The 258576-nt window shown below is 38.5% G+C and overlaps 1 protein-coding gene, 2 long non-coding RNA genes and 1 pseudogene across 6 annotated transcripts; 1 reads left to right on the top strand and 3 right to left on the bottom strand.

Annotated features, from left to right (window-relative positions):
- Window positions 1–94508: 94508 nt before the first annotated feature.
- Window positions 94509–230262, bottom strand: SEMA3D (semaphorin 3D). 4 transcript variants are annotated; one of them, XM_064421856.1, is made up of 18 exons: window positions 230039–230262; window positions 186259–186449; window positions 171509–171669; window positions 159128–159190; window positions 157412–157531; window positions 152996–153089; window positions 149606–149734; window positions 143078–143220; window positions 130980–131094; window positions 130471–130540; window positions 128600–128744; window positions 118060–118282; window positions 114935–115023; window positions 113092–113133; window positions 111712–111869; window positions 109631–109695; window positions 107301–107440; window positions 94509–97676 (listed from the first exon to the last, which is right to left on the bottom strand). In XM_064421856.1, the coding sequence occupies exons 2-18, from the start codon at window positions 186371–186373 to the stop codon at window positions 97263–97265; spliced, it is 2286 nt and encodes a 761-aa protein (XP_064277926.1). In that variant the 5' UTR covers window positions 186374–186449; window positions 230039–230262; the 3' UTR covers window positions 94509–97262. The 4 variants fall into 4 exon arrangements, with proteins under 4 accessions (XP_064277926.1, XP_064277928.1, XP_064277925.1 ...); XM_064421858.1 differs by lacking the exon at window positions 230039–230262 and adding an exon at window positions 229795–229816; XM_064421855.1 differs by lacking the exon at window positions 230039–230262 and adding an exon at window positions 229593–229776.
- LOC135301615 (inositol 1,4,5-trisphosphate receptor-interacting protein-like 1) lies at window positions 176424–178859 on the bottom strand (annotated as a pseudogene).
- On the top strand, window positions 190898–192136 carry LOC135301617 (uncharacterized). Its single transcript, XR_010363391.1, has 2 exons — window positions 190898–190981; window positions 191070–192136. It is a non-coding gene; the product is annotated as an uncharacterized LOC135301617 (long non-coding RNA).
- Window positions 230263–235449: 5187 nt separating the features above from the next.
- On the bottom strand, window positions 235450–238577 carry LOC135301230 (uncharacterized). Its single transcript, XR_010362962.1, has 2 exons — window positions 238272–238577; window positions 235450–235685 (listed from the first exon to the last, which is right to left on the bottom strand). It is a non-coding gene; the product is annotated as an uncharacterized LOC135301230 (long non-coding RNA).
- Window positions 238578–258576: the final 19999 nt, after the last annotated feature.

The raw sequence follows: 258576 nt of genomic DNA, 5'->3' as shown, positions 1-258576 counted from the left end.
AAATTCCAACCTGTCTTTAAAGGCAAAAGAAAAAGAAATATTGTTGGAACATTCTTTAAAAATAATATTCCCAGTAGAAATTTGGTAATAAATGCCTCTCCTTCTGGTATGAAAAGGGATGTACTCTACTCTTTGTTGGAACCAATGCACCACAGCAAGAACAGCGCATGGTAACAGAGCCACAATGATTCTTCTGCACATATGGAACCAGCAAATTAAGCCAACATTTTTAACTGTAAAAAATTATTGAATCCCTTCCATTCCAATCTAATTGTCATTTTCCCTAACAACCAGCATTAATGACTTCCAAGACTAATGAAAATTAATTGCTAGCCTGCCTTGACAATTACATTGTGATCGATCAAGTTTAAAGGAGCTGCAAGGGTCATTTGCTGTAATTCTAATGCAATCCATTAAATCTGCAGCAGATGATAACCTTTAACTTTGTTGTGTATTAGGGAATACTAATGGCAACTCTAGATGTCATGGTTTATACAAGGGGAGATACATCATATTGTCTATTTTTCCTAATGCTCTTGAGGTGTGGCTGTTTCTCAACTGACACAAAAATTCCTCTTGACATCAGAATACAGCATCTCTAGAATCTCATCAAGGTGCTATAAAGGCAGAATCATACAAATCTAAAAAGCAGTCTGAGAATGTTCATCCCATTTCAGGCCAAGGTTCTGTGTGTTACACGAAACTGAGTTGTAAAACAATGGACAAATTTGCTAAATCCTGAAGGAATGCTCTGTCAGACAAACACATCTAAAGCACACATCGTATTTTATTGGTCCTGCAGCAGCCATCAACTCTGCTACAGCCTTGAATGAGATCCCATATCTCTCAGACAAAATGGAGTTGTAAAATAAGGTTCAAATTTGTGAACAGTTCGTGCAGGGGTTCCTACTGAACAACAAATACAACGGTACTAAAATGTCAGAACTGCACTGTGAATTCTTCAATGCCTTTCCAGGCACATCATCCAAATGTTTACAGCACTTGCTTGCTGAATTAGATATTTTTGAAACAGGAATTCAAGGCATATCACATTGAATCTAAAAGGAAAACATGAGAACAAAGCCACCACAACAAAACCAACAAACAAAGAAAAGAAATATCTTTAAACTGAAGCTTCATAGCTTTCTCAGCTGACTTGAACTATTCTCTACACTTAAAGGCATTTTGGGGCAAATTTTGATAAGATTTTCACAAGGAGGGAAAATAGTGATTGAAGAAGCAACTGGAAGAATTTTAATCTAATTTTAATCTGCTTTCTATTTTTAGTCATCAGTTTAAGCTTCCATCTAGAACTGCCTTTTTGGTACAAACACAGAGACACACTCATGCAATCTCATCTTAACTTCTCATTTCAGAAGCTGTGGAAGTGTTTAATAAAAAAAAAAAAGCCATGTTTTTGCACAAATGGAAATGAGTATTTTATAGGTAAATACTCCAATTTTTGAGGAAACTACTGAAAGAAATTATGACCTTCATCTTTAGTTCTTTAAACAATAAAGTCCAGGGTTGTTTTATCTCTTGGGAGATTTTATTCCACTGTCTATTTCTGTGCTAACTACCCTTAAAAAGACTGATTGCAAACAGAAAATATGAGAATTTTAGCAGTGATGCCAGTCCACAAGAGTGCAAATCTGCAAAAAAAGGACATTTTGAAACCAGCATGCCCTTCTGCATATCTCACATCTAAGATAACAATCCTAAATGAACATTGTTGAGATTCTCTACAGAAAATTTCACAGAACTCTACCAAAAGTAAGCACAAAAATATGAAAGAATAGACTGACAATAAAATAAAAATTAAAAATTATTCCACTTTGAAAGCTTAAAAAAGTATTCTAAATAGACAATTTATTATAATATTATCTGTCAGGCTGACAGGGTTTTTTCCTCATTTCTTCTAGGAAAGAAAGAAAACTTATTTATCTGTAGAAATATTAGCACTCTTTTCTTCTCAAAGAAGCAAGATTTCTTTGTATAAGAAAGACACCTACTCAGCAGAATCCAAAAGAAAATTTCTGATATTTTTTATATTGAATTTAAAAAAAGACACAAGGAAGTAGATTATCAAGCAGCATAAATAAGAAAAATGCAAAGGAGCAAATATGTAGTTAGAGAAAACAGGGAAATCATGACAAACTTTAATGCAGCAGTCAGCATCACACTAAGGGCCAGTGACTAGAAAGGAGTAGAATTTTTAAGTGTACCTAAAAAGCTGGATTTAAAGCTTTTCCCAGCCTTAAAGGGAAGAAGAGTTTTTAGATTTGCTTCTAGTGTGGCCAAAGCATGCACTGAGACCAATATAAACAAACAAGAGTTCCATGAAAACCAATTAAGTTATTGTGAATTTATAAAGGTATAACCAAGATCAGATGTTACTCTATGGAAATGCATTTGAAACAATGCAGAGGAATGAGCTCCTTCAGACTACAGCAGTTTAATATTTGGAAAATGGACTGTGATCACTGGGTTATGTTTGGGTGCAACAGGCTGTGCTGGACTACCAATGGTCTATAAAATTTTCCCATAAGTATCATCAGGGAAATAAAACACTGCAAAGGCAGGAGAAAGCTCCACTATTGCCTGCTACAGCATGGCTATATTAAGCACTGATAAAATATTGGACTGCCTCTACAGACATTTCTGCTCCCCCCACGCACTCTTGGAGTGCAAAATATTTTGAAAATATCCATGTCAGCTTCAATTTTCTTGGCAAACCTACCATCAGAAATAACATGAACTTTATCACAGCCATGGTTTGCCTGAGATACTTATCATTACAGCCAAAAGCTACTGCTGCACACTGATAATGGAAGCTGTTCTAAAAACCTTGTTCTACACAAACTTTTTCGATTTATGATTACAATGGAAGAGCCAAAGATTGCTGAAATCAATGAAATAGTTCTGTAGGCCTTAATGATTTTTACCAAGACTAAGATATGAATAGAATTTTTATTTTTAACCATGTTATCATACCCCAAGCTCATGTGTGAAAGCATTTCCACTGATGTCAAAGGCTTTCATATTACCCAGATTATGCCCGTGCATATCTACTATATTGAATCAAGACTTTCATGTCTACTCCTCAGACAAAACTTTTGCCTTTCAAAATCTCAGCTCAAGTATATTTATGGATTCTGACATTTCCAATGGGCCAGCACTCAAAAATTCAACCTCTGACTAGTTACGGTTCTGATGCACATTTAAAAATCATGGCATGTAAAGAAAATAGTCTCCTCTCATTCAGTAAAGGTAAAAAACATACCATTATCAAGTGTGACACGTTGATGTGGAAAAAAATTAAGTATCGCAACAGGTTATTAAATTGTTAATGGCTACATTCTATTCTCAGGTTTGTGGTTTGATGCAGTCTGGGCAAAATGTCAAACTGTATCAACATTAACAGCTTCTGACAAGCTCAAGAGGGGAAAAAAAAAGAGCTGAATGAATAAGCTGTTCTGTAAATAAAGGGACATTGTAACCTTTAAAGTGAGACAGAATTTAATTAAGAAAATTAACACAGACTTTTGAGAGACTGCAATTTTCTGAATCTCATTCTTTATTGTCAAGCAAAAGTTATATTCCTTTATAATAAGAAACAGTCAGTGCCTACCTTCTGATCAAAAGTTAGTGATACCACCCAGAGGAAAAGAGAGGACTGAAGTTTGCGAATTTCACTTTTTACATTTATCCATTTTTAATTTATACAACACCGGAGTATCTATTAGCATTAGGCTTGAGAAATGTCAGAAAAAATTAAATATTGAAATTTTTTTTAAATGTTGGAAACAGCAATAATAAACACATCAAAAGATTTCTCATTCCAATTAAAACTGGACTCCATGGTGTGAGAGGGTTTCACTGTCTCCATTTCAAAGGCGAGGAAAAATGACATGCAGTTAGGAGTGTGAATCAATGGCCAGGGTAAAAATCTGTTTCTAGCACTGTACCTGAGGAACAAAATGGATTCTAGTTTTAGCTTCTGAAATTTATTAGCTTCCTACTCTTCATCCTTGAAAAACAAATGTGAATTTGTACATTTTTAAAATTTTATTACTGAACCATTCTGCTCCTCAGAACATGTTTTTCTCAGGTACTGTATTTTGCCCTGCTTCCTGAATACTAACACTTGGGCAAGGAAAATCACCAGTATCTCTTATCAGTCAGCAAGTGAATTAGTTAATTGAACTATTTTTGCATGGTACTATCCTGAATTTTTAATCAGATAAAGGCCTTTTCAATAAGTTGAAGATGGTAAAATTTTGCAGAAGTATTACCAGACTACTGAAAACTGCAGTCTGGACAAACATGTTTTTACATTTTTCCAAAGAAGTGAAAGAATGAACTGTGGATAGAAAGATGAAAGCGAAAAAGGAAGTCAGGAAATTGAAAGGGAAGAAAACATAAAGCGAAGATGGATTTCTTTTCTGTTACAATAATTTTTTAGCAAATAATTGCTTGGAGTTTTACAGATACTGTCATGATTTTCCTGATTACAGGTAAAATTTCAGATAAGCATACACGAAATTTTATTCTGTTGGTTTTGAAATAATATTTTTTTTTTGTTAAAAAAGGAAGATTCAGAGAGAGTCTAATGCTACAGTACCTTCTATCTTTTTAATGAAGGAGATAAATTTTGGGCTCTGAATAGGAGAGAAATGTTGACTAAAAGGATAGAAGCTGGATTTTCACAGCACCATGGTTCTTCAGAGTACCAGTGCATCAATGAGTCTGCACTGACTACAGAGGGAACTCTAAACATTTTGGCCATATATGGAGACATCCCAGAGAAACACGAGATGTCTCCAGTTAGGTGTCTAAATCCAGAACTGAATCCCCCACCAAATGACTACACACGCAGTTTGTAGGGCTTTTTTTGTGCACTGTACCCAGATTTAATCTTTCATGCCATTTCCATGCAGACCTCTAATTCATTCAGACAAGGACATAATCTCATCTCCAGAACAGCTCAGTGTCTGTGTCTCAGGAAGCTGACACTGTTCTCTGCTTCTAATTAATCTTATTCCATCAGTTCATTCCAGCAGCTGGAAAGGGTTTTCCTTCCGAGGACTGAAGCAGCAATGCTTCACTAATCTGACAACAGTGGATCTTTGCAGCTGGTAGACAGTGATGGCACGTGTCACCCACACTTCAGCATTCCAGTGACCCATCCAACCTTGCCATGGAAGAATCTCCTTCTTCCCTTAAGAGCACCAAGTAGAAAGACCTGTATTCCACGCTTGGAAGACTGTTTGATTCCACAAAGCAGAAAAGGGTTATTATAGGACCTATTATGTATCTTTTCTTCCTTGTAACCCCATGTGCAATTAATTTTAGTTCCTATTGAGCATCTTCTCATTATAATGCAATATAAACATTAAGGAACAATGGAATTTTGGCTCTGCAACTGCATTTCTGCAGAGACACTGAGGCTGCTATAGTTTTTATCTGCATAAGGCTGAGGCTGTTACTTCCAACACTGAATGCTTTGTTTGATAACATCTTAAAAATGTTATTGATCCTGAAGCTTTAATGTGGAACATTTGTTAGCTTAATGCTCTGCCATTCTCTCTGTTGTTCACAGAGATGTAACTCTTAAGGAGGGTCCTTGTTACAGGTTTATCACAGTAATTTATTTGAAGACTGATGCTCCAAGAATGTGAGCAAGTCCTGTAGAATATACTAACCATCCTTCATTTGCTTTGATTGTTGACTGCCTTTGCCCCATCACTGGATTAGAGCAAAATATGCAGCTGTTCTTTGAACTTTTCTTTTGTGCACTACCATATTTATGGCAGCAGTAAAACACTGTGAATCAGCTGAGGGCTGGGTCAGCACACCATTTTAACAAGCAGAATTTTTTCAACAGTCCCAGAAAATTTTTGTCATTGAGGGCACCATTGATTTTTTTCTCTTCTTTCTGGGGATGGTGTTGAGAAATTGAAATTATTTGTTTTGTATAAAATAAATACATAAATAGTTGTTAGAATCTATGAGAATATAAACTTTAAACCCCATGTTGATTTCATCTAAATTCAGAAAGTATTGCAATATTCCTTTCCAAAATTTCACTAAATTTTCTATGCCAATCCTCAGTTCCAGTTGCAAGCAATAGAAACAATGGCATGCCTACCATGATTTAAACAAGAAAGAAAGGGAATAGGAATATTATTTTTTGTGTCCCTTTTGTCTCAGATTATTGGGGAGCTAATTTCAACTCTGATGATTAAAGAATTTTGCTGATATACCTTCTCCTCCTTTTTTCATGACTCAACAGTTTGTTTATCCAGCTGTTTTGAGTAAGAGTCCAGACTGAAAAGGATAATTTTCTGAGAGTGGTCCTGATCCACATGGGCATGAAAGAAAATGATTCAAAGCTGTTCCCTTTTTCCCCCTCTCTTTTTCTTTCTTTTTTTTTTTTTCACTTTTCAATGTTTGCTTGTTTGTCTCTACATTGCTCTGACTTGCACTTACAAGAAAAAGCAGCATGAGATCCTGGGTCTACAATACTTAGTGGACCTCTTTGACCTCTTGGCCAAAGTTCTAAATGGGCATATGATATGTCGAGACTGAATTTCTACCCTGAATTGGTAACAGTGTTATCTGTTTGCCATATATACACCATGACCTATTTTCTATGAAAAATTTATTTTATCAGAGAGATATAGTGAGTTTGTATTTATTTAAAATTAAATAGACTCTTTGCAATATGTTCAGATTAAATATAATTTTGATAACAAATGTTCTGGAAATTCCTAAAGCTATTTTCAATCAAAAAAACTTCTGTGGATATTTTACCTTGAAATTGTATTTTGTATACATTTCTTTTTTTTTAAAACTAGTTCAGCACTTGTTTTTCAATACTGACTGTTAATATTTTTGCAAATTCATTATCTTCTCTTTCACTAATTTCAATGAGTTGAATTATCTGTAAATTGCCTAGACTAATGGCAGCCAGATTATCTTTCTTTTTTACTGGGTTGTGCACAAACAGAACTTTTGATTAAATTGGGAAATACTTTCCAATGCAGATGAATAAGACTAAATCTCAAGTATCTTAAATAATTTTGGACTTCAATAGACTATTGTACTGCTACGTCCATCTGTTCAGAATATTTTACACTTTATGGTCTAAAGCAAGATGCTCATACCCGTGAAAGCAAAAGAGCTTGTCAGGCATTAAGAGGTCAGCAATCTGCTGAGAAAGAAAAGCAGGATGTCAACGTCTTTAATAATGATCTTGAAGACCGTAGCCTATTTGAAATGTGCTTTGTTAAATAAAAGGATGGCTTTCTAAATCATGGCAACTACCAACTGAAGAGTTCAATAAGAAATCCACTGAAGCATGAGCCACAGTTGATGCAAAGGCACACATAGAGGGAACAGTGGAATAACTTTTCCATCTTAGAAATTTTTCAAATGATTTATTTGGTTCAAATGTAGGTACTGAAAAGCCATGATAAAAGGTACCCTTGAGAAAATAATAGGCATGGTCCTAGAGTGATATACATCTTTCTCCTCACTTTATATACAAAGGTACTGTTTTCTTCTGGTATTGAAATTTGTCTTTTTTATAAATCGTGCACCAAAAAAATCATGCTGTCAATAAATATTTGCTCTGACTATAATGGGTTTTATGAGTAGAAGAGCTTAAAAGCACATTTACTATAATTCACTCTGTTTCTGTAGAAGCTGCTTTGCAGACCAAATGACTTGGTAATCAGATCTTCAGACAGCATATACTGCTTTCGTATTTAGTTTCCGGAAAGATGACTGCAAGGAACCTTGTTAATTTAGGCTAATTGACAAAGCATTCAAAAGTGAAAATATTTCACCATTCTCATATTGTGCAGAAGTCTCCCAGAATACAAATTTTCAGAGATTCTGCGAAAAGAATGTACAAGTCAGACTTTTCTCCTGGCAGAGAAACCCCAAGCACCTAAGTTTCAGCCCAAGAATCTTCATAACTCCAGAAGACATGAGAACCAGAGAGACCACAAGTTGACTTTTACATCACAGATTGATGCTGGTAGAACAGAAAATTTAAAATACAACCCACAAAACCACTCAACCTGTCCTGTAACATGTAATCTGAGCAAGCTTGACCAGGAGCCACCAAGAAACAGTGAACATGGGACTTATTTTCATTGACTGAGAAGTCATTTCTGGCCTCATGTAATTTCCTTCACACTTCCTGAAGTGTGTCAAGGCAGTAGATATTAGCTATAAATCTCCATTCAGATTGCTACTAGTTCAGATTTTGCAGCAGGCACAGACCTCACAGAGCCAGCCCCTAAGCAGGTTTTATTTCTTAATAGGTCTAGCCACAGTCCAGGCTGGCTACACTCAGCTGGCATCCTGCATGCTGTGGGTTCTTGCCAAATGATCCACAGCTTTACATTCTCTGATGTTGGATCTCAGGCACAGAAATGGGGAACTGACAGCTCCACTGAACACCAGAGAAAGGACAAGCTGGAATGTGTTTAATAAGGCCTAACAAAATATCCTGGATATGTAATGGACTTTTCAAAAGTCCAAATGGACTTTTCAATGCCCAGACAGATGCCAAAATGTTAATAGATGGTAAGTGGATGCAATTTTGTCACATCTCTGCTTAGAAATAGAGCTTAGAATTTGCCAAGACAAGGAAAAGAAAAGGAATCATCTATTTGGATAAGTGCTGCCAGTGGAGCTCAGACAAATTTCAAAATGTAAGCTCAAAGGATTTACAACTAACCACTGCAACTGCACCATTCCAAATTTTAAATACCATTAATTCAAATCTTTTGTTATGGTTATTACCTTGATTGGAAATTAAAGTCTGTATTGTTGAAGAAAGAGTACAACAATGGAAATTTAAACTAATGCTCCCATTGGGGCAATATGTGTTGACTAATTCAGGCCCAGTTTGGCTCCAGGCATTAGTGTTTGAACAACACTGCCTGCAAAGTGTCTGCCACGCATCCAAAATTGTAAAGAGAGAAGAAAATTGGGTATGAAAATTGGCATGTTTAATTCAGAGACTTGCAATTCTCAATTTTGGGTTCAAGCAACACCAAGTTATCTATTTTTAAACCCAGAGAACACCTAACCAACAGACAGCTGTGAATGATTTGCACTACCCTTAACCATGAATTTTAACATGGTGTGCCAAGAATCTGAATTACGAGGCAAAGGGAATAGGTTTCCAGTAATGATGTGTCACACACAAAAGAGAAGAAAAATAATGGCAAATCAGTGATTATCTTCAGTCAAGGAGTTTTCAGTAACATAGAGTGGCAATTATTGGTGTGTGAATTCAATCCAAACCCATGTGTTTGGCCTTGCTTCAGCCTACAAACTATAACCTACTTTATGGTGGAAAGCATCCTGCTGAAACAGAAAATTTCACAATTTGTGAACTTCCATTTCTCATAAATTGTCTTTTCTAATTGATGCAATAATGTACTTCACTTGCTGACATGATTCGCTCAGCTATAGGGATAATATTTACTCTTGCAAAAAAATCTGAAACAGTCATGAATGAGGTAGGGTGAAATAATTTTGTTTAAGAATAATAAATTGGTAATAGAAGCTGAGAGGTAATATTTAAGCTTATTTCAGTTTAACTTTTGAAAGCTTTCTTTTTCTTTTTGTGCTTTCCAGTCCTTCTAGAATGGCACTTTGACAATCCTGTAATTAAATATTCTGGTCTTACCTGCAGCATTAGGCGAACCAAGAGCCATTTTCTGACCAATTGACTTTATTGTCTCTACACAGATTTCATAGTGTTGCTTGGGTAATGAAGCAGAGGAAAGATGCTGGGAAAGAACAGCAGGTATCTAGATAGAAAAGAATAAAAATTAACTGAATTATGCCTCTGTGAGGCATGAGAGCTCAGAAGATAGCAACCTAGAGAACTGCACAGCAGTTACTTGCCAGGAAGAAGTGAACAATTTAATCAAGTAACAACTGAGTAACAATTACAACAATTACATTGTTAGTTCTCAAGATGTAAAATTTTGAGATTCCAAGAGACAATCCTGATCTAAAAAAACTCATGTGCTCAGAAAGCTGTTTAGGTGGAGGATGACAGATTTTCCACAGCAGTAAGGTTTTCAATAAGAAGTCAAAAAAAGCCAAAAACCACATTTTTCATTTTTTAAGAAAAAGTAATGTTAATTTTTGGCTATTTCTGAAACACTCTGTATCTTGCACAGTCTGTCAGCTCCTCTGAACTACAATGAAATGACATTAAGAGGTCAGGCAAGAAATTTCTAGAAGCAATATGCAGTGCAGTAACATTTTTCTAGCCTTAGTTTAGAGATAAAAAATGTTACAAAAATGCTAAAACGAGCTTACTTTACCTATGGATAATAGTTTTTACCCTAACAAGACACATGTCCTTGTGGATTATACACTTGTAACAAACTTAGCTGTCACCTTCTCTTCAGTTATATACACTAACTCTTTTCAAGGCCTTACTTGCCTTATTTGTTTTGAAATTAAAAACATGAAAGCAATAATGCAGAAATTCCTAGTGCCATATTTTAAAAGCAGTATTTTTTTTTCCTTCTTCCTCTTTTAATTTAATCAGAATCAAGGTTTTCCTGGAGAATGTTTTATAAGTTCAAACTCTTTTCAATGAGCTTTGTGAAACAATGGGAAAATGAGTTGATAATAATATATTTTAAGTAAACAATCTGTAAAGAAAGGATACTAAACTTTATAGCTAAATTATTTATGTCAATTTAAATTTGTAAAAATGCAGCTTAGGACTGAAAATATAACTATTTCAGAGCAGTAAGATGGGACAGAGTATTTTTTCTTTGTTTCCATATGAAAACTTCCACAAAACACGTGTTCCATTTCTACATGATTCATATATTTTCCTTCCAGATATACATGGGTTTATAGAATAATAAATAAATTCCAGAGTAATTATTTTCCAGAATGATTTTCTAAAGACTTTATTAATGTATTTAATGTGTTTGGATCTGCAAAGCAATAATATCCAAAAATGCTTGTGGCAAACTATTTCACAAACACTCTAAATCCCTCCCCAGTTTCTCTATAGCTCATAACTAAGCAGTGTCACTGCAACTGCAAACCACCACTAATAATCCTACTTTTATACAGCATCTTTCATCTGGAAGGACTCTGAGAAACTTTGCTTTTATTACTTCGATGCAAAGGTCATTCATTTCTAAATGACAGTTCCTTTATATTCTCCTTCCTGTGATGCAAAGACATATAAATTAAAGATTCACTGAGCTTTCAGGCTAAGCAATATTGCTCCACATTTTCTCTCTATGATTTGGAGTGATTTCCCTTCCCCACCCCCTGCCCTGCCATGAAAGGATGTAAAATCAGGATTGTAGTGCCTAGTCCCGAGAGTCACATTTGATTAAAAATGCAGGAACTAATGTGCCACTGGCCTGCTATGGTCTTAGCATATAGTTTATTATCCAGTTTATAAGAAACATGTTATTCATATAAGTGGCATTATTAGAACCATAAATTATTGTATAAACATAGATCTCTATTTGTAACTGCTGTGGCTTTCAGTAGGACTGGCTAAAAATGTACCCCAATCAGTTGTCTCAGGAATGATATATATTAATGTCCATGTCTTCTGTCTGTCATCTGGAATTTTTTGGCTTTCTAGGGAAAATTAAGTGCTATACGAAAAGACAAGTGGAAATAAAGCACAAAAGAGAACTGCTCAGTTCATTTTTGGCTTTCCAATACAACTTGGAAAATTGGAGGCTGATAAAGGCTATAAAGAGAAAAAAACTACAAAAATTTCCCAGCACCATTGTTTCACGTTTCTTTATAATTCTTCCAATTTTACTAATTTTAGTATGTGTTTAGAAGCATTTATTGCCTTGTCAAAAATAGCATAAAAACAAAGACAATCTTGTAATAGGGAAAGCTGTTCCACTCTATTTTTTGTGCTGTAACTACAGTTTTTTTTTCTTGATCCATGCAATTTTTTATTTTGTTTTTTGGTGGGGGTTGGGGAATATTGCAGGGTTGGGCAGGATCCCCTTTAAAAGTAAAAACAACAGCAATGAAATATGAATGGGTTTAAGGTTAGGGTTAGGTTCCCAGTTAAGCCAATTGGAACTTCATACCCAGAATTTTAGACAATTTTAAAGAATCTTGAATACACATTTTTCAAATATATGCTATTTGTTTCAATTTTTTGCTGTCCTGGGCTTTAATACTCATTTTTCAAACACATTCACATTGTGTTTTAAAAAGATCACTATGATCTTACCACTGGTCCAATATTTAAAATTATTTGTAGCTTGACCAATATCAGAAAATATCATATATAAAAGTCCTACCTTCTCTATAAAAGGCATCTGTACCTTCAGCCAAGACCACAATGGCAGAGCCTTGGAATCACAAACGTGATGAATCACATGATGTATTCCTATAGCTACAGCATTTTGTGAGCACAGGTGGAATAACCAGGCAGTGCTGAAGTTTGCTGATGTCCTGGCCATGCAGGGGAACCCCATCCCTCAAGAGGAAAAGACTCACTTTTTCAACAGATCATGAGTTCTGTAAATCTGACATTTAATGTCCTTACAGATATTTTGTACTCATCTTGTGGGAATAAAAATGCAACTTTATTCCTAAAAATATATCAACCTCCTCTTCTGATTGATATACGCAAAGCTGTTAACACAAAATTAAAACTTTTACTCTGATTGTACAGTAGTAAAGGGAACAGGTGAATGGATCATGGAATTATGAGCCATTCATAGCTTTTTGTAGGACTGAAGCATTACAGAAGTGTTTCTGTTAACACTTCTGTCAGTGATCTTCCCTTCACTTCCCCCTATTGCCTCAGCAGTGGAAGGCTGTAAGAAAACCCAACAGAAGGTGCTGAAGTACGATAAACACATTCAAATATATTTCTCTTAAATTTATCTCATACAATGACAAGGAACTGTTATCCTTCAGACATTATCATGCACATTTACTAAGATTCATCCATAAGATCACTGTTCAAGGGTTTTTGGGTTTTTTTCAGACACCAACGTGTGGAAGTCTCAAGACTCTCAGACCTCTGTAGGCAGCAGCACAGGCTGACCATAGAATGTGCTGTGCTGTAAATTGCTTTGCAAATGGATGGATCCTGCCTTTTTTGTGTAGACATAAAGAAGTCTTGCATGCCACACAGTTATAAAAACCTCCAATAATTTTTCTGTAGAAAATACATGATACACAACAAACTTTTGGGGGCTGCTTTTGCTTTGTTTTTTCTTTTCAACTTTTCTGACAATGAAGGAAGGGAAATTTTTTAGCTGACTTCTGAATGTAGAATGTGACCTTACCATGTTCATTTAGTTAATAAATTAAGTATTCTAAAATTATTTTTGAAGCAGAGATTACATGACCCAGAACAGCTTCTATCTGTGTTCATCCATGTCTCCCCCTATAAATAGGCTGGCTCAATGAAAACTATTGAAATTAGTGCACAAGAAGTTCCAGCTTCTGAACACGCCTGGAAATTCTCTGAGTGGACAATTGACGCCTCCCAAAATAATCTCAGGATATATTCTGAGATCTTGAAAATAGAGACTGTCATGTTCAACAGTCTAAGAATGTTTCTGCATATTACCTAAATTATTACTACAACATAGGCAAACAAAGAATTCTTTTAGAAGAGACAACAGTGGAGGATTAGCTGACTAGACTGTATTTTTCTTTCTTAAGCAACATACTTTTTCAGGCACTTAGCAAAATTTATAGGCACAGTTCTGTCATTGAAACTCCAGCAAAGTGGTTCCAAATCTGCACCAATATAGGTTACAACAGGATTGCATCCCAAGTTTTTCAAACATTTGACACAGTGCTTACTTTTATGAGAACCTATAAAAAAAAGAAGTAAAGTAAACTGTATCATCCCCTTCATCCCCATGGGCAGATAAGATTAAGTCCACATGGATTTCTGTAGTGAAAGTGTGGAGGAATGAAGTGTAAACTTTCACTGTTGTGTCTCTACATCTGAATAAAAGAAACCATTCTATATTTGTTTCAAGGGTTTCATAGAAGGATTCATGAGCAGGAATGGAGCCTGTGTGTTGTCTGTTCTCCATGACATTGCTGTACAACTTTGTAACCATATGAGGGAAAAAAGACATTGTACATAGGGCTGAATTATGGGCTCTATATTAGAGGTAAAAACTCAGTTTCACCTTTTTCTGCTGACATTTCTTCGTAGTTGAAATATAGAATGGAAAACTGGTTTCCTATATTTCAGGTGGACACCAATGTCAGCAGATTTTCCTGCACAATCTGAATATCCTCTCACTAAGAGGAATTTATGCTAAAGTGCTAAAATAGGCTGCAAAAATTCCAATTACAGATTTAATATCTATGTAAGAGCAGTCATTTGAACTCTTAACTCTCAAGACTGTATGGGTAACACTTTTAAGCTGTTTACTCAGTTCATCCATACAGAACATTCAGATGTGCACTGAAGCACAAAACAGGACTGTGAGATAATTCATCTGCCACACAGTGTTTAGGGTACTTATCCTAGAGATGTAATATACAGTCTCAGATTTAGAGAATATCCAAGTAGTTTACACAAAATGAAATAATTTAAACAGAAAAGACCTAAAATAGCTCAATATTAGATATAAAGCAGGATGATTGAGAACTTTCTCATACTTTGATTTAAAATTCCTGAAGCAGAGCAGGATGTCGAACCTATGTTCTTCCATAAGCATAGGGAAATGCTACAAATATAAGTTATTTTGTAACTTGAAAGTATATTTATTTTGTGAGTTATGTGTAAGTCTACCAACTATTTTTCTTTTATTTAATGTACTCACATGAGTTCCTTTTTGTCTCAAATTAGTTCGTTTTTTTTTTTAGTCCAAGCACAGAATATGAGGCAGAAGTTGTTTAATTTGGTGATAGAAATGAAAAACTCACACTAGTTCATTCCAGAAGGATTCCTTTTCAAGCTTTATGGATGTACTGGAAAAATAATTAAACACACAGCTCTAATGTGAGCAAATATTTGACAATGGCATGGGAGTAGTCCATGTGGAGTCTGTTAGGATTCATAATACTAACACCAGAAGCATGCCAGCTTTGTAGAAATTGACTTTTTATGTGAGAGTGATTACAGCTGGAAGCACACTAAAAATTAACAACACATAACTACACAACATTAGCAGGAATTGCAGAACTGAACTGATTTAAAAGCACAGAAGTTGTATTTCAGTATTACATTAAGACTATAAAACCATATGTTTTTCTTGTTGAAATATAGTTTGGGTATATTTTAATGTTTTTATCAACATGACAAATCTATGTAAAAGTATTTTCTGCTGCAGTATTTCTATTGTACAAAGACCTTGTTCTCATTCAGAAGTGAGTTTTGCTCACTGACATGCACTGGATATTCAGCAGCTCATGTCCACTCTTCATGTACACTTCCCAGTCAGTCATGCCATATCAAGCTGAAAGAAGTAGGAGGAAATTAAATGAGTGAGAAAGAGAAATAGGAAGTGAGAGAAATGAGAGCACAAGGCAACAAGATCACTTTTTGCTTTGCTGCTTTAAAAGTAGGTGTGAAATTCATGCATACTTCCCTGGAGTCTGAGGTACCCAGTGCCCCTCAGCATCTGAATAACAGCACTCACGAGCAGAAGAGAAAACCAAAAATATTACAAGTACATTAGGGCATTCTTCTTGGTAGCTTTTTGAATTCTTTTTTTCTCGTTGAGGCACAACTCTAAGGCATAGAATGCCTTGCTTGTCCGTGGAGACAAAATTCACCAGCTGTAGTGAGCTTCTCTGCAGAAAAGAGGACAGCTCCCACACATCCTCCAGGAAAGTGAGTGAGATGCCAGCAAATCCAGGTGAGGGAGCTTGAGGAAAGTACTTTCTCGGACAAGGAGCAGAACTGTATGTAGGCTAGGAAGGAACTTAACATCACTCATTTTTATCATATTAACTAACTACCCTTTTTTATTTTTTCTCTTTGTGTTTTGAATGCGGACTTGTAAACAGTATTATTTGTAGCAATCTAAAATTATTAGTCCATGATTACATTACCATTACTCTGACAAATCACTTTGACAAGTGGTGTATTTCTGGTGCTGCTGGAACAGATAGGGAATGTGTAGGAGGCAAAGACGAAAAAAAAACTATTCAGAGGGGATTATGGAGGTTAATGCAAAGAATATGCTTCTAAGGGTATTAGAATTGGTGCACCAGATTCACAGCTCATTGAGGTCTCACAACATTCCTCAGTGCAGCGTCAAAGGGAACAAAGATACTGAAATGAAAACCCAAAGCCCAGAGAAGAAAAGGAGTTTCCTAATTATTTTCACTCTGGTGTCTAAGGTTCATTCTATAGGTAATAGCACAATGAGGATACTTAGGCTTTCAGAGAACACTATGTTAAGAAAAATGTAAGTTTCCTCTTGTGTATAGTACTAAAATTTTATAACAATCAATGTGCTTACAAAATATTCTACTTATAACTCCTGGTTGTCACTGTTTTCAGATCTGGTGTAATTCTGTTTAGATTACTGAGTGCCATCTCTATCTGAACTTAGTTCTACAAAATATTTTACTACTTTAATTTCCATGCAGAATTTCAGTGTGGCATCCCCCCACATAATTCAGAATACATTTTTTGATCCATTTATAAAACTGTGACTCCATCAAAGTAATTTTCCTTTAGACCAATTTCAATGACCTCTTAATAGTACCAATGACCAAACTCTTATTTTCTTGGCTTTATGTTCCTTTCTGTGAACCTTTGTCATTCCTTAGTAACAGCTTAATTTGCTGATAAGAGTAATTTGTATTCAAGAAAAACTATTTCACTGAAAATTAATGAAGGAGATGACACAGGAGACCAAAGCATCTATTAGACACTTTCCTAGAAAAATTAAAATCCCCCCTTAATTTACTATTATTATAACTTCTTCTATTTGTATCATTGAAATCAATTCCCAGGCAGTAATGTTTTACAGGCAAAGCATTGCTGTCTAAAGTGATATCACCACACACATTTTTTCAATTTGGGTGGCAGACATGCTACTGGAGGTTTGGGGAAAGCCACACTGCCTGATATTAGTGCTTGTTTTCTATTCAACACAGCATGAAAGATCTGGCACATGTTTTGTGCTTCTGACTTGATGCATACTTTCTGCATTTTCTGGACTGTCTAAAACAAAAATAATAGTAAATTCAAGTGTTTTTCATCATGATCCTAAATCATTCACATATGTGACTAAGTCTAGGTGCCACAAAGTTACACCTCATTTAGCTGTTGTTCATTCAGCAAGGCTGGATCATTTTAAACTGGATTTCATAGAATCATAGAATATTTTGAGTTGGATGGGACCCATCAGGATCATCAAGTGCAACTCCTGACCGTGTTCCTTCACTTTCCCTCATGGGGATGTTGAAAATCACCATGAGGTCTCTGCTCATCTTCTCCAGGATGAACAAACCAAGTGATCTCAGCTACTCTTCTTAATGCATCCCCTCCAGACCCTTCACTGTCCTCCTTTGGATGCTCTTTAATAGTTTAATGTCCAACTTTACAAGAAATTCTATATGAAAATATATATAAAAGAGTTTCTTGTTCCTTTAAGCAATCATTTTCTAATTTACTGTCTCAAACTAAACCAATTTATTTAAGAGTTAAAACTTATGAAAAAATGTCTACATAAGGGACTTGTACCAATTTGAAAGAAATCTTTAAAAGTTGAGCTAGGAAAGAAGGACTGATTTAAATTCTAACAACAAAGTCAGTCCCAGTGAAAGCAAGAGTATGAGTTTGCAATTGGAAGTCAGCTTTACTTGTCTTCATAAGTGGTTTCCCAGGCTTCAGTAGTTAACAATTTGGCTTAAAAGCTTCATTACCTAGAGGATCACATCAATTTTCTTGTTACTAAGCCAGCCTTTAACACCAAGCTACAGCTCAAAAGCAGTAAGGGAAATTCTCCAATCTTTCCCTTACACTATTTAACCTACCAATCATTTTAGGGCCAATGCTTACTTAGCCATATAACTGAAATTTTTGTAAGCACTTACAGCAGTGAAAGCAGCAAACTTACGTGTTCATAAGGAATTTTGAATTTTAGAGAAATAAGACTATGTGGGAAGCTTAACCCACTTGATACTTTTTTGAGGAAAAGGGAAATCAGGACTATGTTCAATATAAGACTTTAGTGAGCGTATATCAGCAGATCAAATTTCAACATAAAGAAAAACAACATAAACCAAAGAAGTTTGTATTCTGTTCTGATAGTCAGTAGTTAGCTAAGAAGGTGACAGGCCATGTGGGGAAAATTGTGTCCCCACTGATATTTAAATATTTACAGAACAAAACAAATGTTTTAAAAACCTGTACCCTTAAGTTTCATCTTCTTCTTCAACCCCTGCATTTTCATGGCAAGTCTACTTTTAGAGAGCATTCTGGAATTGACTGTAAAATTATATATTGTTGGAATAACATTTAATAGTTGAGTCTTTAGGCACCTATGCAGCTTGTTAGCTCCTCTACTCATCAAGCCACCTTCTAGGACAAAATGTGAAGCTGGCGAGTAATGTGAGAAGCAGACACAGAAATTTATTAGAAAAGTACTTACAAAGAAATGGAAAATTATCAGGTTTTTACCCTGAAAAGAGCCACAGAATCTGCCACTGTTTTTCCAATCTAACTAAATAGTACATCAGGGACAGCATTTCAGGCAAACAGTTTATCTGAAAGAGCAGTACCCTGATTAAACCAGCAATGATAAATCACAGGGTATTCTCCTGTGCAATGCACTGTTTTAGCCATACAAAAATGAAAGAAAAGGATATGAAATGCTGGGCCTTAGAGACTCTATATGGTGAAAGGGAGTTCTGAAGTCTGCAGAGAATTGTTCGTGTGTGAAAATATTTAATTTCTTTCTCCTTTTTTTTGTTTTAATGATCTCAAGGTGGTTAACACTTTTCATAGTTTTGACCCCCCTCCACAGAAGTAAGGAATGATTCCAGAAGAAAATTACTAGGTGTGACCCTGATTAAAGCTGTATCAACTATGACAACCATGTATTTTAATAGCTACATTTACTTTTTTATTAAAAAATAAAATCTACTGTTTAGTTCCACTAGTATTATTAAACAAGGGAATACAGAATTTCAAACTGAAGAAGAAAGATTATCTCAATTTGATCCTTCAAGTACTATTTATTCATGTATATGTTTAGTATAACCCACCTTTACCTGAATTGTTCTCTTATACAATTATGTCTGGATTTCCTGTCACTTTTTATTTTTACCACAGAACTCACCTCATGTGTTGCATTGCTCAATCCCTAGTTACTATTTCTCAGTCAAACCTCTGTCCCTGGGCCTTGCTAAAACACACCATCAAAGAATGCACTGTATTTTACCTTGAAGGTAGAACTTTGTAGACCTTCTCCACTGCTGGAATTTGAGGACTACAGACAGGCATGAAGCTGTTTTTAAAGAACACGGAAAGGTCTTCAATGACACAAGGAAAGAAACACCCAACATCAGTATTTTGTCCTACAAAGAAGATAATGAGTGCACTGTGAGGAGCTGGCCAACAAGAGAATGTTGTGCTTTCCCTTGGAGCCTAGAGAAGATGTAATCATAAGACTGGAATTAGTCCAGTTTGCTTTGGAGGTAGCCAGGAAAAGGTCTTGGAGCCCTGAGTGGTCCTAAAAACATGATCATGGCCACAAATGATAGCACGATACATGACTAATTGCAAAAGACTCTGGAGACCTCCAAGGGGATTGAAGGAGGAAAACATTAAAGCATTTCCCAGAGATTCATCCCACGTGATGAGCAGAAGCAGTCAAGGGTCAGAAGAAGTTATAACCTCCCTGTACAGCAAAAGAAGGATGTACTCTTCTTAGAGCTTCCTGGAATCAATCTTCCATGAATGGTATGGTTAAAGTAGCCAAGAGGGATAAACATAAGAAAGAGGTGAAAAAATATAAATGTACACCTATGCACTTAGATCTAAACCATGAAGTAAGGATCCTGTACAACCAAGCCTCAAATGGACACAAAGGAGAAACTATTTAATTTCTATCTAAGTAATAAAGAAGTGAAAATGGAATTTCTCATGTCTGAAATGAGTTTATCCAACCTCAAAATTACTGAATTTTGGTTGTAATATCTCACTCATTCCTAAATTAAATCATGCCAGGAAATTTACATTACTGGAGTGTTTCCATTGATGATTATAACCTATATAGGAAGAAATCAGTGGGGGAAAAAAAGAAGGGAAAGATACATTTTGTTAAAAATAATTTGAACTGTTTCAAAGTCACCAGCATTATGAAACAAACTTTACCAATTAGGAGTTACGAAGGTAATGAACAAAGCAGTAAATATGTGGTGCGGATCACCAAATCACACTAAAAAATGGAATGATCAACCTCTCAAAGACCAATACATCATGTCTATGTTGAAGAAGACCTATTAATGTTGGGGATTTCAATTCTTACTGAGACATGTCAGAAGTCAAATGCAAGGAGCTCCTGAATAATTTCACAGTTTATAAAATTATATAATTTTATCTGAAAAGAATGTGACAACCAATGTACATTGTCTTCACATGAAAAGAACCATTAATCTCAGGGCAAAAATTAACAACTGGTAGAGAAAAAGACATAAGGAGTCAATTATGTCTGAAGTATCCCAACCTCCACCATATTTACAGTTCATTTAAATATTATAAGCTACCTTCATGAGCATGATAACAATTATGAGCAAAGTCTATTGGGAGAAAGTAATTAAATGTGATGGATAATTGGGAATTCCTAAAGTGCCAAAAATGTCAAAATTTCTGCTGAGGAAGAAAACTGTGCTAGCTACAACAGACATGCAAGGAAGCTGAGAGCATCAGTTAATTAACTAATAATTATGATAAAAAAGAGGAAGATCTCATAGTGATGAATATTTAGCAAAAAAAAAAAAAGAAACATATATGATGATGTTAATAACTGATAGACAATATTACACATTTTAAATGTTAAGACAGATGAAATATTTTTAAATTAAAAATTGCTGTCATAGAGTAACAATTTTAATGTCAGTCTGCAGATTTTTGTTCTTGAATACATACTATTTAACCTTTATAATTAATCACTTGAGAAAAGACAATGCAAATATATTATAATAAAATTTTCTAATGACATAAAGATCAAGAGAATCTAGTAGCAGCAAAAAGACTATGCAGAATGAACTCAGTTTCTTGATAAACACACTGTGGGAAAATGATGTATATTTCAACATTGCCAAGTGGAAAGAACATAATTATGAATAAGGAATGTAAGTCATTTTTCAGGATTGGGAATTCTAAGGAATGAGAGAAATATTGAGTGACTTAGAGGTCAGCATGGATAATTACTTGAACATGAGTTTTCATTGTGGAATACAAAAGTCCTTGAAAGTTTTAGTAGAGAAAATGCCAAGTATATGAGAAGAGAGTATGTTACATCTGTACTGGCAATGAAGCCATAAGTGCTAGATTATTGTGTCCAATTATGTGTTTAAAGAAAGATGATGAAAAATTAAAAATGGCTTAGAGAAATCCAGGAATATGATTAAAGGACTGGAGAACATCTCTTACTGAGAGAAAAAAATAAAAAATCAGAAGACTACTTTGGTTTCCAAAATTGAAAGTAAAGCAGTGACATGATCAGTGATTAAACATACTTTCCTGATGAAATCTGATAACAGAGAACTCCTCAACCAGAAAACATAAGGACAATAATCCCTTCCTATTATTCTTCCTAAACAACACCAGCATTTCTGTGGGATGATTCTGATTCCCAGTGATACACATTTTAATGCCTCAAAATCCTTTCCTAAAGGTAACTTCTGGTCTCCACATGATTCTAATTCACAATCTCAGAATGGGAAAGAGCTGGGCAATTTTTGCTATAATTATCTGTTGAAAACTTTACCTTGAGGCCTGACAATGAGAAGTACTTAAAATCAGGCTGCCTTCTAAGCATCCAAGAATGCACGATGCACAATCCTGACCTGAGGTGTCACCTTCCAAACTACTTGCAAATTTATTGTGTTTTTGACCTCACAAAGTTTCTCAAAAGTGGAGCAGTGCTCTCATCTCCTTTTTATAACTTTGCTCCTGTGAAAAATTGTCTCTGCAGTTTATCCAGAGACACAAATAAAGTAGTGACTGGTGATGAGAATACAAACCTGATTTTTCTACTTCTAACTCCTGCTCAGGTTATCACTAGACTTCCCTGATAATATATCATTATTACCAGTTACTTCACTATATCCACATTACAGCATTTACAGACTCTGAATTCCTATTCAGAACTCCACAGTCTTCAATTCACAATTTATTTAGTCAAACAAAATAAAAGGAAATAATTAAAATAAAAGGACAAGGTAAGCACCATGGGCTATCCAGTTTCTGAATTATACAGAGAAGGAACTTAAAGCAATGGGAGAACCTCAGTGTAAAAAAAAAAATCAGTTCTTTAAATTGAAGAGGAGAGATAAGTGACGTCTGAGTGGGATTTTGAGGTTCGTAGTCTCAGACTTGGAGAGTTGAGCCTCCAGCTTTAATCCTAGGCACTGGCACACTGTGCATAGGAAGAAGTTTCCATGTGCTACAGTTTATGTTTTAATCTAAACAGTGCAATATAAACTGGGGCATGTGTTATTTCACGGATGACACAGTTTTCAAGTTATGACAGTTTAGTAGTGTCCCAGGCTCTTGGTTCCCACACATTCCACGACTTTTTCATTTTCCAGAACTGTCGTCAAAAGCAGCTTCAGACTGCTGGAGAACACTGAGAGAAAAGAGTAAAAGATATGTAATATATTTAGATAATAAATTGTGATGGATCTGTGTTATGACATTATCTGTTACTATGATGATAGGTCAGGATTGCAGTCAGGCAGTTTAGAGCAGTTAGTTTAAGAAAACAAAATTGCTCCCAGTAGATTTCTAAAGGCCATTACAAGCAATAGAGAAAATCTCTTTCCTCATCCTCTTCTCCAGCTCTCTCTGCCTTCTGCCACAATGAATCAGAATGACATACTTTTTTTTCCAAGTTAATTTTCTACAAACTGAGAAGAATATTTTCTTCAAAATTATTTATCTACTTACCCTGATATTGATATCAAGGTACTCTGTTCTTAGGAGTTTTGGTGCTTTGCTTGCTGGTTTTGATTTGGTTTGAACCTAGTCAGCTAATTTCACATTTTCAATACCAGTCACATTTTCTGATTAAGTAAATACATTCTTTATCCAGTCTTGTACAAATGGCATAAGTTAGGATGCATTTTCCAACACTAGATCTTTGATTTTTCAATTTCCATATATATATAAAAAACGTTAGTCCTTATATGAATTATTAGCTATCACATGCAGTAAAGGATCACTAGTTTATATGTAGCATTTTTCTGTGTTTTCTTTCATGTAGTATGGCACACACATGTGAAATTTAATTTTCCTTCCAGAGGTACAATTCTTAGAAAGGATAGAAAAGTACATCACAGCAAAATGAACCAAGGAGTTAAAACATTTGCTTAGAGAAGATCTCTTCAAACAAAGCCTTTTCACAGCATTTGTTGTCAGGTCAGGAATAAAAAAAAATACTTGAAAGTTACAGATGTTTTGAAGAAACATGTGAAAATAAATTTACAATTTATTTAAAATACAAAAATTAGATGCTGCTATAAGCTGAACCTCTTACCTTTATACCAGTTACAGTGAAAGACTTGAAGATACAACCTTCATTCTTTAGGACCTGGTTAGATACCAAGGGGGCACACAGAGATTTGTTTGGTACATATTTCATGTGTGCCTACATGTATTATTTTGTAGAGTTATCCTAGTTCACCTTCCAGGGATGAAATTACATCAGCCTGTATTTAGAAAATGTCGGTATGTTAATTTAGGTTAATCAAGCATGAAATTTTAATTAGGGAAAAAACACAACACAAAAGTACATAGGGAATACAATTTGTTCTAGGTTATGGTTACTGTCAATAGTTCAAAATCTGTGTCAAGTGTGTTCTCTTCCAGGTTCAGGTCAACAAAAAAAAGTATAATAAATTTTTTTTATCCTAAAGCATGATGGACTAATCTGTGGTTAGACTGCATGTCACCATGCACTTTACGTTTATTAAAATTTTACAGACACCTGAAATTTAGAGAAGTTGGATTCCTTTAAACCGTTATCTGTAGGTTGATTTAATCTCAGAGTTTAGGATCAGTAAATTGAACTTAGCTGAAATTTTCTGTTCCTGTCATCAACATCCAAAGCTTGTGTTATCTTTCTTGGTTATACAGAGATTAAAATTATTTTAATGGTAAGTTGAGAAAGACAACTCCTCTTTCTACCCTCTACTATGCACTTTTAAAAATGGTTTTCCTTGTTCCCACAAAAAATCTGTCCAAAGTACAGTGTCTTGTTTCAAAGAACATAAATAACTCAGAGCAGGTTACTGATCCCTTGCTTTGATCATGCCTGTCCCCTCCTGTACACAGAGTAATGAAACCAATGGGGTAATGCATGCAAGCACATATGTCAGTAAAATTATCAGCTTTGTGCCTACACTCATTTGCAATAATGAGGAAAGAGACACTGCTGCATCTGAACTCTAAGGTTACTTTTTAGTTCTATAAGAGAAGTCACAGTAACTAAAAAACTATTTAATTATCCTTGCTAATGTCTGCAGCGCAAAAGAGCCCATGCTTCTAATTATGAGTTAGATCAAGGAATGGTTTTATTATATTATTTTGTAGAAATGGCTGTGCACTGCATCATTCAACTGCCTCCACCCACCCATGGTAGCAAAAAACAGCATCCAGAGCAGCTATCCAATATTCAGGACATTGCTCCAGTCTTGCAAGTTTTACTTCATGTAAATAGTTCAAATCAATCAATACAATTAATCACATTTCCTTAGCTGAATAATCCTATTCAAGTAATTGAGTGAAATCTGTTTTTATAAAGTATACAATATTTCATATTTTGAATAAATTAAACAGTTATATTTGTAGAGTGAATACAACATTTATAGTAAATTCGAAAATAGTCTACTGTAAGCATCTTATTATATTAACCATCAATATACATTTTCATTAAAATATTAAATCAGATAATAACAACATCAGAAAACAAGATTAACATCCACAGAATTTAGTCTTCTGCTGTAATTTTTCAACATATGCATGATTGACCCTGTGATGATGATAAGACCAGCATGTAGGATGCTGTTATTTCTCTGGGAAGTGACTGGGAACAAACATCACGTGTAATGTGGAGATGGGAATTCATTAGCTCCACATAAATCTAATTTTGTTAGCAGTTGAAGGTAACTTTGCAAGGAGAAAGGCAGTGGCCCTGCTGTGGCTAACGTGCACTTAAACCAATCTTGAGCAGATTCATCAGTGTTCTATGAACTCTGTGAGTACTGAGCTAACCTGCAGTTGAAGCCAACATTTGATTCATGAAGAGTATTCCCATTGTCTGGGCCAGCTTTGTTTTACACTAGAGTGACATCTGCCTTTAGGCAGGACAGCCAACGAATATTGTCTGCTTAATCTTTGGGGGAAAAAAACAACCAAACTGATTTTAACACCATATCCCCTCCCCAAAAGCCCCAGGAAACAAACAAACAAACAAAAAAAGACATTGCGTGAAAGGCAATACCACAAGCTACATGGTAACAGCTTTCTTCTGACAAAGCTTTTTGCCAGACAGAACATTGTCTACTGAAACCACAGAATCATTAAACTCCCCAGTTTGTCATGATTTTTTGAGTTATATTTACAGTAGTTGTTCTTTTTCCATCTCCCCCTCACACTCTCTAAATCATCGAAGTACTGGTTTCTGTTCAAAGCTGCAGTGAGGTCATGAAAGATGAAGAGGTGACATGTGGTGGAAGGAATCTCTTCATATATTCAAAAGACATATTCATGGCAAGCTAAAAAAGTAAACGTTAATTATTTTCCTTAATGGTACACTATCTCAGCTCCTCTCTGCTGTAAACTACAGTCAGAGTAAATCATGAGCACTAATGAGAATACGGCAGAGTGAGGACTAAGATACTTTGAGTTTTGGCTCCGTTACTGACCATAAAAGGCTCCCAAGGTGCTATCAGAAGATAAATTTTAAATTGCTAAAATTAGTTGGGACTCCCACCACACGTAAAAAAAGTCTGTGTTCATGTATAATTATAGGATTACGACCTATTTCCCTACTCAGGATCTGATCTGTAGGTTTGCTAAGCAGCTTCAGCTTATATTAAGTTCCTGAGGGGGCTTACTCTCATTCTAGATAATTTCTTTAAATTAGTATAAAAAGACAAAACCCCACTGCACTAAAATCAGAAATTATTACCATTCCATTACTTACTATTTTTTCAAGTAATCCAGTATTCATCATAAAATATCCTTTCAATGGCCAGTGCTTGAATAAATATATGCATCTTAAATTTCCATTGTACTATTTTGCTCCATTTTTATTACCTTTTTGGTGTTTGCAATATCACTTTTTTTAAACAGCACATGATTATTCTCTTTCAACAGTTTCTGCCTGCTCTCTTACAGATTTCAATTTTCATCATTTTCCAATTACATATATTTTACTCCTATCAATCTTAATAACTAGAAATATTTAAATTATATAGGAAATTTCTTAGGTTTTAGGTGAATTTATGTTTTCATAACCTCCTTGTGCATAACAGTTTCTTCTACAAACACCTGACAACCTATCTCTGTCATTATTTGGGAAATAGGAAGGTCTTTTTTTATATCGCTTTGTTTTGGTGAGGAAGGGCTTCATTCGTTTGCTTGGGGTTTTTTTTACCCTTTTCCAATCTATTTTAGCTTGTTTTCTTATTTATAATTTCTTTTGCATGTAGCGAGCATAATCGCTAAGTCTTCCTCAAGTTCATCAGAGGATCAGCCTTTAATCTTAACCCAAGATGCAACAATATGAAAATCATGGTGGGAAAAGATGAAAAATTATGAAAATGGTACAAGAACATAAAACTCTTTTCACTTGTAAGCTTGTACCCACTGATGTTATAATAAGAATAGACCTCAGTGATAACTACAAATTATTTTTGAAGAGGTCAAAGAATCAGTTAAGTATGCTGCTTTCTCAACACTCAGGGTATAAACCATTTAGAAGATGTGATAAAAAACCAGACGTACATAAAAAAAATTAATTCAATTCTTTATCTTAATTTTCTATTTTAGTTTTTCCTTCTTTTCCCATTTGTTTTCCCTCTAATACTTCTTCTTGTATTGATGGCAAAAATCACCAGCTGCTTATCATCAAAATTATTGAGCTCATTATATTCTGAATATATTCTTTTGTGCCAACACAGCAACAGGATGGATAATCTTACATACTATCCCTGTAACTATAGATGGCTTGAATGAATTCTAACTACTTTGTAAGTAGGAATGAAAAGAAATCTACATTTGTTAGTTATTACTTCTTGGTTTTCTCAAATATTTCTATTAATAAAAGTAAGCTACTAGTGATTGAGGTAATCAAAAATACTAGGGCATGGCAAATCTTCAAATGTAAAGCTTTATTTGTGTTTTCAGCATAGGTTATGGAGTAAAAGTGCACTCTTTTTTATATTAAATTCCATTAATTTAAAACAATCTAAACCACTACACATTAAAATCTATTACCTAATGAAATCCAGAGATGAGGCACAGCATTCAAAAGGCTAATTTTATGTCTTCTACCATTTTTCCATTTCATGTCTGACCAGAAGGACACAAGCCAACTTTATTATAACTAATAATAATATAAAAACTCACAAAAAATTTCAAAATAAAACAAAAACAAACAAACCCACAGAAACATAAACTAAAAAAAATAATAAAAAATATTTTAAATGCATCTTTCCTCTTGTGAACCCTTACTCATCTCTGGATGTGGTTAAGAGAGATTTCACCTGCATTAGCGGCACTATGCTGGTTGTCTGTGAACATCACCTTAGTAACTTCAATGAAGTGTTGTTTTGTCAACCCAGGAAAACCAGAGGGAAAAAAACACAATGCAGGAGCTCTCTATTTTACTTTCTCCTCGTGAACCACGTAAAAATTGTTGCTTGTGCCCATAAAAGGCAGAACATCATCCAAATGCAGGCTCCGCCAGCAGAAGCTGCTTCACTGCACAAAGTAGGTCACTGTGTATACTCTGGGGTAGAAGAGAATTGTGGGCAAAAGCAGCAGCATTGGACTTTGTTGAAAGCTTCTTCTTTCAGAATGCAAAACTGAAGCCAAAGCCTATAAACTGTTGGACATTTTGCCTGGATTAACCATCATTTTGTTTATTCTAGCTGTAATTAGACCATATTGCACGACATCATCACGCAAGCCAACTTTATAATAACTAAAGATTACTTTTTAGGAATTCTGCAAGCCTGTGATAATTGTGGAGTGGTTCTACTTCCACAATATAGTAAAACATTATTGATAGCATATGGATATTTTGTTTATTGTTATTTTCCTGAAGAGCTATTTCCATATGATTTTCATACTGTGCAATAAACAAAATAACTTCATCCCTGAAATAGCTCTATTATGGAAGTTTAAGTGTCAAATGTCTTTCTATTGCTCAGGCCAGTGCTGAAATATTCACCATTAGAGTCAAGCTTTAGTTAGCACAAAACCAGCCCACTAAACCTTTCATTCCTTAAGTGCTTTCCTTTATCTGTGAGACTAAAAAATGTCTTTCTAGCTGGCACCAGTGGCTTTGGGGAGTGTTGTGCAGCACATTTTTGCAAATGCTTATTTCAGGTTTATTGGCCTCACAGCAGAGGTTGCAGAAGACCACACAATTGGAATGATCATTTTTCTTTGCATTAGCAGCTTACATTTAGAATGGTGGCAGCTATCCTTAGAGGAAGCTGGACTAATGAAAGATGCTTCACAGAAAATTATTTAACATTTAAGAGGGAGCATAGAGGAGAATCTTCAAAAATAAATTTTAAAAAAATCACAGTGAAAACCAATCAAATTGTGCTCCTTTTTACCTGTGTTTGGGTTTTAGTCTAATTAGGTTCCGTTTTCCCAGATTTTAATCATTTATAACCACATTCTGTGGATTAAAAAAAAAAAATTTTTGATAGCTTATGGGTAAAAAACTCTTTAAATGCAGTGAAACAGTTGTTAATGTATGAGAGAGACTTTTCTTGCCCTAGTATTTGGAAAAGTGTAAGTTTTAGCAAAGGGCATATCCACAACAAATATAGATGGTAAAATCTAAAAACTCCTTCAGCATTTAAGAGGAGCCTGTGTTGTCCTGAATTGATGTGTACATATGAAGTGATGTGATTTCTTTTTCCATATTCTTTGAAAAACTAAATAAACAAGAGCTATTCCTTTAAAAGCTCATCCCCTATTTATTTATCTTTTGGCAGCTCACTTCATAATCACATCATCAAGTATCATTGAACTAGAGTTAGAAAAACTATTATATCATCTCTTTAATCCTCTTTCAAAGTTAGCATGTGATACAGTTCTCCCACAGAGACCAGCACAGACAACTGTCTTTTGTAGAAATTATGTGAAAATATAGGAACATGGGTCAGTCTCATCCATATTCATTGCTTTTCTAGGCACATCTTACACAAGGAATGAATTTGGAACCATAAACAGTAGTTAAAAATAAATGCTTAAAATCCAGCCCCATATACTGTTTTCATTACATGTCTCAATAATACAAAAACAGGGAATGAAAATGCAAAGCATATTGCCATGATCTGCAAGTAGCGCTGTTTATTAACACAGTAGTTAAAACAGTTCAAAAAACTGTCAGCCAGCCAAGGACATCTTCTGTGGAAACACAAAAAACACCTACCAGATTTTAAATAAAACAGAAAATTACTCTATGGGTGTGTTCTGTATGATATCACAATATCACACAAGATGGATTAATGAAAATCAAAAGCTAAAGAATTAAAATCACTGAATTATATGAGTTTGCCCATCTAGAAATCTGAGACAAACACAAAAAAGGAGGCAAGCTAAATCTGGAAACCAAAGACTTCATCAACCCAGTGTTCTACTCCACAGACTGGATAATTGCCACAGTGAATAAGCTGTTTTGTATGTTCTGAAGAGTTAAAAAAGTGTCTCAAAAACTTTGATATTTGTTCATTTAAAGAGCTTTTCCCATGTTCAGAATAAACTAACCCTAGTACAGACAACAGCTCTTTAGCAAACAGATCACAAGCATTCCTGCTACAATCATCTAAAAATAGTCCATAGTCTCCGAGGGATATTACTTGGTGTAAGTCAGTTTGAAGGTTTGGAGTAAAGTCATCATATTACACACAAAATTTTTTAAGAAGTAGTACTTCCACCCACTCCATATTGTAGTAATTAATTTTTTTTTATACATGTAATTTGATGATGATTCCAATTTGATGATGATTCCAATTTGATCACACTAAACTCTTAGAAATCTTCTTTTCAAATGAGGACAGATCATCTTTACAGAACAAAAGATACCTCGTTTTCTATGTCAAATTGTTCCTTGCTCTCTGCTGAAACTGGGAAGATGATAGTAGTGTCTACTTCCATTTAGCTCCTTTTGAAGATTAGGGAAAGCAATTATGAAAGCCATATTGTCTGGATGATGACTTTGACTATTGAGAAATACTGATTAAAATAAAACAAACAAAAACCAACAAAGCAAAACCAAACCCCAAAAAACTAAATAAAAACTCCCACAACAAACATAAAACAAAGAAAAAAAACCAAACCAAGCCAAACCAATAAATCAAGAAAACTCAACAAAATACAACAGAAATCTATTAATTCAACAGCATTCAGTCACTTTATTAGTCATAAGAATTCATAAGGATTCTTAGCCATAAGAATTTAAGAAACATTTCAAAAGCACAGCACATGATTTTCATAAATTTAAAAAAAAATCTTTGCACAGCAAAATTAACTCGGTGTACAATATTTCAATTCTATGAAAACTACATTTCTGTCATATGAACTCATATTTTCTTACTTATGGTTTGTTTTTGCTTTAAAATACTAATGCCATGTAATACCTATCCAGGCCATATATAGGTATTTGATCCAGATCCATCTGGCAAAAAATAATCATACTAAAAAATCCCCCAAACCCTAATACTTAAGGCATGTTGAAAGCTAAAATAAAAAGAAATTTATCTTGAGAAGCTATATTTTAGGACACGACCAGCATTAATATGACACAGTAAGATTTAATTGTCTGTTCCTATAATTGGCAGCAGTTGGAGAAACAAAAGTGAGTTTCCAACTTTCTTTGATATTTTTTTTATGCTTGGGACTGATCAAGTTAGGATTGCCAGAAAAATGTGGCGAAATGAGAGCTAGTGTAATTCCTATTAATTCCTAATTCCTATGGGACCATGACTTTAGGTCATTAATGAATTTGAAATTAATTTGAAACAATTTTTTGTGTTTATCATGGAATTATTTTTGTTCCTATTTTCATAACATTAATAGCCTCTGTTTATAAACTCAAGAAGACATGGAAAAACCCTTCCCTATTTCTCGAACAAACAGTAAAATTATTCATTTCAAAAATTTCAGTTTTCTCTAGCATTGAAAGTCATAGTTAATCAAAACTCTGGAGTTCTTGCTTTAAATCCAGGAATTATAGCCTGATCTTTCCCCCATGCAAAATATTAACCTTTGCCAAGTACATAAGATAATAATTAAAACCAGGTCTAAATCCTTTATCAATCAAGATTTCAAAGATGCTGCAGCAGACAGATGCTATTTCAAGCTAAGATGAAAGTGTCACATTATCACGATCACAATTTATGCAGTACATGGCTCTACAGCTACAGTTATATCAAGGGAAGATCCAAAAATTGTGGCTTTGTTTGAAAAAGGAGAACTTGCTCCCTGCTTGCAATTAGTAGGTGAAAAGCCAGGGGAAGAATTTTGCTGATACATGCTTTGAAAAGGTGCCTTACATCTGTAGCTGATAGGCTGGAAGGGAATCAAAGAGCTTCCAGAGAGAGCAAGTGGTTGTGCTTGAAAAATGATTGTGAAACCTCAAGGGAAGGAATCTCTTCCAAAGGCTGTTTCCAACTGGGGTGGCCAGCAGGCAACAGAACCTGGAAATACAGGGGTCTATATGTTTTTTGGGGTTTTTTTTTGCATGGGGGATTGGGGCATTTCTGTGGTCTGTATGACCTTCTAATTTAGATTGCAAGTCAGGAGATGATAAAGAGTGCATTTCCACTTCAGGAATCAGTGTAAAAAAACTGAACGTAGCTTATCAGGTTATTTTATGTCCTTTAATGTTAATAAATATCTCTTCTATTCATTTTTATAAATTATGCATTTAAATAGTGATGATATAGTCAAAGTCAATCCAGTCATGACACAGTCAATTAGATATTGGATCCTTGGATTATTTGATTTAAACTGGAATTCTTATTTCTCTTCAGCTTCTGTGCTGATTTATTGTAGACTTTAAACATAGTTTAAATAAAATATGTCTGTAAAAACAGATTTCAAAAATGTAGGGCTGTTTTGCTAATGTCATTATAGTCTGCCAGTCAAATGCAAAAGTAAGTCATTTATTTGCTTTTGAAATTTGTGGTTTATTTCAAATTATGAGAGAACAATGACTTTGACAAGGTTTTCTGAAAGGTCCTTGAGCATTATCTGAACTACTGTCCTAAATTGCCATCTTCTGATGATACCATGAACAAAGCATTGTATCTTTTGTCTCACCTCTCTCGGATAATTCCTATGTTAATTATCTTACTATTTGATTGTTTAGTGTTTTGAAACATGGACAAAATTATTTATTGGCATTTTTATATTTATTTTTAAAATTTTTAATTCCAGATGGAATTTAAAACTATTGTTTCTTAGTATTCAACCCTAATCCCCAGGGTTTTGTAGGGAGAGGTAACATTTTTAACATTTACATTCCTAGAAGAACTTTCTTCTTTACCTAAATGTGATAACAATTTGCATGACTATCAAAACTTCTCTATACAGGTTGACATTATTCAGTACTCAGATAAGGTAAACCATTTATCACTTTGTTGAGCTCTTCAGTCAGTCTACAGCTGAGCAAATTTCTTTGGCTTGCTTTTCCCAGGACAATTATTCTAGATATATTGCCTTCATGGGAGATGTTAACCAAAAGCACTGCTTTCTTTCAGCCTTGCCCTGAAAGTCCCTCTTGGCATATAAGAAATATGAAACACATTGTTTAGATTTCACCAAACCTAAATCACCACAAGAAGGATAGAAGGGGCAACTCAAACATTGACTGGAAATTTAAGTTAGGAAAAGGCAAACCACCCAGGAGGGAAGCTTTCCTTAGATATTTTAAAATAATAAATAAAGAACTACTCTCTTATCAAATGCAATTCGTTCACCTTGCCAAGCTTACAAAGCATAAGAATAATACAGTTGGCTCTTCAAATCTCATAAAATTTGGGAGCTGGTGAATTCCAGCTTTCTAATCCTGTCTGTAGCTGCTACCTGTGAACCTGTTATTGAAAGGAGATCCAGAGGGACCACCCATCCAGAGTCTGTATCACCAAGCTGGGAGGTGCCAAGTTTAACTCTTAGGGGAGATTTTACCCCCACAGCATATCCTATGCTTCCATCAACCTGCAGGATTGAGTGACAAGAGATTTAATGGTGTGTAATGAGAGGCTAATTCTTCAGGAATGATACTTGGGGGGCAAAGGGGTCTGTGTAGCAGAGCAGTGTCAATGAAAATGCCACAATGGTGATATCACATCCAGGTTGCTAAGATTACCACCTACTGATGTCCCAAAGGTGGAGACCAAGGAATGGAGTTCATGGATTTAGCCATGAGTTCATGTTACAGAATGCAACCATATGTTGGCACTTAGGTTGAGGAAGCAAAACCTCCAGCCATGGAAGGAACTGATAAGACAAAGTGGGGAAGACAGAGATGTAAAGATACAGGAATATAATTCTTAAATTTATATAAAGGTCAGGGGGTAAGATTCAGTGGATTTTTCAGATTAAAATAACTTTTCACTTAAACATGCTGAAACACCCACATACCAGATATTCTACAGATTTTAATTTGTAATTTATTACTCAGTATACAGTTTAACACAGTAAGCGGAGGCTGGAAAATGAAGTGTAATTGCCTGCAATTGTTTTTAGCATGATTTGTTTGCCTAGATTAAACATGTAGAAAATTCTTTATGATCAAAAACGTGTTGATGGTAAGTTAAATGCATGAGTACTCTGGTTGCCTCAGGGTGGGGTGAATGACTCTATTCTCACACACAAAAATACTTGACCCAGGGAACACATTCAAAAATTGGGGTCAAATGTGCACCAGCTGAGTTAATTTATAAAAGCCTCATTTGTCAGAAGGAAAAAAATCAAGAAAATTATGGGAGAAAAACCCCAAAATGATGAGATCCTGGATTTGTACAATAGCTTCAGGTGTAAACAACAGCTGCCAAAGCAAAGCATTTCACTGCATCTCAGTAACACAACTTAGAATGTGCTTTAAAAATCATCAAGTTCAGTTGAATACTCCAATGTAAAAATCATTACTGAAAACAATGTCAAGCTTTTGTTTCAGTCAATTCTCCCTTAAATGTTCCATGAACAGTTCTCTTATTTGGTGTTTAAGTTCAGAAAAGAGATCTATGAAAGGTTGGTAAAGGTTAATTAATAGAATGATGTTGCCAACAGGGCAAACACATGGAACAAAAAGAAAGAAGGAGTTTAGAGAGTATTTTTGAAAGGCTTTGATTTTCTAAAGAAAAAAAAAAATCAGAACAGCAGAAAAGGTTACAGAATACTGAAAAGAATGAGACACTGAATAATAGTGACTCTTTTTCTGTCCTATAGGGTGAGTCCTTATTTAAAATTAAAATATAATCATTACTACCTTATCTTTACTATATGGAGAAAACCCCATCAGCTATGACTCATGTTTGTCTGTTTATATATGTGCTTTAAGGCATGAAAGGACACTTCATGCAGGAAATTAAATTCTTTTTGTACTCTTGATCACATTTTTTCTGACTTTTATTTACCCTTCTGGGGTTATGAATGAAAGAATCACTGCCTAAAAACTGAAAAAAGAGAGCTGAAATTCATGAGATCTGAGTTAATAACCTTCCCTAATGGCTTAAGGGAGTAATACTTTTCTAAAATTATGTGAATTCTGAGAACTCAACATCTTCTGGTGACCACTGCATGCTTTTCTTGTGGAATTTATACCAAATTTTGAGATAAATTGTTTTTGACTCTGCCTTGTAATATTTTCCCACCTAAACAATGAAGCCTACCCAGACAGCAGTGCCCCATATTATTTCCACATGGCACGCTACATACAGTCAAGGTAATAAAAATCTCATTCAATAGTACAGGTTGAATGCAGGTAAATGCATGCAGTCGGTTTATTATTTAGTTCAGGCCATATTTATATGTACACATTTATATATATAAATATATATATAAATATATATATACACACACACACACAGCAGTTACTGAAATAATAAAACTAGATAATAGGTATACTGAAAATAACTACATATATATTTAAATTGTGCATCTAAATTCACAATTAGGCTATTTTCAATTTGAATGTTTCTTGGCCATATCAAAATTTCATTGTTTTCCTCTTTTGGTGGGTGAAATAGAAATAAAGCTGAAACATAACTACATACATTTCAGATTAGATTTGGGTAGTGTTGCTTTCACACTGAAATAATGCAAAAAAATATACTCAAGAGGACTTGATTCTATGAAGATAACTCAGCTATAACTCACGTCTTCTACAAATTTTACACATTTCTCATCTTTCTCAAGATATTTATGATTTACAATGTGCTATAACTCCCTTTGGATTAGTAGACTTCCAAACCCATCAACCTAAGAGGCCAAATTTAATGCATTACTTCCAGACCTAGTGTATTCAGCATTTAAGTGGGATAAAGGAAGAAGACAAAAGGAAATATCATCAGTGACATTGTCCAGGAAATTGACCTATAGCCTGGCCATGGGGTGAGTGATACTGCCCTTCATCAAACTACTGAATAATATCAGGGCCAGTGCCCTGATTCAGGAAAAATGAACATCAACAGCATTAATGTGTAATTTTAGGACAATGAAGTGTAGCACAGGTGTTAAAATTGCAACAAAATATGAAAGTTAAAAAACCTAATCATAATATTCACCCTGCATTCTGGATTCCAGGGAGAGAAATAACTACTCTGTGCATCTGATTGTGTTACCACTTCATTAAAGATCTATTGGAAGAAGAGATCTTTATACAGAAAACCCATTAAAGCCCAGGGCCAATGCAAAGGTCTTCAGCATCTCTACCTAATTCACTATGAGCCTTGGCATTAAGGACTCAGTACATAAAATAATGTTTTCATTTCACCCTGCAATTACTTTCTTTTTACTAAATGTTCTAAAAATCTGTTAGAAAAGTACTAATAATTTTGGATGTATTAATAATTTTGGAGTACTAATAAATTTGGAATACTAATAATTCTGTCCATGTTGTGTTTGTTGACTCTGTGAGACTTTAGGCCATTCTCTCCTGTATTTGGAGAGGCTTCTCAGAGTTCATGAGAATCTTCATTCCTCAGAGGACCCTCCAAGATCAGAAAAAGTCTTTAAGCTCAAGTGGGCAAAGGAGAATATGTGCTGCACCTCTTCAATCATTACCAAGATGTCTTTCAGCCATGAATATAATGTGAACCCAAATATACTGTCTTAATAAGTGCTATTTATATTTACAGTGCATTTAGATTTAATATATGGTGATGTGAGAGGCTTTATTTGTAACTGTTCTGAATTCACATAATTGGTAATGGCAGTTTGCTGAAACACATAAAAAGCAGTAACAATAAAAGGATGAAAAATAATTCAGTTTTGTAAAGTTAGACTTAAGAAATATGACTTTGGAATTAGAAATAAAGTTTTAATTGATTTAGAATAGCTCATAAGAAACACCAGGTTTACTATCTTTTTCCTTTCTACAGAAAAATATGCTTTCATCTAGACCTACAAACTTTCCTCTATACTAATTTAGTGTTATCATCTGAAGAAAATGCAAAACTGAAGATGAAAATTTGTGAACCTTATTGGTTGTATAAAATAAGGCCTTTAAAAAAATATTTCACATTCTAGTTGTATCTTAATTAATTTACTAAGATTGTAACTATTGTAGATAAGTACTGGTATAGCCAAATGTGCAGGGGTTTTATATTTAACATCAACAACTTTTACTGCTGATGTTCTTTTTACAGTCATATCTAAGCAAAGTTCTCCTTACATCTTTCCTTGCAATAAGAGTGAAGAGAAGCAGAACATCACAAACAATTATAGGAACTCATTTTAAAGTCATAAGGTAACATTTTGAAGTCTGGTAAGATATAGAGTAAAGCCCAGTCTTGCTGAGGATTTTTGTATTTGGCTTGAGAAGGAAAGAATTTAATATCAGACCTTTTACAGATGTCCATGTGTGTCACAAATAAAGAGAAGACAGAATAAAAACAGCATAGCCCTTTAATAAAAAAATCATGTTTTGTGAAGAAAATGCAAAGGTTTATTTGTCAAATTTCTTTTGAATGTTCATATCTTGGTTTTGGAGAAGCATTTACAATAATAAGCTTTTGATCTATAAATGCTTATGTAAAATTCATGTCCCAGGTTTTCTGGTTTGTTTTTTGTTTGTTTGGTTGGGGTTTTTTTCCCCAAAAAGCAAAAAAAATGTCAAATGGTGCAAAACCTAAATGCCCTCTTGTTTTGCAATGGGATATAGTTTCTGATTTCTAAAATGCAAGAAAATAATTAAAGAATCACAGGTCTGAGTCAACACCAGAAGAAATCCTTCTGATTTGACCAAGCTTAAATTTGAGATTTTACATTCAAATATGAAAATAGAAAAATTAAAGTAGCCATCCAAGATTTTAAAGTAGAAACAGGAAAAAGTTTTAAAATTATGTAAAAATCTTTAGATTTTTCAGCATATCTACAGCAAAGAAATTGATTTTTAATGTTCAAAAATACTGTATGTAGTTAAGATATAGCACATCAAAAAAATAAAGAATTTGAGGTTAGGAAAACGTCCAGATAATTTAGTAACTATTCAATTTTACAAATTTTTATTGTATATGGACCTATGAGGTCTTTTGGAAGGGAAGTGTGAGCTCTTTTCTTTTCGGAGTTTCATGCACAGTGAATACTGCACAGCATTGTTTCTCCTACTTACCGATTGTAGAACTAGAAAGCTGAAACTATACAGATAAAATAAATGGTACCAAGAAACATTTCCAAGCACTGGAAAGATCCATCATTATACTGTTAAATTTCAAAACTTGATATGGAAAAATTAGAACTGTCCTAAATATCTCCTGAGCATAGCTCAGAAGACAATAAGACAATGCAATGTTTGTAGTTGGAATTTTACAATCAAGCATGTTAAGATAATGAGATTTTTTTCTTAGTATTGATAGAAGTTTTTTGATGCAGCTTGGACTGAGGATTAGAGAATCATCTCTCCATATTTCATATACTGATAGAGAGATCTTCAGAGTCTTAACATCAATAGCTTCAACTGAAAAAGTTATATAATAAAAAAACAACTGATGCAAAAGTAAAACTAGCAGTCGATTCTACATTGATGGAACAATGTCCAAAAAATTTAGCAAAATAAATACATGAGATGGTACAGAGTGAGATAACAAAATTACATACCAAATGGAACCACAATGTACAAATGCTGCTTTTTTTAGTTCTAAGTAAATAATCAGGAATATTTTTTGGAGAAACAGACTACATGAAATAAATTATGAGCAGGCTCAATATGAAACAAAATATTTTCCCTTTGCTCCAAATTTTACTATGAATCTATTCATAAACCTTGTCTTTACAGTCCAAGAGTGCAAGAGTTTGAATGGATCTGGGTAGTTTTCAGGGGCTTGTGTGCAGTAACAGTTTTTGAACAGACAGAAATTCCATGTGTATGTTTATAAAAAGTAGAGAACTTAAAACTGGCATTTAGGGTCCAACAGAAACTGAAAAATATGCTGCATAGAGAGAAAATCCACCCCAAAAGGATGAATATCAGTTAAAAGCATTGAAAATGTTAAAATCAATTAAAGCTTCCTATAAGTGTCTAAAGGATCATTGTATGTCCATCAAAGAAACAAAGAAATATAATGGAAAATATGTAAACTATTAAGTGACCTTTCCCTTTGTAGTCTCCCAGCTTGTGGCCATCATCAGTTTAGAGCATTTTTCACAGGGCTAAAGTTTGGTTATAGCTATGTTAGCTGAGAGTGCTTCTGACAGGACAGTGAACTGCAGTCAACTGCCAGATGTAGCATCTCCTGCTTTTGTACAGGCTGTTGATGACTTCTCTGACAGAAATCCATGACCACCAGCTAGAGTTCACAGCTTTCAGAAAGTTGTAGATGGTTCCAGACACTACCTATATTTTTATTTACTTATATTATTTTTAAGGTGAGGGGTTTTTTTAAAACGTCTGGGTGAATGAGTATGTTTATGTGTGCCTGCCCATAAAAAAAAAATATATATAGATTCAAAAAACCATCTTGCTGCACAGTCATCTTCAATTTGTTGTAAGAAATTGGGCTGAATTTCCCATGTTTTCTTTCTGCATCCTAGACTATCAACACCAACTTAAAGAAGGAGCTTCCTACAATCCTTCCATACAAAATTCCACCTTATGAGGAATATTTTCATATTAGAACATTTAATACAATATATGACATTACCAACTAATGATCTATAACATTTGCTGCTGAAGGCACTATGCCTAATGTAAATGAGAATGAAATCTTGACTTTTATTCTGAGTTGAAATAAGAAAAACTTTTAATCACTATTAATTTTAATTAAGCAAATGCAAGCAAAGGTGTCTTCCTGGAATCTATCTATACTTTAAAATTTACCATGAGAGTTTACTGTGCTTGGGTGGACTTGGTGACCTGAAAGGTCCTTTCCAACCCAAATGAACCAATGCTTCTATACCTGACTCTTTGATTATGAATTCAGATGATGAGCACATTGAATGAAATAATGCTATGACATCTCATTACAAAATTAGGACAAACCCTGATTCTGGCTCTTTGTGAAACCTATTCTCTCAGTTGCAATGATCTGGAAAAGGAAAAAGTAGCAAGGTATAATTTCTGATTATCATAAGAATGTGATTTTGTTATTTAACACCGAGCAGTTTGTATGCTGCTATCATCTGAATTCATCATTATTAAATGACTCTAGGCAATTCATAATGTGTTACATAAATAAAATCTATTAATGACTTGGACACAGATTCTTAAAAGCACTTAAGCAAGTTAAATCTGGATTGTAGGGGGAATTGCTATTCCTTTTTATAGTGTTGCATAAATAATTGTAAACTTTGAATATCTGCCCAAATTTAATTTGCTTTTACTTCCAAACCACATCTTCCATTAACTCAGCTAGGGCTGTGCATGTGTAACTACAGCAGTGGTTTACATCTACACTATCAAATTAAACATGTACTGTGATGAACTTTGCATTATTAACTTAGATAAATGGATACATGGAGATACAATGTGCGAATCAAAACTGGCCTATTCTCTGACTAAACCAGAATTACAGCAGTGAAATCAACATACGCTTTGTGGGAGGTATGGGTGAGGAAAAAGAGTTCAGAATTTTATTACCAGAAATTAAACTGAGGCCTTTAATTCTTGTGAAATGATACTATGGTACTTCCTCAACAGGAATGAAACTAATTGATGTTCAAATACAGCAAAGTGGTTGTACATGAATGCATGCTCTCTGCTAGAAGAGTGCACATTTGCCAGCTAATCAGAATGGAGATTTTGACCTTGATATTCTCTCTCTAATGCAGAAAATAATGAATCTGTCATATGAACTTGAGTAGAGAGGTTAAATCTCAAGCTTATTCCATATGTTTGTTGCATATTCCAGAGGGAGTTGAGATAAGTAGCTTTTGCATATTACAGCCAGATTCCATTTCACCTAAGCCAGGTTTCCTTTGTGCTAAAATGAGAAAATCCACATCCATTTGCTCCGGTTGTCTCTAATTTTATCTGAATCTATTTCACTCTCATCATCCGTCTTCAATCAGTGCTCCCAAAGGCCAGAGCACATCAACACCACGAGAGGAGTGTCTTGCAAGGTCTACAATTATCCAATGACTTGGTATGGCAGGCTAATCGCATTAAATTGCAGCTATATCCTTTCAACTGGATTCCCCAGCTCCAAATAATCAACATCACAGAGGGTCAGGTTCTCAGTCTTAATTCTCCCTGGGCAGTCAGAATGAGTCCTGTATCATTCTCACAGCACAGTATTTAGCATAGCTCAGAGTTTGAAAAACCATCGTATTTTAAAGCAGTTCCCTTGATCCTTGGGCTCCTCACAAAAACAATACACTTCTTTCAGCCTTGAATTTTAAGCTAATTAGAATTATGACTTGCCTAGGCCATAAAATGGCCATTAGACAAAGGCTGCATATCCAGAGATAAGCTTGCCAGCAAACACTTAAGGAATGAAAAGGAGAAACAGGATTCATACAGCACCTGAGAAACTGTTTCCAGTTATTACACTTATATCTCTATTTGATATTTTAATCTCTAAAACACTTTTTAGTGTCTGCTATTATTAACCTTTCAAAACTTCCAATTACTCCATAAAAGGATGTAGTTAACGAAACAGAAAAAAGGTTCCAATTATTGCAAGTGAATAAAGTAGACATTTTTAATACAAAATAGAATCACAATGAATTTGAAAATTTCCTTAGAATACTCCGGTAACTTTGATATCCAAACTATTTTCCAGAAAATATGAAACTAATATACAGGTAAATTAGATTTCTTTACCAGTCCTAAGCCATCTGCTTCACAAAATCATTCAGAACAACCTCTAAGTATATGGGATTAGTATTTTAAAAGTTCTGTATAAATTATGAGTAAATATAAAAAATTACACAAATGAGTAGTCATCTATGAGCAAACTGTTAAACACAAAGTTTCAATTCATTTAGGCAGACCCCAATGTACTAGAAATTTTGCAGCACACTTGTGACTTTTAAATTAAAAGTTTAAGAAATACATATAATCTAGACCTAATTACATTATGGTAGTGATATCATATTAAACACCTGAAACACTGCCACACATGCAAAAAAAAATTTAGAATTTTCTCATAGAGAAGACCTAGTGGTGTTGTAGAAGTTTTGGGCATTAATTTGGGGGCACACAGAAACATTTACTGAGTGTCAGTCAAGAGAAAAAAAAAAAAATTAGTGCTGTCATTTAAGAGTTCACCAGACTATTGAAAAAATGAACACAACTTATACCTTCAAATATATAAAATGCTTTGAGGAAATATTATGTTTAAACCATTTCAGAAAAAAGTACCTCTTTCTTCCCCAAAACAACCTAAATTACTAAAAAACACTACAATAGAACGGAAAGATTTGTTTAACTGCTCAGCTATTTGACCTTATAGACATATTCCCTAAACTGCTTAAATATCTGTGCACAAAGTAAACCCCTTCTGCATCAACAGCAGCAAGCAGAAAGCACAGGACAGTAGCAGCATCATTTCTCTCACATTCAGACATGCAGAAAATGACAATGAGAGTTTTGCTTCTCTTTAGCAAGGTGAGGTTTTCTCACTGCTGTAGGAAATGGGGATAAAGCTCCATCTTGCTTTGGTCTTTATCGACCTCCAAAAATGAATGTGCATTTCTTTTACAGTGTTCTGCAGGCTTAAGGTTTAGTTTTCTGAATGTGCTAGCTGGATACCTCCACTTGGTGATTAATCACTCTATTAAGAAAAAGAAAAAAAAAGGGCAGAGAAGGCAGTGAGATAAGCCTGAAACAGGACCTGTAAGGAAACAAAGAGAACATGCTCCTATATCATCTTTAGCTTCTTTAGGAGAAAACCACTTTGATTTGGTTTTATTTATGCAACAGTTTTCTTATTTGTATCTTTTAAATCCAGAAAAAATAAGAAATCACTAAAACATAGGCCAGAACAACATAGTGTATATATACAAAGGAAATAAGGTCTCAGTGGGGTAAGAAATAAAGCAGTAGTAGAAATCACTTGACATTATTTTTTAGCAAGGCCTTTGTTTGAGGTTAGGAAGGTCCAAAGCAGCTTAGTTTAAAACAGAGGTGATTCACTATGACAAAAGGTAGTTTCACATCACTCAAACACATATATTCTAGAAAAATAATGTCTTGATGGCAGTTGTTGAAGTTGAATGGTATTGTGTCAATAATTAATAGATAATGGAATTAAAATATTTGTTATTCCCTTTTAGCAACTACTTTGATACCTGGAAAGTGATTCTTCTGCTACCTGTAAGTGATTCTGTCATTAATCTTACTGTGAAAAGGGAGATAAGGAAAATATAAAACCCACACACCTGCATTCTGGAATTGAGCTGTCTGAAGAAATGAAGGGAAGAGCAAACAGAAGCTACAAAGCAGGAGAAAATCTCTTCAATTATGTAATAAATTCAAAGAAAATGACAAGAGAATGAGAGGCTGCACAAGTCAGGAGGAAGAGATAAAACAAGAAAAGCAAGAAATGAAGACATTATGTGACCATGTAGGTAGAGGTATGTTAACACCTTGGGAGGAGGAAGGAAGCTTTAAGAATCATTCCACCCACTAGCATTTATTTCTCAAATTGCAGGTTTGCTGTTTAAGGAATTTGAAACATCCATTAGCCTTTCACAGGAAGAATAGATAATGAATTACAACTGCCAGGAAAGCAGTGAAAGGAAACCAATGTTTTTAGACCTAATTTAAGGATTTATGCTGCAGTTCAGATCATAGAGCATCAGACATTGGATGAACTAAAGATGTAGATTTTGGATCTTGTTATTCAGACTGATTAATATTGCCTCATTTAAGTCTGTAGTGCTATTAGGAATTGTCATTTATGCTTTTAGAATCAGACCAATAAAAACTAAATAAAATTGCCATTTTTACTCAAGGGGCAACACAGAAACCTTTTTATTTTAACATAGCAGTGTTGGAAAAGCATACATAAATTTCACTATTAAAGCAATTTTTAATTTATATTTTTCTTTAAAAGAAAAAATATGTCTCTAATGGCTCACAGTAATGAAAAATAGGCACAAAATAAATATTTGACCAAATTCTTCTGTCTCTCACACTGACTCCACACAGCTGATTCTAGTGGGGGTTCTGCTGCAAGAGACGAAATTTAATGCATTACATTAATGAATGATAGAAATTTCCTTCCCTTGTCCCCCTTGTTCTGCTTTTGTGTTACTGGGTTTTCAGTTGTGCCCTTTCCGTGATTTTTTGGACTTTGAAAACGCTGATAAAGCAAACTGCAACCCGTCTTCACTATTCACAAAGAACATGGATTTGTAACATCTCAGCAAATAAAGATTCAGTATTTGGCTCAAGCTATAGAGCTTTTGGGGTTTTTTTCTAGTTCATAATGTGCTGAGTTTGCTGCCTTGAGTGGTGCCTGTCAAACACATGGGGATTCAACATTGTAAATCAGGCTCAGAGAGAAAAGCAAGGGCTACTAGCTGGTGGATTGCATGAACAGAACTGTTTAGCTGCCCTAAACTCTTCAAAAGAAATCTTAAATTCAACCCTAGATATGTGTTATCCCAGTACAGAAGAGTGAATTTCACCCTCAGGGAGTGTATACTAGCTCATATAGTAGTCTTATTGTGGAAAGTTCACTTCAGACTCAATTTACAGTATTCCCCTTCTCTCTTCTTGTCTCCCCTTCCTATCCTCAGGCCAACAAAAGGAAATCTGGTTTATATTTCTCAGCACAAGATTTGTTTTCACCTCTGACACACAGGGAACAATCCCTCCACGCAGGGGCCTGTTACCAGCAGTGCCACACTTCTCGCCTCACGGGCTGATCCCTCATCATCTGCAGATCCTTCTGCCCAGCTACAGCCAAATCAGCCACACCTCTCCTGATAAAGGCTTATCAGCAATTTTATTCAGCCAAATGAAAAAATGCACAGGATCATCATTCTTGACTTAAATGGAATCTTATCTCCCCAAAATAATAAGGCACGCTTTCCTAAAGTGGATGGTTTCTGTTACACATCTCTGTGTAACCAAGTGTCAGAAATCAAAGACAGAATAACTTTCTGTAAATGCTATGCTTCAGAATCAACTTTGCTTCAGCAGTAAAACTTTTAAAATGTAACAGCTGAGTTAAATATAAGCAAATGGAAATTGCCAGTGAATTAAGCTTCTAGGACTGATCAGTGACAGTATGTTAAAGGAAACCAAAAAGTGGTGATAAACCCTATGCAAACTTCATTTCCAAAGGTGCCTGAGCCTGCAGAGGTGTGCTAATTGAAAAGTCATGTGGATGAATTGATCCATGTTGGATCCTAATTGAATCTACCTTAAACTCCATAATGAAAATGGTGCTCCACAGACTTTTGTTATGTGTTTGAAAAGCAAACATATTCATAAACCTCCATATGATTCTGCAGAATCACAAACCCATGAATTACAAAAACATTCTTGTCACTAAGAATTCAAGATAGACCCTGCCTTTGGCTCATTTTAAAGCCATGCTTATCCTTGCTTTAGCACAGAACCAACTTCCAGATAACCTCAGTCTAGCCATTCCACATTTTGTTCATTTTATGTTGCCTTTTCAGGCATTGGGAGGCTCAAGTCCCATAAACATCTATACTCATGTGTAGCACTCTGCAAATGGGTTTGTAAATGGCCTCTCTGAAACCATTCCTATTTTTAAAACTGTGCATGGTAATGCAATTGGATTAAATATCATTGTTCTAAACACTATACAGGCAACTCCTTCTCAAGGGTATATAAGCCAAACAGACTAAACAGACAGTCTTGGAGGGGAATCAGAGGCATAACAACTTGTATTTAGCTTATAACATTGCTACACTTCCATGTATGAAAGCTTGACTTGTTTTTCTTAAGAATTTTTAAGCATTGGTCTAAAGTAGTCTGACTACTGTCAGAAAACTGTTTGAAAGTAGAATCAAGAGATTTTTCCAAGTTGCTAAAGCAGCTCCCTGGCACAGCTGGGAATAAGGCTGAATTTTCTGGAGCTCTATTTTATTAGAGTGGTCCCAACTTTGACAAATTACTGTGCTGGTGATAAGCACTGAAATATTAAGCAAATGTGTTCTTGTAGGAGCAAAGCCTTTTAATAATGAGACCTTCCACTGCTATTGATATTAATCTTTCCACAATGTCTCCAAGTCCACAGCATCATTCAGTTACATCAGACTTACATCTCTCAGATGCTGACTATGCATAAAAGTGAGTCATCTTTTCCTGCATGAGCTGGGTTAGCTCTGGCTAACACACTCCCAAGCAGTTGCTCACTCATTTTCTCCCTCAATAGGAGCAGGGAGAAAATGGGAAGAATATGGAAGAGCAAACACATGAATTGAGATAAAGATAGGGAGGTCACTTACCAGTTACTATCAAGGCAAAAGAGATCAATTTAAGGAAAATTAACTTTTTTTGACAATTAAAATAGATAGGTAATAGAAAGGCAAGCATTTAACTTGATACTGATCTTTCCTTCCCCTTTTCCTAGTCTCAATTTCACTCCATTCTTGTCTTTTCCCAGCCACTCTGAAAAGCACAGGGTAAAGAGAAACAGGGGTTATGGTATGTACAAAAAGCTTTTTCTCACTGTTCTCTGCTTATCTCTGGGCTCCAGTCCTTCAGGAAACATCAGCTACTTTTATGTGGGATCCTCGTGGACCAAGACGGACACCTCCTCTGATGCCATGGAACACCACCTCCTCTGATCTAACCATGGTGTTCCCTCTGCTGTTTCTTGCTCTTTTTGCTTCTCCTGCCTGTGTGGATTTTTTGTCTTTACTTTCTTTTTCTTTTTTTTTTTTTTTTCACTTTTCTTAACCATGTTTCCTCTGTTTGGCCAAGGGGCTCAGCTGTGCTCTGCTGGGTCCATTGGAGCTGACTGGGATCAGCTGACTCTGGTGCAGGACAACTCCATCTTCTCCTCAAAGAGATTGCAGGCCTGCAACCCTGTTGATGTTAACTTTGGGAGGTGTTAGATTTACTACTGGAACACTACAGATAAATATGTTGATCCAGCTAGTTTACCCCTTTGTACACTGTGCAGCCAACAAGTTACTCTGAGATCGATCAGATAGGTTGGTAGATCATTTGATAACCACCTTTTCCTTCTACTTTTCTTCCATAAAAGCATTCAGAAGAACCATTCTGACATGCCCCCGTCAAAAAAAAAAAGCTGAAAAAATTTACCTCAACCAAGCAAATAAAAAATTCATGACACAAAAATCAGTTTCAAATTACTGCAAATGTGGAGGATGTTCACCTGTCTAAACAGACATCTACATACCAATAGCTGAAAACCTGGTAATGTTTTCAACAACTAAAACTTGCTATTGTACATCAGATGAGTGACTAGATATAATGAATAAATTATTCAGAAAGCTAAGAAGGAAATGACAAAGAAGATCATTCAAAGACTGAATATGATGTAATTTTCTTTCAACTCTGTTTAAAAGTTTTAACAATGCAGTGTTAAAATGAGAGCAATCTGATTGTACATGTGTTGAACTTTTTGAGATAATTAATTCAATAAATAGAAATCGCAATACTGAACTGCTGACATACAATCAGGTCATAAATTTGATGCAAATGAGAGTACATCATGACAGCGCTGAAAATAGATAAAAAGCTTCATTTAATTGCATACATCAGATCACAAATACTCTAATTCATGTTTCACTCCAGTAAGCCCTGGCCTTATTTCATACTTCATGTGGGAAATAAGTTGATTTTTCAGAAAAATTCCAACATTTTCAAAGGACTTCACCAAAACCAAACAAATATAAAATATTTGTTTGAAGGACACTGTGTCTTGATTCAGTGATGTTGTGTGTCTTCCAATGTATTAGGAAAGGAGACGATATGCTTTCTTCCAAACCTAACTCTTCCTTTTAAAATTTTATTTAATGGTAGTATTTACGTTATCTTCAGTAAAGCAGTGGAATAGATATTTGCCTTTTATAAGCAGGCTTGAATATATCACAAAAGCCTTCCAAGGACTGAATTTGCTAGGCTAAGGTCTAAATTAGAATTATATCAGTTTTATATTTAAGTCTATCAAAAATAAAGAAGCACTGGAATGAAATTAACAGTATTGCAAATGCCATTTTAGACAGCAGCCTGTCTGAATAATACTGTTCATATCAGGCAAGCAGAATTATGCCTATAGGACAAATGCATGATTTATTATGTGTTTTCACAAAACATTAATTGAAATACAACTTTATTTATTGTTTTTCATTTAAAAAAACTCAAAGAGAACTTCCACATTTGTCCATTGAATCCAGCAACTAGACCCAGAAATATTATAATCTCCCCAAATGCTTTATCACTAATAATTGTTCCTATTTTACATTTCAGTTATCACAGATTGAGGGGAGTTGAGAGGAGGGAAAGAACAGAGATAAATGTTTTAGTAGAAGCAAGTGTCCAAGACTGCTTTTTCCCATGTCAGTGACCTCTTAGCTCTTCTTCTGACATCACAAATCCCATAGTCCTTACTGCAGAGTACTCCACCCAGAATGGGACCCTGCAGAATGTCCCTATTCAGAATAACTCTTAAAGTCAGCACATTTGACATGGGTTTGGTCAGAAGGGCATCAGTCCCTTGTCTCAGTGCTGGATAAGGACACTAAACACCAAGCTATTATGGAGTAAAGTGGAGGGTTGATAACATGTTTTAAAATAAACATCCTGGCCTGCACTTTTAAAATGTAATTGCAATTCTCTTTCCTCTCCCTGCTCCTGTTTCCCATATCCTGTTATGCTGCATGACCAAGGGAGAAGGAATCAAGAAGCAAGGCACATAACTGATGCTGTGGGCATTGTTGATGTTTCTCTTTTCATGAATGGTCTTAAAAGGCAACTCTGCAAGGATGACACAGCAAAGTGGAAGGAACACCTCTGTGAATTTGAGATTCTGCTGTTGCAACTCACTATGAAGGTTGTTTGGCCCAAATCTACAAACTACTGGTTTGATTCACATTTAAAAACAACTGGTTTAAATGATAATAAAATTATTGAATCCGTTTGCAGATTTGGGACCCCACTTTTAAGAGTTTCAGCCTACTAAGCATTGATTTATGGCTGCTGAAATTTTGTTGGATTTAAGACCTAATACCCTGCTAATAGGATTAAATTTTGTCAATAGATATTAATCCATATTTCTTTCCATCGAAGCATGAATTATGTGGTAAATATCCCTTCTATTTGGGGACCAAGGAAATGTGCTAAATGCTGTCACACCACTTGGTATTTTCAGTAAATTTCTAACTTCTTTTACACAGCAAGAGATGGTTTCCTCAATAACTGGTACTACTTTTAGAGATTAGAGCACCTGTATGTCTGTGTAGGCTCAAACTTTGTATGTTTCAATTAAAGGAGACATCTTCCAGTATGTCTTCTGCAGTCAGGCAGAAAGTAGGGCTGATTCTCCAACACAGGGAAAGAGCTGGCAAATAACCACAGCCATGTCAGCAGATTCAAGCCCTGACTTTCCAGGCTGCTGCAACAACTAAAAACAACATATCCATTTCACCCATGCTCTATCCTGAAGGTTCAGGAGGTGAGAGGCAAATCTTGCTATGTATAAACAGTCATCTGCAGTATATTTGACAAAGAAATTTTATTGTCTTAACATGGTTTGGCTTCTACCACCCACAGTGTAGAAATACAACAGTGAAGCTTGTAAACCAGCTTCCATCCTGTTCTAATGATAGTTTAACAACCAGAAGAACTATAATGTTTAAATATAGAATTATTTCTGTTTACACGTTTAACTATCCCTGGTGTTATGGGGACTTTGGCAGTTTACATAATATCCTTGGAACAATAGATATATGCAGTCTGCACTGGGTGAAATGGTACAGCCATCCTTTAAAGGATTAAAAATTATAGCATTTTTGTTGATTTTTTAAATGACAGCTAATTCTGTCTTTGATATGCAATGCCTGTGTTGGCAGCCTCTTGATGCTGACAGCATCTAGATTCAGTTCAGGAGTTCCAGCTTAAATTTGATGCTCTATGCAGACTTAGAGGCACCAGGCACTATGGTGATGTCTCTGCTGGTAAATAAAACAGGGTACAATGCCTGCAGAGCAGTGGGTATTTAAATTAGAAATGCTAAGGTGAGTCATGCATCTGAAATGCTCTCTTTGTCTCTCATGGATTTCAGTTCTAAATATAAATGCTCCTATATAATACCAGGAATAAGAAAGGGAATTCCCTCCTGGCTTTTGGTACCTCCTGTCCAAAATTAGTTACTTCCTTTAAATTTAACTGGCTAATAACACATTTGGCCAGTACTCAGCAATTTTCCCTGGATATTATCAATGGTTTGGTTTTTTCTTTGCATTGCATACAAAACATACTCACTGTTAGACTGAGACTTAAATTTACTTATTTTCTCCAAAATTCAAAGCACAATTTGGGATTTAATTTGACTTCTTTGTGCAACAAAGAGTTGAACAAAGACTAATTTTTTTCAAGGAAAATTGTAAATTATGCTCTGCTTTTTTATCTTGATAGAATTATATTGTGCTCTATTTATTTATAGCACTGACTGGATGAATGACACATCTTTAATCATATTGTCTTCAGTTCACAGTAGGGTTTTTTATTTCAATTTTTTGTTGCTGTTTTTTTTTCTTCCCAGCTTTTATATTGATGCTGATCCTTCACAGATGCATTCAAAAGTACAACCAGACTATCCCATTGCTAAACTCTGATAGGAAAATAAAAGCTTTTATTGTTTTCTCACTTTTGAGAAAACCTATATTGGATGAGTCAATTTCATGATTTCCTTATAGATGTATGAACTGTGATGCTTGAAATTTGGTCCAAGGTCATGTGAGGCACAGCCAAGTCTCACAGCCTAAAGGGTCAGGAGGTCAGTCTGAGTCTCCATCCTTCTCAGCAGAAACCTGAAGACTCCTGGCTATCATTTAACTAAAACTTGACATCTCTTCTGACTCAACCCCCAGTAACTACAGTTGAAGTATGAAGCGAAGCCCTTTGAGAACTGGTTTTGCTCTCCTTAGTCACCTTTTCTAAACCCTTATGAGTTCTTCTTGGAACACCATGGACACATAAGGTACAGGTTGAATGCCATTATACTAGAATGAATCTTCGAGGTGAAAGCAAATCAAAACATGAACCAGTCTTGATTTAAGGAATCTACTTTCATTTTTCAGTTATTAAAAAATCCCTGAAATACAGAGGATGCTGCCTGACTTCACTTTTCACAAAAACTGCTTCAGAGAGATAAAAAGAAAAAAATCTTCTAAAATTATATGTATTTTCTTCAGATTGCTAAAGAAAAGTCAACGTGCTTCCAACATTTCCAAATCAAAATTGACCAATTTTTTCTTTAAGGCACTGTGCTGTTACTACATAGCAGGGATAAAATGCATTTGGCCTACGTGTGCTCTTGGTTTATATCAGCACATATATTCCCCAGCACTAAACACAGCTGTGAAGTAGTGAGTGAGGGAAAAAGGCTGTGTGGTAGTGAGAGCACTTCTCCATTTCCTAACCCAAAGCACATGTTTGCATTGAGCACTGTTAACAGGCAACCACAGCTCCACCAGCCACCTCTTTTTCCCCCATGCTTGTTAGGTTTTTTTAGCAATGTCTGAGAGTTGTAACCTACCAAAGAAACAACGAAGGAAAAAGAAAGAAAACAACAAAAAGTTTTCAAAAATTCAATGCAAGAAAATGCAAGGATAGATTTCTGTCCCACATCCTAGTAAAGCTTATTGCCACAGGTCAAAGGTGGAGACATTTAAAATTGTGATTTTGAAGGGTGGTGACAATTTTGTATCTCTGTGTTTATCACTCATACATCTGGTTTATATCTGGGCATGGTTATAATTTGTTAGCATCTTGAAGTATTTTTCTTTTCTTTATTATGCTTTAGTACACTGTGTCTAGATGGATGTCCTGGCAGTTAATTGACATAACAGAAAGGATTGCAAATATTAACATAAGACAAAGCAATATATAAACTAATCCTAGGAATGTAAGGAAGTTGTCAAAGATTGTTAAAATACAGGGTGAATAAAATGATAAATAGACTATAAGACACATTTAATTTTTAGAATAGCTTGATACAGGAATTCTATAATTAATCTGTTACAACTAAACTGCAAAAATGGAGTTATATCTAAAATTTCTTTCTGGTAAAGAATACCTACACTTCAGAGGCATCTACATGACTGGTTTTAAGCTCAAAGATGGCAAAGAATACCAATTATTGTTAAGGAAGGTTTATTTAGAGGATACACTAAAGACACATAAGGTTAAATTTAGTACCTAAATCTATGAAAATGACACAAACTCTAGAAAAACTCAGTGTTGTTACACTGTGACCTAATAGTTAAGACACTGAAATTACGAAATTGGCAAAGAGAGTCTGTCTTTGAATTTGAAGACACTGAGTCTCATATCTAAACTTTCTGCTAAAGACTTTCTGGGGTAAAATGTCTCTTTGTGTGCACACTACACCTCTGAGCCACCAGCATTAGAACTAATAAAATAAACTTTAAATTTTGATACATGCCAGTCCAAAATTTGAGGAAAATTATATATTTTTTTCCTTTATATGCACTCACTATTCACATATTTCCTTTATATGCGCACACTTTGTTTTTAAGACCATGCAGTTATCTTACTGTTTATGACACTTTTCTATTCACCTTGAATCCAGTGAATTTAGTATTGATAAACCAGATAATATTCTGACACATTGTTTCTGAAGTGATTCTAGATGGATTTAAAAGTATGGAAAATGTGTTCTAGAAATTGTAATGCAAAGACAAAAGCAAGTAAACCAAAATTCTGTTACCCAGAGTAAAATTTGTACAACTAAATACATTTTGTTATAGGTCATTCATATTTAGTTATTCCATACAAATTGACCTATTGAGGGCAATAACAAAAATGATGTAATAAAAGTTTGTCCTCTTTTGGGGAAGAATTCAGTTATTACAATGAACTAATTTTTGAGTAAATATGTCTTCCCATTACATCATGCAAATTATGAAAAGGTCATGCAGCTTATCAAAAAAGACATATAACGTTGCTTCAAAATCTAAACTACCGTATCCATATAAAGGTTTAAAGCAGAAGTTGGAAATCCTTCGCTTTCTGGTAAGTAACAGAATACAACCAAACCTAGTGGCTCCTCATTAATCTGCCCTAAACTCCACTTTCTCTCACAGTTAGAAACTTCAGTGTATTTTCAAATAGTGCCCCCAGAAGAATTTATTGTTGTTTTGTCTATTCTCATTTCTAGACTGGTATATAACATACACAATCTTAAAACACAGTAAATTTTGAAAAGAGTGTAGCATTTTTTCCTCTTATCAGAAAGCTGTCTGCATGTTAGGTTTTTTCCCTTTCACTCACTGATACTGTATTGCCAGAAATGATGTCATGCTATTCATATCATATCTCACAATAACACTTTTCTAGAGTAAACCTTAATCTCCTAAATCCAGTGTACAGTGGCCGTCCAAACAGAATAGATCTTTCTCTTTTTCTTTTTTTTTTTTTTTTTTTAATAAAAGCCAGGTGATAAAGTAAGTGCTTCTGATAAATGAGAACCCTACAGTACTGTGGATCTAATCCTCCCATAGAGAGAAATATTTGACCAAGCATAATGTGTTTCTTATGAGGAAGGTATCTTTCACAAAGGAAACAAAGCATGGAATTTCTGTAACATTCCTTGCATAAATATTCTTATAAATATAATGCATATGGAAATAATAACAGAAAAACTCAGCTACTTTCATCACTCTTTTTGGCCCAGGAAACAATAAATAGGTAGAAATCCTTGCCAATTTTTTCAAAGCTTGATGTCTGAAGGTAGCTCTATAAATTGTATCTATGTGAAAGCAATTTTCAGAGGTACTGAGAATTCACAGTTCTCACTGATTCCCACATGGATATAGGTACTTATTTCTGGACACACAACTTTGAATTTTTTTGGCATGTAATTCAGCTATATAAACTCAGGATTTCACCCAATAAAAACATGAATGAGATTTATCATTGATTCTCCTGATATTTACTGTCTTTATCTAGCTACTAGTATGGTCCCATCAGTGCAGGTTTTGAGCACCACCCAAGATTTAAAAATTAAAACCCATAAATCTCTCTTTCCTATTTCCTGTCTTTCCAGTCTAGAGAACATGGTTTGATTCATTTGTTCGGCTTTTTTCTTTTCTTTTCATTTTTTTTTTTTAATTCTGCTTGAATAAAAGCTCTAAGAAAAAAAGAAAATACACTCTTTCTGAAGAATAGTTTAGAGAAACTCAAACTAGTTTTCAAACAAGCTGGAGGCTGTTATGCACTCCTGAGGAGCAAAGCTCATAGCTCTGAGTTGCATCCTGCTGTGGCCACGCTGTCTCATGCATGAATTGGTTCCTTTACAGCTACCTTGGGCTGATCCTCCTCTCCAGTGTGGCCTGTAGAAGAGACAAGCCATAAATTAAGTAGGGGAATTTCACTGTTTTGTTCCAAAAGTGATGAGGCCTGCAGCCGTGCTCTCTCAGGGGTGAGCTGCACGCACACATCTTCTCTCCCAGGCTGCTCATGCCTGGACCAGATCCACTCAGCACTGAATCACATCCATGGCTCCTGCCTGGCCAGCTCCACTGCCTACTCCACACCTTGCTAATTGTCTTCAGTGATATTTCTCGTGCTGGGGGCAAGCAGGGATTAGGAATTTTTCCCAAGATCTCAAGGACATAAACCCCAAGGATTGTCCTGTAGCTAGGCAGAATGCTCTGAGGTGAAGCAGCATCTCTTGCTACAACCTGTCTCTTCCATCATCAGGGAGTTTTCCCATTTTCCTTTGGAGATTTCCTCAGTCTCTTCTCGTCTTTTTTCTTCTAGAGATTATAGTCTCTACTTTGGAAATGTGCAAACATTCACAGACATCTTATATCCAATTAATCTTCTGTGAAAACAAGGATATTTAACCAGATCAGCAAATCAACCATTTGTTTGTATGTGTACATGAAAACCTCACAAGAGAGGTCCTAATATGCCCCTGTGATCACCATGGTCAGAAAAGAAAATCCTGGTGGTGTGCTCAGGGTAACAGGTTGCTAAGCAGAGCCTGCTGTTGTGCTTCAAAGAAATATTGGCTTTCTTGGTTTATGAAACTTCATTCCTGGAAATGGAGAAACACATTAGTCAAGTCTATGAGGGAATAATTTCTGCACCAGAAGTGGAAGTGTTTGTGTAGAGGAGACAGAGTACTGGCAGATGGAAACTGCCTTTTTCAGGAATTCTGTAGCACTGACAGGAAGGACTCACTTTGTTACCAACTTATCATGAGTCAATTCTCCAGATAGGACTGGGAACTTCAAGAAATAACACTTCTCCCAAGTGCTGCTCCTTCCTTCCTTCCTTCCTTCCTTCCTTCCTTCCTTCCTTCCTTCCTTCCTTCCTTCCTTCCTTCCTTCCTTCCTTCCTTCCTTCCTTCCTTCCTTCCTTCCTTCCTTCCTTCCTTCCTTCCTTCCTTCCTTCCTTCCTTCCTTCCTTCCTTCCTTCCTTCCTTCCTTCCTTCCTTCCTTCCTTCCTTCCTTCCTTCCTTCCTTCCTTCCTTCCTTCCTTCCTTCCTTCCTTCCTTCCTTCCTTCCTTCCTTCCTTCCTTCCTTCCTTCCCTCCCTCCCTCCCTCCCTCCCTCCCTCCCCTTTTTGGTGATGCAGCATCTCAGATACTACATGACAGAAACAAACCAGTTCAAGTTTGTTCCAATTTTTGCTCATGTCTGATTGTGAGGCAGACATCAGTAGTGTACTAAAAGGAAAGAGAAATTATGATGTTTCTCCATGTCAATGCATTGGAATCTTGCTGTGCTCTAACAAAACTAAATTTTTAGACATTGATAACAAAATAATAGAGAAAAGGATTCACAGCTCAGAATTTAGTAGGACATAGCTGTCTCTGTAGCCATGGCTTGCAGAGGGTTTTTTGAGTAGTTCAGCAGACATCTTTTGTACTGTTTTTCAATAGTCATAATATGAAGAAAATCTACTCTATTTAGCTTGTCCCTGAACTGATTTTACACCAATTTTTAGTAATGTGTAGAATTTTAACAGCAATATTTAAGAAATGTACCAAAAGGTCCTTTTCAAAGCAATGTGAACATCTAATCTGTCTTACTAGAAAAGTCAAAACAATATATAGATAGGAAAATGAAAGGACAGAACATTTTATTTAAATATTGAAAAATTAAATCTAGAGACTGGACCACTGCAGCCATTAAGCATGTCCATGACACTGTATTAATTTGCTACCCTGTGAGAACAGGAGGGCTTGGCTAGATCTCATGGACACCAGCACCTCCACACCTGGTTGCTAAGTGCAGTACTGAGGTGTTTATGCAGCCACACCCATGAGCAAGTCAAGGATCTCAAAAGAAAAAAAAACCCAAGAACAATAACATTATTTTCTGAGTTTTCCCTACATTGCATGTGAAGCTTGAGGCAGAGTCAAGAATTTTTATCTCAGTCAATACATCTGTTTGCTACCTAAATAATTTTTTTCCTTAAAATCCATAAATGTTTCTGAAATATACTCTCCATGGGACAATCAAGATACTTTCAATGGAGTTACACAACCTGCTAGATAAGGCAAGTACCTGATGGATGCTTCATAGCAAAATCTTCAGTATCTCATATTTTTCTTTAAGCTGTTTAAGTATTGCCTGGTATAAGAACTTGGACTCATTCCACATAGATTTCCACAAACTATTTCTCTCTTTTCCTATATTTATTTTTTTAGCCAGCCTAGAAATTTATAATATTTTCCTATCCATGGGACTTAGGCCAAGACTGGACAATATTTCATCACAATAGCAGATCATGAAAAATAATGGTTGTGTCAATGTTTGGAAATGGCACATTTGAAAGTGAAGTCATTATTTATAGGATCAAAAGGTGTCCATATACAATGATCTCAGAGTTAGAATGCAAATTAAATAGGTATGGGGTGATTTTCTCTGATGTGATGCCCTGAAGCTCAGAGAGGATAAAGCAAGCCTCTTGCCTCCTCATTGAAATACTTCTAAGTAAAATCATTGGCAGTCAAGACACCAACTTAAAAATTTTCTCCATTTTAGTTAGACTCCTCCTTGAGCAATGCATTGTCCTGGAATATGCTTTGAAGATCCTAATGGTCTAACTGGCAGAGGCTCCACAATACATTATACCTGTATCTTCAAACACCTATCTCATTTCAACAAGCTAGGGGAGACAATTAGAATAAATATTTTACTGAAAATATTCTAAGCTAAATAGCTGGCTCTGCACTATTCTTTCTATTTATGGCTTCCTAATGAACATTAAGACTGTGCTGAAAGTATTCTAACAGATAGATCACAAGAAAGTTCTGTACATAATTTACATTAGCATCCTTAAGTTGTTCACAGCAAAGCAAAGATTTCAGAAAACAAAAATATATTTTTTTATTTCTTACTACAAACTTGTTGTATTGTGGAAGAGAGTTTTTCCAGTTCTTATGATTTTTCTTCTGTTTGTCAGTCAATTTCACTTCTCCTAAAACAGAGGTATGCAATTAACTCACTTTTCACTGAGAAGGAAGTGGAGAAAAAGGAGAGATAATTTTCCCTCCTCCTTGATCAGAAACAAACAGCAAAGACTCAAAAATCAAGCAACACATTTATGTATACCTAGAAAAATGACTGCAAAAGTTGTATTATTGCTAAAAACATTTCAAAATGCTGAAAATCTAAGAACATTTACTGCTTACACTGAAGATGGAAGAGATTGTAGAGTATTAGAGGTCTGCTAATAGAGCTGCTATTACAAATAGCAGCTTCATGTCTTTAGGGAATCTCAATATGTGCCAAGCAGAGGAGACCACACAAAGTCTATAATTACTGTCTTGTCTCTGGCAAGTCTGATTTTTTTTAATTTGCCAGTCATCTTACATTGCTGGGAAAATATCCAGCATATAGGTAATTTTGTGTATCTGTCTGGAAAAAAAAAAAAAAAAGAAACCATTGAAAGGAGAAAAATAATAAATTCACCATCATTTTAATTTGAGAAACTTCTAATTCTAACAGTGGCTCACTGCAATTAGCAGACTTTTCTTTAGATGTGTGAGTGGCCTACAGGCAAGAAGAGTGATTCCCTGTTCACTGAATCATCATGCAGTGTATTCAGTGTAAGGCTTAAGAAACCCCAGTGCATTCCCCTAGCGTAGAATTTCCTGATTCTGAAAATAGGTGTGTACAGTGAAGCAAATGAATTAGTCCCTAAAAGAGCATATTTCTCTCCTCTCACATGACCTTGACCCAAGAGGAGTGCCTGAGGAGGAGCTGTGGGTGTCTGTAGTAGATGAGACTGATCCTACTCTGGGTAGCAAAGTCCACTTGTGAGAGAGAGAGGCTGTGCAGAATAGTATGCCCTGTTTTTTGGTAATAATGCTGCTTCTGATATTTGAGTTAGCACCAATAAAGTTGAGCTGGTCTACACTGCCTGTTTGCATCATGGATTGTTTTTATAATTTCTGTATGTAAAAAAAAAAAAAATTATATGTCTTTTCTCCCAGGTAAAACCTGATAGGACAAGAGGGAATTGCCTCAGGTAGCCCTACAGGAGATTTAGAGTGGATATTAGGAAAAAATTTCTTCGCAGAAAAGGTGATCAGTCATTGGAAAAGTCTGGCCAAGGAGTGGTGGAACCACCCTCCCTAAAAATGTTTAAAACCCATGTAGACGTGGTACTTGGAGATAGGATTCAGTGGTGGACCTGGCAGTGCTGGGTTAATGGTTGTGCTCAATGTTCTTAGAGGTGCTTTTCAGGCTTAATGATTTTATGATTTTGTGAAGGTGAAGAGTCAGCCTTAACCTGTCAAGGGTACGTGTAGTTTCCCAGCAGCACATGGCATCTAAATTCTAAAGGAGCCAGAGACTGAGTGGTTTCTCATGCAACTTTACACCTTGGAAAGTCAGGATATTTTTAACAAGATACCAGTATTTTCAAATAGCTGTTTCATATCAAACACCTATCATTTCCATCTTGGCCTTAGTTCTTTCCAACAGATTGTGAACTAGAAATAAAGAATAACTTTCATGCCAGCTGAAATGGCTGTTGACATAGAATAACTCAGGAATGTTCTTTTGGCCTCCATTTTATAGTGTAAATGTGTGATTCATTTTGACAATCTAAGTAATCCTTTCATGATCTTAATTTTTTTTTCCTTTATGAGACTGATCATCTCACTTGTTTTGATCAAAAGCCTAAAAGGTATGTTCTTTATTTGTTTCAGGCAGTTTGGCCATCCTCTCTAGTGGCCTGGGAAAAAAGAAGGAAAAGCCTAACAGTGCAGGGAACAGACAGATGGTTACAGTTTCCTGACAAATTATTTATTTGAATTCTTAAACACTCAGCTCTTACTTATAACTTCTTCACTTCAGTTTTAAGAGTCCATTTATCAACAAGAATGATCACATATTGACCATACCAGGACTCAAAAGCAAATGTATTCATTTGTTCACTATACGGAAATGAGTTAGTGACAAGTGAACTGATTCAGACAAAACATCCAAACTAAGGCTCCAGTCCAGCATTTGAACTCTAACAAAAAGCTCCTCTACATCCTTTCTTTCTGCCTTTTTCTAAATCTTGGTTGTAGCCCCTTATTGGATATCACATTCCCTCATATAGATTTTTCCTTTCAGAAAACTGATTTTAAAAAATTTTTGAAAAGCTAAAGTTTCTTTATACATATATATTTATTTACACCTACCAAGAAAGACAAATTTTTATCAAATGCAGTATTTTCAATAGGAAAATCTTTGAATGTGAAATGATTTTTCATTTAATGAGAAATTTTGCCACTGAATTTGAGGAAAAAAGTGCTGATCATTGGCTGAAAAGTTTGCAAACTTTTTTTTTTTTTAATAAAAGGAATTGACTTTTCTCACACCAAAGTAAATTTTAACTGTTAAGTTCGAAAGTTTCTGCTCCTTCCCTGCTCTCTGGCAAATGACATCTGTGCACTCAGTAAATCCAGCAATGCAAACTGGTTCCCTCCTTGCCCTGCTACTCACAATGAATCTGTGCCTCAAACAATAGCCAGATATTTCAGCTGAAAATAGTAAAAATTGAAACTTAAAGTACCAAAAAGGTAGGTTTCTTTGTTATTTATTCTGCAGTTTAACATAATCAAATCTCTCAGATTCTTGGTGTGAAATTTTTTTTTAGAGGTAAAACTTTATCTTTGCTTTTATCTGCACTGGTATCCTAATTTTAAATGAAATATAGTTTACCAGGCAACATCCACTAGAGAACTGGCACACAGATTTGTCATATTTTCCTTGCTTGATTTCTCTTCCAGTACAGTGAAGTTTTGCTGCTTTTTGCAGACATATGGGTCAGTGTTTATTCTGTAAGTATATCCAAGACCCATCCGGACCTTCAGCTTGTATTTTATCTCATTAGACAGTGGTTGCAAATATACCAAATTCTCATGCTACACAAATGGAGTATCTTTTGTCTCCCAGTGGAAACATTTGGGGGTCCAAGCTGGAAGCAGTCTTTCCTAAATGTAATGTTAGATGAGTGAATATGTGTGTGTGTGTGTGTGTGTGTGTGTGTGTGTGTGTGTGTGTGCTGTCCTAGATTGCTGTCTATTGTAGGATGTGAGCTGTAGTCCCTTTGTTCCCCAAAGCCTCCATGAAATCTGAAGTAGCATGAAACAGATGAAAGAGATTTCAGATTGAGGGGCAAAAAAGGTGTTTCTCCCTCAACTCTGGGCACAGTACATTCACTCTGAGTGTGCCAGTATCTTAAAAACAAGGTCCTTCACAGGAAAATTTGTCTCACATAACGATGGCCATAGCAGTGAAAATTAAAGACTTGTCCAACACATCCAAATCCTCTCAGCCTAGTAACAAAAATATCCTTTATTGACTCTGTGAGTAACCAGCATTTCAGTGACACAGGACCCTGGCTGCAGAATCAATATTTAGAACATGATGAATGTGCACCAAACTAAGAAAACACACCCATCAGCCCCGCATCTGAAGGTCTTCTCTAATGGAAAAAATAACCAAGTGATGTAAACAGAAGGGGCAAACCAAGTGACAATCTACAAGACCACCCAACTGGGCCAGGCAGCGTGTTCCAGGGTTATCTGGCTGCTTCCTTTGTGCTGGTTCACACAGTGACTGTGCTCTAAGTTTTGTTGACAGTGACCACAGCGCTTTCTTTAAATGTAAACATTCCCAAGTTCCAAGACACAGCTCTCAGTGAGTTTGCTAGAAAAGCCCATATCCTCATAGGTGGCTTAACTATTGCATTTCTAGTGCACAACCTTCCTTTGGAGTTTCTGTCAGCAGAGCATGTGCGATAGACTCAGGTTGTGAAATCACAGTTTTTGCACTATATTTCTATATAATACTTTTAGAAAATTACTTTTAAATCAGCTCTACAGCTTTTTGATGAGAATTATAAAAGGTATCTCATGTGATCTCAAGAAAAGAAAGCTAAGCAAAAGTTACATGCAGCCAGTGTAGAAGAGGAATGCCCCTTCAAGCTAAAATAAACACACTAAAATATTTAATTGAACATAAAAAACATTTCAAATCCTTTTTATGGAATATAGGGTTTTGAAATAGAGTGATCAGAGGACTTATCAGAGGATAATTTCTTTTTATTTTAAGTAATCAAAAATTCAACCACATCAGTCAGACTCTTCCTCATAAGAAGTAATACTATGCTCCAGTAACAGACCTCATGGTTTCAGTGGCCTACTTTATAGAAACAAGTATTTAGCACGAGTCGCAAGCCCTAAATAATGCAAAGAGCTCTTGCATCTCCTGCTTTTGCTCTCTTCCCTAATTTCAAGAGCTGGCTGCAAGTTGCTGGTGAACACCTGAGCTGTCCATAGCAGACGGATCTGTTACCAGCCAAATGCCTCATTCCTTCCTTGAAACTGTTGAATTATTACTTTTAGTTCCACCACCTGGAGTCCACGCAAAGTGCTAGAGGATAGTGACTGAAAGCTCCAACAACCTATTTAATTATTAAAAAGCACAATAATAAGGGTCTTGGGGCAGATAACTGCCCCTTGTTTCCCAGTTTGGGAAAGTCCTGCTTTAACAGGCTCCCAAACTGCTCTGTTACTGACTATAGAGGGATGGCCAATAAATGGTTTTACTGATCACTGGTTGAGAGCTAAGCTGTACAATTATTCCTGCTTCTCCAGAGGCAAGCACACAAGGGAGGGATCAGCAATACACCAGGAGCCAAAGTAACGCCCTTCTCCTTTTGAGAATGATATCCATCTCCGACAGCAAATATAAAAGCAGTTGAAACAAGATTTCATGGGCCTCAATTCCCACAGCTTTTTCTGGGCATCAGATTTGATCACCATTGTAAAGCATTCTATGTGAGTAGCTAGGACATTGTAAAAAGCAAAAAAAAAAAAAAGAAATAAAAAGGAAAAAAAAAAGGCAAGAAGAAAAAACTCCCAAACCCCTTAGTTCTGTTGTTTAATTTAGAAAGTGGAATGAATCAGTTTTGTGGACAACATTTTGATGTGAAACAGACAACTTTTAAATCAGTTTTCCACTAAGTAAAATCCTCCTCCTCTTTGTTGAGTTATTGCACAATTCTTTTACCCTGATCTACGTATTGTGACTCCATTTCTTTTCAATTACTAGAAGAGAATAGTGGCTACTATTTAAACCTGGTTGAAAGTCCAAAATCATTACAGGGTTAATGAAAGAAGGGAGCTGCCTTAGTATAAACAACTCTCTAGGAATATGACACGAAAGAAATAAAATACCATTTTAAGGAGTTTTTCACATACAATATTTCTGTTTTGGTTTTTTTATGTTAACAAAAATTATGCTCTCCCACAGCAACACTGGAAAGCTTAGACAATCTTCATGAATATTTGAATTTTTCTTTCTTTTCAGAATACATAAGACCAAAGTTTAAGCCCACAGACTCCATATGTGCATTCATTCCTGGGCCAAACACACAGATCATTTTTTATTATTACCAACATGTATCCATAATGGATGGCTACCAGACAGTCTAGACTCATGTCACTGACAGATGTCAGCATAAAAATTCAACTAGGTTGGCCTTACCACATTAAAAAAGAATTTTTCAGTTTACAAAACATCACAAGCCATAGGCACTTCAAAATATATTCCTGCACTGTATAAATCAGAGTGGAAATGTATCTAAGGCTCACACATAGTTTGGGAATGTTCTCCAGCTCTACATTGCAGACGTTTCGTATGTCTGGAAAAAGGGGAATGTTCTGCAAAAGAAGGGTGCAGGGGATTAGAGGCTTTCACATGACAGACATAGGCAATTACAGAAATATTTACTTAATTTATTGCTGAACAAAAAACTTCTGGGTACTCCAGGCAAATGGTCTCAGCTTGTACAGCTCAGCCAGGTTTAATACTTCACTGACTCATGTATAGGGATCTCTATCATGGTGATACTGACCATCATCCTCTAATAACTACATATGTTTTACGTCAAGGTCATCTTTCAGCTTGGGTAAGATTTGGACTTACTGCAAGAGTAAACAAGAGGTTAAAGATAAAAGCTTTTCAGTCCTTAAATTAGTGCCATTTCCACTTTACATCCACTCAAACACCGGAGATTTCTCTAAAGCTGCCTGTGTTATTCTGTTCTACTGACCCATAAGTAGCTGAAATTTGGTCCCACTCCAGTGTGTGATTTAGGGGTTACCCTCTCACTCACAGATAGCATGTGGTCTTTTTTTTACCATAGAACTCCCTTAGCAACCCACACTTTTCCCTCTGCCAGGCTTTCTCTTGTGGATAGTGAGGGCTTCAAAACACACAACATTCAAAAGCTTGGAGGTCAGAGCTGAAATACTGCAGTCAGCCGGGAATTACATGTTGTCCGGAACTCCAGAAGGAGAGGAGTTTGCCTCTTAAATTCCTTGAGTTCTGCTGAGTATTGTGGAGAGACAAGTAATTTCTCTATATTTGGAAAAATGTAAACATTTATTTTCCTTTCCTCTTTGTGAAAGCAAAATCTTATTATCTCACAAGGTCTTTTGGGAAATGTTTCAAGGTAAAAGGAACATTTTACTTTTTTATCATTTCATAGGGTACACTTATTATATTATTCCACCAGACAATTTAAATTGCCTGCTAAAATGCATAATTAATACTTAGACTACCTCTAGATTCCTTGCAAGACTTTGGGTGTAGCACACATATTCTTGGTAAGACATCCTTCAAGTGCAGAGGGCAAACCTACTACTGTAGCCATAGAAAGAGCCACTGGATAGGGTATTCCCACAGCCCAGCAGAGTCTGGCTTTACACACTGAATGCATACCTAAGCCTACATATGGAGGCATTTTAATGTGCCCTGGTTTTTTTAATGCTTGTTTGTTTTCAAGTTCTCCAGAAACTTCAGAGAAAGGCTGACAGGAAACTTCTTGAGAAGTCATCCATTGTCATCAGTCATCAGTACCCAATTTGGCCTGTCTGCAAAAACTTGACTTTTATTACAAAGAAAACAACCTCTGACACAAAAGTCTGGGTACATATGCCATTGGCCAAACAACTTTTTAGCATGCAACAAGGGTTTGCTGGCCCATTCCTCGGCCTAGGCAGAAGGTAGGGGAGAAAAATGGGTGTCCTCCCATAGAGCTGGGACGCATCGGAGCACGGAGCACGGTGTAGGAACTGGAACTGCTCCAGCATCTGATGATATTAGGCAGAACACAACCCTGTCTGCTCTGCATGTTTATTGCTTAAGGAAATATAAGAATGGTTTTAAGGCTGTTATTGTTTTGAGATTATCAAGACCAAAACTCTTCTGTGAATTTATCACAGGCCTGTATAGTGGTGAAACGTTTTTTTCTCCAGTTGTGTGGAGAAAGTGGCGCAGTAGCTGACATTCAGGGAAACAACATACTATATACATCCATACATCTCCAAATAGCTGAAGTCCCCATGTGAGAACCACACAGCCAGTATCTGCAAAAGTGATCATACTAAAAAATGTTATAAAATATAATACAGGCTGTATGGTCAAGGGGTTATTTAAGCCTTGTTTGTTATTCAGAGTTCTATTATTCTCTTTAGTAAGCAGTTCATAATAAGAAACATTGCTTTTCTGAAAGCCATCAAATACTGACTTTTTTACCTGTTGCATGTATACTAGAACATAAAAAATAAAAAGAAAAAAAAAAAACAATGAAAGCTTCCTTCAAATAAAAGTTAAATTATTCAAGCTAAATCCTGGCACAAATGAAGTCAGTAGCAAAATTCCCGCTGACTTCTGGGTTCACAGATCATACAGAACCTCAATTTTCAAACATTTCTCAATATTCTACTTATATAGCTTTACAGTCTCCTGGTGAGACAGAGAACAGATGGGATTTCACAGATGGGAAAGTAAGTCATGAAGGATTCAGTTAAATGGTCCCACCTACCGAAAATTAGGTATTTAGTCTAAACTGATTATTTAGGCTGCTCTAGTCAATAGAAATAGATTTTTCCTTTCAGTGGTAATCTTAAAAAATATCAAAAATAATAACAACAATAAGAATAACAATAATGGAAACAACCACAAAGATATAAACAGAAAGAAGCCTGGTTTAAACAGGAAGGAAGAATTTCCTTAAGGAAGTGACTCTGAGATAGCATGGCTATCATGGGATGAGGTCACTGTCCCCTGGAGCTGCCTGTCTGTCTCCACTGATAATCTAAAGAGCTCTAGGTGAGCAGTTTTCAGAAATCAATGTTAAAATTGAGAAATTAAGTTAAAATCGGAATCTGCAAAGGAACTTAGCAATTCTACATGTGTTGATACAATGCTTAACTTCAGATCTCTGCATTTTTTGGTACAATACTTCTAAGTGTGTGGCCATAATGCAGTCTGTGGCAAGCCTTTGCTTAGATATTAGAGTTCTGTGCACAGTGCTCCTCAAGGTAAGTGCAAAAGCCACCTGGGATCACCAACCAAAAGAGACAGTAAGACACATTTAGAAAGAGACCACCAGAGACTCCTAAGGAGACTCATATTCTATGTTCATGGTGAAGTTCATTATAATGTTCAGTCAGAGTTCAGAGTTTGCATTTGTCTCTTGGGACTGGACACCCAAGTTGTCAGTTTCTTAAAGCACGATGTAATCTCTTCTATGCATTATCTTCCTGTCCAGATAATTCAGGGGGAATCAGAAAACCTGTGCTCAAAGCTCATCTTCTCTCAAAAATTATTAATTTCAAATCCACACCTCTCACTCGCCCAGATAAGAATGGTGAAATTGTGTTTCAGGTGAAAATATTGACTTTGTTCTACTCCTTATAAAAAGTCTTAGAGAAAGACTCATGACCCAGTGAACAAGAGTGATTGGACAGTCATTGGGCCATGTTGGTCCCTGCTCCCTGACTTAGAGGTAGTCCTGCTCCAGAAGCAGAAATCACGTTTCCCTTGCTATTCTCTCCGATATTGTTCCATATCTAAGGTGTTGTAAAACTTTCTGGGTTTACAGGACTACAAGTCTCTGAGAAACAAAAAAATGAACTATATACCTTAGGGAAAAAAACCCAGAATTATTAAAAATGTCATTAAAGCATTTTCTCTGGGAAATAATTTGCTGAACCTCTCTCCTCTGCCCATAAACCTTTCCAACAGAGCAAATGCTTGTAATTTTAATGCTCCAATAGACAATAGCAAGTGTTTATTCTGAATTACATGTGCTTGCTAACTGGTGGCTGCAGGCAGATGTGCTCACCCCATCAACAAACCAGTGAAAACTGGCCTGGAGGTTTATTTTCCAAGGTGATTGATAACCACACACACCTGTATTTAAGCCAATAGTCATCTTTAGAGTTATGTGAAGTAATGAAGAGGCAACAAATCATATCCTTTCTGCTGAACTCCTTGACAGTTTAATTCTCTGTGATATTTTAATCACAAGACTGGGTGAACCTGGCCAGACAAAGAAGAGGGTCACCTTATATCACTTTTATTAATCTGTGACACCAAAATTTCATGTTTCTTTTCACCTGTACAGATATGGTAGCTTCCTAGTATTGCATTTGACTTGCAAAATAAGAAAGGAAATCTAAAAAATCAAGCATGACAGCCTATGTAGACAAATAGACAACCATCAATGGCTGTGAATTCAGAGACATTTGTCAGTGGGGATAAGGGACAGTTTGACTATTCATAAAAATCCTGGGCTTGGTGCCCTATCACTCACGTCACTTGTTTTAGTAAGGAACAATTTAGATTTCTATCTAATTTTTTTCTGCTCTATAATGCATAAATGTTACATATACAAAAGATTGTGTAAGGCTAACCTTTAAAAAATAAATTAAAATATGGGCAGTAATCTGACTTTGTTATATTTCTGTTATTTCATGGTGGGATGGACATAGCACTTAAACAACCTCACTAGCATAGATGTATCAAACTTTTGCTTGCAGGACAGTTATGGAGTGGTGAAGGTTCTTTCATTCCAATTTGATACAGAAACAGCATTAGGAATGCAAGGCCTATCTTACTTAATAACTGAAAAAGCTATGTGTTACTATGATCCATAATTATCAATGCAATCAGAGCTTTAAATTAAGGTATTCTATTTATAAGACAAGTACATGAATGCCATAACACAAAGACCAGACACTAGGATGCAGTACAAACACTAAGGTTATTTGTCACTGTAGAAATTTCCCTAGGACTGTGGTAAAATACCAGAACATTGAATATAAGGTATCACAAGAAAAACATGTGCTTGGGTTGGACCTGGTGGACTTTGCAGGGCAATTTGTAAGTAAAGTGGACAATAGAACCACATGATGATAACTCCTCTTTCTGGTTATTGGTGAACATGATAGACTGCCTGTCCTGGTTTGACTGCTCTGAGGTGGGGATGATGCCTCCACTGCTTGGTGCAAATGGGGTAATTTGTTTGGTTTTTTACTTAAGTAATTAGCTGGTTTGGATATCTTAACGTGAAGAACTGAACAAGGATTTTACCATTGCCACACAGACTTCTAAGTAGACACTAAAGTAAGAACTAAAAAAAATCCACTGTCTGTCACTACTGATTTGGTTTAGAGTTGAATTAATTATCCTTTGTATAATTCATAAAGTACATTAGAATATTAAGTTAATGTAATGCTCTGCTTTCCTGATTAGAATATTTTGTCAATCTTTCCTTCATCTAGGTTTGCAGAATCAGGTATTCCAATCAGTGACATTTAAACACGACTAATTTCAACTTCGATGTGCAATCAGTAGTTTTTCACAAGCAATCACACCAGTAGATTAAAGAGGCTGACTCTCTTTGAGAGTCATTTCCTTCTCCAGCATCCAGGAAACAGTCTGGTTTGAGGGTAAAGCAGTATTTTGAATAAAACCCAGTAGTCTTGGCCTCTGGTATTTAACTGGAGTGTTATAAAAACAGGTGCTAATGTCAAGCACATTATGTACTCACTCCCCTGCAGTTGTTAAGGTGATAGATAGTGTGGCAGAAAGCACCTCCTGGCAGATGAAATTTCCGGAAATGTCTTTGAATTCCACACCAGTTGTGTAAAACTGGGGTCAACAGCCATGCCCTCTGGGCTGAGATGAGCAATTCAGTTATGAATTTCTCAGCTACAAAGCTTGGAGGCCAAAGTAAGAATGTGAGGAAGAGGGTGGAATCCTGACCCTGGAGGAATCCAGGGGAGGGCTGCTAACAGCTTTAGGAAAGACCAGGATTTCCTTCAGAGTGTTTTAGTAATTGAAGTCAGGTAAGGGAGTCTCAAAAAGACGGAAGCTAAATGAACTGTTTTGTTGGTTACAGGGCAGTAGTTCTCCACTGAAAACCATTCAAAACATTACTTCTGGAAAACCTTTGTCTTCTTCACATGTTTGTAATTTCTAAACCAGGAAACAGCATCAACTAAACCATGATTCTATTAAAAATCATCCTGGTTTCATCCACAAGAAATAATGACTTTGAAATTTCTGGATTATACAATGTGGCATTGGACATTCTGGGCAGAATAGGGACAGGTAAGGAAGGATCCATGCTGAGAGAAGGAAGCACAGAGAAGCTTATGAGCAGAATTGCTGGAACAGTTGCATGGAGCAAACAAGCTCTCAGATTGCAAGGTTGGTGCCAGGCTGCCTCTCATTCCAGATGAAGGGTGATACAAGGTCACTCCTCTGTCTTCAGGACAGAGTTGTTCCTGGTGCAGGCTGCACTGCCAGCAGGAAGCATCAATCCCTGCTCTCAGACTGATTTCTCAGGGATATGCAGAGCAGAGTCAGCTTTCTCCTGCTTCAAAAATTAACACAGGCTTTTCTCACCAGTTATGCTATTATAAAGCATGGCTGGAGCAGACGACTTGCATTTTTGCACAACACAAAAGCCAATGGTGGAGCTTGTTCAGTTTTTCTGCCCCCATTCTCTGTCCCTTTATCAATACTTGTGTCTAAATTTAGGAATATGGACAGAAGTGTGCCTCACATTCACAACATTATTTAAAATTATCCTGTATAAGAGAACCATGATGCTATTTCAGAAGACACTTATACTAATGAAAAAAAAAAAAAAAGATAGCAGATAGATTCTTTCCAATTTATGGCTGCCAAGAAGCTATTTCCTATAACTTGTCTTCTAGCAAGAATATTCATTCAGCATCTCAGCAATAGCTGGAGTGTCTTAAGTATATGAGAAAGGAGAGGTGGGATAGACAAATTCAAAGCTAGAACATATTTCTTTACAGAACTAGTTGGTGGCTAGAATATTCAGGATATCAAAGCTGTCTTGCCTGAACTTTAAATAAGAGGACTCATTTGAACTTTCACAGATTATTTTTACCTAGCCAAAAGCTGCAGTACTGCTCCATGAAACAGGGATTTGGGGCTTAGTATTCACAACCCTGACCCTGTGGCTTGCACATTTGTATCATGATAGCCTCTTCCATTACATGATCACATAACAAATTCACACCCCTATTCCCTTTAGATAATTTGGAACCTGGGAGGTGCTCACTCTCCACCAAGCCCTGTGCCAGCCAACCACAAGTGTGCCCCACTTGAGCAGCTGAGGCTGTTCCAGCATGCTGGGATCCCCATGCAGGCAGCACATGTCCTGCTCTGCACTCGGATATCTTGGTTTTCAGATGCTTGGGCAGGTGGTGTGGTTATGGCCTGTGAAGCAATTGTGTGTCCCTGACTAACAGATCATAAAATGTGGGGTTAATAAAGGGATAAGAGGTGTCGCACTGGCAATATCAGTGGGGAGGGGGCTCAACAGGAGTCCAAGGTGTGACCGTTGTTTAAAGGATATTAAGTGATTTGTGAGGCCTATTAAAAAGTAAGAACTGTGTCTCAGTCTTTCTCTGCAGTTCTCTCTCACCTTTTCCATTGTCTTTCCCCACACTTCCCATGTATTGACAAAAGAATTTTATTACTATTGTGGCAGTTATATTTTTCATGGGTATTTAAAGCATAAAGCAGACTTAGTTTGTATATTAGCTTCTAAGTAATTGAGTAGGAAGCCTACATGACCACTGTAATGTGACACTTTCTCTCTTTTCCTTTCTCTTCTTTCCTTCTTATTTATTTCAGAAATTAAAAGACTACACATCATGTGATGTACCCTCATTCAGATTAGCTAGATATATAAATAGATAGATAGATAGATAGATAGATAGATAGATAGATAGATAGATAGATAGAGTCAAACTATAAATAACTCTGGAAAGAGTGCAAGCAAGAAAATACCACTTCATTACACTAAAAGCAAGTTTCAGCAGTCCCTTCCTGGAGTTCACTTAAGATCTATTTATGTTTAATAAATAGTTAATAACAGAAGTACTAGGAATTAATCATAATAGCAAATTAGATAGGAAGAAAAATGTGATTGTTATGTGGGACCCATGGTGCAAACTGTGCACTATTTAATGAAGTAGATTAAGGGTCAGATTTTGAAGTGGTGTAAACTCTCCTTATTTCATGGATTTTGTCTCCAACACTTCACTAGCTCTACTTTTGTCTTTGATTCACAATTGGATTTATGGTAAATTTAATCTCAGTTTTTCTCTGCCTCTGTTCCATGATTTTTTCTAGCTGCTAGTTCAGTTAGAAGTTATGTATACCTAAAACTTTGCTGTGTCCAGAGAAGTTTCAGAAAGCAAATGAATACAGCAGTGTTTTATAGATTTTATGAGTCAATAACTCATGTTAAGCATCAAGTATCTACTCCAGAAAAGATTGAGCTTACTTAGTTTTATTTTTAATGTACTCTATACAGGTAGAGTACAGGTATGTCATATAAAGGTATATGATACATACCTTTGTATGATATACCTGTATCACTACGGGCAGAATATTTTTAAAAATACTGAAGTTGCAGGTTTGAGCACCCAACTTCAGACTAGTAAAACTTAAAGAACTTTAGACACTAGAATAGCAAAGGGATTAGATCTGATCTCCCTTTAGCTTCATAATTTAAAGGTCCTACATTGCAAGTTTAAAGTCACAGGGAAGCAATAGACTCTTAATTGAATTAATTTTAAATGCATATTTAAATATCTTACTCTGAGACTCAAAGCAGGAAACTTTCTTTAAGCTGAATCAGCAGATACAGCTATAAGCTATTAGCTGTAAATCTCTCTTTGAAGATCTTAGGGTGCCATTAATCCACATTTTCTAATTCACTAGACTCAAGAACATAATTCAGCAACATTCTAACTGACTCAGCAGTCCCAAGGAATGTGTCAGCTGTTTGACTTTCAACCTTTTCAAATTAAAAAAAAAAAAAAAAAAAAGGAAGATTTTTAGGTAAACATTTGATTTCAAGGCTGGCCAAAACTCCCAGGCTTTCTGCCTTATCTCCTGGATTGTATTTAATTTAACAGAGGTGATATGTTTGGAGTATCAAGTGTATCCTGCACAAAATATATCTAATTACAGACAGGGCCTGAAAGCCAGAGCAAAATGACACCAGTTGACAATCACTCCAGCTCCTTGGCTTTGACACAAGATTTTACATCATTCAAGTACTAAATATCATCCATTTTACATTGTTTAAGTACTAAATATCAGCCCAGTAAACCTGATGCTTCCCCTTTGGGCTGTGCAGTAAATGAGTTCTGTCCTCCAACACATGTGGTCGTGCAGTGTTTTGCTATTAAAGTGTGTGAGTAATGGAGTATAAGAGTATCTCAGACATAAATCAAAGCATGTGCCCTCTCTGTGATGTTCAGTTTTGCCCAGACTTGAATGACCAGGAATGCCTGCTGGCAAGCAGTCTGCGTTTTTGAGATAACACCAACTGCTCCTGGGATAGGTGGGTGCCACGGAGGGTATCGTTTAACCCCACGTGGGAATACCCCAGTATGTAACACATCATCTGTAACTTATTCCCCTTCAAGAAACTGCACTGCAATTCTAGAAGGCTTGTTCAAAGTTACTGCTAGAATGTAAAGATAAACTTTAGTCGGGGAAATACAGAGACACACAGATCATGTTTTTCAGTTTTGACACTTTGGACAGGACACGAGAGATTATGGTCAAACCTGCTTGTTTTGCTTTCAGCAGAAGTTTTGTTAGCCCTGTGCTGACTGCTCCTGAATATTCTGCCTCCTTTAACACCCACATTCATGGTACTTGGTTCTGAAGGGCAAACTTCTCCCATTTGTGTCATTCTTTTCATTGCAGTGGGACCACATATACTTTTTACATGTTGATTAAAACCTAACTGTAGGGCTTGAGAACAAATCTCATCTTTTCATGCTTTCCTGATTTCTAGTGATGCCATGGAGGTTGTAATGGGATGAGGCAAATGCATTACACCATACAGAATAGAAGTCTTAAAAATAAGTAAATTTTCACATGTCACTTGAAGAAAAATCATGAAAAACACCTTCTGCAACTAACTGAAAGGCTTTATGTTTTGGCATAGTTTCTTTTTCAGTGGAATTTGGACTAACATTTCAACCATTCAGATAAATGCAGAATGCTTTTTAGTTGCAAACCATACTGGATATCAGCAACATTGCTACTTCATAAAGCAGTTTATCAAGAACAATCACGTCCTGCCTATATTACTTAAATTCATATTTATGATTGATTAGTCAAGTTTCAAGTGATCTTTATCTTAATAAGAATATCCATGGCAATAGGAATATAAATTTACTCTTTTTCACCATAGTGTGACAGTCCAACACTACAGTGATCAGGTACAGAAGAGGCAGACATTATTATTTTGCTGGAGGAACAGTTTTTCAGCAAAAACATTGATTAAATGAGCTTGAAAATTTCACAGGAATATGACATTTTTATCAACAATTTTTTTTTAAGGATCACATCAGAAGGCTTGCTTTATCTGGCTAAATAACCTTTAAAATACAATCTACCTTAAAACATTTTAGTAAGGTCAGGACAGAAATATTTCAACAGTTTGTTTGACAAAAAGTTTCAAACTGTTTGATATATTGATGTAACAATTCAGAAGGAAGACAAATGTCAAAATGTCAGAATTTCCTGTGGGTTGAGACGCTGTTTTAGAGCTCACTCTTTGGACAAGCATCTGCAGTATCTCGTAAAAATGAAGACTATAGTGCAGTTTGGGAACACATCCTTCTGGATAAACTAATGAGCATCAAAAGTGATGTTGAGACCTGGGAACCACATAAAGAATTGAATGGAATTAGATCACAATCATCCTTCCACTCCTTTGAAACTCTAAGCAACAAAGAACAAAGGAAGGAAGAGCTTAGAGCAGGTTGCACCCTCAGCTACAACAGATTGCTGAAGTTTTGGCCCTAGAATAATGAAGAGGAAAAGAAAAACGTTTAATGTCCTGATTCCACCCAGTAAGTAGAACAACTTCATTGACTTTTAACCTTTATTCTTCTTTCAAGTAGTGGAAACGTGTAATTTCACAGTGTCACAACATTAGTGAAAAGAACATGATTCAGAACTTCAGTTTGAAATTATTGGAAGTTAATAATGGAATAACTCAAACAAAAGCATAGTTTAGAGTAGTTGCAAGTTTTTTGGTGTTTTTTTTTTCAAGTATAATTCAAGAAACTAGTAAAATTGTTCATTAAAAGGTTATTAGATTATTTTCCTCCATGATCTTATTTCTGCTTTGAGGCTGTGTTTTTTGGTGGTATGTTTTGTTTTTATTTTCTTTTTATTCTTTATTATTTTATTCTATTTATTTTATTTGTATTTTGATTTTGATTACTTTTTGGTTTGGGTTTATTTTGGGGTTTTTTGTTTGTTTTTGGTTTTGTTTTTGTTTTTTAACAAAATGCTACAGGATATTTGCTTGAAACTACAGACCTGCTGTGTCTGGCAGTCAGATGTAGCAGCAGCATTTAGAAATGTACTCTTTCTGGATCTTGAAAATTAAAGAATTGAATAGTTCCAATCTGAATTCAATCCATAAGCCTCAGGGTATAAATTGATCACCAGATGGAGTAAGGAAGAAATATCCCCTGTTGTATAATATCACATAATATCACATGCACTAAGTGGGTTTAACACCTTCTTCTGAAGTATTCTGAATTGAGACAAGATGCTGGATAAGATGGATTTTTGATCTATTCTGTTAAAGCAGTTCCTCTGCTATTATATTCCTCACCCCAATGACTCATTTCATGCAATGGAATCCAGCAGCTCCAACTTGGGTGTCTTAAATAGACAGCACAGCGAGCCAAGGAAAGGGATCAGGAAACTTCCTTGCTTGCTTTAAATGGGAAACTTACTTTATTTGATAATTTTAGAAACCATTACAAACTTTATTAGCAGAACATTTAAACCCTTCAGCCAGTGTCAACAGAAGCAGCAGGTGCTCAAATCCATCTGGAGATTCATCCCTTGGTTTGCAGCATGTGCTAAATATACTCTAAGGGCTGGGGGGAGAATGATGAAGGAAAAATAAGGGAAAAAATTTTAAAATATAGAAATGGAAAACTCAAGGATGGGCTCCACATGGACATCACATGGGCATCTAAGAAATCAGAAAGGAGATCTTCTCAAGCATCTAAAAGTTTATAGATCAATTTGTACAAAGTTTGAAGACAAGGTTGATGGCATGGTCAATGCTACCTGTAGCAGTCTCACTATTTATCTTTCCAATTGCTGTCTCTATAGTCTCATTTTCTCCCTTAATCTCTTGGCTTTCAATGCACTCCATGTTGAGATATCCTGAGCAATTTTTTTGCTCCTATTACATGTACAGGGAATTTGTTGTATTGCCTCTGATGGCATTAGAGTTTGAAGAGCAATGAGACATTCCCCAAGACTTGGCAGAACATTCAACCTCTGAAACCTCCAGCTGATTACACAGTTTGCATATACACATTGATTTGTGTGGTAAGGGTGGGGAGGGAATCAAGGGAACTCTGTAGATACAACCAACAACTTGAGCAAAGCTTTTTACTCTGACCTCAAATGTTTGTCCTGTCCTGCAGAAGCAGTCTGAGGTTACTCCAATCCCACCCCTCCCTCCTAAGCACCCTGTGGAATGAGGGATAACTGCATAAGTAATTCAAATTCAAAGTTTCATCATTGAACAACAGTGTTTCAGTGTCAGATTTGATGCTTAATACTCCAATCATTTTAACCTGAGCTAGATCTGCTTTCTCATTACCACTAACCCTCAAGCAATAGTGTGTCTCTATATCTGCTTTATTTTTATTCAAAAGCCAGAAGGAGGACTGATATCAGACACAGGTAAGTTGTACTGCATGAACTGTTCATTTCCTCCCTTCTGTTCCATTTCTCCCAGTAGTTGCGACAGACAAATACATTAGGAGCTGCTGAGGAATGTGTGATAGCAGTTTTTTGAATTAAGCAGATGTAGCAAGCTCACATTTCAACTATTAATAGAATGTGGATACTTAGAGGATTTTATAAAGGTGACTATTTGTTCATATGGTCAAGTTAACAACTGAGATTCTGAGGTTCTGTGGGAACCAGCACCAAATCACTGATGTGTACATCCAAGAACCTCATCCAAGATTCCATTCAACTTGGCACTGATGTGTTGACTGATAAGAAGCAGGACTGCACCTTCTTGTGTTGGGGGATATCAGTGCAGACAAATGTTTTGCTGATATTCCACAGCAGACCATCCTTGGCAATTGGAGTCACATTTGGTGTTCCGTGCTGGAACAAAACTAAGACATTGCTTCCGATCTGACAAGCTGGAACTAGAGCAATTTTGTGCTTCCTGTTCAACAGCACATCCAGCTTTCAGAAAAGTAGGACATTGGTTTTATTTCATTGTAAAAAAGAAAATCTTTTAAATGCAGACCTTTTAAGCTGAGGAGAAGAAAAGTAGGAAAGAGGAGAAGCCTACTCACCTGCTTTCTGTGGAATTGTTCAAGTAAAACTTACTGTGGGAAAGATTTTCCAGATAAGACAGTTCTCCCTGTCTTTACACAGAGACCTTGCATTCCCATTCACATCATGCTTTTCTCTGAATCCCTAAACACAACAAATAGTCGTGCTTTAGTAAGCACCTGCTTGGCTTATTTGAAGAATCCTTCTGTGATGGCATTAAATCCTGACCTTTGACTTTTCCTGTCTGATGCCAAAATGATTATTTCTGCTGGTTCTCAGTTTGACATCAGGGAGCAATTGGTTAAGCCTCTGATCCTTCATCTTGTTATCTGCTGTTCTTACATGTCCATCATGCTTCTGTATTCAGATTTGTAAAGACAGATTTACTATTCCAATAACTATAGAAATGTGCCTCAGTTTCAACTGATATTAGTTCATCCACAATGTAGAAGAGCCAATAATGCTTTTGTTGATGATTTTTTCCCCCTATTTGCCCACAAAAACTGATAAAGGGCAAAAAGACCATTCAGTCCATGGAAGCCAAATAGTCACGAATTTGAAGCCTGTAGAGTACTGTTCACCTCCATAGAACAAACTCTGTTAATGAGAATTCTGCTATTGCTTGTCACACCTAGATTCAGATAGAAAAAAAAAATTGAAAATATTTTCTAATTAAAGCATATTACAGATTTTTGATGTCCTAAGTAATGAAAACAAAGAACTAGCACTGAAAATTAAGCATTAAAAACATAAAAACATTGGTTTCAAAGAAAAGCTTTATTTTTCAAGTCAAGTTCACTTGTCATTCATCATTTGTTCATTTGTCATTTTCATGTGTCAAGTTTCACTGACACATTTGATTTCAGATATATGTGTTAACAAAAGTGAGGTCAATGTATACATCCTACCTTAGGTTAATGTGGATGTTTTTACCTTAGGTAAGCATATACCTTAGAAATTAAGCATTCTTTATTAACTAATTGCTTTTATTTTGAAGTGACCATATTTTTTCAATCTTCTTAACTAAAAATGCTGACAAACTTGCTTCTAAAACAAAGTTCAAAAGTAACAACACAAACAACTAGCAATTTTGGTTGCTAATAAAAATACAGCTAACTAGGAACATGTGGTTTCTGTGTAGGCAAAATTCTGTGCTATCCGACTTCTGATGAAAGAGGAGACCCACACCAAAGACTCTGGCCCCCACAGTGGAGTAAATAGAGCTGTCACGGTCATGCTGCCAGAGCTGGTGACCTCGTGCCATCCTGGTGTCCCAGCAGGGACAGTGTGCACCACCACTAGCTCCAGCACCCCATTACATGCTCCAGTGATGGGGGATCCATGCTCCAGTGATTGCACATACCAGGGAGCTTTCCATGAAAAGCTTCTTCTTAGGAATGCTTGGGCACTTGTAGGAAATGGAAGCTAATAGGCTGAAGAGCTCAAACACACATCAAAGTCAAGAAGCTAATGCCTGGAATTAATGACAACAATGGCAGTGTCCTTGGTGTTTCCATTTGTGGTGATTTCCATTTGTTGTGCCATGTTCCAAGGCAGATCCATTGTGACAATTTCCTAATGCATTCACTCAGAGAAGCATAGGTTGTCGGTAATGTGACATTTTAATTTAAACTGTTCAATCAAATCACGTTACATGTCATTTGCTGTTTGGTCAGAGCACTGAGGTTGTTTCTATCATTGCTGATTTCCCCAAGTGCAGGTCACAGCATTAGCTGACATCATTGCAGCAGCTCTATTTTACATTAGCATTTCTTCTTCTTGAAAAAAAAGGATTTATTCTTTTGTTTTTATACCAGTGTTTCCTTCAGTATTATAGTTTCTTTCAAACCTGCATTGTTCTATCCTTCCTTTCAGGTAGGGAGGTCTTTTATTCAGAATTTGTATCTGATTACTGTGGTTACCCAGTGTCCACTAGAGCAGAGCTTCCTACCAAGTCAGCATATTTTTAATTCCCAATCATGCCCACAGTAACAGAAATAAGTAGAATTGGTTTCAGTATTCTGTTGAATCTCTCCTCTGCAGGGTAGCTCCAGCTCCACATTGCCACTGTCAGGAGCCAGAACACCTTTGCTGTGCCCCTTGACTGCCTGGAGAACCTGAACCTTCTCTTACAAGTTGATGCTGGTTTCACTCTCTTTCTCTAATCCATCTTTTATTACCTTACCTTCTGCAACTACCTGGACTCTCCACCCTGGATTGCATGTTGTTCTTTATCCTTTGGTTTAGATATTTGTGGGTTTCTCCCTGCCCTTTTCTCCGGCATGCAAACTGTGACTTTTATTTCTAATGCATTGATTCATTTGTGAATTCTTCTTGCACAGTAGCTTCTGGCCTAAGTCTGTTCCCACTGAGGTCAGCTGGCAGCTTGCCACAGACTTCAGTGGGAAGAGTCTCAAACTGCTAAGTGTAAATTCAGTCCCAAATCTGCAGTTTGAAGGATGACATTATGTCTCAGCCTCGCTCAGTTTGATCTGTTGATATTTTAGCCAGTTTAACATCTTATATCATGTTCTTGGCATGTTGCTCTGAAGCTGAACATCCCCCATCTTTTGTTACCTTCATGATTGCACTCTCCATGGGTTCTTACAGTGCTCTCATCACTGTTGTATCTGAAGCCCTTCCAATTATTCATTGAGTAACCAACATCGCTCACATGCAATTCATTTCTGGTCTCCCAGGAGGAGTTCAGTGGAGAGTTTTGCCATGGCTTCCTCCTCCCCACATCAAACACAGTCTATCCCCTGGCCTACCCATCAACTAAAAAATTAGGGTTGGTAAGAACATGCTGTCTAAAAAAAATCCCTCTCCAACCATAATGAATGTTTCCAAGGTCAAGACGTTGCACTGTTCCCTATGTAAGGGTCTGGTTTTGCTCCAGGATGTATCCTGATACAGATGTCTGGGCTACCTAACTCTGCAGGAGGCCATCTACATTCCAGATGTGGATTCTTGTTCAGATCATGCTGGCATTACGTGCCATAGTCTTGACTATTTTCCAGATGTAGCCTGAGGGATGTAGCATAAAACACTTAGCTATACTGAAAGGATGGGTTGCCTCACAATTTCAAGGATGTCCTTGTCCTTGTTCTCAAGCAGTGTCCTTATCCTTCCAAGTCCATCCACAGAAGTTTCTATTCCCTCACTGTCTGCACATGCCCCCCAGTTCTGTCTATGGACGCAGCAGAGACCTGGCACTGCAAAATAAAATAATGACTGACTCATACAATGTCTCAGGTTCTTTATTGTCCAAAGGCTGGGAAGCAAAAGAAAGAAGAGAGAAATGCCATGGATTAGAACAGAAGTGATATAAAAATTAAAATGCTAGTTAAATTGAAGAAAATATGTAATAAACTGCACTAGCATGTTTGTATCTATTAGGAAAACATTAATTTACTATAAAAATACCTTAGAGTCACTGAACACTCCAAAATACAATTGGTTCCAATGGGGTTAGGAAATATTCAGGATTGGGTCTATATGGGAGATTGGAATTGCCTCTCATGATATTGTTCACAAGTTTATTCTACATTAGAAAGGAAAACAATGCTCCACAGAAGCTGCAAAACTCCAAGCTGTATGAAAACAACACTTTGGAAATTAAATCTTTATGACCTTGCCCCAGAGGATGATTTCAAATGTTAGTCTGAATTGAATGTGCACATAGGGCAGAGGATATAAAATATTCAGATTTCCAAATTGTCTTTTTGGCTCTGCACACATGAAAAATCTGCCAGTTGCAGATGGATTAAACTGAGGTCTCATCCCTCCTCAGTGTCATTGTGCATTAACACATAAGACCAATACACAGAAAGAAAGGAGGGTTTAACAGACCTCTGCTTTCTTTTGTCTTTCCATCCAAAATCGTCTTTTGTGAAGCTAAAACTGAAATAGTTTGAAACTGAATAGCAAGACTTTTCTGTCTTAACAAAATATCATATTTTAACAAAAAAAGCTAACCAAAATTTTTGCCTATCTCTTTGTGAACAATTGGCACAAGAACCTAAGGGTTGTTTTGGTTTGGTTTTTTAAACACCATGAAAAAAGTGAAACATATGAAAGTAAAACCCATCATTTTTAAACAGTTCTACATTTCACAAATGAATCATGGCTGTGATAAATAAAATACTTCTGGATGATCCAGTCTGTCCAAGGGAAAAACAGATGGTGTAGAATGTCACTTGTCCTGCTGGCCCTCAGAGGTGCCATATTAATCTAAAAGCAGATTGGTAACACCACAAATGTAAAATATTCTGATCTCAGACAGTCACCACATTGATTTACTAGTACTATGATTCTTTAAAAACAGAAGGCTAAACCACAAACCAAACAAAAATCACTTGAAGATGAAGTAGTGTGCTTTGAGGCCCTTCTCTTTTTTTTTTGTAAGTACAAGCTGAAATTCTCACTACTTCACTAAATATCATGGCTTTAAGAAAACATTTGATTTTGGGAATACCACAGAATCTTGACAGCAACACTGTCAGGTAAAGTGGAATAGCTATATTGGGAGTAAAATAATCAAGTTTGGTTAGAATAGAACATACCAGATACTCTGAAGAAAAACATGATTTTCATTAGAAGTTTTTATTTAAGATCTGGAAAAGTCTAAGAGTGATATTTGTATAAAACTTTCATATGTTTCTTTTCATTAAAACAGTTGTAACCTTTCTCTGTCCCCAGTGTTTATGCTTTTAATGGGCCCCCTGAATAAAGCACTCAGATATTATAAATAATCACTTTTGCAATTAGCTTTCCAACTTTCAAAGAAGTTATTGGATGAATCAGAAATGGAATGGGACCAGTTAAGTTATTATGGAATCATAATAGGCAAATAAATTCTGAAACAGCTTGGGAATGAAAACTTCTTCTCTTTCAGAAATAGTCTTTATTTTTTTTCTTTTTGCTAAAGTAAATTGCTTTAATGATTCATTCCACAATAGTCAAATGTCTGCAGGGAAAATATTGCCTTTGAGGGTTATCTAAATAGTTACTCAGCTTAGTATAAGTTCACAGTGGAAGATGGAATCTACATTAATAACATGAATTATTAAAAAAAACCCTGCCTGTGATCTATAAAAAATCTGTGAGTGAGATTAACTATCCTCAACTAAACTTTCCCTTGTTATAAAAGTCAGCCTGAAAAGCCATACATATATCAGTAATGGAAAGATTTTGCTATTTATTATGACACATAAACATAATGAATGTTAAATTTTATTCCTTTTGGAAATCAGAATTTTCCATTTGTTCCTCTGAAATATTGTATTTCTGAGTACCTTACTGAGTTCTAGTACTTTCTCTGCCCCTCAATTCCTCCCTGCTCAAGAAACTTACTAGAGAGAAGAAATACAGGGCAAAATCCAGCACAGAAAAAAAACCCAAACAAACCCTTAAGCAAAAAATACTTTTTGTCTTTCTTCTGCTTCCATGCTTTTACCTGATCTGTTTCTTTGTTGTTTTTCATTATCATTTTAGCCATTGGATTTTAGTGAAGAAGACAGAAGAAAGGAGAATATTTAAATAACTTTAAAAGTGTCCTTTTAAGATTTATTTTTAAAATTATTTTTATAACTAATCAAGTGAGATTTTTATTCTATTTGCTATACTAAATTGATTAGCTGCTCATCCTGACATTGTTCTTTGTCTCCAGAAGTTGAGGGGTTCAGTGAAAGGAACTCATTAGAAATGCACTTTACAATTCCAGAATTACAGAAAACAAACAACAAAAAGCCTTCTTCTTTCAGCCACCATTTACCCTGCAAGGATAGTAGGAATTAGTGAAATTGTTCTATATTGGATAAAGACATGTCTAATTACTAAATTATTCACTGTTACTGGTGGACATTTGGAAAGAGTACACACTAAAGCCTGGTCTTTTTCTATTTATAATATGTACTGATATGTCACGATGCCAGACTCACAGCTACATAAGCTGAGAAAATTGCACTGTTGACAGTCACATCTTTTACCAAGTAAGAGCAGAAATTCTATGCCACAAATCCAGATTCAAGGGTTATATACCCAAACCATTCTGTACCATATGTTTAGCCTGAGATTTTGATCTAACACAGTGACAGTTGGATATAATCTTTATTGGTCTTACCTTTGTAGAGGTTAAATGCACAAATGAAACCAGCCTGTGTGGATTTAACTAGATTTTTAAAATGATATGAACAGGGTGGCAAAATGCACACACAGAAAATACAAGGATCTTTCCTTTGCTGACCCAGGTTTGATTTGATTCAGCACAGAAGCACAGAAAATGTTAAAGGTCTGGGTTATGTTTTTGAAAGAAGACTCCATAGAAAATATGCACACAAATTACTATAATGAAGGACACTTGGCAAAAATGATAAGAATGATAAGGAAAAAAAGTGAGCATATTTCAGTCTGAAATAGTCTTTCGCTATCACAAACCATCTGTTTCCACAAAGAGTTGGAATGATGCTTAGCCATGTTTTCCTAGCTGGAAGTAAGAAAAAGGAAAGTATTTCTGTCAAATCCCCATGATCATGCTAGCAATTTTTTAATGCCATGGTTCTGAAAATCTTTTCTTTGAAGTCACACTCCCTGGAAGCACAGAATTCACAGTTTGTGGCAATGTCTTAATGTAAATCAACAAATCATTCTACTGGATTCTTATTCTTGCACTCCAAAGCAAATAGAAATATTTTGTGTTCAATACTAAATCACTGCTTTTAGGATAAAATAAACAAACACATGAAAAGAGTGCTTCAGAGCAAGCTACATTTTGATCAGCAAATGAGAGCTTAGTTTTTGTTACTGTCTTCCCCAACTTGATTTTTAGACTTGGCATTTAAAACAATGAAACAATGAAACACACCACATTTAAAAATTCCATAGGAGTCTCAAATTTAAATTGTTAGCATATATTTTTAAGTAATTTGCAGGAAATTATTTTTTAAAAAATTTCTGACTACATGGTTCAATTTGAAGCTTTTAAACTAAAATTGGATGTATCTACAGTTTGTGAAGTAACAATGCTAACTCTAGGTTTAAGTTCAGATGAAATTTGCCCAAGCCTTTTCAGATGCTGCTATAGGAGAGAAGCTGCTTCATTTTTACTATTTTCTGATGCAGAATCTTCTTAGTGAAGAATAATGTCAGATTGTGACTTATAACCCATTTCTTCAGCACCACTTACATCATCTCGTAACTAATCATGGAGAGGTCAAAAGATTTCAAGAAGACAACTGACTTAATAGAGTCCTGTTAGCACAGGTCAGACAGCAAAATGGGATTCTAAAGTTATGCAGTCCAAGTGTGCCTTTGGTCAAGTCACATGGAATAGATGTGCAAGTCTGGGGCTTTTTTTTCCATTTTCAAGAAAAATTAATTTATGACCATGCCCATGTGCTGCATTATGTGTGTGTTAAATGGATGCATCAAGCAGCAATCTCTCAGTAGCACAAATAAATCTGTACTTTTTTTACACATACTGCCTTAAGGTGGAAGAAGAATGTTCTCTTAGCTCATAAGGGCTCCAGGTGTATTATATCTTGCAAGCTCTCTTAAAGCACTTCAAACAATTAATTTGGAAAGAATTTTGAATAATAAAAGGACATTTATTTAGTCATTTGTCCTCAACACATGATTTAGGCAATTTTGGTATAGGGTTTGAGAGATCACTGGTTGAGTGCAGTTAACAGGGAACCACAGGCAGCAGCACTTGGCCATTCTCAGCAGATTTCTGTGTCACTCATGCATAAATAATGTTCACTGGCACTTCAGGGGTGGGTTCATCAGGAGAAGGGTTTTGAGTGAAAAAACTTTGAATAACAATTTTGGCTAAGCAGAGCAGATAAATCTATATTGATAGCACTTATCAGAAGCAAAGCTGGTGACAGGTATATCCAAAATATTCTTCAAAGCTCCAAAAGACCATTTTAAATTCTGGGAGTTTAGGATGTTTAAAAGGTTGGACAAGTGGTTGTGGAGAGGGACAGAGAGTTAATGGCAGTTGAATGAGACCTGTTTATAGGATGCAGTTTCAGATAACCTATGAATCACACCAGGGATTGGGAAACTTTTCTTCTTGCAGTTTGAATTCTGTCTCTGTACTGTATCACTCCTACCAATCAGAGTGCAAAAGACCAAATTTTTGGTGCTGACTCCACATTCTCAAGCCAAATTCTAAATAGAGTTTTCTTATTTAGAAAATGCTATATACAGGCATGGAATTTGAGAACAGATCAATGTGGCAACAGATAAATAACTTACACTTTTTAGTGACATTCAAATTCTTTTAGTCTGTGACCAACTCCCATGTAGCTGTTTAGTGATGAATTTTGTGCTTAGTGTGCCAGATTTCATAGCTATGATTCTTCAAACTCTGTGACACGCTCATTTTAAGATTAAACAAAGCAGTCTTTACAGCATAGCAGTAAGCTAAAACATAAGCCAGATTCTCATGTAATAACACAGGATCAGAATGGAGCATCAATGCAAATAGGCTATTATAAAAAAAAATAAAAAAATCTGGATGGGAATTTTAGGCATGCCTTGGAAATTTCAAATGGATCAAACTGAATTTAGTGAAGCTGGAATTCAGTCAATATGCTGGAGGCATATCAGCCTGGCCTAAATTAAGATAACTATGAATGATTTAAGAAAGTGACCAGGGGTTGTGATTGTACTCCATCACATTTCTGGTACTTTCAGATCTATCATTTATGATAAGCAAGTGGGAATGACGGCTGCTATCCTGTGATCAGTGAGCAGATGGATCCCATATTTCAATAGGAAGTAAAGCTACAAATGACACAGCCAGATAATGATGGCTTTTGCCAATAGCCTTTGATAGAATATCTTTTGTAATAAAATAAGATCCTTGTGTATGGTCTATAAAACAGCATTTCACAAAAGGCTTTGAAAGATTTTTATTTTTTCCTTTTAAATAATGTGCTTCTGCAACAATATCTACAAAGACATAGCCCAAATACTCAACATCTGTATATCTTATTTCTTATTTTGAACAGACATTTGGCACATTCACAGATGTATTTTCCCCCAAATAATACAAAGCAGAAAACACATTATCATTTCCATTAGTCCTTTATCAAGAGAAAGGAAAAAAAAATTATTTCAGTGTAAAATTTTTATCCTTTCTAACACCTTTGAAACACTAATACTTATGACACTCCTTACAGCACAGTCCTAGTCACTCAGCTAGTTTAGGACTTAACTTGTCCTAATATATTTCAGGATCTGTCATTAAAAGTGCATCACACATTATCTCTCATTGTTCCCCAAAAACTATGATCAAGTGTCCACATTTTGGATTTCTCTCTCCTGCAAGTATAATATATTAAATCACTGTCCAGAACACGAAATTTTAAATCTTCTCAACTTTCCTAACACATATATTGCTGTCACTATGTTCCTAAAACTTCTCCTGTTTTTGTAATTATTTATGTGTGTGCCTCAGCCAAAGTTCAGATTTGTGATTCAATGTATTATGCCAATGAAAAGATTCATCTTTGAAAAACGATGGTTTGTGACACAATGCAACATAGTATGAGACAGGCAGCTGCCTTCCACTCATACTTTCCTGGTCTTTGAGTTCCTGTCTCTTCATTTAACCAACTGGCTGCACATTGCATAAAACAAGCTTCTCATATTATGTCTGAAATTTTGACAGTTTCTTAATATTGTTTTCCTCTTTCAAAAAGCTTCTATACATGAATGTAATCCTACATTCTGTTATGAATAAAAAAAGGTCTCCATCTAGTCTAAACAAAAGCAGAACGTATATCACAAACAACAAAAGCTAGAAAATAAGACCCAGAAGTTTTAGTGTTGTGTGTGGAGAAAAAGGACAAGAACACTCATGATGAAAAAATCCCTTTAATAGGAACAAAATGGAGTTGCACTGGTGCATAAAATAGCATGTGCTTCCTACTGCTTGTATTCCAGAGCATTTTCATTTGTCAGAGAGGACCTTCACAGGCCATTTTAGTGACATGGAAAAGGAGGGAAGCAAAGTATGCAACAAGTGAATTATGAGTTCCTGAGATAAAGGAACCTCTACAAAATGGAGTTTAGACAGTATTAAGCGAAGACATTGTCACCCTCTTCAGCATGTTTTAACTCCTACTATCCGGAATGCACATTGAAATATACCCCATGTGAGAATATGACATCTCCTCAGGATCAAGTAAGAGAAAAATATAACAAGAAGTAAAAATACTTACCAGGTGCAAGGGAGAGATACAAAGAAAATATGCAGATGCAGGTTGATTGTTGCCTGTTCCTGTCTTCCTAGTATTTCTTTTTACAAAAAAAAATAATATGAACTGAAAGGTGTAATATGCCTCAGATGAAACCAGCACAGCCTGTTTCATGCAACATACTTTACTAAAAGTACATTCCTCGAGAATATTATTATGATTTGCTGACCTGGCAGCAAATATCTGACTTGTATCAGATTAAGAAATGGAATTTCTAGTCTTCTCTTCATTAAAAGGGAATTATTGTGTTTCCCTCAACTTTCCTATTACTAATCTGTAAAAATTTTCTTCAAAAATCTTCAGTCCACAGCTGTGCTTTGGGAAATGGAGGAGTTTACCTTAGCTCATGATATTTGAGGGCTTTTCCTTACAGGACAGCAACAATTTCATTCTGCTACCCTTCTTCCTTGTATGTACATTGCTTTGATTTAATAACAAAACATTATGTTTCCTTAACTAATAAACCTTAACGACAGTAGCTCTCGTGTGAGTGTTTTTAAACATGTCCTATGTGACCAAGCTGTCAACTTCCAAAGCTAAAACAACAGTTTGAGGGCTGCACATGCCAACACCTGAGCTCAACTTGAAATCCCTGACATTGATCCATCCACAGAGGGAATCAAGTCTAGTATGTGTTAGTAGATACAGTCCAAACACTGAGTGTTTATGGTTGTTTTCTTCATGAAGGAAAAAAACAACAGCTAAGTTTTCTTGGGAGAAAGTTAAGAACCCCACCCACCCATGAGAGAAGCAGAGAAGAAGAAGCTTGCTCCTTCCTTCATGTGGAAATGCACCTAACACTGGAAGATATAATTGTAATGGCACATAATTGCAACACTGGAGGATGTTAAGAAGGATAGACATTAACACTTTTATTGCAAGGGAAAGAATCAAACTTTGGCCAAAGAGTCAAGATTTGTCATTTCCTGTCCTAACAACACTTCAGTTTCATCTAGCAACTCTTAAAACTGCTTGCTAACTTTTTCCATTTATATATTCAGTTACAAATTGTTATAAAGAATTTAAAGCAAAATCAGGGAGGGAGATAATGTGTATTAGCAATTCATAAATTGTCCTGTCTAAGCTGGTGTGCATTTTTGTTCAGTGTTTGATGAGCATTCCTGCAGGAATGTGCTTGGGAACTGCAGATTCTCTCATTCTGCAACTCTATCCCTTCTTACTCTGCAAACTACATGGACACAGTGGTGCAAAATATATGAACCCCTAAGTATCCCCTGGACTATGTTTTACACTGCAGAAATAGAAATGATTATGAACAGCCTGCTAGCTTGTTTTCACAGTGCACATGGACTTTGTGTGTGAGCACGTCCCAGAACACTTCCCTCCATTTGAATCATGAAGGGCCGGATTTTACCTCATAGCTCTTACTTTAAGCACAGACTTCCTCAGCTAACAGCCCTCCTGGATTCCAAGGGCCTGAAAAGAGGCATCACAGGTGGAAAAAACAGTGGAGCAGGGGGAGCTCAGGAAGCCAATCAGCTCTGAAAATGTTTCTGAGCAGCTAGAGAAGAGCTTGTGTGCATCTTCCTGAGACTCATCACTAATTGTCTTGAAGTCTGACCCTGCTAAACTCTTACAGAGAAAATGACAGATTTCAGCTTAATTAGCTTTTGTTTCCTCGAGCACACACAAACCAGTGCTGCATTTAAGCTCTTACCGAGCCAGTGGTGTCAGAAGGAAGCTGAAGGGTTTCTCTCGTTCTTTCTCTCCCTCTGACACCCGCCTCTGCTAATGAACGCGGCTAATCAGCCAGGCTGTGCGGAGCACCTCTTCTCCTGCAGGAGCTGGAAGTGCTTTACCAGCTGGATGCAGAGCCAGATCGGGGACACGCTGGCAGAATTCCCACTTACTTCAATGGGACCAAGATTGATCCTACATGAGACATTATCAACTGCAGCCACCTGCGGGGAGGGAGTGGGGGAGCACAGCAGCTGTTGAGCAGCGCGCGGTAACGCAGAAACAAGAGTTCAGGCGCGGAAATGAAGAATGCCGTATCCAATTGCAGCTGCAGGTGGAATTTAGGTGAGCAGAATGCTACTGCCGCAGTTGTGATTTGGCATCAGCTTTCAGGCCAGCAGTACCCTGAGACCTTTCCCAGCAAAGGGTCAGGAGCACAGTGGTCTAATGGACACAGCATGGGACTGGGAAACAGGCATCCTTGAGAGCAGCGATGCGGCTGTCCTTGGAAGTAACATGCTGACCGTCTGTTAACAAATTAGCCTCTTTAACCTTCCATAAATCCCCTGAAACCCAGGGTGCTGTGCTCAAGGCCAGAACAGGAGGTGGACCAGTCAGCCTATTTATTTTCCTGCCTAGAGATATTTTTTTCTCAAAAAATTACTTTCGCCCCGTCACTGTGGACAGATGCAGCAATGCCTGACTAAAAAAATGAACAAAACTTCCTTCTCCCCAGATACCCCCATCCTGAAAAACTTTGAGGGAGACAATCACACTCTAGTGCCAAAGGTACTCCAGAGACAGTCCAAGATGGATGGGTGATCAGTTTGGCTTGTGGGTAACTTAAAAGCACAATGTCAGCGTGGACTTTCAGGAAAATAGTTGTTGCTAATCATCTAGAAATGTAGGCATTAAAAAGCTATTATTGAATTTAAATTAATAAGCATAGAGCTACTTATCGTGTATTGCTCTGCATCAACCACTGTGCAGCCCAAAGCTTTTCTAAGCTGTCTGTAAACTCACTCTGTTGGCCTTGAGCACATTCTCAGTGGAGTGGTGAATCTCAGTCCATCCTCACTTAGGAAAGCCTTCTAAGAAACACACTTCAGATTACTGAACCTTGCCTTAGCACCCTTGCTATTTTTCTAGCATGTTGTGGACTTTATTTCTCTGAAATTTTATGTTTTATGTTTTAGTTTTACATGGGTTTAAAAAAGAGGCAAAACTTCATATTTTTCTGTTTATTATAGTACTAATAAAATCTAGATTTGTTTCAGTTACTTTTACATATAAAATTGAAATATATTATAAGCCAGCAGGCCGGGCAAAAATGTAGATTATTTAAGCTCTACTTCTGTAATAACATCAACTCAATGAGTTGCAACATGTACAAATAGATACTTCAGCCTTATTGCTGTATAAATAGTTGTATTATACAGTGAAAATCACCCCAACTCTCAAAATCAACCTGAGAACCACTCATGCATTATAAATTAAAAATAAGCCAAATGGCATACAATTCCTGTGCTGGGCAGAGTGATAAATTTCACTTTAAGAGAAAAAAATAGTCTTTCTTATCAAAAGTGAGGTATTAATCATAATCCTTGCAGCCAGTCCATTTAATTTGACTTTTTATTTTGGAATTTATAATTTGGAGACAATACAATTTTTGCAATCTCCTCCTTTCTTCCCAGACAAGTGACATTCTGAGACAGTCACTGGGGAAGATGAGATGGAGATGCATCATCACCAAAACTGAAAAAGAATGTAAATATTTAGATTTTTTTTTTCTTTTTTTTTCATTTGTATTTTCATAGATTCATATGCTCTGCAACCAGTTTTTACAACCAAGACATGTTCACAGGCAGTCTTAATATGTGATTATTACAAATTATTTCAACAAAAAGCATCCTGGGAGGAAGTTACATGAAGTCCCTGAAGGAGGATATGAAAAACCACTGATGCTGATATCTCTTTGGACTTTTGGGGATTTTTTAGTTTGTTTGGCTTGGATTTCTTTTTTTTTTTTTTTTCAAAGAGAAGTTTGAAAGTGAAGATTTAAAACATATTAAAAAAAAAATCAAAAAGTAAAAAATACACCTTCTATAATTCAAACTGAATTTTCAACTTAGGCCAGGGAAATACCCTATGTTCTCTGAACTCTCAGCATAGCCATTTAAGCCTTAAGATTTTGTGTCTTGCAAACAGACTGTGCCGTCTCCATACCAAAATACCTGCCAAGTCTTCTGTTCCTCTTATTTCTTTGTCATATATTACACCACCAGAAAGCATCTGGCCTTGGGCATGGTCCCTTTTAGTAGGAGAAATAACATGAAAGAACAGACGAGTAGAACACAAAAAGCAAACCAAACACACATATGCACACAAAACAAATAAAAACCCCCCAACCATCCAATCAACCAAAAAACCCAAAAACCCAGACCACCAAAAGAGGCCCTCCTAAAAAATTAAACTGACAGAAACCACTCCAACCCTCCAAAAACAATTCCCAATATCCAGCCAAATCCACTTCTATACCACAGAGGGAAGGGAGAGGAATATGAAATACCACCAAAACTGAGATGTGTCTGGGGTCCTTACAGATATCACAACAAACTGTTTGGACACATTATTTTCTTGGCTTGGACTATCTGGACTCATGCATTGACATTGGATCAGCAGTCCATTTTAAAATAAAAAAAAATCACCTAGAAATGTTTATTTGTTCAGTTTTTTATATCATGTGGAAAATCTTATGTTTTAAACCACAAAATACTTTAAATTTAAATTTTACACAGCAACCACATGAGAAAAAAGAGAAAGGAGACCTCTCTGCACCAGTCCTAAAAAAATTTCTTTGCAAACAAAAACTCCATCTGGTCTCCAGTTTACCTCACAGTGTCTGGTTTGCATCTGCAACTGAATGCTGAACTTAATGCTAAGGAAAGTCTTCACCTGGAGGCAGACTGTGATACCATGACAGTGTAGGGGTGTGCATATGTCACAAAATACCTGATTCCAAAGTCCTCCTCCATGTAAAAGTGGGGTTATCTGCTAGACCAGAGTCTGAAAGGTAGGAGACAATGGGCTTACTGGGAGAAGAAAAGATCAAGCAAGTAAAAAATTAGTCTCTCCACAGCTGTCACGCCAGCTGTTTCAAACACACATTGGCAAGTGAGACCCTCAAGATTACAATTTGTTATGTATCCTTACCTGCACAGAAAACAAATGGTGTTTCTCACACATTCTAGTATAACCACTATTTTGTTATGTGGAAATAAAATATTATAAATCTGTTTTGTAGCATTCATAATTAAACTTTTTTTCACATTACTTCGTTTTTTCTTCTGTAATGAACCTACTTTACCAACCTTGAAATCTGGATTACAACTTAAAAGAATGTCACACTTCAGCTAGTGACAGCAGCCTAGTTCAGGGTAACATTAGCAACACTATGGTGAAATATTGCAAGAGAGACCATTTAAAGTTTATAAAATGTAACAGAATATATTAGAGAGACATGTGGGCTTAATTTTCCATTCATGTAGATGTAATTCCTTAGACCTCCATATCTCATCTATAACTGTGTGCAAAAAGAACCAGGCCAGTATACTCCACAGAGCAACACACAGATTTGGGATTTGGCTACCAGACTATAAATAGATTATTGTGTACTTAGGCTTCAGTTCAGTTCCAGAAAGATTTTAATCTCTGCTGTCAATGGAGGCTGAGATGAACCCCGACTCTTGAAATCACATTTGCTTTTTGCAAATTAACCTCTGTTACAAAATAAATAGAAAATAAGACATTTGTATATGCACTCCTGTACACATAAGCTTGTATGAAAAAATGTCAGACAACTCAATTTCCATTAGCTGGTATTAAATATTGAGACATTATTATGGGACACAGGCTGATTACATGATCAATGAGCAATGATAACAAATAATTATTCATTATCTGAAATGTTAAATGAAGATCAATAGCTATAATGGTTCGAACAAGAGGTTCATACCATTTGAACTGTAGGAATCTTCTGACCTCAAAAGCACATGAATCTGTTGCATTTAGCCTAATTACTTCATTATGAGTGACATAATAACTGGGGACAAAATCTACATATGAACTGGAAAGTACTCAGGTTCTTAGATACCTCAAGCAGCTTAACTGCTTAGAGGGGAAAGTATTTTCTTATGGCATGAACACACATTCACACCTGTTGTTGGAATGGTTTCCAGTAACAGAACCAGTTTATCAGAGTAAGTGTTAATACTTTATTCCTTTTTCTGCTAATCCCATTTTCTGTTTTATTTTAACTGACTGCAAGATTGCTGCAAAGTTTAGAGCCCTGTTGGGCTTTAAAGCTTGTATCAGTTTTCAGCATTTTTATAACTACAGCTCACATTGTATTGGTTATTCTAAGAATCTGCTTGAAACCACTTTGGTTCAGTTGAGCACTGACCTGTTGCTGAAGTACGGTCAATAGAAAGGTTTTGTTGAAGAAAAAGATAATGTATTAATAACTATAATCCCTGTTGAATGCATATTCAAATAAATATATCATATGGAAGCAAAGATTAGAATCATAGAACCATAAAATTGGAAGAGCCTTTTTAGACCATTTAGTCCAGCTGTCAGCCCAGCACTGCCCCTGTAACCCTTGAACCACTGAACCACATCCCCCAGTGCCAGATCCAGGTGCCTCTTAAACACCTCCAGGGATGGTGACTCCACCACCTCTCTGGGAAGCCCATTCCAATGCCTGACCACCCAGGCAGCCAAAACATGTTTTCTAATATCTAATTTGAATCGCTCCTGCCTCAGCTTAAGGCCATTTCCTCTCATCCCCTCACTGCAGGCACAGCAGAAAAGGCTGGCCCACACCTCACTACCCACTCCTTTCAGGAGCTGTGGAGAGTGATGAGGTCCCATGTGAGTCTCCTCAATACCAAACACTTCCAGCTCCCTCAGTCATTCGCCAGAAGAGGTTCTATAGTAATTTTTGCCCTTTGCTGGACACACACCAGTATTCCTTGTCCTTTTCAAACTGGGGGGAGCAGAAGTGGATGCAGCGCTCGAGCTGTGGCCTCACCAGCGCTGAGTACAGAGGGGAATCTCTTCCCTTGTCCTGCTGGCCACACTATTCCTGACACAGGCCAGGTGCCATTGGCCTCCTTGGCCACCTGGGGACATGCCGGCTCATGTTCAGCCACAGAGGACCAGCACTCCCAGGTCCTTTTCCATTGGGACACTTTCCAACTCCTCTATCCCGGCCTGTAGCACTGCAGGGGTTTTTTGTGGCCAAAGTGCAGTGCCTGGCATTTGGCCTTGTTGAACCTCATGACATTTGAAACAAGGCACTAAGGGATCTGTTTAAAAGCTACAGTTATTAATGTGGAGGCAACTTTTTTTTCCACTCTGTACCAAAAATTCACTCAATTTAAATTTTTTATGGCACTCTTGAAAGAGGCAGGGCTCAGTTTCATTTTAACTACGGGCCTGTTGTGGCTCATAGTACAGCTCACAGCAGCCCAGCTGATTCCCAAATCACAGAACTGAAACTCAAGGAGACTTCAAGTTGAGCCTCTAAATTACACTAAAGATGAAACCCCTTTGAAAAGTGGGGGCTACTCCTCTGTTAAGAGTTTCTGGTCTAGCTCATCTTCTGAACCTCCCTCTGGAACTGCAGTTTGTAGAAAAGACCCATGGCTCCTCCTGTTCCTGGGTTTGCATTGCTGAGTCCCGCCTAACAAAACCCTGCCTTACTTCCAGTACTGATTCTCAGTCTATCCCTCTCATTCCTTGGTCCCCAAGGTCCTGTGGATTCCTTGCATGTGTATTACCTGCACTGTATGACGTGTGCTACCCCTGCCAGCTACAGCATTCATCTTACCCACCGTATCAAACCACAGACTTTTATCTATGTGGGATTATTAAATATGTTCCCTGGGGTGGCATGAACCCAATGCAACACACTGGTTTGGAGGATATTGAATTTATTTCCCATGATGGAAGAGGTCTTATATATCACTTGGGGTTTTATGCTACCACTATACCCCAGACTGATGAGGTCATTTCTTTAAGAAGAATCTCATTGCAAGAATATTTGAAATAAAACAAATGAAAGTAGTTTTTAAGAGCAATAACATTTTAATTCAACCACTGAAATCTAATGTTCCCAGTACTGAGACCTTTACCCCATATTTCTACTGAAGTCAGTTGGGAGGGGTTTCATTTGTAGAATACAAACCCCCAGTCATACCCAAACATTAATCAGATGATTTAGTTTTCATGGAGGAGAAGAAGTATGAAAAAAGACCTTGCTTTGCTTTCTTATGAAGTAGGCAAACATGTGAGGAGAGTTGTCAATTGAAGTACTTTGTCACCACTGATGAGAAGAGTGGATCCTTTGCCAGTGCCTGAAAATGCAGCCCACCTGCTATTCCATAGCCTTGGTGTGGTTCCACTCATTTCCTTAATGCCCAAGCCAGAGAAATGGGACTTTGTGGACTGATAAAAATCTAATAAGGAATAACTAGGCAGGTTCTGTATGGTGACAACATAATCTTCCAGGCAAGAATATTAAGTATCCCTGTGCTTTATATGTAGTAGTTTAATACCCCCATACCTTCCCTAAGTACTCTTAATTGGCCTTAAAATCAAGGTACCCAAATTGATGAGCCTCTTGTGAAATGTCTGGTCTACATTATTTTGCAGCAAAAATGCCAAAAAGTTCTCTGCATGTTCTCAAAGTACTGTACAACTGGTTAGTATCTTCAGCATCAGTCTTTCTGCTGATTAAAAGTCCTGTGCTGAGAAATTCCCTCTTCCCCACAGATGTATTTCATAATATTTAGCACTCAGTGCTTTACACTATCAAAGCATTGTAAGCATGCTATCTAATATCTCCTAATTAACTCATACATCTCCTATTAAAAAAGCATCTAAAATTAATGACATATGGTATCGCTGGCTTTTGTACAACACATGCAAACGCAGCTTTCAGGTTTTACAAGAAACGTGGGTAAGCTGAGATTCCTTTCTGAAATCTGACAAACACTTTGCCATATCCGACTTTCAACAGAGAGGAAATGAACAACAATGCAAATTGGACCTTCACAATTTTAGATCTGTGACTGAATGCGCACACAAACACCAGCATGGGCGAGGGCTTCAGAGCCAACAGTTTTGGTCCCTTAATGAGGTGCACATCAATTGCACGCGTTTCCCACAGACTTTGCTCACAAGATCTGTAGAATGCATGAGAAACAAGTAAAGTCTGTCATTTTGGTATCCATCAAAGCTGTCTTCCATGTGAGGAAGTGGCTAATTTGTCATTTCACACTCAAAAAGGCGTGAAAGGCAAAAGGCAGGGAGGTTAGATGGAACAGAGGAGAGGGGGGCTGTGACTCAGCCATGAGAGGAGACAGCAGGCCTGATTTTTGAGCTTGTGTTTGTTGCTGCATATCAGGAATAAAATCAATTGAATAGTACTGATGTAAAACAGACAAGGATGAGGCCAGTATTTTTTGCTTATGTGTAAAAATTTACATTATTAAACCCAAAATATAAACCAAGGAACAAGGAACACTTTACAAATGAAATTATGGTATACAGCAAATTTCTAACTTACAAGTTTTATTTACACATGGACATCTCTTATTTAATTATAATAAAAGTATTAATTCCAACAATACAAATTTTCAACTTAAAAATTACATAAGATCTTTGAGAAAGAATCCCAAAGAATACACACATCTGAGGAATGTCAGCTCCATGTCAAGAGCACTGGTCTCAGCCACTACATATTTCCCTCATCGTCTTTCATTTTAGCCTTGTTGTTGTCTTTTAACTTTCTTTTCCTCTGCATAAAAAAAAGCCAGCAAAGGGCCAGAGAAACAATCAGAGTCAAACCATTAGAGACATAGGAGAGGTGCAGGCAGGAGTCCCATTATTTGTTAATAGGATTTGTGCACATACCTCCCATGGACCATTTAGGAAATTTACTCCCAAGCATCTCAATGGCAATTTCAATTAGTCAGCATTTCATTTCAGCAGATGGACTGCAAACTGGTGGCTACTCAAACACTAACGAGTAACACTCGATAATTCCCCTCTCTTAAACTATGATTATGCTTTCTCTTTTTTATGGGCAGAATGAATGCTGTCCCTAAGCCAAAACTTAATTTGATTTTTTGCTGCGCCTCTCTGTGCTAGCAAACCCCACCCGTGTGCCTGTATACAGGCCCAGTGGGTAAATTAGGGGTATTTTTGCAGATCTGTCACACATTTCTACCATGCTTCTAATTCAGAAAGATGCCAAAGAACTGGAAGTACATCTGCCTTCCCCTGAAACACAACCACCTCTGGGGTGGAATGTGGCAGCAAATGTTAATATGGGAACACAAACACTAAACCCTATGTGAAAATTACAAAGGAAGTAAAGAACACAGCTCACGCAGTCTAAGGCTACCCAGAAATTAGCTAAAAGTGTACACTTTGTATTTTTTAATGAATGCATTTGAAATCATTGCCTGGTTTGTGGCACTCCAATAAGGAACATCTCATTTGGCATTGAATCCCACTGTACATTTTCACACAGATTAATAGTGATGGTAAATTTTCTGATTTCAAGAAGAAGCAGTACTAACTCATAGGCAAGATGCACAAAACCAGAACACAGTATTTTTTTTTTTAATGGAAAATGTCCTTTCTTTAAATAGCATTTACAAACTACGTCGATGGTGGCCTGGCTGGCTCGTGGTGCCTTCGGTTTCGCTTTTTTTTCATCTCCTGCACATGCTTCCACTTGGCACCACCTTTGTTCCGCTGTCGCCGCTTCTCCCGGTGCCACATCTGTTCACAGTACTCATCCAGGCTAAAGCTGGGGCTGCTGACCAGCTGGATGTAGTCCTTGTACCTCAGCCGGGACTCCGTCAGCAAATCCCTCACCCGGCCCTCCTCATCCTCAGTCTTCTGAGTGCTTTCCATCTGTCCATTCTCGATGACGTTCAAATTCAGCTTCACGATGGTGTGGACAAAGGTGTGCTCCTGGGCTTTGCAGAAATAGGCTCCCGCGTCCCTTCTCTGCAAGCTGCGGATCAGCAGCCCATGCTCTGTCTTAATGATCCTTTCATCAGCCTTCAGCTGTGGGGTTGGACAAGAAAAGAACACAGGAGGTGAGTCTCACTGTCAAAATGAGATGTGTGCCGATGCTATGCTGAGGTGGAGACATGGCCTGGCTGGCACATGGCCAGGGTGTCCCATCCCTAGGGTGCAGCTGGGACAGAAACCAGCAGTTCCCTCAAGGCCTGAGTCCTGTTCCTAACTGCAACATCTGGATGACGGACACTCAGCATGCAGTAGCAAAAGACACATGCTGTACAGCTGACAGGACAGACAGCAACACTCATCACAGCACTGTGCAGTGAGTGAGGCTGCACTCTCCAAGTAAGGGGAGCTATTTTCTGCCACCAATCCCACCATTTTTTTAACTGCTATTTTTGAGGTATCTGTAAAACACCCAAAATTCCAGAGTGCTTGCAGTGCTGAGGGCCTGTTATGATGAATATGAATACTACTACTGATCTTTACAGTGAAATGTTGTGTTTCTGATCTTCTTCAACCAAGTTTTACAAAAGGAAAGTGATCCTGGCTTTGACTCACTGAGATGTGATTAAAAGCAGGCAATAAGGCTGGATGGATACAACAAAGTACAGTTCTTTTATTGCTAAGATCTGTGGAGAATAACTTAAAGAAAAATAAGAATTAAAAAAAAAACAAAACCCCAAAGAAAAGAATAAGATTGCAAGTGGGAGCTGAAGCCTGACAGCATAGAGGTGTAATTTAATTTACGAATAGGTATATTTCAAAAATACAGGGTCTCACATATTAAAAGTAAGGTCTCCCTTAGACTAGTAACACTGTCAGGTAAGTTATGTATCTGGTAATTTGAAAAATATTTCTAAAACAACCTAAATCAAAAAATAGCTCCCCCTCTCAAAAAAAAAAAAAGAAAAAAGAAAAGAAAAAAAAGAATAAACCAAACCAAAAAACAGGATGGGGCACTGGGCACCTAAGTATTTTTACATCTGGGAAACACAGAAGGTAAGTGATTTGCCAAAGACCATATAAAGATTAGTAGCAGAGGTGGATGTAGAAAGCAGAGTCCTAACTCCTGACATCCAACACCAGCATTTCCTTTGAAAACCATGCCGGTTTGTCCCAGGCTGTTCCCTCCCAGGCGTGCTGTGTTCTGCTGCCACACAGAGGCTGCAGCACAGCTGGCACCCACAGACCTGGACTGCTGCTGGAGGCAACCTCGGCTCTGCTGCTGGCATCACTGCCAAGGGGGAAAAATTCAGCTCAAGGCTGGGTAGTGGGTTTGAGAAGGAGGGGCCTGGGGGCAGAAAGAACCAACACAGAATCTGCAAGTTTCCCAGGGTGCACATCTGACCCTCCAGCAAACTTCAGAGGGTGAAGATCAGGGAGGCATAAAGATGACTAAATTAGATTTATTCACAGTGGGTAAGCTACACACTGTTTCTTTATGTAAAAAATCTGCACACGATTCCCTCTGCTACTCCATGGGAAAAAATTTATACATACATATGATTCTCCATCTGTTATGATTCTAACTCACTAGTACTTTATCATAATAGAGTCTCTTGGAGCAAAGAGATGGATGAGATGACCTTACAGCACTTTTAGATTTACCCTTTTCTAAGTTTCTATGACAATGACTTTGAAATCATTAAAAAAGTTTTACAGACCATATTGAGACCACCAGAAAAAAACAATACACATAAATATAATAGAACCAGAGACAGAGATTTTTGTTTCCTACTGCTTCAGCTGTAACAGTCTTCAGTAACATATGCATCAGACAGGTATGTAGGAAAGTCATATGGATGGATGGATACAGGCCTGTGTACTGCCACAGATAGGAGAGCAGCAGACACAAGAAATCAGCTGCTACAAAAGCAGGTCAGATTTTGTAGCTCTGGCTGCCTGTTTCTCTGGCCAAGTATTTTTTGGCTCCTGCCCCCAGTTGTTGGTGTTGGGAGCTTTTAGTTTCACTGTTTGTAAACTGTATACAAGCATGTCTACTCAGTACCCGGAGGGTGAAATGATACAAATTTCAGGAAATTCCTGGAAAATCGATTGCCCTGACAACAGGTGCTACATGAGCACAAACTACTTCTGATTTACCACACTGAGTTTAAACCAGATAAATTATGGTCAAGCCACATGCACAGAAGATAACAGGGAGACAAACTAGAAAAGGCTGCTCTTCTTTTGCAGAACCCACGACACAGGGCACTAGTCCTGAACTGGATAGGCTAGTGACACTTCACTCTAAGTAAATGCTCCTTTTTTACAGTAAATCCAGGAGCATAAGATTTACAAAAGAATCCACAAATAAGGAGCTGCAGGCAGAAATATGTCTAGGACAGGTGTTTCCTTGTGGTGCTGTGCTCCACAGAGAGTAGCTTGGAAGTGCTTGGAGGCCTGGCTTTTGCCAGACAACAAGGAAATCCCTTTCTTCTGCTCAGGCTTCATGTCAACATGAAGATCCAAGTTTGTGAAATTGAGGGGAGAAGCCTGGGAAGAAGCAGCTAACTTCCAGACATTTGGGTTTCATAAGGCACTGTGCAAAGACCAAGTTCCCACATTGCCTGAGTGAAAACAGGACTGATGTCTTTGAGCTTGGGGCTTGATGCAATCTCAGCAGTAGCATCTGCCTGCCGGTGGCTCTGCCAGTATTGTAGTCTAGAGCCTCTTGACAGCTGTGCACCTCCCACACTTGGAAGGGCTCCAGCTGGCTGTTTGGGCTGGCTGGGTGCCAGTCCAAAGCGCCCTCTCTAGGGCTCTGCCTCTTTTCAGTTGAAGAAAGGCAGAATAATGGCAGATCTAGACTTGAAAAGATCACTGGACCCCCAAGTCCAGCACCCTGTTACTCACAACTATTTGCCATTTGTGTAACAGCCATCACTTTTTAGTCATAAATGTGTTAATTGATGGAGCTGTCCCCCCCCCTCTGCCGTGGGATACCATGGAGAAAGGTAAAGTCTAAATTGGTTATGTCCCTTAATCCCAGCCCATCATGACTCCTATTTTTAATGAAGCAGTGCTCCTACACAGTGTCCTGTGTTAACCTGGGACATTGATTCAGGGTGACTGTCACCTCCTCCTCTGTGCCTTCATTGTTCATTCCTTTCTTATCCTCTGGCAGGATAAAATTATGGCTCCGATTTCACACATATTGAGCAACACTTCATTACTGCTTTCCCCCCTCACTTCTCTTTTTGGTATCCTGTTTATGTTGTTTTACCCATAGGTTCAGAACTCCTCCTGTCTTTCCTCTCTGCTTTCCTCCCCACAGGGCTCTGGAGTTTCATAAACACCTGGCATTTCATTACTTGGTAGTAGATCTTTAACCTTTCACTTGAATGTTTAATGTGGTCTTTGGTTCCTGACCTATAGATGTAAAATGTATTTTATTAAATTCTGAGGAAAGTGAAAAGATTACTTAGATAAAAGAAATTTTGTTTTGTTCAACTGTGGATTCACTGTTTCACCCCCCACCATGTCAAAATCAGTAACTCTTCTAAAATATTTCTAAATAGGATTTAGCAATTCAGAAGTACACAGGCTTAAATTCATAAAAGCTTGCTGACATGTCCTTAATTTTGAGCATACAATAAAACTTTAACATGAAAGACAGCTTCGTTCCATAGGAAACAACTTAGAAATCACAAAAAATGAAGCAATTGATTACCAACCACTTTCTTTTCTTAGTGAAGTGGAAGCAGATTTTTGATGAGATTGTATCAACAAATTGTACTTTCATCCTTCATGATAAGCACATAAGTTTTCCAAAATTTACATTAACTGAATTATGGCACATGTCATAGATTCTGGCAATGTATGACAAAGAGAAAAGAACTCCATGCAAATCTAACACTTGATTTTCACAACCTGAATTTAACAATGAAGAAAAAAAAAGGTATTGCCAGTAATGATGGCAAATCTTTAAACAATCAGTAAAGATTTGTTAAAAAAAAAGTGTTTGTTTGGAAAACAACCAAAGATTTGAAAGTGCTGTGGCACCAGGTTAGGTCAATGCTTTTTGTCCTTTGCTAATGATGTGTTTAGATAGCTCCCTCTTTACAAATAATTCACATGTCAGCTCTTTCACAGTTAAAGCACTGCACCTGTCTGGGAGAAGAAAGTGGCTTCAAAGCCTGCCTTTTCTCATTAATCAACATGTGAAAAAATGTTAGAGGTAAAGCTGGACTAATCATGGGTTAGCTGCAACCCCTGAACAAATTGAGAGAGGGAGAAAAGAAAACGAGGAACATTTGCAGAGAATTCACATTCATCTTTGTTTTTCTATTGTTCTCTTCTTCATCCTCATCATTTGACTGGAAATAAAGATCACTCTAGGGTTTTTCTGACATTATTGTTACACATGACTGTTTCTCTTGTATGGGAAAATAATAATTTAGCTACAACGCAGCTGTACAGTTAATTTTTTTTAACATCTTTTTTTTTATTCATCAACAGTCTCAGGAAAAATGAAGAACTTGTTGCTGGAACAATGACATTATGGACACGCATGATTCCTCTTAGTTTCAAGGTGAAGTTTACTTCTTCCTCTGAGGCTAAACTTGAAATTCCTCCATTCCTATCACTTCTCCAATATATCCAAATCAAATCAGAAATGTCACTCAGTTCAGAGTTACTTCTTCCCCCATGAAGCTGTCAAAAATATTAGTCTTACTTAAGACACACAAGGTATTAAAAGAAAAAAAAAGTTATAAAGTAAAATGAAAGAATGAAAGCATAAGAACTATAAGTAGTCCTTAGGCTGCAGAATTCATCTTTTTTTTTTTTCTTTTTCCCGACTCTCTTGACCTTCTTTTTCTCACTGACCTAAAGACTCAAACACTGAATTCACTCCCTTGACAGAAGATACTACTGGAAATTCAGTCCTTGCTGTGTGTCCTCTGCCTTACTCAGCCACCACCTAACTATTGGATTTCAGGGCTGGCACTGAATCTGTGGCCTTTACTCTTAAGATTCTGCTAGACAAGGTACTTGTAACAAAGTTTCCATCATGATGCAAAAACCTCCAGATGCAAAAAGATAGTAAAACTTATCTCTTGGATAAATTAAAAAAAATGCCTAAAATGTGGAATGAAACAATATCTCCCTGCTCTGCTGGGGGAGCTAGGTCACAGTGTTGTGCCTTGCAAAATGTCCTGCCCAAAAGTGGGTCCGGCTCTTGTATCTACCAAAATATCAGATGGTCCTTAAGTCTGGTCCATCAGGAAAACACAGCCTGAGCTGTGGGGCAGGAAGGTGGAAAGGTGAGAACTGCTGAAGGAGAAACTGGAATGCCCCAGGCATTTTGGTGGATTTATTTTCACCACCAGGTATAAGCAGAGCAGAAAGAAGAAGAAAGTTAAAAGTGATCTGCACCTATTTTGTCACTTTAGACCATATGGTTTGTTCTGTCCCCTGCTGCTGAGGTGGCAGCTTGGTAGATTGGGAGCCACAGGGGACTGAGGGTGAAATGCAGCCTGAAGCAAAGGGGCTGAAGCTTTTTAGACCAATGAGGCACCAAAACCAATGCCTTTGTAGAGAGCCACGCATTTGCTTTTTGCAGTCCTGACACTTATCATATACATAAAATAACACAGGACTTTTTTTGAGAAATAACTAGTATCTGTTTAAAGCTTCAGAGAGCTCCAGCAGTTTAAGACACTACGAACAGATGACGTCCCCAGAGTTTTTTATGAACTCCAGGCACTGAAACACTCTCCGTCATCCCAGTGACTAACGCTGCACGCACAGGAACAAACATGATCAATTGCGTGAGCAACACTAACCACAAAAGCACTAGATATTTGACTCCTGACCTTAAAACAGCCCTAAACTACAGGGAAATGTACTCCCACTGGCAGCAAAATGACCTGGTGACAGCTTCTGTACCACAGGAGATCCTGTCCCTCCCCACAGGTTGCTCTGCCTGGAAGTCACATTCTGAACCATGACCTTAAGGGTGAAATGTCGGGGACATCCTGCTGGGCCAAATGCTTCCCATCTAGTCTGGATTTTGCCCTTTCCCTTCCCTCAGGAAGCTGCAGTGCATGTCTGGGACAGTGCAAAGCCATCTCTTTGTAAAGCCAAGTTTAAAGACTTGCTAAGACATTACAGCTCCAGCCCTGGAACTAAAAGTCCGTAACCTAAGTTCCAGGTGCGTGGAGTCATTTGCAAAGCATGGTATCGTCATCACAATAAGTTACACTGCTAAGACATGCAGCAGAAGAATGCACAATGTTATTTGAGAAATCTGCTGCAGGAAGGGAGACAGAGAGAGCAGAAAATATAATTGTAATGGGAAAAGTTATGGTAATGCACTGGTTGAGCAAAGATCAAGATATACATTAAATATGACCTCACTGTTTCTGTCACATATGGTATTTTTGTCAAATTGAAGTACTTTGAAAAGAAAGTCAATTACTCTCCTCTTTAGATTTTCTATGAAGGTCTCCAATCAGGTTTTTATACTTATGAACTCATTTTGACTGGTAAATCATGTTAGAAAACCTGGAAACCTCAAGTTCTGGATCTGCATATTACTGAGGGATTAACATTTGAACCATTTAATCCTTATTCCATCAAATGGGAGGAATGATTATTCAGCATCTCTACAGACCTGGTCAATCATTTAGGGATCCATAACTGAAATTAGGAATTCAACTTCCTGCATTTGAAAACATGTAACTTCTACATGAATATAGTTATCTTAAAAAATAAACAAAAAGTTTCCTTTGTCTACCAGTATAATTTAAGCAAACAGAGTTTGTTCAGGAGTTCAATTTCTTAGGATCCTCAAACTAAGCTGGGTCAAAATACTATAAATTGTTATTATTATAATTTTATGCAAGCTTCAAACAAAACTAATATCTATACCCTGTCTTTGAGTGACTTGATCCTCTAATCATCAATGTGTGCATATGCATTTCTATAGGCTATTATTTTCAGACTGAAAAAACCAAACAACCAAGAAAACCCTCCAAAACCACCCCAAGAGCTGAGTTTTACCAAAACTAGATCACAGAGGCACTGCTGTGGATAAAGGCACAATGTGTGTCAAAAAGCTCCTTGCCCACTTTTAACATTCATATTGTAGAAAATCTGTGCATATTTCTCCTTCAAATTTTCTACTAAATTTGCCTCAGAGGTTAATCCAGCCTTTTAGGAAAGATTTACTTTTCTCATGGAAACAGATGTCAGGCTGTTTACACAGAGCAAGCCCAGTAAACATTGCTGTTAATGTGCAAAGATGAATTCTGTGTGCTTGCTGGGGCTTCTAATGCCACCACACATGTGCACACATTCCCTAAATCCCTTCCAACGTGCACATCCTTGGCACATCCACATGCTGGGCAGTCCTGCTGTACTGGACATCACCAGGCCTGGGAAAGGGGCACTTGGATCAGAACAAATAGGAGGGGCCACTGCCACAGCAAACCTCTTAGAAATACAATGTGTATCAAGAAACAATATAGCCTTAATTTAGGCTATGCTGTACATGTTAGTATGCTGTAAATTTGCTCAGAAGTTGGTTTGACTTGCAGTTTGTTCTATGATCAAACAAGAAAGACAGCTTGAGCTTGGTTCCATGACCTTCAGGGGCCTAGCTGAACCTGTGATTTATGAGAAAATCAACTGATAATATCTTTTTCCTTAAATTGACGCAGATAAAGACTCAAAAGCAGCCCTTCCAAAGAGGCTTTTAAGTCTTCAAAGTGTAATCTCTTATGATATAGAAATATTACATTCTTCACAGGAAACTGGCTCCTTTATGCAAAATTTATAGTTCATGGTATAGTTGCAATACATTCTTTTTAAAAAGATTGAGTCTTCTCAAAACTTGACTTCTCATTCATAAAAAAAAAAAAAAAAAAACACACAAAAGGAAAGAAAAACAACAAGGAAAAAGCACCCCCTCTCCTCCAAGTCAGAAACCTGTTGATTATCTGCTTAAATTTACTTTACAATTAGTCTTAAATACACAGTAATAATTAAGAAAGTACTTTACTTGTTTCCCTGACCAAATATGTGAGTGCATTTACAAACTGCTGCCTTAGGGAAGGTGAGCACAGATTCTCCTTTACAGGAGAGTAAAGGTAACTCTATTTCAGTAAAATGAATGACTGCAGGTCTTTAAATGCCAATACACTTCTAGCTGAGTGTGCTCTTCAACCTCCTGTGGCTGAGAGAGTCCTTGGCCATCTCATCAGAACACTTTTTTTTCCACAAACAGCTATAATGGGAATTACAGGTAGCATTTCAAAGTAGTAGTATCTTTCTTTTGATGTTAATGCACCTGTCTAAAAGTTAATTACATTTTTTCCCCCCTGCAGAGGAAAAAAGTTTTGTCAATCCAAAACATGTGTAAGAGAAGGGGAATAAATTAAAAGTACTGGAGTGTTACAGTCAATATACAGCCTTGTTGTTGTCTTATCTGGTAGAAAATCAGAAGTATCCCCTAACTCTGGCTTTCTGGGCCAAGACACAACTGGGGTTGCAACTTTGGGGTAACTACCATGAGTCACATCTCACCCAGAGGTGATTCCCTCACAGACACCTGCTCTGTATCTCCCCAGTCTTTGGAAAGGACCAGCACGCCCTCTGCACGCAGGAACTCTCATAGGATGAATTATCTCTGAGAGTGGAAGACCAGTTGTATGTTTGATAGTTCCTGTCATTTAAACTAATTTTTGTCTTGGATGAACATCTAACAGAAAGGCATATCTAGCACCTGGGACCAGATCCTTTGAAAGGGCAGTTCATTTCCCTTCTCCTTCCCTGTTGCCATGGCTGCCTTCACAGCAGGACTTGGCCTCAGACACGAAATCATTCATGTAAGAGAAAGGCTATGAAAACTCCTGAGGTTTGAAATTCACTCACAAACCCAGTCCAAACCAGTCCCAGTACACATTGACCTTTTAGTCATGTTGGAGAGCCCCTTTGTCACTAGCTCAGACAGGAATCATCAGGAAATTGTGCAGGGGGTTTGCAGCAACCTGGAGGCTTCTCCAGAGCTTCTCCATCAGTGAGGACCCCAAAGCTCCATCCCAAAGGAATTAAGGGCCATGACAAATCTCACTGCTTTCTACACCAGATGCAAGGAGCAATCCTTAACCTGAATTCTCTAAATGCCATTTAAGCAAAAAATCTCAGACTCCACTAACAAGAAAAAAAGCAAATAAAAAGCCTTTTAACCACAGACCATTCCTCCTCTGGGGAGAGATGGAGAGAAGCAGCAAACCATACATGCAATTCTTAGCTACACTGCTTAACATGGTAAGGGAAAGCAATCAGACACTAAATAGAGCTGAGACTTCATTGAAACACAGGGTTTTGTACGTACTTTTACCTACAGAAGCAGATGTGTTAATTATCAGACAAAACAGCTTTGACTTTTTATCCCTGATCTATATTATCTCCCTTTTTATTTTTTTAATAGGATGAGCAGGATAGTCAAAATAAATATCAAAATCTGCTTATGATACAGTGCAAATGGCTTCTCTCTTCCCCACTGTATGCCCCAAATGGTGATAGCAGAATGCTATGTGATACCTAAGGTGAGGCAGGGAAAAGTAAAACATCCACTAGTCCCAGTAACTCCTTCCTCTCAATGCTCAGCTGAATTCTCTATGGAGGAAACCTGCCTTGATGATTATAACTTACCTCTTCTCGATGTTCTTCTCCAGAGCGTTGAACATACCACCTAATAGAGGCTTGCTGGGACTTAGGAGTACATTCCAGAAAAGTGGAATTAAATTCAATGCCAAAAATCACCTTTTCATCAGCAGTTTCATGACTAATGCCTGGAAAGCAAACATGGTACAGGAGATTAACCCTGACCTGCTTTTTAAAGCAATGGGAAAACAGCCTGATTCAGAACAGATGCTATAAGAGTGAGTGAATTATAAAAACGCAAAAGGAAACTTAACTTTTAGCTTAAACTATAACTATGAGGATTTAGAGGCGGCTGCTAACCTTCCTTCAGTGCAACTGGTTTTTAAGGAGGTCAATAAAATCTGTATCATGAGCTTGCTCCATTTTAAACTTGGGGCTTTTACCTATGAGGAATTTAAAAGCTGACCTGTATTTTTCCTTTAAGTAATGCAACTACTAAACCTGAGCTAAACCTGTTAAGTTAGATTGTATGGTCTGGTTTGTTCACCCAAAGGAGTCACAGGGCTAAAGTAAACTGAAGTTTGCCTCCCTTTGGAGTATGTTGAAATGCTCTGTAGTGTGTTTCAGAACAAACACTGAAGGAGCCATGAGAAGATCTGAAATCCTTTCTTGGTCTTCTGAGCAAACAATTTCTAATCTCTACATCTTAATTTTTCCTTCTACTCTGTCTTATCTGTGTCTTACCTACCTTAGCAAGAGACTAAAGCTGTTTCTTACACCTTGTGAATAACAGAAAGGAAGGTGAAAACAGTGGTGTCTCCTGAATCAAAAGTTAGCTCCACATCAGAATTAAAACAATTTTGGATCATGCTTTGAATATAACAAGTACCTGTATGAGATCTATAGAAATTCAAGCTCTCTGCATCATTTTTCTGTGCCACTAAGATTTCGGTAGAGCCAAGCAACTTCATTCAGCCAACAAAGTCTCTGGGAGAGAATGTGACACAGTGGAGCAGTGGATTTAAGTAAGTTTGGGGGCCATAATATTACTGATTATCACAAATGGCCTAGGTAAGCCAAGAGCCTGGAGTGGCAAAGGTCAGTTTCATGGGTTTATGGCACACAGGAGTCACTCCCAGGTGGATAAAATTGCTATTGGTGGCACTGTGTCAGGGCAAGGAATTAATACCGATTTCTGTGCTACAAGACTGTAGATTTGTCTAATAAAGCTAACTCTTCCAGTATCTCTTTATCCTTCCAGGAAAATGTGACACTGTCAGCCTTTCTGCTAGGGTTTCTATAACCTTGAGCTTTGCACAGTCTCAGATATCAGTGTTTGGAGAGTCGTGGCAAGCAGCAAGCAAGGAAATTCTGGCCCTTGGGATGAACAGGAGTTTTGCCATTGACTTTGATGGAAATGAGATCTTACTCTGACTTTTTAACTATGTCTGCAAGCACACATGCACAGTCAGAGCCCTCTAGACTGTGCAACAGACTTCAGGCTTTGATCCCATGGCAAGCAGCTCTGATTTCTGCACTGCCTCCCACTGAGGTCTGCAGCAGGGACCCAGCACCGCAGCGGCACGGAATAACCGGAGATCAATGGGAAGGGATGGCTTGTCCCAAAGCCAGTGCTCAACGTGGTGATACAATCAATACTGTTTTGTCTGGATTGTTCACTTTAATAAGCAGCTAGAAGAACCCCAGACAAAGCCACGCTTGGGTTTGAATGCTATTCATTTATTTTATGCTGCCACAGAGATTGCTGTGTAACCGCAGGGTTTCACACTGACAGTGCTCGCTGAGAGAGAAGGGCTGCAGATGCCAGAGGAGCAGCCAGACCCTTTAGCATCTGAAAAGAGGGTGTGGGAAAGGAAGGGGGAAACAGGCAGGGGGAAAGGGGTAGGTTCTTGCTAATAACAGGAGTATTTAAGTAGCTGTGGGAAGGGGCTGGCTTGGCAGCTGCAGCTCAGCCTTGGGGCCCGTGTCAAGTGGCAGAGGAGAGATGGCATGTTCCCCACCCAACCCTGCAAGCTTCCTGTGGGATTTGCTGCCCTGTTTCTGGATGGAATATCATGCACACCCAATCAGCTACCTTCAGGGATGAGTATGATGTTTTGATGTCAGGGGCATATCTCCCTGCCTGGTGTGAGTGCTGGAGAGGGTTGCCCATAAGGGATGGAAGGGTGACATCCCATGCTGGCTGTCCCTTACCAGCTCCAGCTCTTTTAAAATTTAACTGTGTGAGGGCTAATGGATATGAAGTGTGGCAAGGGCAACTGTTCTGTTGAGCTTAGCAAGTTTTTGGAGACAGAGACCCTCACAGCAAAATCTGCTGCCTAAGTGACAAAAAAGCAAGAAAGGTGAAAAATACTCACTGTCTTCCACATCCCAGCACTGTGCAACTGGGTCTCCATACTTGACATCCTGCCTTCTGGCTCGCCTATAGGAAGAGCATGCAAACTTGTAACACTTCAGACATAATTGCTGGAATGCAACAACAAAATACAGAGGAGCTCAGCAGATGTGGACTTGCATTGCTCCCATCCTACTGCTGACAATTACAGTCTTAACTAAAACCAGTCTCACCCTCAAAGCAGCATGTGGCCTAGAGAGATTTGTATGACTGACATCAAGGGAAGAGCCTGTGATTTGGGAAAACCACTGGGAGGGAAAAGAGAAAAAGCAAGAGAAAACTATCTGCCTAAAATAAAGAGTGTGTAAAGCAGTGAAGGAGTGTCTGAACTTGTTTTAGGAGCACAGGTCTGATGGTGGAGTGGACTGTATTGTGAATACATAAAAACATTTCATGTTGTAGAATGAAAAAGATCTGAAGTTCAACAGGTGATATTCAAAATTAAGCTCAGTATTAGCCCAAGGTAATACTGACTAATAAATCAATTATTAAAATGAAGAGAGAATAGCATGTATTTTAGTTTGTTAAAAAACAATTGACAAATCTGGTTATCTTTCATCTTAATGGACAGAAAAAACATAAGGCAATGGTCTGAGATGATCTACTAACTTTCTTACCAATCTCTGGTTGTGTTACATGAACACACCGTGATTTACTGTCATTTCAGTGTAATAGCACTAAAAAAAAGTAAACTCTTCCTTTGTGTATAATTGCATTTATTTCACAAGAGCTATGGAAAAAAATGGAAACTTTTTCAATTTTTCAGTAGAAGAATTGAAGATCCAGGAAAGAACTGGTTCTTTCCTCACAAGCAGCAGCAGTGGGACCTCCTGTGTGCAGAGCACAGCCTCGGAAGAAGAAGAGGTTGCTAAGGCTGATCTGTTCACTGAGCAAAAGCTGTAGACATGCTGGAAGCACAGCCTTCAGCACAGAAGGAAAACATTCAAGTAACTGATCTGCTGCAAGATTCCCAGGGCCAGTCACCCATCCTTTGTTTTGGAGACACAGACTTTTGGCCTTCCCTCCAAGCTGCACATCTGTTAAAAGGCATGGACCATCGATCTCCGTGTCCCAGCCCACCCCAGACTTCAGCAAGCCTCATGTGTCACTAACTTTGCAGTGAGCCTGAACACTTGCTTTTCTTCTTTCTTTTATGCTTCTCTGAATTTAGTTTGCTTTGGTTATGAGGGAGAACACATAAAGTTTCTTGACACCATGATATAATAACTTATGAGTCATTAACTTCAATGGCTCAGGACCCAGCCCTGTGACCCCTAAGGTAGAAAGTGTCATTCCAGTGCCAGAGCTCTAACTACAACCCCACTGCAAGAATTGCTGTCAGGAGGATTTTGTCCAAAGCAGAATAAAGAGGATGTGAAGAACTCTGGTTCCAGCTAAATCAGCCAAAACCTTCAGGAGACACATCCTGCAGCTTCAGGCACTGCACTGCTAGACCCTGCTGTGTGCTCTCCCTCCAGACCCAAGGTGTTGTCCTAGCTGGTGGGTACAGAAAATTTAGATGAAGCTTCTTTCACTGTGCAAAGACTGCTGCCAATGTGGTCAAATCATGGTACTTAAATCTCTGTCTCCCTCTCATGGCTAGACCACAAATACAATTGTTGGGTTAGGTCAGGGAATTAAATATATTTTATTATTGACCACTCTGGGATGCTATGTTAAACTCTGCTTTCTAACTACTCTGAAAAAGTCAGAAGCTTAAGAGAGGCTTTTGCCTCTTGGGTAGAGTTAGCCACAACCTGGACCTCCATCTGAGCATCTTGTGTCTTAAAGCATTCAGCATAAAAAAGGAAAGTGATGGATTTATGATGTTAGCTGCCATGGCCAAGTTACTGTCACACACACTTAAACAAAGCTATGTTGTCTTCACAGCTCTTCAAGCAGAAATGTGAAACATGGCCAGAGTATGATGGCATTTTAAGGCAAATGATATGCTAAGTAAAAAGGCAACAAGTTATGAATTGGAACATCTAAAATTCTTGCAAGCAGCAAGATCTTTTACAGCACATTGTGGTTTTTTCTTACCTTTTAGAAGTGGGGGCATATCTTGAACAAGAGTTTCCATCCCAGGCACAGTATGGGTCTCTGGCAAGGCAGCAGTCTGCACAAGCCTTCCCATACGTGTGACATCTGTGCAGAGAGAGCTGAACCAATCCATCCCTGGAACCAATGTACAATTGTTGCTGCAAATCAGGCAAAGCAAATTAATTAGAAGTGTTCTCCAAGTAGCCAGTGTAAAAAGTTTCCTTCTTCAGTGCCACAGTTGCAGACTTTTAACCTTATCCCACATTTTGTAAAACAAGGGGAAAATTCCTCCTTTAGTGTGAAATGTTTCTCAGGGCTCAGTGTGAATTGGCCAGTGCCCATCCATCCCAGCTACACAGCAGAGAGGAAAGGGGACTGCAGTCCTGGAAAGACACCAGCACTCAACACCCTCACACCTTCAGATGTGTGCTGTAGTAAAAGATCAGAACCAAACTACGGAAAGAATGGCTTAATAACACATTTAAAAACAAGGGCTGGATAGTCATGATGTTAACAATCTGGGAACTAGGGGTGACCTTGCGTGAATAAACTTCATGTTCTGCTTCTGATCCTGAGGTAGGACTGGGATAATGTTACTCCCCTCTCCCCAGCGTGCGAGTGGATCGCCTGTGGAGCCAAGGGTGGTCCAAGCTGGAGCTGGCTCATGCAGCCCTTCCATCTGGCCTGCCACCTTTTTCATGGGAGATGGGACCCAGCTGTGCTGTGCGTGCCTGAAAGGCAAAATACCTCCTCCCGTGTGAGTGAGCTGTGTTGTGCCAGAGCTGCTCTGGCCAGTTCTGCGGGTCAGGGAGGGGTGGCTCTGGTGTCACACTGCCTCCTGAACATGCAAGGAGCCATCCCAGAGCTTGGAGCTGCCATAAAACCCTTTCCCATCAGGAGATACTGTGCTGGGACCTGCCCCTGCACTGCCAGGGTTGGACCACCCAGATTCAGGCTGCAATTTCAGAGGAGGGGGACTGGTTGTGTGCATACAAATTTTAGCACAGTGAGGCCCTGATCTCTCCTGACTACTAATAAAAATAAAAACAAAAATAGTAATAATAATTTATTACTAGATTGTAAAGAGACAAGTATTTCTGGAGGCTGGAAAAATAATGTGCATTGGCTTCACTTACAAATCCCACTACCATATGACTAAAGGTTTGTTTCCCTGAATAATTACCAGCTTGGGTACACAAATTACTGTTTGTAAGCAAATAGGAATTAGGCAGGCAAACAATTTCAAACATATCTCCTTCCTTCCAGTTACATTTTAAGAGCCATCCATGGAAAGCTTGGCAACTAAGCAACAGGCGTCACCTGAAAATTGGTGTTCAGTGTACCCCATATACTCCAGTAGTTAAACAAGATTATGATTACCTGTTTCTGAGAAATCTCCATGGTCGAGATAAATGAAGGATGCTGAAAAATAAAACAGCAAAGTGTATCAGTTTACAAATTCCCTGCTCTTAGTGAAAAAGAGAGCAAAACTTAACACACAATAAGCAAATAAAACTGCAGGTTCATTTGCATGTTTTAAACAAAAAAAAATCCCTAACAACAGAAAATCAAGAAATTCATGCTGCCAAAAAGAACTCCCATAAATTTCCTCAGCTGGAAGGAGGGAATTAGCTTCTCAGAGTTTGCTATCTACCCCATCCTGGGCAGCCTTTGCATCAGCTTTAGTTCATATTAAGCACTATTTGAAAGGCTTAGCTGCCATTTAAGGGATACATAGGCAGATCTCTGCACCAGGATATATTCATGGCTATGAGAGACAGTGAAATTTTTGCCTGTAACTGATGTAAGAGCAGCACAAAGCTCAGGGTATTAACTATCACCCAACAGAAGATTAATCTAAGCCTATTGTTTAATATTAATGCAGTTTGAGGAAATAAAGCACATTTTTTCAGCCATTACCCCCTTCAATTTTCTGGATTCAAAAACACAGAGGTAGCAGTTATAAACATTACCAATAAAAATGTGAAGGAATGTCTGCAGAGTAGAAAAAAATGACCTCTTTTTGTTTTAAATATGATATGGCACATTTTCCCTTGACGTTATGTTTTAAGAATGCAGCAAATTGGTGCACATACTGGAACTGCTCATTATTTGGCAGGCCACTGAGTAATCTTGGTATTTTCTGAGTGATATTTATAATTGGTGTCCAAAACAGTGGGAAGAAGACATAGAGTTACTTTAAATCAAAGTTTCATCATACACATGACATATCAAAAGGCATATGAAGAAATGAACTCTTTGAAATAATTGTTAATGATCCTATGCTTACACTTGGAAAACTCCCAAATTCATTTCTTCAGTATGAACAACAATTTGGGCTGGACAGATCATAGGAGAGAGGATGTGTGTGAAATTAATCAAAATGCTGTGGGTGCAGATGAACTTTGATGGAAAAGCAAAGTGAAAACTGGAGAAGAGCTGTGCAGCATGAGAAGAAAGGAAAGTGAGAATGCAAAGAACTAAGAAGAAACTAATAAATGGAAAAGAAAATCAGTAGGGAAGACAAAGGTTTCCATTTTTCTGATGTAAATGTTGATGTCAGCTCCTTTACCAGCACTAAAGTTAATCAGAAATTGTGCCTGTGCAACAAAAAGAATCTTGGGCTTTTCACAAGCTGTATTTATGAAGAAGTCGTTGGTGTTAGCAGGGTTCCAGTTACAGAATAACCAAGTCAAAATGGTCAAAAATACTGAGTCAGCCTTCAGCAATAAATAAAGGCACACTTATAATCAAAACTAACTTCTTTTTTATTTTCCTTACGTTTTCAATTCCCAGTATTGTTATTTTAAAGGATTTTTCTGCACCCATGGAATTTTGTGTGCTTGTCTTTTAAAAATTATGGTTGTACCTGGAATACTGTCAATGCCAACTGGGCCATAGAAAATTTTACATTAAAAATACAATACTACTATTTTAATATGTATAAATAATAAAAAATGTGGGCTCATAATAAGATTTCAAACTAGAACAAAGCAGGCTAAATGACACTTTCTACAGGTTTGAAAAATCACGGTCTGTTTGGTTTTGGACATTTTTCAATTGACTTGCCCAAAACATACCAAGGCATTTAAAAATTTACATAATATCCCTCTGGAAACTTGAACGAGTTCCAGTAAACAAACAACCAGACAGACAAAAGCCAGTTTAGGCCACAAAGTCCCCTGAATAATATTTAATTGATGTTGTGGCTATTAATGCTTACCTTGAATATCTGCAGCTCTTCCAGGACCACCTCCTCCTTGGTCCACTTCTCCTTTGTGATACTCACAACCTTCAGGACTGTGCCCACATCTGAAACAAATGTGCCTCAGGTAAAACCCACAGGTATGTTTCAATATGTATGGGCCACTCCATTTCCTGCCCTGTAGATAAAGCTAATCCATGAGGGATGCTGCTTTCCAAGCACATCTATCCCCACTGCATCCACTGCTGCCTGCAGAGCTCTCTCCATACAGTGCATTTATGGTTTCACTGTATGGCTGAGCCAACACAGTCACAGGCTGCTCCTGGCAGGGATGGTCCAGCTCTCCTGCTACACAAACACTCAAACACAGACAAGCATGTCCATGCTGCCAGCTACAAGTTTCTGCACATTTCCCTGAGCCAGAACTGGGGCCCATCTGACCCCAAATAGAACTGGCTCAGGGGACTAAATTGGCAGAAAATTATTTCCTCTTTTTTATAGAATTCATTTGTTTCCAGTATAGCTCCTTAATCAGAAGGAAGCCTAATTTTAATGCAATGAGTTAAGCAATTTTAAAAACTTTTTACATTTATTTTTTCATTTAAGGACTTTTTTGAAGTGACTTCTTTCAGCATCAAAATCTTAATTTATTCATTACTTCTTTGGAGATATTTAAGGATTTTTTTAAAGTTAAATCTATTCATCAATTTTAACCTGAATTCTTGCTTGGTGAAAAAATAGCTGCCCACTTCATGTCAGACCATTACACATTAGTGAACGTTGAATGGCCTTAAAAAGAGCTCAGAAATTGCTCAGGGGAAATGGGTTGGGTGCTGGGATGTGGGAATGACACAGTGCAGCTTAGTCCTAAGCTCTACACATAGCAGTGAAATAATGAAAAATAATACATTATAAGGGAAAGAATGAGATTTTCATTCTTTTCAAACTACTGAAGTTCATATTACCAATCAAAGCCAAATTATTACAGTTTGCCTTATGAATTAGAGGTTTTTTCCAGAGTTTGTTTGACATATTTTCCAAAGCCTGCACATGTACAAGTTGGCTGTGTACATTCAAATGTAAGCAGCTACTGATCTTCTGCTGCTCAACATCTCCAGGGTTATTTGTTATATCCCTATTCAGTCTCACTGTATAATTGAAATTTTATCTTTGAGTTAATTTCTTTCCTTACAATGAGTTTAGAGGACAAAACAGAACAAACCCACGCACTTACAGAAAAGAAAACTCACTTTTAAGGAAGGCATTGCAGAAAAACAAATGTCTGCATATTGTGGAGTGCCATCTAGTGATTGCATGGTACTTGCTGGCCTTGACACCTCTAAACCTGACCACTTACACTTGAAGTGTTTCTCTAAGTGCCAGGTAGGAACAGTTAACCTCAGAGTATTCGACTGCTAGTCTCTCAATATAATTTTATTTCTATAAAAAACTTTACAATGGAGGGCAACAAAGATGTGAAAGTAGCTTCTGCAGCCACTAAAATAATATTTTGTACATTTTTATAAGTGAACTGATCTTCTCAGACAACTAAATTTCAAATTATTTCTTCTCACTCGTATCACAAGGAAAGCACGTTGCAGTGAGCATTCCCAAATCCTAGGCATCACACAGTTTGGGAGTGAGTTCCTTTTACTTTGTTGACTATATTCATACTGCTCTCAGAAAGCAACAAGGATTTTCCATCATCATACCTAAAGTTCATCCCCAGCCTTCTGAGTCAGCAGGGGAGAAAGCAGCACTTTAATGTTCTTTTTCAATGAAACTGTGTTTTTTTATCTCTGACACCACTGTATTAACTTGGGATCACACAGCGTCTGTGACGTTGTCTGCTTTTTGTAAGAAAGGGTTGTGAAATCACATTTGTTGAAAGACATAAAAGTTCTGAGAGAGAGGCTATCTCTAGACTCCTGTGTGGGGTAACACAAATAGAAAACTCTTCAAGGCTGAGACAACCCACGTTGCAAGAGATGATGCTCTCTGACAATTCACTCCTCTCCTCAAATTACTTCAGAATACCCACACATATCAAATTGTGCTATATGATGAAATTTGCTCACAAGCCAGATAAAATGCTGGGCAATCCAATAGCACTAGGGTGGGATTCAAACTTAATTTCCCTGCAGTTCATGGCAGTAGCTCATCTACTGCACTTGGATAAACCTTGCCACCTCTATGTACCTCAGTTTCACTTTCTCTGAGTAGGGGATAATGGCAATGACCTCCTTACTAAAGCACTCAGATCCACCAGAGAAAAGTGCTTGCTAAGACCTATACAGGATGGGAGTGAGACAATGTTGAATTATGAAATAAGAACAAAAAATCCTAGTGGAGTAATGTGGTAGATTCAGAAATTTTATGAATAGGTATATTCACATTCCTTAGCAGAGCTTGCTGTAGGGTGGTGATTCATCCAGTGATTCAAGATTTAATTACTATGGGAAAATTAGGCCTTTTCCTTAAGGCATTTATCTATTATAAACATGTAAACGGATAAATAATTATCCATAGAAAAACAGCAAAGCAGTTTATTCCCTGATAGAATAGCTTAACCTCTCTCTGTTCAGTCCTGGTTGTCACATTTGGAACTATCATGTTGCTAATTTTTATCTTTAAAATTAGTTGAGTGGAACTGTTGCCTTAGGCTCAATTTGAAATCTTTTACTGTTCAGCATCACATGAGATAAAATGCTGAAGCATCATGTCACTACCAATAATAGGAAATACTCCTTGAAGCTATGAAGGTAATTTCTTTCTCTTTTAATAGTTTTATTGATGTGCTTTCAGCAGGGTATGAGATTACCATGTAATGTAAAGACAGGCAGTACTTAGAGGGTAAGAAAGTTCAGGTACTCTGACCCCTAAATGGTTTATCACCTAGACAGCAGGAGGCATTTAAATCCCAACAGTAGTAATATCCTGAAGTGACAAATTAATTTAATTTAAGCACTTGCATGGAGACCTGGATCAGAACCAGGAGCACCTATGTGCTTCCTGAAGCCATATGCATAGGAAAAAGATGTTAATCTAGAGTTTCATTCAGGTTTATTCAGGACCTACTGGACTAAAGGTGCTCTAAAAGGACGGGGCTTGTCCAGAATGACACTGGAAGGTCTCTCTCATACCTGTTCCTAGGAAAATGACATCGTACTGCCCATCCTCTGCCATGACGTGGTCCACCACGATCTGTGTGAGGCGATAGTCCACGTTGATGCGCGTGAACACCGGCGCTCCTGTCACCGGATAAACCGACTTGTACATCAGCGGGTGCCGCCGGATGAAGCTGATGACTTCGTCAGGGAAGTCCCTGGTAGACTTTATGAGTGGATCATAGGTTTTGCTTGGACACTGAATGACAGAGAACAAGGAGATGAGAGGAATTTTAGGAAAGAAGTTCAAGTAGAAAACAAGTTTTCCGCAATAACATTTGCAAAGCTGGTAATAATAATATTTTTCAGTGGTTCTTCTCATCCCAAAGCAGCACTTGGTCACCAATACATCATTTTTTGAAAGAATTGCTTTAAAACCAGAGAAATTCTCATGATGGGTTGAGTATGGGTGCAGAGAATTTTACCTCCATGTTCTCTGCCAAACTCACAGCTGTAACAGCATGTTTAGTATTTTAAAGAGGCAAGGAGAAGAAAGGAGACCTGCCATGCTCTGTAGGATTCACTTTAACTGTGCTAGCAGCACAATTCAATTTGCTGCAGGCTGCCTCGAGCAGAGCAGGTACCAGAGCAGGGGATGCCAACAGCAAGCCTCGGCTGCCCTCCCGTGGCTGCTGCAGGAGGAGCACATGTACTTTAACTGCAGCACCTCAAGGTTTTCCTGTCTCTAGTGTTCCTGTTCCTCTTTCCAAAGCTGCCTGAGTTTCTGCCTGAATTACTACCTCTGGTCTGAAATCAGAGGCCATAGCTTTTCCCTGTATATGGCCTGAAATCAATTAATTTTCAGTGAACTGTATTCCTACAGATCACATTTATTTTTGTCTAAAAAAAAGGTGCATTGTCCAGATGCCAGACAATCCCTGTGGCTCATTATTTCTCAAAATTTACTTCCTTACTCATTCACTGAGCTGACACTTTTGGCCAGGCCCACGTCTCAGCTGCTGCAGCATCCTTTTCTCTAGCTTTTCACTGCACAGTCTCATCCTTTTCTGCTCCTTCAGACACTTCTCCATGCTCGGGTTCACTCCCACCTCTAACAGAGCCCTACTGACAAACTGGTCACTACCACCTGTTTCTTTAGCTTACACGAAGTTGGTTCCAACACATCTTGCCTGAAAGACTACAAACCTACCTCTTCAACCTCCACCAGATTTTTCCCTTCTGTACCTTTCAGGGTAAGCCCAAGTACATATGTGAAAGGTGGTTCATTTTGGTGACCCATGATCTCTCATCACCTATCTCTGCTTTCTTTCCAGAACTGTTTGCATCTCTTTTCTGTGCCTTCTTTTACAATGTCTCGAATCCAAGCCTAAAAAAACTTCTATTTTGAATCTGGAGGCATGTAGATGTGTTACTGGGGAACTAAAATTCTGGATAAGATGAACTGGACACATTATTCCAGCTGGTGACAACCTTTCACATATGAACTATCTATTGCTTCTTTTTCAATACTGTGTTTAATGAAGCAATCCCTGTGTTTACTGACAGGTGGAGCTCTAACACAGCCTGTGAAGAAAGAAATGTGATCTGCAAATACCTCTGTATTCTTTCAAAACTAAGTTAAGATTCGTGGTAAAGTTGCTCCACAGTCCTCCTCCATAGCAATTTTTGAGAGAGAAGACTTTAGTTCACACTCCCAACTATCCAGTTTAACACGTGTTGAATCTGTGCTGCCAGTTAAGGACTTGTGGTTAGGATTTCTTCCACATGTAAAGTAGAGTAGCAACTAAACACAAATTTCTGACTGAGGAAAAAGCTTCACAGAAGTATCTGAGACTCTCTGTATAATCAGAAACAAAACAGGCCAGCAAAGCACAGACCAGCTGATGTTATACATCCACACCTATGACCACATCTGAAATGTCTGTTGGGATCAATTCCTGGTCTACCTTAGACCCCAAACACTGCCACAGCACTGCCATGGGGAAGGTGACACTTGGAGCATGCCTAAACTACAGCAAAGCCCATCTTAACATTAAACAAAAGACTGACTAGGGGTCTGCACTTGAACCTGACCTCTGGTTTTAGTTAACAGAGTTGTAGCCCCGGTGATTTAAGAGTCTGCAGCCTATTTCTATTCCTTGCTTGAACTGAATTTTATGGCTATCTAGAGTGCTAACAGACTTTGTGCAAGTGTTCACTTGCTTAGTGTTGTTTCAGACTGGGAGTTAAGCCTCTGCATGCCCATCTTCATAATGGAACTGAAATAGTTTATTGAAAAATATCTTAAGCCCTGGAACACCTAATAGCTTTTGACAATTTCCCCATGGACAGTAAACCTGTGCCAATTTGAATTAAGATAAATTCCATCACACAGTAATTTTTGTTTCATTGTACAATTCCATTTATGACTGTGAAAGAACAGACAAGGAAAAGAAAAAAAAAAAGGGTTGCATTGTCATATGATAATCACCCAAAAGACATTCCTTGAAGATACAGCTGAATACAAGTAAGAAAGAAAAAAAGGAAAATCCTGTTGAAAAAAACAGTTCCACTGGAAACACATTGCAGGGAGCTATCCCTAGGGGGCTTGTGCCAGCAGTCCTGTAAGAACTTCACCCTCTGGCTTGCTAGGTATCATCTTCCACAATCTGTTTTCTGCTGTGCTTTTACAAAGTCTTTGCAAGGTTACATCCTTCCAGTGGGCTGTAATCAGCTTGCCTTTTGAAGAGAACAATATCAGTAAAATAATTTCACAAAGAAATATGACTTTGGGACAAAAAGCAGACTTTGGGATTTAAAAATTACCTTTAAAGGTGTTGAAAAAAAGCTTTTTGGGATAAATAGAGAGAAACGTGATAACTTTAATTTTCTTTGAATCAGCGTTTTGCATTAATTTATTCTATAAAGGATGAGAAATAAATTCACCTCTTCAACCTCCCAACCATGCAGTAACTCTCCTCTCCCTCATGGTGGACTACAGGTTGATTTTCCCCACATGTCCCTTTTCTGTGGTTCATGCTCTCACTCATTACTCAGTGACCATTTGCATCTACAGGAAATGTGCTGACTGCTCACCTATTAACAACTCAATTCCAGAAGCCCATTCTATGTGAAAAATGGGAGTAGCCTCTTCAGTGTTAAAGATCTCCCAGATTTTTGCCAAAAACCTACCATCGGAAGAAGATGAGAGCAGTGACATCGCTTACTAAAAACCACTGGGATAAAATTTCTGATAATATGGAACTATAGAGCTGCTGCAGTAATCCCAAAGGCCCAAGCCCTACCATGCACGATACAGGGAAATCTTCTGCCAGCTTGCATAGTTTATTTAATAAAAATAAGGACTAAGGGTTTGATCCAGAGATCTGCTTCAGTCAACAGGGTCTTTTCCAATTACTTCAGTGGGCTTTGGACCCTATCCTAAGACAGCATGACCACCAAGAACAGCTGTGCAGGTGTGACTGTTATGCTTGGCCACGGAAATTATTTCCAGAGGCATCACTCACTGTGGCATGATGGATGGAACAGGGGAATGAGAAAGTCATTTTAGCCACCCTTTGGCAAAGTTCTCAGGCAGTTTTTTAAAAGCTGTGTCCACCCATCACTGCAGAACAATTCCTGTAGGCTTGTGCTTCCTTCCCTAGCAATCAGTAGGATGTAGGATGGTCAAGTGGGTGAGTGAAATAACCTTTCATGTCTGAAAATGTGAGTTCACATCCTGTTGCAGGTCTCATGACAGTGGTACCGGTGATCTCTGCCCAGTTCATAGTTCATTTATTCACATCATCAGCACCAGATGCTGTCTCAGATATGTGACATCTCCCACTGGGGACAATAAGATATTGGCTTTTATATCAAATGTCACAGGAATAGGTTGGCAGAGTTGTTTCATGTGGATTACAAGAGAATCTGGCTTCATAAAAGTTCTCATAACACTATCACTGTGCTCTCTCAGCACCTTCAGTTTTTGCTATAGGGTGGGATTCATCTCACCTGATCTAGATTTTAATTTTGGCTGCATGTGAACTGCACAGAAGAGCAGCTTCTCTTCTCACAGAAGGCTATCTTTGTCTTTCTGATAGAGAATTCTAAACAAGCAGCTCAGATTTGATGCTCTTCTTCTAGATAGCTGATATGAAACAAAATTAATCACATTATACCAGTCAAGTTCCTACCACTAGATAAGAATTTTGCAAGAAGCTTGTTCACCATATAATCTATTCTTCAGAGGTTGCTTAGGCCTTTGCTGCCATAAATAATAACTTGATAAAAATATATGTGTTAGATATGAAGGACAAAACAAAACAACACAACCAGCCAAAACAAACAAACAAAAACCCCCAAACCCAACAGAAACAGAGTTGGAAATGCTAAGGGCATCTCTATTCAACTGCTGTATAAACTCTGTGGGCACAAATCTTTTGAAAAGTCAGTAGTTACTTAAATTTACTAAAATTAAATTTGTGTGAGCTCAGTTTGACAGTAATCAATCTGGACTAAGTGCTGATCCCATATGATCTACAAAGATGCCTTCTCTTCCCTCACCTGATATTTGTATCTGAATGTGGTCACACAGTGGTAAGTTAAGGCTAATCTTGCTTAAATAAAAGCAAATACACACTAAATTAACACCACCACACATATGTAAGATTTTCTCCTTTTTCACTTGTCTTATTAAATTTGCAGCTTAGCAGAGTGCTGGATGTGTGGATCTCACACAATGCTCAGACATACAGTGTGACTGTGTTAACATTATGTGGGATATGTGGCCAAGTTTCTTAAAAGCTGGTGCCAGAAGCTGGTCTCCTAAATAAACCTCCAATTAATAAAATCTCCAATTTGCCCAACTGGATAGTGCTTCACACCATCTAGTGAACTCAGTAAGAGCTGCTGGATCTAACACCTATTAAAATGGTGGCGATTATTTGGGAATTTAGCTATGAGGTATGTGAACACATATCCTTTTCATTAATGACGCATCTGTAGTTCAGCAGTGCTGGTGTCTACTGACAAACTAAAAAGAGAATGCTAATACTGTTCTCTGGGAACTTCAAAAGGGTTTCTATTACAAGTGTGCTGAAAATCCCAGTTTAAAAGTGTCTTGTCACATGTATCCTGAGACCCACTTAACACTGAGACTCAAGCACCTACAGTGTAGGGTAGATTGATTATACTGAGTGAAGTAGGCATCTGCTTGCTTTTATAATGTCCAAGCTAGGGATTTTTATGGATTTCAGAAGGACAACTGAGAACCATGCCAGCAAGTCAGTCTTGTGGGTACTGGAAGTATCCAGTACGAAACATGAAAGAGTGAAGTACTTCTTAAACCTCTCTCATATCAGGGAATTAGATGTCTTAGTCTGGGCTTCCCTCCTTGAGCAGGTGTCCCCTCTCCTGGAAACTCCTTGCTCCTTCCTGTTGAAGGTGTTTTACTTTTCATAGGTTAATTACCTCTCAGCCAAAACTAGTAACTAATAAGTTATGTCTTCCAGGCTCTAAATAAGTTCTCTTATCACTGATTCATCAAGCAAACAGCAGATGAAATGAACTACCTTCATCCTCTCGCTTCTGTGTTAAATGGGGACCTCCAACACAGCCCATGCACTGAAGATGGAACTTGGGTTCTTAAGAGGCCTAAATACCATGTGGCTTCTTTTCTGTAGACTGATCAGAGCTGCACAACCCATTCTGTATTTGTCTACAATGTCTACAAAAACCCTTAATCCTCTCTACAAGATGAGTGCCAGGAGGACTGAACACTCAGTGGGGAGACTTTCACAGTAACCTTGAAGCTACTTAGTGAGCCTGAGGCTGGGGTGAGGGGAACAAATCAGGTTTGTAGGAGAAAAACAAACAGTTTTTGCCAATTTTAAATGGAATCAAACTCACTCTTCCCTCGCAACAAAAGCACAAACAAAGCAAACAGAAATTTTAAGTCCCCTATTATTTTTATTGGTTGTATCCCATTGTTTTTGGAAGACCTGTTCTCGTTTTTTTTTGTTTTTGAGCACTTTGTATTGCTTTCCCATTTAACACACCTGTGCTCTTGATAGAAAAAGCTGAGAAAATTGAGCATTAATCTGAGGCTAGCTGAGCTGAGACCAGCTGGATGAGTGAACTTGACTTTGCAGGTGGTACTTTGCAATTCTCTGCTGACCTCTGCCATGAGGAAAGGTGACAAAGTTTGCAGCATTGCAAAAGGCTGTTACAAGCTGGAAGGTGATTCATGTTGGGGAAAACAGGTTGGTAAGTAACAGGAGGTGTAGGAGGCTTTCTGAGGAAAATAAAACCATAAAGTGAAACATTTCACTTAATTAAGCTGCCCCATTTTACAGTAGGGAGATCAAAGGAGAGAGGAATTGGAGAAGCAAAGAATGCCGTCTGTCCCATAAAAGATAGGTGAAAGGGGAAGATAAGTCTAAAAATAACAAGGGAAACCTGTGCAACCTCAAATGTTTTATGAACAAGTTTATTAAAGCAGCAAAACTAACCAGAAGGGAGGACAAGGGAGGCTTTTGGCAGGCAGTATTTCTCTGTGGCACAGCCAAGTCCCAGTGATCAGCCTGCACACTGGACTACCAGAAGAAATAAAGGAAGGAGTTTCACTGAAGAAGGGGAGAGAAAGCAACTAAGAGAGAAGAAGATGAAGAAGGATGAAGCTGAGTCAGGGGAAGTTTAGGCTGGATATCAGGAAAAGGTTATTCACCCAGAGGGTGGCTGGGCACTGGAAGAGGCTCCCCAGAGAAGAGGTCACAGAACCAGCCTGGCAGAGCTTTGGAAGCATTTGGACAATATTCTTATGTACATCCCATGACTCTTGGGTGTCCTGCAAAGGGCCAGGAGTTGAACTCCATGATCCAAATGGATCTCTTCCAACTCAGTGGATTCTATGATTTTAAGATTCCATGATTACAGGAAAATCCAAGGGGTTGTAAGGGAACTCATTTAATAAAAAGAAAACACAAAGAATTCAAGAGGCCAGGACCATATTCAGATCTGGAGTAGAAAGAGGTGAGACATTAAACTCTTCAAATGGACAAGAGCAATGTGTTGGGGTGCTTCTTCTTGTAGCTACGTGACTCGGACTGCCAGGTTCCTACTTTGCTCATTCAGATGTTTGTTTTGATCTTTTGACAAATAAGATCAGTAAGATATCTAGACCCACCAAAAACACTTGCTGTTGCCTTGGCTAGCATTTAACAGTCCTGCATTCTGCAGTAGATCAGACTGAGTGTTAATCTGCATCTTTAAACACCAACATTCCTCTAAAAATCTGACCTTAACAACATTTACTCATCATCAATGGAATGAGTATGAGTCCTGTGTACCCCATCAGAATTTCCAAATGGGCACTAGGAGTTGCTGTGACACTGCAATTGCTATAGCTCAATAAATGAACCAGAAAAGTTTTCTTCCTCCTAATTCACTGGAAATCTTGTTCCAATGCAGTCTGTGATTTCTGGGAGGGCATTATGAATACTCTGCTTCAGAATACAGAAAACATTTTAAAGGAAGTTCTCCATGGTTTCTTTATTAATGGATAATTTCCCGAGAGAAACCCTAAGAGACTGGAATAAAACTGGATTTGTTATCTGGGGACAGCTGCAGACATGCAAGTCCAATTTTTTAAACAGCTAAAGCAGACAGAGCAAAACCTCCCTAGGTTTTCAACTCACCCTTTGTGTTGGGGCTGCCTGCTTCATGCTTTGCTTTTTATTTTCACCTTCCAAATGGAAACAGATTTGAAGCCTTGCCTCAGTTTAATTCCCATTATTTCCACTTGCATTTTAATACCGCTGAGAGAAGTTAAATAGCTGCATGTTCTACAGTGTCAGTGGTGTGGAGTGTGCCAGAGGTGCCCTGCCACCGTGTCCAGGGATGTTTGATGACAGCAGAGGACAGGCAGTGCCTGCCACAGCACAGGGACATGAGCAGAGAGGGGCTGCTGCTGCCCGAACACACTCGGCATTGCGAAGGCATGATATCATGGTCATGTTGGGAGTTTATCTCACACACAAATTGCCACAGGAAGCATTTTGTCAAAATTTCAAAATCAAAGTACTCACAGTCTCTATAGTGAGCAGCTTTATTTACTTAGGAGATAAAGGCAGCAGAGCAGAAAGTTAAATTAGGGTATGCAGTCTCCTGCTTCTGTATAAATGCTGAAAGGAAGTCAATGCATTTCTCAAAGCCAACCACCAAAAAAAATGCATTTCCTAGAATAGCCATTTTTAGACTCTGCCAGGAACTTAAAGTATAGGAAATATAGAATCAGAGCAGTGTTAGCTATGCCAACTATAGGCAACCCTTATGAGGAGCTTGAATTTCAGAAAGGTTCTAGTAACTTTAAAAAGGGTAGATTATCCTTCAGGCTTTGTTCTGAGCATTCCTGAACCACCTCACAGCTGACAAAAAATGATGGAATTAATCTTTAAGGAAGAGCATTTCAGCATTCACACTGTAGTGCTCTTCAAGGTTCATGCTGCTTCTTTTCCTTGCCTTTTAGCACAGTACTGCTTGTCCAGATCCCACCCTAAATCTGTTCATATCCAAGTTTGGCATAGCCCATCACAAGCCAAGAGCATGGCATGAATCTACTTATTTGGATACCCTACATCAAACTACCGAGCCTGAAGTATTTTGCAATCCAGCTCACTAAGGGAACAGATAAAAAGTTATGCAGCAATACATTTACCTAATCTATATAGTAAATATGATAGATATCTTTCTTCTGACAACTTTCCTCAGTAAATCCATTTCCTTTCTCAGTCCTTGGTCAGACAAACTCCTACAGAAATCCACTGACTACGAAGGTTGGGAGAACTTTGAAGACACTGTTTTCTCACAGCTGTTATCAGGTGCTTGAAGGAAGCAGTTGGAGAGCTAAGGGTTGGCTTACAGAAAATATTTATCTTTAAACTTTCTAACTTTTACAAAACTTGCAACCATGGATATTCAAATCAGTGATAAAGATCAGCACTGACATACTTCAGCATGGCATGTTTCCTTCCTTGTGAATCCCAGCTCAACCATGTGATGGCTAATACACTCAAAAATGCAATGAGCTTATGACCCATCTATCTGTGCAAAGTGTAGATCCTTATGGGGCACTCTGAGTTTTTCAAGAGAGTTATTTTAATCTCTTTAGATGCCACGGGGCCAGCTATTGTTCTCCCTGGCACCATTTTTATAGCTAAAATTAAATTCATCTGATCTTCTTAACCAGCTGTGGAAGTTGCACACACACAAAAAAATTAAATTTAATCTTCTTTTGGGGGGGCACTGTGTATTTCACATGACAGAGAGATGTGTAAGCTGGCAATGTCCAAATAAGTTGAGATTTGCTCCATCAGGGCAGATCATGGGCAGGCTAAATCAGTCCCTGAGCTGTCCTGGTCTTTGGAGAGAGAGCTGCTCTGAGGCTCATCCTCAGCTGAAAGAAGGGAATCAGCACTTGGGGCCTGACCTGCTGAGTGCTGGGACCACCACATGCAACCAACAGCATCAGCTTGGACCACGCAGTTCAGCCCAGTGGATGGATGAAGCAGGAAACACAGAGACACAAGGAAATGTGTGAAAAGATGAACCAAATTAACTAGATAATGTAGCTTGAGGCAAAGGTTACACCAGCGCTGAGGTCACAGAAATAGTGCAGAAATGGCTACGTGGCTTCTAGGCCATGTCCAACACTGACAGCTCATGGCTGGCTGCCTAATTCTTTTTCACTGAATACCTGACCAAGAGAATGAAGAACTATTCCAGATAAAATTGTTGCTCTTTTACATTTTTATGTACTAAGATTTGTTTAAAATGGTGCTGATCCATTTAAAGTCAATGTGTTTTTTGAAAATACCATTTCTTCCGCATCTGTAATGTTGGCTTGTGATTTTCCAAACTTAATACTGTGACAAAAGTGGGAAAATAAAACTTTAATGAGTTTTTCAAAATTTTTCTTCCTTATTTCAGCCTGTTAGAGCTGAAGTCTAAGAGATTAGGCTTAAAAGTATTTCCAGATACCAAATTTCTCTTTTCTTCCTGTCACTTACTTTTTATCACATAAAATGTCCAGCAGTTAGCTCCCTATTTTACTTCAAAACACAACACATGCACAAATACACACAACAGAATCAATGACAGTATCTCAATGATTTTAACAGACATGAAGATAATAGAAATACAAATAAAAAACCTCATGATAACTTAGCACTATATAAAGAAATGTCTCTGGCTTTTTATGAAGGATTGATGCCTCAGATGAGATCCCAACAGACAGAACTATAGCTGTACAGTGGGAGACCACAATATGAGAGACAATCAGGAAATAGTCTGGACACAATGTTATCTCAGAGACATGGAAAAATGTATATTTATATACTTAGAGAGTAGGTAGAAGTCTGAGCTATCAACAGAAGGGGAAGAGTTGAGAGGATAATTTGAAACATCCCGAGCGGAAAATATAAATTACCAGCCTGGGAAGGGGTGTGAAGCATGATTGCTTTTGAGTAAAATAGAGTCTCTTAATTACACAGAGGTGTGTAATTAAGGAGAGACTTACTGTGCCAGGCCTGGGGTAGGGGATGCGGCCCTCGTACTGCACCCAGCGGTGATCCGCACTCTCCTTGTGCGCGTAGGGGCCGTTGAACACGGCCCTGATCTCGGCCATGCTGTACACACACACTGCAGAGCCCTTGAACACCGAGCTGGAAGGGAAGAGGCAAACATGAGCACGCTGCAAACACTCCTGGTACCTCAGCCAGGGAGTCAGGGATGGGGCTGGGATCAATCCCACACCTGCTGCTGAACATCAACCTGCACAGGTCTGCTAACTACAGATATTTAATGTCACTGTTGTTGATGCCTTGAGAGGCTACCTGGAACAGAGGCTAGACAGTGTTAAAGGAATAAAGTAGGGATTTATTAAAAGGCCTTTATAGGATACACCTTGGGCAGTGCAAGAGCCCGGCTGGGGCTCTACCCAAGACGGACCCAAGATGGATGACCGGTCATGAGTTTTCACATTTTTATAAGTTTTGGTACATTTACATATTGGAGTTAATTGCTCAGTTACAGCTTCAGCTTATGAAGTCTCATCCTCACAGATTGCTCTCCTCAATTCCCTGCTCTTTATACTTTTTGGGCCTGAAGCTGCAACACTGCCATTGGTTCTTGGGCTGGAAAATGATTCTTTTGTACAACTAAACTGTGAAGAGAACCTGTTAACACTTTATATGAGGTTCAGAGTTATATATTAAAGCAGTACAGAATCTAGAAAATATGAAAGCTAGAACTTAAGGCATCACTGTTAGTTTTAAGCTTTGCTTGGTTGAAACCTGGTTTGGCCTTTGGGACTACTTGAGAGAGTGTCTTTTTTTTCTAGTGGCTGACAGTTTCCAACCACCATTTACTAGCTTTATTTTTACTAGCTATTTTAATTAGAATTTTATCCAGTGAAGGACATTCATTTACAGTGTGTTCACATCTGGAAGCACATAAATTAGTGATATAGGTGAGGTCCCTGAGAATTAAAAGTTGCATTGGAAAGATCAAAAAAACAACATACAAAAATAAACACTTATTTAATTTTCATGCATTTTCCCTTTTTTAAGTGCATTTGTCTAAAAATTCTAAAACCTTTCAGTCTTCCAGAGTACACCATGCCATGTTGCTGAGTAGCATGTACTTTAGTTCCTTCACAAACCATTTCATTTTTTGTGCAATATTTACTTCAGTTTTAAGTATTTTCTGTGGTTATATATTCTAGAGAGCTGTGTGGTAACTGCTTCTGAATTAAGGAGTGTCTTGGCAATCCCTTATCATACTCCTACTCGTCAGCATTTGACTAGTAATTATTTACACTTAATTCAAAGGTTGTGGAGACAAAAGAAAAAAATTTTAATTTTCTTTCTGACTTTTTATAGAGAGCACCTCACAATTGATCTGAAAGGTCATTAATTAATTAGTGCAAGCCCCTAAGATGAAGTTGGGTTATCCTTTCATTAACTCTGAACTATAAAATCACTTAACTATCAGTTTATAGAGTAATTTTGATACTAAGAAATAGCAGATGTCAAAGTGTTGCTTACAGAAATGAGGCATCACAACAATAATTTGCCTAAAATTTTAACTGCTGGTTGCTCAATAGAGAAATTCACAAATGGATGAGATTGAAGTAATCTAGTTTGCTTTTGATTGTTACATTTATATTACTTTTTGCAATCACTCTCAAAAGTTAGATACACAAAGGTTTAGGGACATGATTTATTATTTCCAGTTCTGAAAATTATTGTACTCAGTGACTACAGCCCTAATTCAAGTAGTTCCTAACAGCTCTCAGGAATCAGGATCTGAGAATACACAAAAGTATAAAAGTTCTTTGTAAGATCTTCATAATTTCTTTTTAGAGGCAAACATGATCCCAACACATACCTTGTTGTAGTGAAGACTCCATACACAAGAGGGTTCCTCTCATCTCTTGTAGAAAGTAAGAATATATCTTCTGCAATGAGAAAAATATGTTTGGGGATTTGAATTTTTTTAGTTAAACATCCATTGCCTATTTCTACATTAACCATCTGTAACTAGGAAATCCGTAAAAATATAACCAGGTTTTATTTTTGTTGGAATTTTAATTTCTGCCATGTGAATTTGTAGCAATACTCTGAAATGTGTTCATTTGCAGATAGTGTGGGTTTTATACCAAATCAGATTTTTACTTTACAGCTTTTGGAGGGAAAGGGAAAAACAATGTAATTCTGATCAGATCAGTATTATAATCAGGGACTTCTGATCCAAGTCAGAGGTATTATCAGCATGGTTTGGAAGAGGAGTAAAATCAAAACAAGACACAGTGCTTCTATAAACCAGAGGGAAAAAAAGTCCAACAAAAGCAGGTATCACTAATGTCAAAATAAACCATTAAAAATAAATCAACTTACGCAGCTCATCAAAATGTGTGTCTGCCCCTTCAGGACCAGGTATGGAACACACAAGCCTGGCTTTCAGAAAAGTTGTCCACTTGTTTATTAGGCTTCTTTGGCCTCCCATATCATTCTAAGAAAAATAAAATAAAATTCTTGAATATTAAAAAAGTAAGGGCTTTAACACACGACAGCACAGTATGGACTATGCATCTTCTGTCTGATTCCATAGTTTGCTTTAACCACAACAACATAAAAACCTTTTTTTTTTAATTTTCTTTTTCCTAAAACAGTGTAGGAGTGCCTTTTTCTAAGCAGTTTCTGTAGTTACTTATCAGCTCAGAGAGGGGGCAATTCAAATTTTCTAATTACACCCAAAACTGATTGTGAAGTTCCTTCACCAGCTTTTTAATTGGAATATCCATATCACATGATTTCTTGCTCTCTGTGAGGCTAATTTTTATAACCAGTTGTTCTTCAAAATTCTTTACAAACCAAATAATAGAACAGAACGTTTCTGATAGATTTCGCAAAAGAAAAAGGAAAACTATTTATCAGCAGCTCACAATGCAAATACTGCACTCTTGGTTTATTTTTGTGTACATAGTACAGAGAAAAATGCATTCCAGGCAAAACCAGTCATATTATTCTAATAATAATTGTTACAGAAATATCAGTCTGTACTCCTGCAACAGGGATTTTTTTAATGTATTTTACTATGGATTTCCAAAACATAAGCAGGCTTGCCCAAATTTCCTTTAGCCACTGGAGAAAGAAAGAAAATATATAAAGGGTCACTTGAAATTGGAATTACCTTTCTGAAGGCTAAGTGACCTTCTACTGACTTGGATCAGCAGAGGTGTATGGATAGTAGATTTTAGAAGATTTAAATTTTAAGAAGCCAAATTAGGAGTTTGCACATGTTCTTCCATGGACTACATGAAAGACCCTGCTGGTTCCAAACAGCAGAACGATTTAGCCCCAGAGCTCTTTATCCTAAAAATGGTATGGACAATGATATACTAGCAGGAACCAAGAATTGAAACACTTAAAAGAAATGTTGTTATCAGCAGTAGTCTCCCAGCTGTAGGTTCTGAATGATGCCAGGAAGGTGCCTACTCCCCTCAGTTATAAAGTCTGAAGCTCAGGGGATCTGTGCTGTAAGTTTAAGGACCGCAAATTTATCCATAAATATTCAGCCCCTTCAGATTCATTAGGAGAAATCACTTTCTTGTTAATTCATTTTGCAATCTGAAGGCACAGAACCAGACAGAGAAGGAAACGCTGGGTGGTGGGAATTACATGTCATCACCACAGATTGCATTTGGCCCTTCAGGGCTGTATTGTACATACTACAGGCATTCAGAAAGATGGTTTTAAGTGCTGAAATCACTTCACGAGGAGTAACACTTCTCTGGTAATGCACTCTAACTGCTTTTCCTTTTCATGTACCTGCTACTTTCAAATAGATTAACTCAGTTGGAAATGATTCCTGTTAATGTATGGCCTTTGGAACTCCTGCTCTTACAAGAATTGCTGCCTCCTCTCTTGGTTTCCTGAGGTTCTGCCAAGCCTGAAGCTTTGCATCTACCCAACAGATTTATTACAAAGGTGTCAAAATTAGCAGCCTGAAGCCAATAGCAAAAAAACCCTCTGCATGTGTGTGTTCTGTTCAAAGGCAGAGCAAACAGACTTTGTGGTGCAGCTGAAACCAAACAACTACAAAGATGCAACAAAGAATGTTAAAAAGCAAAGAGTGTTAAGCTTTTCCTTCCTCTGGCAATTCAGATTAGCTAAGCAAATCTCACATTGCAGGGCTCCCACTTTGGTGGATGCAGTGCAGCATCACAGGAGATGAGGTATCTCTTACTACCTGACTAAAATCTCGGAACAGGAAGAAAGTGTGGAGCAAGTGATGAGGCTTGAATAGAAGAAGAACCCTTGTCTAGTTCCTACTCCTGTCACTGCAACATTCAGCTTCTGCAAGAGATGGGAAGATATGTACATGTGTTTTACCAGCCTTAAGCTGTGATTCACCATGGCATTTTCACAAATGCTTATTTTAAATGTATCAGTAGTTCCACTGAGTTGCTAGAGAGCAGTGTGAACCAAACACTGTGCTCAAAGGAAGCAATCTTAACAACTGCTATATGCATTAAAGTATAAAATATATGGATTTAAGATGTATCCACATTTGCCTGCTCTCAAGCCAGGACATGATGTTAATCATGTTATTTGAATTTAAGAGACATTATAAAAGACATTCACTAGGTGTGTTTTACATATGCAAAAGCTGTCAAAGTAACACTGTACACTTTATAATGGAGCAAAGAGGATTCAGTGATCAGTCAGCATTGCAAGAGCTACCATGTCCTTCTGAAGCCAGAGAGTGACAAATTTATGGTGCAGAGAGACTGAAAAGACCTTTCACTGATTTAGACAGTTGCACATATAATATGCTGACATATCCTTCAACATGCTTCTTCCTACTGCCACGGCTGAGTGAAATAAAAAGCACATTTTACTAGGATGATATTTTTGCTTGTGGTTTTGGGGGATTTTTTTGATCAGTAGCCATATAGTACTCAATTCTATATGTCATCTCTGTTTGTGTCTTTCCTTTCCTATAACATGCCTAGGATTCACTGAGATTGACTGAGAAAGTGCAGGAACTGACAAAGGCCATGATTTTATCTATATACAGAATTTGTTCAGCTCAAACTAAGGAGGTTCAGAAGCTATAAACAGTCTAGGTATGTCTTTGCAAGTCTCAAGTAATATTTATCTTACTAAGCTCTGTAAATGTCTATTTTTTTAAGAAAGGGCACTCCTTCCTCCCTCATACTATTTTTTGGTGCATATTAGGTCAGCCTTTGACCCATCTTGAGGCTTCAGGTGCTGGACACGATGCAGTTGTTCTCCTTTCCTTCAGACCATGCTGATGTGTACTCACACACTTTGCATTCTATCTGCCCACTCTGGTGGAGATTCCTTGGACCCTCATCATTCCTGATCACTGGCCTCTGAGAGACTGCACAAAGGAAATACTGACCCAAGTTATTTTTGAGACTGGGCTGCTACAGAAAAAAGACAATCTCTTTTGCCAAACAGATTATTTAATAGTAGCAGTCTGGAATGAATCATTGATGTGCTCAAATGCTGCGAGCTGGCTGTAGAGCAGGACATAAACACAGGAGGATGTACAGGCTGGGAAGTCAGTGGATTACAAAAAAGGCACGGAAGAGTGAAAATCACCGAAGCAAAGTCCAGTTAGTGCACAGGTGGACAGAAGTAAGCATTAAACACATATTCATAGACTCCTAAGAAGCCCATTCAGCTGATTTATACCAAGCAAAGGTTTGCCTCCAGCCTGTTTAAGTAATTGACTGAATGTACTGAAATGATTTTTGACAAGAGATATGGCCTGAATACAAAGAACACTAAATATTTCAGGGAGACTGGACATGGAGACAAGATAAATTTAAGTGCTGAGAGAAGGGGAAGGCAGCTTGAACAAGCCTTTCATTCCAAAAATATGGCTAATCTTTTAACAGCCAACCAGCTTTGAGTATCTGAAATCTTATCTCCCAAAATATCACTTCTAAGCACACCGGATTAGCTGTGTTTACTATAAACTTTGTTACTGGACAGATGAAGGCACTTAGGGACTGCATATTTCATTTTGAATATAAATAAAGCTTTAATTAGCACTTACTGCTTTGTAATCTCACAAGCTGTAACAAATACCAACACTTCTGCCTGAAATACCTTCTTTTTAACAGAAAGAAATCCTGCAAAATCATGGTTACTTGTGCTTGCCTGAGTTAGAAATGTAGATAATTGCCAACTAGAAGGGGGGCTCTTCAATCTGTCACCTGTTGAGGAAATACTATCCCAATATATCACAAAAATTTTTAACTACAAATTACTTAGATAAATGGGGAAGTAATCCAATAGAACTTTAATAAATCAGGCAGACTCTTATTTACAGAAATCTTAAAATTTCATCCTTTTTCATTGAGCTGATTGCAGAAAACAATTTGTTGGAGTGAGAAATCAGGTTTTTACCAAATTACATTGAGAATTCAAATATCAGATGTCCCACTTCCATGACATTCAGGAAGACTGCTGTTTAAATGGCACAGTGTCAATTTTGTGAAGTAATTTAAGGTCATGTCATGCACCTCTTTTGGGAGTCTTCCATGGAAATTTTCTGATCTGAAATTTATGTGCAATTAAACAAAACAATGGGTTTTTCAAACCGTCTAGCTAAAGATAAGTTCACATGAGAATAAAAGCCATCAGAAAAGATATTGCTGTATGATCAAGTGATTTAAAAATCAACTTATATTAAAGACTTTCTGTCGTATCTATTTCCTATTCTGTTGTGTCTTGTATGCTATATAAATACAGCTTCATTAAAATGAACAAATGTTAGTCTTGGAATCCAGTAGGCAGGAAAACAGATGGCAACAAAACTAAAGAACATCTGCATCTTTGGGGATTTAAATCTCTTATTTGCTTGTAAGTAACAGTGACAAATTGAACATTAGAACAAAAAGTGCAGTTATCTGAAAAATCAGTCTACATCAAAGATGTCAAACACTGTGATTCATAAAACTTTAAAGACAGTAATTATCCTGAACAGCCTCTAAAAGGAAAAGAAAAAAAAAAGAAGAAAAAAGAAGAAAGACAGTGAGTGGAATTTCTAGAAGCAGGTTATTAATTACAGCCAGTGGCAAGATCTGCAAAAGGACTATCCAAAGAGAATTCCTGGCCTGAATAAAAGGAAATGCTGGAGAACAGAGAGGAAAAGTGCTGAAGCTGCAAAAGGCCCTGGAGCCTTTCTCTTATTGAAGCTTAGCTATGTGACAAAGCTACCAAAAACAAATGGCATCCCCTGAAGCAAAGCCTTATATTATGGAGGAAAAAACCTCCAACCTTGTAGCTGACTTTATAAATGGACAAACAGCCAACAGTCTCCTTTCAATTTCTGTCTTCAGGTTCACAGTTCTTTCTATAATTATTTTGTTTTACTTTACATATTCTGTCCCCACTCAACTCTGATAGGTACCAACCTAACACAGGAAAGTTAAATTTGCTCTTTCAAGAATTCAGGTGCAAAATTTCTTGACCAAACCATAAGAATGTAGATGAAGATTCCTCCTGTGATTTCATCAGGCTAAGGGTGAAAACATCAAGCTACACACAAAGTGTGACTCAAGAGAGAATAAAAGCACACTTGCAATATAAGTAAGGGAAAGAAAGCACATGAGACTTCATAACTTTGACTGCTCTCCTATAGATACACTAAGTAAACTTGGGGAAGTTACTTCTCCTCTGTGTCTGCAGTTCCCATCTGACAATGAGGTGGGGACTGTTTAGTTCCTGCTCCTCAATCAGGCTTGTTTTTATTTCATTGAGAAAATACATGGAGCAAGCATAACTGTTTGGTTCATCATGGAAAATGTTGATTTTTATTTTGGAAAATATTTAAACATCACACCCAGAAGCTTCTAGCAAATTATCTTTGGATGGGATCCAGACTGGAAAATCTAACTACACATCAAAGACAAATTCTGGGCTGTTACTAAACATACCATGAAAAAATCCCCAAAATCCAGAAACTAACAGGCTCAGGTAAAGACAAAGATGGCTTGAGACAAACAAAAGAATAAAACTAAGTACCATTTTACCTTAAGGCCATGCAGCAATCCTGCTCAGATTATCTCCAGCAGGCATGCTAGTATTAAGAATATTCCCCTAAACTGTCCAAATGCTGCCACAAATTAAATGTATTCTACTATATCCACCACTAGGCTGTTCAATCTAACTTCAATTGGAAACTGAAGTTAGCAAAGTCTTATGGCTGAAGAAATAAAATATGTTATGGGAGTCTCAGGAAAATCTACTTAAAAATTTGATTATAAATTGTACATGGCTTATTCCAGTGTTTGACTTGCCTTTACCTGTCTGTCACCTAAATTTTCATATATGCATAACATAAATTATATTATATATATGCATGAGAAATATATAAAGACAGAGAACAAAATCTTCAGGTTATCAAAGGCAGCATTCTTGATAATGAGGGCAAGTCAAGTAATTAGATGGATCATGCAATTAATATCAAACAAGAAATTAAAATTTTTATGATTTTAACAGATTGACAGCACTGTGAAACTGGAGGACTATGAGACCCAGCACTGGGATAAACTGGCTTCTCTATGAACAAATAAGCTTCAATTTGCCATTCAGAACTTCACATTCTTACATCAGAATGTCTGCATTTCATGTTCCAGAGACTCATTAGGGCAGATCTCCCTTTATGGTCAGTGGAAAATATGTCCTTCAGAGAGTGATTTAGGTTGAGATGGAAGGAGTCTTCCTCCAAAAACTGGTTGTCTGCCTTTAGTGAAGGAAGGGAATGCCTGATAATTAGTTTTCTCACTTGGCTATGTACAAGTGCCTGAAGTCACTTGCATGAGATATTGTGACCACAGCATTGACAACCACAGGCTGAGAGCTTGGAAGGATATGAGATCAAAGAACACAGGAAGGTCATCATCTTAGAGAGTCCTTTAGAATCTGGAATCCTGAAACATCTGTATTTACAACACTGTACTCAATCAACAATAGCAAAACTGCAAACCTTGGTACATTTTTATCATAAATGTACTGAGAGGGAAAAAAAAGACAGGAAGATAATTCAATCATGTGAGGAAACTTCAAAATCAGAAAGTCATTATTTGTACTCTTACAGATATTTGAACATCTGAGCCAAACCACTCACAAGTCAGGGACTTTGGATTAGCCATAGGAACTTCAATTAACTCTAGAGGCTTCCACTTCTGAGCCAAGGTGTGTTGGCAGTTGTCTCTCTGGCAACTAGGATGGCTTCCAAAGTTTGCTTCAGAGGTTGTGCAGCTGCATTTCCATAGCTCAGTTCTTAAAGATCTATCTTGACACTGCAACTTCTTTCTCACTTTCCCTGAGGCTCAGTAAAATTCAGTCACACCTCTTTACATATAAGCATATCTTACATATTTTTGCCTCATCTGTAAATCATGATTTCCCCTTTCAAAACACCAATTATTGAAAACACCCATGAGGGACAGAAATTTACAAAACTTCCTATACTTATATAACCCTTGCCAATAAGGAAACTTGGACCAAAAAACCTGACAATTCCTGATGTTATATCTCTTAATCCATCACAGTTAGAAGGAGATACTCTATGGAACTGGACAATCTCCAACACATCAGCCCTTAAAAATGAAATCATCATGATGAGCATCTGCTTTTCTACATAATTTGAAAACTTTCAAATGGCACATAATGTGCAAATATCAAATCTGGAAGTCCAAGAGGAGTTGGTTGCCAAAGGACTCACGGCTGCAAAGACACTCAGTGGGCAAATGAGAGCCAAGGTTGTTCAAGGGATGACGTTTTCAGAGAGTTCTTAATCATTATTATTGAGAAATCATGAAAAAAAACTATTTCCCATGGCTGGAGTTGTGGCCAGGCAATATTATGGTGACAAAGGAGGTATGTAAGCATGTAACACACAGGAAGTTAAATCTCGTCTGGAATGAGTTGCCTCCAGAACTGGAAGCAGGATAGCTGCACGAGCATGGCTCTGAGCCCAGATTAATTAGCCCTGCTGAGAACATGTGAACATGGCTCTTTGGCTTCCGGGACCCGGCTAGTGCGGCTGAACGGGAAAGCAGGACACTGCCAGGACAGCTCCAAGCGCTTTGGAGAGAGATCAATTATCTACACAATACAGGAATACCAATAATGACAATGGGCCAGTTATCCCTAGTCATAGTAAAGGCATGGCTAGACTATTTCCAGGGCAAGAAAAACACCTCTTAACTTCTACACATGAGCAGCCCTGTGGCAAAGCCCGCGGAGACTCTGGACTTGGAGCCACAGGAACAGCTCCCTCCTGCCATCCTGGGAATACAAATTGCTCTAAGCACCAGACAGGAGGCAAGGTCACAGCCTTGAACTCTGCTGATGTTCATGGCTTTGGAAATAAATTACATTACCCAAAGGTGGAATGCAGGGTGTGTCCAGGGCTCTCGACTCAAGAGCTCTTAAAATGATTACATTCCAGTGTGCTTAGAAAGTACAGTTTAACCAAGAGGGCTGTGCCTAATTGCAGTATTCTTTTCCCCAGGTACAGCTTGGTATATATAAGGGTGGAACGGCATTAAAAAAAAAGAAAAAAGGGAAAAAAAAGGAAAAGAAAAAGACAAAGAGCTCACTTGTTCCCACTAGAACAAAGGCTGCTTCTGGATACCAAACACTTTGGGAAATATGGGAAAACATCAGGGGCTGAAGTCTGATTTCTTGGCAGTTGAGGTCTCGGAAACCAGCCTCTAAGACTGCAAGCTTTAAGTTTTGCAATACATCACCAAAACCATTAAAGAGAAGCCTGTAACACAGCAAATGCAAACCACTGTAATAATAAACAGGATTTTCATACTGCAGCAGAGAGACTACTGCTTTTGGCTAATTTCCACTTCATTCCAATAGGATGAGGTTGTAACTATGAAAAGATGTGTTTCTATATAGATAACAAACAAACAAAAGCTCCAACAACTTTCCTCCCTCTTCAAAACTATTTCTGTGACTCTTCTACAATAGATTTTTATTTCTCCCTTTATTTGAGTGGGGAAAATAGGAGGGAAAATAGGAGGGAAAACTGACTCTTTTCTAGGGCTGTACTTGTACATATACAACGTGTCAACAAAATAGAATTATAATTCTGCCACCATTTAGAGTTGAATATGTACAAAAATGAAGCTGACTTGCTACTGGACTGCATAGGGCATAGTATATGGATGCTGAATTTTTTTTTTTTTCCAAAATCTTCCCCAATGTGTAATGACTGTGTCCTGTCTTTATCTGATGCAAAGTGGTTCAGCGTTGTGGGCTTGAAGACAGTGTAGCTGTAAAAGCTTATGCCTGTGTTTCTAGAAGTAGGAATAAGTGGATCCATGCTCTTAAAAAGTTAAGGTTTGTGTGATCAATTAATATACATATGTCTAACTGCATGCATTTTAAAAAATAAATAAATTTTTCTGGCTGAAATAGTGATTTTTCTTTTTGGTTACGGCCTTACATGAAAAGAACACCAATAACCCCAAACATTCCAATTCATCAAAGTATGAACGCAACAGAAGTAGAATCAGGTATTGCAGATAGGCAAAGATACTTTTTCTGCCTTGCTCAAACCAAAAACAGGAAATGCCATTTGCCATGATAAATGACACAACTGGTTCTGAGAGTGACTGTTGACAGCAGCTCCTCCCCAGTGCCATGACACCCCCAGTGACACAGAAAAGATGATGTGAAGGCGAGTGAGGCTGTGCAGGGCTGCAGCGGCTGCGCTCTTGCAGCACAGGCTGCAGGGCACTGGGTGCAGATGCTCTGCTGAACAGGACAAGTGACAGCTGCTGGACGCTGGGCAAAGAGCTGCCAGCGAGAGCACTGCAGTCTTCTGGGTCTGAAAGTAGCTGGGAAAGGGGAATACTTTGCAGAGATTTTCCCTAAGGGAGGGGATCATTGAGAGACCATATTGTTGAACCCTTGAAAATTAGCCAAAGAATAGGCTGCATTGACTAAGCTTCTTACTAAAAACAAAGCCTATTCCAATTTCAGCATGTGTTTCTGGCATTAATGGACAAGAGCCCTAAGGCATAACGAGGTAGAGAGCAATCAAGTTCTACTAGAAAAAAATTGTGTTTACACCACCCAAACTACTTCAGAAGCTGCTGAGCTCCTCCCAAATACTGTTATTCTCTGCTTGACAGGGAAAGAAGGCAAAGGCTTAACTTTGTGCAGCACAGATCACATTAATGAGACAGTGCAATTACAAATTATTGTTATCAATTGTTGCAATCAAAGGCATTGTTCCCATGTCAGAGACAATTAAGCACAGCAGATGTTTCATGTCACAGCACAGATCCAAAATATCTCAGTCCCTGAACAGACAAGTCTATTTGCATATTTAATTTATATCAAATAGCCATAATAATTCTATTTTCATTATAATAATTAGCAATATATTTTTTGAATTTGTAGGTAATTAAGACAAATATAAAAAAGCAGGAGTCTGGATTATCAAAAGAATTCTGCAACCATTGGGAAGTGCTCAGTAAATAAAGAAGACAGTGTAGAACTATTAATAATAATCACCTTGCTTATCAGTTTTCATTGTTTTGGTTTGACTACTAAAAATAAAATTCATTACATTTTTCCCGTTAACATGATTACTCTACAAATTCATTCTCATTTGAGGTATGATTATACACAGTCATTAGGATTTCCTTACAATACATTTGCTTTTATTATGATAGCTTATCTCCCTTTTTCTCTAGGTAAAGGATGCTGGTTTTCTCTAGCCAATATATCTTAGTTTACTATACTCTCTCATATGCCTTGGCTTGAAAATGTTGTCTATCAATTTCTCCTAATGCATTAAGTGCTCTCTCATAATCAGCAAATGCCATGTCTAGCAGCAAATCATAAATGTTTGCATTTCCATTCTGTCATTAATCACTCTGCTGTGAAATACCCAACTAAAGATTATCCATTCTTTTGTCTGGCTAAAAACCTACTAGAGAACTGATTTATGAATGAATGTTTTGTTATCTTAACACTTTAGGTCAAGGACAGAAGTGTGAAATGGCTGTGGCCACCGAAATCTCAGTTGGAGCTGGGAGTCTGCTGGACTGCAGAGCAGCTGCAGATCTACACAACTTGCCCACTCTTTTTTTCCAGTGTGTGTACATAGCTGAATGAGTGCTCTTCTCCCACACACATCTTATTGCAAATCACAAACACTTTTATTCATGTATTAATTTTCACTTTTCTCAAGAAACTGCCAGCGTAGTCACACTGCTCAGAAACTGAAAGTCAGTTAAAACTTCTGAACAAAATCATAGAAATGTACCTATTTGTGTGACTTCTGTAGTGCTGCTTATCTCTAATTTATCACAAGATAAACATTTGATGAAAGCTTATGTTTACTATTTTACTAATATGAAAGCAGCTTTCAAGTTCCATTTTCCTGATTTTTACCAGTGATTCCTGAAGACCCAAGGACAGGATGGGAGCACTTACACTAAGTGCTTCTGTTACTACAGAATAGAGGGACAGAATGTCCTAAGGGACAAGGGACTGGACAGAGTGTATTTAACAAAGAAGTCTACAAACCCTTCTGCCACTGTGGGTAGAGACCTCAGTGAAAACATCAGGCTGCTAAACAGCTGCTACACTGACTGCTGTCTTCATGTGCAGGAATGATGTTTTTCTTCTCATCTTTTGAGGAGGCTTCTGCCCTGGACAGAGACGCTTCTCCAAGAAGACTGAAGCTCATGAAAGCCTGTGTCTGTATATACCACTGAGGCACAAATCTTTCATAAAGAGCAAACCCAAGCAGAATGAGGGAGAAAGTGAAGGAGTAATCATTCAAAGGAGGTCAGAGCACCAGCCAAATTAACTTTTTACACTGCAGGAGACCTGGGGTCTCATTCCTCCTGCTCAATGGGTCAAGGATTGCTCTTCTTCCAAAGGGAGGAAACCTCTAGGCAGATGTGGGTGTATCTCAGAAACTGCATATTTCCTTAGCCTCCCCTCACCCCAGCGGGTTATCAGGAATGTGCAGAAACAAATGACTGACCCCAGCTCTCAGCAATGCCCAGGAATGGTGTACAGAGCCATGCTGAAGAAATGGGTTTGTATGTCCATACATCAATGGGAACTTTCCACAAAACTCCAAATACCTTGCCACTGCATACACTTTGGCTCATCCACTCTCACTGGAAGCTCATGAAACAAAACATGACATTGTTGCACTGAAGGGCAAAACTTTACTGTTTGGACACAGGATTATAATTTATACACCTATTAGCGTTTTAAAAGACATGCACTGTCAATATCAAGTCTATTTTTTGCCAAGTAAATTTCAGATGGCATTAGTAATTGATGCTCAGAAAAATTACTACAGTGGCTCATTGTGTAACAGAGGGGAAAACATGTTTCTCATAGAAATAAACCACACCACACTTGCTTAATTTTTATCAAAAAGATAGAGTCCTCACCTTACAAACTCTCCCAACTCTGGAAAGGATTGTCTTGTCAGATGTGCCACTATCTTGTGATATTTCTCGAAAAAAGAAGTAGATTTTGTCATCATCTGGATTATAAGTATCTGGGATAGGAAAAGTTCCAATGAATTTTGCTCCTGGAAATTAAAAACAAAAAGGGGATTCAAAATCTGAAGAAAAGACTTAGTACTTGCTGTTAAACTCTGCATTTATGTTACATCTTTCAGTGAAATAAAAATATTATGTAGATATGTAGCAGTGAGTGAAAAGCACTCCAAGTGAAAAGCACCATGGAGTCTGAAGTATTTACTCTTAGGCTGATGTTTTTGTGTGTAGAATTTACTAACACTTGCAAAAGTATGCAGCACTGGTTATCATTCTCTGTTTGGAAACAGAGTAACTCTCAGTACAAAGTATTGCCTAAACAAATCTACCTTACCGCTTTTGCCATCAAAATGAAGCAAAGTAGGTTTTCTGAAATCACCTGGTAGAATTTAAATTAATTTAATTACTCATGGCAGCAGCTATGAATACAGAAATATACTACAGTTTACTAGAGATAGCTTACAAAGGAATGTTTCCCACACATCTGTGTTACAGCAATCTTACTGACTATATTTACCAAATCAGTGTTTTTAACATTCTTTTTTTTTTTTTCAGGGTTGGGATTAAATGTGTGAGATGGTATTTTTTATTTGGATTTAGATGTTTATTAGTTCTTATTTATATTATAGTCTCACAAGCTGTGAGTTCTGTAGTACTTCATTTTAACAACCTAAAATATGGAGCCATATCTCTCTCTCTATGAGGCTTTTTAAGGATAAACTATTTAATTAAGAAATTATATTTAAATTATTTTCACTTTTAGCTCGATAACTAACTACTTGTAGTTTGTAATGTGGACTTTTTTATTTAATTATACAATATCACCCAAACCAAGGAAGAAGAAGGTGAAGAAGGATTAGCTTCTGCTTTAAAACTTCTATCTTGTTTTATATATATTGCTATTTCTAAAGTTTTAAATTCTAAGTTTTTTACTGTGTGATATTACACACTTCTATTCAAACTCTACACTAACAATGTTACTTTTATAATTTAATTTTGGAAATTTTCTCTACGGCCTGAGAGGGCAGAGAAAATTTCTCAGGGGTAAGTGTTTGTCAGCAACAGAAAGTCTAAAATTCTCAGTAACCAGGGTTCCAACACAAATCCAACACAGTCCCAAGCTGGGATTCCCCAGTTAGCACAGCAAACTCCAAAACTGGTTGGCCAGTCTTAAGGATGCAGTTCCCTGTGCTGGAAAACAGATTGGCTATATCAATGTAATGGTTTGTTTGGGTTATTTTAATCTGCTTTTTGCAAAAAATGCCTTGCTGTGGCATACTGGGCCATTACATTACTCCTGGCTCCTCCAAGGCAAGCGTGGGTGTCTGCCTGCATCTTGCAGGCGTGCTTACTGGGCCAAGATGTTCCTCACTGCTCCCAAGCTCCCTCATCCATGGCCTCCAATCCTGCTCTACCTGCTCACTAGCTGAGGTACAGTTTTGAGTTTTGTTTCCAGTGTTGGGGTTTCTTGTTTGTTTTCCTTTTAATTTTGCACAAAAATCAGAAATTGAAGCAATTTCAGGGTCCATGACTGCAGCAGAAGAACCAACAGCCCTGCCTTGCACAAGTGAACCAGCTACCTGGGGCTGTAATTTTTAAGACATCCCCCAGTGTGCTGCAGTAGATGAGCTCTTCTCAGGGCACTTGGATCAATGGTGTTTTTCTTTAAACAGAAGTGGCTATACAAATACAGTGCAAAGAGACCCTTGACTCTAAAATACATTCTTTCGGGAATAAAATACACAGTCTTTGTCCCCCAGTATCAGGTAGGCTGCAGTAGAAAGCAATAAGGAGGGTGGTGTAAGAATGCAGAGCAAACAGAGCACACTGTTTATATGGGGGAATACTATTATCAGCTTTCAATATATATTCATGCCTTTGTCCTTTTCATAATGATTGTTACTTTATATTAGCCTTGAGGAATTTTCACCATGAACTCCACAGTACACATAGAAGAAAAAGAGAGTCCTTGATTCAAAAGTTTGCAGACTGAGACAAAGGGTCTGAGACAAAATGGGATGTGTTTAAGTGCTCAGTGTGCACCTTTATGGCAGAAGAGTAAATTTATGGGTGAAAATAGCCACAGTGCTGCTGCCATTTTAAACCTTTCTGACACTAGAGAATGGTGTCAGCAGAAAAAATGAAATGATGCAGACATCAAGATCTATAAATTTAAGTCAGGATTTCAAAATGAGCTTGAGGAAAATATTCCATTACCCCTCAGGGCCTGTAAGGCTACTTTGAAGATTAGATCTCTAAGCATGAATAAATACATAAATATGCTTCTAGTATGGTTTCTTAAATATGTGGTTAGCAAAATAGCCATTTAAGAGGAAACCTGTGAGATTCTTCTATACCATGTTTTTGAAAGTCACATCCTTTTTTTTCTTAATCCACATTCACAGAACAAAACACTGAATGTATGGGGGGTTGAAGATTAAACTTCATTGCTTTCCTTGGCAAGCCAAATGAAAAAATATATGTCTCAATACCAATTCCTGGAACAGATTTAGAAGAATCTATAACAAATTAAAGGAACACCAATATTTAACAATTTTAAATCACAACTAAAAACACTGAAGTTGAAAGTTAAATTTGAACAGAAATACATTTTAAAAGATATGAGGATGAATTGAAAATAATTACATAGAAGAGATTATGCTCTCAAAAGCACATAATGTTCTGTAATTGAGATCTTTGTCTCATCTTTTCTAGCCCATCTATCCAACATATAAAAGTGCATTTAAACTAACTGTGAATTAGGCTTTTGGATTCTTTTCATGGGTGAAAAAACGAATTATGATGATTTTATACTACTGTTTGTTTTCCCACAGACAGAGCTATCTCCCCCCCCCCCCACCCCCCCCCCACTATCTGCTTAAGCAGCAGATCTTCACACATATTAAGTTCATGGCTAGATTGTATGTAACCAGCCCAGGGACTAATGGCTTCGTGAGCTCTGGCAATGGATGGTACATGTGTTGCTAGTTGCTTTTTTTTTTTTATGTGGTCTGATAGGAAAAGCTGATACAGCTGGTCCTTCACTGCTAGGGTGGCTGTTTGTTACCTGCTGGCCATCACCCCCTTCTGAAACCAGCATTTTTGGCAGTGGAGAACTTAGGCTCAGAAAAAGAGAACCGCAAAGGAATGGCTGTCCCAGAAAACAAAGAAATTAAAAAGCAACCCGAAACAGTGGGAAGCAGCACCTCTGTGTACTTGGGCTGCCAGAAATACATGGCATGACAGAATACAAAGGACAGTGCTTACCTCATTTACCATAACCACCTAGAAGTCAAGCTCCTAACCCATTCTCAGCCAGGTTCCCTCTCAGGGAGGGACAAAGTGACAATGAATAATCCTATTTTAAGGCAGATTCCTACAATAGGCGGGGTGAGTCACCCTCTGGAAGTGTCACCTCGCTCAGTAAATTACAGAGGCAAGCAAAAGGACTGAGCTCGGACAGAATGCTAGCTCTTGCCTTTTAGAGCTAAGGAGCTGAATCCCATCCAAAGTTCTCAGGATATAAAGAACTCATTGCCTCCAAGACTTTGCCCTGGAAAAGACGACTAAATTGCTATGAAAAAAGTGAAAAGGAAAAAAAAAGAGGTGAATGCAATTCAAGGAAGAACTCGTCCCAGCTATGGCCTTCTCTTCCTACGAAGGAGGCAGCAATGTGCAGCTGCTCAGTGGATGCCTGTGTAGGGCTGTGGGTGCTCTCCTCTGCCCACGGGGCTGGCACGGGGCAGACTCGGTTCCAGTGGGTGGCTTTGCCATCCGGAGAGGGGCCACCAGCCCCACGTGCCTCGTCCCTGGGCGAGACAGCTCCAGTGAGCAGCTGTGGGAAGGCCTGAGAGCCCAGCCCTGCTCCCCTCTGCCCCAGTGCCACCCTGGCGGGAGTACGAGCACGTGTGAGCCTGAGTCATGGGAAAGATTAGCTGCCTTCCTCCTTCCCCCTCCGTGGAGCTGCTATTCAGTCACTGAGATTAGGACATGTCTTAATTAGCCAAGATAGAGATGCCCTGCAAGGAACTGGAAGGTATCCCACGCATTTTTCCCTCGTGCTTTGTCTTTACCTCCCTTCCCTCAGGGAAGGATAATTTTGTTTCCAGAAACAGAATAAGACTAAACTTTAAAAATATTAAGGTGCATTATAGCAAAACTTCCTTGGCCCTCAGGAAGAAAACAAGTTGTACATTTTATGCTTATCCTAAGTAAAACATGAGTCATGCATGGTAATAATTTATTTCCAATTGTACAATTATCCAAGTATGTACAACTTTTACTGGAGGTCTAACACATGCTTCGTAAATGGGCAGTTGATTGGGGAAGTGGGGATTTACATGAGATGGGAGTTTTGAATCTGAAATCACGTAAATATTTTCTTTATACCAATACTGGCTGAAAGCACAGAAGTATGTAATTGGTAACATTACACAATAAACTAGAAATATATTGGCCACCCTATGGCTTATAGCAGAAATGATGCCGTCATTTCAAGTTGCACTTAAAATTTTCTCCAACCTTAAAAGGACTGTTTCAAAATATTAAAAGCACCTAGTTTATGTCTATGCCTCTTAGTATAACACTGAATGGATTGTGTTTGTGAAGTCTTAGACAGAATTGTGACTGCAGGGTTTTATATGGCTGGAAACAAGGTAAACCTGAAGAAAATATAGGGTCTTCAGTGTTTATATAGTGTGGGGCAATTTTCACCTCACAGTCTAGCACACTAAAGCTGTTTTTCAGACCCAGACATATTAATATACTGTTCTCCTTAGAAAAGCTTCACAAATACAGATGCTTTAAGTGAAAACAGAATAAATCATGAATCAATCTAAATGAGAGAGGAAAGGCAGACACCCCTCCCCCCCAAACTAAAACATCTAAACATTTCTCAAACCTACAGTTTATTGTGTTTTCTTGTACTGTTCCCTTGCCTCAAACTGCTCATGAAGAAACAATAATAAGAGAAAGAAATGTTTGGAACTGTATCTTTAAGCTACAAGTTCTTTTGGACTGGCAACTGAACCCTGTAATGCTCATCAATGTGGATCTATACTAATGATTACACCAGATGCTCCTCAGGGCCAAACCACAGTAAACCTTTGTTTTTACCTTATTACTGCATCCCTTAGGAAAGCAGCTACCCAGCCACCTTTCCATGCTGAGCATCTGCAGGCCATCAGTGATAAAATTGGATATGGAGTTGCATGGCTAATCAGAATTAGAGAACTGACTGCTGGAAGGACCCATCATGGTCTGTATCACAGTCCATTTCTGCTCTGCACTGCACAAGGGGTGTGTGGAAACAAGGGACGAAGATAGGAGAGGTAGGACAAGAAACACTTTCAGCACAGGAAATGAAAGTAGGATAGGTCAGTGGAGTGACATTCTTCAATCTCCTATCTGGAAAGGGAAACCTGATTTTTAAGTGGCTTTTTCTTTTTATCCTTATCTCACATCAGAAATCCTGGGGTTACAGAGTTGCATCTAGATAGAAATTTAAGGCAACAATACAGAAGAAGGAAGGGAAAAATTATTAAGAAAAAAAAACAACATTTCCTCTTGTTGAGGTTTCAAAGAGTTAAGAGGCAAAATTACCCTTTTTAGAAACTGTCTGCTGGGAAGACAACTTAACCCTGTGGTCAGCAGGCCCTGGCCTTACACTGCACCCATAATAGTCACACAGGCATCCTGAGCCAGGGCCAGTGTTGCCACATCTTTAAAGACAGTTGACAGCTAAACGGGGGATGCTTTAATTGTGCAGGGTTAGCTTGTGAGTGAAGTTTTCCATGTTACTCTGTGTGTGGTTTGAGACTGGCTGGGTGCAAATGCAGCCAGTTTTTTAGAGGGTTTACTAGCTCACAATGTTTTTTAACGGGCAAGAAAAAGCAGTGTTTTGCTTGGGAAGCTATTTTAGTGTGCCCTTAGTGGTTTTAAAATGATCCTCACAGCAACAAAGGGTATTTTTCCCCCTGAAAAATGAAAAAAAAGACCTCCTACCAAAAAATGTGGGATTTCCAGTCTTTACAACATGCTATACAGAACAGCTTATAACAAGTGATTCGAAAATACAGTTTAAAAAATTATTCTGACAAGACTCGATATAGATGCATTTCAGTGATGATATTATTTCCATTGTAGGATTATACACAGATATACAGATCAAAGACAGAAACTATGATTAAGTCTTATGCTCCCACTCTTCCCTTAATTAGCATTTTCACCTCTGTGACTTTTCTCAAGTGCACTTCTGTTCCACTGAGCTTTTTAAAAAAAGCCTACGTAATCCAAAGCCTCCATGATACAATATCTATATTTATAGTTACTGGACATATATTTATATAAGGAAGGAGCTATTAACTTCAGAGAGGCAGGGACAATGCAAATGACAACAGCATATGTTTGGGATCTTACCAGTAAGCCAGTAATGTTCAGAAATGTCAGTTCTGATGTAATGGTGGTCGTGAGAAGGGCCCAGAGAACGTGTCAGAGCAGTGTCTTTGCCAAGGAAATCAGAAGCTGTTCCAGCATAAAGATACTCATCTGCAATGAAAAAGAAATAGGGTTCCTACAGCTGTGGCATAAAAAAAAATTTAAGACTATTTACATTTTGTTGGGTGGAAAACACCTGTGTATAATTGATCTATAAACCAATTTAATGCTTTAAAATATTATTGGGTCATATTTTAGTGGGGTTTTTGGTTATGTGAATTTATTTACATTTAAATGAGGGTGATATTTATGTATCTGAGAAGTAACACAGTCAAAGCCTAATTTTCAGATCTTTTAGGCATCCAGAAAAGTAAATTTCCCAGGCTTTAATGTGTACTGGGCTCTTAAGGGTATAAAGATCTATTTAATCTGAACACCCTGTCCCATACACCTGGGAGCCATGGTGAGGGCATGGCCACTTGTCCATTCCAGCCACTCCTCTGTCCCAGGACTGCCATGGCCCCAATGGCTTTGCTGCTCCAGAGACACAAAAACAGGATAGATGATTCTCCACTGGAATGTTGCAGCTTGGCCCATTCCTGCAGCAAGGATCTCCATCCAAAACTTAATTCACAAAGAGGAATTCAGGCACAAATTCAAGGAATTTGTGTTAATGGCGGGAATATGGCTACAGACACAAATCATCATCATTTTAACACAGAGTGGTCTCCCTAAAATAAATGACACATTTCGCTTGAATAAGGCACCCAGAACTTGTCTCTGTGACAAGGACACTACATCTGTAACAGAGTGCCTTGAGCTTGCTGCAACTGCAGTCACTATTTGCTCTTCTGCCCTTTTTGTGGGCAATGAAAATGCTAAGAAATGCACAACACTTTCTGTTTCCCTTCAGATCTCAGTACTTTTCAAAAAGAAGCAAAGAAACATTATCACTGTAAACCTTTTTTTGTTTTTTACCACATAGTGCATTTTAAAATACTCTTTCTGTAAAATAACAAGCTTTATTTGTGGGACCGGGTTTTTTGGTATTTTTTGTTTAATAACTTGCAGGAATAAATCCTTAGAATTCATAAAAACAAAAACGTTCATGTTCATAAATTATGATTTTATAAAATCTATATGATACATAAAAATCCCCTTCCAAAAGTTCCTTATCCAGGTTTTCTGATACTCCTGGGTCGAAACATTTCACAAGATCTTTCAGAGAGAAGCTTTTGTTGAATGTGAATGCAGAATAAATACCATTCAACACTGATGTTTGTGCTTTCATTTGCAGAAGATGTAAATGCACTTTAAAAAATAAGATCAAGGGGGGAAAAAAAATCAACAAACCAACCCACAACCCATGATCCACAAGCCCTTTATTTGTCCAAAAAAGATCTATCATCTTTCTTTTTACCTCATTATTATTGTTACTTCTGTATTATTTCCATGACAGTTGTGGAAAGCACATCTTTCAGACAGCATGTTGCCTTTGTAAAGAAACAAAAGTGCATTCTGAAAGGTATTTGTCATAATGAGGAATGGGCAGGGTAATTGGTGTTTGCTAACTGACAGGCACTCGGTGATCGATACATCTGAAGGGCCAACAGAAATTCTCCATCCTTGCTTAGGCTCTGCTGACAAGGCATTTTCAGCACTCCTCTTGGCATTTGGTATCTCTCATTCCAAGTTCCTGTTACGTCCTGAACAGTTTTGGTGAGTGGTAATTTGTAATAGAGGATGGATGATGAGCAGGTGATTTTTCAGTCAAAAAACCCTAGTTTTTGAAATTTATCTATGGGTCTACTTGAAGTGATATATCATGTAGTACTCAGATTACTTATTTCTACAAAGATTGAAAATTACTCAGTTACATTAACTTACATATATGAGTGAAAATATAGTTAGATATTACTTAGCTCATAAATGTATAACTGAATAAAAAGTGTTCTCTGAAGGATATAAGCAATCTTTACTGCCATTTGGCAGATAAATAAAAGTAGATGAAAAGAAGTGACTTGCCAAGGTTACTCTGCTCATTAGTGGCAAAGATGGGAAATGATCTCACCTGAGCTCCAGAGCAGCATCTTACCCATGAACTATACTGCTCTCCTAGTTCACTTGGGAATAATATCCAATAATATCCAATTACCAAAACCACATTCTCTGGTTAGGCCTGTAACTCTTTACAGTGCTCCTTGTACTTTACTGTGAAGCACTGGACACCAGCCACAGTCAAAAAAAGGATACTAGAATACCCTGACCATAAATTTTATCTCGCTCAAAAATTGTTACACAGCAAAGTCCGTGTCTTAGCTAGCTAAAAGACAGCAGCTTCTTCATTTCACAAGATTTAATAGAACAGTCTAAGCATGAGAGTGCTACTGAAATTAGGCAATGCTGTAATAAATCACAGAGTTCTACTGCTTGCATTAAAAAAAAAAAGTTAAAAAAAAAGTTAAAGTTTCTGGAACCCCATTTTAAAAATAGACTTCACGGTCATTAAAGAGTACTAGGGGTCTCTGAGAAGAATAAGCACAGGCTTTAATCTATTGTTTTTAATAAAGGAAGTCCTGCCCCATCTGTAGGGTCAGAATCACAAATCATCTATCTTATTATCTGAGAATAAAGACTGAACATTAGTCATATTCTTTTTATAACACAGAGTGACCGATACTTCAAAGCACTGTCACCACTGCTCTTTGGCTGTAAATGAAAACGTCATGGTGCTTCACTCTTATCTTGTATTCATATGCTCAACGGACAAGTTAAATGAAAATTGTCCAAAGCTATGAACCAAACCATGACAAAAGTAGCTCTTATAGTGATTTGAAATCCAGAGGTCAAGCTGACATTCCTCAGCCCCAAATGTCAGACCACACAGTGCTGCGATGCACGCAGCAGGCAGAGTGCACTATCTGCTCCTTGCTCCCAGCCTCAGAAGTGGCTACTCGAGTAAATAGAAACCTCAGAAACGTATTTATGGAAAGAGTGCATGTCAGCAGACTTCAAAGGGCAGAACATATTGATAATTGCAGAAAGAGGCCCACAAGGGCTTCAAACACTCTCTGTCCGTGTGGGTTTTTTTGTTGGTCTCTTAAAGGAGCAATGACTGTGTGAGGGTGAAACCGCCTCCCTGCCCAGCTGACAGAGGCTTCACTGCCATTCTAATGCCTCTGTTTGCACTGCTGCCCTTCCAGCTCTCTGGTGTCTGCAGCCTGAAGGCTTCCCCAGCTCTGAGAGCACAATCCAGCACTGGAAACATGACCAGTGCCAGAGGAGCTCCAGCAGTGGCATCTGCTGAGCCCCTGGGCTTGCACAGAGCCATCGCAGCTCCGAGGGCAGCACCTGGCTCTGGTGGCTCCTTACCTGCCATCACTGAAGCAAATGGCTGCTGGGGGTCGAAGGGGCACTTCAGCCTGCCAGACTCCAGGTTCTGGGTATCCAAACGGAACACCATCTCCTGAGAATAAACACAAATTCGTTATTCTGGTGTGGCTACAGAGAAAAACTCACTGAGACAGCCTGTTCTGCAAGCATACAAAGTGAAGGTTTTTAGATCATGCAGCTGTCATCTCAGCATTGATGTTTACAGTCTATGTCTGTTTCATATCTGGATTTTTTCACTCAGTGTTTTACTGTATCCTGGTCACTCTATAGTGAAACACCAATCTTAAAAAAAATACAATTATTTTCAGAAAAAAAAGAGATGCATTGTTCATTTCTCTCCAATTAAAAGCTGGATTGTACTTAAAAGGCACTGGCTTCTATTTGGGAAAGTGCTGATAGACTGTGTTGCAACAGGAGACCCTGAAGGGATTCTGGCTGACTCTGAAATTTCTCCAGGGACTGCTGAATAATGTTCACAACAGACATAGTTCAGACCCTTTTAAAATGAAAGCAGCATATGCTCTGTCTTATTATTTTTAACAAGGCTAAAGATACAAGAGATATCAGAATAGTTTCTTCCTTGTAGCTTCCAAATACAGTATGATTAATTCCTGGGCCACAGAACAAGAGCATAGAGGAAGATAAAGAAAATAAGTTATTTAAAAATTATTGCCAATGTTCTCAGTGGGCAATCAACAACTCGATTCCCGTAGGCATCTATTTGAAGCTTTATTATAGTTTTGAATTGCCAGCAGGGGTTCTTTTACTTGCCCTTTTCAATGGTTTCCTGAAAGTGCAGTTAACCTGAAATCCATAGTAAGTCCTGCTGAAGTAAAATTGATAGCTCACAGGTGTAAAGTGAATTCTCTGCAGGTATAGGGAGTTCATCTTCAGAACTGTGCTGCCTTTAAGAGAGGGGAGATTTCCCACAGAAGTGCTTTTAACGTTTTCCTTTAACATGCTTTTCTACCTACAGGGATATTTAAAATCCCACTAGTGCTCAGAAATCAAATCAATGTATTATAGAAACAAAAATTTAGAAGCTAGTTTTTAAAAAAAAATCAGATCATCTCCATGATTTCATCAATTAAAAATGGTTTAAGTGATTTTAATTATTTTAATTATTTCTTATCTCTACCTTGCAAGAGGTGAGGAGAGTACAAGTGACAAGCAAGTATGTCCAAAGATGGCCACATAGGATTAGACTTCACAACACATTAATTCAATTCATCCTTAATGCACATCAGATTATAAATGACCAAACCTTTCTATGTTATTGAGATGCCTCCTAAACTCTCTAGGCTCAGAAGACAAAAGCCCAGGATATTGAATAATTAAGCTCCTTAAGAGAAAAGGAAAATCAATTCCAATCTGGGAACATAAATTCAATTTCCTCCAGCAATCTGAGCTCGTAGGAAGCGGAATTTAATCATCAAAAAACTTGTTACCTTCCCAAACCTGTGGAATATCAGGGAAACTAAATTCTCAGGCTGCTGAAGTGAGCATGGCAAGGACAAAACTAAACTAAAAATTAGTTGTTTTTTTTCCTGACAATGCTGGTGTCCCATTGTTCTTTGTTCTAGGATGTGGAAGCCTGAGCAGCTCAGAGAACCCTTGCCTTATCACATGGGAAGAGGCTGTTTGCAAGCCCAGCAGTGCTCAGGGGACCAAGGGAGTTACAGATCAACATCAAATATTTCAGACTTCACCCAGACAAACTAATGGACACTACCAGGCATTCACACAGAATTAACCTCCTGCTTTCACTTCAGGCAAAGCTTTCAAAGAAAAGAGCATCCCTTGGAGAGCTGTGGCTAACAGCATCAACCAGGCCAAGCCTCTTCTTCACCAGCCAAGAGAAGTTCTGGCAGCGACTCGAGCAATAACAAGACGAGGACTTTAATCCCCTTTAATTGTGTGATCCCGTTGGGGATTTGTACTGCTTCAAAAGCAGTGGCTGCTGTGGTTTTGTGTCACCTGATCCACAGTGTTTTCCTCTCTGTTTTCACAGCACTGGCACTGGCCAGGAGAGCACTGTGCAGATCCACCAGTAGCTTTCAAAGGTCAGCAGAGCACTGCCTGGCTTCACCATGAGGCTATCTCAGGGCCAGGCTCTCCCAAGCATCCCACATCTTCCTGGAGAGGTTGCTAATCACCAGACACTCATTATCTGTTATTATAACCCAGAGATTTAAATTATTTTTTTAATTTAAAAAAAAGTGAGGGATTGAGGGATGGAAAGAAGAAAAAAATTTAAGAGAATGGATTTACTGGCTTCAGTTCCAAAAAAGGAGATATTTTCAACTGCCTGTCAAATTCGTATCACTGGGCCTATCCTCAGCACCCTCCTGCTTTGTCACATTTATCTGGAGAGGCGGTGGAAGGATGCTGGCTGAAGAGTGTTTGGGCCTCCAAGAAGGAAAGGGAAAATATGCCTTATGCCATTCAAGGCTGATAAGTCAGTAGGAGGCTGCAGAAAAGCTGCTCTGACAGAAGAGGCAGGAGCAGTGCTGAACACGGTCCAACCTACCCCTGCAGCTGAGCAACCAGGAGGAATGTGGGAGAGGCAGGACTGGGGGACAGTGAGGGGATTAGGAAATACAATACCAGGATTCTTCTTCCATTTCCTCTCACAAGGTAATTGGTCATGTCTAGCTGAGACAGACCCCTTGTCTAGACTGGCTGCCGGACTGAACAGTCAGACCAAATCCATAATTTCATAAGGTCTGGTGAAAACAACCTTCACAAATGAAGTAGATGAAATGAAGTAGGGCAATGATAGAGTGAATAAGGAATCTTGCTAATGACCCAGAGGTAAACCTGAGCCTTATTTATACTCTTGCTGAGAGCTGTTCTGGTCTATTCAGCTGTGTATTTGATCATTCAGCTAAGAAATCAGCATGATACAAGGGATCTTATACCCAGTTGCTTCAACTGGAATATTTAAAGTAGCAAAGCAAAGAAGTCTACAGACTTATTCCACTGTAAGCCAAATCATACACCACATACCAGACAATACCAGGAGCATTAATGGTTTATTAGGCAAAGAACACTACTGTGTACATTTCTCACAGCTTCAGTTTTCTGTTGCACGGAAAACACATTGGTCATCCAACCCACAGGTTGTGAGGTACATAATGACAGATCTCAGTCTGGGCAAGCATTAATCTCTTTTTTTCTTCCGTGAGGATCTTCCCTTGATTCCATGCATCAGTGACAGAACAAGGTGGAACAATTTTAAATGAAATAGTGTAGGTTTAGATTAGATTTTGGAAATAAATTATTCCTTGTGAGGGTGGTGAGGCATGGGTCACCCAGAGAAGCTGTGGATGCTCCATCCCTGGAATTGTTCAAGGACAGGCTGGAGTGAGCTTTGAGCAGCCTGGTCTAGTGGAAAGTGTCCCTGCCCATGGCAGGGCAGGTAGAATTGGGTGGTCTTTAAGAGCCCTTTCCACCTAAACTGTTCTACGATTTTTATTCTGTTTCAGGTTAATCCATTTAGTAACTTTAGATGACATTTCTTATATTCCAGAATTTTACCCAGCCTTGAAGGAAAGAGAAAGCTATTTCTATAACAGCATAGGAAGCTTGCACCACAGGCAATCAGCCAGACAGATCACATCTCAACACTGTCTGAGAACAGTGCCAGTGGGATAAATATAGCCAAGGTGTGATACACATAGGAGTTAAAAAGAGACTTGTGTACTAAGTGGCTGCTTGACACAACACCAAAATTCTTCTGTTTTGGGGGTTAGGTCTCAAACATTTACCACTTAGGATAGAGATTTCTTTGTCACCACAAATGAAGACCAATCAGCTGCTAAACTTCAGCTCAGGAATATGCCACCAGTGATGGACGACACCCAACACCTCCTTAGTAACCAGACTGCAACACATTACAAAGTCCTGAGATGTTGTCCTTGCATTCAGGCTCAGAGACCCTTTCAAAGTGTTCATTACTCTCATGCACAAGGCATAGGAATCCCTCTGTGGGCCAAGGGTATATGTACATTAAAAGACAGAACTACAAGTTTCATCTTGAATTCTGAATGTATGTGTGTAAGGAAAGTATGTGCAGAAATTACTTACTAGAAAGGAAGACATCTGGGTTAGATGTTCTCTTCACTTAGTTAATCACATGGAAGTGTCATTCCAAAGAACTTTGTGTATTAAGCCTGAGGAAAGTGCTTTGTTCAAAAGTGATATGCACATACCAAATGTGAGAACGAGAGTTCCCGTCTGACCTGCAGAATCCACCATTTACCCTGTTATTTATGCAAGCTGCTGTCAGGTCATTTTTTACACACTCACATAGTATTTTCCTATCTATGATGAATGTTAAACAAGATGAGGGCTATTCCTTGACATGTTACACTAGTGAGAAAGTTAAATTACCTCTTTGTGAGTTCCGAGTTCAATGTATCCACAGAGAGGGTGAAACGCTCCTGTGCCACAGACATAAACATGGGTCCGGTTGTACGGCTGAAGAACACGGATAAAATTGGCACATTCTGTCTGTTGGGAAAAAAAAGATAAAGGTTACTTTTCATGTTTATTCTTCTTTTTTACATTATACATTCTACTAAGTTACAGCCATAGCACTGGTGTACTTAAAACTACTGTAGCAGAGACTGTTTATGAAGCAGTTCAAAGCTGTGACAGCTACAATTTGACAGTGGCTATCTACCAGGCACTTCATCAATCAGACCTGCAAACCTAATTCTGCTGTGAGGATTACAGCCACAAGAAGCTGTGTGCCCACAGCACGGTTTGGAGGGTATCTGTTCAGCCTGTGTCATAGCAAACAACACCTGCCAGCAATTGGGCAGAGGTCTCAGAGCCACTGGGTTTGTCTGGCTACCAGTCCTCCTGCCTTTGCTTCCCAGCTCAGGATGCTGCACATGCTTTAACACCAAACATTGCATTGTTAAAGTAACTGTGGTGGGCTGAAAGGCTTCAACACACTTCCAAGGGTATGCTTTGTCTCTGCACTAACCACATCTTACTGGTGACTTCTATTTGATCATTTCTGAGTTCAGTGGTCTGTCCTGGCTCTAGCTGGGCTTGGTCCTTGATGAGAAGCACAGGCAGATGCTATGTGCTTCAAGGATGATACATGGCTGGAGGAAAAGGCTTGCTCCAGCTTTCCCCAAAATGAAATTAATACAGAAACACTAACAAGTACTTCAGAGGGAATACACGTACTTTCAGACAACATCCTACACCTAAGTGAGAGTCCAAAACAAGTATTTCCCTCCCAGGACCCATTCGTTCTCTTAGTATAGACCCAGAACAGCATAAAACTTCCATATACACCGGTGTAAGAACATTCCCAGTGCTCAGCAAAGGTGTTGTTTAGGTTTTGACTGCTGTAAATATAGTGGTAGCCACAAATTAGAATAAGAAGTTGAAATTCTTCAAGCAGAGAGCTAATAGTATTTTGAGCTGGAATCTACCTTGGTAACTTATGTGCTGGACAGAAATTAGGAGATTTTTTTGAGACAAAATGAGGAAATTTTATTTAACAGCCAGGAAATGTTTACTTTTGTGGGGCTAGGCTCTAGACACATGATGTAATCTGTGCTAAGCAAAACATATAAAAATTGTATTGTATACCTTAAATATACTTCCTAAAGAAAATTTGTAGTTCCAGGGAAAAGCCATTGAGTCTGAGATTTTCTATTAACCCTAACTGAAGCTGTCTGCAAGTTATGTTGATTTGTACACTGCTCTATTTCCCTGTTTCTTTGAAGAATTATAATGAAGTTACACTCAGGACACTCCCAAGAAAAAAAGAAGCATTTTAATGCAAAAAAAGACAATTTCATGGAAGTATTGCCTGGTATACATTTCTGAGGTAAGTCCATTCATCTCTCAGCTGCATTTATTACATCAAAGAAAAATCTAGCATGATTGCTGCCTCCGATATTGAATTATTTTAAGTATTAGTATTTCAAAAACAATAGAAATGTAATTTTTTTAATTAAGAAAAAACACTTGGGACATTAATTCAGAAGTGTAACAAGAGCTTACTCATGTATTTTGTGCATTTAGTAACAAACACACAGATATTCATAAATCTCAGCAATAATAAAAAAAAATCATACTTACCTGGGCATCTTTCCCAGCTAATTTGCATAATTCTACCTTTTCTTTTGCTGCAGGCCAGTAAATCTGTAACACAGTTAAAATAAAACAAAGATTATGAAGATTATAATCTGTTCTGTGACTGATGAATTATTACATGAATAAACAGTTAAAACAGATTTATGCATGTTGAAAGATTTTGCCTGTAAATTGAAATGAACACGACTTCAAATACAAGATTCCACTGCAAAAAGTTAAGAAGTTTTAAATTAACCCCCTGATCTTCGTTTATTTCTTCATTGGCTACATGTACTTTTAAGAAGCATCAAGTAATCTGGCCTGGGCACCTTGTCACCATTATGTGTTTCTCTCAAAGTTATAATGAGCCAAATCATCTGGAAACTAAGCTGATTGCAAAGCCAGGCAAATTACATTTGTGAAGAATTTAGGCCAGTGGACTTGGCATAACTGTTATGAAAAAATACTTAGCTCTTTCTGCCAATTTTGAAACAAAATGAATTAGATTCAAAAAACTAAGGATAGCTCAAGAGAAATTTGTAGAACAAAAAGTACATCTGACAGAAATCAACAGTGCATGGTTTAAAAATGTCACCCATCAACACTAACTGAGTTTACTGAGAAAATGAAACAGAGGTTTAGAGTAGAATCGTAGAGTAGAATCGTGCCACTTAGATAAGTGGCATTAAATATTTATACCCTTTCTCTTTTTTAATCTGCCCTGAAGAATTATATAAAATAGGTTTTGATGTAGATGAATCCAGATGGCAAACTACTATCAGTTACTGTAATCCAAATTATGGTAGTGAAGAAATATCAACGAACAGTTCAGGTTCTGTCTCATTGATTTCAATTAAGCAGTCAAGACTGGGTATGATTTAGTACATCTTTGATTCTATTAAATTTAAAATAGAAGCTAAATACAAATTCTTCTACAACCACCCTGATAAAAATGGGTATTCTGTACTTCTAATTTTGACAAGACAAAACTATTGTTATTTCTCATAACTAATAGTAAAAACACCATAAATCACACTAATTTTTAAGCAAATATTGATTAGTACACTGCCTCAAGTCCCAGGCACCAGTCAGCAGGTCATCAGTAGTCACAAATGCCTTAGAGTAGTTTCCAATCACTCTTCACAAAATCTTAAACAGCAAATATATAAGAATGAAGAATTATTCTAATATGCATCAGGAATAAAAACATCATCAAGGAAGGACGCACAACCCAATGGCATACAAGAGAAGTTGACTGCTGTCATATTCCCTTTCATCCAGCTGTTGGCACCTTGTAGGAAGTAGCTTGACATACACAAGCTCAGTCCCACACGGGTAAGGAAAGCAAACAGCCAGTGTCCTGTGTCAAGTACCTTTATCACTTCCCAAAACCTACCATCACTGTTTCTCTGTCTGGAAACACTTTTGATTTTACTTCTCCCTCTTTCATTCCCAGTGAAAATGGATGTATTGGATTTCTGCAAGGAAATTAATTTCCCCTCACGTGAATTTAGTTACCTTTCTGATAAAAACCTCTTAGCAGAGATAATGGAGTTTAAGTTACTTAAACCTCAACCCTCTACAACAATATTTACATGGAATCAGAGATAAGACAGTGTAACAGCATTGCACCACTAGAGCACAACTTTGCTTTCCCAGAGCATTTTCTCAGAATGATGTGGTCATAACATCCAGGTATGAAAATGCAATCTGAAATCAGCCATGCCAGGGTGGCACAGTGCACAGTGCCAGGAAGCACAGAGGAAAGTACTGGGAATGTCAGGAAAGGGCTGAAGGTAGGTCCAGTCTGGTCCCTGCCTGGGCAGAGTGGGATGAGTCTCGATAGCAACACAGGTTAAGTTTAAGAAGAAAAACTGATGAACAGCTACCAGTGAAGAAAAGCTGATGAGAAAGAATAGAGAGAGGAATGTAAGATCATGGATTTCCAAACACATCTGGCCAAGGAGTTTTGTCTGAGCTGTCAGCTCTCTTGTGCACAAACTTTATGCCCAATTCTGCCCAAGATCCCTGAATCATTTACAGGAAAGACTAGAGGCCAAGGGGCTTGGAAGATGTCTGGCCAAAGTTTAGTTATCCAATTAGGCAGACAAGATGTCCCTTTGTAGGCTTTTGAAAATGCCCAGCTCTCCTTGTCAAATACACAGAAGAACTGGAGGAATTAAAAACAGAGACATCTGCTTCAAGGCATCAGAAGTGTTAATGGACTTGACTTAACCTCAATTCTTCTACAGATTTCTTTATGGGAACTAGTGTTTGTCCTACAAGGCTGAAATACACACACTCCCACTTCTATGGTAATTGACCACAGACAATTATATTAAAAAATCAATTGTTTTACTCTCTAGTTACTCAACAGCCTCAGTATTTAGCATTATATAAGGCCACATTAGACAATGAAAAGTGAAGCTAAGTGATCCAACTTGAAAATCAATTTGCAATTATATATGGAGGAGTAAAAGTGATGCTTATTTGCTTTATATATGAGAAATGAGAGGTTCCCAGAAACTGTCAGTTCTAAATTGTAATAGATCACTAAAATTGCATAATAAATAATGAGTTGATGCGCTGAGCAAGAAATCATAAGCCTCATTTTTCATTACAGGACATGCTCTGTAACAGTACCACAGGTCTAGTTCCCTAAAACACTGACACAAGTAACGTCACACGTCTGTATTGACTTTTCTGTAGGGGGTGAAATTAAGTTTTACTATAGTATTTTAATCCAGTAAGTTACTTAGTTTTTACAATATTCCAAAAAATAAGACAACATGCTCCTGTAGTTTCTGTTAGATTTTAAATCATTGAGCTTTTAAATGGTTTGAAGCTTTGAAATTGGCAATTTTTATTTTTTTTTTATTTTTCTATTTGCATGCTTTATGCACAATCGTAACAGCTAATCAACAAATTTTTTTTCCCAAATTCCTCAATAAGCAAAAACTTCAAGGAATGGGAACAAAAACCATATAAACAGGCACTAGATATTAAAGGTGACAACAACATTGACTTAAGTTATAATAATTTTGTGTTACAAACAGTACAAACTATATATTTAATATATTTTGTAGTTTCATCTGTATTTGAAATGTATGGAGAAATCTTAGAATAGCTTAGTGGAGTTACTGAATTTAAGGCAAGAATCCAACCAGTTGGAATATGTGAACTATATACCTAAACAGGATTCTTTTCTAATCTTCAGTTTATTTTCCTTTTAAAATAACCATATCAAAATTCCAAAGGTTGGCTACTGTCATGATTTCCAGATTTTATCTTCTATTGCCCAATTAAAACAAAAAACAACCTTACCACCATTACTTTTAAATCATTCTTCAAATATTTTCTTAAATTTAGCAACAGGAAAGAAATTAAATTCTCCTAATAAATGAAATTTAATAAGCTCTTTTTTATCAGAGACAAAGAATACCTCCCAGGAGTATGAAATTAAGCAGTACATAAGCGTAGGACAGATAAGGTATCACTTTAAAGGGTAGCTGGAAATTGATTTCTAATTAAAACAAAACATTTAAAACCACAAAGGTCTTTCCCAAATCAGGAGCAGCAGATTTTTAAAAGTAACATTTTCCTGTCACTAAATATGCATTTTTATTATAAAAAAGCTAAGAAAAGGAAAGCAAAAAAAAAAGTAAATGTGTATTTTTTATATATATATATATATAAGAATTGGTATGTGGATGATATATATATACACACAAATACATACACATGTGTATATACCTATGTGTGTGTGCATATATATGTATAAAAATATATGGATCCACCCTTCTCATTCCCAAAGAGCTTAATTTCAGCTGCTGTCATTAATTAATAATACTGGTATTTTACTCATTTTTCAGTATCTCTCTTTCTCTATCAGATTTTATTCCTAAGGTAACACTTCAGACTATAAATCCTAAGGAGAAGGGATTCTCAAAAATAAAACAGAGAAGTCTGATTACCAAAAAAAAAAAAGTGTGAAATTACAGCTTTTTCAATAATCACTTCTAATTAGTCTTCTAAATCTAGGATGGTGCAGGACTTCATAAAATGAGTGGAAAATGCTATATATTGTCCAACACAAAAGAGGAAGATCAAAAACTACCTAAACAATTAAAAAACTCATTGGTCTTACTTCATCTGTTTGCAAGGTTTCAAAACAAGTTTTTAGTTAGGGAAGGAAACACAAGTTTCCAATGAAAATGGAGTGTGGTAGAGAAGACAATATAACTTGGTAAACAGACAATGGTTCACTCTAATACTGCACTTTATTAACCCAGCTGAAGCACATTAAGGTGCCTCATGGCTCCACTTAAGTATTTACTAAATTGCCACATGGAAACTGATTAGCTCAGCTCCAAAAAACAGGCACTAGTACAAGAAAAAAAAATGGTCTGTTAAGTAAAGAACTTGAGGTAGGAAGCTACTCATGAAGTCCCTCAAGGAACAGAGATCATCCTATTTCATGTACCCTTCAGTAGCCTTGGTAAAAACCCAGAACTCTGCAACAACCCATGCAGGTGACAGAAAGTTGAGAAGCACCAGTGATACAAATGGAGTTGAATTATGCAGGAAGAATCAAAGAGCTCTGAAGACCAGAATTATAAACAGCCAGAGGAAATGGGTATAAACTGCTCATAAATAAATATCTATCATAGATTACAGATTTTAACAAAAATTAAATCTGAAACATTGGAGTAACAAGGATCTGTTCCACAGCAACAACATTCCTAAAGAAGTTGCATGAAGCACCCCAAAGAGCCACTTACAACAGCTGGGTTATGAGAGGAATAACTGCTCCATGAGGTAGCTGGTGCTGATAGCAGGGAGTGAGACCAATTGACCAACGTGACTCCTTCCAGTTTCAGATCCCCAGGACAGCCACGCTCATGCCAGCAGCAAGCACTTGAGTGTCCCATTGAGGCTGTCAGCTTTCAGCAGCCCTGGGGCTTTCACCAGAGCCTCTCCTGTACCTGATGTTGTGCAAGTGCTGCAGCACTTCTCAATCAGTGCAGCCCCTGGTACCACACACCCCAAAGTGCTCTGCTAGTGGTGCATGGAGCACCAGCAGGGTGTGTCCCTGCCAGGACTGAAGGGCATCAGCTCATCATCAGGTCTCAAAATACTCCCACACTGAATCTAGGGCTTGGGAAGAAGGGGATTGCTCCCTTCCTACCTCAAAGGAATAAAAAGTGATAAAAGCATTTAGATGAAAATACAGATCTTAAACAGCTGCTTGATACAGCAAGAGAAGGCCAGCTTTCTTCCCTTGTTTCATTCTGTGTACTAGATATTCATCATACTGATGCTTGAGGGAAGGTACGCAATAAAATTACAGCTTTCTAGGCATCAAAATGTCGTATTAAGGCTTTGTGAAGCATGCACACTGTAACTCAGAAGCTTAGGCTCACTGGCATGGGTAAATTCCCCATATGACAGTCCCAACTGCAGCTTCCGAAGAACAAAGACAGATTGAGTTGTAAACCCTTTGTCACAATGGCATAAGCAATATACTCCCCCTGAGAAACTCTTCTCCATTAAAAACTACCCCCCTGTGCGAAAAAAAAAAAAATTAAAAATAAAGGATTCATGACTTAGCTCAATGGGACCATAAAATGAGTACAGTAAAGAGGGCAACATGAGCCAAACAGACTGAAGAAAACTAGGAGACAGTCTAATCCTAGTTTTGTTATTTCCTTACTATATGTGACAGTCAGGTCTCAATTTTCCCACCAGTAACATGACAATAATGTGACTTTCTTTTTTTTTTCATTTATTTTCTTGATTTTCTGAAAAACTTTGTAATTCATAGCTCAAAAATCAAAAGCAAAGAAAAACAGTAAGATCAAGGAGCACTAAGAAAACATATGACAGTGATCCAATAAGAATGTCACCCTGCTGCACAAGACAATATCACAAATGTCATGCCCCAATGCAATAAGAGTGGGTGTTCATGGATTGTATCCTGAGAACTAGGACATTTGTCACTGCTGTATACTGACCCTGGGTCACTTCACTGAAAATTACTGCAAGCACTAAAAATTTACTGAATTTCCCAGAAAACACTGGAAAGAATTTAATGCATTCTCTGTATTATTTTGTGGAAAACAAAGAGTGTTACAATTATCACAGAATCATAGAATATTGTGAGTTGGAAGGGACCTACAGGGATCATTGAGTTCAACTCTTAAATGAATGGCCTGTACAGGGACTGACCCCATGACCTTGACATTATAAGCACCATGCTCTAACAAACTGCACTAATTAATGAGAAAATGATCTGATTTTAGCACACCATATTCGTATATCAGTTGTTCTCTAAATATCTCACATCTGCTGCATTAATGTGGGCAGTATGGAAGTCCACAGCTTGGGGAACTGGACAGATTGTCCTCACACACAAATCCTAACAGGAAGGTTACCCTAAGCAGGTCTTGCTATTGACTCCCACTGTAATTGCTGTACTCTGGAATTCAATATCTTCAAGTCATCAGCAAACAAAAGAAGCTGAAACATCTAAGTTCCTCATCTAAATTTCTCCCTGTATTTGAAAATTAATCAGGCTGTCCTTAGTGCTTTTTCATCTAGCATTCTTCATAGCAATTTCATCAAGGTTTAGCTAACTCCCAGAAAGAGATCCTTAAAAGCCAAGAATGTATCCTTAATATTTTTACATCTCCCACAGACCTTCACCTGTAGTACTATTTCCCATACCTGCAACACGAATCCAGGAAATAAAGTGACCAGAATTTCCATCTCCAATTATTTCAGAGTAACAGAAAATTTGATCTCTGATAGATATAATCTGATGTAACAGGAAGGGGGAAAGAGAGAATATGAGGCTTGTTTCAAAGTGATTTACAACACAGCAGGAATGCCAGTGTCAGTGTACAGCATTCTTTATTTTCATGGCGCTGTCAAACTGAGTAAAATGCACTGGAAGCCAGAGGAAAATAAAAGTTGCGTATCTGGAAGACATTCACAAGATTTTGGTAGCTCAAATTTGGCAGGTGGCTGTTAGAGTGAAACTTCATATTAGAACCAAATGGGCTTTAATATTGCATCTGTCTGTGACAAAGCAACATCTCCACATGCCCCACTTCTCCTCTTAAACTGTGATCTCCAACACAACTTAAGTAGCAGCCAATACTTCCATCCTCAAGGGTTTTCTGAAAAGTGCATTTTCATGTGTATGTTATGAGCACATGTGAAAGCTTAAAGAAAATAGACCAGATGCTGATTTCATTTACTCTGGATGAAATCTTAAAAGGCATCAGTGCTTCTACGCTTAATTTTCCACAGGGTAACCACAGCAGACTTCTGATTATTGTCTATTTCTCCTAAAAGGAAACCATACACCAGGATTTTTAGGGTAAATGACATTGCTCCTGACATGTTTATCACTTCAGACTAAAAACAAATCTTACCTTTGAAAAAGCCAATGACCAATATAACCAAATGTTTTCAGAGAGCCGGATACTGGCCATTCTTTATAGCTAAACACACGAGCAAAACACAAAAACGGCAGCGGATGTTTATGGGAACATAAATTATGGCAACAATGCAAAAGGAAATAACAGAGACACTCTCTTCCACCTAAGACTGCTGTCATTCTGGATTCATACTGCTTTCTTCACGTTTTGCTCCATCTGTGCTTTTGTGTCCGTAAACACTTTTCAAAAGCTTTCACTTTGTCTACACAGGTGCCTAAATTTAAGTCTGTCAAACAGCTTTGTAGAGTAAACAGCTCCGAGGTAAGACTCCTCCAAGGGCTCACAAGCACAAAGGCATCATCTCTGCCTCTGGAAGTCCCTAACCTGAAGTTTCACTTGGTTTATCCTAGATTATCCTGCTGCCCCACTTTCATAAGTTTAGATATCTCCAGTGGCTTCCACATGACTCTGGCCTTCAGTAATGTTTCCTGGCAAACTTTTTCTTCTGACAGGTCAAGAAAGCTTCACTCTCAGATTGTATGCAGTTTTGATGACAGGCAGGAAGCTAACTTCCTTTGAGCTATAGGATAAACAGCACATATTCTTTAAGAAGGACCAACTTGGTATTACTGTGTTTCAAGGCTGCAATAAACACCTCAAACTCTGTATGTATTCCTGAGGCTCAGGCCTGGTGGCAAGAACTAAAGCCTCCATTCAGTACTGGCTAAATTCCCACTGGGTTCATTCCTAATTGAGACCATGCTTTTATAGACTGACAGAAAGTTTCTCAAAGCAATGAATGTAAAATTCTGCTCCTGTATCTCAAGGGTGCTGTTTTACATAAATATGCATATGTATTTGCATACATGTTCCCCTTCCTGCAGAGATGGGTGGGTCACACTGCAAACAGTGCTGAAATACAAGCCCACTTGAACTGCTGGCAAGCACTGGAGTTATAGAAAGAAATGATGTGCAGCTATTTCATAAGCATTCACCCAGCAGATAAATATATATTTATGCATATGTATATTTTTCCCTGTAAAATACAAAAAATAGTCAATACAAGAGGGCATTCAAGGATGCCACAAGACGGCTGCACATGCCAGAAAAACAGTAGCAACTACAAACCAAGGATGCTCCAGGCGATGGTAATTTGTGACCCGGAGCCAGTGCACACTGGGACAGATGAAAACAACTTGCTCCAAAGCTGCTATTGGGGATCTGACATGTTTATCTATTCGGCCCACATGGGGCTGTGTCTTCTAACACTGACAGCTCCTGCAGGTTGGCATCTTTTCAAAAGCTTGTCAGGCCTTGATAGCATTCCTATTCCCGCGGAGCTGGGCGGGTCGTGCTGCGGATCACACCGTGATAATCGCGCTGACATGTAACCCCGCGTGCACTGTTAGCACAGCCACAGAAAGGGGCACCACTGCTCTGCAGATATTTACCCACTGTTTACCCAGCTGACAACATTTTGTATTTCCTATTTATTTAGCTAAAGGAGTAAAATAGAAAAGGCTTTAAGCAAACTCATGAGAAAATCTGATGTACTAAAGTAATGCTTCCAGCAGGATCCTAGAGTCTGATGTTCCTACAGAATTTCTTCTCCAGCTTTCCAGTCTCTCATACTACTAAAAATCCTTTTGTTTTACACAGCACTTCTGGTGGTGATGGCACAGAGGCCTTCAGCAGAACTGCTTTCTTTCACTGATCATCTTTATTTTACTCATAGGAAGAAATCACAATTCTTCCAGTTTGCAAACAGCTTGCAGAATTTGTCAGGCATTCAAGGATCTTTCAAAAAAAGACTATGGCACTTGATAATGCCGCTCTTGCAACAGGAGCTAAAGGCTTCTGTACAGGAAAACTTCAGAGAAAATATATCCCTGCTACAGAAAGATGATTATCCGTTGCTAAACTTTATATATTTATTGGCTATAATCACTTTAGCTTTCTGCATTTGCCTGTCATTCTGGGAGACTTGCTTATTACACTGTGGTACTTACTGTTGTTTTATAATGAGGTTTGCAAGCACTGGAAACCGGACAGACTTTTTTTTAAGCTGCCTGCTAAGGAAGTTTTCAACCTATTACACAATAAATTGAATAACAACTACAATGATTTAAGAAATTGGGACTCCAGCAGAACTATTGATTTATTTCATAAGGAAAAATACACCAGGAAATAAAGCCTTAACTTAATATATGTAAGTCGAATTAACTAATTTAGGTAAATAAATAGGTTTTAAAAAGGAAGTTATCAAATTATATATACGTATACATTAGAGAAGGGAGCAGGACTTTGGATGCCTCTTTGGATACTATTCCAGAAATGTCTTAATACAGAGCTTCAGACTCTAAAATATAATCTTGCCAAGTAATTATATCCACATATGACAATAAATTGTTGGGGATTCTGACTTGGCTTTTGGAGGTATCAGTAGCTCCTAACAAAACAAATATCTGAAATTGAGAGCCTTATTAAAATAAGATGAATCTACCCAGCACAGAGCATTCTAAAGTTAATGTTTAGCTTTGTTTTAAAGAAAGGAAACCCTAAACTATGAATAATCTTGCATTCTAGTCTCAAAGTTGTTATACCTTTCTTGCCCCCTCAGCTTGCTTTTAACACTCCTTCCTCAAAGTCATTAATAAACACATCATTTACAGGCAGAAACTTATTATTCTAATCAATTTCTACTCATTTTAGTGGCTGTGTATAAGCAGATTATTTTTTCCAGACGACTCATACTCCAGAGGAGTACAAAGGACACACTTCAGACCCTTGTAGTCCCAACATGTGTGGTTTCCTCACGCTGGGAAAGCCTGGAAGGGAGCCGCCTGGCCCGGCGCCAACCCAAACTCCGGTCAGTCTAAACACAGCACCGGCAAATGCTACTTTCTGACACTTCCCTGCTACTGTAGAGTATCCTCTAGCATCCTCCTCAGCACTGAGATTTACACACAGTTCCTCAGGCTACTTCCTTCATCTCATCCCTTCCCTCCACTGACAAGATTCAACCAGCCAAGCGCAGTGGAATCAAAGAGAAACACTTGTGTGATGCTGCCTTGTGTTACCTGGGCATTTATGCAAGAAGATACGTTTATGATGTTGTTGAATGCCCATGGAGGCCTTGGAAATCATCACACCAGGATGCTCTGCAAGGCTTCTCAAATCAGCTCTTCCCACTTAGATATATTCTGCCTCATGTGTTTTTTTCCTAAGCAGTTAAATATTATCTGAATAGTTAAACTGTTATTAGTTTACCACTAAAAGAAGTAGAAGTATTTGAACCTGCACACATATTTAGTCTAGATATGCAAGTGGTTAGGAATTTTATTCTCTCCTTTCAGGTTACCACAGATATGTAAGCATACATTCTCCATTCATCCTAGGAAATGCAAATTTTCCTTCCAAATACAGAGTCTTTTCTCTGTAACATCTATACCACTGTCTGACTGCAGGTTAGTTCTCCTGGCTCTGTGTTCTGCTCTTCTTGGAAAGCACCAGGTCCACAATGATCAGTGGGGGCTTGGCCAAAGGCAAAATGTCACCAGCTTGGACTGAGGGGTGGCTCACACAGGGTGCTGCCAACCCCAGCAAGGTCTGGGCTCATAAAGCCCCACTGAACATAATGGGAAGTGACAGCACTCAGCATCTCTCAGCAGGCAAGCAGCATCCCACAGGAACAGAAGTCTGCTATTCACACAAACAAAACTTGTTTTGTACAGAAAGCCTACACCAAAAAATCAATTTGTAGTCTGAAAATTTGCAATTATAATTAGCAGTGCTGTTATTAATGCAATATCCTGAGGGGGTGGTGGATTTTGAGTCAGTTACTGAGATGACAGAAGCAAGCTAAGTGCTTGATAAAGCATCCCAGGAAGAAATTTCCTGAAATACTTAGAATCTGAGTTTTACAAAAACTGGCATGTGCAGCATTGCTGAAGTCAAGATAAGGAACAAGATATTCTGCCTGGTACTGTATCTCTTCTGTACAACGACAGCAAGTGCTGCTCTCAAACATGTGGGCAAAATAGTCTCTTGTTCCACCTGTTCAGACCCTGCCTGCAATCGCATTAATTCAGGGTCAGTTACCTCTTCAGAGCTGGCAGTAGAACACAGTAATTTAAACCCCCCCTCTGGTGCCTAAAGAAAATACCAAACACAGCTGAGAATTCAAATTTTCTTCATATCTGGAAAAGCAGGAAACCAGTTTTCATGTGTTCCCGTGCAAGCATCTGGTTTTCACTCGTAGCAGTCAACTGAGCTTACAAAAGCTCCAGTTCACCATGTCTGCTAGAAATATTGAAAGCTAAATTGTCATCTTATTATCTCAATTTAACACATTGTCACTGGGCACAGGCAAGGGACTACAGCAGATCCCAGTGGAAGCTTTTCCTATCACTAGCAATTCTAGATATTAACAGAAATGCTAAAATTGCCACTTACATTTTGCTATAATTTAAACCATCCAAACTGCTTCTGCTCTGTTCAGTATTACACTAAAGCAATCCCAGTGATGCCAGGAAGCAATGAAAGAGCTGTCTTCAGTTATTTCCTTCCAAATGCTTTTAAATGGGGAGGGTAACCATGACCAGAAGAGTTGAGAAGTGAACACTCTGAGCTACATTTTTCCTGTTTGCTGATATTTTGATGCTACTTTCATGCATTACAGGGCTCTTCCACATAGCTAATCTCTTGCAGGTCATCAGTCACACAGGAGATCATATAGCATGAGAAATTCAATTGATTCAAGATAATATGTATAACTGTGGGAGGTGAGATTATCAAATCTTGGTAAATTGCATTGCACAATAATATGCAGTTACCCAGTGAAGAAATAAATAAATAAATAGAAAATCCAAAACAAAACAAACAAAAAAGGAATTTAACAAAATTTAACTTCGGATGTAATCTCTGTGGAAAGCACACTGACCTTTTTTACATTTTTATTTACATCAACCAAGTTGAGCTGGAAGATGTGGTCCTTTGTTCCAACCAGCAGCCGGCCCCTCTCCTCATCTAGCAGCAGGGTTCGAAAATCAAGCCCCTCTGTTGAGCCCAGGAATGGGATGCAGCTGTTTGAAAGCAGCAAGTCTGTGGGAAAACGAAGAAAATCTTTATAATCCAAATGTTTATATATGACTCATCAGTGTCTTTTATAAATACATGCAACCAGCATGGAGTATACCAGCAAGATAAGTGCAGTCTTGGAGCATGTCTTTCCAGAGTCATAATACAGTTCCCATTAACTTTGGGGTTCTCTGGAGTTTTTTTTTTACTTCCAAATTTGGTAATATTTACATTCACAAAATATTTTTCTATGTAAAATTTTCTTAATAAACTATCTGTATGGCATAGAAGAATTAGAAATTCAACCTAAATTAGAAACCACGAAAGACAGATCTTTGCATAATGTGTGCTATATCTTTCATTCTAAGAAAACTAATTAGGTTTATATTATCATACTCATGGATACACATACTCAAGGATCAATACGTCACCATATTTGGTGCTCCAAATATAAAGCAGCAAAGAAGGTCAATGCCAGCCAAGAATAATTAGCAGCAGGAAATAGTGGGTAGGCACATTTGAAGATCATCCGCTCAACTCCCTCAGTATGAGGAGGAACATCTTTCACTAGATCAGCTTGGTCAAAGCCCCACCTAACATGGCCATGAACACTTCCAGGGATGGGGCATCCACAACTTCTCTGGGCAACCTGCACCAGTTTCTCACCACTCTCATAATAGAAAATGTCTTTCTTATATCCAGTTTCTATCTACTCTCTTTCAGTTTAAAATTATTGCCCATTGTCCTGTCACTAAAGGCTTTGGTAAAAAGTCCTCACTCGTCTTTTTTACAAGCCCCCTTTATAAACTGAAAAGCTACAATAAGGTCTCCTCAGACCCATCTTGCCTCCTGGTGGAACAACCCCAAACCTCTCAGCCTGTCCGTATATGGAAGGTGTTACAGCCCTCTGACCATTACCAGGGCTCTTCTCAAAATTCATTCCAAGGTTCTTGTCTTTCTTGAACTGGCTGACCCAGAACTGAATGTAGGAGTGCAGGTGGGATCTCACCAGAGCAGACTGCAGAGGCAGAATCCACCCCCTCTACCTGCTGAACACACTTTTTGTGGTACAGCCCAGGGTACAGCTGGCTTTGCAGGCTGTGAGCACACACTGCTGGCTCAAATCCATTTTTTATTCATTTACCAGTATCCCCAAGTCCTTCTCTTCAGGGCTGCACTCAACTTATTCATCACACAATCTATCCATCATTTAGTCTGTGTTGATATCAAGGATTGCCCTGACCCAAGTGTAGGATCTTGGACTTGGTATTGTGGAACTTCACATTGCTTACAGAGGCCTCCGTCTCCAGCCAATCAAGGGATCTTCAATGATAATTTATTCCAATTCAGTGAGGATGGTGTAGTAAGGGGAATATCCAGTAAGGGTAAAATCTAGCAACACCTCTAAGATCCCTATTAAAATAAAAAATTTGACACTAAAGTTTTACTGTGAATTAACAGTAGCTTCAAATCTCTTTAAAAACGTAATTAGGAAAAAGAAATGCTCTATGAAACTAATGAAAGAATCTATAAAGCTGCAAAAAAGCTAAAGGGCTGTAAAATAAAAATTCTGTAACATTCTGCCTAATAAATACTCTGTGGACGTAATTCTGGATGAGGACACAAACAACATATAGAAAAGAGCACAAGCATAGTTAGGTCTTGTTGGGTAGTTATGACTTTGGGGAAAAGAAAATAAACATGTGAATCAGTTCTTCCACAAGCAAACTCTCCAAGCTAAATTATTTGGAAATCATCAGACAGAAAGGCAAATCCTGTATTTAACTGAACATAAAATTCAGGATATTTCCACCTTCCTGGCACTGGATGGACAATGTAGCATTCCTGCTAGAAAAGCCAGACTTACTGCGAAAGTCATTTGCACATCCTGATCATGATGAAAATTAGGGTCAGTGTTTTGGAGAAAAAGTCCTGAATGAAATAAAGGGAAAAAAAACCCCACCCAAACATTCTTCTCAAAGGTCTCTCACAAACCATGTCACAGGGAAAAAAGTTCTGGTGCTAAAACAGCACTCTGGGAGGAAAAATATTTTATCATTACTAATCTGACTAACTGGAATATAATTATGACAGTTATTTTTTGGCTCAGTCACTTCTACTTAAATTTGTGTGCATTTGTCTGGCTCAGTGCAGGGTGTTGTTAAGGCACAATCTGAAAACAAATTGTCGTGTATTGCAACTCCTATTCCCCTAGGTGAGATTTATCTGGCAGTTCTTAAGAAAAAAAAAGCCTGCTTCACACTGAAAAATTATATCCAATGCTGGGCACTACACCGCTCTACATCAGCACTGTCCTTTCTCTCATATCTTCTGTGAAGACAAAGATGTCAGGGTTTGTTTTCTAAACTAGTAACACTTTAAAAGATTGGTTTATTAATTGCCAGCAAGATCATTTAGGAACAGCTTATGGTTAACATGGTACTATAAAAACCTCAGTCTTCACCTGCAGGACACAAGTAACTAACACACAGAATATGAGGGAAAATTCCTTCCCATCTGCAGCCACAGGAATTTGATCAAGGAATGATAAATTATATGCTTGTGCAAATAAAAGCATGGGCCTTTGCAAAAGTGTCAATTACAAAAATATGTGGATTTGATTCTACACATACATGAAGGATTATGACTGAGACTTCTCTCTATTTCCCATTTCCTTCTTATTTGAAAGGAGTGATCTCTGAAGAAACCATTCCAAATGGACATTTCTCATCTGTTGTTTAACAGTTCTACAATTTCTCAGTAAGAAAACCCCACCTAGAAGAGCTACAACACTGAGGGAAAATGCTGCCTCATGACTGAAATGCCCAAGTGGGAGTGAGCCCTGTCTGATGCCTCATACAATCATTTATTTCACTATATCATAAGGAAAACATCCGTAAAATATTCCAGATTGAAATGACAACACAGCACACTCCTTTCTTACTGACACAAATGACAACACAAGCTGCAAAGCAGTGAAGAATCAGGTTTGGCCAGTCATTTACTATTGAAAACAGCTTGGAAGTAAGACTCTGAGCATGACCATTGATAAGACTGTAACTGTAACATGACCTAATAAAACTTCACAAGTAAACATTAACAGAGGGTTGATTAAATTGCAGCCAAATTAATCACCGTTCTCACTCCATAAAACAACACAATCCAATCTTATGTGTTGAAATTTCCCTTCACAATGAGGCATATTTACTATCACCAAGGACATTACATTGGAAAAATTTACTGTGAAAAGCTCATTTCCCAATGATTTTCAAGCTTAGAGCAAGCTGTCAATTTGAATCACTGCATCTCTCTAGCCTGGCTAACACAGAAACAGCATTCTCACAAGGCACAGTAACAAAGTTAGTTACAGGGATGGTCTTTCATGAGTACATGTTCAGCACTCAGTTTTATAGTCTCTATTTGCTGTTTTCCTCAAAATTAAATAGTTTTTTCCAGCTTGGTGATTAAATAAGCATCCAGCTAACTCCCCTTCTGGGTTAATATTTCACTGCTGAGTGGTAGAAGCTGGAATAGTGACTGGATTTTATTCATTTACAACAGTATCTCAGTGGACTTGGCTTACAACAGCATGATCATTGCTTACTTAAAAAATCTCCAGCAGCAGAGCCACAGCAAAAAAGCTTCCAAAGGAAAAATGCCATTCTGTTCTGATAATAAGTATTTGCATTTATAAAACATATTTAGACTGCTTAGCATGAAGTCACATGTGTGGTGACCATGCTACCATTCCTCAACTTCAGCACCGTATAAGAATGCAGCAATGTAGAACCAACTTGGCTGAGACACAGAATTTCCTTTGTGACCAGTTACAGACTTTTTTAATGACAAGCCACCCCAAAATTAGCAGAAAGGGAATATCTCAACGTCTTTCAAAACAGTTACACCTAATGACACCTTTGAAGGCCTCTGAAATTTAACGTCATATAATTTTCATATACAGCACAAAAGAGTGGTCGCCTCACTTTCCTTTAGGCAGGAACAAGCCCTTTCTCATGTTGGAGAGTACACATTAAGATTTACATGGGCATTGTAGAAATTCTCAACCAAACTTTTGAGATAAACTATTTCTAGCATAACTGCAGCAATTTATCCGATTCCTAAGGTATTCTAAAATTGACCAGTTGACCCCAGATGTATTGGTACAAAGGCAAAGACAATAAATACTTCCAAACTACTATGAATGTTACCATGTACTGCAAGAAGTAAATTATATTTTGTTTAGCTGCATCTCACCATGGGCAAAGCTGTGCATGCAAAGTGGCCCTCATTGCTATAAAATATTACATAGGCCTGGTGGAAAAGGTTGTATTTGCAGATCAGCAGGGCCGCTCCAAAAGGACAGAGACAACCAGGAATAGAGAAAACATGACTTTCTGCTATCACAATTTTGTGTCAAAACCTTGGTTATGAGAAAAGAAAAAAAGAAGTTTTAAACGACATGTTTTGCAGTTAGGGACTTCTCTGTCTTCCTCTTTTTGGACTGAATTGTTCCCCGGGAGTGTATAGAAGCGACTCTGTAAAGAAAACTTTCCCAATGATTCCTAAAAAATTCAGTAGTACTCTGCTGCATAATTTCAGGCACTTCAGGGCATTTTTAATTCAAGCTTTGAGCATTTCTATGGGAATTCTTGAGAGACCACATACTTAATATATCCAACATCTCTGATTGCAAAAAGTCTTTATTTCAGATAGGGGTAGAGGAAGGACATCCTCTAAGATACGAGGATTAAATAGAAAGAATGACACATTTCAAGCAATTTGAGAAACATCTCTTTTTATTAATTTTTCAAACACAGATATGTTTGAAAACAGACAAGTCACTACAGAAGGATAAATTTTACAAAACTAAGGGTAATTTTACAAAACTGACTACACTAAAGGGCCTCTGGAAGGAACACTAATAAACAAGTCTAATTAAAGCTACAGTTACAACTACAAATAAAGCTACAATTACAGTTACAACTACAACAAAAGCTACAGCTAAAGCTACAACGACAGCTACAGCTACAACAACAGCTACAGCCACAACAACAGCTATAACTACAACTAGAACTACAGCTATAACTAAATAACTACATTAAAATCCTAACAGGTTGCTGTCTTCAAGGTGTTCCAAGCAACCTCTATCGGCTTCACAGTCTTCCATGAGGATGTGCAGGTGGAGCCAGTTTCTGGAAGGTGAAGGACAAGGCTACTCCAAGATGTGTCTGCACAATGAATCCATGTGCTGCAGCATCTTCCTTCCGCAGGAGCAGGAAAGCAGCTTCGGGATTGCCAGTGACAAATGCAACAATTGTGCAGAGTTCACGTGGCTGCCATCGGATGCGACCCCCCCAGCACAGCTCTGTGCAGGGAACTCCTCTCAGTGGCTGGAGAGCATCGTCCAGAGGCGAAATTGCAGCTGGCCGTATGTTTGCATCACCTCCCTGTGGGTGGCTGGATCTCGGGCCATGTGCTCAAAGAGGTTGAGTGGCTCAACCCTTCATGCTGCCGGTGGCAAGCTGATCTCTGCAGGAAGCCTCTCACTGCCTTGCACAAAGTGCTCCAGGCGTTCCAACTGTAGGCAGCGGTGCAGGTAGGCCATGACGTCCCACAGCCGCCGTTCAAATTCCCTCCTGCGCCACTGGGACAGCGGTACTGTGGTCAGCACGTGCATGACCACAGTCTTCCAGGTAGAGCAGGAAAACCCTGTACCCCTCAGGATGAAGGTGAAGACCTGCAGGCATTTCAGGTGCAAGCTCTGACATGGCAGCTGCCTGGCGATGTGCTGGAAGAATTTCGCCTCTGCCACAGCGTACGTCTCAGGCCACGTTGTGCTTGTGATGATGTTGGCCTCGGCAGGCTGACTGCTCACAAAGTTGATGGAGCCACCTTTCTGGGCCTCTGTGGGCTGGCTGATAACAAGGATGTCAGAGTCCCCTTGGCACACCCCAAAGAGCATCTCCACCATCAGGCTCTTCTTGCCTTTGCCTAACTGGAATTGGACCGGCTGCAGGGCTGAAACGCCAAGTGCCATGAGTACGACTGAGGCACATGGAGCCACGAGCTCCATGTGGAACTTGGTGGAACTTGTGGGAGGTCCTCTCCATGTCCAGGTAAGAGCTGGTGCAGAGTGTCTCCAGGAGGCTGCGCTTCTGCTTACACCACAGCTCTTCCTGTGAGTGGTGCAGGAAGCACAACAGCTTCTCGCCCAGCTGCTCCCTCCCAAATGTGCACACCAGCTCCACACGGACACTGAAGGTCCTTGCTGCCATCTGCCCTGCGTTGTTCAGCTCTAGGTGGAAGGCATGCCCTGGTGGGGGATTCAGTGGGACCAGCACACGGTACACCCCATCCCACTCGCGGGGACTCCAACCCTCAAAGGCACTGCCCACTCCGATGGCTTCTTGAGGCACTGGGTAGAAACTATTGCTCACCCTGTCCACAAAGACACGCCTAAAGATCTCCATCAGCTCAGCTGTCACTGAGCAACCTCTCTCCAGGTCCTCCATAGGCCACTCTATGCAATCCACAAAAAGGATGGCTCCCTCATTCCCAGCATCTCAGGTGTCTTCTCCGTTTTCAGTTCCACCACTGCCACTTTCTTCCTTGTCACCATCACTGTCTTCTTTTTCACTGGCAGCCACATTACCTTGCTCATCTTCTTTTCTATCCTCCTTCTTGTTTTCCTCCACATTCACATCACCTTGTTCTTCAACCTTGCTTCTATCATTACCATCTTCTTCTATAACTTCCTTATTTTCTTCCTCATTTTCACCAAAGGCACTAAGGGCTGCTTCATTCCCACGTTCACCACTATCTTCCTGCCCAGTGCAATCCCTGCTTCTCTGTTCACTGACATCACTGCTTTCCTGCACCTTCACATCCGTGTATTCTTCCCGTCTATTTACGTTGTACTCACCTTCATTTACATCCTCATTGTTGCCTGCCTTCATATTTGCGCCATTGGTGTTTTCTTCATTTCCATCTCCTTCTTCCTTTCCAGCATCCTTGTCTTGCTCAACCTGTACATCCTTGTTTTCTCCTACATCTACTTCATCCAGGTCTTCTGCATTTTCAGCAATGTTGCCAGGTTCTCCTTCAGTTCCTTCAACAGTAGTATCTCCTGGCACATTCCCATCATTCCACCTTTCATCTTTCTTTAAGTCATGGCCGTTGTCATAGTAAGCATCGCTGTCTTCCTTCACCTTCATGTCACCATTCCCTTAAATGGCATCATCTTCTTCATCTGCAGCCACAGGACTGCCTTCTCTGTCACTTCCACTGCTGCTATAATCAGCCTCTGCACTCATATCAGTGTCTTCTCCATCTTCCCCTAAATCAACATTGTCATCTTCCTCTTCTGTTTCTCCATCGTCGTCTCCCAAGATGTTGCCGCTGCTGCTGGCCTCATGGCTCCTTCTCCTGCAGCTAAAGCACAGGCCCAAGAGGAGCAGGACTCCAGCAAGAGCCCAGAATGGCCACTGCTGCAGGGCACCAAAGAGCATGGCTCCCCAGCCCTCGGCCAAGGGCCCCTGCTCCAGCTCCTGCAGCAGCCGAGCCATCTCGTGGTCCAGCAGCTCCTGACGCTCCTGCATTCGCCAGTGCGTGGCCTCATCCAACCCATCCCCAGCCGGCTGGGGATGGATCAGGCTTTGCACGAGCACGAAGATCAATGATAGTAAAGCCATGGTCCGCAGGAGGACACACAGAAAGGGTTCAGTGGGGCCGGAATGGAGACAGACAATGGGGGTCAGCAGCCACAGGGATGTGGCGGCAGGAGGGAGAGGGCCCCTGGCAGCTGGCAGGCGCGAGGCCTGCACCGCTGCTGCCCAGCAAGCGCCGCGCCCTCAGCAAGGCGCTCCCGCCGGGCGCTGGGCCCTGGGTGCGGGGACAGAACGCACGGCCCGGTAGTGGAGCCTCTGCCCCAGCCCTCCTCCACCCCAGTCCTCCTCCTGCTCTGTCTCCTCGCTGCTGTGCACTCACCGCTCGCCCAGGCTCTACTGGGGCAGCAGCACGCGCTGTGGCCTTTTATAGTTGCCCCCATTGTGACGCGGCCCTGGTGCTGTCACAGAACCCAGAGCGCATCACCCAGCCCTGCCCGCTGTCCCCAGCCCGGTCAGGAAACTCATCATGGCCCTGGGCACCCAAAGCCCCAAGAGACACCAAGTGCAGACCCATCACTCGGGAACCTGGGAACCCCAGAGCTTCCCTTGACAAAGCAGGCACAAGTGTCCTCACACACAACTCTTGTCAAATATAAATTTGGGTGACATGACCCATGGATGTTCTCGGTATACAAGTGTAGGCTTTTATTTCATACTGGTGGGGGACATTTTTTATTATTAGTATTTATACTTATTACTTTTGGGGCAGGATGTCACGTAGGCTAATGCCCTGTTACAGATTTAGTGATAAATCTTTCTGAAAGAAATCCAGGTTGCTTGGATGATGCAGCGGAAGATTTAATACCATCCTAGAAAGACCAAAAAGTTTAATTACAAAATTGTGGTGCCTTCAATAACCTCTTAGCTCTCAAACTCTAAGGTTCAACACCATGCAAAATTCTGGTATAACCAGGATTTTGTTGAGAAAGTAGAATGTCTGGTTTTTGAAATTTGTGCAAAGATGTACTTCTGTCACTCCCACCATCTTCTAAATTGTCTCCCTCAAACAGAGTTAGCCAATCTCTCTGACTGATAAAGGAACTTCTGTCTCTTTCTGCTATCTCTTTGTGTATTTATCTCCAAAGGACTGTGAGTACAGGAGAGATTATACTCCTCAACCATTCTTTGGGGAACTCATCTATAAATAGAACTGCAGAAATGGGGAGGGAGGAAAGGGAAACAGGATGTGACTTGAGTACCTGCATAGTGACCACAGATGTCCACTGCTAGACAGACACTGGTGTCAGGCAGATCATGCCCTCTCATTAGTGCTCAGAAGGAGAACAATGTTGGGATTTCTGAAACTGCTCTGAATTGGATCTGCTTAACAGATGTCATTAGTAAAATCAGTCAAAGAGTTTTGAACTATCTTCCAAGCTGATGCCACTTATCACGTATCTTCTCTCGTTCTTCTAAGGAGACTGGTTTTGATGTTATCCCATCCTTCTTTCTACAAGGAAGAAAAAATTCTTCACTCTTTCAGTTTTGTTTCCTCTCATTTTCCAAGATTTAATAAAGTGAACACTCAGCAGAACAGTTCTGTATTTTTTGAACACAATTCTTCTTTTATCCAATTGAGGCCCTTCTGTGACCATGAAAACACAAAAACTGTTGTGAAGTACAGTTTATACTTAAGAGGCTGATATGGGTCAGTTCTCCAAGGTTATTCTTAGTTCAACTGCTATGTAAACTGTTGATGTCAGTGACTGGAAGCTGTTCTCCAGGACATTATATATATGATAATTATATGACAGAAAATACAACATATAGTTGGATCTGACCTTCAAGTTCTCTAGCTTAAAAAAAGAAAAAAAATGTCTGTAAGAAATTTGCTGGTTTTCCTATTACTAAATGCCTTCAGATTTATATTTAGCTTACTGCACATACAAGAGACTTTCCTTGAATGGACAGCAGTGCCCATCCATTGTCAAGCTGGGGTATATTTTAAGTCTCAATGATCACTGCCTCCAGAAAGCATTTTTGAGACAAAGCAGGCAAAGTATTTTGTGTAACTATACAATCCTCCAGCAGCAGGATCTTCACTCTCACATAAACACTTCATGTTTTTTTCACAAAGGAATCTGAGATAGATTTTTCTGAGAAATAACAAACCATCAAAAATTAATTAAATAACAAACAAGAGGAAAACACCACTTCCTCAGTCACCACGTTTTCCTTGATTTTTATAAGCATTCAGATTTACAGCTGCTGGTACTACCAGAGGAGCAGGGTTTTTTCTAGTTTTACTTTCTCTTCCAACAGAACAAGCACAGCTGCAAGATGCAAACTCATTTCTAGGCTCTCTTATATATCCACATTCCAACCAGTCATAGTTGCACAACATCCCATCAGGGTACTGGGATTACTGCAGTGTCACAGACAGTTTAAGTGAGGTTCAAGGAGCTGTACAGTTTTAACTATGTTTTATATGGATAATTAAATGATGCATGACATGGAAATAAGCCAGCTGTACTGAAACTTAACAAACTAACTGCTCTGATGCAACAGTCAAGCATCTCATAATTTATAAAATGTAACAGGTTTAAAGCAAAAACAATGTAGAGAAAAGAATGCCTGACATTGTAAAGTAGCATGTTCAAAGGACCATTTTTGAACATTAAGCAAGTGTACTCATCCAGTCACATTTTCAAAAGAATTCCTGGCACCAAAATGCTCTCTGTTTGCTTTTTCACCATGTTTAAAGAATGGATCACTCTTAGGGGGAAGAAAATCCTGTGTGCAAACCACTGCATGAAACTAAACAATCCTTAAACGTGGCTAATTTCCATGTGGAGCTGATGATTTGGCACTGTCATCCTTCAGCAAAAGAGAAAGATCTGCCTGTCTTTAGTTTACTTCTGTAAGATGAAAAAGGTGAAGAGTGTGATTTTGATCTTGCTTCAGTTTACTTCAGTGGCCAAACACTTGCCATGACTTCAGTGGGTGTGAGACTGCATCTTAATTCATTCAATGTGGAGAAAACCAAATCAGCTGAGAATAATGCTCTTGTGTATTAGATTTAAATTACTACCAGAGTTGTTTTTAGCAGTGCTAAGCAAATCCTGTTTTAAAAGCCAAAGGTTACCTTCAGTCATGCTTATTCCTATGTATTGTGTCACAATGTAGGATTCCGGGTCCTCTGACCAAGTCACAAGTGTTTACAGCAAGCAAGGCTTGCTCTGGGGCATGGCCACATTCCCACATGGGAATGATGTATGTTTGTGGATGTCACTGGTGACAACATCCAAATCTGGGCTGAGGCATCCTCCTCAGCCAATAAACCAGGGTGCACACTTTTGTAAAATGAATGCATTCACTGAGAACAAAGACTATACTAACTAGGATGTCCATGAAAAGCAGCAAAGGAAATCAAATCAACGGGGTTACATTTGCAATTAGGAATCTGCATTTCTGCAGGGAAATGTTAGGATAGCTACAAATTTTAAAACATTCAATTTTTGTTTTCTTTTCCTTAGAAGGCAATCAACCTTCTGGTTTGGCTGTTCTCTACTCTTCCTTATAAAGTAGAACTTAAATGCTCAGAAAATATGTATGTAAGTACCTCTCAATTAATTAAAAAATATTACTCAGAAGATAGACAGAAACAAGACTATCTACACTGTATGAATTAAACATGTATAAATTAGGACACAGACCCTTCCATTCTTTAGTAAGGGATGCTCTCCTGCAAATTACATGAATGAATGAGACTGATACATGAAAATCTTCTGCATCTGCTCTAGAGGTTGGAATGAGGATGTTAAAAGAGGCAGACAAGGAGGATACTGAACATCACTTCTGTGCTTGAGGAGTTCTGCAGTTTGGATGAAGGTCACAGGTTATCTCCAGCTGCATAAAAATGAGTGATAAATATCCACTGTTTCTCTTAGACTGAAAGCAGTGTTAAACAAAGAGTATTAAAATAAGGAATATTACTCAAAAGTTATCCCCTGGTTTTCTAAAGACAGCAATCTTCTATTAGAAGACAGTTTGTCACCTCCTCCATATATTAAAGCTGTAACATAATAATAAAAGCAGCTCAAACTTGTAGAAGTATCTAAGATACATAGATTAAATAAGATCTATGCAGTGAGAGCACCCTAAAACATCACAAGAGCAGTGACAATTTCTGAGATAGTAATGACATGAACCAATATTTAAAAGTTAAGTGAAGAAGATAATTTTTCAACTAATGGAAAATGTGGGAATAAAGGATAAGATATGTGATTAAAGATCATAGTGTATTAACAAAGGTGGAGAATGTCTTAATTTGATTCTGTATTATTTCAACATATTTCAATTGAATTATGTGTAGTTTTAGTTTTATACGTGCATGATTTTTTAAAACACATTTTTAGACTGGGGCACACAATAAAGGAAATCCATCATATGACATTGCATTGATCCCCACATCACTCACTGGAATATCTTGGCATTTCCAGCACAGATTCCCACTTAAGATGAAAACCCAGAGAAGATGAAAACCTGTAACTGGCATTAAGAGAAAGTCTAAGATTTTAATTGCTGTCTGAACACAAAGGAGCTGTGACATGCTGTGGTTTCTTGAAGCACTCCTGCAGTTACAGACGCATCTTTAACTACCCCACCCTCTCTCTCTTCCCCATCCACCACTGACTGATGCAGCTGGGAGATTCAGTAACTGTGGAGCAAAACCTTGCTTACTTTCAGCTCCCCTGCCCCAGCAAATGCTCAGCTCTTCTGGGAAGATGGGCCTATGCCATAAACACACTGGACCTGGAAGGGAATGAAACCTTCCCTTCAAAGACACGCACGTGACAAGGTTTTTGGAACTTCCTGGTGTTGCCATTTTTCGTCTGTTTTCCACAAAGAAGGGAAAGAACTCTGTATCCTCCTCCTCATGATATTTCAAGTCCTAATTCCAAAGAACAGAGATGCCAGGACTTGTCAGTGACATGACTAACAATTTTATGAGAACTGGCAAGACAGTTCATTTATCCTACATCTTACTCACAGAAACCATGGAATTATTTTGTCAGAAACACTTGGGGGAAGGAAGGTAGATTTAATTCTGACAAGTTTATTAAATATTCAGTACATCTGACATCCTGTTATCAACAACAAAAATATGATTTAATTATGATAAGCCATACTGGTATAATTTACAATACCTAAGTGTGAAAAAACAGCAGTGAGTATTTTCTTGTTCCATGTGGAAAAATACACACCTTCCACCCTCCCAAAAAAATAAGACACGACAAAATAAATTCTCATAATTCTCTTTCTTCTGGCTTTTCAGTTCCATCACAGCTCTCCAAATTAAGATTTATGTGCTATTTTGCATCTGTATCTGTTGTTGATTTTCCCCCCCTTCAGGGATATAGGTGGATAAGTTTGGACAGGAAACAGTATCCCTCAAGCCAAACTGAAAGGTTTATAAAGTTGCTAATAAAAGTTTGGGTCAGGGCCTAAATATCAATCATCTGCTCATTGTCTTTTCAAACGAGCTCAGGCATTTTCCCAACAGCTCCCAGCAGGTCTCTGCCACTATTTTAAACTAAGATTTCAGCCATTTCTTTTTTTCCTGTGTTGACCTCAATAATTTTTCTTTCTCCCCCTCTTTACCTGCCAAATGCATCCATCAAGATTTTGCCAAAGGCTATCTGCTTTTGAAGTTGAGAGGAATTCACTAATCGTGAGTGTCAAATCCACAATAAATGCCATTGCCATATGGTATATGCTGCTTTTGGGAATTATCTCAAAAGGCCTAGCTGTGAGAAGGCTGCCTGTATGTTAGGAGGGTTTTACTGCTAACTTTCATAACTCATGTCATGTCCTTCAGTTTCTGTATTCATTGGCTTCAATGAGTGCAACTGTTTCCTGAATTTATAAAAATGTTGTCAAGATCCCTTGATCTTGCTTCCTCCGTCTCTCTCACACAAACACATCCAAACACATCTACACACAGTGGAATAGCATGCACAGTGGCATGCAAATCTAGCAAAAGAGAAGCTTGTAAATAAATAGCATGTCATTCTGCTTACCCAATAAATTCCTCTGGGTGTTAAACTCATGATAAACATATCATAAGCCCTGATGAAGGCTTTACAGCCTGCCCCATCACACCATCCTGAGTGCAATTCTGCAACGCATAGGAAGACATAAGTTTGAAAAACAGAGCAGAAATAGCTCCCATAAGGGCAGGGTGCTGACATAGCTGAAACACAACTAACTGGAGAGCATTTGTTTTTCCTAAAGAAGACAAGCATCAGTGACACATCTCTGTGCCTATGGAGGTGTACTCTGCATTCAAAGCAACAAGAGATCTACCTTCTTTTAGAAATTGTCCACTAATACATAAATATGTCTGTGTTGAAACCCCTTAGATGGTACCATTCTCAACAAGAACTACACACAAGACTAATAAATTCCATAGAGAAACATGCTTTTGTGATCCAAACAGGCAAGGAGAAAGAAAACCACACATGAAGAGTTTAACATACCAACATAGTGATAGAAAAATAATTTCAAAAATAAATGTCAGCCCCCTTGAAACACTTGAGGCAGCTCTATCGACTTTCTCTGATGCTCCAGGAAGGTGTGAATGTCCTCCATGTCTCACATATCCCCACAAACCACATGGAAATGTCTCCAATGAACCTCAGAGTGTTTCAAGTACCGCTCCCCTCTAATTTATGTAGTCTGTTAATATCCTCTTGGAGCAAACAGAAATAATAGTTTAAAAAGACAATTATATTTCAGAAACATGTGCCTCTACATGACAAAAACTCCCCAGAATTTAATACTATCCCTAGGAATTTAATACTATCCCATCCATCCTTAAGGCTTCTATTATGTATTTCTGGGACTGTGTTCTGCTTTCCTGTTAAGTAATACAAATGAACTGCTGGCAACATCACATCAAAACAAAAGCAACACAATCAGAAAAAAATACTGAAAAGTTTACCTTTATAGGAAAGCTTCAGTCTTGGGATATTTTGTTTTGATGTTCCAGTGACTGGAAGGAACAGCATCACTAAAGACAGCAGGCTGCAGGCACGTGGCACTTGCGAAGCTCTCATTCTGCTCTCTTCTTCTGTATCTTTTTTTGCACCACAGTGAAATATCTCCCCACTTTTCAAACAACCCAAGTTTTATCTGGAAGAAAAAAAAGGAAAACATCTGTAGACCTGCGTTACTGCATAAATAATAATTCTGTAAGCAAGCCAGACCTATCTTTAAAGAGCAGCTAATTTAATTTCTTTCCTACAAAAGTATTTTTTTCTCCAGTACAAGTAAAAATGTTTTGTTTCTCTAATACTAAATTTACACATTTTGACATTGGGAAAATATGTAAACTTTTCAAACACCAGTGTCTAGCATAGCTAAAGTTCAAGCACAAATTAAATTAATGCACTATCCACAAAAAGAACATTTGCCATTCAAAAGTGACCACGCAACTTGTTAGTTCATACCAGTCCACTGGATAGCTTAATGTTTTATAACTCTTTTTATCTCAGTACTACAGCTATTTTATGTTTATGCTATGACTAGAATGAACTGTAATGTCTCAGATGCCATGGGGGTACAAGCAGAGTTAACAATGAGTACATACCCATCAAAACTTTCATAAATAAACTAAGAAAACTGGATAGAACAAGCAGTTGTGTTTAGTTTTAATAGAAAAAAAAGTCAATGCAGATGATGGATTTTAAAGTGCTTTCAGTATGATATTTCCAGCAGAATAACTGCAACTCATCCACCAAAATGTCCTATAAACTTTAATGAGTGTTTCAGGCTGGGGTCAACAGGCTGATATGAGATTTTGTTATCACAGTGTGCAACTAAGCCAGCTTTGCAGCACTTTTCACTTAATAAGTGTCATTCATATTCCATAAATCTTGAAGTGTTTTACAAATGAAAGTGATTATCACTGTCCTTATTTTCCCTATGCAAAAACAGAACCATAAAGCTGCGGTGAACCTATTTCCTCAAGGTCACACAGCACAGTAGTTGAAAAGAAAACAGCAACAGCAATCCTGGTATCCTTTGTACCCAGCTATCAAGGATCCCTTTTGCCCAATAACTCCACTTTTGCACATGAAATTATTTTAAATGGCATCTTGAATTCTGAAGGCAAAACTTGATGGTTAATAAATCACAGAGATCAGAGTATGAAAATACTTGTAAGACCAGATCCTTCCCTCCTGCAAGTGCATGATGCTAGAGGTCAAGGGAGGCAGCTGGTGAAATGACAAATATCAGTGTTTGAGTAATGCTGTAAAACCGAGGAGTAAAGAAATGTTATGGTTAGTCGAGAGATTAATGGCTTATGACTTGCCATGAAAATTCTTTTCTGAAAGGTACTGGAACTGCCTGATTAAAAGAGCAATGCTAGTGCCCACATCAGCCAGCACTTGCACAGACATCAAAGGAGAGGTTCCTTACAAGCCCATGAGAGATGCAGCACAGCTTGTGGCCCCTGGTCTGGCATTTGAGCTCCTGCAGCACTGGGTCAGGCAACTCTGAGCTGCAGCAGCACCCAGAATCAATTCAGCACCTCCTGATGCAGGCAGCTCATCCTTCCTGGAATGAAAGGATGGAAACAGTTCTCTCTGACAGAGGAAATCTCTCTCAGATGAAACGTGGGCTTTCTGAGCCTCCAGACCTTCTGTCAATAGTAAAAGGCAAGGAAGTGTGCAAGAAGAGCATGATGGTGAAAGACGAAGAGGGAAATAATTTGTAAAATGCCCAAAGCATAGCTTCTTTTGCAGAACACTGAGCTTCTTTCTTCTCAGTCCCCTCTTCAACACTCACATTGTGCATGAATGCACTGGTCTTGGCCAAGGGGAGTGCATGTTCATGAGATGACATGGAGAGAAGACAGACAAACATGAAATGCCTGCTTCATCTTTCCCTTCCCTTTATTACAGTATGAGATCCAAAGAGAAAGCCTTTACTTCTGTGCCAATACATCTATTTGAGGGTGGACCTCAAAGGACTGATGTGGATTAGAGTATCGTAGGGTTAAACTGCCTTTAAGAAATCTATTTAGGGGGAAGAAGGGGAAAACAAGGGGAGGGGAGGACGAGAAAGAATATATGAAGATGAGACACCAGCCCTGTTCATCTTCAGCAGGATGATAGTGACAAACCATACTTCAAAAAGAATCAATTAAGTAGGAGCCAGGCTCACTGCAAGTATGTTGAGAAGTCATAGCCTGAAGGCCTGGGCCTCAGCCAACAGGGAATTCACCAAAGGATTTGGGACTCATTTTCTTAAGGCAAATTACTATGAAGAATCAAGACTAATTTGACTAAAAAACTAGTTGTGTCAATGCACTGTCACTTGCTGAATTGATTGAGAATCAGCACCAAACTCGGGCCTTTGGCCATAGCTCACAACCTCACTTTTTCATCTAGGCTTTTTTTGCTAATGGGAACCTTCAGGGTTTTTTGGTATTTTTTTTTTCCCTTTTCCCTTTTATTTGAATAATGTCTGTGAAAAACCATTTGCTTTCACAAGGCGGTTAGTTTACACTGGAGGCAGCTGGGCTGTGAGCTTGAGCCAACCCTGTCCTGTCTTTAGATTCATTGCAATCTGGTCAGATTGTCACATATATTTTTAGTTTATGATGATCCTCTAATACAATTCCAGCTTCCACACAGAATCCTTCCAGCAGTCTAGCTCAGGTTAACGAACTTCAGGCCAACTAACTTGCCATTAATCTTTAGGAAATATCCTTCCTCTCTGTAACACATGCAATCTCAATCAGTGTCCTGCACTGAAAAGACCCACAGTCACACTGATCAGAAGCAAACAGTCCCAGGAACAGAAATAAAACATAAAACCTAAAAGCAAATTTGCGTCCCCTGTTCCTTCCTCCCCTCAAAACTAAGACAAATTTGGTCAGAGCAGGAAAACTTACTGGTTTGTTTAGTTCTTTGATACTTCAGCTAAGGACCAACACCTTCTAAAACTTCCTCACCATGAACAGATCCAAAATAAATGAGGAAAAAGAGTCTGAAAAGAAAAACGCTGAGGCTAAAGCTGCTTTTCCACCTTGGCTTCAGCTAGGAAATAGCACTGCACTGTGTTAATTATCACCTGCAAGACCGACCAGGGAAGGAAGCCATGCATACACCTCGCTGAAACGGGGGCATTTCCAGTGGAATAAAGGAGCTTTTATTTGCCCCACGTAGGGGCGGGAGGCACAAGGCTGAGAGGGGCGGAAAGCCTGGCTCCATCCTGCTCAGACCTCCCAGCGGGGCCCATAAATTGGGATTGGGCTGTGGGTTAAAGTGCCAGAAGACAGAAAGTGGAGCTGCACGTGCATTGCCATCCTGACAGAGAGAGGGGCCAGATCTGACTGGCACAAGTGCCATGTCACATCCCTAAAACGAGGTGTCACCTCCCCACAATCGGTCACATCTAGTGGAGACTATAAAACAGATTGCTCCGAAGCTACTGTCTGAAACAAGAAAACCTGGAGCCAATTTGCTAAACATAATTTATTCCAGGCCCTTTGTGGCAATAAACAGAGCTCTTCAGCCTTCTCAAACACACAGACAGTAAGGGGCTCTGTGCTTATGGGAGCTTTTTCAGATAGTTCAGCTCAAACCTATCTAAATGCAAAATCTTGCATTCACAAATACTGTGTAGTTTCCGACTTCCCCTGGCGTCACGAAGTCCAGAGCTGAAACGACTGTGACCCATCTGCAAACACGCTTTTTAAACAGTATTCATGAAACTCTCGGTTAATTCTGTTAAAAAAAGCCTTTATGGAATTGGAGGATAATTTCAAACCTGTTTCCAGCACTAGTTTTCCAAGGCCATTTTAAAATTCAGAATTTTATATTCCAATAAAGAGTTATGGCTCAGTTGTAGTGAATCTAATACCAATGTTGCAAATTGTGACCACTGAAAATCTAGAGCAACTTAGTCACTATGAGCTTACAAATTCATTATAAACCTAATGAGTAAGTCGCCTAGGCCATGTAGCTTCAATATGTAATTTTTATCACTGATGCAAGAGCTTTTCTTTCTTCTTCTCATCTATTCTTGTTTGACATCTTGGGGTTTTATTTTATTTTGGTCTATGGAGTCAGAAGAGAGCAAAATATGTCCCTTCCAGAAATCAACAAAATAGCATGAGTACCCTTGCAGACAAACATATTTATTTTAAAATATCTTTAAAAAAAAGATCTTTTTTAAAAAATCTTTAAATTATCTTGTAATGATTTAAAACTAATCAACTACAAGAATATGGGCCACTTTTACAGCACTTGCTCTACTGGAATCAGATGGGATACATCTCTCTGTTAAGGACAAAAGGTTTTTAGATCATGAACTGGCAGACCTTTAAACTAGGTCTGAAGGGGGAAGGGGATGTATCTGGGCTGTCTGGAAGCAGGTACAAGGATGGTAAGACTGTGTTAGGGGAGAAAATCAGTGGCCCAGCTGAGGTGCATGCATACCAATGAATGTAGCATGAGGTAACAAACAGGAGGAGCTGGAGGCCATGATGCAATAGTAGAACTATGATGCAGTCACCGTCACAGAAACATGCTGGGATGACTCACATAGTTGGAGCATTGCACTGGATGGCTACAAGCTCTTCAGAAGAGACAGAAAAGGGAGAAGAGGTGGAGGGGTGGCCCTTTATATTAGGGAGGTTTTGGATGTCATAGGTATTGAAACTAATGACGATGAAGTTGAGTCCCTATGGGTAAGAACTAAGGGGAAGGCCAACAAGGTCTGGTCTTTTTGTATAACCAGGTGACCCTCCTGGTGGACGCAGGAAAGGCTGTGAATGTTGTCTATTTAGACTTCAGTAAGGCCTTTGGCACTGTCTCCCACAGCATACTCCTGGAGAAGCCCACGGCTTGGACAGGAGCACTCTTTGCTGGGTTAGGAACTGGCTGGATGGCCGGGCCCAGAGAGTGATGGTGAATGGTGCCGCATCCAGCTGGCAGCCAGTCACCAGTGGTGTCCCTCAGGGGTCTGTACTGGGACCAGTTCTATTTAATATTTTTATAAATGACATGAATGAGGGCATGAAGTCTTTCATTAGTAAATTTGCAGATGACACTAAGCTGGGAGCGTGTGTTGATCTATTGGAAGGAAGGAGGGGTCTGCAGAGAGACTTAGATCAGTTGGATGGATGGGCAGAGTCCAAGGGCATGAAGTTTAATAAGTCTAAGTGCCATGTTCTACATTTTGGCCACAAAAATCCCCTACGCCATTACAAGATGGGGACAGTGTGGCTGGACAGTGCTCAGGAAAGGGACCTGGGGGTGCTGGTTGACAGCCGGTTGAATATGAGCCAAAAATGTGCCTTGGTGGCCAAGAAGGCCAATGGCATCCTGGCCTGCATTAGGAATTGCATGGCCAGCAGGAGCAGGGAAGTCATTCTTCCCCTGTACTCGGTGCTGGTGAGGGCACACCTGGAGTGCTGTGTCCAGTTCTGGGGCCCTCAGTTTAGGAAGGATGTTGAGATGCTTAAGCACATCCAGAAGAGGGCAACAAGGCTGGTGAGGGGCTTGGAACACAAGCCCTATGAGTGTAGCAGGCCCAGGGCCTGCAAGGCCTCCTTGGAGGTCAGAAGCCTGAGCCAGGAAATGCCAAGTCATCATGACCGGACCTTAGAAGCCCCTCTCTTCCGCCTTTCAGACCCTCCTTATCTCTCTGTAAGCCTATAGGTCACTTTTCCTTGACCTTTACTATTGGACAATTTCCAAAACTCCTGTAGAGTATAAAAACCCCTGATTCTGCCTGGTTCGGCAGAAGAGCTGTCCCTGAGAACCTTCGCGGAAGACCCTAATAAAGAATCCTGCAGAACCTCACACGGCCTTCTCCTCTCTCTCCCTGCATCTGCTTCTGTGGCACCTAGCAAGCTAAAGAGCTGAAATCCCTGAGCTGATAATCACTAAGAGCTGAAAATCACTATAGCTTGCTTAGGCTGCTGTGCTGAGCCTCCACTGAGCTATCCCAGCCTCAGCACCCCACTGGGCATCAGCCCAACTGGAAACTACCACGATATATGAGGAACATTTGAAGGAGCTGGGGTTGTTTAGCCTGGAGAAGAGGAGGCTTAGAGGTGACCTTATTGCTCTCTACAACTTCCTGAAGGGAGGCTGTAGACAGGCTGGGGTCAGTCTCTTCCACTGGGCAGCAACTGACAGAACAAGAGGACACAGTCTCAAGCTAGGTCAGGGAAGATATAGGTTGGATAGTAGGAAAAAAATTATTCTTTCACTGAACGAATAATAAAGTACTGGAATGCTCTTCCCAAGGAGGTGGTAGAATCACCATCAGTGAATGTGTTTGAAAAAAGACTGGACATGGCACTTGGTGGTATAGTCTACTTGAGGTGTTAGGGCATAGGTTGGACTCGATGATCTTAGAAGTCTCTTTCAACCTCATGATTCTGTGTTTCTGTGATTCTGTAATAAATAAAAATTACCCCACCTCCAATTCATATTTATTGAAATGTACATTATATCTTTATCATCTCTTTACTAAGACATAAATAAATATATATTTATTTAGATAGATTATTTTCTACTATTATAAGTAGAAAATATATATGCACACAAATTTAAAGCATATTATTTTACCTACAAGTATACAGATATGTGTGTTCAATGCATTATGTAGATATCTCACCTTGAAATTATCATACAAATTCCAAAAGTAAAATCATTGTGATTGTCTACTGTGTGGTTCAAAACTGTACTATAATCATGAGCTGAATATTGAATTGTCTTTGTTAATAAGATGGAAAACTGTAAGTATACATGGCTCAGATTAGTAACTTAAGAGAATCAAATAGACTAAAAACAAAATTACATCTTTAGACTTACTTAACATTCTTAACTTAGTTCTTCGATAACAAAGATGACATTTATCCAGAGCACAATGAAACTATGTTCTTGTACCCCTTAGATGGTCTGTTTATTATTTGGCAGAAGATGCTTTTCTCTTCATTGTGAAATCTCAGTTAAAGCTAACTCCATCCAAGAACTGGTAAACAGTATCATTTATCACTATTCTCCTACTTATTAAGTAGATTTTATGCTGTTTATGGTCCAGAAAATGTTCTCTTTCAGGATTCAGAAAACTACTGCTTTTCACACAAACCCCAGATCAGCATTACCTCAATTCCCAACAGGAGAAGAAATTAATGAATAAAAAGACAATGGTACAATCAAAAAAAAAACCATTATGTGAGCCTGCAGTAAGTGTTGTTTTGATTGTTTGGTTTTTTTTCATTTTGTGTTGCTTAAATCACTGGGCTTAGTGTACCTGGTTTAGATGAGGTTTTGCCATAGAGCAGTCTTCATTACTGTTAAATACCCAAACAATTAGCAAAGACTCCTAAGAAGCATAACCCAGCTTACAAAGAGTTTTGCAAAACCATAAAGGCTTTAACTTTTACTGAGCTCCTCACAGGATTTACACACCATCCATTCAACACCAATAACTTGGCAAGAAAAATAACTGCTGTGATTCCCACTTAAGAAAAACCAAATAGAGCAAAGAAAAATGAAGGGTCTGAGAGACAATGAGGATGCAATTGAGGGAACAGAGTCAGCAAAAAAATCTTACTGCAAAGAACCATCTGATAATAAATAAAGCTCTCCAATAGAGAGAGAAAATATATTTGAGAATTACACTAGATTTTTGTTGAGATGAACTCAAGCTCAATTAAAAATGGTGACTAAGGAAGTGAAATGAGAGAAAGAAGGAAGAAACTCCTTTATCTTGATTACTTTTTCATACTTTTCAGCATCTTTCTGAAGGGAATCTACTGGTGGAAGCATTTCCAATAGGCATGTAGTCTGTTTGGAGATAAACACTGGTAGAAATGGTAGAAACTTTAGAGAATGGTCTATGTCACATTGCTCTGAATAGCTTATCTGACCATGAAATTTACTGCTGGGCACCGAAAATTATACACATAGGAAATGAGCACTTCATCCTCAAAAGATATAAGGATATTTTTCAGGTCAATGTCAGTAAGGTCAGGATTACACCCAAAGATTTCACACAGACACAGAAGTAATCTTTTCAGAAGGTGGCAGATAGACAACCATGCACATAGACATGTTATGTATCATTACAAACGGTGATTCTGAGAAATTTTATCTGTAGCATTATATCTTTTGGACATGTAACACATAAATCCAAGACTGATGATAAATCAAATGCTATTCTCTAATCCTAATTATTTGTATACAGTGTGTCCTCCATAAAAAAACCAACCAAATAGAAAAAAGCCCACCCAAAAACCCCCCAAAAAATAGCCAGACTCATAGCTTTTTACATTCTATACTCTGTTTCTCAAACACAGTATCTATTGTTCAAGAAAATGGATGGGATGGAAAGCAATTTGTCATCTGAAAATGACATTTCCAAAAGGAGGTAGGCACATAAATAAAATGTCCTACCAGTCAGATGTGAAGCTGGGATCTTTGCACAAAAATATCAACATGCCTTTCATTCTAAAGTTAGATGCATATGTATCTCTTATGGGTTCTTTTTCCTCTTGTTTCCTCTTGTTTTCTTTGGGGAAGGAACTATGACTTCAGGTATTACGTCCATAATAACAGCTTTCCACAGGCTCTTTATTTAGAAGGACGTGAGAATGTCGTACAAGTCTGATCATCCAAAAAAAAAAAAAAAAAAAGGCAACCGAACAACAAAACCCAAACACAAGCCAAAGAAGAAAGCAGTGTAAGGCATGATTTAGCAACACATAAGAATCAAAAGGAGCCCTAAGCCAAACCTCAGTGTTACATTATTTTAAGTACAGCATGTTTCCCCAGCAGACCAAAAAAACCACTAACGCTATGAAAAGTGATTCTAAGATGAGTTTTGTAACTCTGGTATCCAAGAAAAGAAAAAGGCAGTAGCATGAAAATTCCTAGAGACATTAATGAAAAGGTAGACTAGATGGAAAACCATTTTCTGCCAAGTACTGTGACGTCTGAAGGGTTTCAAAGAGAGACAGAGAATTTTCCTCTGAAATGTCTGTCACCACCTGCAGCACTTGGGGTGGTTTGGCTCAGCTCTGAGTGAAGGAGACAGGGAGACAACACTTGCAGGAAGCTTTGCCTGTGGAACAGATTGGCCTGCTCTTGAGAAAACACTGGAAAGCCAGAAAAATGTCACGATGGCCCATCAGAGAAAATAAATGCTCATTTTGTGGAGACCTGCCTGAGCATTTGAACTCTAGAAGACTGCATTTGTCCTGCTGCAGCCTGAATTAACCCCAGGCAGCACTGTCAAGCCACCTAAACCACTGACCCTGCAACCACCATTCTCTGCTGGAAGAAACATAAACCTACATTGGCCAACACAAAGGAAGGATTACAGTCTCATTTTCACCTCCAGGAATTCCTGCCAGTGTTTTGCTATGGAAAAACCGTTCTCTGTTATTTCCTTTCATAGGAGACCTTCCAACATATGCAGGAATGAAGCACCAGACCTCTAGCATGGACCAGAAGCCTGACCTGCCTGATTTTTTTGGGCATTACCAGTAACTGGTGGCAATGGGGTATTCTACTCATTAGTCACTTGAACTCGCCCTACCATGACTTTTGTGAATTTGTGAAAAACCCATATTGATGGGAAGGTAGTGCAGCACTCTGGTGATATCTATGATATATCAAGTCCAGACTTACAGCTCTGCATAATACAGCAGCAAGGTGGGTAACAGTGTGTGCACACTCTGAAAAGGAACAGCCAGTGAGTGTCTGCATGGATGCAGCTACAGACGTGAGCAGGTGGGGCTCTTATGTCCTTGATCCAAGCAATCCAGACCTCAGCCAGCTCCTAGTGCTGTGTGGCTCCATTAATTGAACACTATACAGCAATATGTTATGCATTTCAGCCATACACACATCTGAGGCATCACCAGGCAGCCAACTCTGTGCAGATCATGCACACTATCACAGCCCAAGAGACCCTACTAAATCAAAAACTCAACCAAAACCCTAAAAAACCCTCCCCAAAGCAGAAAGAAATAAAGCAACTAAGATTTACATTTACATAAATATTTAAAATGTAAATTTCATTTCACAGCCAATGTTTTATTGTACTAAAATTTGTAGCTAGATTATCTGATGTAAGCATTAATGTATTGCCAAATAGTTTGTAATTTTGTGTAAATGCTTGCAGGCACTCACAGCTGTATCTAAAGTCTGTGAGACTCTCAGAGAAAAACAGAATGTTACAAATGTTAAGTAGAGGCAACTGCATGTTGTAGCTGGCATCTTAATATAATTAAACATTTTCTTTTATTATTTCTATTTTACAAGTCCTGATAAGATGTTTCCTTAACTGCCAGTACTATTTAGTTTATTGTCAGCTGTGTAAAAGTCAAATCATAACTTTCAAAAGAATTCAGGCTAATACAGTTTAGCAATGGTTAAAAAATGTGTACTTCATATGGCAGCTGGGCTTTGATCAAATGTGTTTGCTGTATATCCACTGGCATATTTTCCTAAAATTCCTTTCATCAACGTATGGCCTCATTATTTGATGCACTGTCAGTGAACTCTCTACAGCACAATCTGCAGGATTTAATGTATAAACTGCACTACAGGGCAAGACATGCCGGAAGGATCTTAATTTCCACTTCCAACAAATTGATTTAATAATTCATTACTATATTCCTGAAGTCTATTGGAGAAGGGTTTTTTTTAATCCATTGTCCAACTAATTTTGGATCAACATTTTGTACAGCCAAAGTGTAAAGTGATACACATATGAATGTGTATACTGCAGACCACTGATCTCTGTTGGCCCAATAACCCAGTTATTTTATTGTTAGGCTGAACACATTTGCTTTCTTCCTGTTTTTTTAAACATTTGATTTCATTTAAATTTGGAGTATATGTGACAGAGAATCAGCAGAGCCTTTATAAAAAAATCCCACTTGTGAGCTTACACAAGTCACTGGCTCAATGGGGACCTATTCCTCTTGATGGGTTTCCCCTCAGGTATTCATCATCACAGCATCCAAGCAGTTTAAAAGCTTTAATGTCTCTAGTCTCTACCCTCTATTCTTGTCATTATGAGTTAACTGGATTTCTTTTAATGCTGCCACAGGAGATGACATCCCTTGGATAAGGTCACACTAGCAGTCAGGACCAGTACCCACATCCCCCTAGTCACACAGCCAACCTTCTCCACAGGGACACCAGACTTGTAACTCCTGCAGGGAGATCCATAGCTCACATATCACCTCTTCCAGTGTTTTATTTGTTAAATTTAAGCGCTTGTGCAAACTGCAGAAAATTACAAGCATCACAGTTTCATTTTCTATAAAGAACTTCACAGAGCTGCGTAAGGAAAAACACACTGCCAGTGTGGGTTCAGACAGCAGGTTATCAAAGCTTTAACAGTCCTGTGTCCTCTCATCATCAGTTTTACCATTTTCAAGGGTTACAACATGCTGCTATCTACTCAGACCTACAAAAAACTTTCTGTTTGTGTCACAGAAGAAATCAATTTATATTTGGTGCAATAGTTGTTTTGCTGGTCTATTTTTAGGCTGTTTTGTGAAGGGTGTTATCATGACAGTTCCTGGAATCTAAAACAGCCATACTGAAAAAGAAACCAAGAATTCAGGCAGCACCTAATTCATTCAACAAAGAAATACTTCCACTTTAGTTTAAAATCACAATAACTTTCCTTTGTCTTATGAGGACAAAGTGAGGACACAGTGTGCAAGGATGAATCAGTATTTCATTGAAAAAAAGGAAAGATTTTTAGATGATTAACCAATTCATTTCCATAACCAGAAGACCAATATTAAAAAGGTAGGATGCAAAACATCACTTCTCATTTCCTTTTCCTCAATAGTCATTTGTACCCTAAGATGATAAGGCAATCGCAATCTTGAGGGAGTTCTGAGGTTTCATCCCCTAAAAGGATTGCCAACACTGCAACAGGAACTCAGAAAAGGTGGATTCTCTATCTTTGCAGACATTTTAAGCTTGACTGGAAATAGGTCTAAGCAACCTAATCCAAAGCTGAAGTTATCCATCCTTTGAAATTCTAAATAAACCATATGACTTCCTCATGTCTCCCTCAGCCCTAATTTTTTTACTATTTCCTTTATCAGTTAATGGACAAAGGAATAACTGAACTGAATAACACACTGAAGGTCTTGCTCAACATTCAACACCCTTCCACTTAAACTTGGATGTCTGAAAGCCATCAAATGACTTTTTCTACTCTCTAGTGATCTTATCTTCCTAAAGACTCTTCTGATAAGGACGGTGTCTACCTGAGCTGCTTACAAAGTAACTACTTTACTATTAAAATCTGACTGCAAACAGGATCACTTTTCTTTTATGAAACTGTCCAAAGGCTGAAGCAATTCAAGAACTGACTCATAAGCAGATAATAAACCCCTGTATCCAGAATAGCAATGTGTGCATAGGACAAGTGGAGTACACACAGCATAGGTGCAGGCACTGCATTAGCTGTATCACCTAATTCAGTATCTCACAGCTTCCAGGTACAGTTACCCCACATGGTCCTGGTTTGCCCATCCCATGAAGACTAAGCACAGAACTGAGAGTCAAAATTATTAACACAGTATGTGAAATAAGGGTTTTGTCTGCACTGGTGAGACAAGAAGGGGATTTCTTCCATGATTCCCCCACTGGAGTTTGAAGAAGCTGGGTGAAAAATGCCACAGGATGAACTGCTGACACCCAAACCACACCAATGATTTCTGCTCACCCAGCACACAAAGACCATTTGTGTTTTCCCGGCTGACCTCTCTTTTCTATCCAGACCAGCAACTCCTTCCTGCCAGTCTATTATCTACCAGTGGCACCAAGAAGTGGAAGCCATTCTACTTACCACAATAAATACTCCTCAACGTTGGGGGGGGGGGGGGGGGGGGAATTACTGGAAAGGAATTGGGCTCCATGCTGGCTTAGCTAGAAAAAGAAATGTGGTGGAGAAGATTAAGCCGTGTTTCTATAGCCATGGCTGAGCAGGTGGCAAAGTCCCACCACAGGTGCCTGCTCCACAGAGGATTCCATCCCCTGGTAAAATAGCTACTCCTCAAAGAAACCAGGGCTTGAAGATATCCAGGACTCTTCCTGTCAGATGAGCCTTGTGTAAGTTTATGAAGCCTTGGGATCACCATGATTAACTACGTTCCTTAAGCCATTCCCCACCAGGCTTTAGTGCTTTTAAACCACTGACCCCTTGAATTAAAGAGGGAGATTTCTCTTTTCACAGCTGTGACTCAAACACAGGAAGGAATTCACAGACATCTGAAAACAAAGCCAGGCAGAATTTAAAACAAAATCCTTCAATGACAGATTTAGCAAGTGATGGGCACAGCTGGAGCTTACAAATATAACTAAGCAAATGAGCATGCATTATACAACAACCTTACATAGACAGATCCTGTGAAGGGCAACTTCCTCACAAGGAATTGCAGAAACCAAACTACTATGAATAAATAATCAGAAAAACTAGATATAATGTGTTCAAAAGGAACGTGAGTCTTTGGGTCCTTTAGCAAACTAAATGGTAACCACCCCTCTAATATACGACAACCAATTAAGCAACTAAAGCCTTGATTTCTAGTTACCATCTATTTAAATCACAATACAAAATCAAAATTCCTGTGCCTAGAGAAGAATAAAACACCACTAATGTAGTTTTCAAAACTTATATAATACCTTTCATACATTCAACTTAAAATATACAGTAACTAGTACATACTAGTACTACTAGTACATACTAGTACTACTACACACAACTAAAGGAAATGTGTCCCTACTATTTCTGCTGGGGAAGCTGATGCTAAATGTACCCACTACATATTCTGGGAGGAACTGAAGTGAAAAAAGAAGTGGAATTAGATACCAACAGCTAATTATTAGTGTCACTATCTTAAACATGACATGCTTCTTTCTACCCAGTCAAATGGGCTACATGATACAGCATACCACTTTTAAGAAGCAAGTACAAGTTTGCAGATGAACTGTATAAAATGCAACAAATATCTTGAAGATAATCAAGCATGAGGAATTGACCACCTCCACACAGTACTGCAAAGCAAAACAACAATGACTACTGAAAATTCTATTTCCCTTGTCTGCCTAGATGGGGTATGTGACTTGCATTAATGGAATGGGGAATAATGTACTTGCACTCAGACCCAGGACTGACTGATGTCAAATGAAGTTCAACCATTCATATTAATGGGGATCAGCATTTGTCTGAGGGAATGGAAGCCTCTCAGACCTCAGGGTCATGAATTGACAAGCTATCGAACATTTTCTCTGTAGTGCTGACCATCCTCCATCCCCCTGAGCTCAGCTGTCTGGACCCTTAGTCCAACTCCAGCTGCTTTGTGCTCCTCCTGAAGCACAGAAAGAGCTCATTACAGATTCTCTCTGTGTAATGTGCAGTGCAGGCTGAGGTCTCATAACTCCCTTTCTAGGAAACTCAGGATAGTCACATTTCTCTGGACCCCAAGAAGAACACAAAGACATACATGCAAACTATGTGTTGTGTTATTCTAGAGATCTTGAGTAATTGACTAAGACAGATGGTGAGAGAAGTACCATTAATGGAAAAAAAAAGAAAACACTGAAAACATCACCTCAAAAGAACAAAGATGACTCATAACTTACACCATGAAAATTATTGTTAAATTGCTATTGCCTCACGCCACTAATATACTGGGAGGATGCAAAAAGCAGGTTTTCCTACAGACGGACTTTCTGGAAAAATACCTTCTCACAAACTTATTCTTGAATGGTTTCAGAGTATCTATAAGCTTATGGGTTGTAGTCATGCTAATGATCAGCAAGCAGTAACTTCAGACAGCTGATCAAAGTCTGTAGCTGATATTATCTATCGAAACATTAAAATATGCAAAAGAAACCACCGCAGCAGAGTTTGGGTCTTCTTAATATCAAGCAGAGCAATTTCGGGAGTAAGAACAGTTATAATTTTCACCACCATCATTAATCCTAATAATATTAAAAACAGCAATACAAACAATGATAAGTGTAACTTTTTTTGTAAACTTCTTTGGCAACAAGTCTGCCAGATGCAAATTTAAATCTTATGGATAATAAGAAAGTCAGCTGTTTCTACTGACTTTTACAAGTTATAACCCAGCTTGGGTAGTCAGGACATGCAGAGTGAGTGAATCCAAAAAGCCCACTCAAACCCTGGCATCTCTGTTTCTTTAAAGGAATCTCAGCCACACTCTGGTTTTTCAGAAGTGCTTGTGAGGACATTAAAAATCACAAAACAATAAAAAGATAAGAATCCAGCATGCAAGGCCAACCCCAACGAAGGATGAGACAAATGAAAAAACAAGATTAAAATAAATGCCTTATGTGCATAATAAATTTCAATATCATGAGTCACTAAACTGACCCATGAACTATAACCTGACCATGCCTCTTTGAACTGTTCCACATAAGGATCTGCTTTCTGAAAAAGAAGAATATCTTTAGCAGACATAGTGCTACAGCCAGTTTTTTCTTTATTAATAGTGTATGTGTACTATAGTGCAAGTTATGGAACTTAAGTTCTGCTACAGGTTTAGAAAGAAGCATGTAGGATGCAGGACATCGGAGCTAGACCAGAAAATGCCTTCTATATGTACCTGGAGAACTATCAGTAGAAATCACCACAAAACAATTAATTCCTCACGGTCATGTCAGCTGAAATATAAAAGCTAAAAAGGCAAGAGTGCAAACCCATGCAGTTAGTAACTGAGAAAGTAATCACATCTGATCTTTCAGCATTCAAGTTGTCTCCCAGTTTTCTTTCCTTAGCAATAAGGATCACGAAACATATTACTAATTTTCTACACTTCACGAGCTCTGGGTTTTCTCCACCTTCAATATTCATTTCCTGTTCCAGAAAAATCCTCTCACACAACAACTTGTTACTTAAATAAGAATATAAAAATGTTTGTAATGGCAAGACTGAAGGCTCATCCAGTCTAGTAGTCTCTTTTCAACAGCAAGAAGAATAATTATAGAACATTTATATATGATATTTCCCTACTCTTGGTGCTCCCCCTCCTCTCAATCTATTTTCAGCTCAGGAGATTTCCTGAGCCTATTGTGGCCTGTCTATTTTGCAACCCCCAAGTAGATATCACTTTCAAGTACTTGTCCAGTATCCCTCTGAGCCCTTGTAAAATTCTTGCATCTGCAACACCATCTGGCAAACAAGTTTATATGTCTGCTACCCAATGTGTGAAGAACCACTTCCAATACCAACAGCACAATGTGATAATGTATTAATTTCCCCACATACACCACCACGTTCATAATATTAGCCAGAAAGTAGCTCCTATTGGGCAATAAAAAAGGAAAATTCTGATTTAGTTGTGATGATCATTCAACTGTTTCAACATTAGCTGCATTACACGTTACCTCATTATTTTATTTTGTATAACTGTCTCACGAATTGAGCGGGAAATTAAGTGAAAATTAGTCAAGATAAAGTTAAGAAGGTGATAGTAGTCATCATTTCTAATGAGTGTTTGCTGCCAAAGAAAAATATCTTGCTATGGTCACTGCACAAGATGAGATATAATATTTCACAACTAAATCTTTGATGAGAATCCAGGATCAGCTTTGAACAAAGTAAGCTCAATTCAACAGAGTAAGTATTTGCCAAGGCTGGCAAATACATGGGTGGGGCAAAACCAGAGCTGAGGTCAGTGAAAGACAAACCCTTCCGTTTCACAGCCATCCGTGCCTCAGCATCAGTAGCAGGAGGGTTCCCACACATGAAGTGGTGAATACCTGCAGGCGGGTAGGATGGAAAAGGATCCCAGCAACCAGCAGCTGGGGAGATCTGTCACATCTCTCATTGACAATGCACTCTGCCTCTCTCACACTGCAGTAAAATTCACTTTTAGTTTACTGAAATGGCCAGGTTTTCTCATATTCACAGCTTTTACTCCAATAAAGGCCGTGTGGGGGTGAAGGGTTTTACTTTTCCACCAGTTGATAATGGATCTTTAAAATTTTCTGCTTTCAAAATTACTGAATAATTTGAGAAATTTGCTTTAAGATTTATGCTATAAACTGACTATGAGGAAATAGAGTTATAAACTCTATTAATCTTCATGTTTTAAGGTGTGAGTGATGTAAGAAACACCATCTTGCAATACAGAACAGTAAAATTATGAAGATTTATGCCTTCCGTTGAAACATCTGGTCTTACCCACCCTTGGTGCCAGAATGGCAGACTGGATGAGCTGCTTGTTTATTCCAGCCAGGCGTTTCCCTGACTCCTGGACTTTATGTTAAGACATGATGAACATCTTACTTACTCCCACTGGAGAATTTTTACTCTCATGAAGTCAATAGGTCAGAACTTTTGAAATTTACAGCTCATGAAAGGGATTGCTTCTCTGAGTTTGTTAGATTCTAGTGCATCAGCACACAAATATAAATACTTAAAACAATTGTACTTTATGTACTCCATACTTGTGCTTCATACAGGTATAGGCATTAATTTAAAGGCCTGTCAGAACACAACTTCATTAGCAACAGAGTGAATCATGAGGGGTAGGAAATATCCAAAAGGCTTACATCTCACAGAACTGCAACTTCAAAAAAGTTCCTTTCATTTTGCAACAAAATTCTCAATTCAGTATTATAAACTGTAATAATTTTGCAGGACCAAATTATTTATATTTACTCACTTAGAATTCAGAAAAATTGCATTCTTCTTACTGTATCTATCAAAAGTAAAATTTCAAGTGTCTGCAGTGGATCACAACAACGTAAAGGCATTTCTGTTACAGCCTAATGAGTTTCAGAATTATTTCTAAAAATACACGCATTCAAAAGTTTCATGACTTCATCAAAAACTAACCTTGAAACAATGATGAAAAGCATTATACTTTCTGAAAAAAAGTCTTCACTAGTTTGAAAACAGAAAAGTTACACCGCCTTTTTCAATTACAGCTACTTTTAAGATTTTCCAGAGGTAGCTACAGTTTGGCTTTGACCCTACTATTGCAAAGTGCCAGAAATACCAAATTATAGCAGGGAAAATGTTGTGTGTGCACACATGTATGTGTTTGTCTACAGTCTGCATGAGTAATTGAAAAACATCCAACATACACACACAGCAAATCGCATAATTAAGACTTTTATGCAGAAGAAATTTGTCATTTAAGTAGAAAATAATGGAATGACAGCAGAGATTTCTCAGTACTAAAACATAATGCTTCATTTAATGAGTAATCCCTGGAGCATAGGGATGTTTACCTCACTCTGGGCAAGCTCAAGTGCATAGACAGACAATTACAGTTCTTCAGCTGAGATAACTTGTCAGGCTGCTGTAATACAGTGACATTCTTTCATGGCCTTATAGAGTGCATTTCTGTATTTTCTTCCATGCCACTATGACTTTTGTCTTTGCAAGATTAAATGGCTGTAAGATATCTGCATGTTCAAAGTTGAAATGCCTAAATCTGAATACACAGAGCCCTGGAAACTTAACAACTAAAACCTCTGTCTGCAGTCTCTCTGACTTTGGCAGGTACATTGTCTTCATCTACTTTGCCTTCAGAAAAAATAAAATATTAGTAAATTGGAAAAAAAAAAAAGGATGAGATTTTGCAATACGAAAATCAGGATAAAATTTGGTTGCACCGTGTCTTACATGAATAATGGCTGGATAGCAGACTTATTTACATGACCCACTGAATACAATTCAAAAAGAATTTTAATATGTAGATATAGGCTGGAGATTAACAGTAAAATTCTGGCAAATGGCTTCAGAGAGACTCCAAGTTTTGCCTTGGGAGAATGGCAAAAGGAGAAAATATATTGCTAAAGCCTCTCTTCCCACCACTTTTATACTGCTGCCTCTTGTCAGAGTGTAGGGTGCAAAGTTCTGAGACTGGTATTTGGCAAAATACAGCTTAAATTATTTTTTTAAAAAATTAAAAAGAGGAAAAAGAAAATCTAATGGAACTGCTTTGGTCAGTCACAAAGAGCTATTGAACTTGAGTGTCATTAGTCTTTACTTCTCCATGAAATTTGTGAAAGCTGAAGGCTTTAATTTAACTATTAATTTTCTACACTTTTAGACACTATAGAAAAATCTTATTTTTCTAGTCCATATTACTGGACAAATACAGAGAGTATAAACTCAACTGCTTGGTAATATGGAGAACTCCAGAATCTCAGAAATGCCCACACTTCTGTATTTCTTTCTGTGTCTTTGATCCAAAATTCTGGCTGTCAATGTAAAAGGAATTTTAAAGTGGCTTTAATGTTCTTCTATTCATGATAATCTAAAGATATAAAAGATGCACAATTCACAGAAAAGTAACCCATGAACACTCAGATACATACTCAGTATAGATAGTTGTGCTTTGTTCCACAAGAAACTCTTGTGATTCACAGCACCTGTGAGTATGACTTTCCAGGTTACTATGAAATTATTTCTTAAAACATTAAAAACATAATGCATTTAAGAAGTTTTCTTCCTTTTTTTTTTTTAATGATGGCAAAAGCAGCAATCAATGGCCATGTATGTTCTGGTTGGCATATTTCACACAAGAGACTCTTGATAATAAAGCATGGTTGAAATATCAGAATTCCTTCCAATATTTACCTCTGTTAATGATAACTACAGCTGCACTCAAAATTGGCTGCCCTTGATATCACTTACATTCCCACAGGAATATAAATCTCCAGATTTCAAAAAAGGTATTCGTCTCAGGGCTCTGGAGAAACACACAGATTTTTTTGTTTGATGGTGCCTGATAGTACTATTGGGTAAACATGATTAAATAGACCTTTTTTTTTTTCCATGAAGCTTATCTAGTCTCACATTATTAATCTTAAAAGAGGACAAAAGAAAAAACAGGAAGAGAGATACAACAAATTCAGACCTCAAATATGGTCATTTGGGCCACTGCAGATCTTCAACAGAAGCAATTTAGTCCAAGACATGAGAATATTGAAAAAGAAACATTATGAAGAGAGACTACTGAAGGCTGTTTCCTATCTGTTAGAGATCAAAGAGGATCAGAGCAAATATGAAATTGTCTTGTAGCTGAGATAATAATGTACCTAATGATCTTAAAATGAAATATTTTAAAAGCTGTATTTCTACCTTTCATTTTAAAAGGTGTGCATTTTAATCCCATGAGTAATCCAACAATAATTGCAAAACTGTAACATATAATTATATTTAAAAACAAGATCTATTCCATCTTTGAATCAAAATTATTCCTTTCATCACAGTAAACCCCTGTTGTTTTTAAAACCTAGTGTCTACATTTATTTAATTTCATTCATAAGCCCCTGGTTATCACTGTAATTTTACTCATATGTAGGTTATCTAATGTGCACTGCTATAGCTGTTTGAAGTGTATTTCCAAAAGCAGAACACAGCTAAGACCCAGAGACACATCACCACCTCTTGCAGAAATGTCACTCATGCTATGAATAAAGCATAAGCTTAGAAAAACATCATCACCCAGCAAACAAATAGCATTTGCTGAAGCAAACACATGTGCCTGGAGCTGTGCTCCCGAGCTAATTGGAGGCAGATTCTTGTGCCGTGCCACAGGACGCCGCGGCTGAGAAACCCCTGAGCTGGTCATGGAGAGTTCAGCACGCTGTGCAGGGCAATTGCCAAACTCTGGGGCAGCAGGCAGGGCCAGAAATCCCAGAAAGCAGGCTAGGAAACAATGCTGTCAACTGTCATGAGCACCCCCGACAGGGAGAGGAAGGCAGCAAGGACAGGGGCTGGGTGATGCTGCTCTGGAAGCTGCTGTGAGCCACTGCAAGGCTGAGCCCCGGGCTCAGAACAGGGACATGAAGGGCAGGTGACACCAAGGAAGGATGATGGCCCCTGAGCAAACAAGGCCAGCACCTGTTCCTGCAAGAGATACTCCAAACCATCCCTGTGTCGGTGTTCAGCTGGGCTGGTACAAGACTAAGATGAGGATACCACAGAGATTGGGATGGGTCTTCCTCAAAACGGGTGGAACACTTAGATTACACTGAAATTATTCAGTATCTAAACAGCCAAAGTTGAATGGGAATAGGCATACCTGCAGCTGGCAGACTGCCTTATGCAAGGACATTATCAAACTCAGTCACAGGAGAGCCAAAACCTCTGTGCTCATGTTAAGCACCTAATTCTAAAGTGATGTTGACTTTAAAAAGTGAGGTAGCTAGTTATGACTCCCTGGTGTACCCAAAGACAGAGGAAAAAAAAAAACCAACCCAAAAAGCAAAAGAACAACCAAAAAAAGTCAACTGAACTCTTGAAGGCCTGTTCTAGGAGCAAATAATGAACTGAATGGGTGCATTCACTGGGATCTGGCCCAGCCTCATTTCCAAGTTGGAGGACAGAAAATTTCGAAACTCTGCAACAACCCTTCTCTTCTTTCTTGTGTGTCAGACTAACCCTGACCCAGAGTGTATCTTCTAGCTCAGCCTTGTCCAACATATGGTTCCAGGCAGGATGTTGCCTATAAAATGCTTTTGCACTAATTCCACAAATTAGAGCGTTCAAAATAAAAGCAGAACTTTCTGAGGGGCACCAAAAGGCAGCGCTGCCCTTCTGACAGAGACGTGCTGTCAGCCACAGCCAAGGCTGGGAACTCATGTGTGACTGAAGTAATGAGCTAACGTGTCTCCAAAAACAAGAAGTGACCCCATCAGCCAAGCTGTGGATCTTGATTTACCCACCTGACAGCCCTGTTCTGCCCTGCTGGGCTGGACTTTGCAGAACATCCCTGCAAGACGCACCTGCAAAAGGAGGGGAAAGGAGGAACACTTTGGGCTTGGGAGATAGGTTTATTAGAGCTGGAAATAGCTGAGGTGATTACCCTGTGTGAACTGACTGAAGAACAATACCCAAACAAAAGACAGTCTGACACAACTGTCAAAACAAAGACAGTTCTGAAAGACATCTGACAAGGCAACATCTATTTTAAAAATCCTCAGGATATTAACTGCGTATTTATGTTTTGTATTAAGAAGACTAAACATCATGAAAACAGCTGAATTTAGCACAAACAATAGGCCAATAAATACAACACTAGTGCTTTAAAATAATTAAAGAACCATTTGTTCTTGCATTTATGTTGCTTCCAAATACTGGCCGAATTCCTTCAAATAAACAAGCTGCCAGGTTTTTTGTTTTGTTTTGAGTTTTTTTAATTTTTAAAGACTACATGTAGGCAGCAGTTTAGGCAAATCTGGACATTTGTTCCATTCATCTGAAGTGAAAAAAAGCAACACATCTATCACATTGCATTTTCGCTCTTCAGAAGCCAAAACTAGGGCCCTCCAGGGAACGAGAAGTTTAATTATAAACTATCACTGTACAAGAAGATAGATCCTCGGACATATCTCTGGGAACACATTCAATACTCTAAGCCAACAGAATCTGATATGCATTTTTTTCTTTTTTTTTTCAATGTTAGACCATGGCTCTTTTTTTTGGTGTAAAAGGAAAAAGTCAGCAAAATAGTGATCAATTAGAGACCTGCAGTTTGTTGCAAAATAATGTCCATAATAGTTAGTAATTCTTCAGAATCACAAAAATAGAAAAACAAAAGCACTGTCACTAACTAGCAATCTATTTGTTGTTTAAATAGTGCCTAAATTTGTGCTGTGTAATACTGAGAAAATACAGAGTCACAATGCAAAACCACACTGTAGTTTCCAGTTTCTACAGAGCTTTTTATAATTTTTGTATCAATTCTGAAAGCAGAAGTGTCTGAACAAAAAACAGAATTTCCCCCACATTACCTTTACCCTTTTCACACTCCTCATCAAGCAAAAGTAGGGAATTTATTCCATAATCTCCTGTTAGAAATATTTCTTAATTGCACATGATGATAGTTGTTTCATTTCTTTGCACAGAAAATTACCCTAACAGGAATTTTGTAAATAAATTACATTTAATTTTTTTTTAAAAATTGAAAGTACTAGCAACAGTTGTACAACTCAAGAATACTATTTAGCCTCATTAAAGACTATTTAGTAAGGCTGCATTTTATATTTCCGTTGTGCAACAGAGAAGAAAATGAGTTATGTCAATAACACTGTCACCAAGGTCAAACCCCATAGGAATCCCTATGAATTCCTTCTAAAATCCCGTGTAGATTTGTAAACTATGATCTTACCCACCACATCGGTGAAGTGTGGAGCTTATTTTAAACAACTGCACACTGACAGACTCACTCTGTTTTCACAAAGATGAACTGGATCTCTACAGAGGCACAGAGCTGTGGCTTCACACAAGAGGTGTTCATCAGGTAAATTGATTCTCATGAGCAAATGAGTTGCAGAAGTAAACATGAAAGCTTTGTACTGAATCGACTTTAGACAAATTCTGAAGACCCACACATGACATTAAAAATTAAGACTAATTTATCTTCTCCTCGAGAGATGTCTACTTAGATGACATATATATAAACCGGTATGAATGCTATTACCCCGGTAATAATCTTGCCCATGTCCAGTATCCTCAAAGGTTTTCAAGACTCTTGAGGTCATGCAATTTCTAAACACGACAAAATGAAAACACAATTATTTTGCCTCAATAACAATGTTCAATACTTTAGAAAAGCTTACAGCTGCAAACAGCAATTATCTAATTACTCATTCTCATTTTCATTCTTCTTTTCCCAGGAATTAACTTGTGAATATCTTCACATTTTTAATGAAAGCAGAAGTGATTTACAATAAATGTTCATAACAAAGTCTCCACTATGGAGCAGTATCAGAGTAAGGCAGAGAGGAATCAATAAGGTGCTTGTTGGTGTGTGTCCACTGATTTCACTGAAGTTGCACTAAATTGGGTAGAAAAGGATCATGAACATCATGACCCTTTAATACTGGTGACATTTGTGGTCACTAGTACACAAATACTCCATTTCTTGTCTTAGTTCCAGCTGTAAATTCTTTTGACAGAACAATTAGCACATTCATTCACGTAATTTGAATCAAAGCAGAGTTTGTGTTTAGTTACGTTAGTGTAAAAATATTTGATAATATCACGAAGGCTCAAACTCACCTCCATTCAATTCAGATACCTGAAAAATAGAAGGTGGCAGCTTGAAGCTACACACATAACCAACAGAGAGGAAAAGTAACCACTGGAAAGTGAAACTACCAACCTGAGCTATGCAGCACCTTCTCTTTGATCTATTTAAGGTTCAGATTCCATACAGCAGGAAAAATGTAGATCCATGCTGACACTTGTTTATATATTTCACTAGCCAGACCACATAAATGCTTTCAAAGTCAACAAAAACATTACTAGAAAAATTTCTTTTGTTTCTCCAGTTGCAAACTACATGTAGTTACTTCACTACTACATAATGCCCTTTGATGAACAACCACAAACAGTCCTGACATATCTGAGCATGGTCCTCTGCTGTAGGAGTAAAGCATCCCTCCTTCTTATCCTCCTTCTAATACGTCACAAAAGTATGTCAGTAATGTTAGGTGCTCATGCGCTCATGCCCTTCCTGTAGTGGTATTCTCACTTGAGAGGAAATGAACAAAAATGTCAGCGTGCACAACACAGATCTCATCACAAATGAACTGAGAAGATTACATGGCCAAGAACTGAAAAGCTGCAAAAATTACAGCTGGAATGAATGTGATGGAAAACAAAGTGATCCTGCCTCTTAAAATAAAACAATTTCTCTGTGAAGCAGAGAAAAAATAAAGGCAATGTTTATCTCAGCTCATCTAAAAATAACAGGACAATGTTTCTTGTTCCTTGGTGTCTTTCTCCATCAGTGTCCACCCTTGCAGGAATGACTCAGGAGTCCTGAGGAACACATGTTTTCTGACTTGCATGACTGCATGATCTGAAAGTGCATCCTGGTGCATGTATATTAGAGAGTGTGAAGGGATGGAAGTGCAGACAGTGATCTTCTGGGATGCTGACAATAAAAGCACTTGTAAATTATATCTCATTGTTCCAATGGAGGGGAGAATGGCTGCGAACCACTGAAACATGACAGATCTACATGTTTAGTGATTTATTATTACTATCAAAAATAGTAACAGTTTTATTCAATTATCTATGTAGTTATACCCTCTGTGCTCAAGTAGTTGAAAGAGGCTTGGTTAGTCCTGTATACTGTTGAGGATTCCACCCCTGCCTGCTCTTGTCTTCCAAAGCATCCAAGTGCTCTAAGCAGTGGTTGTCAAAGAATCAGACTAGACTACAGAACTGCCATCTTAGCTACCAGAAGTCTTCTGAAAAAGTGGCAGAATGTTGCTGTCCTGGATATACAGGAAATGGGATGGGGAACATGTCCCACTCCTCAATTAAAAACTGAAGGTGAAAAAAAAAGAAAATTCTCCCTTTTTCTTTCTCCCAACCTTTTTCATTTACAAAATTTGTAATTCTGTACTTTTTATATACATACATTTGCAAATGTAACTGAAATAAACTGATTCAAGGAACTGAAAACATATCACTACTGGTTTTTTTAAAGCTTGTATTAGTCAAACCATCTGACTAGCTTGTGATACTACTTCTGTCACTGAGGTTTGGGTAAAGAGCAGAGCAGCTTTCTCCTGGAAGGTCCCAGGACATTTCACTTAATCTTCTGCCTCCCACCCTGGGTCTTACTCACATATTTCAGCTTGTCTCCCTGTGTGGCCATACTGGGAGCATTCTCAAGCTAAACCCACAGGAAAGAAACAGAGAAGAACAGGAACCATGCAAGAGCCTGCCTGGACAGATTGAATAATTCCCCCAATTTGTTAAGATGACTGAACTTCCCCAGTGTTATTGTTTTATCATTCCTTTGAAATCATAACTTAATACTTTTATTCTCTGTGAACTAGTACACTAAAGACAGTTAATGGTGAAGTATTAGAAAAACATTATTGTAAACATATAATAATAATGTAAATGTACTGACATATGCTTATGATTATTCTTATAAATACCTTTTGGGAAAGCCATATCGAATTTATAAAATTTGGCTTTAACCATGGCCCAAAATTCAGGGTTCTGTTAAACACATTCGGCCTGAATCTTTCTGAGTCTCCATGTGAAGAAAGGATAGGCTTTCAAAACAGACTGAGCCTGGCCATAGCACAACAGGATCAGAGACATACTTCTCCTGCAAGGAAAAGCACTTCAAACACCAGGGTGCCAGTCTGTCAGCACTTATCACTCAGTGGGTTATTCTATCTATCCAGCAGATTCCCCTTCCAAACTTATACTTCATCACACTCCTGACCTTGCTGCATGTGGCCCCTTCAGCAGAGTTCAAGTCTGCTCCCTGAAAGACAGGGAAAGTTTATTCACCACTTCTCATTATCATCTCAGAGACTTTTCATTGTAAGCCAAAATTATTTACTCTTCTGCTTTGGGGGTGTTCGTGGAGATGGCAGAGATGAAGAAAAGTCTAACCAAGAAAATGTTATCCTGCAAAGAAAATGAGCAAAAACCTTCCCTTTCAGAAGTAAATGATTGCTTCTGCTTGTTTGGTGAGCAACTTTCCATCCAAAAATGGGATGGAAACTGAGGTAGCCAGACCATTTCGTGCTCCAGCTAATACAGTGTTTCAGATCAAGAAAAACAGGCAAGGCTGCATCACTCTGGCCTGCCTCGTATGGACTCTTTTATTTTTTTTTTTCCTTTGAAACATTCCATTTGCTGTTCAAGCCAAGACAAGAAAAGAAACATTTTTAACCTTAAGGGTCTGACATAAGCCTACAAAATTAAATAGCAAGGACTAAAGTGAGGCAGGTTTTACAGTTCTTAAGAGGCAATCCTTTGTTCCTTCCTTAACAGTACATTATAGCCAGGGAAAACTTTCCAAGCTGAAAGCAAAAAGGCAAGAGCAGATTCAACTGCCTTTATTTGAACTGAAATCTATGCAGGTCAGGACCACATGGTACTAAATACTCTACAAATAAAGAGCAAGTATCAATACCTTCCCCGATGAGCTTACACCTAGGAAGATAAAACAAACAGAAGATGGGTGGAGGAAAAGTCTGTGTAATTACAGGAGTATGGTACAGTCACCCTAGAGCTGCTCAGACTTGAGCTTCCAGACCCCAAGTCTAAGTTTGGAGCAATAAATAAAATGGGCCAGACACTATTTGCAGACTCTGAGACAAAGCAGCCTGGCACAGCTTCTGTCTATACAGCTAAGCACTCATTCCCTTCAAAACCAAGTGGTCTCATCCATATTGTCTCCTGGGAGCCCTCACATCCCCCCCAGCTTACAGTCAGGCAGTTTGGAAATGTGCTAGCTGGCAAGAGCAAAAACCAGTCCAGTGAACACACTAACAAACAGCACAGGCCAGTGCAGGCCAGCACAGTCTCCTGACCTTGTTTAACTTGCAAATACAGATGTAACTCATCTGTCTCCCCTGTGATCGCCTTTAGAGTCCCTACACCCACAAGGGAAATGTGCCACTAAAGCCATCAGCCGGTGACACAGCTAGAAAAACATCCCATCAAGTTTTGGCACTTAGAAAATACTGCCTTTCATTGTGTAATTCCTGTGGAAAATACAAGACGTGGCAAAACCTTGCAAAATATTCCAGCAGTGTGAATACACATCAGAATGAGGCTAACACAGCCATCAGGTAGAAATAAAAAAAGTAAGAGGGTTCTAGGTTTTATTAGTATGTGGACAGATAAATTACAGGTGAACTCTTTGGAAATTTAACTGGTTTTTTGTGTGTGTTTTTTTTTTTTTTAAGGCAGTGCTAGGCTAAAATATCAGCTGTTTTTTTATGATCACTGAAGCCATTTTCAGAAAAGCTTTGACAAAACTGGGAAGAAACAGCAGAGAGCTGATATCTACTACAAGTGTCATCCTACAAGGTGCTGCTGGTTTTAGAGCAAAGTTCACTGACTTCCTCACAGTTGTTCTTAGTTCACCTTCCACGAGATACCAACCTCAAAAGAGAGGGGATAAAAGCCATGCAGACAGGAGTGTGACAGGGGGACACTACTGATCTCCAGTGCTTGTGACAGCCCTCATGCCACATGTCACCACCTCTTCCCTTTGCCAGAAGACCCATTCATGGAGTCTGTCTCAGCTGCAGCCAGCACTGGCTTATTTATTATAAACATCCAGCATTCAGTGCTGCTGTGCCTGCTGGAAATGGATCTGCAGGACTGAGGACAGAAGGCTTATGATGAAATGTGAGTGGAAATGGGAAATAACCTTTTAAAATGGCAGGGTTACAAGCAAAGAAAAGTATGTCATGAGTCTCTTGTTCTCTTCCACCATATATTCAGAAGAAGGGATTAATAACTGATCAGTTGAGAAACTAGCAAAATTATTGCCAGAATCTCTTGTCATATTCAGATGAGATGCCTAATTTTTTTTTTATTAATTCATGTCTAAGAAAAACTAAAACAAAAAAAAAATAATCAGTATGGATCTTGGAAGAATTTGAGCAAGTATTTTACGTCAAAGAACAGCCCTTCTGCCAACCAGCTGTTGGGGTTCTTTTAACAATTTTTTAGAGTGGAGCTTCTGCAGCTCCTTTTCTTTTTTTCTATTCCAGAAACCTTGGGAATGTTTCTCTTTTAATTTTGAGCCCACTCGTGAGTTGGGAATTCTTTTCCCAATGTGTGAGTGTGAATGATATGAATGGATACTGCACTTCTTACCTCTTCTCTTGCTGCTTGCTATTTGCCTAACTCTTCCTGAAAGCAATAGTAGAAACTTTTTCATGGCTTTATTTGGATCTGTGGAAACCAAAGACTCAGCCTCCTTACACGTATTTATAAAGACTTCTGCAGAACAGAAGGACTTTGTTCAGTAAGCAGAAACCGAAATCAGGAGCCACCAGTTTGTCTGATACAGAAAGAATTAGGAGTCCCACTTGCACCTCCAGGGATGCTTTAAATAGAAAAGGACTTGTACAAAACAATCTTTCAAATTTAAGTGGATCAATGGTTTGAAAATGCTCTCAATTTCTCTTGAAAAGCATCTGAGAATTGGTCCTACAGATCCAGTGCTTTGCTCCCACAAGAAATGTATCCTCAGTGACCATGGACAGGTCCATTGCCTCCTTCCAAATCCCCCTCTGCAGGCCCATCAAACTGATTGAAAGGAGCTATTAATTATCTCTAACTGTGCAAGAGCAAATCACTGCACCTTCATGACTCCAAGCTGAATGAAAACCTAATTTCTGAGGTGTACATTTGGTCTCTAACATACTTGTTAATTTCTTTCATCAGTTTCAACTCGTGCTCTTTTTACACAGCAAACAGTCTAGCTCTGAGTGCAGATTAACTTTAGAAGGTGATAATAATACCTACTTTTGCTGTGTATTGCACTTGATCACCTCAAAAGCTGCCTGCATCACTTAGTTAAGTTGTTTTGCTTAATGTAATCTCAGCTGGTGCAATATGAGCTGTGGTGGTGCTGTGTCACAAGAGAAGAAATTTCTGCAAATGCTTGGGCTACTGCAGTTATTGCTGCAGCTGAAATCTGGTTTGATTGCTTCAAACAAATTTTTGGTTGCTTTTTTGCTATTAAATCTTGGTTGCTTTTTGCTTCAACCAAATTTTTGGGGTCTTTTTGCTATTAAATCTTAAACCAAAATAAAAATGATAAAAACCTGAACATGACTAAAGATGCATTCTTCCACATACTTGTAGGTCATCTTTGGCCCACTTCCTGATTTTAGCAATTACAGCATTCCCCCAAGCTCCCTGCACACTGCCCATAGATACAAGGCTTTGCATGGTCTGTCACTTAATTCTGAAAACTACAGCAAGTTAGTGAAGGAATACTATGGCAGACAGTAGAGCAATTCAACACTAAATCACTGTTAGGTCTCTGTATGGTTTTCTTGAGAGATGTTACACTGCTGATCTATTTTTATGTATTATTTACACTGGGACAGTGCCTGGAGGCCCCAGCCAGGGCAGGACCCCATAATGCTGCAATAGAATCAAGTAAGATGCAAGGGCCTCTCCTCCTTGCAGCCTGTAGTCTAAATACATATTGAATGAGACCAGATGGAGAAAACAGTCAGAGGGAGGAAAAAGTGAGACAGTTCTTAGTAAGAGTGGCAGGCAGAGCACAACAGCTACTTGGCAATGTGCAGGCAATGTACATTCCTATCACTGTTGTCTGTTTTCTCTCTGTCCTTGGTATCATATTTTACAACCTGCAGTGACCTGTGGACCAACACTCATATACGGACTCATCCTCTGCATGTCTGAAGCTCTGGGCACTTGAAAACATCTTTCACAGTCTGCTGAATTAGGACACAAAGTGGGTGGTGTGAAATCGCAGGTTTGGAGTGACCCCTGGGAGGATTATGGCTTTGGGGTGTCAAGGGAGCCCAGAAGGCAGCTGATGTCAGTGCAATTCACATAATCTCTGGTTTTATTCCCTTACACACTGCCTGCAGCAGGAACAGCCAAGAATCCTTATGGTGTCCAGGAACACAAGTCTTAATTCAAGCCCAGGCTGTCTGGGGAGCCAGCAATGGGTGAACCTCCCACCTAACTCACTAGTTAGTCACAGAGTTCTCACTTTGGCTGAAGATGGGCTTTTAAGCTCATAGTCTTTTGACCAAATGCATTTCTTAAATTAGGGAGTACTTATTTCATGTCATGATCAGAGTCAAGACTTCTTTACACACAGATAAAATCCCCACTGTGTTTAGGTCCTCTGAGCAAATCCTAAATGTCCCTCTGAGTTCTTAGGACTGTTCAGCTCTGATTTCCAAAGCAATAGTGTTGGGTCTGCAAGGTCAAGTAAAAACAACAAGCATAAATTCCTGCGAACACTTCCGAATTGAGCACATTTAGACATTCCCACGTGTAAGTCTAACCCAGTACCATACTGGAAATCCACAGGCTCTCTGACACCAGGTCCCAGTCCCTGAAGTGACTGATTGCTCACACATCCCTGCCTCCTCATCACTAGATGAGCCTAAGGACAAGGGCTGAATAGCAAAGGGACTCTCCTGTTCCCTGCAGAGCCAGGCAAGTGGGGAAGTGACCAGCAGGTGTGAGAGAAGTCAGATTCCAGCTCTGTGAAGGTGAGCTCTGGAGAGGCTGGAGGTGGGAGCTATTAAAACAAGAGGGACAAAGCCTGACAGCAGCCCTCTTCTTTCAAGAGAGCAAATCAAAAAGAGTAAACTACTCACGAAGTCACTGCAGGGTAACAAAGAATGTGATAGTACAAGGGGGAAGGACTCTGACACCAGTCACACCAACAACAGGACAGACTAATTAAGCTCCTCTTTCTTTGAAGTGAGAACTTGTGCCACTGCATGGGTCAGCAGAGACCTCAGATACATCATCTTGGTCTTCCTCATGAATCTGTATTGCCTGACTTTCCCTCGGATCTCCAGCATCCTACAGCTGCTTTACACATGGACCTCCAGCAGTGTCCATAGGAGCTCTCAAAAATTTTTAACTCTTCTCTGAGTAACTTTAATGTTTCCATTTTTATTTTTTCTTTAAATTCACAATGTCCACATCTGCATTTCTTCTGAGGATCAGTCCTTTTCAAGGAGACAGCAAGCACCTAGAGCTAACACAGTATCTCCAACCACTTAGGCTGTTGTATGAAAGCAAGAGCCATCAGAAGTACATTGCCAAAAGAGCTCAGCTCTCATTTAGTTATTAAGGTCTGGATATCCAAGTGTAGTGTTAGGTAACATGGGACATGTAGGCTTTACATAATACAACACTTTCAATAATACATAGCACAGTAGCATTTCTTGGGATGTTGCTAGTGTGTAAGGACTGCTTCAAGGAAACAGGAGAAATGAGAGCTCTTTTGTGTAGTTAGATATTAATAAAAGCATTTTCCTGAATGTTTTTTGAGGTGGTTTATTATATAAACCACCTCAAGTTCTTTGAGGTGGTTTATATAATTGTTTTAAAAGAGCATTTCATCACAGACCTTCAGTAAAGACATTTTTTCCCCTTTAAAATCAAGCTGAGTTGATTTTATTTGATCCTTATATTCTTAAGATAACACTCATCTTGCCTAATTCCAACCATCTAAAATTCAGGCATTGTCTTGGCTCCCTCCAGGGAGGGTAGAGACAGGCACTGCCAAGTTAATCCATTCCCTGGCTCAGATACTGCTTTGCCCCTGGGAGAACCTCATCCTGTACAGAAAACAGAGGAAGATTAGGTGACCATCTCACACTTCAGACAAGTAAAATAAATCCCATCTTAATTAGCTTTTCCAGTCACTGTACTTGCATTGCTACAATATCTGAACATCCATACTTTCCAAGCCTGTAATTCTCACACTTTTTCCATGACAAATGGTAATTTTTACTCATTTACACATACAGCTGAGGCAGGTAGAGGCCAAGTTCTAGCCCTGCAAAGGTATTTACCAAGTTAATTGTCTAAATTAGGTGTTTTTCAACCACTGACAAATACTCAGTGATGTAGACAAAGCAGAGGCAGTTGGGTGCCCTTAGGAATTTGCTAGGATGTAAGCAGAATTGACTTGCCTTAAGGACATATGTCATGGAATTAACCCCAGGTCTCCTGAGCTGCTGTCCTAACCTTTGGAATGTCCTTAACATCAAGCAAATCCTCTCCTGTTTTTTTCTGAAGTATTTACAGTCATGTCTTCTTCTTTGTCAAACTCCAACAAGCTATGCACACTCAAAGCCTTTCATTCTTCCTCATAAATCAAACCTGACTCCAAGCCTCCCTTCTCACACTTATTGGTCTTCTCTAAGCTATCCTTAGATCTTAACTTAGCAGTAAGAGCACAGTGAGGCCAAAATTCCAGGATTTTTTAGGTGTTACTGTGATACAACTAAACACAGGAACACCAGCACAGAGTTGGATGTTGGTCTAAAATCAGTGAAAACACTACATTCACTTCAGAGTTCTACTCTGGTATGCAGCTTCTGAGCACTCTGCATCACAGCAGAGAGCACTGACACCAAGTCTCTTGCACTTAGAAAAGTAATTGACCAAGACCTTAAAATGTAAATACTTGAGGCATGTCAACATGAGAGTCCAGACCCAGTGAGATGTGAATTAGCAGCACACTGGCTGCTCTGCAATCACATCACACAGAAATGTCTATTGCAACTCAATTTAGAAGCAACTCACTTAATTTGAACAACAGCCTTAGGGCAGACAGCCTGTGACAGGCCATGCAGAGTCAGTGTGAGGAAGATACCACTCTGTTATTCCAGTTGAACAGTAGCTGACTCCCACATGTAGACAACCTTTATCAGTCCAGAGCAGGCTTCAGCCCTGGGTGATAGTGCTTCTTAGAATAATCTTGGGGAGAACTGCTGGATGCTGAGCATGTCCTCTGACTTGCCTAGAACTTGCACCTGGGCTGCAATATGGGCCAATTTATAAAACACTCTGTTCCTTTCATCTGGAAACATTTTTTTGGCAATTATTAAAGTGAAACAGAAAAGCCAGTTTCTGTAGAGGAGTCAGCCCCATATTATTCAAGCAAACTACATGATACAAACACTCTTTCTGGTACTAAACAAATGCAGTTCTCCCCTTCTAGGGTAGCTGTCTTGATCCCTGATTAATCAAAACAATCCTGTATCAACTCTGAATTATCCAAGTCTAACCACGTTCTGTTTTCAGAAACCATGAGCACAGAGTATGGGCAACTTGTGGGAAACACACAGGTAAAGTATCATGCATCTTTCAAGAATGATATTGAAATAACTATAAAAGGTTTCTCAGACTTCTGATTATTAGAGGGACATTTGATGATCTCCTGTATTAACCAGACTCCCAAAACTGTACACAGTTATCCTTATATTGAATCCAGTAGCATGTTTGCTCTTATTGTCCAAATAAGATTCAGTTTCTGGGGATATCAAGAAAACAAGATTCTGCAACATCCTTTGCAGGGGACTGCCTTGTCCATCTTCTGAAACAGAAAAAGTTAAATCTCCCACACCAATATGAGAAAGTTCTGCCCAACCAGTCAGCTTAAGAACAAGGAAATATGTTTGTTCTGTGTCAGGGTTTCCAACCTGTCTTGCAAACCACTAGAGAACAAATTACTTCAGAGTTTTACAGACACATCAGAGAATCCCACACAGCACCATATCTCTGTAGGGGAATGAAGGGTAAGTGCTTAGCCAGCAAACACTGCCAAAAACTCAAATGCCTATTTTCAAACTTTCTCCCTAACAGAAAAGCAGGAGGTGGAAATGACTGCTACACAAGAAAAGATACGCATGGGACTGAGGTCACATCTTCAACCTGAGATGTCCAAAAAGAGCTCTGAGCAATTGCTGCAGCCTCCACAGCATAGCTGGGTTTTCCTTCTGAGCAGTGGCACACACAGGCTAATCCTGGGAAGATTTCCAGATCCCAGTCATTGAGATTTAGTAAAACAAGTTGGACAAAAGCTACTGATCTTCTAGGAGAGAATACTGGAGACACCGACTGAGGAGCATGAATCCTGAGCACAAGGCCCACAGAGTCTTGGCTCTTCAGAACAAACTACTTGCTCACTGTCAATCACTGATTTATCCATTCTCCATCAGCACCTTTTCAACTTTCCTAACTGCTTGTGCTCACACCTCTTCTCCCATGTGGATCAAACCAGAATGAAGGGAGTCAGCACAATTTAAACAGGGTCATGCTTTCACAGCATCAAACCAGTATTTTGCTGAGAAAAGAATGAAAACAAATTGTGCACTGCCTACTGCAAGGCCTTGTGAGATTCCCCCAGGGCCACCACAACAGACCACTGTAATCTCTGCTGATGCTTGCACTGAAGATAACAATGCTGCTTGTTATCAAAGCCACTGTGTCCCAGTTATTCTGGCCTTACACACTATTTATCTTATAAAGATGAGTGCAGCACTTTATAGACTGTCTAATAGTTTATCTTGGCAATGTCAAATGCCACTTTCCATTGTGTCATGCTGAATTCCTGGATGGAAAATAAAACACAACAAATCCACACACATTCCAAAATGCTTTTCTCACATCACTTCAGTGGCATTTACCTTGTTTGTAGGGAAAGGAAGGAAGGAAAGCACAGAAAGGATGGAAAGTACTTTTTTTCTTTAACACCATTTACTAGAACAGATTTTATTACCCATAAATAATGGTGGTAAGCTAGGATAAAAATAGAAGTAAAGCCTGTCTTCACTAAGAAAATGGCTATCTATATTTCATCACTGACCAACTGCAGAACAGCTGTGCCTGTGATATCAATGCTATCACAAAGGAATTTCTACCATTGTCGTGAAAACCTGGCACAAGACCCGAAATCTGTCTGAATTCTCTCCCTTTAACAGTTTAACACCCCACATGTCAGATTGCTAGAGCAGAGTACCCCTGGGGAGTGAGAGATTTTCATCATGTCAGGGCCATTTCTGGGAATTGACAGGATACAGGAAAATGATGCCTGAAGCTTTTACAAAAGCACAAGAGAGAGTTTAACTGTACGAAGGAGATTAAATTTCAGAGGGGAGTTTGGAAGAAGGAGCAGATTGTCCTGTGACTTGAAACCACCTGGAGAACTGCTGCCACTAAAAGGTAAGGATGATCAATTCCTCCTAGGAAAGGCCAAGCCCTTCTGCCACAGGACATGCTGGCAGTACCACAGATACAGCACAGTAGGAAAAAAATATATAAACCACACAGAATCTCACCTTGGCTTTTAAATGGAAGACAACAATTACATTTTGCTTTTTTCTTTTTTGTCTTGCTTTGAAAGCAGATGTTTGGATTGAGTCAAGCTCCCTGCACTGTTTGCTGCACACACCTTCTGCTTTTCTGTCAAGCTGTGAAAAACCAGAGAAACTGGCACTGGAGCTTTCAGTAGTGTATTGTGCCTCAGTACTCATTCTTCATCCTTACACATCAATGTACAACAGCAACACATAGAGAAAAAACCCAATCCTTCCATCATTCCATCACTTACGGAGCCAAAGCACAGTAACTCATCTTTCACCAAGTAGGAAGGATTTGATTTTAAGTACCATTGAGGAGATAACTGCCTGTGTTACGAGTTTCATAATGGTGCTCATGCTGCCATTTAGGAAAGTAATGAGCTGTAGCAAAGTCACAGGAAGCAAAGGACACAGGAGCTTCAGTCTCCTGAGGACAGCACAGCAATTTATCTGCACTTAGACATGTAAAACTCTTTAGGGAAACAATAATTAAAAAAACCCCACCAACCTAAAACCCAAATCACAGACATGTGAATTTGTAGACAGATACCTTAAGAAAATCAGCCCATTTCCTCCTTCACATAAATTTTATTATCAATCTTCAGCCTAAGCAGTTTTATAATTATTTTATCTAAGGACGGAAAATCTTTCCATGTGAAAACTTCCTTAACTTCACTAGAAGTTGCACAGGTTGTTGGGATGTTATACTGGGGAAGGTATTTCTTTGCCATAAATCCAATTTTTACTTTTTTTTAGTTGAGGCAGCTTTATGAGATGAAATAAATCTGCTTTTTGTAGATGTCACTACAGGACTCTAAACACCAAATTGTAACTCCAAAACAAACCTGTGCACTGCAAACAGTATTACCCAGGACATTCATCTTAAAAGGACAGACACCACAGAGAAACACAGCTAAATGCACCTTTTTTTTTCTAGAAAGAGCACCTAAAAGACCCTCGGGTCTGAACAATGTCATTAACTTTGTCAGGTACACCGATTCTCTTACTTTTTTTTCCTCAGTTGGGGGGGGGGTGTGACATTCCAAAAGTTACATCAAGTCGACTTTTCCTTAAAGCCTTCAAAGCTTTGAGTTCAATTTGCAAAATAATAAATTGAGTCTTAAAATAAACACCTTGGATTTCATGAGGCCTGAGAAGACCTCACTTCTGACAAGACTACAGATTGCACAAAACATCAGATCAACTGACCACAATGACTCAGAATGTAGTCATGTAAAGCATCCTTGCCTATTAAAACAGTTTTAGGAAAAAATCAGATTATTAACAGAGATTTATGATATTAACTGACTTTCAGTCAGCCAAGTTCAGCCTTAAAGATCAGGATAAATCTGTCTTTTGCTGTTTTCAGTTTTTACATGCATCCACCCCTGCCCACAGCACCTGGGCCACAGGGTGCACACACACCAGAGCTGTGACTGCTCAGTGCCTGTGGTGCTCAGAAACAGGCAGAGGTGCTCAGAAACAGAGCTGGGGAGGGCTCTAAGTGTGCTCAGTCCTCCCCCAGACTGAAAGGAGAAGATCCACCTCTCCCAACACCTTCCATCCAGCAGCTCCAGGGCTGGCGCACTCCTTTCGGAACAGGTAGGATTGGTCTCCTTATGATTCATCTCCATGATGTAGCTCAGTACCACGTAGGAAATGTCAACACTAATAGCAAAATGTTAATTGGGGTGGATCCAGTAAGAGAAGTCTCATCCCTGGAAGATGGTGCAGCAGCTGTGCAAAGCCAGTCTCCTTCTGCTGGGCCTGACAAGGGAGCACTCCCAAAAATGTGGAACTGAGGTGTCTGAGAAAGCCACGCTCCTCAACACCAGCAACACCACTGCTCTGACCCACACCTGGGAAACTCCACTTCCAGGCCACCTCAGCACCTGAGCCACTGAAATATTCTTCAGCAATTTAGTTTTTATTTTAAATACTGGCAGAAGTAAAAGACTGACCCCACTCGTATCAGGCTGCTGTGAGAGCTCATTGCTGTGGATTCCAAAGGAGTCCCATGGCAGGGGGCTTGGAAATTGATGATCTTCAAGGTCCCCTCCAACCCAAACTATTTTATGAGTCTATGATGTCTTACAGGCCCCTCCAGATACTACTGAAACATAGCTAATAAATTAATAAAAGCTCCTGTGAATGAGAAAAGGTCCACTGCTTGTAACGAATGACTATATAAACACAAGTGGCAAATTTGTTCCTGCGTCTTCTCTGATTTCTATTGAACAAAAATAGACCTTCAGAGAGATATAAAAAACAATTGCTCTTTTATTTTATTATTACTAGGACATAGTATAGTAGCAGCTTTGAAGATTTATTTATGTCCTTAATAAAGGTTTTCAAGCACCTGCTTAAAAAAAAAGGAAATAAAGCATGGAATTAAGTAAAGGATTTATTTAAAGGCGATTTATATGCAGGTGGAACCTTTCTTTCACAAGGTAAGAGAATAGATATCAGAATGCTACATTACAGTTAGAGCTGTTCTTACTGTAAATCTTGGAGAAAAGGAACTGCACTTGCAACAGCCTATTACTACTTGTCATTGCCTTTTATTTTATTTCCCTCCCTCAAAGTGGAGCTCTCTGGATACCCAAGGATGTTATGAGCATTTTTCCTTTATTACCTTGTTCTACAACCTTTTAGTATAAGCCTTCATAAAACCTCACATATATGCATTATAAAATTACAGGGAATAAGTTCCATATGAAAAATTCATCATATTTCCTCTTTCTATTTTTTAGCAGAGATGCTGACATTAAGCATGAGAGCAACAGACATTGTTTTAATTCTTCATTGTGGAAGGGGAAAAATCTACTTTTTGCTTTTGGTTAAGAAAGAATTCTTTACATACTCCCTCTTTGCAGTCTGCCCCTTGCAAAACCAAAAAAGGATTTTAGACAGACAAAAAGTAACCACAATTATATGGAGTGTGTCATTGATAAATTCCAGGGGAATACAACAGGCTAGGTAGGCACATACCATTAGATTTAGCTGTTCAAAATCTTAAAATTCTAGCCAAGATTAAACTGGACTATATGACCACACCAGCCCTCAAGACTGCACTAAACTATTAAAAGGCTCAATCTCACTCTAGGCTTAGACTAAGAAAGTAACTCTTTCAAGAAAACATTTTACACAGCAGCCTATCTTTAAACATGTGCTTAAGTCTCTTGAAGTCACTGCGTACAGACAGACTGAGAACAGGCCCAAGTCTTTCATTTTATGACAGCCTTAGATTTGTATAATTTTAGCTAATCCTAGGCTTTCTGTTCCCAGTGCATTTAGGCATGAGTTACGTTAACACAAGATGAGATCAGACTTGGTGCTGCAGTGTCTTCAGGAATTTTGGAAGAGGATGTTCCAGGAAAATTGGTAAATTCTCTTCTGCCCACCCCCTTGGAGAAAAAAAAAAAAGAAATCAACAACCCAGCACGTCATTGGAGTATGTTTAGATGCTATAGAGGTTGCATCTACTTGACTCTCTTCTGCTGCGTGACATCTGCTTCCTGCAAGTCTCCTGATTCTCTGACCAACTAAACTGGAAACAGTTTAATTATGGTTATTTATTTTGCTTTTAAACTGACCACATTATAAGAAAAAGCTCACACAACTCTCCTGTTTATAGTAGCACAGCAAGAAAAATATGCAAAGATGTACGAAAAAGGATAAACGTTACTGAAAGCTGAGTAATACACACAGTGTGAAATTCAGGCAGTGCAGAACTGCAGGTCTCCATGCATATATAAGCTCTAAAGCATGAATTTGTCTTTAGCCACACATGTTCTGAGCCATTAAGGATATGTCCTAAAAAATTAAGTTTGAAAGCAAATGTCTCTAATGTCCTGTACTGAGTCTGACCAGGGAAACTGTTAGGGAAACTCTCAGGTACCAACACAGCTCTGAACATTAATCACATTTTCCAGTTACACTGTGGGGAAGTGCAATGACTTAGTTAAGGCCAGCATAATGTCCCAGGCTTAAACTACCACACCCATCACACTGATAGTCAATTGAGTCAATGATTCAACCCAGATGGGAATCCAGGTTCTTCTTGGCTTACTGTTATCTCTTCTGCCCATTAGGTTATGTGACTTCCACAAGTTATTTTGCAGTTCCCGTCAAAAGAAAATAAATCCACATGATGCTAAACGCTGCCTCCCAGCTGTAATGCAAAGTGGAATTTTGGACCACAGCGCTGTTTCCTGACTCATCCTGGATCCCCTCCATGTGACGTTGGATCCATCTAAGCTGGGGAGAGCAGAATAGCAGGGCTATGCTTTTTTTTTCTTTTTGATTTTTTCTTTTTTTCTATCACCCACTGTCAGATAACACGTGCATGTTCTCGCAGCATGTCTCCAGAACGTGGAAAAAGACCAACAATACCAGAGAGGGGCCCTTCTGAATACATAAGGATAGAAAGAATAAGATAAAAGGGCTAAAGATTTATACAGGGATTATTTAAATAATGACTCACTGCCATTGCTAAGTTTATAAAATATATAAAACCCAGACAGAAATGTTGGGGCAAGGGGAAACTGTTGAGAAGTGCAACAGAGGTGTAGGACTCTAAAAAAGTTAAAAATAGCACACCCATGGAGCAGAATTTCCTTCACACCTAAATACAGCCACTACACATCTCATGCACATGGCTTTACTGTGAGTCCTCTGTTGCTTGTTTGCAGCTGGACAGAATCCAGAAAGCAAGGAAAACAAACACACATCACGTTCCCTGCGTCCATCTGATTTAATGACATCTAGCACACACCTTTGGCTCTTTCCAGGGGTTAAACAGACAAAGGGCCAAGCACAGCTCCGGCAATCCCGCAGGCTGCCTTGCCAAGAGAGCGCGGTGGGAAAGCCTGCTTAACCAGCCCCAAAGGATTCCCTCATGGAGGAAACCTCAAAGAGTACAGAGGTGGCTCAGTGGCCAATTCCAGCACCAGGGGTTTTAGCCAAAGAAATCCTGGCATGTGCTGGGAATTCAGTTGATTCCCAGCTGATGAATCAGCCTCTCGGGATCCACAGGTGACCGGCATGTCAGTGGCACACAGTGAAGGGACATCTGAGATTACAGCTGTTGGATTTTTAACAGCAAAAAGAATGAGAGAAAAAGCAGAACGGGGATTAAAAAAAGAATTCAGAAAGACATCATTATTTTGGCCACCCTGAGCTAACAGCAGGCTCACAGGGTGACTCCAATGTTTATGGCTTTCTGCCAGTTAAACTGTAAAGATCCTGACTGTGTGGGACATTCACTCCTCTGCTTGTTTTGTGACATGGAAAAGAGGCTGAGCATATACATCCCTTCTGCTAGGATCAAAATAAGGACAGGTGCTGTTGAGAGCGTTTCATCCTTTGCCTTTGCTTTTCAATACATTGCTGTTTACATGGTTAGCTGCTTGATTATCATTACTTAATCTCTGAGTAATAAAGATGCAGTATCCTCAAACACTTTAAAGGGCACTTTCCCAATGAACAGCATCTACTTCCTTTAACACTCTAGCTTAATTAAAACTTTTTCACCCCCAGGGCCTTGTTTCATTTAATTCAGTTGCAAAATCCCAGTAGAATGTCCAGGCTGCAGCACAATTTGCGAAATGAACACAGTGGTATCTGCAGTGAAAACACCACCTCTCAGAAAACAAAACAAAAAAAAAGCCATTGGGAAACAGAGTAAGATCAGAGCAGTTAACAACAGTGTTTTGAAAGGCTGGTTGATGGCACAACCTGCAGCTGGGAAAGAAGCAGGCAGAGGCCAGTGCTTGGGAGTGGGGTCAAAAAGAGGTATCAGTCTTCTGGGGAACTGACCATAGCTACTCACCAAGACAAAGTAGGAATGCAACATGAAATTATATCTTTCTCATATCAGCCTTACTCAGTACTACTGAGTGGCGCTTCTCCCTTCTTGGGATTATTACCCTGAAAGCATCTATCAGCTTTTGTAACAGAAGTCATTCTTGTATTTTCAGACACAGCAGAGACTGGAGAAGTTGCTATTTCCATTTCTGGTTAAAGCACTCAACGGGCAGAGCCCACACACTGGCTGTAGGAGACTTGGAATCACAGCCCTTCTGCCTGGTCTAGAGCACTACTCCCAGTGTTTCAGCACTGCACCTAATGGGAGCCTGCTCTGCTGCCCACACCCTGAGAATCCCTGCTGGATCGATCCAGTCCTAAGGAGAGGGAAAGCAAATTTACTTCCAGGATCTCAGGCTAGTCTGGATGTCTAAGCCAAAATAAAGTTCAACTAAAAGTGAAGCCAAGCTGCTCAGCCAGATCAAGGCGAAAATGCTTCAATTTATGAGACATCTCAGAGCAGGACTTGTCTTGGAAATGTTAAGAAAAAGAGGTGTGGCACCTGCAGAATTTGGATATCTCTGTTTGACAGTAGGTTTACAATTATGGATTAAAATACCACAATTTCTCTTTAGAAGATTATTTAGACACCCAACTTTCACAGAGCACTTTGGTCCTTACATTTTGCAGGAGATGATGTGCTTTTCTGGACCAAGCCCATAATAATGTAAATAAATTAATTAAAATGCAAAGATGAAAAATCACATCAATTATACTAATGAGGACTTGAAAAACGGTATAGAAGTGGTGTGCCATTAGCATTAAACACCTCCAAATGGTAAACAGCGAAATCAAGTCACTTTACTTTATCCCCCAGATTTGCAAGTAAAAGAGAGAAAGTGACATCCTACAATTCTTCAAGTGCTTTCCTGCGTATTCCTGGCCTCTGTCAGAGACACAGACACAGTGTGAACTGCTGCTTTCTCAGCTTCTGGTCCCATTTATCTCTGTTATTCTTGGACAAGTAGCCCCAATTCAAATTAAAGTGAAGCTCTTTTTGAGGAAGCATAGGTGGCTGCTCTGTGCTCCTGCAGCACAGTCACCGATTACCTAACGCGCTCAGGAATGTTTCCCTTCTACAAGCAATATTGCAATATTCGCTGCAAAACAAGGCGCTTTCCCACCCTGGGAGTTACTCCACAAAGTGAAGTGGAAGTGGTCCCTGTGAGCAGGCGAATGATCTCTCCTTTCAGCTGCAGCCCGGCCAGCCAGGTGCTCTGCGCTCCAGGGATGGACGCGCTCAGCAGGAGCGCTGATGCTGGAGGACGGTGTAGAAAGGAAGGAATTCTGCCACCGCTCCAGCCAGCAACAGTTCTGCTGAGGAGCATGGGCTGAACATGCGCTGCTGCCTTCCCAGAACGCGGAGCCACCTCTGCGGAGCCCGAGCAGGAGCAGGGGTGCCGGGCTGTGCGCACGAACTCCTCTCCCATCTCACCGCCTCTACGCCCCGCTCCACAAAACTAACTCCTTCTCTCCCTTCAGCCCCGAGCCCACCCCCGGCAGAGCTCAGCCCTTTCCTGAGCCAGCCCCATCTCCCCGCTGACAGCGGGGCAGGTGGCCCGGGGGCCGCCAGGTGCCGGCAGCGCTCCGCTCCCGCCGGGGCAGCCCCGGCGGCGCCCGGGGCAGAGGCGAGCGGAGCGCCCGGGACAGGCACAGGGGACCCACACCGCCCTCCAGCCCTTCCCCGCGGCGGCGGAAAGTGCCCCAGCGGCCGCGGGGCCGCGGGGCCGGCCGGTACCTGCCGGGGCCGGAGAGCGGCCGGAGCGCAGCGGGGCCGGGGCCGGGGCCGGGGTGTCGGAGGCGTTGCGGGCGCGGCGGCTCCTCCCCGGCGGCGGCGGCGGCGGCAGCGGAGGGTCTCGCTCCTTCTGCGCCGAGTGTCAGACTTTCCCTCGGCCGCCCTCCCTCCATCCCGCCACCCCTTTCCACTCCCTCGCACGCACATGCACACCCCTCCAGCAAATGGGCTGCCGCCTGAGAGTGCGCCTGTGTGTCCGGGTGTCTGTCAGCCGGCGCAGGCACACACCCCCTGCTCGCCGCAGGTCCCGCGCCCGGACGGCGGCTCCCGAGGAGTGTCGGGGTGCGCACCCCAACACCGACTGTGGCAGCGATGTGCCCACCCGGGGACCCCGAGCCCGTGTGCCTTCCCTGGGCCGCAGCCCGCTCCGGCAGTGCCGGATCACACACCTGCGAGCTCGCACAGGAGCATCCCGAGCTGTCCCTGGGATCGCCGTGCTGCTCCTCATCCACGTGGCTACGGCAGCCACAGGTCCGCTCACGGCGTTCCCATGACACATTCCCTCTGGGACGGAGCTGCAGGACACTGGCTGTAGAATGGTTGAGTAAACAAAGCCAGCTCGCCACACTCACGATAAGTGGCCCGGAGCTCAGGGCTGGTGCGCATTTAAGAGTTTGCTCGTGTGCAGAACTGTAGCTGCCAGGGACACATCTCCCTTCGCATTTATTTGTTTTGCCCCGGGAATGTGCTACATTGGTGGTTCTCCGGCTTTCGCATGCTGCAGACCACTTCCTAAGAGAGAATTTCTCTCCTGGACCAGCCCCCTCCCACACCAAACCATTCTCTCCAAGATATTTCCTTCTGTGGCTGCCCGAGGAAGAGCCTGCCTGCCCGCAGGCTGAGAGCCACTGCACACATGGCACAGGCAGTATCAGACCCTTCCAGGCGAGACACACTGGGCTTCTTTCAAGAGCTGTGCTTCCCTCAGTGAAGGGCTCAGATTGAAAGGCTTCAGCTGGCAGCTCAGTTGTGGAACAGACCCCGACTGTTGCTCCCGTGGAATAACAGCAGAACCAAGGAAGCCCAGAGAAATATATTGGAGTTTCCATCATGTAACTCACCTCAGCAGAACTTCATCCTCACCTACCGTTCACACAGAAGTCAGATGGGTGGTCTGGGTATACAGGACAAGAGCTGAATAAGAGGAGGTTTTTAGGTTCACCAAAAGTCAACTTTACACCTTTTTTACTTACGTTTTTTAAACAGTTTGTTGCTACAGTACCAAACTGACATTGTTTTTATAAATTCGACACATGCAAATACAGACTGTACTTATCTGCATGAATTTTATATTCCCAAATGACAAAGGGAGGAATTTGGAGATGAGTTGACTGTTGACTTCTGCTGCTTAAGGCCTTCAGAAAAAAAGAAAATGAAAGGAGATTTTATACTGAATTTCCACATTTGTATCATTATCGCTGGTAAAACTTTCCATTGCTTTAATCTCCACATGGCACTACTTAATACAAATATAATTGAGATGAGTATGAAGCAGTTTTGAGCCCAGTTTGTGTTTTGAATTTCTGGAGAATAATTCTTGCACTTTACCGTGTTCCACTCACTGAAGATCACAGGCATTCTGCTGATAGCCCCCTTCTGCAACTGTAGAAGCTCAACAAATAGAAAATTAGGAGCAGGTTGGTGGAAGAAAAATCCTAGTGATTTTTTTTGGGGGTTTTTTTCAAACATTTATTAGAACTATGAGATAGGGATTAATCCTGACAAAAAGAAAATATGCCCCAAAATTCTGTTTTTGTTTTTGTGGGTTTTTTTGGTTTTTTGTGGGTTGTTTGGTTTTTTTTGTTTTTTTTTTTTTTTGTTTGGTTTTTTTTTAATGTTCTGGAGATGTTTCAGACTCCTGTGAAAAAGAAATCATCATGAATGTTTCCTTTTCTCATTTGTTCAACAAGACTACAGACTCTGTGAAAAGTAGGGGGGAAAGAATAAATGTTTTGGAAATTGTTTTATTTTATCAGCTAGAAGCGGGGGGGGGGGGGTGTAATAAATAGGAGAAGATTTGTTTTTCAAGAGTTATAAAACCGAATTTGTGATATAGAAGCTCTTCATGAAGTGGAGGAAAGCAGGAAAAAATCCGCCCTCTTGTGGCTGCCGGCTGAAGGAAAGCCGATAAAATATCATTTCTCTGCAGGCAGCAGGGAACGAGCGCGCTTTTGTGTGCCTCGCTGGGAAGGCTCTCACACAAGGTTACACGAGGTCATGCCATGGACACAGGCTGAGCAGGCATTCGCCATCTGCACAGCATCATTGTAAATGATCACTCGATGCATTCCTTGGCATTGTATTTTAAACCACTGTTCAGAAATTCCCAGAGCTGATAAGTACAGCTGTACTGGGAGACTCAGAAGGAATTTTACCTTTCTCAGCATCTGTGTTATTGCCACCTCTTTGAGTGACCTTTTTGGTCAGGACTGCATTTGCTCTTAACAGAGTGTTGGAAATGCCCCCTGAAATAGGAGTTTCTGCCAAATTTACAGAAGTGGTGTAAAGTTTCCATAGGAAGAGAAAGGTTCCTTCCGATGTTTTGAAGATATTATGATTGTAATAATGGTGAAGATGATGTCGTTATTTTTTGTGCAGAAAGGACACTGACTATTGGATGGAAGAAGCATTCAACAGTTCCTTTTAAACACTAAATTCAAAAGTGAGAGGGTTTTCTCTCTCTCTCTTTTTTTTTCTTTTTTTTTCTTTTTTTTTTTTTCTTTAGTAGCTAGTTTGTGGCTTCCCTAAGGCCAAATTCCACACCCAGTGCCCAGAGCAACTGTTCAAATTTCCTGTAAAGTTGAGTGGCTCATGAAAGAGCAGAAGCTGAACATCAGATACCTGCATTTCTGTTTTCTCATTGGGCAATAATACAAGCATGAATTAAATAAATGACCAAGCAGATATTTCATAAATAACTAAAATGAGGAAGAGAGGTCAGCTATTTTTGTTACTTTCCATTTGCTTAATTTTGTGCTTGATCATTAATCTGAACAATGTCCAGACACTGTAATGCCAAACTGGCATATTTCAGGCAAAACTATTTTCATGTGAAATTAATTGTCATGGTAAAATAGACAGTCCTTTAATAAAGACTGTGGAAGAAACATGAGACAGCAGCCTGCTGCCACACTGTAAGTGTTTATCCTTGTGCTGAATACTATTATTCCTTCTGTAAGCAGTGACAGAAATGCCTGCAGCATGATGCAATGCAATGGTGTTGCTTAAATCTCTTAAGGAGAGGGATTGTTTTCCAAAATGTTGGGCTGAGTTGTGCTTAGTGACTCACTTCAAGTGAAACTACTCTGCATTTGGTGACTCTGAGGTCCTTCATGAGAAGGTCCCATCATTCTTGTCCAGCTCTGAAAATTTTCCAAGGAACAAGCCCAGGGAATAAGGCGTGGATTTACACTGCTTGTTCCCAGCCATCCATCCCTGCATTTGCTTCCAGCAAAACAAGAAAATGTTAAACATGGTAGATAAAGCCACTGCAGACCAGAACTGATTTACCTTCATCTGCTGGAAAGCCAGATGAGTAGTGAAGGATCCAGAAGTGGGGAAGACTTTGTAAGGATGAAGAGGGAGCAATCAGCTGGGCACAGAAATACAGGAATCACCTCATCCAGTCAGCCTCAAGTGCCTGTGTTTGTGACTCAGCCACCAAATTTGCTTCCCTGGGGAGGCTTGGGTCACTAAATTCCTATGGTTACTGTGCAAACACATTGGCAGACTGAGTTCCGTACTTGCAATAAAGTAAAATTCAAATCAAATGCTGTCCAAGAATCTGGATCAATATTCTCTGAAGACAGTAAGTCATATTTCCAATGGCACCTACATTGATTAATGGACTGTATAGGGAAGAATGTATACACACACACACACCAGAGAATTACTAGAAGGCAGGTGTTTTAAAGAGGATGAGTAAGAAAAAGACTAGTGCTTGTAAGGTATTGAATTTCCACCTTGCAGTCCCATCAGGAGATAAAGGCTCTTTTTCTGCACTCATTCTGCACAGGAATAGCCAGTTTGTCCATTTCCCTGTGCTGATGCAGCTAGGCTGACCCTTGGGGGTATCCTAGGAAAGACAGAGGACTCTGCTCTCTCTTCCTCTCCTCTTCCACTTTGGGAAGAGGAGAATCTGCTTTTCTCCAGTGTTGGTAATCATAATGCAACACCTGCACAGTAATGCTGATTTTTATGTCTCTGGAAAAACAAACAAACAAAAATAAACAAACAAAACAAAAAAAAAAAAAAGCCAAAAACCTGGAAAACACCCCACCCTATCCCTGAGCATGGCTGTGAGGTGGTATCAGTAATTCAGTAATCTCAGTGTCCTGGCCATGTCCCTCCTGACTGCTACAAAAATTAGCCCTGTCCTGGCCCAGGACTTGACAAGCGTATAGTGCATGTGAGATCTGGCCCAAATAAGGTGAATACAATACAAATTTTGTCTACAGATCACAAACAGTGTGTCAAGAAAAAAGTGTATTGCATTTCCACTTATGTCCAGGATAGGAAAGAAAATCAACTTCCGAGACCCCACAGTTCTATTTAAAAAAAAAAATAACTGAAGCTCATTTTCCTGCTTTGTATAAATTAAACTTCTATATTTCTACTTCCAGTGAAATCAGCCATTGAACTAATTGGTTTAAGGCATTATCCTGCTCTCCCTAAATGGCAATGACTGCTGTGCTGATTTATGGCCTTCAGCACCAAGCAGGGGAGGGTAAGAATAAAATCAGCTCTGAGCTGTGTCCAGAGAACTCCACTTCCCCTCAGTGGTGGCTGTAGAAATAGGAATTAAAAACCCCTCATTTTAATAAAACATGAGTGCTATTACATGAAATAGTACCATGTATTTTCTTATCTCAGAACACAGGATATCTAGTTCTGTTTATCCTTAGCATGAACAAATCTTTGTGAATGCCTGAAAGTCGCATTTTTCCAGTGAAAATATGTACTTGTGGTTAACAGAAGACAAACATCCAAGCAATGGTTCTATAGATAGAAATGTTCTTTCTTCCAAATGGCTCTAAAAGATAGCTTTGTCCAAAACACACCCTATTTATTACTTATTCTTGAATATTTTTGTTTCCTACCCAACTTAGGGCAAAGCTTACCTCTGAGTGATCACTTTTCAAGCAAAATAGTGTTAAATGGAACCACATGCCTTAGTGATTTACAGCATACATTATGTGGGCTCATGTTCACTGTCCTCAATAAATAACTATTTTGATTGTATTATAAGTTTGCCTCCCTTAAACATTAAATTTGTTATAGCCTCCTCAGTGAGAACAGATTGCTCTCAGTAGCTGAGGACAGTATGCTACTGGCCAAGTCAACATGAAATTTGTCTGCAAAATGGGAATTTTCAGCACTTTCAGAAGGTTGAAAACAGTAAGTTGGTATAGCGGGTTTGTTTACATGCTTCCTCTGTCCTATGTTGGTATTCTGTTTAAATCCTTTCACTAAATATCTTCATCAGGTTTGAAGGAATGGAGTTCTTAACTTGAAGATCACCCCTTCTAATGTAGGCAGGCATATATTTATAGAAGTTGTGGATTTTGAAAGCTCTAGAAGAGAACTTCAAAGGTTTAAGTTTGTGTTTCTCTGTATAAGAAACCTAGCCTAGCCAAAAGAGGTTAGTGAGACATCTGAATCCCAGTGAATGGAAGCCAAATCCCAAAAGCTTAGCAAAGTCCCTGCATCATCGTATTTTGAGTATCTCAACCATCCACAGCAAGCTACATTTTGAATTAGAAAAGTATTTTGTGGGGAGCTGTTGGGAAAACACCAGTACTAATTTTTTCCGCTTTTATTTTTAATTTATTTACAATTCAATAGAACTTTTTATGGAAGCAGCAGTCATTTTTCCCACTTGGCCAGATGTAGGTTTATAGTAGATGAGCCGATCATCCCAACAGCTGGTTCTGGTCCATTTGATGAACTGGTTTCTTCTTGCACACCACTCCCACTTGCATCACAGCTGCATCCAGGTCTGATTGTCCTGAAGCATCTACGGCCTGCAGAGTGCCACTGTTCTGCCACAGGAGACATCAGTCATTGACAACACATGCTTTGCACTAAATGCACTGATAAATGTTGCACTGATTGGGTGTCCCACAAGTAGCTCAGCTGACTGCTGAAACGACCCCAGACTTTGCTCACCAAAAACAAATGCACTCAAATTTTCAAATGAGGTTATTGCATAAAAATGAGATTTCTTATTGTAGATGCTCCTTATACAGTCAACAGAGATTGGTGCCAATCTCCCTCTGTGATGAGCTGCCCCATCATTTGAAAAAATAATTAAAAATACTTCAGAGAAGCAGCACAACCTGTTCCTTAGTGTTTTCCATATCTCTCCCTTGACTGCAGAGGGAGCCTCCATGTCTGCTTCTAAATGTCTAATGTTAAATGAATGAAACCCACCCTGAAGTAGTACAGCTGAAGCCAACATAATTACATACAAAGTGTTTTCAGGACCAAGTCCAGAGGTTATTGAGGACTCTGTTATGAAAGGTGCTATTCATCTCAGCATTACAACCTGGAAACAGACCTGCCACATGTTGGTGCTCCTCATTGAATGAAATTGCCATCAGAGTCTGACGGAAAGTTATTTTATTCAAACTAAACTAACAGATTTTTAATTGATTTTGTATATTTCTACTTTCAGGATAAATCATTGATTCAGCTTTATACTAGATTTTATTCAGTTTACATCAGCAGCATTTCTACATGTGGCTATGCCTGGCTGCCATTCAGTCTTCAGGGCTAGGGTTTAAAAAAATAAAATAACAACAACAAAAAAAATATATCTCAAAAGTTTAGCATCATTGAAACCATGTGCATCTATAAAAAATGCTGATATATTCTGTGGCTCTATCAGCTGAGAAGACTGTAACTTGACCCAAAATGGGAAGGATCCCAGTGCATTCAAGAGCCAGCATTTGATACTTTGGTTTGGAGAGATAACTTCTGTCTTAGCAAACTACAGACATGAACTGCAATGTGGAATTGGTTTGGTTTGCTGGATTTTGACATTATCTCTTTCAAATTTTCTTCTTTCAGTAAATGAAGGCTTGGTACATTGATTGCAATGAGAGCAGAACCTGGCCAGAGAAAAGAAGCTGCAGTGCAGCTGCTGCACTCACAAAATACTTTTGGAAATAGACATTTACACTAAGGGTATTTACATGTGAAAAGATGGTGCATCTACTAAGTCAATGCAAAGCTCCAGGTCACTGACAAACTTAAATAAACCACAGTTTTAAATTAAAAAGGAAGAATGAAATTTCTACAAATTGGGCACTTTTCAAGTACCCAAGTGTTGTTCAGCACAGAAAAATATTATCAGCCTATTTTTTTCTAGTTAAATAATTATATGGGAACTAGAAAAAAAAAGGAAAATTAGCTAATAACTTATATATTCTTTCATTGATATCACTAGACACATTTCCATAATCTATTATTATTTATTAATTATTTCAGTCTCAGCTACTTGGTAGGTACACATTAATGTCAGTTAGATGAGAAGACTTCATTTATGTAGAGAAGTACTTTAAGACCAAAACTGTGATTTGATCACTTATCTCTGACTTGACTCAGGAATTTCAGTGGATGATCCCCAAGTTCAACCTTCAAACTCAGGTTGAGCTAGAGCAGATACATAAGAAAAAGTGCCAATCCTGAGCTGAGTAACTGGGAGGAGGAGAAATAGCCAAGTAACTAGAAAGAAGATAAATCTCTGGGGAAATCATTCCCATAGCTAAAAAACATGATCATTATCAAGATAAGTGATTTTTAGGTAGTGTTAGAGCAAATCCCATTGTAGCAGTATGTTTCATCATCCTGATTTTTGGAAGGCAAAGGTTCAACAGCAAATTGTTTTTGTACTTGAAGGTCTCTGAATACATTAGACCCAATAGACTATTTACCAGACATAAATGTATTGTTGGCAAAAGTGAAAAGCAGAGCAGATCCAGATGTATGTTAGGGATTTCTGGGTTATGTCTAAACAGGCTAAAAATACCTGATAACTTTAAAGTTTACCTGGGACTAATTACATGGGAGTAGTTACATCTATTCTATATTTGGATGTCATAAGGGATCAAAGAATCACACTGTTCTGTTTGTGAAGCTCTTCGTTGAGAAATAGAAAAAAATACTAAAAATGTATTTCAATAGAAAACAATAAAACACAAATAAAATAGAATGAGGGAGACAAATGAAGTGACTGGTCACAATAGAAGCATCTGCAAGGCCATAAAAAGCTCAAATATATAACTGAGCTGTAACTTATGTGACCAAGGGACAGAGGCTGATCCAGCTTCCTACATTCTTCCAAGATGTATCTTGTAACATTGAGGATTGCTGCCAGAATCCCTCTGTATTACAGCAGCCCTCTTCTAGAGAAGACCAAAAATAAGATACAGAAGGAATATTCTCATTAAATAAGGCATTTTAAAAAATACTGGTAAAAGTACACTTTTGTTTCCTTACTTCCTATTTTTCATCTTGTGACCTCTTCTGTTCCTCTCTTTGGGATGTGCCTTGGTCATGCAGAAAGAACAACCATGCAAGTGCAAGCCAAAAGTAAGACATTAATTATGATCCAGTCACCTGAGACTCCCAATTAGTCCAAAGAAGGGAAACAGGCACCTCCAAAGAATACATGATCCTGCTCTAGAAAGGTCAGATGACTTCTCCTTTGGGGAAGGCCCCCAAAGGCAGAGCATGGTGACTAGTTCATTGTCTGAACTTTAATCTGCAGATATGTCAAGTCAGGTGAGGTGACTCTCACCCATAACTAACCCACAGGGCATGTTTGTCTCTATAGTGCCATTCTTCTTATCACCTTTTGATGCTCAGTTGATAGTTTCTGACTAATATCTGGTGTAGCCCAGGAAAAGAATAGGGTTTTCTGTGCATTTGTATAATATCTGATAAATAGATCTAACTCTTTCTGAAGTCTTTAGTTACAGTACCATATTCATGTTTTACCACTTTTCATTTTTTATATAAATAACTGAACGTGGATTGAACTGGCAATTGCTTTGAAATACAGAGAGGAAATTTTCACCTGCATATTTTACTGGCATGAGCAAGTTAAAAAGCAGTGTGTGCCTTTGTTGATTAATGTTGTGTTCAATTCTTTCATTAACATAAATCAGGGAATTTTTTAATCTAAATTGTTCTCTGGTATATAACTCTGGAGATCACTGAGGAATTACATTCATGCTGTTTCATTATCAGATGCTAACTCAAGCATAAGTTGTGGAGGTTAATGCAATTCTATCATTTAAATTTTGAAGGCTGTCAATCTAACTTATGAAAATTATTCCTCTAGTTTTAGTCAGAATGAAATCCAGTCTTCTGACATTGATGACAAAAGGTTCATCCCAAATTCAAAAGCCAGAATACAAGAGCATGACTCTGTATTGAATACATATGACTCAAATACATTGAATACAGAGTGACTCTGACTGAATATTGTCAACATCAAAGAGCAATAAGGATACCCACTTACAAAAAAATTTTCATAAACCATAGGCTCACACCTTTATTATCAATGGACAAACCCAGAGTAGTAATGCATGTAAAACCTTAGGAAGCTTCACTGCAAAAAGAGGGATCAATCTTCTTCAGGAATACTCACAAGCCTTTAGCTTCTGGAGCAGAACTAGGTGCCCAGGTTGGTCCCAATGTTATTTGCTTTTATTTTTTATGGAATGAATTTTAATACCATTTTCTTGGCCTGCAAAGCCTGTTTGGAACTTCAGTCTTTGATATTTTTATTCATCCCTTACACATAACATCATTCATCTGCCTGGTTTTATAAGATGTTGGCTGTCTGAAAGCACAAAAGCTGTTTCTTTTGGCAGCATTGTTCAGGATCTCAGTTTCAAAGAGGACCATAGCTAAGGAATATGTATTTTGTGTACATGTAATGCAGTATTTTACTTTTCTAAAAACCCAGCAAATTTATATTGCAGGTGCAAGTTGTCAAAACTTGTGGTTCTTTCCATCCAGCCCAGAGACATAACTGTATCCATATTTTTTGATATACCAGTTGCATGCTCTAATTGTAAATTACATGCATACTGTTCATTTGATGGCCCTTCCTTTGTGTTTATTGACTCTAGAATTAAACCATAAAGGCAAACAGACTTGGCAAGGATCTAGGTGGTTTTTGGAGTGATCTGAAGCAACTCAGTCCCGGTTTTTGTGGTGCTTGTGGCAGAAATGGGTTCTGTGCTCATGGCTTTATGGCGTATCTTTGGATGCCTGTGCAAGCACTCATTCTTCATATTCCAAAACTGTTAGCTTGAAATTCACTGAAAAATATCGAAGCTTTGTTTTGTGATACCACACCACTGACAAGGCAAAATCCAAACCATGAATCAAAATGGTATTTTTGTAGCGGACAATGCCCATTAGTTCCGCTCCTTTCATGTGTGGCCATCAGAATCAAGTCTTGTACATCAAGAGAAGCAGCTCATGCACGTCAGACTTATTTCTGGGATAGAACAATGAGAGGTTTTGCAAACCCTACACACACAAAAAAAAAAAAAAGTAGCAGCAGAAGTTATTATAATAATATTTCAATGCAAAACCAAACATGCACAAAAATAACAAAGGAAGATCACTCTGGGAACAGAATTTTATGTTTTACTTTCATCTGGAGACAATCAGGAGATCCAGATTTTCATCCTAATCCACAGGAAAAACCACCAGAAAACCAGAACAATTACAGAGATGCAATCTTTAGCACTCTGTAGTTTTTCAATCTAGGACATGAGTTTTGTTGGTTTTTTTTTCCTTAGCTCCATTTCTGACAGATCTATACTGCAGCAGGGGCTGCAATGGGAAAAGTGACAAATAACAGTGAAGGTGAGGAAGGAGGATGTGTGGGAGAACAAACTGTGTGGAAAGGAGGTAAGCTGGGGATGCACAAACACCTCAGCCAAATTTAGAAGGACTAGTTGAAGAGCCCAGCTGTGGGAAGGAGCAGCTGGACAGAGATGAAGGTGGGAATTTCTGCCTGAAATCACCACCATGAGCCCCTCTCAAGGCTGCTGCAGAAATTTGTCTGTGTCAAAACCTCTACATGGCACTCACTCACCAAAAAGCCTCAAGATTTTGTATTTTTTAAGCAGGAAACACCATAGTCCCAGAATGTCACTGTTACTCCTGTGCAATCCAAAGGGGAACATGGGCAGGGTGGAAGTCTGCAAAGCAATTAAGGGAAGATAGAAACCCCCAGGGAAAATTCCCAGAGCCAGCCAAATTTCACTACTCCCCTGCAAAACAAGGGAGGTCTGACATGAATCTCAGATCCCATGAGTCACAGGATGGGTTCTTCAACTGCTAATCTCAATTTTGGGGAATGACTCTTAAAGTTTTGAGTAGTCACATCTTCAGGTTAGGAGAAACAGCAGATTCTTTTCTCAGGATCAGCCACTTAATTAAATATAGAATATCTACTCAGTTACAGACATCCAGACCCACTGACCTCAAATTTTTAGCCTCACAGAATTCCTTTAAAGTACAGCATCCTGTCCATGAACACTCAAGAAGAAAAATGTGATAGAATTTACAACTGTCATATTACATATGTTCTCCAAAGAACAGATAATCTTCTGGCAGACATAAACTCACCAATTTGTGAAGGCAACTGTAGTACAAAAACCTCCCCTATTTTTCTTAACTGATACCCCACAATGGCACTGACATTTTTCATAACATGATGTATATGAGAGGTATGTATGTTTCAATATATGTAAATATATTGAAAGATAATGTGTGAAAGTAGACTTAAGGTTCAGTTCTACCATTTTTCAAGGAGAGTACCATTTAAAAATGGCATCTCTTTTTCTAAGCAGATCTTCTCTTCTAGCAGATTATTTTGCATGTGTCCTTTAGAGGAATCTTTGCACCTTCCCCCGACACTTCAAAAGAAGTGGCATTTGCAGCAGCAAGGATGAGGAAAGGAAAAGATTTGGTTTTGCTTTGAATGGTTGTGATCTTCCTTCATTTCTGGAACCAGAAAGAGGGATTTTAAGTAGGTGCTTTAGACTCTCATACTTGATTAAAGCAAATATACTTTTTGATTTTAAAAAAAGGCAAATATTTGTAATTTGTCCCTCTTTTTTCATCTCAAGTCTTTCTGCTGACATGAACAATAGACTTCTCAGAGAGGGGTTTTTTGTTGTATTTTTGGTATCCTAGGTAGCTCTGCTGATTTCTCTATGTCTGTCTTTCATTATGTCACTTTGCCCTGTCCATGACTTTTAAGCTGTGTTATTTTCTATATCTGGTATAGCAAAATACTCCAAAACAAACACTGGTGTATTGTGAAGAGTGAATTGTGAGCCATTGAAATTAACAATAACTGTAACATTTTTTGGTTCTGGGAGGTTTTTTGACTGAGGACTCAAGCCTTCATTCCTGCTTTTTCTTTATGAATTGGGCACTTTTTTCCCTGTCTCTGTGTGTTACACACTAAATTTGCAGCTCAGTTCAATAGCAGATCCTTGGCTGATGCAGCAGCACTGACCTCGGTGAAGCTGTGCTGAAACATTGCAAATATGGACTGAAAATATGAACTCTGTTGTGAATTGCACAATATCCTACCACTTACGCCAAGTAATACAGTCTGTTTTCTGAAAAAAGAACAAGTGGTGAAATAATGTATTAAAATAAAATTATAAATTACTCATTTTCCATTGGAGGAGTGGGTTAGAGCTGAAGTATATTAAACATGTTGATGTTCTATGTATAGAAGCCATAAGTTCAGAAAGTTGGTTTTTATACAGAATGGCTAATTTGTGCTAGGTGTGGGCAGACCCCACTTGACATGTCAAGTGAAACAGTAAAATCCTTTAAAAGTGTCAACATTTTGCAGTGAAGTGTTTTGGCTGGGGTTCGTTTGGGGTTTGTTTTCAGAATAAATTAAAGCATGAACTTCAAAAGCATTTTTACCTTGACAAACATTCATTTCCCCAGGATGATTTTTTGCCTTTGGCTTTTCATCCTCATTATTGAATTGGAATTCTACACAGGCCCTCATGAAGCTATGAGCAGAAACAGTCAATTGTGAAATAATAGCAGTATTTACAACATAGTACTTCTCCCTATAAAAGCATTTCTGAAGTGCTCACAGACGTAATGTTTTTTTTGTTCCATACCAGTTTGTTCCAATCTTAGTGTTTTTTCTGTTTGTCAGAAAAACCCACACCATCATCTCAGTTTTGCCTTTTGTCATTTTATTTTTCTACTATCAAACACTCACATGTGTGCAAGGCTCAGTATTTCTGCTGTACGTTGTCAAATAGGAAGACATCATTAATGAGAATAAAATTCTATGTAACACACAAAAGTTTTCTAAAATATTTTTTGACTCTTAAACCACTGTCCTGGTTGATAATCCTGATTGGACAAGCAGCTGTGAGAGGGAAGGACACACACAACACACCCTGCACGTTGTGGGCATCACAGCCAGGAGTTATCAGCTGCTGACCTGCCTGACTAAAGGAATTGCACCAAGCACTTTTCATAGATAGATATGTTTCCATTCCACTGTCTGTCTCCATTACTTAAAGGGAGAAAGAAACACTGCATATATTTATCCTGCTGTGCACTACCAAAACGCAGAAATTCAAGTAGAGACTTGCTGAGAAGCCTTGCAAACTTGTGTATTTCATTCCAAATAAAATAATGGGTAAAATTATACAAAACAAATTAAATTACATATGGATGGTTTGTCATTTTTCAGCCAGCGGGAGATCTTTTCTTTATAGCAAAAGATGGAGTTAAAAAGGTTTCTTGAATATCTCAACATATACATTTTGAAATGTTCTAAAAAGCCCTCCCCAGTGCCTCACTAATTTTAAGATTGTCTTACCCTTTAAGTGACCTGATCGTAATCACTTATGCAGCCAACTAATTCCCTGACTTGTTCATTAAGATTATTATTGAAAATATTCATTATGTGTGAGCACAATGAGAACAGGACACGTTCTTGGCTCACTGCTAATAAAAGATAAGTTTATTTTTTACCTTGAAAGGGAAAAAGAAAAGACTACTATTTGTAATGTAAGCCTCTAAGAATGATGATTTTTGAATATCTTAAATGTATGCACATTAAAAACATGTAATTCCTCCTATGAAAAGGAATCCGTGAAGGGATTTTACTCTAGGGCATGAGTTGTTGAGTATATCAACTAAATTAAAATAAACCATAGGAAAATTATGGGATAAATGACAAAGCAAGCTCTTCAACCTTTGGGAAACTGAGCAAATCAGACAGGAAGTTTTGTATATACAAAACTATAAAAGATATCGTTTAAATCACTATAATTACAGGAGTTGATGCCCTGTGGAATAAACTTCTTCAGGAAGTTTGTTTTTAAGACTTAAACCTGATATAAATGAATTCAATTGAAGTTTTTAAGGTTCAAGCAATAACTGAAAGGTGAAAAATCCATGGTAGAAGGCTCAGCTATCATTATAAGGATAGCTATATATCTACCTGCATATAGGTAAGGTTATGAGGGTAACTATGCACTAAATGTGTTAAAGGGTGTTGCTGGACCTGAACAGAACTTTGAGCAGCCCTGAATTCAGTTTCCAGATTTCTTGCATTTTTATTATTACTTTTTATGTGATTACATATGTGCTAGTTACAAAATTCTGTGAAATGCTGTGCCAAAGCTAACATGCAAGATGAGAAATCATAGCAGCTTACAGAGGACATTTTTTAATGCACTGATAAATGAAATGTTCATTTCTTTAAATCAAAGAATCTCCTGCTGGAAGCAACATAACATTGTATTTAAATATATCACTATTGCTAAAACAGCCTTTTCAGATGAAAAGGTGATGACAACATTTTTATAACCATTTCTACACATGATGAACAGCTCTCATATGCAAATCACCCCCATCATTTTCTTCTGTCAAGGAGGAGAATGAATTGCCCTGTGCAATGTTTTGCAAAGTGATTTCTTGGATTGATTTTGCTTGTTCTGTTTGTTGAATAGGTAAGTAAAATGTTTTCATTTTCAGAACAAGCAATGCTTGTGGTGTTGCTCAGTTCTTTTCTCATCAGGTTTCCACTTGGTAAAAGCAGGAGCTGAGCTGTCTCTGGATGGAATAACAGGTTAAGATTGGAGTATTTCTATGAGAAAGTGTTTGGGAGAGGTTTGAGGGTAATGGGAATAGCTCTGGCATCCACAAAGTGTGAAGGAAAGGAGAGGGTTGGCTGCTTGTTTTGCTCCTTCTAATTTCTTAGTGTAGTTTCAGGATTTCAGGAAACTTTCTCTGTTTTGGAAAAAAAATAATTAAAAAGATGTTAGGTTGCAAATAATTTTAGAAAAACTTTTTCTACATTTCCAATTGGCAGGAAGTTTTGAAATGAAATGTTTCCATTTGATTTAGAAAGATAACAGATTTTCTTTAAGAAAAGCCTCTAACATTCATCTCCCCATGATTTAATTAACCTTATAGATAATTATAACAAAAACACGAACAGGTTGTACAGAAAATTACATTCCACTTGCTGCTCCAATGAATAGTGCTGTATTTCATACAAAATCAGCTTTAATCTCAGAAGAAGGGAATTTGCAACCTAGAAAATATGGAGTGTGTTGGCAGGCACCAGTATTGCACTTATTGATCTGTTATGGGGTTAGACAAGCTATAAGCAAGTCTGTTGGGTCAGACCATGCAGGTGAGGCAGGCAAAACAAGAGGATGAAGTCAAGCTGCAGGGTGAAGGCCTGAGTTCAGCACCTTGCTCCTGGACATCCTCAAAAGAGACATTTCCTGACACAGAATTGCAAATTCTTGGGCTGCTCCTAAACTGACCTGTAGCTCTGCAGCACAGAGGACACTGCAGTGCTTCAAAACAAAGACCCCTGAACAGTTCACCATGGATGACAGTCAGCCTGGGCCTCGGTTATCTTTCCCCAGTAAACAAGATTTGGGAGATGTCTGGGGGGTGCTTAAATCCCACTCTCACGTGGAGTTAGGACAGGCTAAGATTTACATTCAGTTCAGGAACCTTCTTCTCTGGAGTTTCTCAGTTCAGATGTCACATGGGGAGTTATGTGAAATAATCACAAAGGATAACATGTGGGAGACTAATGTCCATCTTTTTATTCCCTGCTGAGAAAAAGGATCTGCCCTGAAGGGCATTTCAGAGCAAAAGCCTGATGCAGCCACTTGGACTCAGCCTGTAGGAGTTATTTTCTGTCCATTAATAACAGAAAAAGCAGCATGATGCTGTGATTTTGTCACAGACACCTTAATCTGTTAATCTAGGCAGGGTTTTGGTGGCATTTTGATGAATGTCAGTGGCACCTAAAAGATGGCTTGGGTTCCCTAATGCAGATCCCTGCCATCTCTTTGTAGCTGTGAATACTAATTTAAGGCAAACTCTTCCTGTTTCAAATAGCATAGGCACTTTCCTGGCACAGTTTTTCAATCTGAGTATGTGCTTCCTTATATTAATTTAACTGACCTGCTCTTAGAATTTTGGTATAAAGTTTTGAAGCTTGAATGGTTCATATACGTAGTTAGAAATAAGACTTGGAAAAAATAGAGAAGAAATTATTAACATCTGAAATTAAGTCATATTTATCACACAGAAAACTTTCCATAGAGCTGAATTAGGTCGAGCCTGGGGCAGCTGTTCTCAAGTTTAAGGAGAAGGGAATACTGCTCGTACAAGAATGCAATCTGTTTTGAGCAAGAGATCAGTTTGTAGCTTTACAAATGCTTAACTTCAGAAATGTTATATGTGGGTACTTCATAGCTCCACACTCTCAGGACACTTCCTTTTGTTCTTGCCTTCAAAGCTGGAAGCACTGTTACAGCACCGAGATTCAAACACCAGATGAGGTGGCTCATGCTGGAGCACTGGATCCATAAGCTATTACAGCTCAGTTGTCAGAGCAAGCAAGTTGTTCCAGGGATGCAAAAATTGGACTTCAGAAGGCCTACTCCCTTTGACACATGCTAGTAAGTTTGGGAAGGAGAGGAGATTTTTCCAAATGAGCAGCTTCCTGCGCTGGCATCAGTGCACAGTGGCCATCTGTGCAGCCTGGCTCCCAAGGACACGTCTGCCCAAAGGAGCCACACCCAGGCTTTGTTCTGCTGAATTCACAGGCTGGGTAAACTACCATGCAAACTACCAGGGAGCCAGGATTTGAAGTCTGCTTTTGAATTTTTCCCTGCTTAAGTTTCAGCCTTCATACCTTATCTGAACAGGAAGGCACCTTCTGGTTTAAGACATTGAACACCATGTCCAAATAAAAAAAAAACAACTTTAGAGGACCTCAGAGCAAACAGTCCTGGAACAGCCCAAGGGCCCATCTGTATCAGAGTCTTGTCTCCAACAGTGGTGAGCACAGTAAAATAAGTAAAAGCACAGGAACACACTTGAACAAACCCTGCCAAAGACTTCATTTGTAGCTAAAGTGGCCTCCTCAAGTTTGAGGTGGTGTCTTCATGTGAGAAAACCTCCCACAATCCCTTCCCTTCATGAACTGGTCAGTTGTGTCTTTTGCTCTGATTGTCCACAACATTTCATGAGTTCCATTGTTTAATTATATGTTAATAGACACATCCTTTTGGTTGCTGGAGCACTCATCTTGCATAGTATTGGATGCCATGTACCACAAAGCTCATGTATCATGATAACTTGCAGCAGTCACTCCCTGTTCTCCTTTTCTCATACTATGTCTATTTTGGGGGTTTTCTGCAGTTTTTAAGTAACTGTGTGAGTAGCAGGCATGTATCACAAAAAAAAAATTGATTTATTACACCTTACAGACATAAAGCATTCTTGCAGCCATTTTCAAGTAGACCATATATCAGAGACTATGAGCAAGTAAGCAGAGATCATGGAAAAGGAACTTAAAAAAATAGATTTTTTTTTCAGATAAGATAAGGTAGGTTTACAAATGAATCTAGAATGTGCAGAATGTGCACTTTGCAGATGGATTTAAGACAGAGATACTTTTAAATATTAAAATCTTTCCTTCATAGTAAAGAAATACATTAAGTATTTCATACATTCACATATCAGTGAAACCTTTCAGTGATGCTTATTTCTCTTAAGTCAATGAAGTTTGGGCCAGAGTCCTAATTATATATTCTTCTGGTATAAAATTTTAAGAACACATTTTTATCAGATTAAAACTGATACAATGGTTATTATTCTCCATATCTATTTTTAAGTCATACAGATTTAATCTAGCCAGTGTGTACTAAGGTCATGATTTCTCTGTATTTAATTCACAATTCTCTTATGGTGCTCTTGTGAGACCCCACCTGGAGTGCTGCATCCAGCTCTGGAGCTCTCAGTACAACAAAGACATGGTCCTGTTGTCCTGAGGAGAGCCATGGAAATGGTCAGAGGCAGGGAGCACCTCTCCTGTGAAGAAGGGCTGGGGCTGTTCACCCTGGAGAAGAAGAGGCTTGAGGAAGACCTTAGTGCAGGTCAGTGGTGACACGATAAAGGGAAATGGCTTTAAGATGAAAGAGGGTAGATATAGACTTGATATTAAGAATAAATTATCTCCTGAGAGGGTGGTGACAGATTGCCCAGAGAAACTGTGGGTGCACCATCCTGGAAGTGTCTGAGGCCAGGCTGGATCAGGGTTTGAGCAACCTGGTCTAGTGAAAGGTGTCCCTGCCCATGGCAGGGGGTTGGAATGAGATGATCTTTAGGGTCAGTTCCAAGCCAGGCCATTCTGTGATTCTGAGGTCCCTGTTTTCTCCAGTGAAGAGGCAGTGGTTCAGAGAAGTGCTAAATAAAAGCCTGCCTTGCATTTATTCTTGACAAAAATAATTGGAAGTTCAAAACAGCTATTTCTGTGTTTTAAAGGGTATGGATAGTTACTCCTCTTTCTGACTTGCCTATTGATACCTCCTGTTATGTGCTTAACATCCAAATAACCCAGTGGAGCAAATGACAGTTTTACCTAGGGGTTTGAAGGCAGAGTTTGAGCCTTAGAAATGTGTTTATTTGAGGAGTTGCACAGAAAAGCTAAGTTGTTTTACTTCTAGCACTGGATAGGCAAAAGTAGAAAGAGAGAATGCAGTCTAGAGATTGAGATGCCTGTAAAAAATACAACTACTTTACTGTATTATATTCCATTACATCATCTGAAAATTTGTTTTTCCTTCACATAATGTGCTCTTGCAAAACACACTTGGTATACACAGCTTTTGCATGCATATGTCTATTAAGCCTTCATAAACCAGGTTTGTTTATAGAGTGCCTTTGAATGTCTGTTTAACTACAAAGCTTGTCAATCTCTGTTCCAGCACAGCCTTAGCCTCAGGAGTAATGGCATTAGCTCTAATTATTACAAAATAGGTCCCTATCAATCTTTTCAAGAACTAATTAACAGCTTTGTTATGTAAAAAATGTCTGCTTCCATCAGATAAAGGGAGAATGCAGATAAAGCTGTGAAATGCAGAAGTCATGCTGCAGCATGGGAGGGTTATCTGTTTCAGTGAGGATGATTGCTACAGCCTGAGAGTCTTCATGGAGAGGATTATATGTGTGCAAACCCACTGCCTTTCCAGTGTCACACACAGAGAGAGAACGTACTCTGATATGCAAAGGGAGCTGGACCATTATATGAAAGGAACATATCTTTGTTAACTTTTTCCACTCAAGAAGTTTCAAGTCTATAAATAGTGTTGTCTGTCAGTGCTATAAAATAAACCATTGAAACAGATTGGAGGGCATGTTTTTACTTATTCAACCTAGTGTTTTTTAATTTGATGTTCTTAAAATGCTCCAAGAGTTGCTGTGTCCCAGTGCACCACTGTGCTGTCATAGTTGCATTTTCAAATGCTAAAGGAAGTATCAAAATAATGGGAAACAATGCTTATTTCCTAGAATGTTCTTTTAAACTGTATTGCCATTCTGTAAACAAGCTATAATTGGGGGGGTTTCATGCTTCCTGCTAACCTTACCAATCTTTCTCATTTGAACTGACAAGTTTCATGCTTATTAGTTTTGTAAAATTAAATCTAGGCCTTTCTCCTAGGATTTTTTTTGTGTGTGTACTCTGGACTCAAAGTACAGTAGCTCAAATGTAGGAATTCAAGTGTTATCTGAGGTGCTCCAATACATATCTGCATATGCTGCCACTACAATGGCATCCTCAGCACATAATTTCCCAAGTAGGGATATACATATAGATGTCCAAATTTAGGTTTAGTCCATGAGCTGAATTTCATTCTGAAAGTCAGAACAATTAGTTTTGCCTAGATTTTTTCCAAAGTTTTCCAGCTTGTAAACATAATTACCCAATTATCCTAAACCTTTAAGTATAGGACATGAAGTAAGGCTGTTGAATAAGCATCCCAACAGTTTAGATAGCACATAAGACCACATAAGTGGTCATATTCTTTATTTATCACAGAGAATTGCCACTGAATTGTCAGCTACAGAAGGGGAAAGTTTCAGTTGTAGTGAAAAAAACAGTGGATTCTTCAGCACTCCACAAGAACATGGAATGGGAAACAAGCAGCTTGGATAATAGTTTAGCTCTTGGCTAGAATGCCAGACTACAACATTTTGTAACCATCCTCATGGCAAAGTGGCATCTCCACACGTTTCACAATGGCAGGGTGTTTTGCTAGCAAGAACACTACTGTTGCCAAAGTAGCCTGATCAGTGTATTAATAAACAGATTGGGAAACGTGTGAAGAAAATTTGATCCTATTAACAGATGCATATTGAACGTTTCCAGGGAAAACCAATGCTGCTGTTTACATATTGCAGCATATGTGCAGATTTGTCACAGGAAACCTGTGAGACATATTCACCTGAGGAACAGCAGGGCTGTTGTCAGACACACAAAACTCTCAGGGATGAAAATTGCAGGGAGATGTTTGCTACTCAGCATCACTTTGCCAGGCTGGACAATCTGGAAACAATTCTGAGAGTACTTCCCTAGAAATGAGTGCTCTGCCTGCCATGCTGACCCAGCTGGCATGGGGCTCTGTGAGTGGAATACCCAAGATATCCCTGACAGCATCCAGGTGGTACTGCCAAAACATCCACCTGCCTTTTCTCTGCCACACACTTCAAAATCATTCCATGTGTTTTACAGACCTTTCCTTCTCAGTGTGCAGAAGATCCAATATTCCAGCTCTTTTGGCCACTGTGATGCAATTTCAGAGTGATGATGCTAAAGAACAGACTTTTCCTGACAAGTAAAAGTACTCACAGAGCAATTGGAAGTGGAGGTCATGAATAAAGTCACAGGATCCTGAACAGTTTGAACAAAGAGTATTTTTGGGAGAGGTTACTGATACAAAGTGTTGAGGTAGCCTATGTTCTTTGTTAACTTCTTTTGTGATAGTATTGGTTCTTTAGGTTCTTTATCACATCTGCACTTCATGCAGTTTATCTCTGCTACTCCTGATCACATCATATTGGAAATGGTTGTTTGTTTTTTTTCCTGTGATGCAAGAAACAGTTAAGTGTCAAAAGAATTACCCAGTGTTAGGTCACAAGAAAACATCTGCTCACACAGTGCTGAGTTAAACTGTGGTAGACTGTGGCATTCTGTGGTGGATGTCAAAAGCCTACAGGAATTAAAAACTAAATAATTGGGAAAAAAATCATAAAAATCAGGTTTATATTAGGAAGTCTCTATCACAGAAAAGTGATATCACAGTAAAGAAGTTCTTTGTCATGTTCAGGTGGAACTTTCTGTGTTCCAGTTTCTGCCTGTTGCCTCTTGTCCTATTGTTTGAAACCACTGAGGAGAGCCTGACTTCATTCTCTTCATCCCCTCAGAAACAGACTTGGATGAGGCCATGTCTGTCATCTCTTCTCCAGCCTGAACAAGCCCAGCTCCCTCAGCCTTTCCTTAAGCTTTGCTCCCTTTCACAGCCACTGGTGATGTGAGAGGCATCCAAAGGTGGTGGGAAAGGCTGTCCAGGTGATCATGGAGCAGTTCTACACCCACCTCCCCCAGCAGCAGTGTGGGACACTGCCATCATCCCCACAGTGCAACAAGAACTGGGGGTCAGACCCACCTGAGATGTGCATCCCTCTGCTGCAGGATGGATTTGTACTTTCACACAACAGTCAGGATGTAGTTAGAGCAATTCCCTGATTTATTCTTCAGTCTATTCCCACAGGTAGGGAAAGAAGGAAAAGTACTTTGCAGACAGAATGATTGCTTTGAGGGTATGGATTTATCAGTGGGATCCCAATGCACACTTGGGATTTTCTGTTGTCGCCCTGTTCGTCTAAGTTCTTCTGATGTTTACATTCTTGTAATGAACTTTCTCATGCACTTTATGTAAATAATTAATTGTTTTGCATTCTTTTCTGGAGGAGGAGAAATTTGCTGGACTGTTGGTTTATCCAGTGTCATTGGAGCGGTAGCACTGTCATCCTCCAATCCACTGTGACTTTTGGAAGTCTGTAAATGTTGGAGTCAGAAATTAAACTTCCCTTCTTTTTACCTTGGAGATTCCAGTGTCTGCATTGTTTTATTTCATGTCCTAGAGCGACATTCTGTAGCAACACAAGCAACAAACATAGAACTTAAATTCAAATTCACCCTCCCCTAGGCTCTTCTTCCAACAGAAGCTCCAATAAAAACCAGAATTTTACTGAAATATTTAGTGTTTGTCCTGTTTTATTTAAAAAAAATCCAAGTATGAACTGTTCAGTCCCATGAGAAGGATTTTTGTGATGAAACTTTCCCATGTGCCTACAAACAAATCCGGTAACTCTCATGTCTCATTTCATGCTTCCCAAAAGTGACAATGCAACAAACTGCTGTGTTAATACCATTATAAATTAAAATCATGTTTAGCAATCCAGGACATACTTGCTAAGAACAATTAAAAGAAACCACTTTGTACAAACCAGTGGCAGCTTTAATGGTCAAAGAATTCACTCCTCACCAGAATTAACCCTTTTCTGTCCAATAGTTTTCTTACTAGCCTCAAATGCTAGAAGATGAGATGTCTTCCTCTTTTAAAAATGTATACAATTATATATTGTTGCTCATAAGGCATATTAGAGATTCCCTTTCTTTTGGTAGATATGTACTTCCAGAATGTGTTTAAGTTAAAATAAAAATAACACAATTATTTAAGCTATTACATTAATACTGAAATTTTGCATGTCAGTACTTTTTTGACAGCTTAATAAAAACTGGTATCTACATTATCATGAAGACTTTCATCAGATTCAACTGTTTTAATCTTTTCTCACTATTCCTAGTAATGGATTGAAATACAAAGAAATAGCAAAGGACTTCTGAGAAAGATTAAAGAAATCACTAATTTTAAATACTTTTTCTTTTGCTCTGCTTGATTTGATAAAAAGCATGAAAAAACAAAACAATTTAATGGGCTATAAAAAGTATTTGAATGTGCAAACTATCACTGTAGGAATGTCAGCTAAAACTATCAAAGTTAGATGCAGAAATATGGGAGCTCACATTAGATTTCAAGCTGGCTCATTCAGAAATTTGAGTCTAATGTCTAGGGGCTATAATGTACCTTTAAGCATTTTTGACTATTCACAGAGGACAGGTTCTCTGCAACGTTTCTTGCTTCCACATAATAACAGAGTCAGCAGAACGACTCATATGTGCAAGCATCCAGAGAAAATGTTTAAAAAATGACATATTTTGATGTGAAGAGAAAATAGAAAAGTAATAATGTCCCCTCCCCAACTTAGTCACATGTGAAGAAATTCATAGATCACCAAGTGTAGGTGCAAGGGAGGTAGGAGATGTTCAACAAAGAAAACTTTTATAGTGGAAGTATTTATTTTTAATAAATTACTTCTGCAGAGAATTTCCTCTTATAAGTTGTAGAGCTGCCCAAAAATATTGAAATTGCAAGTAAAGCTAAGTTGTGCAAGCAGAATGAGGGGAAAAAGAGGTGTAAGGAATTGACTGTAAGCTCTTGTAAATCTCTTTAGTTCCACTCAGCTCAACTAACCCAAGTGAGTGTATGCCAGCCAAGGGAGTTGCTCTGTGCTTATAAAAAGTGTGAAGAGATAAAGAAACTCAATCTATCTGGTGTCTAAGTCTCTTTGTTACTCTTCAAAAATCCATCTGCTGCCTCTGTATGATGTCCTATTATTGTGGCTATTATGTATTCTGCGTGGCTAATTGATTAGCTCTAATCTAACACAGGTTGCCCTAAAGCAGATTAATGTAATTATTTCATTTTCACTGCAGCACTGGTTTTGTTCAGTTTTTAATTCTTGTATATGGCTCCTATGAAACCAAGTATCTGTGTATTCCACCCAGGTGACCTCATACCCAGCCTCACACACATTTCAAGGGCAGTGAGGGTGGGTGGTGTCCTTAAATCCTTTCTGTCTTCCACCAAAATGGACTTCTATGACAAATCTTATTCCATATGAACAGTAATGTTTAGAATCAGAAATGAAAGATGATATTCATCTAATCTGGCTCTGGGATCCAAACAACTTAATAGGAGTTAAAATGGCCAAGGAGTGTGCTGCAGTTCCTGATTCCCCAGTGCAAGAAGGCGTGCTCTGTTCCCCTAGAGCAGATTAGAAGATGAGCCATCATCAGGAGAAAAACAAACTGAATAAATAAAAGTTACTATTGTGATGGGTTGGAAAGTCCCTGGTCTGTTGTTTTATCTGTATCTGTCCTCAAGGTTTTGAGTGGGCTCAAAGAACTGAATCAGAAATTTTCTAAGAAATTAATTTAAGAGGGGAAACAATGGCTCTATATTGATACCAAATATTTATGAACATGTATCATTTCAGTAATGTATTTGTAAGGAGGGTGAAGTATCTGATTAGAAGAATGCAGCCTGTCATGTTTAGGGCATCCATCAGAGGTGATGGTCAAAAGCAGTTCCATAGTTAAATCATCAGAGGTCCATCAGTGTAAACAAAAGTAAAAATATCACAAGTGGGCTTTATTCTGCACATTGTAAAAAGAGAATATCTGTGGTCTTCTTGTGAATGTAACTTGCTCATCTTGCATTTTCTCCAAAGCCCACTTCTCATTTATGCCACTGCTGACAGTGATCTGAAGACCTCCTTTGTGATGTAGCTGACTACACAATTTCCAGTTTCTTATGACAAGGATCCTTCATCTTCCAATTCACTAACTGTAGCCTTTTGGTTTTTGTCAATTTATAACATCATTTTATATCACTGTTTGGTCGGACGTGACATACACACATGTGTTTAGGGTCTAAGAAGAAAAAGTTTTTATTTTGCGTGTTCTTTAGCTTATATACTCTTAACAAAGTGTGATCTTAATTCATTAACTACATCACAATAACTTATTACATTCATTGGTGCAAAGCAATTAATGTCAATATAATTGGCAAAAGTTTTACAGAAATTTAATAAGGCACGCATACACATCTACTTATGCACGTAGCCTAGCTTACAAAAATGTTCATGTATCTTTTCTAATCTGTTTCCATGCTGATAGCCTTGTCTTCTTCCTTGCTATGGATATACTTGAAAATCATCAATTGTTATTTCTTCTATTAACTCAGTTTTGCTTGCAGGCCAGCTGTCAAGCCCCTCCATAACTTTAGTCTTACCTATACCAGATGTGGATTGGAAATTCAGGAATGCCCTGTAACAAATATACGCCAAGGCTAATGGAATCTGAGTCACAAAAAGACTTTGTTTTCCACCAAGGTTTCACATAAAGATTTTGTTGTATTCCTTTTTAAAACAAACTAGTTATCTGAGAACACTATAATTCTCTGCTGTTAAAAAAAAAAAAAAAAAGGAAAGACAAGAAAAGGCAATTATAATCTTAATGGCATTACTTAAGGCTTGAAGAAAATTTTGAAGAAAAGGAGTAATAAATTTTTAAAAAACTAATTAAGGAAAAAAATTCAAATGAAAATGTGATAAAACCACAGATCATCCCACATGTTTCTATTAAAGACACTCAATCTCCCTTTGATAAAACACTTTAACTTCTCATGAGGAAAAATGCAGTAAATATCTGGATTTCAGTAAAGTATTTGGGACTAGGTCACAGGAAATTTCTTGGGCTGGGGACAACTAATACAAGAACTGGAACTTGGCTAAAGGATTGTTTAGATGGAAGATGACAAGCTGTACCTAAACAAGAAGGCTTGGATCACATGGACATTGCAGTGGGATTTCTCAAGGATCAGACCTGGACTAACTTAATGTAATGTTTTCATTATGACTTTGGCACAGAAACCCAGAAGTGAGCTAATAAAACATGACAACACAGCATTTGAAGTCATTGTCACTGCAGCTAAAGATGGGGATGCCATAAAAAAAGAATTGGAAAGCCTTTTGTTTAGAGAGATAGAAATGGGAGGAAATTCCGTGCCATGAAATGTGAAAAGACTGATTTAGGCAGTAATAAAATTTTCCCCTGGAGGGGCTGGATGCTGAGGGTTTGGAAGCTACAAGGAAGAGAAGAAGATTGCAGAGTAGAAACTCACAGCATGACTGTGAGCTGCTGGTGTTGCAGAGCTGTGTGAAGGCATATGGGATCCACAGAGAATGGGGGAAAGTGCTGGGGTGCAAGGTCATGGCCAGACTTCATCTGGTGCAGTGCATCCACTCTGACACTCAGACACTGGAAAGAAGAATTAAACTGGGGAAAATGCCAGGCAGGATCATAATATGGAAGTAATTTGAATACTTCTAAGTACTAGTTACAGAATAATAGAATCATAGAAAGGTTTGGGTTGGAAGGTTTTTTTGAAGATCATCTAGCTCCAAGGCCCCTGACAGGGACACAGTTGTGGTTTGTTCTTTATTGTGACTGCCTGTGGCAGAGCTGTCCTGTGGTTTAGCCTTGCTGCCTCTGCAGAGCCATGGCCAGGTGAGAGCACTTGCAATAGCACAGAAAGCCCGACCATGAACATTTCTTCAGGATACCACATTGTGCTGAAAATAAGCAGGGGAGGCTGAAAACATAATGGTAGTGTTTGAATAGCTTTCACTGGGAGATTTTCTGTACAAGCTACCTCACAACCTCATTGTGACTGTGTGTTTTTTATATACAGCATCATGCTCTGTTATGATCTGACTCCATAAAATTGAGTAAATTAATGTGGCAGCAGTGCATTCCAGAATTGCCTGAAAGCTCAACCACCTCTATGCTCCTATTAGAACTGCTTCTATTTCATTCCCAAGCCAGACAGACAAATTCAAATATCTTAGTTATCCTGTGGATGGAAAATGTTGAGAACCACCTTGCCCATCTCAGTTACAAAGACTGTAAAAGCTTTCCATTCCAAATGACCTGTTTTTTCTATAATATAAGAAGTAAGTAATTTTACCTTCAGCTGCTGGTATACTGTCTGCTCAATCCATAAAACGCTCATCCCTGAATAAGGAAGTTAAACCAGACTAGTATCAATAATAATAATAATAATAATAATAATAGTACTACTACTAATAATAATAATAACAATTAATGCTTATAAGCATCTGAGAGAATGCAGTGAACCAGGACTTCAGCATTTCTTACATCCTTCTTTTCACTAAAGGACACAAAGCCCTTAGTCAGCCTGATTATTAGATTAAGCTATTATGAGGAATTGATCTGTCTAATGAAGTCTATTTTTTTTCATATTCCTGTTCATCTTGCAGTAGGATGTTTGTTGGTTCCTTTTCAGTGTTTTTTTTGAGAACATTTTTCATTATATTTCCTTCCAAAGTGATTTTCCAGTGCTGGGTGATGCTTTTTAGTAGATACTTTCTTTCTAAAATTGCTTAAAAACAAATAAAAATTTTAAATCTCCAAACTTGCAAATTAGGAAAAAGAAGCTGAAAAGTAGTTTCAACTTAAAAAAAAAAAAAAAAAGAAAAAAAAAGAAAATAAAAAAAAAAGCCTGGAGGGGAAATACCCCATAGATTTATCTTTTGGAGTAATTGGCAAATATGTTTCTAATTCCAGTTTGAAATTATATTCTACCTTTCAAAAGCTGAATTAAATTTAACTAAAAAAACTATGTTTTGAGAAGGACTCGACCTGAACAGAACTTTCCTGGGTGCCCCATTGTAGAGGTTTTTGATCTGGGCACTTTTCCTACTTAGCCTAAGACTCAGATCCTGAAGGTATATTCTGATTTTGCTTTTGCATTTGGCTACTAACACCAGGAGCCCAGAGTTAGTCTGGCTCCAGTGACTTGGAGGCTCCTCAGCTGAGCAGAGTCAGTAAATACCTCGGAGCATTTCAGCCAGGGGGATTACAGCCCTGCCCGTGTTTCCCAGAACAGCTGCTGCAAGGAGCTTGTTTAATACCTGCTGCCTGTAAAAAGAATTAAGCAGTAAATGAGGGCCTGCCACAGGAGCTGTGTCCAGGTTTGCTGGGGAAGCAGAAGCACAGACATTTTGCTTTCTTCAGGCATGTATAAGCCCCTTAGCTGGAGTTAGCTGGTGCTGGGAAAAGAGGTGTTTAAGGTTTTAAAAGAGGCGAGGAGAAGAAAACCTGCCCACACCACCAGTGTTTCCGTAACCTGTGCATGAACTTTTAAATCAAGTAGCTTTGTTCATAAGCCTGAGTTATCTGGCAAAGAACAGCTTCATCACTAATGCCAAAAGAACCCCATGTGGTTTATAAAAAGCAGTCAGTACCCTCAGCTCCTCACACCCCCTTAAATACACTAATCCAAGAAATAAATATATAAATGTGTTATAAAAACTCATATTATCAAAAATTTGTTTTTAAAGATCCAATTGCTGAATAGTAAGGCTTGAGGATCCATTTCATCAAAATGTTATGGAGGGATAAAAGAAAAACAGGTTTAGTGTGTAGAAAGCAAATACCAAGCAGGGTGTTTCAAAAAAGCTAAGTATTTTGGTTTTAATAAAAACCTTTTGTGTTATTCCTCAACTCAGAAATCACAGCGGGTCA

Source organism: Passer domesticus, chromosome 5 (genome assembly GCF_036417665.1).
Source record: "Passer domesticus isolate bPasDom1 chromosome 5, bPasDom1.hap1, whole genome shotgun sequence".
NCBI lineage: Eukaryota > Metazoa > Chordata > Aves > Passeriformes > Passeridae > Passer > Passer domesticus.
Note: the sequence above shows the minus strand (reverse complement) of the source record. Positions and strands in the feature narration are given on the sequence as shown.

What these genes read in the sequence shown, in the direction of transcription:
- SEMA3D (XM_064421856.1), bottom strand. Translation starts at nt 186,373, where the DNA reads ATGAGAGCTTCGCAAGTGCCACGTGCCTGCAGCCTGCTGTCTTTAGTG. An exon ending in TAGCTGGGAAAGATGCCCAG is followed by an intron (nt 157,532 to 159,127) that starts GTAAGTATGATT and finishes TTTTCCCAACAG; the next exon opens with ACAGAATGTGCCAATTTTAT. An exon ending in ATTTGCTTCAGTGATGGCAG is followed by an intron (nt 149,735 to 152,995) that starts GTAAGGAGCCAC and finishes TTTTCATTGCAG; the next exon opens with ATGAGTATCTTTATGCTGGA.